This window comes from Tursiops truncatus, chromosome 9, assembly GCF_011762595.2.
Source record: "Tursiops truncatus isolate mTurTru1 chromosome 9, mTurTru1.mat.Y, whole genome shotgun sequence".
NCBI lineage: Eukaryota > Metazoa > Chordata > Mammalia > Artiodactyla > Delphinidae > Tursiops > Tursiops truncatus.
In genome coordinates this window covers 87969412-88257769 of record NC_047042.1, presented here as the reverse complement: position 1 = coordinate 88257769, position 288358 = coordinate 87969412, and the positions used below count along the sequence as shown (strand labels likewise).

Below are 288358 nucleotides of genomic sequence, written 5' to 3'. Positions count from 1 at the left end.
AGACTGATTCAATCAGGATTTTTCCTCTTTGCTGTGCTCCAGTAAACCTCTGACCTCCTGTTTCATGGAGAAAATAGAAATCATCAGATGGACGCGCCATCAACTCCCTGCTTGCCTCCACTAATCTAAGACTTGCCTTCTCCCTCCCCTCCTGGCGCAATGGGAAAGAGGCCCTCTTCCCTCTAGGCCAGTTCCCCACCAAGGCTTGGGACCCCAACTCCATCGGCCCCTCTCCTGCATCTTCAGAGTCTCCCTCTGTATTAGCTCTGGCTCATCGCCATTTGTATATAACAAAATGTTATGTTAGAAGTTGGGACTGTGAAGCACCAGGATATAATAAAAGCTACATTTCAAAGGATGTGCCAGACCATATGCGCAATTTCAAAGTAGAATAACCAAAGTAGAATAAATTCCCTCATTCAGCAGGAGGCTAAAGAGCGAAAGGAGTGGGGTTTGAAGAGGATTCTTGAGTAGAGCCATTAGAATGCTGTGGGTCTCAGACCCCAAGGATGGAAGGATGAATGGGATCTCTGCCTTCTTCTCAAGCCTAGTGAGGATGCTTTAATGGGACAGCTTGGAGAGATGAATGCATGTCCCCTGCAGTTGGGTGCTAGAAAGACTGGGACCTACTCATGCCTGAGAAGGCCAAGGAAGGCAGCAGGGTAGAAGGCTGGGTCTGGGAAGTAACTTCACTCCTGGGGATCAAATTGTAAGAATTTTGCTCAGGGAGAGGCTCCCAGAAAAGAGGACTCCAGGAGCAGGAAACTGTGAGCAGTACTGGGAGGTAGGCGTGGGTTTGGGTGAAGAACTGAAGGTGGATAGGACAAGGCCAGCTGAAGGGTTGCAGTTGGAAGGCCCCACCAGGTGAACTTTCAAGGAACCCATGGAAATGCCCAGCGAGAGTCTGCTGTACACACCTGCTGCCCCAGAGAAGGCAACACCATCCTACCAGAGAGCCAGCCTCACCACTTATCCCTCCTCCTAGCTCTGACCCTGGGGGGAGAAGCACAGCTGGCAAGCAGAGAACGAGGAGAAAGTGTGGGGTGATGGGGGGAGAGAGGAGGGCCATGCCAGCCCCCACCATCACATCAAGGGGCCATCTGGGGCGGGGCAGGGGGAGGGGAGGGGGTGGTGTGCACGTGAGAAGACTGAACATTAAACCAGCTGCAGAGTGTTGACTGTTATCTTGGAGCAGACATTCTAAATTAACTGAGACTGAGATTGTAACCTAACACGATTCAGAACTTTAAAAAAAAGGAACCAAAGAAATGACCAGAACCTGAACAGATTTAAAGGGACAATGGAAAACGAGAGTAAGACTGCTTCTAAGAAAACTTCAGCATGAGCACTGATGTTCCATGGACAGAGAGATGGACATGCTTAGACAGAGGAAGCAGAAACCTCCCCCTGACTCTACATCAACTTCCAGCCTCTCTCCTGTATCTTCAGCTTCTCCCTCTTGACCTTATCTTCTTTCCCTCACTCGAGATTATTAAAGGAGTTTTTCACACTCCCTGCCTCTACTTCATCATCTCCCATAGCCATCTAGCTTCTGCCCTGTCATTACAGTAAGTCCCCTACATACAAATGAGTTCCATTCCTAAAGTGCTTCGTAAGTCCAACTTGTTCATAAGTGCAACAAAGTTAGCCTAGGTACCCAACTAACACAGTCAGCTATATAGTACTGTACTGTAATAGGTTTATAATACTTTTCACACAAATAACACATTAAAAAAACACAAAAAATAAAGGAAACATTTTTAATTTTACAATACAGTACCTTGAAAAATACAGTAGTACAGTACAACAGCTGGCGTACAGGGGCTGACATCGAGTGAACAGGCAAGAAGAGCTACTGACTGGAGGAGAGAGAGGAGGGGGGAGATGGCAGAGCTGAAGGATGGTCAGCAACAGGAGACGGAGGGCAAGCTGCACGTGACAATGTACGCCAGACACGTGAACTAACTCACGTGATTGGACATGAGAATGCATGTTCGCATCTTTGAAAGTTCTCAACTGGAAGTTTCGTATGTAGGGCATTTACCGTACTGCCCAGAAACATCTCTGGACAAGGTCACCGCTGACATCTTTTTATTTTTTTCTTCCTTTTTTCTCAAAATAATTTTTCTTATTATAAAGCAGATATTTTCATTACAGAAAAATTAGAAACCTCAAGCAACTAAAATGAACATTAAAAAATAAAATCCGTAAACCCACCAAGCCAACCACTGTTAGTAGGTTAATGTAGATCCCAGATTACCTTCTGTGTGTATATTCATGTGCAGATTTAGAGACATATGCACAGAGAATATACACACACAGGCACACATACACATAAACATTTGAGTTATTTCAAGCTTTTCATTATTACAACAATGCTAATTTAAAACTTGAATTCATACTATACATATACTACTTAATACATACATATATGTACAAATTACATGTGTATTTTCACAAGGACTTTGCAGGTGTAAGTAGAATGCTCACAGAACAAACAAACACAAGATAATAGGAGATGGGAATAGCTTATGTTTCCTGCTGCTTCTGCGTTATCCAAAGATTTATGGAAGTGTTAGCTTCTGTTATTAAAAAAGGCACTCTGTGACAACTTGGCACACCTATTTCCATGTCAGAAAACAGTGGGGGCCAAAGGACATGATGTTTACTTAACACTTTCTCAAACATTAAGCCGTTATTTCATTTATTTTCTAAGTACATATATTGTGGTGTTAAGATAGGAAGAGACAATGGTGGAAATTTTAAGATGATTTTGACATAAGGAATATATTTTACCCTCATAATTGTGTTAAGTCCATCTTTACCAATATGCCAATATATAATTTTTACCACAGAGCATTTTTAGACACATGCCACTATGTTAAAAATAAATAAACAATAGAGAAAAGTAAAAAAATAGGAACTAAAAATTTGACTCCCTGGAAAAAGAAAACACTGAATAAATTTGTGTAAGCCTTTCAGACCTTTTCCTAAACATTTAGAACCATATCTATCAATACATAATTTTATTTAGTTATTTTTACAAAATGAGGCCATATCATGCTGACTGCGCTGGAACTTGCTTTTTTCATTTAACAGTGTCATGAGCAATTTTCCAAATCAGGACGTACAAATCGATCTCCCTCCTTTGAACAGATGAATATTGCTTTATCATTTATTATGGCCCAAAATTTGTTTAAGCATCTCCTTGCTGAGAAACATTTGAGTTATTTCAAAGTTTTTATTATCACTAGTGAGATCTACACATCTTATACCTATATCTTTTAATAGTTGTCTAATTATTCATGTAGACTAAATAACCAAAAGTAGATTTGCTTGGTCAAAGAATAAGCACATTTACATTTTGATGGTACCAGATTATACTCTAAAAAGATTGTATTAGGTACCGTCCCTCACCTTCTCCAAAAATGAATATTATCAGTCTTTTAATTTTTGCCAATCTTATAGGTAAAAAAATGAACTCATTGTTTCAGTTAGCATTTTTTTCATAGGGAGACTGAACTCCTCATATACTGATTGGTCATTTATTCTTCTAGGAATTGCCTACCCATCTTTGTCTATTTTGTGGCTGGGCCATTTGTCTTTTCTATCGATTTATAAAATTTCTTTAGCTAATAGAGATATTAACCCTGTCGTGCTTATCACAAATAATTTTTCCTAGTTTTTCTTTCTTTTCTTTTTTTTTTACTTCGTCTATTGGTTTCTCCCCACAAGAGTTTTAACTTTTCATATAGTCAAGTATATCCATCTTTTCCTCATGGTTTCTGGTTTTAATAATATATTATACAAGGTTTCACCACTCCATGGTTATAAAAATATTCATCCTTATTTTCTTCTATTATTTTTATAATTTTACTTCTATACTTAAATGGTGACCTCATGGAGTACATATTCTGGTATAAAAAGTGAAATGAGAATCCAATAGTATCATACTCCACATACTATTTTACAATAATTTATTGCATTGTGACCATATTTCCATGTTAATTGATATACTCTGTTATATTCATTTATACTGGTTCCATAATTTATTTAATTAATCTCCTATAATTGGATAATTAGGCTGATTGCAGCTATTTCAAACAGCTGTGTGATAAACATGAGCGTTAAACCCTCATCCATTACCTTGACAATCCCCTTAGCATGCATTTCAAACTGTTTTTATCTTCTCTATACAAACCTTGCCCCATCTTCTCATCACAGTGAGCTGTATGTACATATACCCATCCTATTGTCCAAACCAAAATCTTAGAAGTAATTTTTTTTTTTTTTTTTTTTTTTTTTTTTTTGCGGTACGCGGGCCTCTCGCTGTTGTGGCCTCTCCCCGGGCCTCTCGCTGTTGTGGCCTCTCCCGTTGCGGAGCACAGGCTCCGGACGCGCAGGCTCAGCGGCCATGGCTCATGGGCCCAGCCGCTCCGCGGCATGTGGGATCTTCCCAGACCGGGACATGAAACCGTGTCCCCCGCATCGGCAGGCGGACTCTCACCCACTGCGCCACCAGGGAAGCCCTAGAAGTAATTTTTGATTCCTCACTTTCCCTCAACCTTCAAACTGTCCATCAGAAAAATTCCATCAGCTCTACCTAGTTGTCCACTTATATCCCACTCTTCTCCTCACCTGGACGGCTGCTTGGCCTCTCTGTTCCCACTCTTGCCCACTGCAATCCTGTGTCTACAGCAGGAGAGTATCATTTCATAATGTAAATCAGATCAAATCATTTCCCTGCTGACAGCCCTCAAATGGTTTTCCATTGCACTTCCAGAAGTGAAATAGTAAATATCCCTTACCAAGCCCTCCTTCCAAGGCCTCTGTCACCTGGCCCTACCCACCCCTCTAACTCAAGTCCCCTGTTTCCCAGATGTTGACCTCTTTTCTACTCCTTAAATGAACCAAACTTGTTCCTAATTTAAGGCAGGATTTCTCATCCTTGGCACTAACGACATTTGGGGTGGATAATTCTCTGCTGTGGGGCCTGTCCTGTGCATTATAGGATGTTTACCAGCATCCCTGGCCTCTACCCCCTAGATGTCTGTAACACTCCCCCCACCACCAGTTGTGTTTTGTCTCCAGATGTAGCCAAATGTCCCCTAGGGGCAAAATTACCCCTGCTTGAAAACCACTGATTTAGGGCCTTTGCATAAGCTGTCCCATCTACCTGGAATGTTCTGCCTCCTGGATCTCCTCAAACAGTCTTCCCTGCCCATCCAATCTAAATGAGCTCCCCGCTCATCACCAATCACCCACTGCCACTACCAATCACCCTGTTTTGTTTTCTCAATAGCTCTTATCATTGTCTGAAATAACCTTGCCCAGTTATTGGTTTACTTCTCGGTTGCCTGTCTCTCCTACCAGAATGTAAGTTTCAAGCCAAGAGCAGTGCCTGGTGTGAGTGAGCAGTTGTTCAGGAAATATTTGTTGATTGAAAAAAATAAACTCCCATATGTGGAGACTGAAGATCTATTTGTTCCAAATGTAATAGATCAAGTTCTTATATGAATTCTCTCCAACATTTGACACTCATGATGACCTGCTCTTTCTTTAAGTCATCACTTCCCTTGGTGTTGGGGACCCTGTGTTGAGACCCTAGTCTCGGGGACTCTCTCTTCTAGTTTCCCTCAAGAGCTCCTCCTCCTCGGCCCATGCCTGATGTACTGCTCTTCAGGGAGTCCCATCCTAGTGCCTCTTCTCCTCCAATTCCGTATCATCTAGCGAGGTGACCTCAGCCACTCCTATACTTCATCAATGACCATCTATTTTCTTGTGACTCCCAAATCTATACCTCTAACCCAGATGCAAGCAGACACTGGGAAGTCCCACAGGCCCCTCAATTTCAATATTTCCAAACTAAATTTATCACTTCCACCAACCCCAAGCCACATCCTCAACAACCCCTCTCACGAGACACAGCTAAGCCTCCTGCTGCTGAAGCTCCTAGTTCCTATGCTGGAATTATTCTTCTGGATTATTGTAGCATTGGATCACCGTACCCTCCCATGGGCTCCGTGACCCTGGCCCCGCTCCCAAATAACACACGCTCCTCAGTCTTCTGCTTGAAGCTCTCAGTGGCTCCCCACTGCCCTAAGTCCAAGATCCAAATGCCTGTCCATGTCTTCCAAGACCTTCATGACCCATCTCTTTCACCAAATCAACCATCCAAACTATGTCTCCCCTCACCTGTGGGACCACAGATGCGCCTCTGTGTCGTAACCACACTTGCCATCCCCCTCTCTGTGCCAGGATTCAAACAATATTTATAAAATCAACAGACGGATGGAGGAATTTTCTTGGTGTTTCCATTACCCTTGTTCTTTTTTTTTTGTTTTTTTGGCTGCGTCAGGTCTTAGTTGCGGCACACGGGATCTTCGTTGCAGTACACGGGATCTTTCTTTGTGCTGCACGGGCTCCTCTCTCGTTGTGGTGCACGGGCTTCTCTCTAGTTGTGGTGTGCTGGTTTTTCTCTTCTCTAGTTGTGGTGTGTGGGCTCCAGAGCATGTGGAGTCTGTAGTTTGCAGCACACGGGCTCTCTTGTTGAGGCGTGTGGGCTCAGTAGTTGTGGTGTGTGGGCTTAGTTGCCCCGCGGAATGTGGGATCTTAGTTCCCCAACTAGGTATCGAACCTGCGTCCCCTGCATTGGAAGGCGGATTCTTTACCACTGGACCACCGGAGAAGTCCCTTGCTCTTGAGTCACTGTTTCTTTGGTCTGAGTCTCATAAGGCTTTGAACCTTCTTTTAAAATAGTCCATCACCAGTCCTCAATCAGTCTTTGCTTCCAATGCAACTCGAGATTCCTCTCTGAAACCATCAGTGGGGTTTTTATATCCTACCCATCTTATTTCCCAGGCCCTAATGCTAATGTTTATATCCCTCCCTCAATGCTGCACCACAAGCCAACATGCTAACAACTTTTGGAGGGCTTGGGTTAATTAGTAACTAACTAATTTGCGTCTCCAAACTCAGAATTTAGCTCAATATTTACATTTTGCTGCCACTGGGTACATTCAGTAACAGTGACTAAGCGTCTTGGCAGCTCTCAAATTGTACAAAAGAAATTCAGAGATAACGCAACAGATCATCAAGAAAAACTAATGAACAAGCAATTCATTATAAATAAGATGTGAAATAATAAGTTTCATATCAAAACAAGTATCCAAAAGGAACAGCAAAACTGCCGTCTGCTCCAGAGCTGTCACTGCTCAGCCTCTGTAATCTGTCCCCAGCTCCACCATCACCGTCCTGTCAGTTCCTCGGCATCAGCTGGACAGATTACGTGAACACACTCCCAGCTGAACCAACATAGGAATAGAGCTGAGAAAACCGACCCCCAGCTGTCGTTCCCCCCAGCTTCCCAGTCAGGCAGCCCCAGGGGCACTTTCAAATGACACATCCCTCCAAGGATCATGCCCATGTTACCTTCCCCCAAATGTTACTACTGGGGTGGACGGTGACCCTGGGAGCCTACAGGTACTGGTGGATGTTGCCTGTGGTATGTGCTGTCTTCCCCAACTGAATAGATCTAGGGAAGAGCAGCAGCGAGTGACGATTGTGCGACAATCCCAGACAGTGTCCTTGCCAGGCTACCTCTGCTCAGAGGGAGAGAGCGGGAAATCCATCTTGTAGGTGACTGGCCACTGCTGCTCAAAGGAAGCACGTGGGGGTGAAGCTCGGCCCCCAACAGGGAGCTTCCACATGACTCTGAATTGCAGTTTTGAGGACACAGGGCCAGGCACCTCCACATCACCTCATTCCTCTGGCCTGGGTGACAATGGACTCCGTCAGTGGTGGGAGCCTATTGTGGCCAATTTCTCAAGGCTTCGCCACAGAAAGGCCTGGAGAGGCCCATCTGAGTCTGAAAATGACCGTGGAAGCTGCAGAGCAACTGGCTCCCAAGGCTTGGGAAGGAGCCTCCTAACAATTATCTGCAGCAAAATGTATTGATGTTGCAATGCGTTTAAAATAAGAAAACCGGCCCTAGTGCTCAGCTCTGCACTCAGCGCTGGGAGGGAATTTAACAAGGAAAATCCCTGCTCTGGAGGTAGCTCTGACCTAATTAAGAAGAAAGAACTTTGCATGTAAAATGATACCTTATGCTGGGGCTCTTGGCCCTCCTGCCCCCTGAGCCGTGTGTGCTCAGCTGCTGAGAGGGTCAACACAAGCAGGCCTGAGGGACCATCTGGGGGCCAGAGTGGGCATAGTGCCCAGAGCCTGTGATAGGTTAGGGGCCCATGAAAATGTTCTAACTTGTAAAATCAGAAGAAAAAAGTGAATATAATCCAATCTGAATTGCATTCACATTTACATCGATGCAATCGCAAAATATGTTTTAATTTTTTTATACAAAAGGAGGCCCAAGAAAGGCAAAAATTTCCAAGAACTCCAGAAATTATAATGCAGCCTTGACTGAACAAAAGGGAAAACAAACGAGCAGCTGCAGAAATGTCCAGTTACCATTCTGCCCTTGCACGTGCAGCTGAGCAAGAAACATGCAAACCTCAAGAGCCCTGGAGCACGTCCTGAGTAACCATTCTGCTCACAGGCATGTGGGTGCTGCCGTGGCCCTAGAAATGAAGCGTTGATAGAAGTGATTATGGTGATAATCACTGCAACCGTTTAATGAGTACTTCCAGTATGCATCAGATTCAGTGCTAGAGGCTTTACATGCTTGATCTCATTTAATCACCTCTACGACCTTGGAAGATAGGTATTATTACCTACATTTTAGAGATGAAGAAATCACAACTCAAAGAATTTAAGTAACAAGCCCTGGGCTTCCCTGGTGGCGCAGTGGTTGGGAGTCCGCCTGCCGATGCAGGGGACAAGGGTTCGTGCCCTGGTCCGGGAAGATCCCACATGCCGCGGAGTGGCTGGGCCCGTGAGCCATGGCTGCTGAGCCTGCGCGTCTGGAGCCTGTGCTCCGCAACGGGAAAGGCCACAGCAGTGAGAGGCCCGCGTACCGCAAAAAAAAAAAAAAAGCTCCCAAAGTGATTCTAACATGCAGCAAAGTTTGAGAACCCCTTGACTAAGTGAAGCTGGGCTTCTGGAGAACTTGGGAAGGAGGGCATGCAGGTGTATGCAGGTGGACATGACGTATATTCATGGGGTAGTGAGAAGGCCCATCTGAAGGGAGAGCAGAGGCCGTATAGGGGGTGGGGGTGAGGATAAGAGTTTGAGGAGCAGGCTATGGTCATGGGATTCAGACTTGGAGTAGTAAGAATAGAGTGCTGGAGGAGATGAAAACCGCTCTTAGAAAAGCTTGCTCTGACGAAGATTTGCTGGACAGGATGGAGTGTGGGGAGCCCGAGTCAGGGAGAACAGCTGTTCACAGGAGCCCAGGTAAGAGCTGATGAGATCCAAAAGGCAGGATGACTCTGAGAAGAAAAGTAAACGCTGGCAGGCCTGTTGGATTTATTGGCCAGGGCTGCTGTAAAAGCATCACAAACTGGGCAACTTAACAAGTTTATCTTCACATCGATGGGTCGACCAGAAGTCCAAGATCAAGGCATCGGCAGGGCTGGTTCTTTCGGAGAGCTGTGAGGGAGAATCTGGCCCGTGCCTCTCCCCTTGCTTCTGGTGGTTTGTTGGCAATCTTTGGGGTTCCTTGACTTATAGAAGCATCACCCCGATCTCTGCCTGCATGTTCCATGGTGTTCTCCCTGCACACATGTCTGTGTCCAGATCTCCCCTTTTCATAAGGACATTAGATTAGGGCCCACCTTAATCACCTCAATTTAACTTCATTACTTCTGTAAGACCCTATCTCCAAACACAGCCACATTCTGCGGTACTGGCGTTTAGGACTTCAACAGATGAATTGGGGGGGGGGGGCCCAAATTCAACCAATAAGACGCATCAAAGGAAAAAATCTATGCAAGATCAGTTTTGCTACGTCCCAATCAAGGCAACTGCAGTCAGCTGGACGGGATCTCCACTCATATTCTGAGGTTGGTGAGGATCTCATTTTACTGGAGGCAGATGCAACAAATATGAAACTAAAGGGGACTTTCCTTGGCAGGAAAACCCGGCCAAAATCCTTTTGTAATTCAGTTTTTCTTGCATCACAGCAATGACAGTTGATTTAAATGTATCCATGTACAGAGTTGGGATTTGTAGTCCATGGTGTAATATGAAAAAGCAAAAATGCCATCCTTTGTATGCAGAAATAACCGCCACAGCCCAGCAGCGGCATCAGCAGGCCCCACATGGTTGAACAGAAAAGGAAATAGAAGATTCCATAGGCCGGCGCTGGGCTCCAACACTGGTCAGTGGACTGCGGCTCATGGGCTCAAGCTTGCTTGGGGGTTTCCAGGGTCAAGATCAAAGGCCACAGAAGTTAAGAAGCCAAAGGATGACATCGTGAAGGTGAGGTTATCAGCAAGACACACCCTAAGCTGCTGGACACCTCTGGTGACTCTGGTCTGACAGCAGGGGCAGTGCGTGCAGAGGGAGAGACTGTGATCCGGGTTCGAAGATCCTAAGGGCCAAATTGTCCAGAAGAAGGAAGGTTCCACCTGCAGTAGCCTCATATGTGCCTGACACGGTTCTGCTGCTCCTCACCCAGAAACAGGGGGACGGAGCTCTATCGACTTTTGTGTTTTCTTCTCCTAGTGATAGAGATGGGCTTTGAAGGGCAGCCGTTCTCAGACCTTCTATGCATTGGAACCACTGGAGGGACGCGTTAAAACGTAGATTTTCTGGACCCACCCCTAGCATGTCTGATTCAGTAGCTCTGAGGCAGGACCCAAGCATTTGCCTTTCTAATAAGTTTCTGGGTGGCGCTGGGCTGTGGGCCACCCCTTGAGAGCCACTCTGTAGAGTTAGGCGCTCTCTCTCCCCCTCATGCTCAACAATAAACGTTTGAGGAGCAGCTAGCCAAGGTTCAGGGCGCAGTCTGTGACCATGGGTAATGGTCCCCCTCATTATTTACTGAGGGTCAAGTTCAGTATCTCCCAAGCTCATTGGCTTCATGCTCCGACCAACTGAATCAAGTGGCCTCCACTTTTAAATTCTTCCAGGATCTAAAGGATCCTGACAAGAAGGGAGTTATTTGATTTTTGTGGGTGATCATTTAACCCAAAAGTACAAGCTCAAGGTATTTGTTATTGAGAAATAGCCTCCCATGTACACAAAGAATCATGTTCGGTGCAATTACTGACTATAATAGCCAAGGTTGGAGAAATCTAAAGGGCCAGCAAAAGGGGACTAAATTATGGCACATCCATCCTATAATAAATAATGCTACACAGGGATTGAAAAGAATGTACAAACATGAAAAATCTATAAGATGTAATTAGAGGAGAAAAAGGAAATTGAAAAACAATACATACTACATTATCTAGTTCATGTTTTTTAAAACCCACAAAGATATGTGTACAAATGCATAAAAAAGGGCCTGGAATGATATATGCTAAGCTCTTAAGAGTAGTTGTTTTGAGGAGAGGAGGGCGAATGGGAGAAGGTTTATCTCAGTTTCCCGTACCAACAAGATTCTGCCTTTGGCTCCTGCCATACTGGAAAGTGCTGGGCTCGGCCCAGCCCATAGAGGTTCTGGGCCTCTACAGCAGCCCGAGGAATACAACCAGGGTACAACCTTCGACAAATGAAAGACAGGAAATAACAGGAGGCTTCCCTGGGCGTAACTGGTTCCTTGGCGATGTCCCGCACAACCAAGACCATCTGAGTTCTCTTGTTTTCTTGTGAACCTGTGGCCTACTTGGTAACTCCCACCTTACCTTCTTCCTTCCTTGGCTTCACGTCCCCGTTTCTCTCAGTCTCACTTCCCTGGGATTCCCCACCTCCATCCCAAGTATTAGCACAGCAAACTTTGCCTCCGGCCCATTTTTCTAGGGAATTTGAACTCAGACAATCTATTTCTATGTTCTCTGAACTTTGAAAAATGATAATGTGTTCAGCTAATACTTGTAGAAGGATAAAACAGGATTAAGAGGGGAAGGGGGATCGGTTTGTTACGAAGAGCAATGTGAATGTCCTGGTAATTCAAGGTGTTTTGTGGGCAGGAGAGTGAGGCAGAGGAGTCGCTTGCTTCAGCATCTTCCAGGTGCTCCCCGAGGAGCCTGGGAGCCAAAACCTCCCTGTCTAACAACGTAACGTTTTCATTATCTTCCGTGGAGTCCCCTTGCCCCGCCTCCCCAAGTCAGGTCTGCTGGGTCAGACCCTCCAGGAATTATCACCCTCTTCAAAACCTCAGAACCAGCTCCCTTCGCCTCTTTCTTCCTTTCCTGCTTGTGAAAAGGGGGTGGGTGTGTGAAGGTGTGTTACTTAGGTCATTTCAGATTGATTGAACTGGGGGCTCAGAGAAAGAGTCCAGAGGAGAGCCGCCTACCACATCCTTCTTTTCTTCGCATTCAAGAGAGACCTGAGCTCTTCCTCAGAGGAGACAAAGGATGGAAACAGGAGAAGTGGCAAGCTTGACTTGAAGTTTAGCTGGGCCTAAGGTCTCCCCCACCTCCTCCCACAGCAAATGCCCCAGAAGCAAAAGCCACTGAAGGTACAGATCTCCAGATTATAAGAGTGGGAGATAGGGAAAATTACTGGGGAAAAAACATCAGTAAATGAGCAAGTTCATAGAGGCAGTAGCCAAAAGAAATTGTGTTTCATAAACTCAACATTTAAGCCCAAAAAGTAGCCGCAATACAAAGTCCTGCCCGTTCCTTGCACTTTTGCGCCAGAGGATAATGGCTTGGTGCTGACCTAGAAGGGCGGGGCTGTCTGGATCCAGAGTTTGCCTTGGCTAAGTGCTGGGTACAATTAAAGGAGAAGTTTTACCTTCAGGGAAGTGTCTGTGGATGCTTTGTAAGCAATATAAAAGAGAAGGGAGCCTTTCTCAGGCACTGTTTGTTTTGTCCCAGAAAATTTCCCTTTATTCTGACTCAGGGATTGTTTGAAAAGACAGAACAAACAAGAGGCTGAGGGTAACAGAGTCCAGGCTTTTAGGTGAGAGAGGATTTGGTCTCTCTTAGACAAGAATCCTGAGAGTCAAATACCCTATAGCTGGACAGGCTTGCTGTAGGAATTTCATCTCAGGATTAGTCGAAAGGGAAGGTTTAACCAAAAGAAGTTTAAACAAGAAAAAGCCTGGGGTTTTTGATGTAAAATGATAGCAATCCGAAACTGAGCATCTTTTCTTAAAGCCAGGCCTGGTTTCAGATTAAGAATGGAGTAAAGGGCTGAGAGATGCCTCCTCCACCAAGATCAGGAAAAGAAGCCCAGTGGACGCTCCTCTGTCTGACACGAGCCTGCTCCTGTCGGCAACTCCAGCAAAGTCAAGTTGGCCTGGACATGGTTGGGCCTGCTAGGAAATCCTACGCTTATGGACTCCTTTTCCACCCAAGCAGGTCCGAGGAAGAACATTATGTCCTGTAACAACATTTCTGTCTCAACATTTGAGAGTTTTCCTGCTTTTTCTGTGGGTTTGTTTGGGAACTTAGGTGCTCCACCAGAAAGCTTTTCCTTAAAATCTCTACTGTTCAATTCCAAGGTCACCCTTGCCCTGCTGACCTGGCTCCCCGCTTCTGCCCCCGCCGCTCAGTCCTACCTGCGGGTGCCCCTCACCTGCAGGCCTAGCCTTACCCAGCCCTGGAACCAGTCCTGCCCAAGGCTGGAAAGAGATTCAGAGCCTCAGGCCCACCAGCAGATGGGATGTGGAAACGTGTACCTACCCTGGGAGGCCCAAACCTTCTCATGCCCCCCAGGTCATGACCTTCGGCCAAGCCCTGCCACACAGCTGGGTTTCCCCCAGTGCACCAAGGCCCCAGTCCCTGGTCTGCTTTTGTCAGTTCCCCTCTCTGGGGGATGGAGTGGACCCTGTATCTGCCATCAGGGGCGGGGCTTGCTTTTTCATGGCCTGCTGCCAGGGTTGCCGACGGTTGTGCCTGTCCTCCACAAGCCTGCGGACGGCCACCCCTAATACACCTAAGCACCCTATGGCTTAAAGCTTCTCAGACTTCCGTGTGCACAAGAATTCCTGCAAGCTTGTTAAGACGGAAGTCCTGTGCCCACCACTGGAGATTCTGCTCCAGGTACCCAGTCCATCCATTCCGCCCAGTCCTGGGTGACTCTAGCGGAAGAGCTCGTGAACCCCATCTCGGTCGACCCTGCTGTGGGTGAGCCATCCCCCAGACAAGTCCTGTACAGCTCTGGATGCCTCCCTGTTCCCCACTGACCCTACCTCTTCATATCCCAGGCTGCTTTGCAGTCACATCACTCAAGGCATGACATCCATAACATTTTAACATGTGTTCTATTGCATGTAAAGCAGGCTGCGGTTATGGGACACAAGTTCTCTCTCAACCCAACATGACTGTAAATTGCACCCTGGCTTCCCAGCCCAGTGTATACACAGGCTTCTACATACATTGGGCATTCAATACATTCTATACCTGGCAGTGACAAGAAGCCCATCTAAGGGATGTACCTTGTTAAAGAGGAATGTGGTATTGATAATTCCAAGCATGATGAATTTTTAATGAACAGTAGTCACACAGAAACCGACAGATTAACCTAAGAAGGTTAAATAACATAATTTTATATTTGTTCCACTTGGTCTACCTTCCTCCCTTTTATGTTGTAGCAGAAAACATTTTGATCTGACACCAGAAGGCACTTTCCATCATGGCTTTATTTAAGAAGACCCAGCACCCCATCTGGTGGACCGAGAGCTGTTTGCACAGCTACCCTCTTTACCGTGACACCCTGAGGAGTCAGCCAACCCCGCAACTGTCCAATCCCATTTACTCCCTTGCTGGGAGGGGGTCCAGGCTTCAGGCTTGCCTCCCTCCTTCCCTTACCCACTGCTGTGCTCCCTTTCCTGGTCTGTCATCTTGATTCACAGGATACAACATCGGGGCCTGTATTAGCATGGAGAACGGCAGAGAGAAATGCAGGATGTGGGAGAAGCCTTCTGCTTTCTCCTTTCTCTGCAATTATCACTCAGCTGCTTCAGTAAACAGCAAAACTGTTCCCCACACACATCATGACCATTCACAAGATTAAAATAGTCTGGAGGTCGGGAAGGGGAGCACAGGTTAGCTTGAGTTTTTGAAATGAATTGCTTTCCCTGGCTAAGCCTCCCCTAACCCTTCCTTTCCTGAGGATAAGAGGCCTAGGAGAAGTTAAGGTGCATCTCCCCACTCACACAGGAAAAGATTTGAAAGAGACACGAAATGAGGAAAAGACAGAGCTCAGCACAGGCCCTCGCTCCGTGTGGGCGAGGCAGGCAGTGGGTCTGGGCTTAGGACGGAGGCTCTCCTGGCACTCCGAACCCATTCCTGGGCCGCGGGCACCTCAGTGCCTTCTCCTCAGGCACGAGGCGTCTGTCTTACCTCCCACAGCTCAAGTCCAAAATGAGTCTTGGGTAAGCAGCTTCATGCTCATCTGCTCAGATTATAGTTTTGAGTGTGGGTGCCCACTCCCCTAAGGGGGCAGAAGTTTCCGACATAACCAGGACACAGTAACAACGGCCCAACAGGCTAGAGCTGAAAGCATCCTAACAGAGCACCAGGGCCTCCAGGCGCACCCTCACGCTCTATGTGAGCGGTGCCCTGGAGTTGGGTCACACCACGAAAGCCCTAAATGTCAGGGAAACCTCTCCAGATGAAGAGATGTTTTCTATGATCTTAAAATGTGTCCTGAAAGGGTTCGTGAGGATCAGTCATAAACGAATGGATTTAGTGAGGCAGATGTTTCCACACCTGGCATAAAGTTTATAGGACAAAATCATGTGATAAAGGCCAGGAAGGTAACATTATGTGAGTCAGGGCCTAACTAGAGACACATACTACCTGCAGGCCTTCCAATGCAAGTTTAAAACATGTGCTGTCAAACAAAACCCTTCTGAAGACCAGAGGCAACATCCGGGCCTCCAGTTCGCAACCCCTGATCTAGGGAAAAAAATAAAATCAAGAGATCAGAATAAACAAGGGCAAAGTGTTTTGTTCTCCTACTAATTAGCAGCCCACATTCTCTCTCTGCTGTGAAGTATCATTCAGACTATGGAAAATGAGCACCACCAAAAGGACACGCTTTCCAGGGTGTTTTTCTGGGTATCAGGACGGGTTCCACCAGCCAGCACCCGCTCTCTATTCTAATCTCCTTTGGGACCAGGGAACATCTGTGACATTAGAAGTACCTCTGTGTCCACAAAATGGAGGGTTTTCTTCTATTGAAACTAATTAGCACTGGCCACAATAGAACCCCCAGGTCCTTGATACTATTAGTTTGGTATTGTGACAACAGCACTGGCCAGCCCGGTCCTCTGGTACTGGTGAAGACAGGAACAAGCAGACATGTGCTGACTGTGGCCCGACTGGTCATCTGTGTCTGTGCCAGCCCATTGCCTGACAGCATCGCTACCATTCCCCATCTGAGAAGACTACAAATTGGGGCTCGATCCCATCAGCCTAGATTGGAAATGGATGAAGCTCCAAGCTCAGGGAGCATCTGGACAGAGAGATCACTGGTCCATGGAGACTCTCAACAGGCTTGTTGGGAGCAGATGGGAGAAGGGCTGCCATGGCAGGGTTGGAAGCCAGAGAAGGAAGGGAAAGAAATGGCAGGCTTTGGGGACTTGGATCAGTATGTGCCCCACGTGGCCCAGTCCCATTAAGATCAATGCCAGGGAGGGTTGTGAGGTTGGGATCTAACTAAATAGCTTATAGTTAGTTGGTTAAAAACATTTTCTTCCCCAAATATGATGTCAATCAGAGGCAACTGGTCAGTTCCTTGTCCTTGTGTTTTCCATACGCAGGAAAACTCCAAGGATATGGGAACAGGAATGAGGGTAGCTCTCCAGCAGCTGCATTTTGAGGTTCAGTTAGAGAATCTGTTCAAAAACAGCTGGGAAAGGGAATGCTACAATGAGGGAAGGAAAGGATGGCTGTCAGTCACCCTTTGGTAAATAACCACTGCCACGAGCCTCCCTAGCACCTCCCACATCACCACCTCGGCTGCGCTGGGTCCCTGGAACCCTCACCGTGTGCTGTTGAGGCCACCCTGGCACCGCTGAGCTCACCAGCCATCCCAGCTTGGTTCCTACGCTCCTGCCCCATCCCCGCAGGTCCCTGTGGCCAAAGCAGGCCTGGGCTCCACAGAGACTCAGTGTGCATCTGATGCCCTGAGTTGGCGGCTGCCTGACTGACAGCCGCACTCCCCCAAGGGCACCCTGGTGTGGCACCGATGGGAACTGCAACCTCCGTAGTAAGGTTCAGTTTAGACCAAGTGAGCTACCCTAGCCAAGAAACGCCTATCGTCTGCCCAGGGAGAAAAAGTCCAGGGACCTGTGCACGCGGGAAGGTAAAGACTGAGATGTCACAACCAAGATGAGGAAAAGAAATGCCAGCCGGCTCGGGAAAGTTCCATATAAACCCCGAGCATTATCGACTCTCTGCCTTTTCTCAGGTAGCCGTTGACTGCCGAGTCAGACGGACAGGGTCCCAGCGGGTGTAGATGTTTTCCTGACCTGTGCATTTTCCGGATTCTCACTCAGTGCTGAGCATGTGCTAGAAGCTCTGTAATACAGGCTAATTTCCTCTCCAGAACACTTGGACTTAACTGAAATAACTTACTGGACTGAAGAGAGTCCCTAGGCGGGAGCTTAGGTCTGCCTAAAAGGTAAGAGGAACACAGGGCACCAGTCAGGTGTCCTGCTCTTTAGAGATTAAAGCAGGCCTGAGAAAAATTACGTTCAGGGCTTCCCTGGTGGCGCGGTGGGTGGGAGTCCGCCTGCCGATGCAGGGGACACAGGTTCGTGCCCCGGTCTGGGAAGATCCCACATGCCACGGAGCGGCTGGGCCCGTGAGCCATGGCCGCTGAGCCTGCGCGTCCGGAGCCTGTGCTCCGCAACGGGAGAGGCCACAGCAGTGTGAGGCCCGCGTACCGAAAGAAAAAAAAAAAAAAATTACGTTCAGGCAGGGCCTAAACAGGAATAGGGGAATAGGTCTGAGGCCAAGAAGGAGCCCTCTGCCCTCCTTCACTGGGGCTGTGGCCTTGAGCAACCCTCCACACCTTAACTAAAAAACAGCGAGCTTCTTTTGTAATGAAGAGTCTGTATTTGATAGCTTGTCCAGCCTTATTCCATTTAAGCCTACAAACAGCAAGAGTGAAGCTTCCATTCTTGGCAGAATGAATGACTGAATGGTCTTTGTGGGAGAGGGAGACCCCATGCCTCTACCCCAGGAGATGTCACAGCAACCGAGCTTTTCTCCTTTGGTTCATCACGTCTGTGGCCATCACTGAACTGTGGGTATAACGTGGCAGCCAGGACGGGTGAGCCAGCCAAGGTATTGGCTAGATCTGGGGAGATGATGGAGGCAAAAGTCAGAAGCCAGGCAAGTATCCAAGAGGCAGAAGAGGAAGTGGTGCGAGAGGACAGTGCGGGGGGAAGGGAGGTCAGAAACCTGGAAAGCAGACCCAAGATGCCAGAGCAAAGCCTCCTCGAGCAACAGGCAGCTTTGGGGAGAAAGTGCTTACTGCTCTCCTGCAGGGTTGGAGCTAACCCTCCTGTTAAAGTCGTCTCGGTGAGTGAATGAACTGCACCACCCTCTACTCTGAGGGGCAAAGCAGTAACCAAGAGGGAAGGCTTCTCTCCTAACCTCCCACAGATCCAGCTTATTCTGCCTCCTAAACCTCTCTGTCCTCTTCGGCCCCACTGCTGCCTTCCTGATGCAGGCTGCCATCTGGCAGCACGTGGATCAATGGCTCTCAATCTTGGCTGCACCCTGACATCACCTGGGAACTCCACCCCCAAAGATTCTGATGTCATTGGTCCCGGCTGGGGCCAGCGTAGGGCCAGGTGCTTCTCTCGTTTCTCAAGATTGAGAGCCACCCAGCCCAGCGACTGCAGGTCTCTTAGCTGGGCTCCTTCCCTCTGATCTCGCCCTCATTCTCTCCAGTCTGTTCTCCATGTGCTAATTGAAGGAAATCAATCAGACAATGCCAAAGCCCTACCTGTAAACCTACAAATGGCCTCCCATTGCTCTCAAGGTGAAGTTCAGATTCTATTACATGGCGTGCAAGGGGCTTCATGACCTGGTCCCTGTGAATGGTTTTCCCTCCTTGATCAGTTCCCTGTTATCTCTGGGAATTAAACTCACAACCCCAGTTTCTGGGCACCTAGCTCTGGTCAACTGAGTGAAAAAACTCTGGTGCAAGCACCTTGAACATTCCTGACTTCCAAGCATCTTATGTGGGGCGGAGTCCCCAGAGAGATAGCGACAACTTCCAAAGTTAACAGAGGGGTCGTCGGCCTCTTTTTCTCTCCAACCAGGTTCTTACAGGCTCATCTTGATGGCAAGCTTCCCAAGGATGCCAGCACGTACTTCCTCTCAGCCTACTCTTCATGTGAATATTCCATTGCCCAAGAGAGTGTCAGACACCTAGCAAGGGCTCAATGAGTGTTCTGGAGGTGAATGAATGAAAGAATGCAGGCAGTGTTTCTCTCCCTTTCCCGTAGCCCCACGTCATTCACAAGCACGTCACACCCCAGTTAGGAACATCTCTTTACACAAAGTGATTCTCTCTACTGTGGGATGGGGAGGCAGACTCAGCTCTGTATCAAAATATCTGAGGCCTTAGGTTTGATAGGGCCTCCACACGCCCCCCAGGAGGTCCTCAAATGTCCATGCTGACCCTTTGGAAAGAAGACGAAAGAAAGCACTTGCTGACTTCCTCTGCCTGGGCATCTGGCCAACGTTGGACAAAGCCAGGCAGAGCCCTGAGGGGCAGTAGAGACTTGGCTCTCCAAGGATCTGGTCCTCCTTCACATCTGCCCACACACACCGGCTGGGAGACTCACTCCCAGGGCTGGCGTTGCCATTCCCCGCACAGAAAATGATTAAGGTAATTTTGGTTTCAGAGAAGCAAGTCTCCCAGTCAAATAGGTGATACCCAGAGAGAAGCCAGGGAGCATGAGAGCTCACCGTCGGGCTTCAGTGTAGAGTGGCATTTCCTTCCTGACAGAGATGGTCACAGTCTGTTCCTCCACCTTTGCCTTGCCTTATACCTCCATGCTGTGGGCAGCCAGGCCAAGCCCCCAGGCCACTGCCATCTGGGCCGAGGCACATGGCACACCAAGAGCCAGAGAACCACTTTGTCACCACCACCTATGTGCCTGGCGGGCCCAACACTTAGGTCCCAGCTTCATTCATCACACAGGCTGATCAGCAGGCTGTTGCCCAGAGAGGAAGCACTCAGTACTTACTGATGAATGAATGGACGGATGGATGGATAGATTGATGAATGGGTGGATGAATGAATGAATCGATGGATGGATGAAGGAATGAATGAATGGATAGATGGATGAAGGAATGGATGGAGGGATGGATGAATGAATGAAGGAATGAATGGATGGGTGGGTGGGTGAATGGATGAAGGAATGAAGGAGTGAGTGAATTTATGAAAAGACTGTGGAATAGGACCTGAAGGACTGAGACAAAAGAGGGCCCATTTTGAAATGAAGCTCATTGACATGGAATCTGAGAGAAGGACCAGAGTGCAGAGTGGTGGCCTGAGAAGGGGCCACCTGAGACAGGGAATACCTAGAGCAGAAAGTTGTCAAAGGGCAAATCAGGACCGCAGCACCCACCAGCCTCTGAGATCTCCAGGGCCCCTCAGTTCTTCAGTGGGTGCCGGGAGGAGGATATGTGTAGTGGCTGGCGTGCCCGGCTGGACATGGTCCATCACGACCTCACACGGTCCTTTCTCCCACCTGCCACCAGGGAAAAACCAATAGAGTTGTGGGCGCTCGCCCCCAAGGCATTGCACAGCCTGAGGTGAGGCAGGAGGGGGAGGGGAGGAGTGGGCATGGCTTCAGATTTCCACCGCGTCTCGGGGCTCCATGAAGGCCTGGCCGGTCTCTCCGGAGGGACTGGCGGTGACTTGCACAGAGACTTCAGACTCAAGCCTCACTTGGAGTCTTGGCAGTCCAGGGTGGCTGCTCTGGTTCCAGTTAATAATCAAAACCTGCTGCTGCCGCCGCATCTGCCCGGGTCATGTTCAGAGTTGAGAACAGCAAGACCCCGTCCCCAAGTACCTCTGACGTCCCAACGGAAGAAGCCTATTTAGAGCCATAAATCCACAAGCAGAGCCGCCACTAGTCATGACGCACTGGCTTCCTGCGGGGCCTGGGGCTAAATATTCCAGGGGTGCCCTCCCTTCCAAGTAGGGGCTTTCATTATGCCCTGTTTATAAAGGAGACTTGGAAGGGTGGAGCTCATGCCCTTAACAGTGACCTTCACCCCTCTGTCCAGTAGGGTCAATTTGTGAAACTAGGACTTGGAAATAAGTTTGTTCCTATAGATGAGAAGGAGACATGAGACATTTTCCCAGACATGAGAATAGGAGACCCAGCCACCCCGCAACCCCACACACACACACACAACCTCCCGCTGCATCCCTTAGTCCATCTATCTATTAAATAAACGTTTGCCAAGAGCCTCCTGGAGTCTGGTACTGACCTTCATTAACCTCTCCCTGGGTGCTGATGTAGAACATTTGGTATCAGGATAATAGTGGCCAGGGGGCCCGTGCTCCTGACACGGGGGCTCCTGGCCTGACCTTTGGGAGTAGAGTGACTGTTCACTGGCTCCCCTGCCAGACACATAAGAGGCCAGGCTCCCGAAGATGTTTGCTTTATCGGCAGCTAAAAGCCCCCCCAAAGCAAAGCTCAAAGGGCATCTGTCTTCAAGGACCCCAGGATCCTTTTCATTTTAACAAAAGACATAAAAAGGCTTTGCAAAGTGCTTTTTGCGAGGATTGAATTATAAAACATCAGAAAGAGAAGATTATCCACTGTTGTCCCCGCCCTCGGCAGCCTGTTCAGTAAAATGGGACAGTAGAGGGGGAGTGGCGGGGAAGGACGGCCTGAAGGACTCTACCATCCAGCTCTGGCAAGGAGCAACCCCTCCCCAGAACACCCGGCCCTTCGCAAGTGTTGAGCTGGGCCTCCTTCTCGCGGGTGCTCCGGGGCGGAGGCTCTGAGTGCGGTCCCTGGACCGCCAGCCTCAGCATCACCTGGGAGCTTGTTAGAAAGGCAGATTCTCAGCCCCACCCCCAGCCCTACTGACCAGAAACTTGGGGTGCTGGGCCCGGCCATCAGTAACTCTGACACCGGCTAGCCTGAGAACCGCTGCTCCGGAGGAAGAGAAACACCAGGTGTCTTTCCTCCCCCCGGAGCTGCAGCCCAGCCGCGCAGCCCGTGACGCCAAGGCAAGGAGAGCCCGTGGGACTGGCGAGCGTCGCGGCCAAGCTGGCACTTTGAATTCTGACTCTGGAGTCATCCCGGAGATAGTGCATTGCTTCCCCGATCGCCGGCACTCCAAACATCTTAAAAGTCATTTTCTGGTCAGATTCTGCCTTCTGCTCCCGTGCCGGGTGGATGGAGGCTGGGCTCCCAAAAGGATCAAGGACGATCACAGACTAAATGAAGCCAATCTTCATAAAGTGCTCGGACGATGTCTCACCTTCACAGGCCTCAAAACCATGGACTCGGGGCTTCCCTAGTGGCGCAGTGGTTGGGAGTCCGCCTGCCGATGCAGGGGACACGGGTTCGTGCCCCGGTCCGGGAAGATCCCACATGCCGTGGAGCAGCTGGGCCCGTGAGCCATGGCCGCTGAGCCTGCGCGTCCGGAGCCTGTGCTCCGCAACGGGAGAGGCCACAGCAGTGAGAGGCCCGCGTACCGCAAAAAAGAAAACAAAAAAACAAAAAAAAAAACCATGGGCTCCCGTTCCTTCTTGCTTCTCACATCTCTCCTGAGCTCAGCACATCCTGATCCAATTCTTCTGATGTCCATGTGAATCACAGACCCTCCAGAAGTACCTAATCCAGCCCTGGCAGGGCACAACCTCCCCCCGTGAGAAGACATCCCAAATCACCGTGTTGTCTAATCACCCATCCCCACTGAGGGCTCAGAAACCACGTCAGTGCCTCATTACTACGAAAATGTACAGTTTGACACTTTCAGCACAAAGACAAAGCCACGCCGGAAAAGCACAGACGTGGCGATCCCCAGGAATCCCTGCGTAAGGGCAGAGGGGGGGCCTTGTTCCATGGATGATCTGCCTGGTTTCTATTTAAGGGATGAGCGGGAGGTTTTGGCTTAAGGGCCTCAAATTTAAACTCATTCCCCCGTTAGATGGGCCCTCAGCGAGCACCTCCGACAGCGCTAGATGACATTCTTCGGCACAAGTTGCCTAGAAACGGTGGCCCATGATGCCAGGCAGCCAACGAGGCCGAGAGAGCCCTTTGGGGGACAGCAAAGAGCGAGGTACCCACAGCAGGGCCTGTGGGCACCGCTAATGACCTTGTGGCCGGGATTCAAGGAGGTCAGTGAGATAGCTTCTGTCTCCTGCCTGGCGGAGGAGGGTGTCACTGGCAAGTTAACTGCGAGGGGGAGCGGCACAGATGTCACCTCTGCCCGCCACACTCCTTCCCCCGCAACGCAGAGCCTCTGCTCATCTGCTTAATTCGCAGCCCTCTGAATTCTCCAGATGTTAGTCTGCCACGTTTCTCCTTCGGAAGGGACGGCCGCAAGGCCTGGGAGCAAATTATCTTTAATGAGCCTGGAAGGATCTCATGGGGGCCAACCTGCTTTCCACATGCCAAAGCCCCGCCACAGAGAGTTCCCCTCCCCCTCAGTCCCCAGAACCACCTCCTGTTGCATTGCATTTAAAAGGCAAACAGCTTCCAGACTCTTCTATCTCATTTTCTAAGCTCATTAACGGAGACCAAAAGGGACTGAAAAAACATCACCGGATACAATACGTACTCTCTAAAAGTAAAGTAGGTATTCTTGTGTCTTCTGCTTAATATTCGCTCACACATGGGCACAAGCATTCAGCAAGCTCTCCGGCCTCCCCAGCAGAGCCTCATGGGAAAGAACAATTATTCATTCAGTAAATGTTTAAACCCCACATACATGAAGCCAGGCATTGTGCTAGGTGCTGGAGTTACAACGCTGAGCAAAACTGCTGTAGTCCTTCTCTCGCTGGACTTCAGTGTAGAAAGTAGACAGGCATTCAGCCAATAAATACATCTAATTAGAATCCGTGTTAGGTGCCGAGATGAGAGGCTCCCAGGGAGCTGCTGGGCCCGTGGAGCTCTTTGGGTAGGTTTTGCAGGATGCGGTGAAATGGAGTGACAGGAAAACTTGGAAATGTATGAGCTGTGCTTTGCAGAGGCCATCTAACCACAGCTGAAGCTTGAGTGGGCCCAAAAGATAACGCATAGCACAGAGCTGGAGTAGTCCCCACTGTGTCCTTCTGCCCTTGATGCCAGAAACAGAAGTGGCCCTGAAGCCCCGATCCTCTGCTGGTGCCCACAGCCTGTCTCCCATCCTCCATGAATGCCCCCCCACCCCACGCCTGGTCTTAGACTCCAGTATATCCATGTACAGAAGAAGGCTTTTAGATGCTTCTCCTGTATTTCTCAGGATAATGAGAAAATGCCTAATTATATATAAACCAGCCAAAACCAAAACACACACACTAATTAGACTGCCACCTGGTGTGAGAACGCAGACCCCAGGGGCTTTCCCAGAGCGAAGAGAAGAGGGGCTGGCGTGCAGTCTCTGGGCTGGTGAAGAATCCAGGCTGCAGTGTTCTCCTATCTTCTTCCAGGGGACACATTAGCCGTGTGGTGGGCACGCTCAGGGCTGCCTGTCTCACTTGTCCCTGTTCCAGTCTCTGGCTACTGCACTGGTCCTAACTCACCCACTGTTAGCCCCCTGGGAGACTCCTGATTCCTTGCATTGCTTAAACCCCCTTCATTAGCCATTGGGAGATCAGAGAAGGAACAGTGTGTGAGTTTATTCACTTCAGTCCCCCTCTGCAGACATGGCAGTGGTTTGGTCCCCCCCAACAAAAGCCCTTTGGCAGAACTAGATGTCACTCCCCTGTCAAAACCCTCTTGCAATCTGCCAGTTTTTTCTAGACAACTCCAGATAGGGAAGGAGGGAGAAGGAACCTTTCCAAGTGGCCTTCTGTCTAGGCAACTCCAACGCAAATGTTTGATGAGCGATCACTGATACCACCGCCAAGTTGAGGGTGCAAGTACCAGCCAAACACAGGGAGTGGCTGTCAGTCACCTGTTCCCTGTCCCACCCAAGATCTGACAAGGAGACGCACCCCGTGGCACTGGCCGACTGCTGCCGTGAGACATCCCGACTCAAGGAGCAACCCCAGCCAGGAAGTGTCAACTTCATTCATCAGCAATTGGTATTGATAGAATGAACCTCATAAGCAAGGGAATCCGTGACACCTGCCAGAAGCTTCTTCTTGGTTTACGCTGCTCTGCCCCTCCACACACACACACACACCCCTACATGTACACACACACACACCTCCACACACCCCATACACACCCCTACACACACTCACACATCTACACCCCTCCCCCCCCAATCATGCATACACACACCTATCACAGACCCAGACACACACACACAAGCACATACACATTGACTTTCTGCTATGCAAGTGATGTCAAGGACTCAGCATTAGAAAAGCCTGTGTTTTTGCCGCTTTCCAGTAGAACCAAGAGGTTGAGGGTATTTTCTACAGGTGGTGCGAATTCAATTACGTGCACTGTGGGTGGGAGGTTGGAGAGGGAAAGAGAAGGAATTGCAGCCTGATTTGTTGTCTGACCTACCGGGGACACCCAAAGCCCACCGCCGGCTTCATTCCCACCTCTTACAATGTGAGTGGCTCCCAGTGCTGACGTAGGCACAGAACTTATAGCACGAAAACCAGGACAGTTCTAGGCAACCGGGAGAGTTGGTCTCCCTAACGGCGTGATTCCTGTGTTGAAAAATCATTCTCTTTGGGGGAGGCTATATGTAACATACCATGAAATTAAATTCATTATACTCATATGTGGTGTAAATTGTACTCATTCCTATATTCATTGTACTCATTACCATATTCTATATGCTGGACATTACTTTCTCCATTAGACATTCTTACCAAATAATTTGGCCCAGGATTTTACACACATAATAGTTTCATGGTAATATCAGAGAGTTTTCAAAGACGGTTTTGAATCTGAGACTCTTATCTGATGACTCTGAAGCACATGTAGGATGCAAGCCCACTGCAGAGGGACTGGGCCACCTAGAGCCCACAGTAAAACCTACAGGCACAGAAGAATGTCATTTTGTGGGACACCCCGACCGGGCTGTGCACAGCCAAAGCCATTCGTGGCCCAGGCTCGCCCCAGACACGGCTCTTCCCAGCCAGGCTAACTGCAGCCCAGCTGCCCACCCCTGTGGGGCTTGGGTAAGGTAGTGACCCCTCTGTGTTCTCGGCGGCTCCTACCTTTAAGACAGTTGCAAACACCTGACTTCACACACTGAGACATTTGATACGAAAGGCTTTTTACAATGTTAAAATGATGCCATTTCAAGGAAGCAAAGCCCCATCCCTCTGCCTGCCCCTCCCCCCAAGCACCCCACACCCAAGTGCTCACCAGTGTGAAGGTCAATGACCTATGAAGGACAGGGAAGAATCAGAGTGTGAAGTATAAGACCCGGGCGGGCAAGCTGGGTCTGTTCACGGCTCGGAGCTCCTGCCGCTCTTGCGGGAGGGAGATTAATGAGAAAGAAGCTGGTGCGGAGCAAGTCCAAGGTGAGCTACTCTGTGTCTCTGAGAAACCCATGCCGCCGATGCTGTGTGTGCAGATGGTGTATCTGAGCTGCATTTTGAAGACTGAGTAGCATTAGCACCTGGGGCCTGAGAGGGGAAGCATATTGGAGGCAAGGCAGCAGGGTGACTCACAGCCAGGACAGCACACGTTTATGAAGCGCCTGCTTTGCGCAAGGTGACCGTGCCAGATGCTGGGGTGACAAACCGGCACAGGGCTGGGCTGGACCTATACCTGTCCTTGTCCTCAGTGTCCTGGCCACTGGTCCCTCCCCCTCTATTCCATCCCAACTGCCAGCATCACCTTCGTTAACTTCAGGCTTCAACCCATCACAACTGCCTTGAGAATCTCCTGCAGCTCCTTTGGCTTTGGGGGACCATAGGCAATGTCCTCAGCACAGCACAGCCCCTGGTCGGCTGCCCCCTCCGCACCTCCTCACGTTTTGCTCACACCCCTCAAATATCACCGACATCACTCATTGGTGCCTTTACTCCATTTGATGGACAAGGACGAGGTAGAGAAGTGGTGGGGAAAGGGGCAGGAGGAAGGGGGACACTGAGCTGGGCATCTGGGAAATTGCTTTTAGGACTCAGCTCTGCAGCTGCTGAGCACTGGGGCCTTGGCAGGTCACCTCACCTCTCAGGCCCCAAACGTCCTCACCCAGAGTGGGAGGGGTGTGGCTTTCCCTGAAGGCTCACTCAGTTCAAACACTGGGCGTACTGCTCCTGTCTCTTCACTTAATTCTCACAATGCCCGGTGAAGTAAACGTGACTGTGTCTGTCTCACTGCAGACACGAGTGGGTTGAATTACTTGATCTCCAAAGGTGCTTTCAGTTCTAATATCGGTGACTCATGAAAGAGTTTAATTCTGAGGCTCCACAGCAGAGAGAGGACAAGCATGCTCCCTCTGTGCATCTCTAGCTGCATAACAAGTTACTCCCAAACTTTGCAGCTTAAAGCAATAAACATTAATTATCTCGTAGTTTCCATGGGTCAGGAATCTGGGAGCGGCTTAGCTGGTGGCTCTGGCTCTGCATGTCTATTGGGAGGTTGCTGCCACTGCAGACTGAGGCTACACAATCTGGAGCTGGAGGAACCCCTCCAAGCTCAGTCACATGGTTGTTGGCTGGCCTTCATTTCCCCCTGGCTGTTGGCTGGAGGCCTCAGTTCCTCGCCACGTGGAGCTCTCCAGACAGAGGCTCACAACCCAGCAGCCTGCTTCCCTCAGAGTGAGTGAGCGATCCAAGAAAAGAGAGAAGGCGAGACGCCCCAATGTCTTTTATGACCTAGTTGCTGAGTCACACATGATCACTTGCACCTTATTCTGTTCATTACAAGCAAGTCACCAGGCCCAGCCCCAGGCAGAAGGAGGGAAATTAAGCTTCACCTCTTCAAGGAAGGAGATCAAAGAAATTGTGGTCATCTGTTTAAAAACAGAACACTCCTCTTTCCAAAAAGAAGACGATGCACAAAGGTAAATCCAAGGGGCAAAACATTCCTAACTATGAGAGGAAGTAGATCTAGTGGTTAATAACATAGGCCTTGAATCAAACAACCTTGGGTTTGAATCCCAGTTCCCAGCTACTTAACAAACGTACAACCTGGGGCAAGTCCCTCAACCTCTCTGAGCTTTAATGTCAGTGTCCTCATCTGTAAAATGACAACAATAACAACGGCTTCATGTGGTTATTGTGTATAGAAAATGAAGTGATGGTTGTAAAGCTAATGGACCATAATAAGCGCTCATGAAATAGTAGTTATTATCACAAGAGGTTCACTCACAGTAATCCTTGCCCATCTTTAACAATAGAAAGTTACTGGGCTAGAAGGACGTGAGGCACTAGGAGAAATATTGATACATTTGGGAGGGGGCGATGAACCCAGATAATTGGAAATTTGATTAGTAAGATTGGGCTCATCTGGATACAATTATCCACATTTAAAAGACTGTATTTTAGAATCTGTAATCCTTCATTACGCCTGTGAAGTTCCCTTTGTCATGTAATTCAACCTATTCTTTCAGAAGTGCAGGGATGAGGCCATGGACATCTTTGGGGGCCATTATGCAGCCTACCACAGATGCCAAGTGGCTTCCCTGAACTGTGATAGAACCACCTAGATCGTCAACAGGGTATAAAAGAGAACTAGCCAGAGGGTTTGGGTTCAGGGACAGGACCCCAGACTCTGAGAAGCACTGACAAGACCACCTCGGAGTCCCTGAGACAGGACTAGCAGGTAAGTGAACTGGGCAGAAATTCTAGACTGAGACGACGAGACAGAAACCAGCTCCCAGAAGGGGCACTGAGTGGACACATAGTTCCCAGTATAAGGCAGAAACCCAGTTACTCTACCCACAAGGTCAGAGCAGTCTGGGGCAAGGTTGGCTAGATATTGAGTCTTCTGGGCTCCTGAATTGGGGTCCTTAGCATCTCTTGACTGAGAATTGGGTGTGTTCCAGTGTCTCCAGCTGGAAAATTTTTTATTTGAAGAGAAAGAGCTAGGTAAGTCCTCACAGACCTCTTTCTGCAAGCTCAATGCAGAAAATTTGGCAGGAAGAGGGGGGCATAATTCACAGATGGCCTTGTCTTGGCAATATTTCCCCTCTGCATACATTCAAACACCAAAAGGTGGAAGAATCCTCTAGTTAATTCACGGAGATGTCCATCTGCTTTCTTTGTCTTTGATTTGTGTGTGTCCTTGATTTTTACAGCTAGACCAGTTCCTTTTATCCCTTGGACCTGATGAGATGTTAATTACAGTACTATATGTTACAAAGGTGAAAAATGTAAAGTCCACAATCCAACAGAAATATAAGGGGCAGCAGAGCCCTCCCTAGAGTATATCGCCTTGGTGTAATTGTTTTGGGTCACATCACTCAGACCACAGCAGGTTGGTGGAGGAGGTGATGAAGGGAACCCCCAGCCCACATAGAAAAAGCCCATCTCCTAGCACTATCTCCCCTGTCACCAAAGACAGAAGGGCGACAGTGGTTTTGGCTTCCAGAAACAACTGGGCTTGTTCTTTTCTATACTTTCCACTCCCAATCCCTTCCTCATTCTTGAGACTGCTTTTCCTTCTAGCTTCTGTCTTGTCCCCCAGAAATTCTACTGATGGCCAATCCGAATATGGGCTCTCTCTGTTTCGAGGTTGCTGTATTTAACTGGATTTTCCCAGAACAGGAGGACTACAGGTCAGAGAGGGATACCCTTCCAGTCTGGTAGGTCCTGGACCTACCAGTGCCCTTGAGATGTCTCTAGAACCCCAGTGTGAGATGTACTTAGCAATCACTGCACGTGGCAAATCTGGCTCTAACTGCCCAAGTCCAAAAGCCCTTCCTGTGAATTTCCTCAACTCGACAGCTACACGAGGCAGAGGTGGACAGAAATGAAGCCCCAAGTATGGGAATGCTGTGTACCCCGCTGATCAGAGTTGGTGAGATTTTCAGAAGCAGGTTCTGTGACAAAGCTCTCTACTCTGCTCCTTCCCGAGAGGAAGTTGCCTGTGGTGGGTGGTGCTTGTCTCTCCCTAGACACCGGATGCTGTGAATCTAGCTTAAGCCCAAGGTCCTCCTCCAGCTCTGCCAGGAGCTCACTGTGTGACCTCTGGCAGGTCATGTCATCTCTCTGGAATTCAGTGTATTTGACTGTAAACCCAGGGATTTGGATTAGATAAGTCTCCTAGCTCAATGAACTTCAGAACCTGCATTCTTACCTCCAATCCTCAACAAAACTTATGGACTGATTAAGGTGCAGGAAAATAAGTGAAATTCGAAGCTAGACACAGACACAGACACAGACACAGACACACGCACACACACACGCACACACGCACAGTAGAAAGACCCGCCTAGATCCTACTCCCTCCATCTTTTTTCCAACATGGGCTCTACATAATTCTTATTAACTTGATAGAACATAATGCTGCAGAATGACTAAAATGCCCATCCCCAACTGGACCGTAAGTTCCTCAAAGGCAATAATGGAGTCATAATCCTTTTGTATCCCCACTGCACTTACCATGGTGTAGGGTTGTGGTTCCCAAACTCATCACGATGAAAAATGCAGATACCAGGACCCCATCCCAGACTGACTGAACTGGAGTCTCAACGAGGAAGAAACTGTCCTGTATTAAAGCTCCCTGGATGATCCTAATCACTGAATGAAGCCAGCATTAGAAACCACTGGCAGGGCACAGTGTGCAGTAGGTACTCAATTTGTTGACAGCACAATGAAATCCAGCTGCCCAGAAAAAGAAACAGTGTGCTAAAGGTGGGACACATCTAGCTGTCCGGGTCCATGGAGGAAAGCCTCACCTGGCTGATTCCTGTCTTCCTCATCATCAGGTTAGTTTTTTCTGGAATGGCTCTATTTGCCCTTCAGGAGGATAATTATTATTTATGGAGTGTCAAGCATACTAAATTAAGAACCCGATAGTGACAAATCCCTCCACCAGCTTTAAGGTACAGGGAAGGGGGCTTGGCTCTTAGGGGTACAAGACCAGCCCAGGAATAGGAAGATACAGCTATTCGTGTCCTTGACCAGTGGAACTTTGGTCATACATGCGTTCTGGATTCACGTCGGGTCCACAATGCAGTGATGTGACGGGGAGGGGGGCGGATCAGAAGGAAGGCAGAGGCGGGAAGGAAAGAGGACAGGACAGAGGGAATTCTTAGGTTCCTTTTTCTAGTCTCCTTTTTCCTGAGCCCATACTGGAGAAGGGAGTCATGCTTGGCACTTGACCCTCGGCCCTCGGCCTGCTAATATTGATAACAGAGCCCTTGATCTAGACGAGACTCACAGCTCAAGACACGGGCAGGAGATATGATATCGCGACCACTTTCCCCCTTGTCTCTCTCCACGACAGGCATGTGACGTGACGGCTGCCAAAGAAAAGGGAGATGCAGCCGCCAGCTGCAGAGGCAGGGAGGAGGCCAGGAGGGAAGGGCGAGGTTCCAACGGTGATTAAGACGTTTTAGATCAGGAGAGTGGGATCCAGATGTCAGAGCAGCTCCCATCTTGATGGCCGCAGCCGCAGCAGCAGCGACAGCTGGCAGGAACTGGTTTAGTGGTAGAGGGAGGCTAGCGGGCGACAGCTCGATTCCCAGGCTGCTAGGGTGGCCCTGGGCCATCTCGGGGTGGCCCTTCTCCAGGGGAGGGGAGAAACTCTGCACTTCAGCCAGGCGGGAAGGGCCAACAGCATGGATGGCCTTAACACACTCAGTAGTTCTCCAACTTGAGAGCACTTCAGAATCACCAGGGGATCTTGTTTAAACGTTGGATTCCTGGGTCCCAGCCTCCGAGGGTTTTATCTTAACCACCAGTTAAGATAACCAAAGACCTGGAGTTCCAGTGGGTGGAAGCTGGACTCTCCCTTTTACTCTGTTTACACATCCTAGCACTGAGCCCACCGCTTGGGACCCTAACAGGCATACCCACCAGGGCTCGCTTGGTCCCTAACTAACAGTGATGTAGCGGACCCCCGGCAGGGCCCAGCTGACCCAGCTGCCCACCATGTATTCAATAGGTTGCAGTCAAGCCCCACCCACAGGAGCTCCTTTCTTGCTCTGAAATGGTCAGCCAGACTGGGCTAGCCCATGGGGAAAGTCAGCCCTGGGTATGTATCAGGAAGGCTGCTGATACTTGAGAACTCACTGAAAATGTGACCAGGATTAGATTACCCACTTTGAGCTGGTCAGGTCAGATTTCCAGATGCAGGGAAGGTCTCCTGGGGACAAGGCTTCAAATGGCCTCCCCCATCATAGTGTTCTACTTCGGACCATCACACTGCCCTGCAAAAAAAGAAAGAGTGCATGTGTGTGTCTATGTGTGTGAATGTGTATACTTAGGAGTAGAGGCGTATACTAGGACATACAGCAGCTGTGGACTCCCTGGATGTACATGGACAGGACTCTTGGAGATCATTGTTTATTTTTCTCTTCCTTTTGTCAAGTTTAAGACCTTTGTGCTTCAGAAGTATTGACTGAGCAGCTCCTCTGTATTAAGCACCATGGGAGATCCAGAGGTCCTTGTACTATCAGAACTTACAGCCTAGCTAAAGAATTTTCCCAGAACATGAACTGTTTCATAAGAAATGGAGGAGAAATAATGTCCTTTTGAATTTTATACCTCTGATGCTGCCATACAATCTATGGGATTTCGAGCGCTTTGAGGGACAATGATTTCTGTTAACTTGGTCCCCACAAACATCTAAGGTGTCAGTAATGTTATTAAGTAATGTTTGCTGACAAAAGGGAAATTGAAAAAAATTCAAATATATTTACTCTGAATATGTGAACTTCAGAGTATACTAATTTTTCAGTGATGTCTTGCATAATTTTTAACCTCTTTCATAGCAACCTCAGTTTGCTTTTCTTTTTTTTTTTTTTTTTTTTTTTTTTTTTGGGGTACGCAGCCCCCTCACTCCGGACGCGCAGGCTCAGCAGCCATGGCTCACGGGCCGAGCCGCTCCGCGGCATGTGGGATCTTCCCGGACCGGGGCATGAACCCATGTCCCCTGCATCGGCAGGCGGACTCCCAACCACTGCGCCACCAGGAAAGCCCCCAGTTTGCTTTTCTTTATATTGCAAAACACTCTTTAATGTTTAATGAAAAAAACACTCCACTCATGGAGCCCAGGCCACTCTCATGCAGCCAGTATTTACCTACCCCTCTTACGTGCCCAGTATTGGGCCTAGTGCTGTGGGGTAAACAAAGAAGCATAATAAAGTAACTGGGGAGCCAAGTTTATTGTGCAAAAGACTAATTGGAGAAGAATATGAGACAAACCTATAACGCCAGCAACGCATACATAACCCAGAGACCTTTCTCCCAAATCACAGTTTTTCTCAAACTAGAGGAATGAATAGTCCCCTAAAAGGAAACCTTTTCAGGGACCTTCCAATTTGACCTAAACATTTTTATAATGGCTTTTTTGTGTGTGTGGTACGCGGGCCTCTCACTGCTGTGGCCTCTCCCGTTGCGGAGCACAGGCTCCGGACGCGCAGGCTCAGCGGCCATGGCTCACGGGCCCAGCCGCTCCACGGCATGTGGGATCTTCCCGGACCGGGGCATGAACCTGTGTCCCCTGCATGGGCAGGCGGACTCTCAACCACTGCGCCACCAGGGAAGCCCCTATAATGTTACTTCAATATGTATAAGCATAAAACTGGGTGTAAATTTTAAAAATTTATAAGTACCAAAGCAAATTTAAAATGACACCCCCCAAAAACAAATTTCCTGAAAAACCAATAATATTCAAATTAACACCAATGTAATGATACTGTTTTGCTGAAACCAAGTTAGTGGTGTTGGGTTTAGTAACAGAAAGAGAGAGCCTCGGGTCTGGTTCTTTATTTAATCGGCTTGGCTTTGTAGTTTGACTTCCATAGTACTAATTCAGAGAGGGCCTGTTTACATAAGAGTGCTAGTCAAAACTATATTCATGGCTTTAAGGCTTTGTCTGCTCATTCAGAATAATCAGACCTCATACTTAGCCAAAACTTGCATGCAATTCTCAAATGCCTGTGAAGTTAAAATTCAGTTGAAGATAAGATTAACATTGTGACACTCTTGAGTCTACATTAAATTTAATCCGATTATTGACTGTATTAGAAGAAGAATTCTGTGTTGTAAATTTACTACTATACTTACTTATATAAACTACAAGTTGCAAAGTACTCAACCCAGCTGAGCCACACAATATATCTGCTTATATGCTGTGGTGGTCAATTTTATGTGTCAGCTGGACTGGGCTGAGGGATGCCCAGATAGCTGGTAAAACATTATTTCTGGGCGTGTCTGTGAGGATGTTTCCAGAAGAGATTAGCATTTGAATCAATAGACTGAGTAAAAACTAATCACTCTCACTAATGCAGGCAGGCATCATCCCATCCCTTAAGGGCCTGAATAGACCAAAAACGTGGAGAAAGGATGAATTTGCTCTCTGCTTGAACTGGGACATCTATCTTCTCCTGCCCTCCAGTATCTGTGCTCCTGGCTCTCAGGCACTGGGACTCAGATTGGGACCTACACATTGGCTCCCGCGGTTCTCAGGCCTTTGGGTTTGGACCGGAACAACAGCACCAGTTTCCTTGGGCCACGGGATTGCAGTTGGCAGGTCATGGGACTCCTCAGCCGCCATCATCCATGAGCCAGTCCCTCCTAATAAATCTCTTTCTGTGTATCTGCACATACATCCTAGTGGTTCTGTTTCTCTGGAGAAGCCTGGTTAATGCGCACGTGAAGCTGCAACTGCGCAGGCGCAGTTCTCTGGCATCGGCCTGCACCATATGAGCCAGGAGATGATTCAGGCCTCCCACCTCGCTTCCTTATTTGAAGCTACAAAGCTTCATTCCTACCACCACTGCAATTTCATTTGGCTTTCACTTGGTGCAAATGGAGATTGGGTACAAAAGTGTAAATGCAAGCATGAAAATATTATGACAGTTTGGGTTTAAAAATGGTCATTCAGAAGATCTTAGATTAGCATTTTCAGATTTTCACTGAATTAAAATCCTAAAGTTAGAAAATGATTGTAAAGAAGCCATAAACCCTTGAGAGGGCTGAGGTGTACTCGTAACCCTCCATTCTGACCTTCCCTCTCCCCTACGACTTCATGCAGGGCTGCACAGGGTGTGCTCAGAAGAATTAGGTCCATTAAAAAGATGAACTCAGTGTTGGAGGGGAAGGGATAAAGCCCATCACTAAGTAAGTGGGACTTTCCCAGACTCCAAAGGGACAGCATTAAAGTGTTAATGCCTCCACAGAGGTGCCCCTCAGGGGTGCACCCTTAGTCCCTAACCTGGCTCCCAGACATAGAATTCCCATATCTCTCCTCAAAGCATCTTCTTTCATCAAACCTCCCGAGCTGGAATCTCCAATGACCTTTGGGGAAAACCAGATCCTTGTACGCCAGAAGGGACCATGATGCCACCACCATCTCCTTTCTCCCCGCTAGTACATTTCCCAGGTCTAAATCACTTAGTCTGAAGGAGGGTACTGAGACTTCTAATTACCACTGGTGTCCACTAACACCCCAGATCCCACAGAGCATCCAGTGGTTACAGCTTTGGAGTGCCTGCTTTCCTTGTGGGGGGGGCAGAAGGGTCTTCTGGGTCAGATTGCCTTTGCATCTCTCACCTGAACGGGTTATAGGCATGACTGTTTCTTTAACTGTTGCACCTGTTGAAACAGGTCCACTGACACGCGCGCATACACACACACGGCACAAACATTAATTCTCAGAGACAGCAGCTTCTACTAGGAAGGAAATATTTCCTGTTTCATAATCTCCACAGTGCTGTCTCCATCCATAAGTTTAGAACATCCTATGATTATACTTCCAGCATGTATTCCTCTGCAGGCTTACAGAATGGGAAAGATTACATGTTCCTTAGCACCTGTTCCCTCAGGTACAGGAGAAGCTTTGAACTGACCATTCGAATGAGGACTCATCTAAATTCTCTGTTACTGGCTTTGTCCTCTGGAGACTTGTCACTGAGGGAAGGGAAGGTTGTGAGACTCACTTCCACTTATAAGTATTACAGGTTCTCATGACAGTCAAACATCCACGTTTTCTAGAGATACCAAGGAGGCTTCATGGCAAGCTGAGGGCTGAGCGGAACCTTGCAGGGTAGGTAGGCTCAGCATAGGTGGAGTGGAGACGAGGAGTGGGGCAAGTGGGTAGGGAAGCAGGAGTGAGGGGCAGGAATTGGGAAAGGCCCGGAGCCTGGTAGGGACCAGAGCATATGTGGGGACATGGGGGCAGGAGGAAATAGTGGGAGATGGGAGTAAATAACTAGGATGGGGCAGGTTATGGAGAACCACTGTATATCCTTGAGTAGAGAATAGAAAATTCAGAAGTGAAATGGTGTTTGGGACAGATAAATCTGGCAATGGTGGGCAGGATGTGTCGGTCTGGACACAAGTTAAGAAGTTATTGCAATAATCCAGGTGATGAAGCGTGATTGTTAGACTTTAGTTCCATAGGCGCGAAGTGCTGCATCACATGTGATAAACCCAGAGTCTACGAGTGCACCTCACATGCAGGAGTTGCTCACTTCTTCAACTAAAGAGGCTAAATAAAGTCTAGTTACCAGGAGCTGTCAATAATGGAGTCCAGGGGAGGATTACAAAAGTCCCTCCCTGTATTCAGGTAGATACCACTCCTACATACATCTGGCTCAAAGAGCCATGATCTTCTGTGTTCTTTTTTATGAAAATACATCACCAGAATCTCTCAGCACTTTCCCAATCTACTCCCAGTAGCCGAGAGTGACAGAGAGATGAGGGAAGATGCAGGCCCCATCACGCCCAGAATCTCCAGGTGAGAATACCTCACATTCCACGCCAGTACAGCTCTCTATTGCCACAGTGTTGTTGCATAAAAACAACCACAAAACCTCAGCGGAGTACAAAAACAGACTTTCCTTTTTGCTCCTGAGCCAATGGACTGCTGGGCCGTCCTGCAGATCTGAGCAGGCTCACCCGTGTCTGGCAGGTCAGCTGAGGGCCAGCTGGTTTCAGAGGGCCTCGGCTGGCACGACTCAGCTCCGTAGCCTCTCATCCCCCAGGAGGCTAGTGCAGGTTTGCTCACAGAAGGTAGCAGGAGCTGAAGATGGAGAAGAAAGCAGACAGGTGTTCTGCAGGTCTGTACTTTCATCTAGTTTGCTCCTGTCCCGTTGGCCACAGCAAGCTCTGTGTCCCAGAATCAGAGTGGGTGAGACTGCACAGCTACACAGCAAAGGGCGTAGATACAGAGAGGTCACTCATGGGGGCTAGTAATGACATCAGTCTGTCACAGTGCCTGAAAGAAAAAAGGCCCAAAGAGACCGGAATCAAGGGCAGACTGAGATCTGGATTGAGGAAGGCAATCTCACAGTCATGTTAGGAAGGGAATGACGGGACCGGTCACCAGGAGACAGGAGCCTTTCCTGTTAGGAAGGCTGATGATCCTGAAACTGACCCCAGAGCTCATTCTTGCCTCTGTACACCTGCGAACAGTGAGAGCTTGGGTGAAGGATGGCTGTTCTGCTCTTCACCGCAGGCAATCACAAATACTTTTGCTTCCCCTACCAACTGTCTCCTTCCCTTCAGCCTTCAAATATGGTCTCTCCACCTTAAATCAACTCTCACTTGACTTCCTATGCCTCTCCAGCTACTGGCAGTCTTGAAATGGAAGGAACAGAAGGAATAGATGGGAAGCAAGGAATACTGGCGACCTTACATGGTGGTTCCCTTCAAACCAGCACAGTGAGACTTAACTTGGCAACAGAAGGACTTGGTCATGACCAGGCAGAGAGAGGCAAGGTGGGATCTTGGTCTACCTATGTCATTGGCAAAGGCTGCAAGGGTTGAAATATGAGGCCGTTGTGTATTTTTTCACTCTTGACTCTGACATGTGGCACAATCCGACATGCACAGGATGTCTGCAGCCTCCCCAAAACTTAACATGGAGATGAGAGATTCATTTCTTGGAATTCCCAAGTCTCTGCTTCCACAGGCTGATTCCTGCTGAAAGGGCGATGCTGAGAGCAGAGGATGACGTTTCGGAAGGCTCTTCGTTTCCTGGTGAGGCAGAGGAACAACCCGAGAGGAGTGGATCTGAAGCAAAGGGCTTGGGGAACAGGACAAGGCATGCCCAGTGGGCAGACGAGGAAAGTGGGGGCCAAGAGATGGACATGGCCGCTGGGAAGGACGGCAGGAGCAGGGCTCGGCTCGGAGAAACGAGGAAGAGACGGAGGGGCCATAGTCGGCAGACGATGCTGGAGGTGACGGCTGGAGGGAGCACAGCCAGGCCAGCGGCACAAGGGGCCTCCAGCAGAGCTGGTGCAGCCTGGGTCAGGGAGCGAGAGCGGGCGTCTGTGAGCAGAATGGGCCAAAGGTGAAAGCCTGGCTTCAGGCTGGGGCTTCAGGCACAGCGGGCTGCCAGAGAGAGGGGCGATTCCAGAGCCTGCAAGTTAGTTACAGCGAGGGAAGCACTGACGGGAGACCTCAAGTGGACGGGTCAGTGCCCACATCTGCGCCGAGCTAGATCTGCGCCTATAATTTATCTCATCTGAGCAGCGTTGCTTCCTGCGAATCCCTGCAACTTACAGCAGGATTTCATTGTGGCTGTGAATCGGTGATGTGCAAAGGGTGGGAGAATGGACAGCACAGACCAGAGGAACAGCAGGGAGCCATGAATTCAGAAGCACCGTCTACAGAGAGATCTCTGACACCTTCTTTACCTTCCATTTGGAGACAGAGGAACCCTTTGGTTACTTATGGGAACTAAAGGATCCGTTATAATTTCCTTGCCTTCGTCTGTGAACGTAAGACTCACAAGCTACCGGGCCTGCAGCAGGACTGGGGGTTTTCTACTCCCCTTCCCCCAGGAGGAGAAATAACTCATGCTGACTCACATGATCGCAGAGATGGATTTGTAAGGCAGCAGGCCAGTGACTTTGACCTTAATGTTGCTCAGCTGAAGCCAATCGCCCTAATGTGATAGATGACAACGTGCAGATGAGCCCAATTTCTCCTGACTGCTCGCAGTCAGCATTTTTCTGACAGTCCCCTTCTCCTAAGAAGAGAGCGCCATCTTGTGTAGAAACACTGAAGTTCAGGATGTGCCAACCCATTCTTTTCTTCTACTTCACTAACTTTCTACCAGGTCTGCACCCCCCTGTTTCATTTCCAGAGTACACTGAGAGGTCGCGTTATAAGAAATGAAAGGTGTCATTAACAGCATTAACAGCATGTTAACAGCTGTTAAGCTGTTTCCAGGTACAAAAGGCTAAACACTAAAGATGTACCTGGTCCCCGGAGGTACATTTCAAGTGTAGTTTTGAAGACCTGTTACTTGTCTTCCTCAATTTGGAGCTTAATAGAAGTAGAAAATCTGCCTACCTGAAATTCTCCATTTAGCACATGTCTGTGAATTAAAGGTTTCCTACGAGCACCTCCATTCAAGTCTGGAACATTCTGTTGAGTTTTCTCCAGCCACAGCGTTGCTGTGAGCAAGCCAGTGGTGGGGCTGGTCCCGATTTACAGCATCTGCTGTTTTCCCTGCTCGCGAATACTTCTGCGACGGCCGATCTCAAGGACCAGACTGACGTCACTGGTGCCCAGCTGGGAGGAGATGCAGACCATGGGCTCCAGCAGGGGGCACAACCTGGCTTCAGCATACCACCGGCTCGCAGACCTGGGTCTTGTGCTCATCTATGGAGTCCCATTCACTGCTCAAATGTGATTAACTGTCAAGAGGGACAGAAGGGCTGATGTAAAAAGACCAGGTTTGGGGACCCAAAGATCTGCAAAAGTACCAGGCAAGGCCAGAAGGGGGTTGGGAAGCAAAGAAAAGTTTTTTCTCACCCTTTTACAAAGACACAGAATTCTGGGGATAGGGTCTGGGATGCTGTGTCCCAGAAGTGTCGATTTTCACCAGAGCAATAATCCGTGGAGGTGCTTCAAAGAGTACCTAACATACGGGATGTGCTCAATAAGTTGTCATGTCTTTTCTTAAGACTGCAACTTTCTGGAATGTCCCAATAGCCCACATATCTTAATTTCTTATTTTCTTCAATTGAGCTCCAAGGGGAATAAGTGTCTCTTTTTCAGCCTCCAACAGATATACCCCCAGCATCTCTGGAAGGCCCTATTTATTTTCACTTGAAAAGGGCCCCTAGTGAGCCTGGCAAACACTCGTCAACCAGACAACCCTCCTGAGGAAATAGCATCTATTGAGCACCTAATACATGCCATCCGATTAATATCAGGTCTCATTTCTTTCTCGCAGCAACTCTGTAAAGGAGGTGCGATCATTTCCCTTTCACAAATAAGGAAACTGGAGTCTGACGTTACGAGAGGTGTCCAGGGCCATTTAACGAGGCAGTGACAGAAATGGGGTTATTCAAATTGGGATCTTCTGGGCTCAAAGCACATCACCCTCTCCATGCGTCCATACTGCCCATGAATGAGATAAGGCAGAGCTCAAAAAGCATTTTCATAAGGTTGCAAACCCCATTTTGCATATCACATCACAGTCCATATGAATGGGACCCTGGATTTGTGCAGTGCACAGCCTGTGCACCCTGATGTGGCTGTGTGTGTATTTCCCTTTCCTCCTCTTTTTTACTTGTACCACAGGGCCATTTTCTCTTCCCCAGGTTACACCAAAGCGGAAACAAAAGTCCAAAGAAAACAGACTTCCACTTAAGTGAAAGACGATGATTTCCTCCTCAGAGGCTTGAGGAAGGGGAAAGAATAGACGGTGGCCACTGAAAACAGGAGCGGAGGGTGGTCCGGACTCCAGAGGGAAGAGGAACACTCCAAAGGGGAGAAAGGAGGCCTTTCTGCGAGAGAGGTGCAGAGAGGAAGACAAGCTGCCCCAAGCAGGAGGACCCAGCTAAGTTCTCCTGGAATAACATCCTAGACATAGGTAAGTCCCCCTGATCTGCAGGTGGGGAACTGGGGTAAGGGACCCTTTCTGTGGGGTTAGAGAGGGACAACTGGGTCCCTGACCAAGGGCTCTCGGAACAGAATCAGTCGGGGCATTTCCCTGTGGGCAGGGACAGCACGGAACCCCCAGCTGCCCCTGAAGGGCCACAGAGCCCACCACTGTGGCCAGGAGATACACCATACAAACAGTATAATCGATTCTGGGGGCAAAGTTATCATCTTAAAGAGCTGTCACCACATCTCTCTTCAAGCAGAAACTCCTTGTCTGGAAGAGTAAGCTGGGGACGGCTAGGGCTGCAAGGTGAGCCCTTGAGGGTTGTGGTTACAGTGGGTGCAAGGGCTTCCAAGGAGGGGAGCCGGGGCGTCTGCTGGGAGGAGGCAGGCGGGGTGTGGGGATGGAGGGGAGGAGGGAGAGGCTAAAAGAAAGACAAGAAAGGAGACAGCGAGAAGTCAGAAGATCTCCTCTACGTGGAGAGGGGCGACGCCCCCTCTCTGTGAGCACCCAGCTCTAGGAAACATATTCAACTGGTCTGAATGGGCCTTTCTGGCCGTTAAAGCAGCAGCTGTTGTCACATCTGGGCAGCCGAGCACATCCAGAGACTTGGGGCCCTGGAGGCTGCAGTGACCCCGACTACATCAGCCTCTCTCCACCCTGGAATTTGAACAGGGGATTCCAGCCAAGTGTAGCTCTACAGTGTGACACCGGGGGGCGGAGGGGGGGCCAGCTGGCATCCGGCTTATAGAGGGTTCGGTGTTGGAAGGAAAAATGTAAATTCCACGTGGGAAGCTCCGAGGTCATGTCCTGGAGCAAGCATTGACACAGCATTTGACCTTCGTTAGCCAAGAAGCCACTTCAGGACATATGCTCAGAGGCCCTTCTCCCCACCTCACAAGCTGGATGTCACCCTGCCCTGTTCCTGTGGAGAAGGTCAGATGCGAGAGGGAGAGAAAGGCAGGTTCCTCCCTGGTCCTTCAGAAAGTGTGGAAGAGCTCAGGGAGAAACGTGGGGTGGACAGTTGAGAGAGATTGTCCCCGCTCTAAAAGGAAGCCTGGCTGGGTATGTTTGCCTTTAATCAAATGACTTCTACATATGCAGAGGGCTAGAGGGCTGTTTACTTTACCATTTACAAATAATTGGAAATTTTCTTTATTTACATTTTGAAGGCTGGGGATTGAGAATTTACCCCCATGCTATTGGAAATCTGACTCTTTTGGCAATGTCCACAGGTAAGTGCTTTAAGACACCCCTCTGCCTAAGGCTGATAAAATCATTGTGGTATAACGAACACTGGATCCATTCATTCGGAAATGCAACTCCAACCAGTTGGCTGTTTGCAAGGATAGCACGTGGTTGGCACACACCAAATACTTGTGGAAAGAAGGAGGGAGTCCCCATGAGCTGAGATAGACAGCAGTCATGAACTTGGAACCGTGAAAGGAAAGTCAAGGGTTTTGAATGCAGAGGTCACTGTACCCTAGGAGATGGAAGACGGCGCTTGAACAGAGAGCATCTCTACTTTGCTGACTGCCAACGCAGGACTAAAGGGCTCAGCCCCAATCATTCCTAGGCAACCCAGATCTTCCCAGCCCGCACAATGGGTTTCTTTGGGCTGCTTGTTTGCTTTCTTTTGATTCTGCTGTTCAAAGGAAATAGGATGTGTTGATGTTTTGGATAAAGAATGTGCCTTCTGGGTGATCTAATTCATCTTGCAGAAGAATGAAAAGGAAACAAAAGGGCAGAAGGAAGCAAGACTCATGGAATATCTCAATAGAATGAAAACGTTCTATTGAGATGAATGAATTTTTTATATACTGTGAACACACAACAGTTTATGTTCTGTGAACAGGGACAGGTCATGCTGCCGTGCTGTGTTCTCCATCTTTTACCCCTAAACCATGGACCACAAGATACAACTGGTGTGAAGAATAACTTTTACATGGGGTGGGGATGAGTGGTGGGCGCATGGGGAACTAACGTGCTTGACACAGAAAAGAACTAACTACACACCCTATCTCGTTTAATCCTCACAACAGCCCAAAGGTAACTGGTATATAAGCAAATAAAAACAAAACATACCAAAACAGGCTCATGAAGAAAAGTCACACAACTGGGAAGTGTTAGGCTCAAGACTTGGGGGTCCAATTCGGTCTAATGCCAAAGTCCCTTCTCTTCCCACTGCCTCCCAAAGACAATGGGGACTCTGAAAATTACAAAGAGCACTGCTGCGTGTGGAAGCCCCTTGTCTATTCCAAAAGTACTTACTCCTGGAGATCACCAGCTTAATAGAGGTCTCAGTTTTTTAGACGATGCGGTACGGATGAGATATTTTCAGCTAGCTACTTCTATCAACCTGTCAGGCTATATTCTTTCCAGTTTAGTGATGGACGGGGTGAGTCACGGGACTTTGTTTTTAAGAAGTGAAATTTCCACATCTAAGTAGCTGTGGTATGTCAGGATAAGGGAATTATTTTACCCTCTTACGCCAGAGCTGGAAAGCCGGTTACTGAGGCTATGCAAGTCCGTACATGCCCCTGAGTCTAGAAGCTGGAAGCAGTGGCCAGAGAGGTGCGCCCGACAAGCAGGTGTTAGACTCTGCCCCATTCCCCACCCACCCCATTCTCATTTCGTTCAACTTGGATTGGTCTTTAGTCAGAGTCTGCATTGATACAAGACATAAGGAGGCTCTGTACTCTACACAAGCCTAAAACAGCTTGAAGAACAGTCAGCCAGTCCCCTTTCTCTCTGCAGATGCCTGTGGTCTCTGTATTTGCTGAGTTTTTCATCTTCATCTAACTGTCTGCGCCTCTGTATGTTTAATGCACACAGGTGCTCGGGTTCCCTTAGGGCCAAACATTTGGACCATAAACCATTGAGGGCATACACACAGTTGGCTTCTCATTCAGATATTTGGCATCGTGGAAAGACAGTTAAGCGTGTTCCGGTCTTCTTAGTGTAAGAAGGGAACTGCTCCACTCAAAAGTGCTAGAAAGTTCCTCAAAAAGCTAAACAGAGAATTACCGTGTGACCCAGCAATTCCATACCTACATATATACCCAAAAGAATTGAAAACTGGTAGACAAACAAATACTTATACACAAACGTCCATAGCAGCACTATTCACAACAGCCAAGTAGCCACTAGCAGAGGAATGCGTAAAGAAAATATGGTGTCTCCACACGACGGAACATGATTCAGCCATAAAAAGGAGTGAAGTGCTGATACGTGCTGCAACATAGATGAGCTCTGAAGACAGGCTGAGCGACAGAAGCCAGACACAAAAGGCCGTGTATTGTACGATCTGATTTATATGAGAAAATCTATAGAGACAGAAAGTGGATCAGTGGTTGCCAGGCACTGGGGGGCCAGGGAAAGGGGAGTGATTGCTTAATGAGTACACGGTGTCCTTTGGGGGTGACGAAAATATTCTGGGACTAAATAGAGGTGATGGTTGCACAACACGGTGAATATACTAAGTGCCACTGGATTGTACACATTAAAATGGTTATTTATTTATTTTTGGCTGAGTTGGGTCTTAGTTGCTGCACGTGGGATCTTTCGCTGCGGCGCACACGCTCCAGAGCACGTGGGCTTTGTAGTTGCAGCACTCAGTCTCTCTAGTTGTGGCACGCAGGCTTAGTAGTTGCAGCACGCGGGTTTAGCTGCCCTGTGGCATGTGGGATCTTAGTTCCCCGACCAGGGACCAAACCTGCGTCCCCTGCATTGGAAGGTGGATTCTTAACCACTAGACCACCAGGGAAGTCCCGTTAAAATGGTTAATTTTATGTTATGTGCATTTTGCCTCAATTCTTCTTCTAAGTGCTGGGAGCATGGAGTAGGGAATAAAGAATAAATGGGCAGAAGGCATCTGAGGAAGCAGCACAGTGGTGAGAGGAGCAAGAGACCAAGATACAGAGGATGTAACTCTGCTACGAGCTGTGTGACAGCAGGTGAATCACCCACCCTCTCAGGGCCTCCATTCTCTCCTCTGTGAGATGGAAGAGACTCAGAACAGCCAGCTCTGAGCACATATTGTGTCGACGTCAGCTATGGTTGCGAATGTATTGTTGTTAATTTTATAGATACATACGTTCTTCTCTAACGACCTTCTCCTAGATGCATCCTGGTTTTGAAATCAGTTCACTAGTTCAATCTTCGCCAGCTTCCAAGAGAAAACTCAGTATTCAGGAAGCCAGAAGAGCCTGCTGTTCTGATAAATATTCTGTGTTGAGCAAGGGGAAGTGAAAGGCAGAGCAGAGCCTGCAATTAGCGAGTTAAGGGAGCGGATGACATCAATGCTTCTGGCCAAGGTTGTCAAAGAAATATGCGTTTTCACTTCACCACCCTGCAAAGCTAATAAACAACCCACTGTGTATGATTTAATATGACACTGTGTGTAAACTCGAAGGCTGTCTATTCCAAGGGAAGATCTGATTTGTAACCAGGGGAGCATCACAGCTGAGCACATTGGCCGTGATGAAGCCGGTGTCCCACCCCTGCTGGGTGCACCCAAGGTGACGGCCATGCTGGCCAGGAGGCTGTGGGGCTGTTTTCTCCATGGCTGCCGTCCAGACAAGAAGGGCTGAAGGCAGTGGGGGGCCCCACAGGACGCAGCCCCAGACACATCTGCAAGGCTGTAATCTCCAGGGCATCTAGAGGGGTGACGTCACACCCTGCTCCACCTTCCACAGAACAAAGCACCAGTCTCTCCTCCTGCTTCTGTGGACCACCCAGCAAGGAAGGACTCCAGCTGCCCTGAGCAACGCTGGCATCAGCAATCCTGCAGGGTAGGGCAGACCATCACTGAATGCAAGGCTCCCCTGCAATGACGGATTCTTCTCCAGGGTTTCACCCTCTCTTGCCTGCCAACAGCTGACTAGCTCTGGGACCTCTGTGCACAGGGAAGAGAAATGCACAGATTCATCTAGGTGTATTCTTCTAGACGCCCTGCATTCTGATGCTGCCTACACAGGCTTTGCCTTGACCAAAAAACTCTCCTATAAGGAAAAAAACCCAAGTATTGTCGCCTGGGGTCCACACTGCCTTCAGCCTTCTCAACATGCCAACTCCTATACTAGCAAAAATGATCCACACGTGTCCATTTCACACTCAAACACTTATTAGTATCAACTGTGTTAGCACACTTCTGCTTGGCACAGTGAGAGGTTCATAGTAAACAGAAGGCCTCTTCTCTGCCTTAGGGACTTAATTTGTTCATTCCTTGATTCATTCTGTTTTTGAGCCATCTATCATGTGCCAGACACTGATGCCAGCAGTTCAACGTCAACAGGGAGGAAAAGTTCTAACACCTAAAACAGCTAGAGAATAATCTCAAACAGACATAGCATGGAGGCAAACCATGACAACTGCTGACACTATAAGTTTAGCCGTTTGAATTTATCGTTATATATGTATTCAGGCACTTATGAGCTAGAAGGAGCTCAAGTCATCCCTTGGGTCCCATGGAATGGTGCCTACCCAGGGACTGACTACAACAGGACCTCCTGGACAGCTTCTTAAGCATACAGAGTGTCACACCCATCAGGATTGGCAAGGATGTGGAGAATCTGGGACCCTAAGGCACTGTTGGTGGAATGTAAAACACTGCAGCTGCTGGAGAAAACTGTATGATGGTTCCTCAAAAATTAAAATAAATTACATAGGATCCAGCAATTTCACTTCTGAGTGTATGTCCAAAAGAACTGAAAGTAGGGTCTCAGAGATATGTGTACACCCTCTTCATAGCAGCACTATTCACAATAACCAAAAGGTAGAAGAAGCAACCCAAGTACCCACCAACAGATGAACAAACAAAATGTGTTCTATACACATAGAGGAATATTATTGAGCCTTAAAAAGGAAGGAAATTCTGACACCTGCTACAACATGGAAAAACCTTGAAGACATTATGCTAAGTGAAATAAGCCCATCACAAAAAGACAAATACTGTATGATTCCAGTCATTATGAGAGTAGTCAAATTCACAGAGACAGAAAGCAGAACGGTGGTTGCCAGACGCTGGGGGAGGAAAGAATGGGGAATTGTTATTTAATAGATACAGAGTTTCAGTTTTGCAAGATGAAAAAGTTCTGGGGATTGGTTGCACAACAATGTGAATATACTTAACACGACTGAACTGAACTATTAAAAACAGTCAAGATGGTAAAATGTGTCATGTGTATTTTACCACAATTTTTTTTAACCTCTCTATTGGAGTATAATTGCTTTACAATGGTGTGTTAGTTTCTGCTTTATAACAAAGTGAATCAGCTATACATATACACATATCCCCATATCTCCCCCCTCTTGCGTCTCCCTCCCACACTCCCTAACCCACCCCTCCAGGTGGTCACAAAGCACCGAGCTGATCTCCCTGTGCTATGCGGCTGCTTCTCACTAGCTATCTATTTTACATTTGGTAGTGTATATATGTCCATGCCACTCTCTCACTTCGTCCCAGCTTACCCTTCCCCCTCCCCTTGTCCTCAAGTCCATTCTCTGGTAGGGCTGTGTCTTTATCCCTGTCCTGCCCTTAGGTTCTTCAGCACCATTTATTTTTAGATTCCATGTATAAGTGTTAGCATACAGTCCTTGTTTTTCTCTTTCTGACTTACTTCACTCTGTATGACAGACTCTAGGTCCATCCATCTAGTGATGGATGTAGTCCATCACTACAAATAACTCAATTTCATTTCTTTTTATGGCTGAGTAATATTCCATTGTATATACGTGCCACATCTTCTTTATGCATTCATCTGTTGATGGACACTTAGGTGGCTTCCATGTCCTGGCTATTGTAAATAGAGCTGCAATGAACATTGTGGTACATGACTCTTTTTGAATTATGATTTTCTCAGGGTATATGCCCAGTAGTGGCATTGCTGGGTCATATGGTAGTTCTACTTTTAGTTTTTTAAGGAACCTCCATACTGTTCTCCATAGTGGCTGTATCCATTTACATTCCCACCAACAGTGCAAGAGGGTTCCCTTTCCTCCACACCCTCTCCAGCATTTACTGTTTGTAGATTTTTTGATGATGGCCATTCTGACTGCTGTGAGGTGATACCTCATTGTAGTTTTGATTTGCATTTCTCTAATGATTAGTGATGTTGAGCATCCTTTCATGTGTTTGTTGGCAATCTGTATATCTTCTTTGGAGAAATGTCTATTTAGGTCTTCTTCCCATTTTTGGATTGGGTTGTTTGTGTTTTTGATATTGAGCTGCATGAGCTGCTTGTAAATTTTGGAGATTAATCCTTTGTCAGTTTCTTCATTTGCAAATATTTTCTCCCATTCTGAGGGTTGTCTTTTTGTCTTGTTTATGTTTTCCTTTGCTGTGCAAAAGCTTTTAAGTTTCCGTAGGTTCTATTTGTTTATTTTTGTTTTTATTTCCATTTCTCTAGGAGGTGGTTTACCACAATTTTTTTTTTTTTTTTGCGGTACGCGGGCGTCTCACTGTTGTGGCCTCTCCCGTTGCGGAGCACAGGCTCCGGATGCACAGGCTCAGCGGCCATGGCTCACGGGCCCAGCCACTCCACGGCATGCGGAATCTTCCCAGACCGGGGCACAAACCCATGTCCCCTGCAACGGCAGGCGGACTCTCAACCACTGCGCCACCAGGGAAGCCCTACCACAATTTTAAAAAATACAGGTTCCTGGGCCCTGGTCCCAAAGATTCAGACTCAGTAGGTCTGGTGTAGGACTCTGGAATCTGCGTTTCTAAAGCTTCCTCGGAGTTGCTGATTTGTAGCCAGTTTGGACACTTCCAATCCAAGTACTTATTTTAGAGAGAAGGAAACTGAAGTCCAGGGAAGTAAAGTGATTTGCCAAAGGTCACTCAGCTCCCTAGTGACTGCATTTGGACAAGCCCAGACTGGTGGTTCCTAACCCTAGCTGGACATCTGAGTCACTAACTGGGCCCCAACCCAGACCCACTGAATGAGGATTTCTGGGAGAAGAGGCCTGAGCGACTTGAATTTGTAAACACTCCTTGAACTCTTAGAAGTCTGATGTGTGGCCAGAATTGAAGACTCCTAACCAAGCCCTCTGGTTCTTTTCACTCTTAAATGCTGGATACCAGATTTTGTCTGGGAAGTAGGGATCACGTGTCTGCTGTTTGAGTGAGCTGCTACCAGCAGAGCTTCCAGCCAAATTTGGTGGTTTAGCAACAGTAGTTCCTCCCTCCTGCATATTTTGCATATTTCAGGGTCTAGTACACTGCCTCTGTTTCCTCAGTGCAAAGGAGAAAACAGCCCCCCGAGAAATACACATTGAAGAAAGGGCACAACGTAACCACTATGCTCCACTTCACTAGCCAGGGATGCAAAAGAAAGTCACATTTCTTTTTTTTTTTTTAAGGAAACAGTAAAATTGTATTTCTTCTCAAAGAGTATAGAAATGGAGCCAGGCAGTATATACTTTTTTTTTAATAGATCTTTACTGGAGTATAAGTGCTTCACAATACTGCATTAGTTTCTGTTGCACAACAAAGCAAATCAGCCATATGCATACACATGTCCCCACATCCCCTCCCTCTTGAGCCTCCCTCCAATCCTCCCTCTAGGTCATCATAGAGCACCGAGCCGATCTCCCTGTGCTATGCTGCTGCTTCCCACCAGCCAACTATTTTACATTCGGTAGTGTATATATGTCGATGCTACTCTCACTTCACCCCAGCTGCTCCCTCCCACCACATGTCCTCAAGTCCATTCTCTATGTCTACATCTTTATTCCTGCCCTGCAACTAGGTTCATCAGTACCATTTTTAAATTTTTTTAGATTCCATATATATGCATTAGCATATGGTACTTGTTTTTCTCTTTCTGACTTACTTCACTCTGTATGACAGACTCTAGGTCCATCCACCTCACTACAAATAACTCAATTTCGTTTCATTTCATGGCTGAGTAATATTCCATTGTGTATATGCACCACATCTTCTTTATCCATTCATCTGTCGATAGACATTTAGGTTGCTTCCATGTCCTGGCTATTGTAAATAGAGCTGCAATTGAACACTGTGGTACATGACTCTTTTTGAATTATGGTTTTCTCAGGTATATGCCCAGTAGTGGGATTGCTGGGTTATATGGTAGTTCTATTTTTAGTTTTTTAAGGAAACTCCATACTGTTCTCCATAGTGGTTGTATCAATTTACATTCCCACCAACAGTACAGGAGGGTTCCCTTTTCACTACACCCTTTTCAGCATTTATTGTTTGTAGATTTTTTGATAATGGCCATTCTGACCAGCGTGAGGTGATAATTCATTGTAGTTTTGATTTGCATTTCTCTAATAATTAGTGATGTTGAACAGCTTTTCATGTGCCTCTTTGCCATCTGTATGTCTTCCTTGGTGAAATGTCTATTTAGATCTTCCACCCATTTTTTAACTGGATTGTTTGTTTTTTTGATATTGAGCTGCATGAACTGTTTGTATATTTTGGAGATTAATCCTTTGTCTGTTGTTTCATTTGCAAATATTTTCTCATTCTGAGGGTTGTCTTTTTGTCTTTTGTATGATTTCCTTTGCTCTGCAAAAGCTTTTAAGTTTAATTAAGTCCCATTTGTTTATTTTTGTTTTTATTTCCGTTACTCTAGGAGGTGGGTCAAAAAAGATCTTGCTGTGGTTTATGTCAAAGAGTGTTTTTCCTATGTTTTCCTCTAAGAGTTTTATAGTGTCTGGTCTTACATTTAAATCTTTCATCCATTTTGAGTTTATTTTTGTGTATGGTGTTATGTAGTGTTCTAATTTCATTCTTTTACATGTAGCTGTCCAGTTTTCCCAGCACCACTTATTGAAGAGGCTGTCTTTTCTCCATTGTATGTTCTTGCCTCCTTTGTCATAAATTAGGTGCCCATATGTGTGTGGGTTTATCTCTGGGCATTCTGTCTTTTACAATTGATCTATATTTCTGTTTTTGTGCCAGTACCATACTGCCTTGATTACTGTAGATTTGTGGTATAGTTTGAAGTCAGGGAGCCTGATTCCTGAAACTCCATTTTTCTTTCTCAAGATTGCTTTGGCTATTTGGGGTCTTCTGTGTTTCCATATGAGTTGTATAATTTTTGGTTCTAATTCTGTGAAGAATGCCATTGGTAGTTTGATAGGGATTGCACTGAATCTGTAGATTGCTTTGGGTAGTATCGTCCTTTTCACAATATTGATTCTTCCAATCCAAGAACATGGTATATTTCTCCATCTGTTTATGTCATCTTTAATTTCTTTCATCAGTGTTTTATAGTTTTCTGAGTACAAGTCTTTCACCTCCTTAGGCAGGTTTATTCCTCGGCATTTTATTCTTTTTGTTGCAATGGTAAATGGGAGTATTTCCTTAATTTCTCTTTGTGATTTTTCTTTGCTGGTGTATAGGAATGCCAGATATTTCTGTGCATTAATTTTGTATCCTGCAACCTTACCAAATTCATTGATTAGTTCTAGTAGTTTTCTGCTGGTGTCTTTAGGATTTTCTATGTGTAGTATCATGTCATCGGCAAACAGTGACAGTTTTACTTCTTCTTTTCCAATTTGTATTCCTTTTATTTCTTTTTCTTCTCTGATTGCCATGGCTAGGACTTCCAAAACTATGTTTAATAAGAGTGGTGAGAGTGGGCACCCTTGTCTTATTCCTGATCTTAGTGGAAATGCTTTCAGGTTTTCACCATTCAGTATGATGCTTTCTGTGGTTTTGTCATATATGGCTTTTATTACATTGAGGTAGGTGCCCTCTTTGACCATTTTCTGGAGAGTTTTTATCATAAATGGGTGTAGAATTTTTTCAAAAGATTTTTCTGCATTATTGAGATCATCATATGGTTTTTATTCCTTAATTTGTTAATGTGGTGTATAACATTGATTGATTTGCGTATATTGAAGAATCCTTCCATCCCTGGGATAAATCCCACTTGATCATGATATATGATCCTTTTAATGTGCTGTTGGATTCCGTTTGCTAGTATTTTGTTCAGGATTTTTGCATCTATGTTCATCAGTGATATTGGTCTATAATTTTCTTTGTAATATCTTTTTCTGGTTTTGGTATCAGGGTGATGGTGGCTTCGTAGAATGAATTTGTGGATGTTTCTCCCTCTGTAATTTTTTGGAAGTTTGAGAAGGATTGGTGTTAGCTCTTCTCTAAATGTTTGATAGAATTCACCTGTGAAGCCAGCTGGTCTTGGACTTTTGTTTGTTGGAAGATTTTTTATTATGGTTTCAATTTCATTATTTGTGATAGGTCTGTTTATATCTTCTAATTCTTCATAGTTCAGTCTTGGAAAATTGTACCTTTCCAAGAATTTGTCCATTTCTTCGTGGTTGTCCATGTTATTGGCATATAGTTGTTTGTTGTAGTCTCTTATAACCCTTTGTATTTCTGCAGTGTCAGTTGTGATTTCTCCTTTTTCATTTCTAATTTTATTGATTTGCGTCTTCTTTTTTTCTTGATGAGTCTGGCTATGGGTTTATCAATTTTGTTTATCTTCTCAAAGAACCAGCTTTTAGTTTTATTGATCTTTGCTATTGTTTTCTTCATTTCTATTTCATTTATTTCTGCTCTGATCTTTATGATTTCTTTCCTTCTACTGACTTTGGGTTTTCTTTGTTTTTCTTTCTCTAGTTGTTTTAAGTGTAGGGTTAGATTTTTCATTTTTCTTGTTTCTTGAGGTAGGATTGTATTGCTATAAACTTCCCTCTTAGAACTGCTTTTGCTGCATCCCATAAGTTTTGGGTTGTCGTGTTTTCACTGTCATTTGTTTCTATGTATTTTTTAATTTCTTCTTTGATTTCTTCAGTGATCTCTTGGTTATTTAATACATGCACACAAATCCATGTATTTGTGTTTTTACAGTTTTTTCCTGTAATTGATTTCCAATCTCATAGCATTGTGGTCAGAAAAGATGCTTGATACAATTTCAATTTTCTTAAATTTTCCAAGCCTTGATTTGTGACACAAAGTGCAATCTATCCTGGAAAATGTTCCATGTGCACTTGAGAAGAAATTGTATTCTGCCACTTTTGCGTGGAATGTTATATAAATATCAATTAGATCTATCTGGTCTATTTTGTTATTTAAAGCTTGTGTTTCCTTATTTATTTTCTGTTTGGATGATCTGTCCATTGGTGTAAGTGGTGTGTTAAAGTCCCCTATTATTATTGTGTTACTGTCAATTTCTCCTTTCATGGTTGTTAGCATTTGCCTTATGTTTTGAGTTGCTCCTATATTGGGTGCATGAACATTTATAATTGTTATATCTTCTTCTTGGATTGATCCTTTGATCATTATGTAGTGTCCTGCCTTATCTCTTGTAACAGCCTGTATTTTAAAGTCTATTTTATCTGATATGAGTATTGCTACTCCAGCTTTCTTTTGATTTCCATTTGTATGGAATATCTTTTTCCATCCCTTCACTTTCAGTCTGTATGTGTCCCTAGGTCTGAAGTGGGTCTCTTATAGACAGCATATATATGGGTCTTGTTCAGCCAGTCTGTGTCTTTTGGTTGGGGCATTTAATCCATTTACATTCAAGTTATTATTGATATATATGTTCCTATTACCATTTTCTTAATTGTTTTGGGTTTGTTTTTGTGGGTCTTTTTCTTCTCTTGTGTTTCCTGCTTAGAGAAGTTTCCTTGGCATTTGTTGTAAAGCTGGTTTGGTGGTGCTGAATTCTCTTAGCTTTTGCTTGTCTGAAAAGCTTCTGACTTCTCCATCAAATCTGAATGAGATCCTTGCTGGGTAGAGTAATCTTGGTTGTAGGTTTTTCTCTTTCATCACTTTAAGTGTATCCTGTCACTCCCTTCTAGCCTGCAGAGTTTCTGCTGAAAAATCAGCTGATAACCTTATGGGGATTTCTTTGTATGTTATTTTTTGTTTTTTCCTTGCTGCTTTTAATATTTTTTCTTTGAATTTAATTTTTGTTAGTTTGATTAATATGTGTCTTGGTGTGTTCTTCCTAGGGTTTATCCTGTATGGGACTCTCTGTGCTTCCTGGACTTGGGTGACTATTTCCTTTCCCATGTTAGGGAAGTTTTCAACTATAATATCTTCAGATATTTTCTCAGACCCTTTCTTTTTCTCTTCTTCTTCTGGGACCCCTATAATTTGAATGTTGGTGCATTTAGTGTTGTCCCAGAGGTCTCTGAGATTGTATTCAATTCTTTTCATTCTTTTTTCTTAATTCTGCTCCTCAACACTTATTTCCACCATTTTGTCTTCCAGCTCACTTACTCGTTCTTCTGTCTCAGTTATTCTCTTATTGATTCCTTCCAGTGTATTTTTCATTTCAGTTATTGTGTTGTTCGTCTCTGTTTGTTTGTTCTTTGGTTCTTCTAGATCTTTGTTAAACATTTCTTGTATTTTCTCAATCCATGCCTCCGTTCTATTTCCAAGATTCTGGATCATCTTTACTATCAATACTCTGAATTCTTTTTCAGGTAGATTGCCTACTTCCTCTTCATTTATTTGGTCTTGTAGGTTTTTACCTTGCTCCTTCATTTGTGACATATTTTTTTGCCATCTCATTTTTTTCTTTTTTTTTTTTTAATGAATGGGATTCTGTTCCTGTCCAACTGGTTGTTTGGCCTGTGGGGTATTGGGGGAAATGGGAAGGTATTGGTCAAAGAGCACAAACTTCCAGTTATATAAATAACAAATTCTAGGGATCTAATGCACAGCATGGTGATTATAGCTAATAATACTGTAACATATATTGAATATTGCTGAGAGAGTAGACTTAACTTATTATTATTTTTTTTTGGCTGCATTGGGTCTTCGTTGCTGTGCAAGGGCTTTCTGTAGTTGTGGCGAGCAGAGACTACTCTTCGTTGTGATGTGCAGGCTTCTTATGGCAGTGGCTTCTCTTGTTGCAGAGCACAGACTCTAGGCACATGGGGTTCAGTAGTTGTGGCATGCGGGCTCAGTAGTTGTGGCTCATGGGCTCTAGAGCACAGGCTCAGTAGTTGTGGTGCATGGGCTTAGTTGCTCCGCAGCATGTGGGATCTTCCCAGACCAGGGCTCGAACCTCTGTCCCCTGCATTGGCAGGCGGATTCTTAACCACTGCACCACCAGGTAAGCCCGAGAGTAGATTTAAATGTTCTCATCACCAAAAAGAAATATTAATTTTGTGGGATGGAAGTGTTAGGTAATACCATCATGGTAATGATTTTGCAATATCTAAGTATATCAAATGAATACGTTGTGCATTTTATTTTTTTAAACTTTGAAAGAAACAAAGTTTATCACTTACAGATTCTGGAAATTACACAGCACACAGGGGGTCCACACAGCGAGGTTGCAGGTAAAGAGAGAAAGAGCCGTTGTGCATGTTAAACTTACACAATGTTATATGTCAATTACATCTCAATAAATCTAGAAAATAAATAAATAAATAGGCCAATATCACCTACACTGAACACCTGTTGTGGCAGGTAATCTCCCCCCCGCCGCCACCACCCCCGGATGATCTCTGCAAGTATCCTAAGAAAATCCTTAGTATCTGTGATAAACAGGCCAGTGTGTCTGCAGTCAGCCCCTCAAATTCACTCTTTGACGTGGAGCAGATTTGAACAGGCCTTGAACCTATGGGCCACATGTGGCTTGTGATGGTTCAGGAGAAGCATTTAACCACCTATTGGCTTTAAATTAAGGTCCTGGACAAACTCCTAGCTCTTGGTTTAACCAACATTAAACCAAGACTTCTGACAAGGGTGTTCATCCTCTCGTCACAGAGGCAAATGTCTCTGATTTCATCAGGTGCTCTTCTTGCTATCCTGTGACTTGACAAATACCTCACGTGTTGCTTGATCTACGCTTCTAACCATCCCTACTGTCTTGTAATAATTCACTCTACATATGCAAAACACACTAAACTAAAAAACAGTATGGCTGCTATGAAAGGACATTGTGTGACCTCCCCTCCTGCCATCTGTTGGGGGCAGGCAGAGCTGGTGCCCTTCAGCTCTGAAGCAGGGTTCTGCAGGTGGAGATTGGAAGGTGGAGAAGCTTCCGTGCTCTACTCAGTACCCCTATAGTTCCATTCTCCATCCTTGATGCCTCTGCTCCTAAAACATGATATCACCTCCAATACAAGAGGCCCAACAGCCCAGGACCTGCCCATTCACCTAAGGAGTCATGAGGGCAACGTAGCAGAGACTGCAATCCACAGGGATAAAGCCACCCCAAGGCACAGTGTTCCCTGAAGCTGCAACCATGCAGGGGCTCCTCATCCCCCAGCATTGCACCCAGCATCCCACGGTGCATCCTATGAAAGGGGGTGGGAACTTGGACTTCAAATGTTACAGGTCCAATAACCCACTCTTCCCATCTGTCCACGCAGGAACACACACACACACACACACACACACACAGTTATTTTTTCCCTAAAATCATATTCATGGCTCCAAGATAGTTGGATCTAGAGTAGTTCCTGAAAAGGCCAAATACTGTGGCCAAAATTAGCCCTCTCCGAGTCCTAGGCCAGACTCCCCAACCCTCTGGTGAGCTTTCTCTCAGAGTCTTCTGTTATCCTTTCTTGCCATCTAACCTGCCGGGCAATTCAATTTATAACATGTTATAACAACATTAAATTTCCTAAAGAGGGAATAAGGGTCTCAAACCATTCCCTCTCTGGAGACACCTGGTGCTCCATATATAAATATGCCCAAACTCTCTCCATTACAGTGAACTTGCTCTGCACATGTATTACTGAAGAACCATTCCATTAACTTTCCTGGCACAAGACGAAAGTAGTTAGAGATATAAAAGAAATTGGAAAAGAAGAAGTAAAACATCACTATTTACAGGTTCTATGATGATACACCAGACGACCCCCAAAAATTGGCAGAAAAACTATCTCAAACAAGAAGAATATTTAGTAAGGTAGCAGGGCTCCAGAACTAGCAAACAAACAATAACCCTCTGAAGATATAACGGGGAAAACAGGCGCCACTTACAAGAGGAACTAGAGAGAAAAAAGATAAAATTAACCAAAAAAGTTCAAGGCCTATAGGAAAGAAATTTGAAAACGGTTCTGAAAAGAAACAAAAGAGGATTTGAACAAACAGAAAGGCATAGTATGTCGTGATATGTCAATATTTTATAAAGGAACTAATACATTTAATATATCAATATAAATACCAACAAAGTTTTTTTTTCCTGGAGCTAGACAAGATGATGCTAAAGTCCTCAGAGAAAAATAAAGTAGGAAAATTCTGAAAAGAACAATGAGTAGTATTCACATTAGTATTATTAATGGTCACAGTAGTATTACCAAAATTTTAATATAGTATTACTAGTGTATAAATAAGCAGACAGACTAATGTAACAGTAGAAAATCCAGAAATAGTCTCAAATACATGAAGGAATTTGGTATATAATAAATCTGGAAAATCTGGGGAAAACAAGGACTTTTCAATAAAAGGTATTATTACAACTAGTTAGGCCATCTGGAAATAGTTTGTAAGCCACACCTTATGCCATAAACGAAGAAAATTTTCAAATGGATCAAGAATTTAAATCTAATGATAAAAAAATCAGAAAACAGAGAATTCTTTTAAGGTTATAACCTTAGAATGGTTAAGACATTTCTAAAATGATTCAAAATCCAGATGTCATGAAAGAAAAGATTAAAATGTTTTACTTTATAAAAATGGAAACTTCTGCATGAATAAAAACAAATAGCCAAAAGAACTATTATAAACAAAGGCCAATGACAAACAGAAAAATATTTGCAACTCACATTCCATATATACAAAAGGATCTCACAAAATGACAAGTAAAAAGATCAATGGCCTGAAGTCACATGGGTGAAGGATAGCCCATAAAAAGGAAATACAAATGCTCTACCTCACTCATAATAAAAGATGTAAATTAAAGCCACTGAGATACCATTTTCTTAATTAACAAATTGGCAAGAATCCAAATGTTTAATAAGGCAGAAGCCTGCAGAGGCAATAGGTACTCTCACTTATGGCTGGTGGGAGTATAAATTGATACAATCCGTTTGGAAGCAATTTGGCAATATCTATTAAATCACAAAGGCATGTTCCCTTTGACCCAACAATTCCACCTTCAGGGATTCATCCTACAGTCATTCTTTTACACATGCAAAATGACCTGTGTACAAAGTTACTCGCTGAGGCATTGTATGCAATAGCAAAAGATTAGAATCAGCTTAGATGTACATCAATAAGAACCGGATTAAATAAATTATGGCGCAGCTTAGATAGGCTGGGACCTGGGACCCTTTACCGGAATGCTGCACTTGTGCCTGTCTCCATGGGCAACAGAATACAAAGAAACTATAGGAACTAAAAATACACACATGCGCAGTTGGGGCAATCATGAACAATAAGAGACAAAAAGGCCACAAACCAATTGCCATGTCAGAGGTGCTGGGAGCAAAAGTAGGGTACCGCCCAAGATCCGTGCACACAGCACCACCAAGGCGGCGGGCAGACCACCTAAGCCGCCCCTCCGGCCTGACCCACCCCTACCCTCAACGCATTTAAGGAACGAGGCTGCCCTCCTCCTCAGAGAGGAGCAAGGGCACCTGTTACTTGTTTTCGCTCTTTTGTGCTAGAGCACGAGTCCCAGTAAAGCTTTGCCTGGATTTCTCACTTTGCCTCATATCAATTTCTATTGATTAAAGAGTCCAAGGACCCGAGTCAGTAACACAGCCACAAAATGGAATATTATGCAACTCTAAAAAAGAATAGGATAACTCTTAAGGAACTGAGATGGAAAAGTCTCCAAGATAAGATGGTAAGAGGAAAAAGTAAGGTACAAAATGTAGGGAACACTGTTAGTTGATTTTTAAAAGTTGGGAGAGGAAAGGCTGTATATTCATATTTGTTTGTACCTGCTTTAATAATACCTCTTAAAGGATGCCCCACGAAACAAATAATATGGGATAGCTGCTGGAGGAAGAGAAGCTGGCGGGACAAGGGAGAGAATTGCGAAGGAGCCATTTTACCATATCTATTTATAGTTTTCATTTTTGAACTATGCAAATGTATCGCCTATTTAAAAAAAGAAAATGGTAATTTTTTAAAGAATATGCTGAACAAGGGGGATTAAATGGTATTTCCTTTGATTAACACAGGTTGTTAAAGCCACTCTCACAAACATAAAATTAGGCTACTCTCTGCATATTGCCTAGGGGGCCACTGTGCTGGCATTCCACTCCCAACCCGTGGGTCTCAGCCCCCAAGGTGGGGACAATGAACTGTCAGCTCACATTCCCTGCTTTGGAGCCAAACCCTAACCATCCTTGGATTAGTGGGGAAAAAATGCAAAAATAGATAGCCTGGCCCAAGAAAGTCTTTCTTTGAGAAACTAAAGCTTATTTCCCAAACCATACAGTCAATTTTTAATGAGTTTATGCAAACTCAATACTCATTATGGAGCCACAACTAAATAATCTGCAATTATATTTTAAGATAGAAATTGCTTTTAGGCGAGAACACAAAAGAATAAAAAGCCTAAATGCACCTGATACCTCCCACTGGTTCTCCATAATTGTACTTTTTTTTTTTGTGGTACGGGCCTCTCACCGTTGTGGCCTCTCCCGTTGCGGAGCACAGGCTACAGACGCGCAGGCTCAGCGGCCATGGCTCACGCTCCGCGGCATGCGGGATCTTCCCGGACCGGGGCACGAACCCGTGTCCCCTGCATCGGCAGGCGGACTCTCAACCACTGCGCCACCAGGGAAGCCCCCATAATTGTACTTTCATACATGACAGTGGTGGTCTACAATTCTCTCAGAAGCAACATTTCATGCTCCACCACTTGTGCACTTACTATTTGATGTGTTAAGGTCAGTTCTTTTTTTTTTTCTTTTTTTAATTAATTAATTTATTTATTTTTGGCTGCTTTGGGTCTTCGTTGCTGCGTGCGCGCTTTCTCTAGTTGCAGCGAGCGCGGGCTACTCTTGGTTGTGGTGCGCGGGCTTCTCATTGAGGTGGCTTCTCTTGTTACTTCTCTTGTTGCAACAAGAGAAGAGTAACGCGAGATTCTCATTGCTTCTCTTGTTGCGGAGCACGGGCTCTAGGTGCACGGGCTTCAGTAGTTGTGGCAGACAGGCTTAGTTACTCCATGGCACGTGGCATCTTCCTGGACCAGGGCTCGAACCCATGTCCCCTGCATTGGTAAACGGATTCTTAACCACTGTGCCACCAGGGAAGTCTCAAAGGTCAGTTCTCATCTCTTAGATACCGCAACATAGGCAGATGTTTGAATTACTTTCTTTCCATTAGAACTGTGGCTATTTAAGCAACAGTGTCACTCTCTGACTGGGGGAAGTGCAGGCCCTTCATGACAGCCCACTGTTGACATATCTATTCCCTTGACTTGTGCGCAAAGCAAGAACATGTTTGGAAGTTCTCTGGGGCCAGAAGCTGTGCCTTCTTCTTCTGAATCCTCAAAGACTGAAATGTATCACCTGGCACACAGTAGTGCTCAGCAAAGGTTTGAGAAATGAATGATGAGGTCAGAGAGAGGAAACTGACCTACCAATGGTTAGGAGACAGCAGAGTCCAATTTTTCTTCTACCATCAGATAGAAAATCCAGGAGGATTATTTAGGAAGCCTGAGAATTGCCCAGGGATGTGGGTGGTCCATACAATTCAATCTCTGGTGGCAAATCTTTAAGTGGATCATTAACTTTCCATGGACAGTGGACATAACCAGTAGGAGAACGATGGCACCAGCATGTTTCCCCATAGAGCTCCCGAGTCATAGAAGCTGTACCCACAGGGGTTGAAGAAGCTCAGAAGACTGGGGAGGAAGGTGTTACTATTAATAGCAAAGGCCCCGATGGGAAGCTGAGTCTCAAAGAAAGGAAGTTCAAGACCTGGATTGTTGGAGAAGACGGGGAAAGAGTGGACAGAGGTAAACGGCAGGGTGGGTAGGACGGCCGGTCACAGAGGTGGACATGAGCCTCTCTTTCCCTGACACCTTCCTTCTCTTTCCCTTACTCCTCCCTTGAAAAGCTGGGCTATGACTTAGAGGGGGAATCTAAAGTTGAAGAATAAAGCCCACACAACGGGTAACCACAAAAAAATCAGTTTGAACAGGTAGAGCGAGAGCCAGCCAAGGAAAAACAGGTGGAGGTGGGGATCGGGGGCTATTGTGAGCTCTTGGGTGAGGAGATGCAAAAGCAACGTGTTGATAAGATCAGTCTGACAGAGACGTGCAAGACCTATTGGGAAGATGCTAGACTGATCAAGGGCGTTCAGTGAAGTGCTGTTAGAATGATGGGAGTTGGAGTGAGAGTCAAGGCAAATATTTCATTTCTAAGGAAGAAGATAATTGCTGCCTGGAGGACCGATTAGGGACCAGGTGTGAAGTGCAGGGAAGTTACCAGAGAAGATTCTGAGACATCTGAAAAACAGGCAATGAGTTCCCCTGGTAGGAACTGGGTAATTGGGAAAGGAAGCTGGGATTTGGGATGCGAAGATGATGAATGAGGGTGACTAATGAGATGAGTAAGCTTGTGGGCTGTAGCCCATTGAGGTGACGGCAGAAACGTCTGTACTAAATACCCTTGTGTGGATCTTTACCTGGAGGAAAGACCCCGGCCTGTCTTTATGGTCCACGGTACTGGACTTCCCCACATCAGAACGTGTTTTCATATTTCAACTCAGTGACAACTTCTATGATATATGATTTTTAAGTCCATTGCCTATAAGCTCAGAAAAGGCGTAAAGGCCGTCATTTGGGGGCTCGCTCTTTTTGCACTCAGTGTCATCAAGTTCAACGAACATCAGTTTACAAGCCCTGAAGGGGCTGCTCTCAGGCGGCTCTGCTCACCCATCTGCTGATGGGCCCAGTTTACCTTTCGGCTTTCCCGTAATTACGTGTGTGTGTGTTTGCCTGGCTCACTTCGCACCACTGACAGGACCCTGGCCTTTGATTGAGTTTGTGAGCTCAAACTTGGTAGAACTCACAAATCTTTTCCTACTGAATGTCTCATTGAAGGTAAGTGTTTTCAGGTTGCCTTACTTGGAAGGAAAAAGCAGCTCAGACTAGCAATCTCCTTCTTGCAGAGAAATAGACTGCCCTCCCAAACGAAGTCAATATGAAGAGGGAGTCCCTGGAAAGAGTAGGGCCCAGAGCGGGAGTGCGTGAGGCGGAGGCTATTTTTAGGCCCTGATGTCGCCGCCTGATGGCCATTGGCGTCAGTGGACAAAGGAGGTCCGGCCCATTGGACTGTGTTCCTTGGCTGACATTCCAGGAGCTGCTGGCTGAGGAAGGTTATTTTCTGCAAGGAAAAACACACTGTCCAGACGAATGGTGGGTTTGTCTGAGGACTTGCCGAAAGGTCTTGGTGTATTTTAAAAGCAATCCTGGCTTCAGTGAAGCAAAACTGAAGAGCTTCACTTCCAGGCCCGCCTGGGCCTCCTCCCCCCACATTCCCCTCTCCTCCCTTCTTCCCTGTCGTCCTTTGCCTTCCATTGTCACCTGCCCTCCTCCCTTCCTTATCCCACCAGACAGCTGCCTTGGCAAGGAGGGACGGGGAGACAGACGCAGGAGCCCTTCAACAGGAGGCAGGAGCAGCTGCAGCCCACAAGTCACAGGATCCCTGCCCGGACACGTGGCCAGAAACTGGGTCTTTCAGGACAGGCAGGACCAAGTCCACTGCCTTTCACGCTGCTTGAGCCCAATGTGACCTGGTACACCTCTCAGATCACGTCCTAGTTTTTGGAATAAAAAGTAGTATGTTGGGCTTCCCTGGTGGCGCAGTGGTTGAGAGTCCGCCTGCCGATGCAGGGGACACGGGTTCGTGCCCCGGTCCAGAAATATCCCACATGCCGCGGAGCGGCTGGGCCCGTGAGCCATGGCCGCTGAGCCTGTGCGTCTGTAGCCTGTGCTCTGCAACGGGAGAGGCCACAACGGTGAGAGGCCCGCGTACCGCAAAAAAAAAGTAGTATGTTGGTATGATGTAGTTGCAAAATTACAAGAAAAAACAAAACAAACCTGGAAACAGGGGGATTGATTTGAACAAGACTAAATTCATGTCAAGACGTCTAATTTGAGATTTTGGAGTCCCACATTTCCTTGCCTCAAATAGGGTCTGGCTCAACTCCAGAGCACAGCAGGGGACTGAGAATGGAGATGGAGCCCGTCAACTGCCTCCCCCTGTTGGGATGGCAGCTCATTCAGAGCTTGTAAATCTGATGTTCATTGAACTTGATGACACTGAGTTCAAAGAGTGAGCGGAATTCGGATGGTCAGGAGTTCTTTGTGATGACTATCCAGGACGTGGGCAGGCCTGAGGATACCTGCGCTCCTGACTCAGTGTCCCCTCATCTCTCAGAAAAGCAGGTAAGAGTCCTCTTGCCAAAAATGGTAGGCAGCCAGGAGCCTAGCCTATAGAATGTGTCTATTGTGAGGCTCACCTGGAAAATATCTCAGCACATATATGTAATCCTGAATGAGTCTTTGTTTGGTTTTTGCAATTTTGGAAACGTTATAGAAATGGAGTCACGTGTTCATTCACGAATGGTTCCTTTCACTCAACATAGTTACTGAGATGTTTTCCCCAAGTTAATGCGTGAGCTGTCATGCATTCATTTTTCAGTGTATATAGCACAATTTCTGCATTCATTTTCTCCTGGGTGGGTATTTGTGTTGTTTCCAGTTTTTTTCTTTTGTTTTTAACAACAGTTCTGTTACAAAGATTCTTGTGCTCCTCTCCTGGAGTTTGTATGGAAGAATTTCTCTAAGGGGTACATAGTGGAATTTCTGGGCCATGTGACATCTTTAGCTTTTCTAGATAAAGCCAATTTTTTCCCCAAAGTACTAATTTACACATCCACCAGTAGTGCTTTGCTCACATCCATGGTATTGTCTGAATTATTAATTTTTGCCAGTCTGGTGGCATAAAATAGTATTTCCTCCTTGTTTTAATTTACAGTCCATGTTTAATCATGAAATTGAGCATTTTTTCATATATTGTTATCCGTGTTTCCTTTCCTATAATGTTCCTGCTCTCATATTTTCTCTATTTGTATAGTGTGGTTTACCTGTTTCTTAGTGATTTTTAGGAGTTATTTGTATATTCTGGATAATAATCTCTTTTGTTTATATGTGTTACAAATACTTTCGCCCTGCTTGGAGCTTTTATTTTCACTCTTTTTGTAGTCTTATAGCAGTTCTTAAGCTGGTAGAATTATCAGTCTTTTCCTCGCTGCCTTGCACTTTTGTGTAACATTTAAGAAATCCTTCCCTACCCTGAAGCCTTAAAGATGTTCTGTGTTTTTCTTAAAGGGCTTAGGATTTTGTCTTTTACCTTCGAGCCCTTAATCATTCTGAATTGATTTTTGTACGTGGAGTGATACAGAGTTCCAATTTCATTTATTTTCCATATGAATAATTACTGAATAGTGTAGCACTTCCCCACTTTTCTGTAATGCCACTTTTTCCATTTATCAAATTTCCAAATATGCTTAGGTCTGTGTCTAGGCTGTTTTGTGACAGTGGCCTTTCTGTCTATCCCTGCACTAATATCTCACTCTCTTTATTATTATTTTATAATGAGGCTTGATAGCTAAGAAGGCAAATCCCCCCTCTCTGTTCTTTTTTCTTGTAGACTGTGTTGGCTAGTCTCGGACTTTTGCCCTGCCACATAAATATTAGAGCCAGCTTGCCAACTTCCATGAAAAACCATGTTGGTATTTTTACTGGAAATTTGAGCTCCAAACGAGCTCAAATTTGGAAAAATGGACATATTTTCCTTACATTTTTATTGCTATTATAATGATAACTTTATCAAATTAAATTTTCCAAATGTTACTGGTGTGTAAAAATGCAATTGCCTTGTTTATATCGTGTTTATAATTGGCAACCTTGCCAAACTCTTATTATTCTAACAAATTGTCTATGACTCTATGCAAACAATCATATCATCTGTGAATAATGATAGTGTGGTGTCTTCCTTTCTAATCCTTATACCCTATAAATCTTTCTTTTTTTCTTTACTGTACTGGCTAAGAAGTGGTTAAAAACAGGGATTCTTGTCTTGTCCCTGCTTGCTAAAGGATCTGCTTTCTCAATTTCATCATTAAGTGTGGCATTTGCTGTAAGTTTTCTTTGTACGCTGATGTTCTTTATCCGGTTTAAAAAATTCCATTCTATTCCTGATTTGTTAAGAGTCTTTATCATTAAGTTAATGTTGGATTTTATGAAACAGTTTTTCTGCTTTTACTGAGAGAATGCATATAGTTCAATGATTTTTTACCAAATGAACACTCAAGTAACCACCAACTAGGTCAAAAAATAGAATATTACATGTACCCCAGAAAACCCCTGAGCATCCCTTCCCATCTCTATACTATCACCCCTCCCCAAAGCTAACCATTATCCTGACTTTTATGGTTATCTTTTCCTTTTTTCATAGTTTTAACTCCAAAGTGTTTGCCCCTAAATACAAGAGTTTAGTTTTGCCAGACTGTTTTGGTTTTCTGTTTGTTTTCTGTTTGTTTATAAATGGGTTCATACAGAGTATTCTTTTGAATTTAGTTGCTTTCACTCAACATTAGGCTTGTGAAATGCATCCACATTATTGTTTATAACTAGAGTTTGTTATAATTGCTTATAATTCTCCATTGTATAAATATATCATGATTAATTATCATTCTACTCTTAGTGGACATCTGAGTTAAAGCCAGTTTGGGGCCATTATGAATAATGTTGCTATGAATAATCTTGTAAGTCTCTTAGTGAATATGTGCCTGTATTTCTGTTAATTATACACTTATCGGTAGAATTACTAGCTCAAAGGGTATGAGGAGCGTCAACATGAGTAAATAATGACAATTGTTTTCTAAAAGGGCTGTACCCAATCACACTCCACCAGCAGTGTAACTACTGCTCTACATTCTTATCAACATTTAGAACTATTTTTCTTTTCGATTTTAGCCATTCTGATGAGAAGGTAATAATTCCAATTTGCATTTTCCTACTTATAATGCTGTTGAATACCTTTTCATGCATTATTCTCAAGAAGAAGAGAATATTCGCCACTGTTAAAGAAAGAATTAGTAAACTGGAAGATAGATTTGGAGAAACTATCCAGAATACAGCACAGAATAGGGGGAAAAGATGATTAAATAGAAGTTAAATGACGTGAAGGATAAGGTAAGAATATTTACCTTAAGATAAGAATATTAACATATAATTACTTGGAATTCTGAAATGAAATAACATAAATAATGGGAATATCTCCTCAACATTTGAGGAGATATTAACTGAATTTTTCAAAGAATTGATGAAAATCACAAATCCTCAGAATCAGGAAGCTCTATGAATTTCAAGAGATGTAAAGTTTAAAAATCCACACTTTTTTTATTCAAAGGATACTAAAGAAAAAAAGAAGATCTTAAAAGCAACCAGAGAGAAAAGAAAAATTACCTATGATAGAATAACAGTTAGATTTACTTCTGACTTCTGAAAGCAACAAATAAAGCCAGAAGGCAGTAGAATAATATTTTCAAAAACCTAAGAGAGAGTCTTAGAATGTTGACTTAGAATGTACATCCAATGATAGTTCCTTTTAGGAACAAGGATAAAATAAATATATTTCAGACCAGCAAAGAGTGAAAGAGTATACTAACAGCAGACTCTCAATAAAGCAAAAGACCAGATCATTGGCTAAATGTTGTGCAAGCCATTAAAAAACAGGAAATTCGGGCTTCCCTGGTGGCGCAGTGGTTGAGAGTCCGCCTGCCGATGCAGGGGACACGGGTTCGTGCCCCGGTCCGGGAAGATCCCACATGCCGCGGAGCGGCTGGGCCCGTGAGCCATGGCCGCTGAGCCTGCGCGTCCGGAGCCTGTGCTCCGCAACGGGAGAGGCCACAACAGTGACAGGCCCACAAACTGCAAAAAAAAAAAAAACACAAAAAAACCCAGGAAATTCATAGGAACCAAAATAGAAGCTATAGTAGATAACTTTGAGGTATCAACTCAATCCTCCTCCCCTTTTTCTTCTGAAAACTAAACAAAATATAATGTTCAAAAAGTTAACAACATGCCTCTCATACAAATACAAAATAAACATATGTCAAGATTTGCCCACTTCATTTCTGAGGAAATCAGCAGGATAGTGAGGCTGGTTCAAAGGAGAAGTATAAGTTAAAAGAATATACAGTCCTTAAAAAAAAAAAAAAAACACACACAGTCCTTAAAGAAAGAAAATGTTGGAATAATATTGCTAGGTTAGGTACAAAACTAGTTAACATGCTTATGGGCAATAAAACCAAAAACTTTGGTTATATTTTCTACCAGATAGAAATCATTTGAATATCTACTGGACAAAATCTATTAGTTATCATGTAATTTCAGAGTCTTGGCCTTTAATCAGTAGGAGAAAGTGAGTCATATAAAGATACATTCCTCTAGATAATTAAAGAACCCTAAGGTGGTTAAGCAACACTCCAATATGACATTGAAAGGACAAGCTGTCTTTCTTTTGCCTTATTTCCAAATTTGAGATACTTTTTCTTAACAGAATAAATCCCCACCTAATGAACTAAACAATGGCAGTAATGCTGGTATCACATGACTCACAGCCTAGGTCACAACTGACCCAACCTGCACTGCTCAGCTTCTCTAGCAGGTGTTGGGAGTTGGAACACCAAAGACTCCGCTTTGAACTAGGGAGCAAAGTGTGCCATTTTGTGGCAGCCACGCTTATCCATGCTCACGCCAAAGAAGTAAAAGCTGGTCTACAGACAAAAAGAAGCACGGATCATCCTTGAGAAAGAAGCAAAGAGTCCAGCTGGCCCCACGTGGGAGAGAGAAAAGGGAGAATGAAATAACTACTAGGTTCTTGATGGCTTTCCACTCAGTCCCTAGTTCCAGCCTTTCATGAAGCTCAGGCTATAGTTCTTGGCCTTGATTCTTGAGATACTCCAGTATTCATCCAATAAATTCCCTTTTGTGCTTAAGGAGAGTTAAGTGACTTTAAAAACAAGAACAACAACAAAAGAGTAATCCATGATTTGAAAACCCAGCGGATCAAGACAGAGAGCAACGAGAGACTTTGTCCAGTCAATGCAGATCCACAGATCCTGGGGCAAGACCCCCTTCCTGGGTCAGAAGACATCGTTCCTATGTGCTTCCTGTTAACCCAGGATAAGGGTTCTCTGCTATGCAGCTAAGTACCACACAGCAGACAGTTAGCTAGGACTTATCACGAGCCAAGAGCTGCAATGGGCTAAGCCCATGAACTCATTTACATGACATATGTGGCAGATCAAGGAAGACAGTCTCATCTCTGTTCTTTCCAGCTCCTTACTGGCCATTCAGATAGCTTACAGCTGACATCTCACAGCATGTGGCATGTCCTCTCTTGCCTATATTGGTATAAAGAAAAGCACAAGAAAATCTCTGTAGCTCTTTAGTTTGATTTATCAGGGGGGTGCAATTATGAAATTAAAATACCGACATCTCCAGTGGAAATTCTCGCTTTTATATTGAATTTTGTTTTTATATGTTCAGGCTTCCACGCTAATACTAGACACTAGGCCCTCTCTAGAAAGATGCAAAGAAAAAGGAAGGAGAGCCACAGGGAGGAGGGAGGGAAGGGCAGTGATGAATGCATGGGAAGGTAGCTGGAGCAGGACAGGACCCTGTGAGAGAGAGAAAATAGGGCCGAAATGACATAAATTAAATCTGATAATCTACGGCAAACATGGGAAAACCAGATATCACTAATTGTTTGCCCTGTATAAATCTTTTAAAATTTACCCTTGTGTGTGTGACAAGAAATAAGAAACTGGAAAAGGGATTTTATGAAAAAGCTTTTCAGAATATGTTAAATAACAAAAGGTCCAGCTCTTTTGTGCAATCACATCAGATAGAAACTCAGCAGGCCCGAGGGCTACTGCTGCTTCTAATTAAGGCCTCAAGGTAAGGCAGCCCTTTAGGGGGTATCATCCCAGCAAAACATAAATTCCACCTCTGTCTCTAGCAGCAGAAGGCTGGCTGGGGCTCAGTATGCTGTGTTTGTTCTCAGCTTGCTTTAAAAGTGGCCGGCCTCACCTGCCTTCCAGACACCCTGCATGCAATTATTCTAACGCCGATGCTCTTGTTCAAAGGACTCAAAGCATGGGTAACAGATGTTAAATAGAGGAGGAATGAGAAGCAAAGCATTTTTCCTTTTTATGTGTATTTTTGTGTGCCTGTGTGTGTGGAGGAGGGGTTTCATACGTGAAAGAATTACTACTGCTTTCCTTTGCAAAAAAGCCGCATCTGTCACACAGGTGTCAGTGCTGAAATCGTAGGCTCCGGTAGAGGGCCTTATTTCAGCCATGGGTCTCAAGGAGAGGGGTTCTCAAAGTTTCGTGATCACTAGAATCACCTGGACAGCTTGTCAATCAACAGATCACCAGCCTCATGCCCAGAGTTTTTGATTCAGTAGGTCTGAGGTGGTGTGTCCAAGAATTTGCATTTCTAGCAATTTACCAGGTAGGGCTGATGCTGCCAGTTCAGGAACACCACTTGGAGAATCACTGTTCTGGGAGAGCGAAGAGAAAGTGAAAAGGCAAAGGATCACCCACTGTGGAACCTCAGGCCCAGCCTGATTGATTTTTCGAGACACAGGTGGTAGACAAAGAAAAGACAGCTGTGTTTGGATCTGAGCAGGTATGCGAAATGGCAAGCTGACAGCAGGCAGAAGAGAGTTTTTAAATGATTGCCGAGTGTGGAACAGTTTGCATGAGGAGGGGGTACTTAGCCAGAGGGTGAGTGGGATTCACGTTTACGGCAGGAGGGGGTGTGGGTCTTCTTAACCCCTGCCCCAGCTTCCTAGGCCTCTGTCAAGGCCTTGGGTGGGACCTAGCTCTTCATTTCTTCCCTCTCTTAAACACTGTGGGTGTCCGGGCCCCCCAGGCCCAGCCCTGCCCCAGTTATTGCCACGTCTCTTGCCCTTCACTGCCTGTGTCTCCCTTTGTAGGAAAACCGGGCTGGTGAGAAAGGCCCTTCCTCCCCTCGGCTCCTAGTGAGGGAGGACTGAGAAAGCAGCTGGGTTTTGGCCTGAACTGCAGGGCACTGTCTGCCTCCAGACTCATTCCCAGCCAAGCACCCCTCACACCCAGTCAGTCCTGCCCAGGGTGGGTCATTTTGTCAGCTGTGGGCACAGGGAAGGGGCTCTGTCTTACAGAGGGTGTTAAAGTAATCAAACGAGGAGGCCATTGGACAAGGCTCTAATGCCATGGCAGCCTGCTCAAACCAAAGTCCAATCCTGTAAATGCCTCAAAGTCACAAAGTCAAGATGCTAAGGACAACCAAGCACAAACACCCAGGCAGGCTTTACGCTACAGCCAATCAAATAATTTCCTTACTCTGCTTCCCCGGTTTCTCTCTGTAAGTCTCTCCCCAGCTCCTGCCTGTCAGAGAGCTCCTCACCATACGTCCAGTTTGGTGCTGCCTGATTCCAATTGATTTTCTGCTCAAATAAACTCTTAAAATTTTTAATATGCCTCAGTTTATCGTTTAATATGGGAAACAGGAATACAGCATTCATTTTTCCACATGGTTTTCCCTTCCTCACTGACCACCCCTCCACCAGTTCTCAGTGAGATAATACAGGCTGTACTAAGGAAACAGCCATGGCTCCTGATCTCAACCACAGGGCCCATCTAAGAATTTCAAGATGGCGCCCACAGAGCATTAAAGCAAGCTTGAGGCTCCTCTCTGTATTGGGCTCTGAGCAACCATGCTGGTCGCATGTCCATGGGGCTGGACCTGGTCATGGATCATCTATGGAAGACTTAGCATTCAGGTAAGAAGCTCTAAGCTCTCCCTAAGTGTGGCTGCTGCCCCCACTGGGCTGGAGGGAGCCTATCCTGTGGAAGGAATGTGAAGGAGAGTGAAGTCAGACAAACAGGAAATGCAGTCCCTGACCTCAGAGACTCTCTGGGGCCCTGGGGAAGGCAGACACCAACTGCTGAAGAACAGATTCTTGGAACAACTTCCCATGGCCAAGATGATGTGGCTGACTCTATATATCTAACTCGACTTGCTGGTGCTTTTCCAGCAAGTTTATCCAGGAAAGGTAAACACAGGAGACCCCTCACTTTCAAGGGCAGGAAAGGTGAAGCTGAAATTAGGAGGCTCAGGTACTTCTGTATGATCACGGCATTTTGATGTCAGTTTCTGGAAGCCTCTGCCAGTATTCAGAATTCTCATGTGCACATCAGAGGGCTGAACTACCTGATCTCTATTCTCTCCCAGCTCTATGAATACGTGCCCAGCCTTCTTTACAACAAAGTTCCAGGTGTCTATTATATACCAAACTGCCCCCAAAACTGGTGGCTTAAAACAACCACCACTTTACTAGCTCGCGATTTTGTGGGCTAGAAATTCAGAGAGGGCTCAGCCGTTCAGATTTTCTGTTCCACGTGTTATCGGTGAAGGAGACCCAAGACAGCTGCACCCACACGTCTTGTGGCTTCATGGGGAGGCCTGGAAAGCTGAGCCTAGCTGGGACTGTCCTCTGGAGCACCCATATGTGGCCTTTCAAACCGGGGGAACTCAAGGTAGTGAATTCTTAGATGGCAGCTCCCATGAGCTTCCCAAAGAGCATTCCAAGGAGCCCAGCAGGGAGTTTAAAGTCTAGACGTGGATTTCCCAGAATGCCACTTCCGCTGCATTCTGTAGGTCAAGAAAATCACCAAGGTAAGCTCAAAGCAAGTAGAGGAGAATTGGATTCCACCCCTCAATGGAAGGAGCAGCAAAGGATTTGGGGGCCATTATTGATTCATTAAGAATGCTGTTTATATAAGAAAGAAAATAGAGAACTACAATCAGCATCCCCATGGTCAGAGAAAAAGCCTAGGCTGAATATCAAAATGTTAGGGAATGTACATTTTATGTTTTACATTAAAATGCTTAAGGTACATAGGTCCTATTTTTATATTGATTTGTCAACTTTTTTTTTTATTTTGACCAATTGTATGGGATAAGAATCTCTCTATTGAAAGTTTTTAAAAATTCAAGAACTTAGATCCATCAAAATTTCTTATTTGTCCTTAAGGATTGAAAGCACAAAGCACAGCGTGTGCTTGCTAATTCAGTGCAAAAACAAAACAATGGGTGCCCACTCTTTTTTGCCCCAGAGCTTCCTGCTACAGCCTCCGTGGTTCATATTGTGAGGCTCCATTTCCTAGAGCTGAATTGCCCTTGTTGTCGGCCATCTGCACGCCTTTCCACTTCATCTTGGCCATTTTCCAGAGCACATCTCAGCCCCATTCCTCTCGAACACATAGACTCTCTTCCTCTGACTGCTTCTAACTTAAGCTGGGTAACGCTCCTCCCTCCAGAATTCCAAGGAAAACCAATGTTTTCCTAACTCCGATTTTGAAATACCCACCATCTACCAACCCCTCTCTGAAGTCATTGCTGCTCAGTTTCACTAACAATCCAACCCCAGGGGCCATCACATCCTCAGCTCCTACAGACCCAATCAATGGCCCATCAGACCCTGCACAACTCAGAGTCCTCTCATCCTTTTCTGCCCTCTCATCCTCTTAACGATCTCTGGGCTTCCCCGCACATTTCCCCACACCTAGGGTGCCTTCTCCAATAGTCTCTGGCAAAACAGTACCTACACTTTCAGACTACCCTTCCCCATTAAGCCTTTTCCAATTAACTTCACCCATGGCTGTCCTTGCCTCACTTTAAATCCCAACAATCCTTCAGCCTGTGCTCCACACCACCTCTCTCCCTGTGGCCTGTGCAGCACATGCAGACTGCTTCTAGCTTGGGACACGTCTCTTGTCATTCCCTCCAAAATACAAACACACTGAGAGCAGAGACTATGGTTTATGGGCGGGGGGTGGGTAGTTATTCCCGTTATTCAGTGTGGAGAACAGAGTTGGGTTTCACAATATATACGCTAAAGATGCATATTAACATTAAATGTCTAAAAATGTACATCTTTTATTTTTTACTGAAGCATCTGATTTATACAATATTGTGTTAGTTTCTGCTGTAGAGCAGTGATTCAGTTTATATATATTTTAAATGTACATAAATTGTGCCAGACACTGGACTAAGCACTCTATGTTATCTAATTCATGCATTTAATTCTCATCCTATACCACTATTACTCCCTCTCAGGTCCAATTTTAACAAAATTCCACCAAAAGGAAAGAATTTGGATGCCCCACGTAGTTCAGTAGAATGGGATTTGGCATCTGGGACAAGCACGGCTCAGGATGCCAGATAAGGGCATGAACATCATCAGGTGGGGTCGATGGCAGTGATTTCCCGGCAGGTAAGCTGCAGTTGTGTTAGGAGGGACAAGGCTCCGACTACAGACAGGGAAGGAAACATAAGCCTGAGCCATGGGAAGCAGGCATTTGTGAGCAGCAGGCAAGAAGTGGGTTTCCGGGCTTCCCTGGTGGCGCAGTGGTTGAGGGTCCGTCTGCTGATGCAGGGGACGCGGGTTCGTGCCCCAGTCCGGGAAGATCCCACATGCCGCAGAGCGGCTGGGCCCGTGAGCCGTGGCCGCTGGGCCTGCGCGTCCGGAGCCTGTGCTCCGCAACGGGAGAGGCCACAGCAGTGAGGGGCCTGCGTACCGCAAAAAGGAAGTGGAAGAGAGGAGCCAGGTAGGAGTTGTGAAGAATGAAGTTGTGGAAGTGGTGGGTGGACCTCTAATCCCACACCCTCCAAAAGGTCAGACTTTGTTTTATTATATATTTTTCCAAAATTGGAACCAGGGAGAAAAAGAACAAGCCACAGAAATCCATTCTTGGTTCTCAGAAAACTGAGCGGCAAACCACAATCCTAAAGTCTGTTTGCTATTGAACATGCAATTCGAGGACCAAAAGGCACTGGCACATCTAGTGGGCTTGCTGGCTCAGTTGCCAAGTTGGACGACTGGGGACATCTGTCAGCAGCCTGCTCTGGTACACTCTGTTCCTGTCCAAATCTACTGCAGTAATTAGCTTTACTCATTAGTTTCAAGTAAATAATCTCCTTGTCACAGCTGGGATCCTTTATTAGAACAGTGGACATTAGGGTTTGCAGAAGCAAATGATTTATTTTCCCCCTGGAGTTCCCTGGAACACTAAGTCATGACCCAGAGATCTGAACTAGGCAAAGAAACTCCCAAAGATGTCTAACATTCTGAGGAATAGCTCTGCCTAAAGCATGGAAGCATCAGATATTAAAAACAAATGAAAGACAACAACAACGAAAACCTTTGAAATGGATATTGATCTTTTCTTCAACGCAGTTTAGGTTCAGATCAACAAACATGCAGAAGAATCTACTACACGCCAGGAAATGTAGTCTGGCCCTCAAGGAGCTGAGGAGACTGATGAGGAAACTGGGAATAAATGCACTGATAGCGTTAACGCGCTAATAAGGCACAGTGATAGCAGAATGCACAGACAGAGGGCGCCCTAACGCAGCCTGGGTCTTCAGGGAAGACTGCCCGGATGTGTGGCTCCAGCACTGATCTAAGATGAGAAGCAGCAGCCAGGAGCACCTCTGCAGGACTTGCACAGGAGGGAGGCATGGGGTTGATTCTGGCAAAACACGTGTTCTCAACCTTTTATCCCTTGGTATCCCATCATTATGCCCATTTCAAAGGAGAAAGTGAAAAGAGAGACTTCAGCTCTGTCCTCGGATTGCTTGTGGTGCTGGGGTTAGGAAGACAGTGCTGGCGGGACACCCGCCTGCCTCAGGTAGTGCCCCATGGTGGCAGAATATCCTGCCCCTGAACCTTTAAGCCCTGCCCCCCCACCAAGCATTGCCAGGGGCATCTACATCACCCTTAGTGCCAGGGGCGTGGTCATTGCCAAAGAGGGGGCCAGACTGCTTATAGCTTCAAAGCCTGCCTGGGCCAGAGCTCCACACCAAAGCCCATTCTCCTTTCAGCAGAGGCTCACTGTGGAATTCAACCCAGAGCTGCCTGACAGAAGAAAGGAGACATGGGTAGTCAGAGGGCAAAAGAGGTATGTTTTCTCTTAGGTTGATTGGAAATCACAAGTTGGGGAGAAAAGGCAAAGAGGTAAATAACTGCACGGTGGTTAAGAGATGGGCTTTGCAATCAGACAGTTCTGGGTTTAGGCCCCAGCCCTGCTACTTCCTAGCTGTATGGGTACATTCCCTGATCTCCCTGCACCTCAGTTTCCTCATCTGTAAAGTGGTACAGTAGTAGTTACCCCAGTGGGTTGATGTGAGAATTAAATGTTTACATGTAAATAATACATGTCCTGCAATGTCTGGCACATAGTAGCTACTCAATAAAAGCCATTGTTTCTTCTGTCCATTTGCATTCCCCATGTCCATGCACAGCATGCTTGGATCCACTGAGGTTTTTACTGGAATCTTCTGGATGGTTGCCTTCCTTTAATCATTTTGGAGATAGTCAATGATTTTTCACACTAAAGTAGTTTTTTGTAACCAGAAAATTAAAAACTAATTTCTAGTAGCAAAGAAGAGTTCCTGGGGAAGACCAGAGCTAGAACAAACAAGGGTGTCCACCAGGAAGCAGTTCTCATGTCCTTTCAGGCAGAAGGGATTCATTCAATGGGACTTTGCCTTACTGGTGGCCAGCCCTGGCTCACGGGCACATTTAGTGATGTGTGGTGTCTCAGAATGGACAATCCCTTTGAATCCACAGCGGTCCTAGTCCTGGGGTGAGATGAAACAGAGAAGAAAGGGCCTTTGACATTTGTTCATCTGAACGAATTCATGTCACTTTTACTTTGATGAGCAGCTACTTCATTCAAGGCACTGCTTTAGAAATCACTGTCTTGGTCAGAGACAATCAGGGGCCAAACAGACTGTTCCTTGATTATGAAATTAACACTCTCCATCCACAATTATGATCACAATCACCAAACTGTACTTACTTAAAGCTGTGCACTAGCTCAGCATTTGAAATTCACATTCATATCCATGACCTTCCCATGAGAGCAGCAATCCAGGATTTTTATCCCTGTTTTACAGAGGAGGAAACAATCTCTCTGAGAGCTTAAGTACTTGTACGGCCCCATTCGACTAGAGAGGGGAAGAAACCAGGGCTTACCTCCTGGCCTCCTGATTCCAAAGCTCTTATTGTCACTAAATCAGGCAACTTTTGCCACATGGAGAGGACATGCTACACATTCTTTATCCTTTGGAACCTAGAGGACACATTTCTAGGACATCTGGCTCCAATCAGAGTGCAGGCTATGCTCCTGGAACCACTAACCCCCATTTATGTCATGATCTATCCATCCATGGAGAGAAGTTTGCAACCAGCTTCATCACACTCCAAATTCTGCTGTTATCAGAATTAGAAATAGTATTCAGTCAGCTGGCCAAGACTGGGCAGAGGGCAACCTCGGGGACTTACAGACATTTTAGGGGGAGCAGGAATGTTCACTCTCAGTGGAAAGTTGCAGGCATTGCTCCAGCTAGCCCACCTCTCTGACCTTCAAGTCATCCACTGTATCTTTTCTCAGGCTTTAGTCTTCAGGAATAAAATGGTACTGAATTGACTGCAGCAAAAGAATTCTTTGGGTAGGGGAAGCAAGAGTTGTGACCACTGCTCTCCTGGAAAGTAGGTTTTGGATGGAAGGCTCAGCAAAAAGTAATCCTGTGTCCAGAGAGTCTACTGAGATCCAGGCCCCAAACTGGACCCTGCAGTGTTCTTGGTACCCCCCCAAATAGAGGGGAAGACAGAAGTGGCACCTAGATGGGCTCAGATATCTGTGGAGGAAATGAAACATTCAACCACTTCAAGAGAAATGGTGCTGGAAAGCACAACATCAGGTTGGTGGACTTTTCTCCAGGTGGCAAAGAGAAAGGCCCAGAATGCCAGAGCTATCTTGAATGTGTTCCAGTGATTTTCTTCCGGGCCACTGCAGCTTACTGAACACCAAGCCCCTTGACCTCCTCTACCGCAGGCTGACGGACGTTGCCCAGATCCCAGATGACATGCTCAAGCACTAAGTCAGCCCATACTGACTACTCTGGACTTGCTGTCATGTGAGGCAAAGAAACCCCAGAAGGTTCAAGCCACTGGATGTGAGTTTTCCCTTCCCTGCAGCCTAATACACTCCTCCCAGCTGTAGCCAGGCAGAGCCTTCCTTCTCTGTGCTCTCACTTGTCTCCTGGCACTTGGGAGGAGAGTCAAGAAAACTAAGTGGAGCTGACTGGCTCCCCGACTCACACGGAGGAGCAGGCCAGGAGCTCAGTGCCCTGACCTCAGCAATGCCCAGCCCAAATGTGTCTGGAGAGTGGAGGGTGCTTCTGTCCACAGAGCCCCGGCAGAGATGGTAGCAAATAAGGTAGGTGGTTTCACCCCGTCCCCTCCCCTCTGTCTCTCCTCTCCTCTTGTTCCTCCCCTCTCCCCTTTCCCTTGTCCTCCTGAACTGCCCAGACCCTTAATTTCTAGGCTTTTGTCATATTCTTCCTCTGTGGGTCAACCTCTCTCTCTCTCTGTCCCCCAGAGAACTGTCTGGCCTAGGATCCAACAACCCTAAGACCCTGCCTTCAGCCAAATGTGTGGCTAGGAAGACTCTATGGAACGAATTCAATGAGAAGTAAATTTCCATTGTTTATAAGTTTATTTAAAAAAAAAAAGAAAACAGGAATCAATTCATTTCAAAAGGATAATCACTTAATATGTTTTGGTTCTCAGGGAAATATGCATTTTTTTAAGGTGACGGTCATTAACCTTAAGACTTATGGCAGACGTTTGGGCATTAAGACAGGCATTGGGGAAATATTTTGCATCAGGGGCTGTATCACCATCATGGGGCTCCCTGGTGTGGTAAATCTCCCCTCCCCCTCTGTCCAAAATGGCCAGCCCTAGGTCACCCAATTTCCTCTGAAATCAGAATCCCCTCATCCAGCTGCCGGGAAGAGAGAACAAAGCTGCCAGATGATTATTATTCAAGAACAGAGCAGACCATTTATTTTAGTAGGTTCCGAGCCATTATCTCCCCAGGACACATGCTCCAGTCAGTGTGTGCTAGCTTTATCCAGCCATGTTTCCTTCTGTCCCCAAATCCTTAAAGACCGAGTTGTTCCTCTTGCTAGAGCAAGACAAAAGGGAACTGGAGAAAGAAATTTGTGGTAGCAATGACCTACAAACGCTGTTCTATCCTTCCTTTACTGCCTGGACATCTACAAGGCAATAAGATTTCCTGTCTCTTCTAGAAACCCCAGGTGAATGAGAGAAGTTACGAGAGAAGAGGACCGGGGCAGCCATCTTCCATCTGATACAGGAGCAGCACGATGTCCTCAACATCACTACCATTATCAAGGATCCGGACTTCTTTGCTGCTGAGGGTCCCAAGAAAGGATGCCAGATAAAACACAGGAAGCCTAGTTAGATTTGAATTTCAAATAAACAGAGAATAATTTTTTTAGTATGTAAGTATATCCCATGCAATACAGGGGACATACTTATACTAAAAAAAAACCATCATTCGGGCTTCCCTGGTGGCGCAGTGGTGGAGAGTCCCCCTGCCAATGCAGGGGACACGGGTTCGTGCCCCGGTCCGGGAAGATCCCACGTGCCGCGGAGCGGCTGGGCCCGTGAGCCATGGCCACTGAGCCTGCGCGTCCAGAGCCTGTGCTCCGCAACGGGAGAGGCCACAGCAGTGAGAAGCCCACGTACCGCAAACAAAACAAAACAAAACAACAAAACAAACAAACAACAAAAAAAATCATTCATTCTTCATCTAAAATTCAAATTTAACTGGGCATCCTGTATTCTTGTGTGCTAAATCTGGCAAACTGATCACATCATCCCTCCCCACCCCCATCTCCTGTACCCTCCCCCACAGCTGGCTCTGGTCACCACACAGTCCTGGACTGGTCACCTGCAGATGAGGATTTCTGTGCATACACACCAGAAGCATATAAAATGATATGCATACAGGTTCAGCATTGAGGAGCATCGGCGATAAATCTCTCTGGGAGACGTTTCATGTCTGGCTGCTTCAGACTTGCTTGCCTAAGGTCATCTAAAAAACCAATAAATTGCTGTTCTATGCTCTCAGAGAAAACGGGGGCCACTTCTCTAGAGGAAATGGTGACATTTTTGAGGGAGGCCTCCTGCTTGCATATGTCAATCTCCCTGGGCCCAATCTAAAAATTGTGAGGTTTCAACTAGATTCCTAAGACCTTTCCAGTTCAAAATTCTGTGAGTCTGTGCACCCCTGGTGGGCTAGAAAGTCCTGTCTCCCTCCCTGATGTGCTGCCCAGAACTGCTCAAGTCCCAGGACACCCAGGGGGCCAGCTGCTGCCCCAACTCCTCTCTCAATGGCAGTCCCAGAACAAATTGCTCCCCAGCTCTTCCTGAAACCTCTGACACTTCTCCACCTTCCCAACCTCCCCCTCCCATCTCAGATATGGGTCCTGTTCAGAGGTCCTCTTTTGAGTTGGGACCTCAAGCCTTCTGGCTCTCTCACTGGTCTATCTCACAGGTTTATCTCCTGTGTCCCCAAGAGCAACTGGTCAAAAATAAGCAACAGTCATTATCCCTTAAAGAAGATGTGGAACATATATACAATGGAATATTACTCAGCCATTAAAAAGAATGAAATAATGCCATTTGCAGCAACATGGATGGACCTAGAGATTATCATACTAAGCAAAGCAAGTCAGAAAGAAAAAGACAAGTATCATATGATATCACTTATATGTGGAATCTAAAATATGACACAAATGATCATACCTACAAGACAAAAACAGACTCACAGACATAGATAACAGACTTGTAATTGCCAAGGGGGAGGCGGATGGGGGAGGGAAGGATTGGGAGTTTGGGATTAGCAGATGCAAACTATTGCATATAGGATGGATAAACAATAAGGTCCTACTGTATAGCACAGGGAACTATATTCAATATCCTATGATAAACCATAATGGAAAAGAAATACATATATATATATATATATATATATATATATAACTGAATCATTTTGCTCTACAGCAGAAATTAAACACAACATTGTAAATCAACTATACTTCAGTAAAATTTTTAAAAAACAGTCATTATCCCTGATAGTGACCTACTGAAATTTAGGCTGAAGAGCAATCATATAAATTCCCACACTGTGAGGCCAGACATGAGGGCTCTATGGTAGGGTCCCGGATGCACTTCAGCAGCTCAGCAAACCTCACCTGTAAATTCACATTAGGCCAATAGCACCCAATCATTCTTCTAACAAAATCATTCTTCCCTCTCACTGCCCTTTCTTTATTCCCCTTTCTGTCCTTATTTCTGTCTGTGTCCTCTTTCACCATTTACCTTCAAGTCAATTTGTCCATTTGAATTAATTGGCCAGTAAGGTCTTTGGAAAGGTCTGTCCATCTTTTTTTTAAATTAATTCCCCTATGAGATCCATGTAACCAACAGCCTATGTTTTCTCTCCGTTCCTTCCATTTTTATTCTGCCCAAAGTAAACCATAAAGTTCCAGTGAATTTCGAGGATCCAGAATCTTAAAATTCACTGGGACTTATATTTTATAACTTTACATATAAGGTCCTCTGAAATCTTTTTTTACTTTTTGGGGGGGAGTTTACCAAAAAGAACTCTACCTTCTCATGCACTTAACTGTTTGGAAAACAGACACACAAGAGTCTAGTCACCTGCCCAAAGACAACATTTGTGAACATTTCTGGGATTAAGAAAAACAGTAAGTTAGGATTTTGTGGTAGCAATGTTTCCTTTTATACTTTACGTATGACTTTTCCCAATGCGAAAATTTTATGACGTCATCACAAAAATCCTCCCGTGGCTCTCATGGCCGCTAACGGCAGTATTTAGGGGCTTTTTGCAAGAAGGAAAAGAAGCCACATAATTAAGCCTGGAGCACGAGGAAAGGAGCTCAAGGAGAAGATGCCTCTGTGGAGCCAGGACAGTGGATGACAAAGCAGATGAAGAGGAGACCCCCCCCTTCCCTCCGATAGAAGGTCATGAAGGTCAGTCTCCTGCCCCTCCGCCAGCCACTGCCCAGCTGATGTTTGATATGATACAGGTTTCCAGGGAGCGGAAGTTTAAATTTCAGTGTCTCCCAGGGAGTTGGTTCATTTGTTCATTCAAAACCCTTTATTGCATATCTGTCACCCGCCAGATACTCTGCAAGACACAGGAGACATAAAGGGGAATCGGACCCTGTCTGTGCCCTCAAAAAACTCACAGATTAATACCTGAACAGCTCGACAAAGAGTAGAGCTCACGGCGCAGCTCTGCGTGTTGGACTGAAAGCACAGGCTCTGCACTGCAGTGGTTCTCAACCGCGGACTATTCCATCCCCCAGGAGATACTTGGCAATGTCTGAGGGCATTTTGGGTTGTCACAACTGGGTTAAGGGGTGCTACTGGCATCCACTGGGTAGAAGCCAGGCATGCTGCTGAACATGCTACAGTGCACAGAACAGTGCCCCTCAACGAGGAAGTATCCAGCCTAAAATGTGAGTAGCTCTGAAGTTGAGAAGCCTGGTCTAGTGGGACAGATATGCTGTGGTCAGTTCTATCCAGTTGGCTCAGGAATTGGAGTCCACACGGCCACTTGTGTTCTTTTCCTGGTTCAGCCACTGATTGGCCTTTACCCCTAAGCAAGTTACTTCACCGCTTAAGTTTCCTTATCTGTTAAATGGCACTGCAGTCTCTGATCTCCACCTCCCTTCCTGCATAAGAATCTATGGTCTCACGGGGTCAGTATTTGTACTTTCACTGAACTCTGCTCCTGTGAGAAGAATGCCTTGACCAAGGCCTGTTGACTCTGCTCCTAGTCAAGGAGCTAAGCTGGCTTCCTGTATGGATCCTGAATGTAAATCGGGGAGGGCAAGGGTGCCCTCTGCCCGAGGACTGCCATTAGGAGGTCTTTATCTCAGAGCCTAAGTTTTCCCATCAGCAAACAAGAGACACAACTTGTCTGCCTCCCTGTGTCCAGAAGAAAGGATGGAGTAAATGAAGCAAGATGGAAAACTACCCAGGTGCTGCTCTGGTGACCAGGTCCAAACCATACACTCCACTCTTCCCCCTTTTTGGGGTGCTCTGAGGAAGTGAAGCGGTAGGAGAGACCATGCTTAGAGCTAGCTCAGTGGCCTGGGCTGCTGAGGGCAGGAGAGGCGTCAGGACCTCTTTACAGGTCTTTGGAACTGCCTGAAGGAGGGCCTTTGTCATTCGTCTCCCTACAGGGTAGTTAGACTTGGATTCTTAGCCACATATTTTAGGCACTGGGGCTGGGTGTGAGTCAAGTGTCCTCAGATTCATTCCCTCTCTCTCTCTCCCTCCCACCCTGGCTTCAAACTCATTCACCAAACAGAAAGAGCCTTTCAGGGCTGTTGGGCTGGAGGAGCCCAAGAGCAGCTCTGGAGCACAGCGGGAGCAAGCCCCTTGGAGGAAGGAGAGAGGCTCGCATCTGGCCCTAAACACAGGCCTTTTCACAGCTCCCACAGTGCTGGCTGTAACCAGAAAGGCAGGAAAGGGAGACAGGGCAGGGCTGTCATTGGCAGCTACCCTGATTTCTGTGTTACTGGGCTCCCTGTACTGGCAGAATGCAATCAGGTCTGCAATTGGAGTCTTTGTGTCCTCCCCTTGCTAGACCAGTGCCATCTGACGTGGCAGGTTCTGTGTGCAAGGAACAGATGAAACCTTTTTTTTTTTTAATAAAAGAAAAACTAAAATTCAGAGATATTAAGTAACAGGCCCAAGTTACTTAAACTGCTAGGTCAGGGGACTTCTACTAGTGTTGCTTGCTATTCAGTTTCCTTCTTTGAGATTATTAACAGTACATGTTCCTTAGTCAGTTAACCACATATTTCCCATTCTGTATTGTTCATTGTTTGGGTTTGTTTTTTTTTTTCTGGCATAATTTACATTCAGTAAAATGTACAAACCTTAAGTATACAGCTCAATGACACACACATACACACACACACACACACACACATGCAACATGTATCTGGATAAAAATATAAAACACTTCCATCATTCCAGAAAGTTCTTTCATGCCTGATTCCAGTCAATAGCCACCCTGACCCCAAGAAGTAAACGCCTTTTTTTTTCTTCTGTCACCAGTCACCATAGTATAGTTTGCCTATTCTTGAACCTCTTATCAACCTCGTATTCTTTTGCTCAATATGGTAATGTTTTTTAGGTTCATCCATGATGTATCAGTAATTTGGTCTTTTTATTTCTGGATAGTGTTCCATTGTATGAACATACCACATTTTGTTTATCCATTCTCCTATTGATGGATATTTGCACTGTTTTCAGTTTGGGGCTACTATGTTCATGTGATTTTTTTAATTAATTAGTCTCATGTGCCTATTTTAATCCTCTATTCAAATGAACTTTAACGAGAGTCGCCCTCCATGGGTCACAGCATGATGAGAGAGGAAGAGGTACCGGCTGACCTTGACAGTCCTCTCAGCCCTGAGGTCCTCTAACTCAGCCTCTTCTCTAAGAGCTGCTACGGAGCACCTGCATTCACATGGGTTATGACAGTGCTTTCTCTGAATTGCAGAGCAGAGAGTGGTTGTTTCCTCATAAACAGAGATATGACTCCTGCCCCTACGAGTTCACCAACAAAGACAATAGGTCTTATTCAAGTACAAGAAATACACCCATTTCTCTTCACCAGATGACATCTATGCACGAAGGAAAGATGCTCTCCTGCTCTACCCACTGGAGGCTAGTTGAGAGGGGCCAGCTGCCATGGTGAGATGTAAGGAGGTGTCTACTTCCGCCAGCTCTCCTGACCTCCACGGAAAACTACAGCAGTTTCTCCCTTGAGGTTTGTGGCAAGGCTCACAGCGGGAACGTGAACTGGGTCTCCAAAGCATTTCTGGCAGATGGAGCTGCTGGACCCTTCAGTGAATTCCCACCGCTCATTCTTCTTCCTTCTGCTGTTTATTTTGTCTAACACTAGCTTTAAACATGTCCATACTACACCTTGTGAGTCTAACTGCAGTGCACACTGAAACTCCAGCACAAAGTCAGGCATCCATTTAACCACAGAAAGGGTCTTTCTTGCCCATACAAAGAAAAGATTGGGGCGGGGGGGGATTTCTCTGGCAGTCCAGTGGTTAGGACTTGGTGCTCTCACTACCGTGGCCCTGGGGTTTAATTCCTGGTCGGGAACTAAGATCCCGCGAGCCACGTAGCATGGGCAAAAAAAAAAAAAAATAAGAGAGAGAGAGAAAGAAAAGAAGATTGGGAACAATCATTTGGATGATACACATAAGAAATAACCACTTTGCCTTAAGGTTTATTCAACAAATATTGATTGAACCACAAAGACACGAACTGCTAATGGTCTGAATCATTACTGTGTTAACATCCAGCCTGGGTACCTACCAGTGAAGTCCTCCCTCCTCACACATTCCTGGGACAGAACATACCACAGAAAGGGTGGTGGGAGGTGGCGGGGGGCGGGGGGAGGAGACACAAATTGCATCTCATTCCCCCTTGGGCTTCTCTCATACCTCCTAGCTCAGCCCTTGATCTCTCCTTTCTTCCACACCTCTCCTCTTCTCTTCCTAATTAGTTCCATTTCTCTACTGATCGCCACTCTTTAGGGGTTCACGAGAAAAGGGAAGAGGACAACCAGGTGTAGATGTCACAACTAAATAGCCTTTACGAAAGCTTTCAGATCCCCCATCTCCCCTTTAAGCACTGCTTGTCCCTCAAATTACCCAGCGTGTACCCCAGGAATACTTCATCTGCACCAGCTGACCTAAGACATCACTGTTTTCCCAGCTCCTTCAAATCAAGACACATATCTCTCACCTCCCACCCACTTTGCTTTTCTAAGATAGGAAGCAAAACAGTTCCCTGGGATCCTAATGATCGGGTCCAGGCCCCTGAGCTCACATGTCTCTCATCCTCAAAACAGGCAGGGGTGGTGCCTCTCTGTTACTTGACTCCTCCTTCCTTTCCCTAGACTGGCCTCCCCCTTTTCTTAAAGTGACAATACTGTGTGTAATCGGCTGCCGACAGCCTCATCCCACCCCAATCAGCCTTATCCTAGCCCCTGGCCGGCTCTAGCTCTGACAGCGCCATCCAGAAACCAAGGTATTTTTCTAACCTCTCCCCGCCCTCCACCCACCTCTTATTCTTTCAAGAACAAATTCTCCCCCCACCCCAGAATTTCCAAATAAAGAAGAAAAGATAAAAGAGTTTCTTCCATTTTGAAAGCTGATGAAATAAACTAATTGTCAGGTTTTGTTGTTTTTTTTTGACCAAAATCTGATTCAGAAATGAACCAGTCCTGAAATGGGTTTGGATTTTAAGGACAAACCTAAAAGGGCTTCTGAGGTATTTTTTGAAAATTCCCAAAAGTAGCCAGGAGGTGAATTTGCTGAACTGTGGTTATTGGCATGAAGGACTTCGAAGGCAGGAAATTCCCTGCATAACTAGCCTCTCTTCCTGAAGCCTGCGGAGATCAGGAAACTAGACTCCTCCCCGGCTATTTCTCCTGGCTTCCTGGCCACCCACTGGCTCTGAGGGGCTGGTCCGATGGGCCACTTACTGTAAATTACAGCTTCATAGTGTATTTTCACATCCACTTCATCAAATCCCTTCCAGGCGAGAGTTTAGGGGAGAAGATGGGATTTAACTTGCAGAGACACCAACCACTTCTTCCATAAAGTCTCAGCACTATCTTCTCCTTCTATGGAATCGAGTCAAAGAGCAGCTAAGATGCCCACCCCACAGAACTTTCCATTCTGAGAAACTCCTTCTGGATCTCTGACGTCTATTCCCACCTCTCCACAACACACACACACACACACACACACACACACACACACACACACACACACACACACACACACTACATTAGTCATGTTACAGTCTAGCTATAACAAACATTCCCAACATCTCAGTGGATTAGCATACTAAGGCTTATTTGTCTCTTACATTTAATACCTGTTGTTCTTAGCAAATATTGCCTTGGTTGTGAGTTTTTTTCTAAATTCTATGTCTTGCCTTCTAGGCCATAATTCTTGGAGGAATTGTGACGTATACATTTTTATGTAACAGATGTCCCTCTTCACAGTTTGTAGTACAAACAGCCTCAACCAGTTTCCAGAGTTGGTAGTAGCTAGAAATCCAGTCTGAATTTTTCAAAACCCCAACTCCTTTGCCTCTTTATATCCAAAGATATCTGACTTCTGATTAGTATGTAGGTAGGGGATAGAGGGAGAAAATGCAAAGGAACTGAGAAGCCTTGGGAAGGGGTCAAATCTTATTTAGTCTTCTCCAGCTGTGCCAACAGCAGTGGCAGGCTGGTGGCTGGAGAAAAGTTTTACTCCCCTGGGTGTAGAGTCAGGATAAGCAAAGCGCCCCTTGGAAGCCACCCTCTGGCCTATGCTCAGTCAAGAAACTACACCAGGGAGAGGGCGAGTTGGAGGAAGGTGGTCAGAAGATACAAAGTATCAGGTATAAAATAAGTACTAGGGATGGAATGTACAACATGACGACTATGGTTAACACTGCTGTATGATATATAGAAAAGTTGGTAAGAGAGTAGATCCTAAGAGTTCTCATCACAGGGAGAATTCTTTTTTCTTCTTTTTTTTATTGTATCTATATGAGATGATGAATGTTAACTAAACCTATTGTGGTAATCATTTCACAATATATATAAGTCAAACAATCATGCTGTACACCTTAAACTTATACAGTGATATATGACAATTATTTCTCAATAAAGCTGTGGGAAAAAAGAAAACTACACCAAAAATCTGAGCTCCTCTCCCAAGGATTCCTTTAGCTGTTTCTCAGGGTGAGCCAAACCCTGGAGAACTGGGTCAGGATGGGTTCCAGCAAGCACCTCGTGGACCCAGAACCATTACCCCCTTCTCTCCAGCCTCACTCAGGTGGACCCATGGGATTTTTTTTTTCTCTCTCTCTGTCTCTAACTTCATGGTAACTTCATTTTGGGAATCCACTTGCCCATCTCTGCAACTGGCCATGATCAGAGCTGCCTGATGCCAACAATAATCGATCTCCCTAATTCTGCAGTCACATGCTCTGCCCCTGAGCTATACCCCCATCTCCCTAATTATGAACCTCAGGAGGAAGGTGCAGATAAATATGGCAGGTTGTATTAATGTTCACCACATATTCCATTTTTCCATCCTACGGGAGAATTATACATCCCTGCCCTGCTGAACCCAGGAGTTGCCCCCTGACTTATTTTAGCCATTTACTGATAAATGTGGGAGGAATTGAAATATGGGACGTGTGTCACTTTGGAGCAGAAACTGTAAGAACCAGAGTGTGGTTTACATGAATCTTTTTCCCTCTGCTATGAAGACCAAACAGTGCTTCATATAGAAGCTGCTCCACTATCCAGGATCCCAGGACAAAGACAACATGGAGTAAAGCCATGGCCAGCTCAGGATGCATATGTCGCATGAGTAAGAAATGAACCTGTATGATTGTTGTTGTGAGCCACTGAAAGTTTGGGGTTATTTGTTAAAGCAGCGTAACCTTGCAAATCCTGACTAATAGAGTTAATATCTAGTCCTTCCCTCACTGAATACCCTGGGACTCCCTGTGCAAATTAGACCACCTTCTCCCCAGAGCGTTTCACACCAAAAGAGGCTTCTCAAAGAACTCATTTTGCCTCCCCTCTCAAGGTCTCCTGCCTGCCTTATATGGGTTTAGTGAATGAGGAGTCTCGACATCTGCCCTGAGGTGCCCTCCTGGTTCAGCTCCTACAGAAACTGTTTGGTTGCTAAAAAAGGAAACAGTAGTCATCTCTCAGAGGGCGGAGCCACTGCTTATGTTTTCCCCAGAGTGGTTTGAACATGGTGGACACCAGTGAATGCTTGTCATCTGGGAAAATTCTGAGAGGAATTCACAGCGTTCTTAGCATAGTCAGAAAATTCGAGCAATGGATGGGAACACCGAGAATCTGTTCCATCCAAATCTCTACTCGAGCCCTGCCTCTGTTTTAGCAAAAACAAACAAACAAACAAACAAAAACCCCTAGAAGCAAAGGGTATAATTGGTTATTTTTAATCTGAGAAAGAAAAAGATCCTGGGCTGGGCAGGTCAAGCTACCTGATGGAGGATGGAGATGAGGCCGTCATCGGGTCTATACAAAGCCAAGTAGCTGACCCGATCACACTGCAGATGTTTTAGTGACACGTAAACCCAGCTTCAGAGGCTGCGCCGGTACAGCCTGGTCTTGACGATATTTCCACCAGAGGAGAGGTCTGGCCCATTTTGTTCGATTGGCCCATCAGTCGGTGGGCCACCTTGACTCCCCTGTATCGCTGCTCCAGCTGGCAGAGCCAGCAGCACCTGGTTATTGAGGGCCCAGGTCAACACAGGAGCTGAATTACCCCAGTGCTCCTTTTGCTCGGTGCACGTTGCAGGGGGCCGGCCTGGCCGGCCTGGCACAAGCCTGCATGTGCGACTGAGCCACTCATGCTGGCCACCCTTGAGGGCCGACGACGTTTCTGCTCCGGAGGCTGGTACTTCATAACTACAGCTGTGTTTCTGTAGTTGTTCCAAATGACCTCACTCAGAGCCTAAAATAGAATCCGGCCTAAAGGTGCTGACGGAACAAACAAAGAGGGATGCTTCTCAAGACTCGAAACCTGGGTGCTACGCCAGAGGGCGGGGCTGCAAGCTCGACCCAAAACGCCCTACCTGTGAAAATCCTGTGACTCCTCTCTTCTCGCCTAGGGATGGAGACAGGGCAGTGCCACAAAGTCATCTGCTCCCAAACTAGAAATGCGGATTAACTTGCAGTTCTGCCTCCATCATGCTCCCACTCATTCATTCACTCATTCACTCATTCAGTCAATACTTTATTGACTTCCTCTATGAGACCTCCTCTCCCTGCCCTCCAGATCACTCTCCCCAGCCTCTCTGCTCTGTGTCTAGGAGGCTGACTCCTACAGACCACATCACCAAGCTTCCTTGCCCTCTGGCTGCCAGATGGGTTAGGCTGACGGGAGCAGGACATGGACATTAGAAAGTGGGAGAGGTGAGAGGTCAAGGCCTTTATTCCCCTGTTCCCTCCCTGCTCGGCCAGGGTTTGCAGTAGTTGCGTTCTTCTACCTGGGCCATAGCTCCTGGCAGGTGGCCCCTCTGCTGCAGATCATTGCAAATGGTTCATTTCTTCCCCTTGTCCCTTCAGGCCCAGAAGTGGTGTATGAACTTTCTAGAGCTGCTGTAACAAAGTACCACAAACTAGATGGCTGAAACCAACAGAAATGTATCACTTCACAGTCCTGGGAGCTAGAAGTCTAAAATCAAGATGTTAGCAAGCCCATGCTCCCTCTGAAACATGTGGGGGAGACTTCCTCGCCTCTTCTAGCTTCTGGTGATTGCCAACGATCTTTGGTGTTCCCTGGCTTATAGATGCATCACTCCAATCTCTGTCTCCATCACCACACAGCTGTCTTCTCCCTGTGTGTCTCTGCCTATGTCTCCTCTTATAATGACACCAGTCAGATTGGATGAGGACCCACCCTAATGACCTCATCTTACCTTGAATACATCTGCAAAGACCCTATTTCCAAATAAGATCACATTCACAAAAACGGAGTTAGGACTTCAAAACATCTCCTTGGGGACTTCCCTGGTGGTCCAGTGGGTAAGACTCCATGCTGCCAATGCCAGGGGGCCCAGGTTCGATCCCTGGTCGGGGAACTAGATCCCACATGCTGCAACTAAGAAGCCCGCGTGCCGCAACTAAAGATCCCACGTGCCACAACGAAGATCCCACGTGCCACGACGAAAACCCGGTGCAGCCTAAATTAATTAATTAATTGAGAAATATAGGGACTTCCCTGGTGGTTCAGTGGTAAAGAATCCGCCTTCCAATGCAGGGACATGGGTTCAATCCCTGGTCGGGGAGCTAAGATCCCACATGCCCCAGGACAACTAAGCCCTTGTGCCACAACTACTGAGCTCGCTTCAATGAGAGAGCCCGCGTGCCACAAACTACAGAGCCCACGTGCCCTGGAGCCCGTGCGCCACAACTAGAGAGAGAAAAAACCCGTACACCACAACTAGAGAGAAGCCTGAGCACCACAACGAAGAGACCACGCGCTGCAACAAAAAATCCCGCATGCCTCAACAATTCGACGCAGCCAAAAAAAAGGAAATATATATCTCTCTCCTTGGAGGACATACTTCAATCCTTAACAAGTGGTAACAGCCTCCCACCATGGCTAGTCCCAGGACTGCTCCCTTAATCCTTTCACTCCTTTATAAATAGTCCCTTCATTAGAGTCTTTTCAATTCCTTTTCAGAAAGTGTTTCCTGCCAGGACCTTGACTGAGACCCCTACTGCCTGGCTGCCCTAGAGCACCTCGTAAGTGCCAGACGTTCCTGGGAATACGATGGTGAGCAAACGTTAGCTCAGGGAATACGATGGTGAGCAAACGTTAGCACAGGGAATACGATGGTGAGCAAACGTTGGCACAGGGAATACGATGGTGAGCAAACGTTGGCTCAGGGAACACGATGGTGAGCAAACGTTAGCACAGTCTCTGCCTGCATAGGGCTTACCGTCCACCATTTAATTGGCTGAATCAAAATATCACAGAGTAAAATCGCAACTGGGATGCGACACAAAGGAGAGGTTCACAGACCCCTGAACATGCTTAATCGGGGAGTCACTCTAGTCAGGGAGGGCTTCCCAGGGAGAGCCAGAATGTGGAGGATGAATGGAGTCAACCAGATAAAGTGGGGATCTTAAGGTACCCCCGCCCCCAGCTAAGGGAGAAGACCCAGAAGGAGGAAGCCAGTGTCCCTATTTCCCCCCAAAGGCAGATCTACCTTCATTCATATCCTAATCCATCCACAGGTGACTCTTCTCTCCAGGAAGAACTTACACTGTCTCCTGTCCTCACAGCTGCAGACCACAGCAGAGAACCCCAGTGCAGAAGACAGCACCCAAATCAGAGAGCAAGAGGCCGTCCCCAGGGCTACGGGTAAAGAGCAGCGGCACATCACAGAGGGCATGGCAGGGAGCACACGCCCTGGAAACCCAGGAACAGAGGCGGCCAGCGCACGCGTGAGCCTCAACACACCCAACACCGAAATCACAGTGTCCGCGAAAGCAGCGCCTCCCGCTCTGTGTCGCAGACTCACTGGGGACACCACAGCATGTCTCAGCTGCTCCCCCTCTCCCTCGCTCAGCTCCTCCTCTGAGAAATCATTGTGCGTTTCTGACTTTACCTCCTCAATCTTTCTCAAACCCATGCCTTCCACTCCTTCACCACTAGCTCCTGCCCTGTTTCAGGTCCTCTGTCTCTCCCTAGAACTTTGCATCCTCTCCTTCCCTGACTGGTCTCTACCCTGGCAAATCCACCCTCAACAGCACAGCCACAAGAAAGCCAACCACCTCGCTCCCCTGCGGGCGACCCTCCCTGACCACCTATTCCCAGGAGGGTATAGTCCAGGTGTGACCGGGCCCTGCCTTCCCACCAGCCTCTCTCCCACTGCCCATCCCTGATCTTCTAGCAAAAGGCCAAACCCCTTAACCCCTCATACACATCAAGTCACCTCTCCCCTTCTGTGCCACTTTTCAGGTTGTCCCAGCTTTCACTGTACCCTCTCCCACAATCTAGTTAAAACCAGCTCATGCCTAAAATCTTGATTCATGTGTCAACCCCTCCAAGAAGCCTTCCCTGACCCACCTCCTCTCTCATTTCCCACCATAGGATCCTTCATTAAATCTAATATCACGTGCTCTAAATCTCTGTGGAGCTATTTCCCGCGGTAGAATGAAGGTCCTTGATGGCAGGAACCATATCTTATTTGGTTTCCTATACCTATTGCTCCAAAAGTAGAGGAATGAATGAGTGGAATGACAATCAAATGGGGGTTGACTGGGCCACTTCTGTGCTAAAGTCAGATGCCCTCAAAATGAACAGAATTGCCCCCCCCCCCACTCACACACAACTATCACTATTACATGGGTCCCCGCTCAGCTTTCCCTCTACTGATCACTCTTCCAACCTATAGAAGCTGCTTTATTGGTATTTGTTTCATCTCAGTCCCTACCAGGCAGTATGTGGAAGTTTCTACCATACAGTAGTTGTGTGACCTTCGTTATTTATACTTTCTAAGCTTCAGTTTTCTGTAAAATGAACTCTATTACAGCATCCACTGAACAGATTTGCTGTGAACATTGAATGAAATAAGGTGCATGGTCAGAATTCAATAAACGGTAGATGTCACTAAGCTGGAAAATGGTGCTGACAAGAGATACACAGGTAGGTGCAGTGGGAGTTCAGAGGTGAAAATGGACTTGACAACTGTTGCCTTAAGGAGAACATCCCTCCCCACAAAAAAGTATTTGACACATAATCAGTAGCTGTGGGAAACTCCACTGTTGTGGGTTTACTGTGCTGTTACAAAAGGCAGTGCTTGCATTCACTTGTCAGTCTTACCCAGCGTGCATGGAATTGCAGCAAGACCAAGAAAAACGTGGAGAGAGAAGAAAATCAGTGTGTTAGGCTAAGGTTTCCCAAGACTTCCATCAGGCTCCTAGAGAAACTGAACACGTTCGCCTCCTGCTGCTGGGGTGAAGTGGTGGGAGAGAGGGCCTGCCTTATCAGATGAAATGAGTAGCAAACACATTTGTCCCCAGCCCAGATCCAAAAGCTAATCCTCATCCGAGCTTAGCAATTAGTAGGTGACAGTTTGATGATTTGCATTTGAAGATGAGAAAGTCCAGGACTGGAGACCAAGACTGTGCTTTCTGGTCCTGGTTTCCAGGACCAGCGGCCAGGCCAGTCATGTCCATCTTCCCTCCCCAGCAACCTCCTCGCTCATGGGAGTTCTCCTGGCAAGAGAACAGGGGGAGTGGAAGCTTTCTCAGCTTCAGCATCAATCAGCAAATATTCAAGGGGCAACTGCAAAGCACCCAGTCCTGTGCCAGGTCCTTTGGGCAAACCCTGCAGATTTAAAAAGGAAGTACACTGAACAGCAAAGGAAACCATCAACAAAATGAAAAGGCAACCTACGGAATGGGAGAAGGTATTTGCAAATAATGTATCTGACAAGGGGTTAATTTCCACAACATATAAAGAATCCATACAACTCAATAGCAAAAACCCAAACTGATTTTAAAATGGGCAGAGGAACCGAATAAACGTTTTTCCAAAGAAGAAGTACAAATGACTAACAGATACATGAAAAGATGCTCAACATCACTAATCATCAGGGAAATGCAAATCAAAACCACGAGATATCACTTCACACCTGTCAACAATGGCCATCATCAAAGAGACAAGTGATAACAAGCATTGTGAGGATGTCAGGAAAAGGGCAGCCTTAAGCGCTGTTGGTAGGAATACAAACTGGTGCAGCCACTATGGAAAACAGCATGGAGGTTCCTCAAAAAATTAAAAATAGAACTTCCGTATGATCCAGCAATCCCACTTCTGGGGATATATCCAAAGAAATGAAATCACTATCTCAAAAAGATATCTGCACCCCCATGCTCATTGCAGCATTATTTACAATAACCAAAACCTGGAAACAACCTAAGTGTCCATCAACAAATGGATAAAGAAAATGTGGTATGTAAAAATATAGTGGAATATTATTCACCCGTAAAAAAGAAGGAAATTATGCCATTTGCAACAACATGGATGGACCTTAACGGCATTATGCTAGGTGAAATAAGTCAAAGAAAGCCAGATACTATATGATCTCACTTATACATAGAATCTTTTTTTTATTATTAATTTATTTATTAATTTATTTATTTTTGGCTGCATTGGGTCTTCGCTGCAGTGCACTGGCTCCTCACTGTGGTGGCTTCTCTTGTTGCGGAGCACAGGCTCTAGGCACACGGGCTTCAGTAGTTGTGGCACGTGGGCTCAGTAGTTGTGGCTCACAGGCTCTAGAGCACAGGCCTCAGTAGTTGTGGCGCACGGGCTTAGTTGCTCCGTGGCATGTGGGATCTTCCCGGACCAGGGCTCGAACCCATGTCCCCTGCATTGGCAGGTGGATTCTTAACCACTGTGCCACCAGGGAAGTCCCTATACATGGAATCTTAAAAAACCAAACTCACAGAAACAGAAAACAGTTTGGTGGTTGCCAGAGCTGGGGGAGGGGGGAGAAATGGGTCCAGGTGGTCAAAAGGTACAAACTTCCAGTTATAAGATAAATAAGTTCTGGGGGTGTAACATATATCATGGTAACTATAGTTAATAACATTGTATTGTATATTTGAAAGTTGCTAAAAGAGTAGATCTTAAAAGTTCTCAACACAGGAAAAAAAAAAATGTGTGACCATGTGAGGTGATGGACGTTAATTAAACCTACTGTGGTCCTCTGGCTGCAGAACCTGCCCTCTTACCTTCTAGCCCAGCTCTGCCCAATGCAGTAGCCACTGGCCATCCGTAGCCATTACTTGAAATGCAGCTGGTCTGAATTGAAATGTGCTAAATGTGTGAAATACACATTGGATTTCAAAGACTTGGTATGAAAAAGGAATAGAAAATAGCTTCTCAAAGTTGTATTGATTACATGTAGAAACTATAATATTGTAGATATATTGGGTTAGATAAAAGGTATTACTACAACTGATTTCCCTGTTCCTTTTTACTTTCTTGACATGGCTGCTAGAACATTTTGAATTACATTTGTTTCTCGAATTATATTTCCATTGGAGAGGGTTGTTCTATATGGACCTCATAGTTTGTCTCAAGCATTAAATCAATGAATACAATGAGAGCACCTAGCACAGTGCCTGGAGCAAAGTAAGCACCCAATAGCGATGCCTAATATTAGAAAGATCAGTGTTTTGCAAATGTTGTAGCCAAGTTTTCTTTTTTTCAAGCAACTTCCTCTAACAGATAAAAAGCTCTTCTGATTGAAGCAAAGGGGTGTCCTTTCCAACAGCTCATTCACCCTGGCACCACCTCCACAGCTTGGAAACCCACAGAGTGAAATCAACTTCAAATATCCCACAAGCTTTAGCGTCGTACGTCTGATTTCAGAGAAGGCGAGGAAATCGGACAAAATCAAGGTGTCTATGGCAGAACTTTAAAAATGGTCATGGATCTTAAAAGTTCTCACCACAAAAAAGAATAATTAAGTGATGCAATGAAGTTGGTTGCTCAAGCCATGGTGGTGACCATCTTGCAACAGAGAAGTGTATCAAATCGACACGCTGTACACCTCAAACTTACACAATGTTATATACCAAGTATATCTCAATAAAAATTAATTAATGCCAAAAGAATGATCTTGGAAAAACACTACCATTTTGCTTGAGAGGATCAAAGTGATTTGGTACCAGATCTAGACAGTCCAGAAATCGGGCTGTCACGAATGTGAATGGGGTCACCTGTGGGCCCCTGGATCATCACCTGCCTGCACAATACCCAGGCGCCACGGCAGCTCTCTCCTGCTCCCCAAGGGCTAGCTGCAGGGAAGGGAACAAGTGACACTCAGCCCAGACACCACAATGACTCTGCTGTCCTGAAGGCAACTCTGGGCTCAGTCGGCCCCCGGCGTCTACCAGGCAAGCCACCTGGCTCTTGCTGCAGCCCTTGCCCCTGGCGCTGGTGTGTGTGTGTGTGTGTGTGTGTGTGTGTGTGTGTGTGTGTGTGTGTGTGTGTACAGGGACAGCAGCCAGGTCTTTGCCGGGCTCTCTAACAAGTTCCGCAAGTCTGTTTGTTAAAGAAAAATTCCAGTGGGTGCATCCAACACATGGAACTCAAGTACAGAAATTATATTTATCCACCCCACTGCCAAGGAGATCACATGCCCCATGAGTCACTCCAGATGTGCTCAAAAACAGAGTCTCTCTGTGGAAGCCCAGTGCCCCAATCCCAGAGAGAGTAGGATTAACAGAGGTCCCGCTCCTGTCCTCCCCAGGAGGCAGCCCTTGCCTCTACCCTTCTGAGGCAGGAGAGGGCACCTCTGCAGGTCTGAAAAAGAAGGGGAGGTAAGCACGATATCGTCACACTGGGAGGACCAGTACGGGCATACCTGTAGCTCCTGGGGTCCCACTGGGTCTGAGGGCGACTTTTCACCTTTTTGGAGGAAAAGATGTGTTGGAAGACGTTGCTGCTTCTGCTGTTGTATTATGACGCTCAGGCCACTCTGTCGCACAGGTGGAGCAGGGGTGAGTTGCTTTTAATTTATTTGTTTGCTGGATGCTCATTCTTCTTTCTTCGATACAATTAGGAATTTGGGGGGAAGCATGGAGAGAGCAGGAAGAAATTAGAAGCCCTGCACCCTCCTTTTATCTCATCTCTGCCAATTGCTTGATGCTTCTCGACATGCTAGAAGGTATTAGAAGGTGACGGGGGAAATGACACCAAAAAATCAAAGTTGCTGAGGGAACTGGGTCGAGGGGGAGAATGCAGAGAGCATCCCTTTCTGACAGGCCAGAGGGAAGTCATCTTTGCTTCTTAGAATGTGGACAGACTCCCTTGAGTACCCCCCAGGCTGCTGCAGCTGGGCAGGGCGTGCGGGGAGCAGGTGCTCGGGACTGATACTGACATGAAGGGACTGGGGGTGCTGACCGGCAAGAGGCCTGCTACCTGGAGGGAGTGGGGTGTCCACGTGGAGGGCTCCACGCTGCTTCCTGAGCAGCAGTGGACGCATCTTTCCAGCTGGAGAGAGCTGGTCCAGCAGCAGGAGAGGACGAGTAGCCCCTCAGCACCCTCGTGTCTGCCCGGATGCTACCGCCCTGGCCAGCCCCCTCGGAAAGGAAGGAGCCCAGCAAGGCTGCTCCCCACGGCCGACTTCCTTGCTCTCGGGACACAGCTTCTCAGAGCCGGCCTGGCATCGTTTATGGCTCCCGTGGGCAGACACTGGCGGCATCTCCAGTCAATGAGGGTTTATCACTTAGGAAGCAAGGGACCAATAGTGCTGACTGCTCCACACTGATCTGAACTGAGATCTCTCCACTCCCTAAAGTCAACTGAGGTCTCTCTCCTGGAAAGAACTGGAAAAAGAAGTCAGGCTCACTGGTGTTTCCAGAGATCCAAAATAGGGTGACGACTGCACAGCAACAAAAGGATGAGCCCCCTGGTTCTCAACGAGAGTGTCAGGGAAGGAAGGGACGGCCAGCTGGGGCGCAGAGCAGACGTGAAACCGGGGAAAGAAAAAGCCAATGCACTTGTTAGGGTTTTTATTCCCTCACACACACATCTCCCTGCTCATCACGTGCACAGACTCTGGGGGCAACACCCGGAAGCACAGAGCAAAGAGACCTTGGCACTGTGTTCTGCCACTTACCCCTGTGTGACCCTGGGGGCCTTCCTTAACCTGCCTATTAAAAAAGGATGATAATATCCACTCTTTAACGCACAGGCTGTTAGAAAGCCAAATGAGATGATTTGATTTGCTACAAGGCTTGTAAACACAATAGGCACATGATGAGCTATCCTGCAAGGAACTCAAAGATTTAAGTTCTGCCTCTCATTGGCTGTGTGATGTCTGGGAAGACTTAACCTCTCTGAGCTTTAGTTCATGAACAGATAACATATTAACAGTAACAAAACCTGACCCTCACTGTGTTGTCATGGGAGGGTCATACTGAAAAATGTAAATAAACGCTTTGTAAGTGAGGAGCTATATAAATGTCAGCTATTACCTACCACTTAAAAAAGGAAAAAATTTCATGAAAGAAAGTCTGAGGTTCTCAACAGAAAACTATCGGTTCTATAGCAACGTCCTGAGAGCAGCTGCTCTGGCTGCACCCCTCCTCACTGGGGAGGGTCTGCCCCCCAATAATGATAACAATCTGTATAAAGACACAAGGCCAACACAGCTGAAACAGAGGCCATGGCGAGGCAGCTGATGCTAAGTGCTGGATTAGCCGTTCATATCAGTGTTCGGGGCCAACAAATGACGCGGAGCCCTTCCAACCATCATCAGAAGTCTTCCACGTAGTTGATTTTTTTTTTTTTCGTTTTCAACATTTTTTTCTAATCATAAAAGGAATACACAATTGCCCTTTTTTTATGATGGAATGGGAGACACACCCAGAGAAAAACCAATTTTTCCAAATGTATTAACTGTTCCTTTCACCTGCATCCTTACCCCAACCCTGCCCCCCACCCCAGTGCTAGGCCTAATTTAGAAGAATTCCCTCTGGAAACAGTCAGAGGGCGACTTCTCCCTACAAAACTCCTCCTCCATCCCCCCCAGCACCACCCCCTGCCTCCACGGGTAGAAGTGTGGAAATAAACCCAAAAGGAATACACCCTGCCATCAGGACATCTTTTTTTTCCTACCTTTCTCCCAGCCTCTCCCTCGGCGCTCTCTAGGATTCCGCTCTGGGAGGCGGCTCCCTGTGCCGGGATGGCTGCTCCAGCCCCACCGCCTTGATTAAGACCAAGGGACCCACCTGTGGTTAGCGAGGCTGCTGGGAAGTGGACACACCTGGCCCAAGTCCCAGCCCCACCCAGGTCCTGCCGGCACACCGCCTGGGGGGCTGCAGGGAACTAGCCAGTCTTAAAAAAAAACATACACGTATTAATTCCTATAAGTATCTGATTTTTATTAAATACATATGTTATTTCTTTGACAAGCAGTTTCATAAGGAAGGGTGGCCCTGCAGTGGTGGAATGTATGTCATCTTCACGTGTCCAGTTTAGTGCTGTGTGTGTTTTCAGTCGTCAATATTCCGTGAAGGGAAGGGCCCCGGATGGGTGTTTTCAGTAAGTGTCAACTGACTCACTGGTCCAGCATGACTAAGCGGCCACCTCATTCACTCCATGGTCACTGCCTTAGGAGGCGTTATTCTGACCACTAACAGGTAAGAAAGCTGGAGGATGGGGGAGAACTTAGCACTCCCCAGATCCCTCAGCCGGAAGCTTAGAGCTGGATCTCACTCCCCCAGCCCAGTCTGCAGAGGCAGAGTCTCAATGTCCTCACTCACACCCCTCCATCCCTTCCAGGTGTTCCCCCTGGGCGGTGGCACATTCTGGCCAAGGGGAGCCAACACACAGCAGCCCTTTCAGAAGCACTCCAGGGGACCCCAACACACGGGGCCAAGGTCCTGGCTACCTCAGAACATCACTGTGTTTCTGAAGGGCTGGCTCAGGAGCAAAAAAGTAAATGACGGGCTTCCCTGGTGGCACAGTGGTTGAGAGTCCGCCTGCCGATGCAGCGGACACGGGTTCGTGCCCCGGTCCGGGAAGATCCCATATGCCACGGAGCAACTAAGCCCGTGCGCCATGGCCGCTGAGCCTGCGCGTCCGGAGCCTGTGCTCCACAACGGGAGAGGCCACAACAGTGAGAGGCCCGCGTACGGCCAAAAAAAAAAAAAAAAGTAAATGACGTCAGTAGGATCTGGCAAAAGACTTTTTATAAATGAGAGCTTTTCCTTTCCACACCCACAGTCATTTCCATAGAGTTGCTTCAACTGATTCATTAAAAATATGGTTATATTTTGGTATGATATGGTCTACAGTGTGAATCCTTTCCAATAAGCTCTTTGGTACAGATGCTCTGCACAGTTACATGGAAACCATGGTCAGCCTTAATATTGTTCTTTTTTTTTTTAACCTATTTGGGAGATGGGAGAAGAGATTTTTATCCCATGTTATAAAAAGTCAAAGAGAAGATCAGGCTTAAAGCAAAAATAGGCTCTTCCATTTAGGGAGGCTTCTGCCTATACGTCTGGGCAAGAAAGCTTGAAGGAGGTAAGGCTTGGGGAGCAAGACAGGTGCAGGTGCAAGCCTTGACTGAGATAATTAAAAGTAGCTTCTCTGGGTATGAAGGGAACCCTTCTTTACTGTTGATGGGAATGTAAACTGGTGCAGGCACTACGGAGAACAGTATGGAGGTTCCTTAGAGAACTAAAAATAGAGTCACCATATGATCCAGCAATCCCACTCCTGGGCATATATCGGGAGAAAACCATAATTTGAAAAGTTACATGCAGTTCAATGTTCATAGCAGCACTATTCACAATAACCAAGACATGCAAGCAACCTAAATGTCTATTGACAGATGAATGGATAAAGATGTGGTACATACATACACAACAGAATACTACTCAGCCATAAAAAAGAATGAAATAACGCCATGTGCAGCAACATGGATGGACCTAGAGATTATCATGCTAAGTGAAGTAAGTCAGAGAAAAACAAATATCATACGATATCATTTATATGTGGAATCTAAAATATGATACAGATGAACTTATTTACAAAACAGAAACAGACTCACAGACAGAGAAAACAAACTTATGGTTACCAAAGGGTGAAAGGCATGGGAGAAGGATAAATTCGGAGTTTGGGATTAGCAGATACAAACTACCATATATAAACTAGATAAACAACAAGGACCTACTGTACAGCACAGGGAACTATATTCAGTATCTTGTAATAACCTATAATGAAAAAGAATATATATGTGTGTGTGTGTGTGTATATATACATATGTCTGGATCACTTTACTGTACACCAGAAACTAACATAACATTGTAAATCAACTATACTTCAATTAAAAAAAAAAAAATCGGTTTCTCCTAGACCCAAACAGTGGTTCCTCATAGATAAAGGGAGGGTGTGATGGAGACAGGAGAAGACATCTACTTTCTGATAATTATCCAGGACCTGTAACTGCAAATAAGTTCCAGAATCACCCTGTTAAAAAGAGAAGGATTTGGTGAGGCGCTCTGAAAACAATGGAGTTGAGTAACAAGGAGAGTGAATGTGTTTCTATGGGATTGTTTATTCATTCAACAGTCACCGGCAGGATTTTAGGCACTGGGAATACAGCATTAACAAAACAGACAAAATCCCTTGCCCTTGTGAGCTGATGTCCTAGGGAAAGGAAACAGACAATAAGCACATATAGAAATAAAATACCTGGTTCATTGGATGGCAATAAGGTTGGGACAGATTAGAGGATATAAAGGATCACAAGTTTAAATAGGAGAGTCAGGGAGGGCCTCACTGAGGAGGTGACTTGAGACCTGAAGGAAACACAGGAGTGAGCCATGCAGTCTCCAGGGAAAGAGTATTCCAGGCAGATGGAACAGAAGTTCAAAGGCCCTGTGGCAGAGGCATGCTTGGTGAGCTCAAGCAACAGTGAGGAGGCCTGCAGCTAGAGGGGCACGAGCCAGAGGATAATAGCAGATGAGTGCAGAGAGGTAGTGAGAGGTCAAGTCGCACAGTACCTGGTGGCCATCTGAAGATCTTTGGCTTCTACTCTGAGGGAGATGGAAAGCCATAGAAGTTTCTGGGCAGAGAATTGACATCATCCAACCTATGTTTTCACAGAATCGCTTTACTTGCTGTGTTAAGAATACAATGAGGTGGACTTCCCTGGCAGGTCCAGTGGTGAAGACTCTGCGCTTCCCCTGCCAGGGGCACGGGTTCAACCCCTGGCAGAGGAACTAAGATCCCACATGCCGCGTGGCGTGGCCAAAAAAAAAAAAAAAGAATACAATGAGGAGGATGAAGTTGGCAGCCAAGGATGGAAACAGAGACACCATTAGGAGAAATGTTCAAGGTTTGGATCAGGAGGCTAGCTGGGATGTGGTAAGAAGTAGCCAGATTCCAGATCTATTCTGAAGGTAGAGCCAACAAGATTTGCTGATTAGTGGGGTGTGAGATGTGAAAGAAAGAGAAAAGGCAAGGATGACTGACAACTCCCAGGTTTTGACCTCAGCAGCTACAAGAGATGGGAAGACAGCAGACAAAGCAGGAGGTGCGGAGCAGGTGTGATGGATGGCGGGGCTTGGGACTGGGTTGGAGATCAGGAGAGACAACTATTACGAATCCAAAAGGAGACTCTCCCGCAGGCAGCTGCATATCTAGAAGTCGGGCCCGGAAATACACAGCAGAACATCCTTACGAAGTCAGTGTGGCTAGTGAGAGGGGAGAGACCCAGGCTGCGGCCAGGAGTCTGCAAGGCGAGGAGACGGAGGGGAAGGAAGAGCGGCCAGCAAGGGGGGATTTTTTTTTAAAGCAGCAGCAGCAACGTGTTTTCATGCTGCCTTGAAAGATCGGTAGAGAGGGGAAAATTAATGATGGGGGAGAGAAAAGTGGAAAGGTGAGCGACAACTTTATTGGAGACCTCGTGCACACGGGGACAAGTTGGCTCGAGATAAGAGCAGGGACACAATAACAGAAGGGAAGTCAGAGGACCTGGGCACGAGGCCGGTAACTGGTTTGAGGAGAAAGGAGGAGGTGTGAAATCATCATCCACTTCACGCTAAAATAGAGTGAGGGGAAGCAGGAAATACGGGTAATGGTCAGGCAGCATTTCGGGCCCCTCCTGAAAATAACGATCACGAATTTCAAGTGAGACCACTTAACCCAGGTGCAGGTGTGGAACAGGTAAAGAGATGGGGTGTGCTTTTGCCTAGTGACTGCAAAGGAACGAAGAGGGAGCAAAGGAGACGAGGATTGGTGCAAGAGAATGATCATAGGGCTGTAGAAATTTGACCCTGTATATCACATTATCAATCAAAGGTAGAGATGTGTTTAAATATGTGTGATTCATTTAAGAGTATGTTTTATACCATATGCATTCATTCATTCCTAATTAACTACATGTATCCTTCCCGTGGCTACACACAACTGAAGAACGCCCAGTCTTGGGGCAGATGCACCTACAATAAGATAGCGTGGTTCACCCTATTGGTGAGATTGGGGGTTTTTTGTTTGTATGTTGTTTTGTTTTGTTTTTAATTTTTATTTTATATTGGAGTATAGTTGATTAACAATGTTGTGATAGTTTCAGGTATACAGGAAAGTGATTCAGTTATACCTATACATGTATCTATTCTTTTTCAAATTCTTTCCCCATTTAGGTCATTACAGAGTACTGAGCAGAGCTCCCTGGGCTATACAGTAGGTCCTCGTTGGTTATCTATTTTAAATACAGCAGTTGGGTTTTGAAGCCCTTGAGACCTGGATTTTAATCTCAGGCCTATTACAAACAAGTTGGGTGGCCAAGGGCAAGTTTCTTAGCCTCCAAGTTTCTTCATCTATAAAATGAGCTGTGAATGTTTACCTCACAAAGTACATAAGGAAAGCACAAGCATGCTGACTGACGCACAGTGAGCTCATAAGCTGTTAGGATGTCCGGGCCCCACATCTGAACAACTTTGGCCTGAGGTCCAAATGTGTCTCTCAATAGAAGACACGGACAGAACATGCTAAGACACATGAATCCCTGGATCCCGTTCCTGAACTGAATTAGTGCATGGGGCGTGAATTTTAGCAAGTAAATTTTTTGTTCCATGCGGGTTGGTCCAGTGTTTCACAATGTCCCCTGAAGGCTCATGAGTCCGGGGGCTCGGGGACGAGGGGCTGGCCCCCTGCCCGAGGCTGGCCGGCACAGCAGACCTTCATGCAAGGCCATGGGGGAGTCTCTGGAGTCCCCTGATCACACTGAGTGGTCCTTGTGGGCACGTCCACAACCTGAAGAAACAGCCGGAGTGTGGGCTGGGTGTGGAGCGTTAAGTGAAAAAGGAAGAAACAAATCGGCCTAGTTTTACACCAGGCAGAAGACACACAAAGTCAGTGATCTTAACAACACTGTCCCAGCAGCCTTCCTGCCCAAGGCTCCACACTCAGGTGGTGCCCAAGAGGGAGTGGGATCCTTCTGCCAGTCTCTGGCCTCCCCACCCCGTTCGCCTCTCTCCCTTCTCCCTCCGAGAGAGTGCAGCCGCTAACAGCCGTCCAGCGGGAGCATTCAGGCCTCAGAACTATCAGCCTCGCGAAGACTGGGCTGCCCAAAGCTGCTTATAATCGCTCACAGCGAGGACGGAGTCGAACTTAAAATGACCTCATAAATTTGGGAGATGGGGCAGAAGGGAAAGGAAGGAAAACCAGCAAAGTCTGAATTGGAGAGTCTCCAGGGATGCTCTGTTTTGTTGTTGTTTTAATACCTAGTTTATTTTTAAAATCGTTCCAAAATATATATTGAGACTGCACTCAGTATATATATTGAGCTCTATGCAGACACTGAGGTCAGAAGCATAAAATTCATTCCCTCCCAGGAGCCAGCAGTAGACAGCAAGATGTGAAATGTATAGAAAGGATGCAAGAAGAAGATAAAAAGAATTAAGGAGATGGAGAAGGAACACAGCAGTGTACGGTGGGGTCCCAGGGAAAGGGCCGTTCTTCTAACGACGTGGGAGCCGGTCTGGTTTAAAGGTCTGCGTGTGTACCTCTCGGAGTTGGTCAGCTCTTGGTCGGGTCATTTGCATTCTGGCAGGGTCCGGCCTCTGTCATTATGGACAAGGACCTCTGGAGTGGCTAGTCGTTTAACTTCTTACCTGAATGTTTCGACGTGGGCCCGACACAGCTTATCTCTCGCCCACCACCGGCAGCATCTCCAGTGGGGATGAATCCAGGTCTCCAGACCTAGCCTCATGCACAGGAGGTCAGACACGGGCAGATGCCGAGACGCCTGCCCCAGAGCTGGCTGCACGTCACAGCCCAGAGGGCCATAAAAGCCCCTCCCCCACACACACCGTCAGAGCAGCCACAGCAACGTGAGGGGCACCCGTGGAAGGTGGGAAGAAGGGGGAAGGGGTCCATCTGTGAGACTCCGGGGCTCCCCACATATACTTTCTGAAGCAATGATCAGCCCTAGTCCAGAGGTTGAATTGTTTTTTAACAATCTTCCCCAAACTGTGTTATTATTTTAAAAATTATGAGAACAAGGCCTCCTGGAAGCAACATTTCCATTATTAAGCCCAACTTTGCATCAGGAAGTATTTTCTTCCCAACTCTTGAGAACTAGGGGTCCACCAGGGGTGTGCATGTTAAAGGAAGTAGCTGTTCGCAGAGAAGCAATTGAGTGAAGAGCGTGTAGGTCTGGCCTTGAATAACTTCCCGGGAGGCAGGAGAAAGGGCCCCGTGCCAGGACCTTGTTCCCTCCTATCCCCTTCACCTGCTGCAGTGTGAATATTTTTAAAGGGAACAATACCTTTCATTTCACAATAACAGAGAAGACATAAAGGAGTTGCTCTCAATCCTACCTTGAAAAGGGGTTTCATGGTAAGAAGGAATAGGCCGCATCTTGGTCCAGGACCAGTTCTGGTCCTAGTGTCACCTCCCACCAAGGAGAAAGTAGGGTCAAAGTACACCCCTCCTTGTGCCGCCACTCTCTTGTCTCCGAGAACACGAGGGCCTTGGTCTCTTCAGATGCCCCTATAAGGCCTCATCGGATGGGAGTGAGCTCTGAATTCTAGCCAGGCACCAGCTGCTTGGTGGTGGGTCTGGGTAACCCAGTGGTTATGGACACTGCCTGCCCGTTGTAACACCGGGGAGCTGTCAGAAGTCCCAATGCCTACATCCACCCCAGAGATGCCCATGAACTGGCCTGGGAGGCGGCCTTGGGCGTGTAGGTTTATAAAGCTCCCAGGTGATTCTGATGCACAGTCAAGGCTGGGAAGCATTGGGCTGAATTGGGAGCATCCGCTCAGCAGGAACAGCTCCTTCTACACAGGCTTGGGTCAAGCACCTTCTGACTGGCAACCTGGCTGCCATTAGAAGTACCTAGGAAGCTTTCAAAAAGTTGACTGTCTCAATCACATCCTAGTCACTTAAATCAGAACTACTGGAGCTGGGACCCACACACCCTGGGCGACTCTAATGTATGGTCAAGGTTGTGAACCTGTGGAGTAGGAAGGAGATGCCTCGCTCTCCTGAGCTCCACCTGAGACCAGAGGCAGAGGCTGTGAGTGAGCAGAGGCTAAGGCCTTCTCAAGTCCTAAAATCTATGATTCTGTGGGAAATGGGCACTTTTCTGGCAAAGAGAACAAATCCTGCTAAAATTCTGGGCCAGGAACTATTGCTCTGGAGTTTGTAGGCTCCATCCCCCAAGATGGTCTGCAGAAGCAGGTCTACCCCTCTGCCTGTCAAGGCCCCCATCAATGCAGGGATGCGGTCTGCCAACAACTGCACCTTGTGGGCACCCTGGAAACCTGCCAGGCTATGCTGCACAGGCATAAACATGAAAGCACATTGATCCAAGCCCCTGAGGAACTTGTGGGCTAGATAATAAACGGATTACAGAGAAAGCAATATTATAGCCAACCAGCTTTTCTAGGAGGTGGGAGATTCCTACCAGTGTCCTTTACGTTGAAGATGTTTCATTCTTATCATTTCTAATAGAAATCCTTGCTTATGCAGTTCCCTTCTTCAACACAGTACTCTGGACATCACTGGACACTATCTTGATGGCCCAAGGGCGCCCTTATCAAGAAGCAGAGCTGTCATGTACGGTTACGCACATGGCGCTTTGCACAACTTCCGGGGGCCCTACTTACCTCGAGGTCTCACCAATTTTTACAGTTATTGCCCAGTTTTCTGGTAAATCACAACCAAGTGTCTTAAAGAAGCTGCCCCTCTTTCTCGCAGCTCCACCACCACTTGGAGTCAGTCACTTTCAAGACTGTATGGCTAACCTTGGGGTTCACCCACGGGAGAAGCCACTGCACGCTGCAGCCCGGCGAGCTCACTCTTTTTTTCTTTCAGCCGTGCTCTTCCCTGCCGCCCACCGGCCAAAGAGATCCTCGTCGGTGCCCTTGAACCCTGTCCTGCAGAGCTCCCTGGAGGAAGTAGAGCTGCTCTATGAGGTAGGCAGAGGGGAGAGTGGGCCACGCAAGCAACTCAAAAGGCATGGCTCCTTCTCTGTATTTTCTGGAGAAGTGACCTGAGCCCCTGAAAATGAGTGACCTCTGTTGCCCGGGGGACTGGCCTAGACTTCTGTGTGGAGGTAGTGGAATCCTGCCCATCCCAGAGGAAAGTGTTCCTCGCACCCCCTTCTCCTTTCCCGCATGCCGTCCCAGGGAAGGTTGGCATTAGGGGTTTCGTCGAGGCAAAATTAGAGATTTAGGCTTGGCCCAGAGGCGCCTCTACCTGCACCCAAGCAACAGAGCGGGGCAATATTCCCCAGCCAGAGCTTTAAGCCAGGACTCACCAGCAGCGCCCAGGCAATGCCAAACCTATTGTCTGAGTGGAGCTGTGTCTCAGTAACCTCATACTGTGACAGCCCCATTTTTGAATCTGGGGCCGCCCCAAAGGCTCTCTCCCTCTGCCTCTCATACCTCTGGCACCAAGACCCCACTTCTCCTCCAAACCACAGGTAAATTTACCCAAGGCCGCTTGGTTAGGTTCAGTGAAAAAATTCCAGGTTCGAGACCTAAGCTTTAGTTCTGGTTCTGCCGCCCATCGGCTACGTAACCTTGCATAAGCCACCATTTCTCCCTGGGCCTGAATCTCCTCAGCTGTTAAAGGAGGGACTCCAAAGATCGCCAAAGTTCCCCTCCTGTCTGGGCGCCCTCTGACATCCTGCATGTACTAGGACTGTCTGACTAAGAAGGGGACAGCCTGCTATAGTCAAGCAGCTGAACCAGGCAGAAGATTTCAAATCCTGCCTCGGGGAACGAACTGGAAAATGCGTAACCTCTGCCAGGTCATGAACGTGGGAGTCAGAGCAAGAGGCCTGTTTTAGGAAGATAACAGACAGTAGCGCGCAGGATGGATGAGAGCCAGGGGAAGCCAGAGACAGAGGGGAGAGTTAGGACTCCGTCTAAATGGTACTGATGAGGTTCCTGATATGAGCCTGGCACTGAGCAGGGGGTGCCTGTGACAGACCTCACCCCTACTCTTAAAGAACAGTCGAGAAATGAGGGCAAATCTCTGCAGCACACTTAATTCCTAGCACAATTCTCTGCAGCCTTCTAATTCCCAGCTTCTGATTTTAAATTATCCAAAATAGTCAGTCTGCGCTTTAGAAGATCTTTGGTGGGTGGGAGGGAGGAAGGAGAGAAGGGGGTGATTCGGGACACTAGAAACAACAAAGAGTCACTTAATAGGGGCCTTGTACCAGGCACAGTGACAGGTGTCACTCATATTTGTCTTATTTACTCCTCACAATATCCCAGTGAAGTACTGTTGTTATTAATCATTCCACAGAGGAAGAATAGGAGGCTGAGAGAAGTTAGGTGACTCGTCCGAGGTTACGCAGGTGGTGGGAAAGTCAGGACTGGGACCCAGGCCTCTCGATTCCAAAGCTCGTTGCAAGTCACCTCCCTACATGAACGCACGTGATCGTGAATCCAGTGATGTCCTCCACAGCGAGTGCCTCATGCTTTTCCACACCCCATGTTTCCCCCCAGTTCCTTCTGGCTGAACTTGAGATCAGCCCTGACCTGAAGATCTCCATCAAGGACGAGGAGCTCTCCTCCCTGCGGAAGGCCTCGGACTTCCGCGCCATCTGCAATGATGTGATCCCCAAGAGCATCCCAGACATCCGGCGGCTGAGCGCCAGCCTCTCCAACCACCCAGGCACCCTCAAGAAAGAGGACTTCGAAAGGACAGCGCTGACCCTGGCCTACACAGCCTACCGCACAGCCTCGTCCCAAGGGCATCAGAAGGATATCTGGGCCCAGTCCCTCCTTAGCCTTTTCCATGCCTTGAGGCATGACTTAATGCGGTCCTCATGTCCCAGAGCATCTCCCTGAGAGACTGGCTGGCACCAGGACCGGGGAGCAGGGACCAGCACACAGTAATCCAGAAATTCTTCATTCTCTACTCCATTTACAGAGACCAGCCACAAAACACATACCACCAACTCAGAGCAGCAAAGATAAAACAAGAAACACCGATGCTCTTTGCCCCTTGTAACTTCTTGACAAGCATAAGATTGTGATTCGTATCATAACGTGACCTGGGCTGGAAAAAAGGGCTGGAATGGTAATTCAAGATGCCTCCAGAGGCTGAATGTTTTGCCTGGTGAATTGCAGGAGTCTAAGATATGCTTTAACATTGAGTGACTGTAACACAAACACCCAAGAGTGAGGACAGAGCCAGGAGAGACATAACAGAAGTCTGGGCATGGCGGGAAAGTGGGGGACAGATTTCTTTGGTCCTAAGAGATCAGGATGCTGGATTGAATGAACACCTTTCCAAAGTTCTGTAGTAAGATATAAAGAAACTAGAGCTATAGCCAAATAAATACATTGTTAACCAAGGATATACTTCTCAACTTTTCCCAAAGTCCCCAAAAAGAATCAGTCAGAAAATCAGTTATGACCTATATATCTAGACTCTTCTTTCCTGAAGCCTGGTCTAATGTAGAGGAGAAACATGAAGGGGGCCAACAGAAATGCTACTGTCATGCCTTGCCTTTTGAACAGAGAAACCAAGCTAATGCAGAGAGGGTCATCCTAACGAAAGAGGTGGCACCAGTGCCACGGCCTGCCTATCCTAATGCTAAAATTATTGAGCATTATCAGAGAATTAAGTGCTCCAAACAAAAATGATTTTCAGATGACAGAATTTTACCCTTTCAAACGCCAAAACTTTCATTTTAGCAATATTGACTGGATATATATGAAAGCCAGTAAGGTTGAATTTAGTATATTGGAAACATTCTAATGAAGGAGTTAGATGAGATCATCTCTAAGATTCCTCTACTTCTGAAATGTTCACAAGCATTCAACTAACTGTGAGATATTACAGGGAGGACACCTGGACCTGAGATGTCTCTGCTGGACTGTTTGTATCAACCCTGAAAGGTCCCAGGCTTTCTTTCTTTTTCTTTTTTTTTTTTTTGCGGTACGCAGGCCTCTCACCGCTGTGGCCTCTCCTGTTGCGGAGCACAGGCTCCGGACGCGCAGGCTCAGTGGCCATGGCTCACGGGCCCAGCCGCCCCGCGGCACGTGGGATCCTCCTAGACTGGGGCACGAACCCGTGTCCACTGCATTGGCAGGCAGACTCTCAACCACTGCGCCACCAGGGAAGCCCAGTCCCAGGCTTTCTTAACTCTGAATCTGGTGTGAGTTTTTCTGTTGCCTTCCTCACTGTCAGGCGATAAAAGTAGCATTTTCTTTGCTACCAACATAACTCGCCCTTTGCAATTTGTTCTTTCTTACTGGGCATCGCCTGAAAAATAAGATAGCAAGTCTTGTTATAATTCCACATTAAATAAGAGTTAATAGATGAAGGTCCCTGCTAGGAGTAAAGCACCTGGGTCCTAATAAAGATTCCTCACCAGCTCAGAGATCTTTCCAGCTTCTCCGAGGTTTACAGCTGGGTTCTGGAGGCTAAAGCTGCAGGAAGTCTGATCTTTGAATAAACAAGGATTCACTGGGCTAAATTTTTTATTCTGAAATGGGTATTTGACAATTGTCACTGAATGAAGATGAAAGCTGGTCTGGACTTCTTTAGAATCTTTGAATAAGTGAGCCTCGCCTAGCAGTGCAAGCTGCATGATCTTTTGAAGTAATACCAGGATGCAGGAACAAGGTGTTTATCATCAGAGAAAAATCCCACTTTCCATCCCGATGGCCTCAGGCTCAGAAGACTAATCAGCCCCTCTGGTTCTCACTCCCTGTGGCTATATTGATCTTTTACCTCCCTCAAATGCAGACTCTGCTATATGCTTTTGTGTTCAATTTTTCTCTTTCTAAGATTGCATGTTCTCTTTCATGCAGTCACTCCACTTGCCTCTTTCTTTTCATTGCAGTTGGTGTCTCTGCTGTTCTGTCTTTGGGTCCGGTTCTGATTATCTTCATATCCATTCCTCGAGGCATCTCCCAGTTTCTCCTGCTTGACCTCTCGCTGCCTCTACTTGCCCGTACTCTGTTGCTCACTGTCTCCTTTGGGGATCACTGTCTGATTAAAACAAAGTCAAGACAGAGGTACAGACAAGTTTGGGATTGCCCAGAAAGTAGATAAGCCTCACGGCCTACCTTCAGTATTTGTGCTTTTCCTGGATGTGGGCTGGAGAAGGGCTCAGCAGGGCCTCAATCCTTAGACACTGGGCAATACTCTAACAGTCAGAGTCCTGCATACACCCTGGCGCTCCACCCCTATCAGAATGGATCTGAGAGCTTTCTTCTAGGCACCAGGAGGAAAGACCCACCCTTGTCGTCCCTGCCTACCTTGTTAGGATACACATGCTCCCAGGGGTAGGAGATCCGTGAATGGGAGGGTGGTTCCCAGGACCAGTGATAGCAATGGCGGTTCATTCACCCTGCCACAAAAAATTAAAGGCACATTTGTACTGATAAATTGGGTCCATACTTAGGTGGCAAGCAACTGAAAAAAGAAAAGAAAGAAGAAGGGCACAACCTTTTTTTTTTTTTTTTGTACTCGTGCCTCTCACTGTTGTGGCCTCTCCCGTTGCAGAGCACAGGCTCCGGACGCGCAGGCTCAGAGGCCATGGATCACGGGCCCAGCCGCTCCGCGGCATGCGGGATCCTCCCGGACCGGGGCACAAACCCGTGTGCCCTGCATCGGCAGGCGGACTCTCAACCACTGCGCCACCAGGGAAGCCCGGGCACAACCTTTTTAAAGACAAATGAAAATTTCGTTTTTAGTAACTAGATACTTCAACACTATTTTAGGCTGAATACAAATGAATTGTTTACCCACAAAAAGTTTTATAGCACTGACTTCATTTACAAGCAAAATCAAACATTCTCCTCACCACCACCACCCCAAAACCCGACTCTTTGCCCAGCGAGCAGTGAGGGAGTAGCCTGGACAGCAACGGACTCTCCCATTTTGCCTCATTAATGCCGCACCGTACACACCACCATCACAACCCAGTCACATTTTGTCATATTTACTCAAAAAATAATTCAGAGTGTGACATAGTAGTGAAAGCTTGCCTGTGACTCAGTGGAACCCTTCTACCATTTCTAGACTGCCGGGAAATTTTAGGATCTAAAAATTCTGGAAGTTTCCTCTATAGTCGGCATTCTCATGGCTACCTCTGGTGTCACTCAAGAGACATTGAAAAACATCTATATGCTGAAACCTTCATAAAGGAGAATCACGTAAGTGGTAAATCACATAAGTGGTAAAGGCCAGAGCACTGGCCTAAAATTAAATGCTTGTTAAATGACTTTACATGGTGCCCCTGACTTTCCTAACCCATTTTAATATCTTTCATTTTTTTATTGTGGTTAAAAAACACATCATATGAAAGTTACCATCCGAACCATTTCTAAGCGTACGGTACAGTAATGTTAATTACATGTACACTGTTGTGTGACACAGCTCCAGAACTTTTTCATCTTGCAAAAACGATACCTATGAAACCACAACTCCGCTTTTCCCTCTCCCCCCAGCCCCTGGCAACTACCATTCGACTTTCTGTTTCTAAGTGTTTGACTACTTTTGATACCTCATATAGGTGGAATCTGTCTTACATTTCTTAAGCAATGTATAAAATTTCCTTAGGAAAATGTTTTCTTTATCTAAAAAGTGGATAGAGTCCTGAAGGAGAACTACTGGTCTTACTATGTCACTCACATAATTTTATTTAACAAATATTCACTTATGGTGTAATAAAAATGTCATGATCGAGTTTCCAGGCTTAATGGAATCTTTATTATCTCATACTATCTCGCCAAGGAATTTGAAGTGGCTCATGGGTTTAACAGAGAATGTTGACTTCCACAGCTGTTTACTTGTACCCCGACTCTTTAATATTGGCCACCAAAACATCACACATGTGTTTTTGCCCACTCCGAGTTTCCAAACCATCACAAAATGAGGCCTGGATGTAGTAAATACAGTAGCCAGTCTTTAAAATGCACTTAAAGAGATGAGTCATTGTAGCGCATCCTACAATGGCAAGAAAATTTCAAACTGGGTCGTCCACAGTTGCTCCTGCTTTAGAGGTCAAGAAGAACTGGTTTTCTAGAGTCACCTTTTTGGAGTCACTTTGCCTTTAGCCTGGGGATTATTTCCAACTGGCATAGCTGCAGACCCTAGAATGCCATTCCTTGCGTTCTGTGAATTCAAGCGAACGTGAATTTCATAACCCTTGACTCTGCTCAGCATCTCTCAGATGAAGACAATGCTGCCAAGGACCACCAAATATAAAAGTTTGGGGGCTTCTCTCTCTCTCTCTCTCTCTCTCGCTCGCTCGCTCGCTCTCTCTCACTCTCTCTCTCTCTCTCTCTCTTTCTCTCTCTCTCTCTCTCTTTTTCTTTCTTCCTTGCCCCATATCCACATGACTTTTCAGAGAAAAGAGAATGCTTCTCCTGAGCTGTAGCAGCAGAAATTCCAGCGTCCAAGGGCTGCAAAGGCCCTATTCCTGCACCCATCAATTTTTTTCCTGCCCTCCCACCTCCTCCCTGCACACCAGCCAAAGGAAGCCTCCTGCTTCTTTTTTGGTAAAGAGCCTCAGAGAGGGACATTGGAACACCTACTCCAGCCAGAAAGACCACAGATGTCTGGGCTCCAAGGGCCTCTGAAATGAGACTGGCATCTAGATTTTTCCAGAGAGGCAGTACCCTTCCCATTCTCCCTAAAAAGGTCTGTGGTCTTTCTGACAGGCTAACATCCTCTGTTGACTCAGATGCTTTGTATTCACCCGGGTGCTGAAGCAAACAACATTTGCCACCAGGGAAATCTAAAAGACTTAATATTCTATACTCTGGGGTAAAGTTCTCCAGGATTAATATTTCATTTTCTCCCTGCCACCAGACATTTTCATCTTCCTAAGGACTAGGTCAGCAAGTGGCCCTCCCAGAGAAAACTCAGGGTCCTATGCTTTGCAATGTTAAAGCAGTGCTTGAGGAAGTGGGATTCTGTTTACAGTGATGGTCATCACTCCAGCCCCTAGGATGTTTGAGAAACAAAAATAAGCTTTGCACATTGCTTAGGTTCTGCAGAATCAGCAGGCCCCTGCTGGGACCAATCATGAACTGCCTTTGGAAGAGATACTGACTCATTCTTTCCAACCTGCTGACTGGCTGTGAGGAATGGGCGTGGCTACTGCCTCTGTCCTGCGTCCCATAGGTGAAGGAAAGTTAAGGTGGGCCTCCAGCAAGAGTTTGTCCCGTGACAAAAAGGAATGTCTTGGGGACTTTTTTTTTTCTGCTTTGGAGGCCCAGGCTCAAGGCAAATTATAATGGGAAACCAATTAGAAGGAGAGCAATTTGAACAGAGTTAAAGTGCCAGGTCCTGGGAGGAGAGACCAGCCCTATTTGAAGTCTCCATGGTCTGCTGACAAACTCGGGGGTTTGTTTTAAGGGACGCGGGGGGACTAGATTTTTTAAGGAAAGGGGGGTACAGCCAGCACAGGTAGAGAGCGAAAGTGGTACTGCCCAAAACAGGCCATCAGAGAGGGGAAAAATGTTGGAGGGCACAATAGACGGCAGCCAGACAGCTGCAGCAGAGGTGTAATCTTGATTGATTAAGGGGGCTTTTGCTGAGCTTTGGAATGAAGTTACTCCATTACTGATCAAGCAAAGAGAGAGCCATTATGCCCCCGTTTATCATCCTTTCCCGCTTCCTTTTCGCTGGGCATAAAACTATGCTCACCAATCCCACCTAAAACCAAAGGCGAGGAGGCCGGCCTTTGTTGCAAACAGAGGCTCTACCTGCCCTCCTGTTCTGCTCTTAAGACGAGAGAGGACTCTTGGAAGCCGAGAAAGGTTGAAGGAGTGTTTCTGGAGGGAGGCGAGCGTCGCCAGCAGCACAGGCACTTGGCGGGCGCGGGCTCCGAGGGGAGGAGGTCCAGGATGGGTTTGCTGAAGGGCCTCCACCGAGCCAGGAAGCTGCTGCTCGTCATCTTCGTGCCGCTCCTGCTGCTGCCTCTGCCCATGCTTCACCCCAGCAGCGTGAGTACCAGCCGGTCCCCTCCTGGGGCCAGGGGGTTAGGTGGGAGGTCAGAGGGGAGGTCGGTGGAGGGAGTGGGGTGCTCGTGCAGCGCCTCAGCATTCTTCTGTTGGTGTAAAGAAATGGAAATGCTTTCCTGGAGGAGGCTAACGTACTTTCTGCCTAAAAACTGCCATTTTCACCCCTTCACCCATTCCCAGTTCCCCGGCCCCATGGCCCCTGGCCAGGACTGAGATAAGAGGAAGGGCCGATGGCTGGAGTGGCTGATCTGTGTGGCACAGAGCAGTGGGCCAGCCTGCTCGGGGGCAGGGGCCAGGCGGACACCCGATAAAGAGAAGGGCGCTCTGGAGAGCCGGTATTTGCCAGGAGTCAACATGTGACCGTCCATATGGGAGAGCAACTGGACATGCAGGAAGACCTCCCAGATGGGGGAGGGAGGGGACTGTGGACCCCGGCCTGAGGTGCACTGTGGTGGGGTCCCCGGCCGGGCTCCTGTGCATCTAGCCAGGGTCTGTGGGTGACCACGGTGGGCTCTGATAACCAGGATTTGAAACTCTTAATCCCTCAAGTTCCTTCTGAACTTTAAGTTGAAAGCACAGCTTGGCAGCCTGCCCTGGTCCCATGCATGTGGCCCTTTGATTATTTGTATCCTCTGTGTTTTCTTCTCTGTGCTCTTGACGGAGAGACAGCAAATGACTCGATAAAACAGAATAAGAGCCCCCAACTCCAGACTGTGGCCCAATTTTTTGTCCAGGTTTGTGTGAGCAGAAGAGCCTGGGCTCTGCTTCTGAGACCGTCATTTGCCTTCCTTGCCTTCCTCCGGCTCCTTTTCTCCCTGCCCCCCCCCCCCCTTCTTCCCAGTGGCTTTACTCCTTCCCCTAGCTGGCACTACCCTTGAGACTTTAGGAAAAATAAGCTAAGAAAGGTTAATCTTGTTTGTGGGAGGGGAAGGGTGTCTTCCACTCAGCTCCCAGAGTAACTTCGTAACCAAGATTAAATGACACAGTTAAAGGGGATTAGAATGGTTTCTTAAAAAGAAACTGGTTTAAGTCTTTAGTAGAATAAAAGCTCAGAGCACCAGGGAGCTGCTGATGAAGACCGGCTGGGATTAGCACACAGTGATCGGTGTGAACGTTTTCCCGGCGTATACACTCGTCCATTTCTGGCTTTGTCCCAGTAGCCTGATTTTCTTTCCTTTTCATGTTTTTGTTTTGTTTTGTTTTACTCGGTGTCAGATGGGTTAAGGGAATGCCAACCAAGTGGCACCTGCTCTTCTCATTAGCGGCATCAGGCCCCCCCACCCCCCCGTGTCCCCTGAGTCAGCCCCATCTCTGGTGACCATGACTCTGGGGGGTAGCGCAGCCATTTAATTCTGGGAGCCTGTCTTGGAGCTTCTCAGTTACCAATGACTAGTGAGAAGTACACCCATGAAGAAGAAAACAAAATAACAAATGATTGAAGTAGACAAAAAAAATCTATAAATGTGACAGAAGAGGGATGTTGTGGAAAAAAAAAAAAAGAGGAGAGACAAGGGAGGAAAGGTAAGCCTCTGCTCTGTTGGGGTCTATCAAAATTCTTGAATAGGTTTTTAAAGATGGACTCACTGAGAGCAAGAGACCTTGCCCTTCCTTGACCCAGCGCCTTCTGTCCAACTGAGTTTCACCTTAGGGCGGGGTTTCTCAACAGCCACACTAGGTACATTTGGGGGCGGGGGGAGAGTTCTCTGTCCTGAGGGGAGGGACGCGCTGTGCTGTGCATTGTAGCGTGGTTAGCAGCGTCCCTGGTCTCTACCCAGCAGGTGCCGGCAGCACACAGGCACCCCCTGCAACTGTGACAGCCAAAAATGCTTCCAGATATTCCCAAATATTCCCTGGGGGGCACACTTGGCTCCAGTTGAGAACCAGTGCCTTAAGAAAAGAGAAATACGCTACCTCAGAGCTTCCCAGTCTGTGCTCACGGGTAGCCCTCGGGACAGCTAGATGGAGCCTGGGTGGCCAAAGCCCTCAGACCCGGATGCAGCCTGCTCACCACTCGCCCCAGTGTGCCCTGCAAAGGTGATTCCTCCGTGTGTCACAGTGTCAGTAAGACGCTGCTTCTCCTTCCTCTGCAACCACCACGGGGACTGGCTCTCATCTATTCGGCCCCCTCGCATCACACTTAGATTCTGATCTTTAATCCTTAAGATCCCTAAATAGCCTCGTTTGCTCTGGGCTGGAACTGAGAGAAGTGATCTGGGCAAGAGCTCCTGGCCTGCAGTTCTGATGCTTCTTCAAAGTGACAGGCTGCAGCTGCATTTTAGGAAGGATTAGTATGACCTCCCCTTTTTTCCTGCCCGGCTCTCTAAAGCCAGGGGCCCAGACTTGATTTCCCATACGCAGAAGAGGAGGGTCAAGAGGGGGGCATCTGCAACGAAGCCCAGCTTCAGCATCCCGGTGGGATAAAAGTTACACCCAACTCCCAAGCTAAATTTTCAAAAGCCCTTCCAGTCGTTTATGACACCAAATGACGTGACCTCAAGCTCCTTCCAGTGGCGTCTGAATGGTATTTCATCGGGGTGGTCAGACTGTAGGGAAAGAAGCAGATGCAAACATCAGTTAGTAGCAGGGTCAGGGAGCATCCGCTGTGGGGAAATGCCACTTTTGAACTCGCTCCTTTATTTGTCAACAGGAGCAAAAAAGAACTGCCAACACTATCCCTTAAAGGCACTGCCCGAGTACGCGCCAATCCCTACATTCCTGCTGACCAGCAGCAGTGATAAGAGGCTGCGGGTTTCCAGAATATTTTCTCCAGTAGATAAGAGAGACCTGTTAGCCAGCAGAGGAGCCCAGTTCAGTTCACCAACCTTGATGGAGCTACCTGCCAGACCACGGCCAGATGCGGGGACACAGGAGCCTGTAAACAAACTTCACAGAGGATTCTGGGTTATCTGAATATAAGCTTCCCTACTGAATTCTGAGACAGTTGAGAAGGGGCAAAAGGAAGGTTATGTAAATTCCACGGGTGTACTGAGTGCGAAGTAGATGGAAAGGCCATCTGAAGGTGGTCTCTTGGCCATTTTTCTAATGAAAGTCAGAAAGCTCTAAGGAAAGTTCAGATTAAAATGATGGTAGTTTATCCTGTTCTTAATACTGCTGGATTGGTGACTTCCTCCAGTAACTTATTCTAATTCCTAACAATAGTTACAATCAAAAAGTTTACCTTGGCTTACCCAAATTCTCCTAATTCAAACCAAAATGATTCATGGTAGAAAGAAATAGCTCTTACTCTCTCTCTCTCCCTTTTCTCTCCTTCCTTCGCTCCTGGACCTGTAATGACCAAGCCAAGAAAGACTGAAGGTTCTTTGTAAGGAATAAGGGCTTCTCAGTGAGGGAAAGACATTCTATCTCCTTTGCTTCAACTAGAAACAACACTTGCCATTCTGTCTCTTTCCCAGGAAGGAGATGGGAATAAGTGAGCTCAAGTGGGCTGAAGGGCTTTGAACTCCTTTAGGTATTTTTATTTCTGCAGTAAAGGGAGCATTTCTCTAAACTGCATTCTTTTTCAAATGGAGCCCTTTTTCCCCCCAGTATTTGTTCTGTTGTCTTATCAGCACTTCCAAAAGCTTTAACTTCTCTCTGATCTTTTGGCCCCAGAGGAAATCTCAGTGGGAGCTACAGTCAACAACTGTTGCGCCCAGTTCCCATTTCTCAACCCCCAACCCCATAATCCATGCGTATCAGGAAGGAACAAGGTTCCATCCAGCCAGGCTGGGTTAATCACTCCTGACGCCCCTCACTGATCTTGGTGACCTTTTGTAACTTTTGTGTAAGAGTTTGAGGACGCTTGTTCTGAACCCAAGGGAGAGATAAACAGAACAAGATTTGTCAGGTTCCTTGATCACCAGCCAGCCTCAGGGCAGGTCAGACCTGAGCGCAGTGGGTTTAGAACTAGGTATAAACGGAGGAGTCCACAGCCAGCTTGGATCTTCTATTCACTGGCCCTCCGGAGTCCATTGCTAAAACCCTTGGACAGTGACCTCTCCCAAGAGTAAGCCAGTGACCTTTCTCACCACCATTAATCAGCACCATTCGGGGCAACCAGGATTACTGGAGCTAAGGTTAAGGAGGACTGATTTTTTATAAGAATGTTGTACTTATTTATTCTGCGCACCCCACGGTTGTACAACCAGCAAAGGGAGTGGGCTGGGGAAAACCCTGGTAAATTTCCAGGCCTTCCCTTCCAGATAGACAGCACTCTTACTCTCTTTGTCAGAAGGAAGTTTCCATGTACATCAGGCAGTGGAGTGTCCCAGACACTGGTTAGGGCACTGGTTCTCAACAAGGGATGATTCCCCCCCGCCGCCAACGGACATTTGGCAATGTCTAGAGACAGTTTTGGTTGTCACAGTTGGGGAGGTGCTACAGACGTCTAGTGGGTAGAGGCCAGGGATGCCGCTAAACATTTGACAATGCGCAGGACAGCTCTCCCCACCAACCCAGCTGGGAGTGATCCAGCCCCAAACCGGCCAGTTTCAGAACTCACATGTGAATCAATTACACAAATTAATCCCCACCTTCAGCTACCCCAAGAACCTCTAGTATCTGATCAATCTGACACCAAAATATCCTGCCTAGACCAAGTTAAAACTGTGAACTCCACCTTTATGTACATGATCTGGACACTGCAGTTAATTTCAGTCCCTACCCTGCTCAGTTTCAGGAACCAACCGAGCTGTGATAGCATAACAGGCCCGGTGGCCACCCTGCTGCAAACCAGTGCAAACCACGTGCAAGGCATCAGTCGCCCCAAGGAGCAGCCATAACTTCACCCACCAAAATACGATGACACGTATCCACCAAACTTCTCTGCCAAGGCCACCTTTGCACCTCCCAGAGCTGTGTTCCAGTGCCCACGTTTGAGTCCATGTGCCTCCTGCCTCTGCCCTGGGTCTCTTTTGGATCCTTGGTGGCAGTGGCTGTCCCTGTGACTAACCACCCACTTTCCTCCCCTTCCAGGAGGCTGCGTGTGCTTACGTGTTGATCGTGACTGCTGTGTACTGGGTGTCCGAGGCGGTGCCTCTTGGAGCTGCAGCCCTGGTGCCTGCCTTCCTCTACCCGTTCTTTGGAGTCCTGCGATCCAGCGAGGTTAGACCATTAGCAGCCCCCTGCTCGGTCCCTGCTGGGCCAGTGAAAGAGGGCTCAAGGTGAAGGGAGACTCACAGAGCAGTTGAGGAGGGGGCTTCTTTCACCCTCTGGGACAACCCATTAGCACTAAGCCTTTGCACCTGCTGTCCTGGACCCTGAGCTCCTTTCCTTCAACCCATGACCTTCATCTCTGTCAAACTGCCTCTTTCAGGAAGCCTTTTGGTTAATTACATCCAATTGTTCCTTCAGCCTGAAACCCTTTGGGAACTGTATGATTGGCACATTCAGCCAGACTGCTGTGATTCTTTCTCTGTTCTTCTGAGTGTCCATTAAGCTCTAAGCACTCAAAGGCAGGAATCAGGCCTCCCAGGTCCTTGGAATCTCGTGACGAAGCTGAGCCCGTATGGAGTAGGTGCTCAATAAATGCTTTGCTGACAGAGAGACTTACCGCATTTCCCTGAGTCCTGACAATGTCTTCACTTTCTCTAAAAAACATTTCTGTCCCTTCTTCCCCAACTCAAGATTACTGCATATTCTTTCCCTGACTGCTGTCTACCTAGAATCTGTCCTCTGTTCACTCTCTCCCTCTCTCTGTGGCATTCTTAAAATTCTAACAGAAATTGTCAACAGGAAGCCCAGGGTGGTGCCAGTGCAAACAGTTAAGCCCACCACAAATAGGAGAGAAGAAAATCACAGCCAGAAACCTGGAGCAAGATGAAGGACGGTCTTCATTCATTAACACCTGGTTCCATTTGGATTATCTCCTTATAGCACCTGGTCTCCGCTTAGGGTTTCTGAAGGAGATTGAATGGTAGAGGTTAGTTAAGGACAGAGGCACAGAAGAAAGAGGAAAGGGAACTAATGTTTGAATTCCTACTAAGAATCAGGCACTATACCAGAACTGCTGTATTAGTTAATACTCCCGAGATGTCTACGAGGTAGATATTAATATTTCCATTCTACGGATGAGGAAAGAGTTTCACAGAGTTAAGAAACTTACCCAAGATCACAAAGTAGGAAATAGCAGAATTGGATTCAAACTCATACCTGCAGATTTCAAAGTCTATGCACTTGCTTACTGTACCATAAGAAAAACACTCCATAATGTATTATTGTAGCTTCATGGTGAGTTAATACTAAGAACTGTACATCTCTTCACCTGTGTGATGTGAGGAAGGAATAATGAACCTGGGTCCATGGGATGCCTTAACCATGGATAACAGAATTTTTTTTAAAGTCCAGAGATAAAAATTAGGCCATCCCCTAATTGCTGTACTTGACTACAAGTTAACAAGTTGTCCTTCTACTACATGGACTCAAATGGCTGGTTTTTGTTTGCTTGTTTTGGTTTGGGGCAGTTTGGTTTGGAGGCTGTTGGTACATTAGTTCCTTTGTTGGCATTTAGTAATCATAATAGCCTCAGACTCTCCAAAAAGGATAGCATCCCCAAAACCCTCAGCAGTGCTTTGATTCCTGGAGATGGGTCCAACACCAGTATCCTGGGGACCCACATAAAAGCTAGCCTGGGACCTGAAGCACTAGGCAGTCACTTCAATTATCCCCCTTCCTCTGTGGAAAGAGAACAGGTAGTCTGGGTCTGTGTGCATGCCTAAAAGAACAAGCACCAATATTACTTTTCTTTTTTTTTTTGCGTTACGCTGGCCTCTCACTGTTGTGGCCTTTCCTGTTGCGGAGCACAGGCTCCGGACGCGCAGGCTCAGCGGCCATGGCTCACGGGCCCAGCCGCTCCGCAGCATGTGGGATCTTCCCGGACCGGGGCACGAACCCTTGTCCCCTGCATCGGCAGGCGGACTCCCAACCACTGCACCACCAGGGGAGCCCTCTTTTTTTTTTTTAACATCTTTATTGGAGTATAATTGCTTTACAATAGTGTGTTAGTTTCTGCTTTATAACAAAGTGAATCAGTTATACATATACATATGTTCCCATATCTCTTCCCTTCTTGCGTCTCCCTCCCTCCCACCCTCCCTATCCCACCCCTCTAGGCGGTCACAAAGCACCGAGCTGATCACCCTGTGCTGTGCGGCTGCTTCCCACTAGCTATCTATTTTACGTTTGGTAGTGTAATATTACTTTTCTTAAGAGAAACATAAATGAACTTGTCTTGCAGATTTCTCTTTAAAATTGTGAAAGTGAAAGCCAATGAGTCGGGAGGTGAAAGTAGAGAGCAGAGGAAGAAGTGAAGTTATAGAAAGAATTGAAACTTAAGTAACATCTTTAAAGTGAGCTAACTATTCATTAAAAGACTAATATCTTTGTATTTCACTACAGGCAGCCCAAAAGCCAACAGTATGCCTTAGTCTTAAAGTAGATGATGTCTCTATTTCCCCAAGGGCCTCCTGCAGCGGAATCTTATAGACAGGTGGGCCAATCAGCCCCTCCACACACTAGGGGTGTTGCTAGGCAACAGTTCATCCTAGGGCCTGCCCATCTGCACAGCCAGGAAGGCTCAACCTATAAGGAGTCTAGGGAGGCAGTTGTTTTCAAAGGCAACAGGACTTTGTAAGGAGAAAAGGAAGACTTTGCAGGGAGAGATTGGGTGTTGCTATTGCTGGGGCTGGAGGTGGAAAACACTGGAGAAGCCAGGGGCCAATTTTATCATTTGAGGTGAAAAACCCTACCCCATCCGTCTGATAAAGTGGCTTTGGCCGGTGATATTTAACAGCCGAGCTCCGGAGAGCAGTTTAGGCCAAATATAATCTGTTTAGCTAGCCTTTTAAACTCAGATTAAAGGACATGCCGATCAGGTAGAGGACATGGGTTATAGCCCTTTGTGAGCCAGTTGACTTTGCAGACAGAGAAAATATCTATTCCACAGCCACCGACTTCTCCCCTACAGCAGCATGTGCCGTGGCTCCCTGGGAAAAGCTAGGCCGGGGGTCTGCAGGCGCCCCTACTCCAGACAAATCATCCACTCGTCACTCCCCAAACCCACCTTGTGCTTGCCCAGCCCCCTGCCGGGACTCAGGCCACTCTTCCACTTTGCAAAGTTCTCTCCAATTCCTTCAGCTTTTAAGATCCTACCCAATTACCCTGTTGGTTGAAGCCTTTCCAAAAACCTCAGCTGAAAGAGTTGTTCACTTCCCTTGGAGCCCCCTGATACCTCTGTCCTTTAAACGGTACATGAGATACATCAGATATAAACTTGCTGTGGACACGTCCTCTCTCCATCCAGATTTCACACCCTCTAGGATTTACGATGTCTTATGCATACGGGCCATTCTTGCACTAGCCCTTAGTTCACGTTTCTTGATTGCAATGTTTCTTGATAGTGTGTCAGTAGTGTACTCTCCATATGAAGGAAGGCATGTGAATAGGATCAGTGGGACCCTGGATCTGTGGCTTTTGTCCCTCAGGTTATTCAGTCAACATTCAGAAAAATATTTTGAGTGCTGTACCTACCATGTGCAATACAAGATGGGATGTTACAGATACCTTGCAGGTGACAAAAATGAAAAAAAAATATAATTTCTGGGACTTCCCTGGCGGTCCAGTGGTTAAGACTCTGCTCCGAATGCAGGGGGCACGGGTTCAATTCCTGGTCTGGGAACTAAGATCCCGCATGCTGTGTGGTGCAGCCAAAAAAAGAATTTTTTTAAATACATCATTTCTGCACTCTTGAATCTCACAGCTAATGCTCTGGGTTCCCCCTAGGGCTGGATGTATGCACGTAAATGGTTAAATTCTACAGTGATGAACTGTCAGTCTGCAGGTATTAAGAGTTCACTGTGTGCAAAACTGAGACTGTCTTCTATCAGCCAAACTCAGATGCTGAAAAGAGACAGAAAATGGTCAAAATGGCTCCTGACCTTGAGAAGTTTCTACCCTAGCAGAGAGAAAGTATAAACCACATGGAATAACACAGAAGACCCTATGCAGTAATGCCTCTTTTTCTGGCCTTGCAGACCCCAATTTACACAATTTCACATGAGGGAATGTTCTATATAAATGAAATTTACCCTGCCGAGTGCCCAAACTTTATATTGACCACTTTTTGACTGAGGTCTTTCCACAAAGCTTTATAATTTCCCTGGTCTTTTAAACAAATGTTGCTGAACATAAATTAACTTTTTCTTTGGAGCCTTCGATATTTCCAGGGATAACAATTTCTCAGTCAGAGAAATGTGGTCTGGATGACAGCACAGTTGAGTAACTTGAGTGCTGGTTGAATAGCTGAACCGAAAGAATCTGAGGAACATGTTGGCATTGCGCTGGAGAGAGAGCACAAATGGAAATAAGAAAGGCATGTCATCGGATTGCAGATGACTCAAAGCTAGATGGACTAGCTAATGTACAGTGACAGAATCAATGCTGCCAGGAAGAGACAGTGGACTGGAAGGGAAGTCCAGGCAAAATGAAGCTTAATAAGGATAAATGTTAGCAGTGTGTGTGAAAGAGATCTTTGGCTTTCAGCTGAGTATAGACGCAGTGGGAGTCAGCTCTCTGTCCAGGGTGGCCGCCAAAATGCCAAGCCTTTACCACATGTCAGGCGCAGTGGGAGGTCCTTTACATGCACTGTATCTTTTAATCCTCTGTGAAGTGGCTATTATTTTTATCTTTGTTTTACAGAGGAGGAAACTGAAGTTCAGAGAGGTTAAGTAACTTACTCAAGGTGATACAGGTCGTAAGTAGTAGAGCCAGGACTTGAAGCCCGAATTGCCTGACCCCAGAACTTTCACCCTTAACTGCTAGCCAGTATGTACTGAAATCTGCTCAATTAATAAACGTATGTGTTCAGAGCAGGAAATTCTGGATAAGGAGCTCATTCAGAGATGAGCTGAAATCTAGAAGCTAAGTCACATGAGGAATGAAGAAAAGCCTCAAGAGGGGCATGATTTCTGGCTTGTACAGCTCAACATACCAGGCTCAAAGGGTCAAACCAGAACCAGAGTCAAAGCACCATAAGGTAGATCCCCTCTCTGGGAGGGAAGACCCTGAAATGGGGGACCACACGTGGTCCTGGTGTTCCTGTCCCCAGAAGCACAAGCCAGATGACCACGTAAGGATACTGGAGGTAGACTCTGTGCCTCGGGAGAGGGGCTGGGCTCTAAGGGCCCCTTGACTTTAGGAATCTATCGGCTTGTAAGCATCCAGCTTCTGCTCCCCTCTGCTGGTGTACAGAGCCCAGTCCTGTATTTCCGATTTGTTTTTAGGTCTGTTTTTTTGTTTTGCCTCCATTGTGACTCTCGTTACTGTCATCGTATAGGCCTTGAAAGTCCTCTAAGCCTTTCTGCTGTGTTGCCGTAGCTGGGGACAGTACCTGTGTCAATCAAGTGAGCTGAGATTCACTGTTTATAGGAGAGTGGCTTAGATGTGAGGACCAAGCGGCTCTCTGGGGAACTAAAGAGCATGGTTTGAACACTGGAATTTGTAAGGAGCCTCAGAGATGCCCAGGGTCAGGAACTACTTCTGGTAGAGATTACACCTGCTCTCTGTCTACCCCCCAACACATGCACCCACACGCGCACGCGCATACAGACACGCTCCTTCTGCTGTCTCAGTGGCCCTGCACTGCAGGCTTCTAGCAAGTCTAATTCAGATCCTAGCTCCTGCCAAGGCAAGAGAGGCAGCAAGGCAGCTCCAGCTGGAGAAACAAAACAGCCTCTACAGCCAAGTGATACTTGAGTCTGATGTCATGAAATCTGCTTCCCTGTTTGCTCTTGATCTTTCTGACCCACTGGATTCCTGACCAGTGCCTAGAACCTGACTTGCTGTGTGTAAACCTGGGGGCATTTCGTATATCACCTTCCACTCTGCCTTTCTGGCCTCTACTCACTATGGAGGCTGACACCCCTACCTCCACGCCCCCAGCCACACATACAGGCCTGTGAGGATACAGGCTGAGCATCTGTGCCCAGCTACCCACCCTCACCTACAGCCATCCAGACACAGCCCAGAGCTGAGCGCACACCCAGGCCATACGTGGGCCCGATACCAGGAACCCACAGATCTTGCAGCCTTTTGAGGCCAAGCTGATGTTTCCATAGGAAGAGCTACAGGGGCAGATCATTCAGTCTTGAAGAAACTGGGGACACCTTATGAGTCAGCATTTCCAAGCTCTGCAGGAGCTGGGCTGACTTCGGGTCAGGTCAGCACCCATCTGGGTGTCTCTGCTTTAGACATCTCTAGGGTAGGGTTTACAAAGAATGTTTTTTAAGCAACAAAACCTTTCCTTTAAACTAAATCTTAGGAAAATCAATACATGAAGCAGATGGAAGGGGAAGTCCTACTCTGATTAGGCATGGGGGCCCAGAGCCCTGGCTGCCCGGGCCCTTCCCTCCCAATGCTTCACGGCCACCCTGTTCCCACAGCTGCCGCTGAAGTTTCAGAGGCAGTGAGTGGTTTGAAAACCTCTGTCCTCAGGGAATACAGACAGGTGGTTAGGAGGGTGTCTGAGCCCCCAGAGACTTACCAGCAGAAACAGCATTCCTGCCCCCAGGGAAGGGCGGAGAGGCAGCCACGCCGCCAGGGTGGTGGCTGGAATGGTGTAGTGAGGGGCTTCAGCTCTGCTGGGGGTTTAGCTCAGCCCGGAGGGGGGCCATCCCAGGCATCCCATCCTGGGGTCGCAGCAAAATTGTTCAGATGAACCAAAAGAGCCTCAGAATAGGTCCGTTTCCAGAGACTGCCACTGGCCTCCTGAGGGAATGCCACATTCCTGCCGCGTGAAAAGGCACAGCCACAGCAACTTGCAAGGAGAGCCTAGGTGTGTCCAGCCAGCAGCAGCGTGCTGACTGGCTGCATTTCTGACGGGGCCCATACAACGCCACCAGTGCCTACGTCAGGACACGTTCAGATCCACGCGTTCTGCCAGTCCCTGGCTGCCACCACTATACGCAAGGACACTGGCCATGTGGAGAGGGTCAGGATCCAAGTTGGGAGTAGGGTCAAACCGAGCTTGAATCCAGTTTTCTCACTGACCAGTCTTGAGCAAGTTGTGCGTTGACTGAAATAAAAGTTGCAAGTTGAGTTTTATTGGGGGAACTTACTGAGGACTATGGCCTGGGAGACACCCTCTTAGGTAACTGAGGTACTGCTCCTAAGAGGTAAGGTAGGAGCCAGGAAATATATGAATTTTTTTTTCTGGAAAAACATGTAGTCAGACATCCAAAGACTACTGCTAATCACAACAGACATCTCAAGTTAATGATTTTAGTGCTTTTCTATCTATGGGAAGAAGTAGGAATCTGGGGTCATTGAAATGATCCCTTAGATATGCATCTTAACTATTTAGGGCCAGTACCCAAAGTACAGAATGCTTCCTGTTTTTCTCCATCCTGAATTCCCCTCAGGGTGCACAACTGCAGTGGCTAATGGCTTGATCCTTATAGAACTGGAATGGCGGGCAACATTCTTTTCTTTACATGTGTAACCTCTCTAAACTTCCATTTTACTCATCTGAAAAATGAGAATAATAGGCATACCCACCTCGTGGGGAGTTGTGAGGATGCTAGACCTACCTGAGTGACAGAGTGCCCATCACAGCACCCAGCTTATCTGCACGAATGATTCATTGGTCCATCTGTCTTCCTCCCTGACGATGGCCCTGTCCTTAGTGAGAAAAGCACTGAACTGAGATCAGCATCCAGATTTCCATTCTCCTCAAACTTCTAGGATTAAAGCCACAACTCCCCTCACCTTCCCATTTAAAAAAAAAACAACTTTGTAAAAATATTAAAACCTGACATATCCAGAGAGCAACAAATAATTCCGTGACCAAAGAGAGTGATGTTTTTAAAAGCTCATCACTAACAGATGTCACCTGCAATTTACTAACAATGAACTAGTTCATTAAAAGACTACATTGGTCAACACTTCTGTCCTTGTGCCTCTCAATCCAGGCTGGGTTAGAAAACTCTTGAGATGTACTCACCGTTCACTTAAGAAAGTTTGGGGGAATCTTTGTCTTTCAGGTCCACCTTGCTCCTTCTTACTTCATTTCTTTCTCTTATTCCCCCACGTGGTCATGCTGGCATACCTGATTCCTAACCCTCAATCTCATCTTGAAGCGTTTCATCTTTTCACTTCTTTAACAATAATAATGGACCATTACTGAGCACTTCCTATGTGCCAGGCCTGTTTTGCATCATCTTACTTAAGGCCCATACGGATTCAATGTGTTGTGTATTACTACTTAAAAGGTTGAAATGATGGGGAAACAGGGGTTCAGTATTTGGTCCAAGAACATACAACTCATCTGTGGGGAGCAAGCATTTGAACCCAGGTTGAGTTCTTACTTGCTATCCTCTGCTCCACCTTTCCAGAGCGGCCTCCTTGAGCCCATCTCTTCTTAAACACAGTCCAGAAACATCTCTGCTCTCCAAACTTGGGGTTTGGGCACACCGAGAAAAACCACAGAGCAGAAAAGCAGTAAAGGCGGTAACACTGCCAACACAAATGTCACAAAATCCATGCAGTCTAGCCATGGGAGGAGCACTTGTTTTAGAATCTAATTTCTCTTTGCAAATAGTGCTAACAATTTTCATTATCTAGTTTCCCAACTCACAGAATATTAGTCTTGGAAATTAGATAGTGGGGAAAGGAATGCTCACGGCAAGTGTGAGGACGCAACACATTTTAGAAAACGATTAAAATAATCCTCAAGAATCCTGGAACTCCCAGAGGGGCTGTAAATAACCAAGGTTTTATTGTAAAGAAAAAAAAAATCAGTGGGCTAGAAAACTAACCACCAACACCATTGGACAAGATTTTATTGATTGTGCCTGGGCCCTCTCTGTATGCTAACGGCCTCAGACCAGGTCAGCCTCTGTGTGGACCACATTGTAACAGGAGAGCCACCAGGAACCCTGGCTGTCAACGTGGCGGGCCACGCTAGCTGGTTTGCATGTGTCATTTAATCTTCACAACAGCTTTACAGAAGATTGGGACTCATATAATCCTCATATATTTTTTTAGATGAGAGAAATGAAGCCCAGAGAGGTTGAATAACTTGCCCAGCATACAGCCGAGTCACAAACTACACCCAGGCTACCTCACCAAACACTTGGCATTGCTTACAAGGGGGCAGGAAGGACACGTGAACAGACCTGAGCACACCAAACACCAAATAAGAAAACATCACAGGGCCAATATCCTACTAAACCTGGGCCTGGGGCTTTCACGGGACCGGGCCCAGGTATTTGGGGCCAGTGTCAGGACTGTGATTATGAATAAAGATGAGGAATGTGGGCTGGCCCGTGCTGTCTGGGGTACCCAGAATTTCCCCTGGAGTTGAATTAGATGAGTGGTTTCTACTTGGCCACCCTGAGTGGCATGTCGAATAGTAGCTTTAGATTCAGATGGACCTGGATTGATATCCCAACTCCACACCTCACACTGTGACCCTGGAGAAGTTCCTTAACGTCTCTGAGTCTGTTTCCTCACCTTAAGTGAGAAAGTGAATGCAAAATACATTTCTGGCATGTAAAAGACACTCTACCGCATGTTGGTTCCTTTCTCCTTGCCCTTGAGAGGAACCCTGAGAAAGTAGCCCCACCTCTTGTGCAGGCTCTGATCCCCCTAAAAGGCCATCACCAACTGGGGTCTATCAGGATATGTGCCAAAGAGGCAGAAAACTAAAATGTTGTCAGTCAGTCCCCAGGGAAAGTAACCCTGGTAACACTGAGTCTTTAAAAGCTTCACAGAGAGCCATGAGTCATGGGGCCAGTGGGGGACCATCACCCAGGAGGACAATGGTGTCTCAGGTCTTCTGTGGGTTCCTCTCCTTGGTAGACAGATGAAATTAAAACACCAATTCCACCACAAAGCTGCCTTTCAGCTGCCTAGGAACACGAGTGGGCAGTGAGGAAGGTCCTAGGCCCCGAGTTCAGCCAGCCCTCCCATCCCAGCAGTGCTTCCACCTCCCGCTAGGGGGCAGCACCTCCACCCACCGTCAGGGCCCGAGGCCTTCCTGTCCTTCCCAGTGCGGACTCTGCCCCAGAGTCACAAGCCCAGCACCGCTTCTCTGCCCTCCGGGAGCATTAGTGACAGTGTCCATGAGGACTGGGGTCGAGGACGAGGACTAGATTAACCAGAAGCAGAGGCCTCTTACCCCAGGAAACGGTCTCAGAGAGGAGAGATGATCCTTCTGTTGCACAGAACTCATCAACCAGACACAAGGAAATCTCTGTGGGGAAAAAGTGAGAAGGGAGAAATGGAGCAGGTTACCTTTTGGGGGGCTCTTATCTTACCAAAGTGTTGCATGCAGAGTTTAAAACTCAAATAATACTGAAAAGGTCCCAATGAAAAAACAGCAGACTCCTTCCCCACCCCTCCCTCCACCAAATCCCACCTCCCCTGACCCAGAGTCAAAAACTTAACTTTGTTAACTGCTTCTTCTGGTATTAAGCTCCACGGTCCTATATGATATTCTTATATTAATTCTTGAGTTATCACTTTTAGACATTATCGGTTGACTTCTGATTATAGCAGGTGAGGATTTTGTACTCTTACATCACCCAATTCTCCTCCCTCTACCTTCCCAGTACAGGCATATAATTCAATAATCAAAGTTTAACAGTATGATTATATAAATTCTGTCTACTTCCAACACTGCAGATTTTACTATATTTGTATTTCCTTCCCTGTTCAGTTTTTATTTTTCTTGCAGTTAAAAATGTTCTTGTTTTCTCACTTTTAGAGGATTTCTAAGTTAGGAGTTAAACTTTTCTATATCTTTTCCTCCCAATTTATATCATGGTTGCATTGTTGGGAACAACTCTCTTGTATGTGACAAGTATTTATTGAGCATCGACTTTTCCATATTATCCTATTAGGTGCTAAGAGATACAGAAACAAGACAGATACACATAAAAAAATAAACAGTACAAGCATGAAGCAACAGTTCTAGCACTGCCCTATGTGCTCTGTGATGTGTAGAGTTAATAGTACCCACAAGGAATGTTCTGGAGTCAGAGGTTAGAGTCACAAGGAAGGTTTTCTGGACGCCACCAGGCCTGAACTGGGCTTTGAAGTCTCATCAAAGTGGAGATAAGGAGAGAATGTTCCAAGAGAGGGAATCAACGAAGAGTTGGTCCTGGAGCCCAAACATAGGAAACATGTTTGAGCAGGACTAGGTCTCAATTACCTCGTCATTAAAAAGCAAGAAGAAGCAGCTGGTAACTGATGCTATGGTTGTGTGAGAGAAAACGCCTAATCTTAGGAAATAAACACTGAAGTATTTAGGGATAAAGGACCAAAATGTATATGACTTACCCTCAAGCGGTTCAGGAAAAAAAAAAAAAAACCCATACACACAGTGGATGGCTATTTCTTGCACTATTATCATTTTGGAACCCTTTGGAACTCTGGAATTATCTGGAGTTAAAGAGTTATTCAAATATAAAGTTTTTTTTAAAGGTTTAAGGCAGGTTATAAAGACACCTTCAAGAACTCTGTCCTAAGGAAATAATCACATTTATATAAGGTTAACGATTTAAGCTGAAAATTATTCTTTGCTCCATTTGCAGCAAAGAAAGAAAAAAAGAAATCAACTTAAATATTCAACAAAAGGAAAACAGCTAAGTAAATTCTATGGTACTTCATGCTGTCATTAGCATGAATTTTTTCAATAAATTTAAGTCTCATAAGAAAATGATCAGGGTACAATGTCAAATGAAAAAAAGAAGCAGGATATAAACCAGTACATACTGTATAAATCCAATTATGTATCTATATAGACATTAAAAAATTGAAGAAAATATACCACAGTGCTAACAGTAGTAGGATTAAGGGTAATTTTATCTTTAATTTTTCTATATTTTGAAGTTTTCCATAATGAACATGTATTAACTTTCCAATAAAAAAATGAACAGAATTTTCTAAAAAGCTAAAGAAAATGAGATTATAACCCAGGGTTATTTTCATAATTTTTAAGAATTAAGGTAAAACTGTAAATATGTTTATTCTTTGAAATCGTATTCATATCACAATTAGAATGGAGAAGAATATCTACCCGACAGAGTTGCTGGCAGGATTAAATGAAATCTTTGTAAAGTGCTTAGCACAGTGCCTGCCCAAGGTAGTATGTATGTATGTACGTGTACATAAAATTTTTAAAATTTAAAATTATATATATATGTAATATACAACAGCTGGCTATTTTAATAACTCTCATCTCCCTGCTTTTTGCTTGCTAGCCTCTGGTTGAGCTTGAGTTTAGTCGGGCGGGGGCCAGGCCCCGGGTCGGGTAGGGGTGACCCGAGCTGGCCTCTGCAGGTGGCGGCCGAGTACTTCAAGAACACCACGCTGCTGCTGGTGGGTGTCATCTGCGTGGCGGCGGCTGTGGAGAAGTGGAACCTGCACAAGCGCATCGCTCTGCGCATGGTCCTGATGGCCGGAGCCAAGCCGGGCATGTAAGTCACACTGAGTGCATCCCCTCAGCTCCCAGTGGGCCCCCTGGACGGTCAGAGGGACGTCCACTTGAGGCTTTCTACCAGTGGGGGTGGGAGGACACCAGGGCCTCAAGGCTCCCATCTCCCCCTCCAGTGAGAGGGCCTGTGACCATGGAATGGAGACTTGAGTGGGTGACTTTGGTGTCCTCTAATAACCTGAGTAACCTAGACGGCTGGGGCAGCGGGTTACAAGATCTAAGGGGCTCATCTGGTAAAACAAGAGGGACCAACATAAATTGTTTCCCAACCTTTTTCCCTTGTATCAGGGAATAGGCTGGATGAGGAAGTGGTGTCTTCTCCTCTGTCATTTAAGGAGGCATGGAGGTTTCCTCCCATCCACCCTGAGTTCTTGTCGCCATTGGTTTAGACCAGAGGCCTGTCAAATGTGGCATCTGACCCGGCATCTGCAGGGCACTCAGGCCCTCAGCTGCTTCCTCTTTTCTCTCTGCTGTCGAGAAGGCCGCTCAGGAATGTGTAGGAAGGTCAGGATTGACGGTTTTGCGTGAACTCATTCCCGCTCTCTTGGATAACCCTGCCCTTATCTTCCCTTTGGAATATCGTCCTCACCTCCTAGTTTACAACTTTCTTGCAACACTTTTTATGTAAGCTGCCCTGACTCTCCTGGGAGTCCAACAGAGCATAAATAAATAATATGGTGTTAGTTTTCATCCCTAGTCATTAGATGAAGACATGTTATACTTAAAAAGATGTTCCTGTTTCCCACTTAACCACAGCCTAACTCAGGGCATAATCACTCAGTAATAACCTGAGGTGTTGTACTCCACACTCGGCCTCCTAGACACACAACGGCATTTCCCCACATCACGTTGAGGCTCTGCGGCTCTTTGAAACCCCTGGGTACTATCGTCAAGAATTTTTATCCCATTGCGTTTCTACTTGTCTCTATTTACCGCACCCTCCAGCAAGTTTCCACCCACCACGGGGCCCTCTGTTTGCCGGTGCATGTCCAGGGCAGACAAACTCATGTCTCCATCAGCCTAAACAGAGACACCATCAGGGCTCTGGCACCTACCCGGTCATGATCCACAGGACAGCTGTGCTGGCCCCAAACTGTGAAAAGTCAATGATCCCACCTAAGGTGATCAACACGGGTAGTCTTTATGCTGGCTTCTCTTATGGAAATAAGAACTATATCTGTACAAACACACAGTGCATGTTTTCAAAGTCAAGGAGAACTTGAGAGTTATCTTTGTGTTTTCCTCCAAGTGTCAACTCATAGACACAGCCTTGAAAAAGTGCACACAGTGCAATGGGACACTGCTGAGCCGTTGGGGGCTATGCTTTCAACGGTCAGTAGTGGGACAAGTAGTGGGCGGAACTGTAAGCTCTGTCCATTAGTCTCTATTTGGTCGCTAATAACTGCAGTGACTTGGCTGCAAAGCAAGGAATGGGATGGTACTCGTAGGACTGCTGGCTGCAAGGGCCGAGAAAAGAATTCCTTTATACACAAAAAACACACATCATCACCAAGCTAATGTCCACGGACGAGAGCAATCAGGAAGTCCATGCCCTGTGACCCTACCACCAAAGCTATTCTTTGCTTAAGCAAGGGCTTTTCTTTTTCTTTTTCTTTTTTTTTTTTTTTGGGCTAAGGCCACTAGCCCACGAAGTGTGATGCATTCATTCAACACATCTTTATTTAATGTTTACTCTGTACCAAGCCCTGGGAGTACAAAGCTGAATGTATGACATAAACCCCCATTTTCTGGATAATTGCCAGCACCAGCAGGCTTGTAGGAGGCCCCGCGGGAGCCCTGCGAGATCGCAAGTTGCCCCCGGGGAGGGGGGCATGCTGTGATGCTCCCCCTGCGCCTCCTTGCCTTCCAGGCTGCTGCTCTGCTTCATGTGCTGCACCACGCTGCTGTCCATGTGGCTCTCCAACACGTCCACCACCGCCATGGTCATGCCTATCGTGGAGGCCGTGCTGCAGGAGCTGGTCAGGGCCGAGGAGGAGCAGCTCGCGGCCGGCAGCTCCAGCGCCGAAGAGGCCGAGCCCATCAGTACAGTTTGCTAGAGTTCATCTCCCCTTTGCTCCTCCGCCCGAGTGACACTGCCCAGCTCTGCGCCTGCCCCCACTGACCCTCACCTGCGTCCCGCCTCTCGTCTCGCCTCTTCCCCTTCCTGGCCCCTTACCCCGTACCAGCCCTGTAACCTGAAGCTTCCCTATGTCCCCCATTCCCAGCTCTTCCTTCCTGCCCTACTTAAAGCAGCCACCGCTGCTCCTTTCCCCCAAACGCTCAAGGATCACGACAAGACCCCAGGCCTGTCTGTGTCGCTGAGTCCCACTATGCCTTTCGAGCGGAGGGAAGGGGAGTCGTCAGGCACCAGGCCCAGCAGGAGCCCTGATGCCTTTGTTTCCTTATCCAGCCCCAGCCCAGAGCCCCTGCCCTTCAGGGTCAGGTCCAGACTCCACATCTCACTTCCTGCTTTCCTTTGCTACCGTAGATCCCGATGTAAACAACAGCCAACCTTCCCTGGAACTCATCTTTGTCAATGAAGAGTGAGTATGACCTCCCTCCTCCCCGACAGGGCCTCTTTCAGCTGCATGGGCCAAGCTCACATCTTGCCACACCACCACCTCCCCCCATCCCGCTCTCCTCTCCATACCAGGGAGCCACTTGCCAAGATCCTGAGGGCACCTCCCTTAACCACCGGGTATCACAGGGCTGAGGGAAGAGCGGAAAAGACTACACTGAATCTGAGGGAGTATGTGGACTATCTGTACGTCTACCAAGTACATTTCAGCTAAATTGATGTCCCTCTTGGGAGAATAATATATTTAATCTATTAATGAAAAAAGGCTCACAGTTTAGATGTCACTGGATATTCTTAGAGAATCACAAAGTATTTTTTAGATATTAGATGTGGTCTTACTAGATTCGGTCTTATTAGATATGGCAAAGAAAAACTAGGTGGCAGGTAGGGGATTCGAGGACAGTTGGTGAGACAGCCATGTGCTGATGAAACAAGCAGCTTTTAGAAAAGGAGAAATATCGCTTCAAACACCCATGTGGGGTAGATCCATTAACAGCTGATTTCTTTTGGAGATCTAATATCAAAATGTGGTCTTCAGGGAATACTGGGATGAATAGGACATTTGGAAAGTTGGATTTGTACTACAGCTCAGTTTTGCGATTTGCTCTTTTCATTGAAAAATGGAGAACTGACACTGAGTGAGACCAGCACGATGTGAAGGGACAGAGGCAGAAGGGTGCCACCAGCTTATCTTCCTCCCGTCACTGGCTCCAATCATAATATACTGGACTTTCCTCCCCAGCCCCGACCGTATCTCAGGCAAATCCTATAGCTCTTCTGGTTCCTTTCAGATATTAGAATGATCTCGTTTTTAGATACTTGGCAGTCTAGTCCAGACTCATAGCAAAATTTCAATCCCTCATCGGAAGCTTCTCCCCGCCTCCTCTCACGCTCTCACCCAACCCCCCTTCAGCCCAGGCCTGCAGGATAAGAGGTAGAAGTGAGCAGGTGAGACAACTGACTTTTCTCTTACTCTTCCCCCACACTCCTTCCTCTCCCCTCACCAACTCTCTGCGTCTGAATTCTCCAGGGTCAGGGCAGAGGCTGTAGCGAGCAGGAAAGATAAAGGGGCAAAGAGGGTCTTGGCTGGAGGTATTCCAGAGTGCGGTCAGTGCCCTGAGATTCAGGCCCCGACTCTTTTACACGTCGGGCACTTACCTTCAGGGTCTTCGGAGTGTCGCCTTGAGCCACCTCTGCAGAGCCTGGGCCTCATGGCACGAGGTGCTCTTGGGTGACCGCTTGGGCTCCCTCAGTTCTGTGCTCTGGTGGCTTGCTCCCCAGCCTCTTTATTCTGGGGACGCCTCTGGCCTCTCGGGCAGGGCCTTTTCAAGGTGGCAGTAGCCCAGCCACCTTCCCTGCCGCCCCCAATGAAGACCACTGGTCATTGAGGGCACAGCCTGCTCCCAGTACAGTGGGCCTTTTCTCCTCACTCTGGCCTCTTGGGCAGCACACACTGGCCTCTTGCCTTTGTTCTTTTCTGGATGAAAATACATGTCCCCAAACTCCAAAGCCAAAGCTCAAGTTGTCCCGGACTTCCTCAGCAGCATGCAGGGGGGTCCAGGACTGCCACGGTGTGAGGATGGCGGTCTTCTTTCACGCCAGCACCTCGCATGCTGTCTGAGGGGTTCCATGCCAGCCTCCTCACCCGATTTGGGAAGGAAGGCGGGGAAACATCACAATACTCCTCCCAGCCTAACGACTCTCTCCGGTGAATGCTTCCTGAGCCCCGTCAATGCCTTATCCTTCCCTGATAGAGCCTGGAGGTGGGTGACGACCCCAGGACCCCACTTCCTGCACGTGTGTCCAGCCCCTCTCACTGGCCTTCCCAGCGGCTGAGCTCATAGCACCCACTGTCCTCAGAACTAGGACAGACCAGAAACATGCATTTAGTGCTCAGTGTAAGTCCGTAATGCTGGTAGTTAAATCCCCACCTTCCTCTCTCCTCAAGGCAAAGACTGGGGACCGGTAAGAGTGGGAGGGACTCAGCACACGCGTTGCCTGCCACCCTCTGAGGTGCAGCTGCTGATGAGAAATTCACCCCCATCTTCTTGCTCTCACATGCTTTTTACCATGTGTGGCCCTGGCCCTCCCTGCTCCTGTCGCCTTAGATAAGCATTTCATGTTTCTCCTTCTAGAAAGTGAGCCAGTGAGAACATGGTCAGGGGCCCAGGCTCTCCAGGCAGAGACAGAGACAGGTTCCTCTCTGGCACCACCACTTAGCACCCGGTGCTCTCGGGAAGTTAGTAACCTCTCTCTGCCTAGTTTCCTACTCTGTAAATGCAGGTGGTGCTACCCGCCCCTTAGATCTGTCGTGAGGATTAAAGTCCATATTTGAGTGATCAGCACCTAACAAGCACTCCATGTTAGCTAGTATTAGGAGTCTCGGTTTCCCTCCAAAGGAAACGCCCTGCCCCTGTTCCCACAAATCCTTACCACATCTCTGGAAGGTGAGATTCGTCTTCTTCTAGGTGTAGCCTAGAACACTTGAGTCTAGAAGGGTCACTAATACCAAACACCATGGGGGAGAATTCCCATCTCATCAAGTCTGGGCCACTGTTGTTTTTCCCACTTCCTTTGCTTTCTTCCAGCACATCGAATGCAGACTTCAGTTCTCTGATGCAGAACAAGGTATGGCCCTGGGTTTCTTCTGTGCTTTGAGATACCTGAAAGACCCTCAAGATAACTCAGGGCCAGAGAAGCCTGGCAGCTTGTCGAGGGCCCAGCGGCCTTCTCTGATGTGAGGGCACAGAGGTGCTCCCCTGAGCCTGGATGCGTGAGGCTTTGGGCAGTTCTGAGCCCCGGCCCTGAGTACTGGGCTTAGCGTCACAAAGGACAGGTTAACCTTTCCTCGCGTAAACCCAATAGTCAGCCATCCAGATATTCAAGAGCCACGTATTCAGCCGCAGGATCCCTTTCAGGAGGGATTCGTTTACAAAAATCTTATTATAAAAAGGGGACACGTTTATAGGGGAAAGCCAAGTTTGCCTGCACACTCTACGTGGCCTCACCCCCTTGCCCAGGGCTGGGTTTACATCTCTTCTTACCTCAGTCCCAATGGATGGGCTTTGATCCGTCCAAACTGTGGACTTGGTTGTGTGCGATTTCTTTTTTCATGTTCTTTGTGTTAAAGAAAAATGAAGGGTTCTTCGTTAGCTAATGAAGTTCTAGAAAGCCAAGCTCTCCCATAAGGACAGAGCCATGTTTTTCCAAGTTTCAAAAGCCTCTTCAAATGGGGAACCTGCGAGAAGGAGGCAGGCACAGTAGGGGTGGCTCTCTACCACCTGCTCGCCCTGCTTCTGGTCTCCGAGTCCCACAGGGAGGAGGCGTGGGTGCCCCCAGGGTGATCAGGTGGCTTCTCCAGGCCCCACAGTCTCCTCGTGGTAGTGTGACGGTCTGTGTCCCGACAGAACCTGAATGGCGTGCCCGCCATCACCAGCTCCGCCAGAGCAGCAAACCACCAGGACAAGAAGCAGCGCGCGTCTCAGGTAATGGAATTGCACCTCCTCATCCTGTTTCCTACATGAAGTGCCTTGAGCTTCCCAAGGGGCCCTGCTCGTGAAGCTGTGAGGGTGTCAGGCTAGCGGGCTGTCGCCAGGCACACTTCATCCATCTGTGTGTCTGGCCTGCGTGTGCCACGGAGATAAGACATCCCACTCGCTGTTGACTTTGGCAAGTCATTCCACTGTCTGAGCCCCAGTTTCTTCAGCTATAAAAACTGAGACTTGGTCTAGATCAGAGGTGTTCAAACTACTCCTCAAAGGTGCTTCAGGGGCACTGCACATATTTTATTCGCGTATCCTGAGATTTTAAGGCAACTGCTTTTCTGTTCCCTGATTTTCCTGGTACTTTATCACTGAAACAAAATGCAGAAGTACAATGGACGTCGAAGGTGGTGTAAAATTGCAACCATCACTTATAGCCCTTGATTTCAAATTTTTGTGTTCATCAAAATCATCTCAATTATGTAGCATCCGTATCATCATAAATAAATGCCATTGTTTATTAAATACCGAGCACTGGGCTGAGCGTTTGCTCTCTAGTCTTGGCTCAGAGAGGTAGCAACTTTGAACTCCATTTTGACAGAGACGCAGAGAGATGAAATCATGTACCCAAGGCCTCAGCCTCAGAGGAGAACCTCGATTCAAATCCAAGTCTCCCTGACCCTATGTGTGTACTTTCAGTTAAAAAATAGATGTTTGCCCATTAAATGCTACATTTGTTTTCTCTATTGGAGGTCCATGTAAATTTTCATTAGGAGAAAGGACTGTGGAAAACTACTGGACCAGAGAATCTCTGAGGTCTCCCCCAGCTCTTACAATCAATGAATCTTTCAGGAAAATGTGGCGGGATCCAGCCTTTTCCGGGCCCTCCTAGGCAGATGGGGCAGTGGTTACGGGCTTTGAGAAATGTGGCAGGGTGGCCTCTTCCCCTTGGTTTTCCTATGACCTGGCCTGCTGACATTTGTACCAGGCTACTCCTAGTTTCACAATTTGGGGCCAGGCCTGGCAGGACAGAGGGGCACTTGCTTCTTTAGTCCACAGTTGAGACCAGAGGTCAACAACTGCTGACCCTGAAAGGCCGTCACATGGACCACACAGGGCCTGAGAGGACCGTGGCCAGGCTGAGGTTTATATGCTGACCCTGAAAGGCCGTCACGTGGACCACGCAGGGCCTGAAAGGACCATGGCCAGGCTGAGGTTTATATGCAAGGGGCAGGGGAAAGTGGGAAGGGAAAGCCAATAGGCAAGAAGGGAAAAAGTGAGAAAGAAGGGAGGAGAGAATCACACACTTTGACTCTCCGCCCAGTGAAAGCTGGACTCTTTCTATAATGCAAAGCTTATTTTTCAGTCATCTCCCAACCAGGACTGTATTTTAATTCCACGTAGAATAACCACCTTCTATTTGGTATTTAGACACAAAGTGGAGAGCAGCCAGTTTTACTGGAATTCAAGTGAAAAACAGAATGTGCTGTTAATACCCATAACAAAAATAATAATAGCTTATCATTTGTTAAATGCCAGGAAGTGTTCCAAGTGCATTCCATGTACTTTTCAAAACAATCTGGCAGAGAAAATAGGATTTTCCCCATTTTACAGAAACTGCAGCTGAGATGGGGCTGCCCAAGTTGGTAAAAGGTAGAACTGGGACTGGGATTTGTTTTTCTGACACCCAAGCTTTCCACTGCACAATGGTGCCCCTGTTTTTCATGCTTTGTGTGCCAGACAGCCCAAGCTGGGTTGGAGAAATTCACTGATTTTCCTTTGGTAGGAAAAGCCACCAGTCCTGACCCCCAGCCCCAGGAACCAGGAACTCAAAAGAAAGTACAAGTCCCAGCATGACCAAATGATCTGCAAGTGCCTCTCTCTGAGCATCTCTTATGCCGCCACCATTGGGGGCCTGACCACCATCATTGGCACCTCCACCAGCCTCATTTTCTTGGAACACTTCAATAAGTAAGTAATTCACTCTGTCAACAAATATTTACTAACCACCCACTGTGTGTCAGGGACAGAACCAGGTGCTGAGTATACCACAGAAAATCGAACCAGAGCAGTTTCTGTACTAAGAGGGAAAAAAGATGATCAAGTCATTACAGTTAAATGTGACAAGAAGGGTGGGATTCTGCCGGGGGAGCCCTGCTGAGGGACCCCACCCAGTCTAGAGGGAGGAAATTACTTCCCAAAGAGGCGACGATGAAAGTGGAGACGTGCAGGCCAAGCTGGAGTTAACTAGATGAAGGGAGATCTTCCAGACAAAGAAAACAGTGTAGTAGGCTCAGAGGCAAGAGAGCAGAGCACGTAAAAGAAAATGACAGAGGGCAAAAGGAGGCCAGGGAGGTGGATGCGCAGATCACAGAGGGCCTCTCAGGGCCCACTAAGGAACTTGGACTTCGTCCGAAAGGCCGTGAGAAGCCTTTGAAGAATTTTAGGCAGGGAGTGAGGTTATCATATTTACAGTTTTGAAAACTCATTCTGGATTTTAAAAATGGTCAATGGTTTGGAACAGAAAAGGCAGGCAGCAGGAAGATAATCCCGGACATGGCTACAGATGCCCAGGAGAGAGCTGGTGGTGGCCTGGGCAGCAGTGGGAGGAGAAATGGCCAGATCTGAGCAACATTCAGAGGGAGACTCGACCGGCCTGGGTAGGGTTAGGAAGAGCCTGAGAGAGGGAAAGCCCAAGTCTCATTGTCAGGCTTGGGGCTTCAGCAGCTGGGGAAACAGAGTTGCCCTTGACGTAAATGAGGGGAAAGATGAGGAAATGTTGATACAGAGGTTGAGATGACCAGGTGGTCACCTGGGCTGGGGCCACAGCTCTGCCCAATGATGAACAAGGAGTCCACCAGATAACCTCCTTGGCCCCCTAAGACCAAGGAGGCCCCCTAAGCAGTGGATGTTGATAACAGATTTGGAGATTCCATGCCATGGTTCTCCTGTGGGCAAAGTTCACATCTAGAACCTTCATGAGGCTCTAGAGACCGAAGTTCTCCAGAATTGATGCCTTGTGTCCCCCAGTCAAAACACATTCCTTGGGGGCTTCCCTGGTGGTGCAGTGGTGAAGAATCTGCCTGCTGATGCAGGGAACATGGGTTTGAGCCCTGGGCTGGAAGATCCCACGTGCCACGGAGCAACTAAGCCCGTACTCCAAAACTACTGAGCCTGCGCTCTAGAGCCCCTGAGCCACAACGACTGAGCCCATGTGCTACAACTACTGAAGCCCATACGCCTAGAGCCCGTGCTCCACAACAAGAGAAGCCACCGTAATGAGAAGCCCACACACCGCAACGAAGTATAGCCCCCGCGCGCCGCAACTAGAGAAAGCCTGTGCGCAGCAACGAAGACCCAACGCAGCCAAAAATAAATGAAATAAATAAATTAAAAAAAAAAAACATTCCTTCAGTGACTTTACAAAGAAAGTAATCAGATTGCCTCCTCTATTCTGTTGTCTTGAAATCCAGATCAGAATCTTTACATAAATTAAGAGCAAACAGATCCAGAGTGATTCTCCTGAGGGCAAAGTATATACACTGCAGTGGTATCGATTTTGGTTGCTTGGATGCTTTTTTAGCTTATTTCATAATTCTTGGCAGGGCTCAGTGCAGCTGCAGCTGCCAAGTGAGCTCTAGATAATGTTTGACCATATTTTTATCATTATCTCTACCATGAGCTCTGCTCTGTCTTCTTAAGGACCATTTAGCGTATTACCCCGAAATACCAAATGGAAATCCACCTTTTTCTAATCACTGACCTGGTTCTTTCCCCTCCAGCCAGTATCCAGCAGCAGAAGTGGTCAACTTCGGCACCTGGTTCCTCTTCAGCTTCCCCATCTCCCTCATCATGCTGGTGGTCAGCTGGTTCTGGATGCACTGGCTGTTCCTGGGCTGCAAGTGAGTCCCAGGGCCCTGCCAGCAAGGCTCTCCTGTCCATCCAGGGCCATGGCGCAAGCCCTGGAGGGTGCCATCCAACGGGGAGCTGCCAAGTAACCACAGAGGGTGCCCGGAGGATGCAGTGGACTAGATGAGGAGTCGGGCATCACATCTTCTAGACACTCTGAACATACATGGACTCTGCACTTCACTATGAGCTCTGCAATGAAATGTTCTTAATTTCAACCAACTGGTCAGGGGAAGTGCTGGATTCATAAAGAGTCTGAATCGGAGAGTGTTTAATGTAGTTCCATACAGAGTAATTTGAACTAATTTCTAAAGAAATGATGTCAAGTAGAAATTCCCTTAGGCTTAATTTTATAGACATGACTGATTTATACTTAGTAGCTGTATGAAATATGCTCACATCCCTCAAAATAATATTAGACATTCCTCGTGCAATATTATTTCTAATATTAATTTGCTTAGCCAGCCTTTTACTCATTACGGATGCTGACTCCAAACTTGATCAGCTCCGAACACATAAAGGGAAGATGTATATGATGTTTTGCTATTAGTCTGGGGACCCAACATTCCCATTGCTCAGGGAATGTTCTCTGAGTTGACTTTTTATTTTAATAACTCAGAGACAATTGTCAAATCAAAGATAACTGTATACTTCTGTGCCTCCAGTGCTGCTAATTGAAAAGTAACACCCACTTTCACCCCAGACAAGCCTTGTCTCTAGACAGATACACATACACACACCTATGTGTGTGTGCAACACACAAATATATAAGCATCTATACACATATGCCGCATCACATTGATTCTCACTTATGTAAAGGACGAGTGTGTAGAGACTGCCCCGGTGGTCCAGTGGTTAAGACTCTGCACTTCCAATGCAGGAGGTGCGGGTTCCATCCCTGGTTGGGGAACTAGGATCCCACATGCTGCATGGAGCGGCCAAATTTAATTAATTAATTGATTAATTAAAAAACCCAACTGGGCAAAAAAAATTAAAAATACAAGTGTGTAGAAACAACCTCACATAAGTACACTTGCACAAGTCCATGAGACATGACTTTACATATATATACCAGAGATATACCCGAAAGGCTGGGGAGAAGGCTGATGAGAGGCTGTGTAACTTGGCAGATCAAGAGTCGCGGGATAGGTGGGGCGAGTGGAGAGAAGCACCATCACAGCCAGCCAGCCAGTAGTTTAGTATTTGCTTAAGACCTGTTGTCCTCTGGGCCTCAGAAGTGTGCTTCCTTTATTCTTTTGCTCATTCTCCCATCTCAGTTTTAAAGAGACCTGCTCTCTGAGTAAGAAGAAGAAGACCAAAAGGGAAGAGTTATCAGAGAAGAGGATCCAAGAGGAATATGAAAAGCTGGGAGCCATTACGTAAGAATCAGCCCTTCACCCTCTCTCCTTCCCCAGGAGAAAATGTGGCAGGTAAAGTGTGCGCAGAAGCAGGCTTGTTCTCAGCGGTCCCTTGAGCTGGGGGAATTTTCATCAACTACGAATCTAGGTATTTAGAGGTGCTACTTAATGCCAAAGTCAAGCTGGCCCAGACTCTAAGGGCCACCCTTCCCCTCTGCTGTATTCGAAGTCCAAGTGGTTAAGCAGTAGCTGCGTTTTAGGTCTCCACTATTGGAGCTCTGCATACAGGAGCATCCCAAAGCAAAGTCTGAAAGCTAACAGAAACTTCCCAGTTCCTGGAGTGGGTCTGTTTTCTTTTATAGCTACCCGGAAATGGTGACTGGATTTTTCTTCATCCTGATGACGGTGCTGTGGTTTACCCGGGAGCCTGGCTTTGTTCCTGGTTGGGATTCCTTCTTTGAAAAGTAAAGGATACTGTCTCTGAGAACCACCCACTAACCCAAACCCTTCAGGCAGTACCCGCCGGTGTCCCCTCCCAGATTCTTCGGGATAGTCGTGAACCCAGGAAGCACTTTGTTCCCTTGAAAGTCCCCCTTTTTTAGGGAAGCTGCAGTGTGGAGTCAGGAAGAAAATAGTCTTTGGAGTCTGAGTCCAGGCTTGGGATCAAGAGCTGCCACTTACCATCCACATGACCTTGGTCTTGTTACTTAAGCTCTTGGAACCTCAATTGTTATGAGAGTTAAAGGGGAATATGTCTGCAGAGTAAAACACCACCTGTAAAGACCGTGGCCCTTGTGGCCGAGGCCTGTCCCACCCCTACATATTCCCGAGGGCCAGGGCCACAGGCCACAAGCTCTCAGTGCCAGCTTGTGACCCTCCCAGGAAAGAGAACTCATCCTTTTCTAGTCTCCTTTATCTAAATAACTCCTGACCACTCCTTTTAATAGGTCCATAAATTCACACTAAGACATCTACCCTAACCAGGCCCTGCCTCCAGACATTAACTATTGCCCATTAAATCCACCACCGGACAGCATGGCAGCAACTGGCAAGAAGGAAGGTTGACGTCCCCTCTAGACTAGGTCAAGAGAGGCACTGTGTTCAGACAGGCTGTCCTGAGACACTGTGTTACCCCTGGGCTTCCTGACCCTCTCCCCAGCTCTTCTTGTCTCTTCGCCAGGAAGGGCTACCGCACCGACGCCACAGTCTCTGTCTTCCTTGGCTTCCTCCTCTTCCTGATTCCAGCGAAGAAGCCTTGCTTCGGGAAAAAGAACGATGGTGAGAGGAGTTCAAGAGAAGAAGTTGGGGCTGGCTCTAGTCAAATAATGGTCGAAGTCAGAATTTTGGGAGGAGCCTTACCAAAGCCCTTCCAACTCCTCCCAGAATAGCAGAGTATCCTCTGGTTCATCAATTAGGCCCCTGTCTCCACAAATCACACCCATTAGGGTTCATCTGGCTCTGCCTCGCTGTCTACCTGTGATCCAGGGGAAGACCAGGAGCCCTCACCGGGGACGGAGCCCATGATCACGTGGAAGGACTTCCAGAAGACCATGCCCTGGGAGATTGTCATTCTGGTGGGAGGAGGCTATGCTCTGGCTTCTGGCAGCAAGGTAACCCTTGAATCTGTTCTTATTGGGTCCAATGTTTTTCCAGCAGCTTGACCTAATGAGTCATTATGGTGCCGAGAAGGAAGATTCAAAGGCGCTGAGAGGTGAATGTTCACCCAAGTCACTGGGAAGGGAAGCAGTTCAGCCAGGAATGGACATCCTGTCCCACCTTCTAAGCTGGCACTACTGGGAACAGAGTTACAGATAGCTGTGCCACAGTCACGGCACACAGGCATTCACACCTCACTTATGGGCCCACACTGCTACAAGCAAAAGATGTACTGGACTTTGTAGGCATGTCCTTCTGGAGTTTTGACAGTGGTGATAGGTGTAAGGTGTAAGGGCCCAGAGATGCTCCAGAATGACTCACAGCACCTTGTGAGTCCATATGCATATGGACTCCATATGCATATATTGAGACCCTTTGGAGAATGTATGCTAAGGCAGATGTAAATGCCCCCCACTTCCTGACTGGGAGGATTCGGGATGAGATCTTTTAAAGGGGGCTGGTGGGAAATAGTTGATTTTCCTAGATTGTTAGCCCTTCCTGAAATAAACAGCCCTAAGAATCAAGCAGGTTAGGGGTCTCCCTGTTTTCTTCCTCTACCTCGTCTATCTACATTCACCCATTCTAAACTTGGCTCACTTTTCACTGCCCATTCATTGTGGGCCTAAATGCTTTCTGCATCAGTAACAAAGGCACAGAATCCTCCACTTGGAAAGAGCCATGGAGTGACACTGAGTCCCATCTTCCCACCCAAATAGAGATTTCCCTCCAGGACGCCTCCAGTGACAGGGCAAGCCCTGCACAGCCAACAAAGAATATTGTTCTTTACTTTCAGTTCAGGTCTTCTGGATGTCTTCCACTCTTTGTTCTGGCTTTCTTCTCAGGAACCCTCTCCTCTCCTGTAATAATTATTAAAACAACAAAGACAGTCAGGTCCCTTGAGATCATTTTTTTCTTCCAACTAAAACTCCCTAGTTCCTTTAACCATTCCTCATAGTAGTGACCCCTTACCATGCTGGTCTTTCTCCTTAGGACCACTTTGCCTTTGCTCAAACACAGTCCAGGGGTGGTCGGTCTAGTGCAGAGTAGAATAGTTAATTACCCAAGCCCCATCCTGTATTTTTATGGAAGCTTTTATAAGGCTTCATTGTCATTCATGTCAATATTTATATTGAAACTGCAGTCAACTAAAACGCTTCATTCTTTTCATTGTTAGCCACTATTAAGCTTCAAGTCCTTCAACCAATCCTGTATATATGCTGTCAATATTTTTGATTCCAAGTTCACAATATCATATTTATCTTTGTTGAATTTCAGTGGTTAGTTTTGGCCTCTGAGCCTAGCCTGGCAAGATCTTTTTTTTTTCTTTTTTAACCAAAATTGTGCATGTATAGTTGGTATAACTGTAGAACCTACTGACTACTACTTTAATAATATAATTCAGGTACAATATGTGTGATTCCTACTGAATTTCAAATAATGTCAGTCTTAACATTAGTGAGGAAAATCCAATAAAAAATGTTTTCATACCAAGGGTTTAAAAAATTAAGGTTTCCTTTGTTGTGGTTTTTTTCCTAACTTTGCAGTCTAATTTACCAGTTTATTTCATCATAGTACCAACTCGTTGTTCTGAAAAAGAAAATTGCCACTAAGTTATTTCACTTTACTTACAGGTACTATGTGGAAAACATGATAAATAAAAATCCATTTCTTTATAAAACATACTGTTTCCACTCAGCTAACTGCTCTCCCTCCCCTCTCTTTGTCCAGAGAGCAAAATTTAATGTGTCACAAGAGATAACAATTACAGAGTTCCTGTAGGCCTCGAGACTCTGCACTCACCATTAATTGAGGTAGTCCCCACACACTGGATTTATAGCTCTTGGTCAGTTGAGAAAAAAGAAAGGCAAGTGGTCCAAGGTAAAAATGGCTACATGAGAGAATTCTGAAGCCCTTTGGTCATCAGTCGTCTATGCGCATGTCATGAAGTGGCCAGGGTGCTGTGGAGATCAAAGGAGGTTTTGATGAACTTGGAAAAGAGGAGAAAGGGTGGCCTGCTGACAGTGTAGTAAGGCAGTCTTTAACAGCAGAACATGAGTAGGGCTTACAGCTTGAGGAATCATAAAATGTCTCACCTTGCTATCTGCCCTACTGCCCATTTCTTTATTGCATTTGCAATCTAGAGGGTAAACAGCAAAAGTCGGAGCTTGTCAACCATAGAAGGGAGAGGAGGGAGGGTGGGGAGAGGTGGTGAATGCGTATGGCAACCTGGGGTTTTTTAAGAACATAAACTCATTTGTGCCCTTCATTTTTAGGGGAGGGAGAGAGCCCTCATCATTGGCAGATGGACATCTTCCAACCTAATGAATTATTCCAAATGGGAATATTTATTGATTTGAGTAGATGTGTACAGGTGTTGCTAATGGAAAATGTTCAAGCGTGGCAATATGCCTTTATATCGTGTTGCCAAAAAGCATGGGCAGATGGTAGATCCTGATGTCAGCCACGATGAGATTTGAACCTAACACAGGTTGAGACTGAATGACTGTTTCTAGGCCAGTGACGTGGCACCTTCCCCACTACGTGGAGATAGACCTGTAATCCCTCTCTCCTTCATTACTCATGTAAAACTTCTAATGTTCAGTCTTGCCCATTCAAGGCCCCCAAAACCAGAGAAAAGGTTACTATCCAAACATGTTGATAATTTTTCCCATTTCACGGGTGATAAAATAAGAGAAATAGATTTCAAAAGCAGGATTAAGGATTACACTTGGCAATCGGTGTAAAGGGCATTGTTGATTGAATGCACAGCATGAGACTGTCAGAGGCTGGAGAAAGAGTAACAAGTTTGAAGTTGAGGGGCTCATCACCCCAAAGATCTCCAATCCCTGCCAAGTCATATCAGGGCTAAGGAGGATCTCAGCAATTAGAGGCTCTCCGTGCCCTGTGACAATGACTGACCAGGAGGCCCTAATTAGACTGAATGGTGTACAATCATTAAAAAAAAAAAAGAATTTGCTGGGCTACATAGTGATCTAACCATAAAAAATCAGGAATGCCTGTGGGTCCAGTCTGCCTGAAAACAGGGAAGCAAATAAGATGGCTCCTGGTGGTCCCTTTCAGCCCCTCACCATCCCTGACCTTCTGGAGGCTAAGAATTCCACTGGGAGTGGCCTTTCCCGCTTTCTTCTCACTGCATCACCTTGTCTCCTGCAGAGCTCCGGCCTTTCCACGTGGATTGGGCACCAGATGTTGTCTCTGAGTAGCCTCCCACCGTGGGCCGTCACCCTGCTGGCGTGCATCCTGGTGTCCATTGTCACAGAGTTTGTGAGCAATCCGGCCACCATCACCATCTTCCTGCCCATCCTGTGCAGCCTGGTGAGTAGAGCAGGGTTCCCAGATATCCAGACCGGCTACCACAGGAACAGACAGGGGCAGTTCCACGGCTGGACTCTCTCTTCTGGTCATTGCCACAGCCTTCACTGATTGGTGTTCAAGCCATAGTTTGATAAATGAAGTCTATTTCAAATAGTAACTGATAAGTAAATAGATAATTAATAACAGCAAGAGTTCTAGAAACCCTTTTCCAAAGGACTAGGCTTAGTTTAGGGGCAGCCCTGAATGGAAACAAGAGTGGACAAGATAACCTTAAAACCCTAGGATTCTAATTCCCCACAATCATCATCAACCTTTCTCTCCTAAGATGAGACCTAACAGGAGGGCGGGAGAAATAGCTACAGAAAATGGAGGCAAAATGCTCCCAGAAGTACTCTCGGCTGCAGAGACCAAAACCACAGCTCTGTCATCAGCGCCTCCACCCAGCTTCTCTGTCCAGGAGATTCTGAGAATTATGAGCAATGCCAGCCTCATTCCACGGTCTCAGAACAATTTGTTATTAATGGAATAGGGGAGGGAGCAACTGCCAGATCTCAGCCTGGCTAAGCAGCCCCAAAGGTAATGCACCAAACAAAATGCTGCCTCTGTCCCATTCTGTGAGGTGGAACCTGTAAAATGAAGGCTCCTTCTCATTGCCAACAAAATAATATCTTCCTGCTCTTTCTAACCCCAAACTCCTCCCAGCCACTCTTTGCTCATTGCTCAGAGGACTCCCTCCAACTTCTCCCTTCCATCACCCTGCCTGTGCGAGCATGGGAATGCACTTAGTTAAAACTTGGCAACATTGAGGGTAAGACCACGGGCTCAAGTCCCATGTAAGGCAATTATCTTACCTAGGAAAAAAAACCTTAATTCTGCACCCCAAGAGAGAGAGAGAGGCCTACTCCAATCAAAGCAGCTTATTCATGAGATTTGTGTTTGAAGAATTTCTCAGCTAAAGAATCAAATTTTAAAACCACTTCCTTAGACGAGCACCAAGAAATGAAACATCCCTTCTGGGAAGTCACTTGGAGCCCATGTTTCCATGGGAAGTGAGTGAGCAGCGGGAACCCATCCAAGTAGCCCAGCACTACATGCTTTTGAGGGTGTGATTTAACTGCCCCCAGCACATGGTGTCCAGCCAAGGTTAGCCAACACCGAGCCATCATTTAAAGCACATTCATGAGAGTAAGCACAGGAAATGCAAGTCTAATCTCAAGGCTAATGCTTCTGTGAATTCTCTCTTCTCCTAGTCCGAAACGCTGCACATAAATCCACTCTACACCCTGATCCCAGTCACCATGTGCATCTCCTTTGCAGTGATGCTGCCAGTGGGAAACCCCCCTAACGCCATCGTCTTCAGCTATGGGCACTGCCAGATTAAAGATATGGTGAGTCGTGGGTGTCCTCTTCCTGCCAGGCCCACCTGCCACGAGGACAGGGCTGACTGGCCGAACGGCCTTCTCCTCAAGTTTATTATTTTGTAAGCGGTGCCCTTGACCTGTCATAGCTCAGTCTGCTGTGGCAGAAAGAATGGTCCTGGTAAAAGGTTTCTGTATGGTCCGTGCGCACCAAGAATAGCAAAAATGTCTTCTTCCCAAAATCCTAATCTGGGAGAAAGTGGGAATGTGGACAGAAAAAGCTGGGACAGACACGGGATGTGACCCAGTTCCAGAAGGTAAGAGCTTGTTCTAGTCTTTGCCTCAGTTTCTTCATTGGACTGTGGGGATATTCACTCAGAGTTGCTGGTTTATTCACAGAAGGTTAAGTCTGAGACATTGCATGAACCTAGGGTGATAAGAACAGGGTCCTTCTATTCAACTCTCTCCCCCAAGCAAGGAACCCCCGAAGCAGCAACTACAAAATGAAGCACTCAGCTCATTTCTTAGTTTTCAGCGAGGCTCACGAAAGACAGCTCTGAGCGTACATTTTGCCGCTGATTTTAGTGTGCAGCACATCCACTCTCCACCCCTCAACCTATGCTCACTGCTATGCTTTTTAATACCCAGGGCTGACGAGGCTGGGAAAGGAGGAAAAAACTAATACAGATGACTGGGCCAGGCTGACTGAAACCCGGCCGCTTCACCCTTGCTGAGGGCCTATTTACTTTTTACTCAAATCCAAACTTGATCTCAGCAGCCCTGTGAATATCAAATGGAGAAAAGGAAGAGCTTCAGGCTGGGAGCAGATATTCAGATCCTTTCTACTTTCAAACTGCTCAGCTGAGTCATCTGTATTACTTCAGGGAAGAGAGGTCACAGCCACCCCTCTGCCCCCCTCAGATCTTACTACACAACCCTGTCTGCCCCTACTGAGCTCTGCCCCAACTCCCCTGTCCCCACGAAGACCACCCCCGCCGCTTCTCCCTGGCCCGCTCCCTCTGCCACGTGCTTCCCCTGATCACCCCTGCCTTCTACCCTGGAATCAAGTGATCAGAGACAGTCTTTTGTTTTTCTTTAACATCTTTATTGGAGTATAATTGCTTTACAATGGTGTGTTAGTTTCTGCTTTATAACAAAGTGAATCAGTTATATATATACATATGTTCCCATATCTCTTCCCTCTTGCGTCTCCCTCCCTCCCACCCTCCCTATCCCACCCCTCTAGGTGGTCACAGAGCACCCAGCTGATCTCCCTGTGCTACGCGGCTGCTTCCCACTAGCTATCTATTTTACGTTTGGTAGTGTATATATGTCCATGCCTCTCTCTTACTTCGTCTCAGCTTACCCTTTCCCCTCCCCATGTCCTCAAGCCCATTCTCTACCGTCTGCATCTTTATTCCTGTCCTGCACCTAGGTTCTTCAGAACCATTTTTTTTTTTAGATTCCATATATATGCGTTAGCATACAGTATTTGTTTTTCTCTTTCTGACTTACTTCACTCTGTATGACGGACTCTAGGTCCATCCACCTCACTACAAATAACTCAATTTCGTTTCTTTTTATGGCTGAGTAATATTCCATTGTATATATGTGCCACATCTTCTTTATCCATTCATCTGTTGATGGACACTTAGGTTGCTTCCATGTCCTGGCTATTGTAAATAGAGCTTCAGTGAACATTGTGGTACATGTCTCTTTTTGAATTACGGTTTTCTCAGGGTATATGCCCAGTAGTGGGATTGCTGGGTCATATAGTTCTATTTTTAGTTTTTTAAGGAACCTCCATACTGTTCCCCATAGCGGCTGTATCAATTTACCTTCCCACTAACAGTGCAAGAGGGTTCCCTTTTCTCCACACCCTCTCTAGCATCTATGGTTTGTAGACTTTTTGATGATGGCCATTCTGACTGGTGTGAGGTGTTACCTCATTGTAGTTTTGATTTGCATTTCTCTAACGATTAGTGATGTTGAGCATCCTTTCATGTGTTTGTTGGCAATCTGTATATCTTCTTTGGAGAAATGTCTATTTAGGTCTTCTGCCCATTTTTGGATTGGGTTGTTTGTTTTTTTGATATTGAGCTGCAAGAGCTGCTTGTATATTTTGGAGATTAATCCTTTGTCAGTTGCTTCGTTTGCAAATATTTTCTCCCATTCTGAGGGTTGTCTTTTGGTCTTGTTTATGGTTTCCTTTGCTCTGCAAAAGCTTTTAAGTTTCAGTAGGTCCCATCTGTTTATGTTTGTTTTTATTTCCATTTCTCTAGGAGGTGGGTCAAAAAGGATCTTGCTGTAATTTATGTCATAGAGTGTTCTGCCTATGTTTTCCTCTAAGAAGAAAGAGTCATTTTTAAAGGCACTGGATGATGAGCAGTGAGCCGGTCCTGGGTTCTATTCCCAGCCTGGGTACCAACTCAAGACTTCAGTTTCCTCACCTGCTAAGTGAGGAGGTTCAAACTAGATGCTCTGTGTGGTCCCTTTCAGCTCTAAAACGGCCTTAATTTAGCTCCTTTAGAACCTGCCTCCTCTCATCTGCTAGGAAAACATGGTTAGTTCTCCAGGCCAAAAGGCCCAGGAGGCCAGGGTGATTAAGTCCAGGCCTTGAGCCAGAAGGCAGAAAGGCACATCTAGTCATTGGCTTAGAACAATTCCCTGGCATTCATTTTTCCCTTGCAACTTTCCCAACTCAGTCCCAGCTAGTGGACTTGTGGTGACACGCTGTATACTTGGTCATCACCTGGTAGGATGCCAGCCATCCTTACTGTACACTTTTCCAAATGGCCCTGGCTCTGCCATCCCTCACGTCCCCCTTCCACCTGGCAGTCTCAATGCCAGGACAGAAATGGAAGGGGTCAGAGCTGTGGAGGTGACATTCCCTCAGGAGAAAGCAGCAAAGGCCCCATGCCAGCCAGGGTGCCTGTGTCACCTTCCTGTGGAAGGGCTGGTGGGAAGGCAGCTGACCTGTTGCCCCAGGTGAACCTAAGGTACACTACTTCCATGAGCTGTTCCTTGGGGGAAAAAAGGTAACAGTCATAGAATACAGGCTCTCCTGTGAGTCGTATGTGTCAGCACATTAAAGGCTCTGAGAGGTTCCTGCTTTACAAGCTCTGTTTAATCTTGATGAACACATTCCCTATGATGTAGCTACAGAACCCTTTTTTTAGTGTAACTTAACATCCCAAGATCTGGTGTTCCAAGTACATGGCTTCTAGGCCTCCATGTAATAGCGAGAGTGCTACAAACACAGAGAAGGTTCTAATGGCCGTCTCCCAGCCCCAAGTCCTCCCTGCTCTCCTGTCCTCAACAGTCCTGTGCCCCCTACAAGGCATCACTAGGGCACCCCAGGCAGTGACTGGAACAAATCGGGGCCAAGCAGGTGGGCTGTGATCACATCGGGGGTGAGGCTCAGGCAGGGGACACAGGTGGGGAGCATCTGGGGATCTGTGCTGCTGCCTGCTCACGGTGACTAGTCTGTGTGTCCTGCTGCTTTGTCTCCTGCAGGTGAAGGCTGGTCTGGGGGTCAATGTCATTGGCCTGGTGATAGTGATGGTGGCCATCAATACATGGGGAATTAGCCTCTTCCACCTGGACACTTTTCCCGCCTGGGCTAAGGTCAGTAACATCACTGATCAGGCCTAACAGAAGTGGGCAAATGGCCCAACCAAAGGAGCTGCCAGCACCCGGCAGAATCTGACCAACAGGCCAAGCAAACCACCAGGAGTGCAAAACCCCCAGCAGAAGATTCCGCCAGCTACCACCTCGAGTGAATTGCAGGGAGCCTTCAACAACCAAATGCACAGGCTCGGATGTTAGTGTCTTCTGCTCTGCCCTCCTTCCTTAGCACCACAGCTCAAGGAAACCTAAAACCATTCTCACTTCCTTGTATCTAGTCTCTCCAATCAGCTCTTTCTGAAGACAGGAAGAAACAAAAGCCTGTCTTTGTTGCCCCTCAGAGGCTAATCCTCACAAACTGACTAGCCTCACTGGGTTTGATGTTATTCTTAATTTCTCGATCCCTTTTAGGAGTAGAAGGAGAAATCCAAATCATCCTACCTATGCACAGAGAGTGACACCAGTGACTTCTCTTTGGGGGAAAATCTCACCTAGAACTTGAGACCTAATGTTGCCTCATTTCTCTCAAGTGTTTCTATCGTAAGTTCTCTCCACAAAAAGGCAGTTCTTAGTAAGTCCTCTTTGTGGCAATCAGTACTCTTTTATCACTACTCTGATTCCTTTTTAAGTGTCTCTCTTCAGTGGCTTCTCTATACCGTGGCACCAAATTCCTGTAAAGAAATAGTCCCCTTCAGGAAGAGGCTGGTGCTGTTCTCTGTCAAAGGAAAAGGAAGTAGAGAAAGAAGACACATTGAGATTAGTGTCTCTCTCTCCACTCATCACTAACCATCAATACCACCGTGCTGGTTAAGTGTCGGGAGGGAGAGAAAACGTTCATACTTGTCTTATAAGGAGGCCGAAACTGTGATTAAGACCATCGCACTATTAATGATATTTGACGGACTTTCTTCTGGAGGTAATGAGTAGTTCGTCCCTGAGAAGACAAGCACAGAAAGGTCCAAACACATCAGTCACTTTCTACAAGTTAATGAGCCTCTTGAGGGGAGGGGAGATGTCTTACGTCTCCTAAAGTCCCCAACAACTTATACAATATAGTAAACTGTACCTGCTCAATAAACGTTTCCTTTGAGAAAAATCACTTTGGAAATCCAGGCCTCCTCCTTCCTCCTGTACTATACACCCTTTCCCCCAAGACAGAGGTCCTTGCTATAGGACTGGATGAAGCTCCCAGGCCCTCCAGTCTTCAGGCATTACACACTTCTGATTTCTACCATCAGTTACTTGCTAAATACACCTTATGGGAAAAGGAGGACCCCATAGTTGCTGCACTTCTTGAACTGATTTTAAGTTACTATTGATAACACGTGCAGTTTTCCCATAATAATTAACCAATAAGTTACTCCCTTAGTTTACCAAGTATCTGTGAGTTACAAAATTCTTTTGTGCCAAACTTGCACCAGGTTTAATCAGGAATATTACTGCTTCTGCCAATTAGCTTAAGCCAAATTATCTGGCCACTTATAAAAGTGAATGAGCCCATATGAAATACCAGTATTAGGTACACTACGTCTGGTTTGACGAAGCCAGATCACTACAGTCACGTGGCTTTAAAATGTTCGGGGAGCGGGGGGGCTTCCCTGGTGGCGCAGTGGTTGAGAGTCCGCCTGCCGATGCAGGGGACACGGGTTCGTGCACCGGTCCGGGAAGATCCTGCATGCCGCGGAGCAGCTGGGCCCGTGAGCCATGGCCGCTGAGCCTGCACGTCCGGAGCCTGTGCTCCGCAACGGGAGAGGCCACAACAGTGAGAGGCCCGCGTACCGCAAAAAAAAAAAAAAACAGTTCAGAAGAGTCAGAATGTCACTCCTAATGTCAGGGTAGCCAAATCCTCGAATGTCTGACCTATTACAGAACTTAGACACCAAGCCTTTAAGTCAGACAATAAGACAAAGGCACAGATAAGATGATTCTGGGAGTATAAATAAGTAAAAAGAGAAAGAAAAGTTGACTTAGAATTAAGTTGACTTAGAATGATTGGCCCCTGTTCAGCTATTTGAGACCCTGACTCACTCCGAAAGGGAAAGCAGTGGAGCCCCCCTGTAGCTGCTGCCAGGTCCGCCAGTCAGCTAAGCAGCCAGCTCAGAAAGGGTGTTTACTTTGGTCTGGTCAGTAGCCTGAACAGCACTGTGTTCTCCCCAGACCACAGATTCAGGCCAAAGAAGATTGCTCGTTCCAGATATGACTAACAAATGGTCAGCTATGACTAACAATTCTTTGTCTTCTAAAATCACTCTGCTGTTGGACAGGAACTACAATAATAGCTGTACTTACTAGTCTTGTCTCTTGCAAATATATTAAATTTGATTTTATCTTCTCATATCACAACTCTACATGGGCAGAAAAGCTATAAGTGATCATCTTATACCAGCTCATTTTATAGATGATGAAACTGAGAAACACTAAGCACAGTTGCATCTTATTCTCGATTATACATCAAGTCTGCTTAAAGTTGTCTCTCAAATTCCTTTAAGTCACCCATGAAGTACAGGGTATACTATCTTTTATGTTAGTATTTACATGAAAAAGACTCACATGCCATCTTAGGAAGTCAAAAATAGCTAGTTTTTCCTCCATTGTCAAAATAGATCCCTGTTTATTTAGCTGAGCCCAAATAAAGCAGGTGGCTTTAGGACCCTGTTTGAAAAATACATCTGAACACTAGAATCACCCTCACGCACTACTGAGATATCCAAACCATTAAAAGAGAGAGGGAACTGACAGCACCCGAGGGCACAGGGAGCCATCCTGGGGCTGTGCTCACAGAATGAATGCCGAGCACGCTGCCCGCACTTTTTACAGGGCACCTTCTGCTTGGCCCAATCCTGTACAGCTGTACAGCTAAGAACCAGGCAACGTCACTGCACTTTTCCTAAGCAGGCGCAGAACTCAGATTTTGCAATGTCCCACCCTGCCCCATGCACTTTCCACGAATCTTCACCGTTGGGTTGTTTCTCTCCCAGTGCCTCAAAACATGCCATCCGCTAGGTCTTCAGTACTTGACTACGTTGCACCCAGATTTAGGAAAGGTATAAACTGAACACTGGAAAATCCAAGTCTCACAGACTCCCTATTAAGATCAGGCAAGGTCTCAATATACTTCCCCTTCATCGCCCTGTTCCTTTCCATAAGGCAAGGCCCTAACAGTCAGTAGGGAAAGAAGAACTCATTCATCTGTGTAAGGCATGGAAATGGTATGTGCAAAGTCCGAGCCGGGAAGCTGAAGAAAAGCCTCATATGCTCCAGTACAGTATATAGTGTTCCTTCAGGAGGAGTAACAGAAAAAGCATTTAAAATGTGAGAGAGCTCCACAGAAAAACAAACATCAGCATAGTACCTAGGGAGTGAATTGCCCAGTGGAAGTGAAAACATGATGCATGTTATATGCTCCATGAACCCGTTAAGTACAGACGACGGGAAAACCCACACATCCCAACTTTTCTCTAGAGTCACACAAATGAAAATTGAGTAAATGATTTAGAAAGAGGGGGCTTCCCTGGTGGCGCAGTGGTTAAGAATCCACCTGCCAATGCAGGGGACACAGGTTCGAGCCCTAGTCCAGGAAGATTTCACATGCCATGGAGCAACTAAGCCCGTGTGCCACAACTACTGAGCCCATGAGCCACAACTACTGAGCCCGCGTGCCACAACTACTGAAGCCCACGCGCCCACGTGCTCAACAAGAGTAGCCACTGCAATGAGAAGCCCATGCACCACAACGAACGGTAGCCCCCGCTCACCACAACTAGAAAAAGCCCGCGCAGCAATGAAGACCCAATGCAGCCATAAATTAATTTTTTTTTTAAAGTTCACTATGAGTTAGAAAGAAGGAAATAAAATTGTCCCTTTAAATCAAAACTGCTTAACTGTATAAAACACTAAATCAGATGAGACATCTAAAGACATCAACTGGTAACTTCAACTCATAAAATACAGTGCCTTTTAACAATTTTAAGTAAGGTTCTTTTGTTTTTTTCTCTCCCTTTGGCTTTTTTTTTTTGTTTGGGAGGGTTACAGTTTAAGAATAAGCTTTCCAGTTCAATGTATTTTTTAGGTTCCCAACATAAACCCTGAAGTCTTATTTTTCACACGTGAGTAACCTTCAGTAGAATTTTATGTAACCCTCTTAAGTCAGGTGTAGCAAAAAGTTTCCTTAAGTCACATCAGCAGTTGTTTTCAAACTTTTTTTAAAAGAAAAGAAGGCATGTCTTGCAATGGTTCTTCCCATCCCTCCACTGCTTTGTAAGGCAAGGGCCTCTACAAAACACCCAGGAAATGTACCTTTCAGTGCCACAATCACTATAACCACACCCCTTAAAAGCCATGATGGTTCTGGGTTCCTCCAACAATATATCTCAGTGAAGATAAACCTGCCTGAGAACTCCGAGCTCCTTTCACTCCTGCAAGAACGTAAAACTAGGAGAGAGGCTCTGAATGGAGACCAGGAAGTCAGCCTGCGTTCACTGTGTAGCAGTTTACACGGTGAAGGTGATTTGCTGGGTGGCTCCCACTGGCAGAAATGATCCTGTCATCGAGGTAAGTGTCACTCCTGAGGGAAGCTCCAAGTCCAAACGAGCTTTGTTTACAATATATAATTATAGAGACCTAATTTTCCAATGTCCAAGTGACCCTCAAAGAAGCCACTCTGGGAGAACACACGCACACAATGCTCCATGGTTGATAACAAGGGATCCCTCTTTGGAAACAGTTTCCCAAGCTTGTAGCATTTTGAATACCCTCAAGGATGGTAAACCTCTAGCCTTCGAGGATTTGGTCGTTCAAGATCAAACCTTGTAAGCCAGGTGGTATGATCAAGGTGCATACTACAGATTTTCATCAACAAAGAGAGTGACCATAGAATAATGACAAGTTTTGCACAGTTCATAAACTGGCTCCAAAAGTGAGTGCAGAAAAACAAAAGTATTCTGACCAAAAGCAACATGTTTGGACTAATATCTACTATTTATTGGACAATTTGCAAAGCACTGTGCTACACATCACATACATTATTTCTACTGTTTCTCATGGAAGCCCTATGAGGTAGGTATTGTATCCACATCTTACAGAGAACACAACAGTTTCAGAAAAATAAGCTGCTTGCCCCTGATCACACTGCAAGGGAGAAGCCAACCATAATATGATCCTAACCTGTCTCACGCACCAGTACAACCTGCAGGGACAAAACTTATCTCCATGTATGAAAGATCCATGTTTCCAAAGAGAAGCAGAATCACTTTATTTTATAATCACATTTAGTATCAGTGGCATCACTGTCTGAAAATAACAGTCTCTAAACCATTCTTTCAGTTTACTAATTCTGCTAAAATGTCTTCAGAAATGGCATCATCAGTGAAGCTGCCCAACAAGCCCTCTGGAACCAAACACCCAGTGAAATGGGCCTTTATTTATATTTAGTGCAAAATACACTTCCAGGACTTTAGCTTGGAGCTATCCCCCTGCACAGATATGTATAATAACATTAGGTTCAAGGTTATCACTGTAATAGCAACAGATAGGAAACAACCTAAATGTTCCTCAGGAGCAGATTAAATAAAATTATGGTATATTCATTCAGTAGAACCTTATGTAGCCAAAAAAAGGAAAGAGTTTCTTTGTTCCTTACCTACTGATATGGAATGACCTCCACTGGGGAAAACACTGTATATAGTTTGTTATCATTTGTATAAAAACCCCCATGTACATGTGTTTGTTCAGGCACAAAATCTTTCGCAAAAGGATACAGGGAACTAGCGAGTGCCTGACTCCAGGGAGAGGAACTAGGAGCTGAGGGACAACGCAGATCACTTTGTACTGACCCAGGGGAAAAGTCAGGTATTTAAACTTTTTTATCAATTAAAAAAAATTATGGACTGATTATACACTTGAAAAATTACAAGAGTAATTTATGGTTGCAGAAAGAAAAACACAAAAAGTCTTCTTATGAGAATCACTATAAAGTTATAATTTAAATACATTTTTTAATGTAAAAAGGCATAAAATTTCCTTTATAGACAACTTCTCATTTATCTACCATGTAATGTCAAATGTGCCTGTAATCCCATAAAATAAGTATGATTCTTATGAGAAAACAGAGCCAGATCAAATGCATCGTTAGGAAAAAACATGCATACTAGACTATGAATTCTACTGAGGACAAAGGCCATTACTTTAAATACTTTTCAATTCCCCAGTTCCTGACAGGGTTCTCAAAACAGAGTTTCTTGGTTAATGAATAGCAAATTGATTTATTGGTTAAATTAGCAACTATGGAGCTTCCTGACAACAACATAAAATTAGTGGATAACTCACCAGAAACTGGCTTCTAGATTTTCATTTTAATTACTATTTTGAAACAACATAATTTAGTACCAAAGGTTTAAACACCCAATATAATTTCTAGACTGTGAAATCAGCATTATTTATATCTCATCAGCTATACAAAACTCATCAATTTTTCTTTTGAAAACGGTAGTAGAAATCCCAAAGAATAAGGGAGAGACTACTAATTAAAGGTTACGTTTACTAATCTAGCACCACAATTCCATTCTCAGGACCTCCCAAGTGGCTGGAAGGAGGAAGGGAAGAAGTGAGGATGTTGGAAAAGTAAGGGCTGTTCTTAACTTGTGGCCCCATTTGTGCTGTAAGGCAATGCAGGGTCTAGCAAAGAAGAAAACTGCTGAGGCTGGAGATGAAAACAAAAGCTTTTGGTTCAGATGGTAAAGGAGGCCCTCAAGAACAGTAGAATCAGTTTATCCAGGAGGCAGTGCTGGAGTTGGCCTCATGAACTAGGGGGTTTCTTCTTGGCATCCACGTCCTTTTTAATTTCTTCAAGTTTTTTAGCCAGGTTTGGTATCTTTAAAGAGAAAAGAGATTATTATCATTTCCCAGCTACCTAATCAATATTTTTTCATTTCTCTTCCTCTAAAGATAAATGGATTTTTTACTTTTCCTCTAAAAGAAACCTGCTCAACAGTGGTCTTTCTTAGCCTCATAACTGCCTAAGAAGGATACCAAAAGATGTAAGTTAAAGTAGGCTCCCTCCCCAAAAGCCAGAACCTGACTTCTACTTTATATACCCACTTAGCCCCTCAATCCAGTGCCAAGTAAAAGTTGTACATATAAACAATAAATGTGACATAAATTAACAAGCACCTGCCTAGAAAACCACATGACTCAAGTGAAGGTTGACAAAGGGAATTCCCTTTATCACACTAAAAGCTTCACTATAAAACAAATCAAAAGTTAATATCATATTTCCCTTCCTTATCTCTTTAAAATAAGCATTACCTTTTAGGATCCCCATTCATGGGCATTTGTGTCACCTGATTTTCAACTTCCCCATCTGTAAAGTGAAGCTAATACAACTCTCTACTTCACAAAACGCTGTTCTCCTTAAATGTGTTGCACTATATGAATCCACCTCCAAATTACTCAGTCATCTCTACTACTGGGTAGGGTGCTGAAAAGATTATCCAATTTAAGTATCACTTGATTTTCCATAGAACTGTAAGAATCTAACAGTGTTACTCTATGCTAACAAACCCAGCTCAGGATCACCATGAGACCACCTAAACTGATGGGATTTTTGCACTCCTATGGTGACAGGTGCTTCTGTGAGTTCTGTTATTTTTTCAAACAATGGAAAGTCTTTCTACAAAATTCAGGACTTTTTCCTCAGACCTATGGACCTTGTTTGCTGAAGGCATACCTTACTTCAGCAAACACAAGTCACTATGTATTAGTTACGTGAAATGAAGGAAGACGTGAATATGTTCACTTACGTCATAGTTCTGAGCCAGATACATTCCCACCACGTTGCCAAGAGTAAATCCAAGCTGTAAGGATAGAACAGGAAGAGTCACACTGGAGACGGAGCTCTGTGCCATCCAATACCACACCAGACTACATGGATAATATTCTCCTAAGGAGCGCAGGACAGTTATAAGACCCCGATGTCCAGGCTAGGGCCATGCATAGCATGAAATTCACATCTTTCTTCTACAAAATAAACACAGAAATATCCTCCCAAAAGGTTAAAGAGTATACGAAAGAATATACGGTAGCACTGAACACATCGACCTTATAAATATTTGGCTGTAAGTTCTAGAAACTCAAGCCAAAATTCCGATTTTTGTTGTTAAAAGCCAGTTTATTTATTTTTATTTTTTTGGTTTTGAGATTTTTTATTTCTTGCTACATCAAGTAAAAAGTATTCAATTTTAAAAAGCATTCGGCTAAATCGTAGGATCTTAGAAAATGAAGGGACCTTCACAGTTCAATCTCTTCATATTTCAAGAGGCACCTGAGGCCTAGGACATGGCCATTCATAACAGGAGCACAGGACAACCTAAATTAGATTCACACTCAAACACTAAAATATACAGTGAGATAAAGCAGGAAGCTGACATGCAACTGAGACAGCACATGGTTTAGCACTCTGCCCTGGATGGAGTCTAATGGGCAGGGCACTTAAGACCTGCAGAGAACACAGGTCCCCTAACCATCTCTTAGTCAGTGACAAGAGAGACAGGCACGATTTTTAGAGAACTGTTTATCCCACTGGGTGACTCTTCCTGAACAAAATCTGTTTCATGAAAATTTAAAGCACTCCCTTCACACCAAAAGAGTTTCAAAGTTCCTTAAGATTGGAGTTTTAATGATGATCTATAATTTCCTGGGTTTTTTCCCCCAATAATAAAAAATCTCCAACTGTACACCTAACTTCTAATGTTATAAATGTGAACTGGCATCTGATTTTTTTTATCATTTTCTTTAATCAGTGTCACTCCTATTCAATACACAGCAGAGGTTAACAGAGAAAAACAAAGCGCAGCACTTAACACTAATGGTCATATGTGGTGTGGTCGAATCGTCTTCAAGTTGGAGAACAGAGAACAAGTTGGAGAACTTCAGAACACAGCTGGATCCTTAATAAGTTTTAAGCTTACTAAGCTTTAAACACCAAAAGCATAATTTAAATAGGTTTGTTGTAAGTTAAGAAGCATAAAAGAGGCTATCAAGTCTAACCATAGACCATCTTCTGATCATTTGATTAATCAAACATATCTTGTGAATATTTTTACCAATGTGCACCAAGAAGCAAAATGATTTTTTTCACTCCTATGGGTTGAAACCAGGCAGTCAGAGGTTTTCCAAATCCAGAAAGAGTATTAAATTTGCTTAAAAGAAGAGGGGAAGGGCTTCCCTGGTGGCGCAGTGGTTGAGAGTCCGCCTGCCAATGCAGGGGACACGGGTTCATGCCCCGGTCCCGGAAGATCCCACATGCCGTGGAGCGGCTGGGCCCATGAGCCGTGGCCACTGAGCCTGCGTGTCCGGAGCCTGTGCTCCGCAACGGGAGAGGCCACAGCAGTGAGAGGCCCACGTACCGCAAAAAAAAAAAAAAGAAGAAGAAGAAGAGGGGAAAAAAATCATCTAAGAATGTTAGCTCTAACACCAAACAGAAAGAACAGAGGGTTGAAAAATTTCAAGAAAAATAAATTAGAGTTCTGGTTCTACCACTGTCTAGCTGTGTACCTTTAGGCATGACACTTAACCTCCTTGGCGCTTTGCTGATCTGAGTTTCCTGATTTCTAAAACATTATACCAACAATGCTCCTTCTAGCTCCAGCATTCTAGGATTCTTGGTTCTTACCACGTGTGTCTCAAAATAAATATGGCACATCTAATGTGTCTTCATTTTGGCAATTTCACGAGGCATCAGGGCACATGAAAAAAATAGCAGTTATTTTAAAACACAAAACAAAAATCATGGGTCTCTAGACAAGTCATATCCAATTCCAGTTTCAGAATATTGCTAGGTCTACCAATGGGATATTGTAAAATTACATAAACAACATGAGAGAAATGTGAGGAAAATGCATGACACCAGAAAAGCATTTATATGTTGTTCATGGGATACTCAATAGACAAGTTTAGACAGGTAAAAAATTTTAATCTGAATAAATAAAGGATCTCAAAAAATAAAATCTAAATCTGAGGAACAGAGACTCATTAGTCTGAGAAGTTAGACTGGAGCCAGAGTATAAAACGTCTCGAATGAGTCTGAAACCTCTCTGCAGGCCAAGACCTGGAAGCCTCCTCAGTGGTCCATCCAGATGGCTGGACGCTATCACCATGGTCTTCCTCCACATCACAGGGTCCCCCCATAGTACTCCCTGCAGACAAGATAGTGCAGAAGGAAGGGAAATGCCTTCTTCCCAAGCTCAACACTAAATACATCACTATTACGTCCTCTCTGCCATCATTTTGAAACTTTAGGAATACGTAGCTTCTTCTCACAAACATATTGGGGACAATAAATGGTAAAACACCAGAAGTTTGGGGACTGAGGAGTGACATGAGCGAAGTAATGTAAAGGACAAACAGGTGAGAAGAAATCTGAAAAAAAATCCTCCCAAATACATCTGGCCTCCAAAGGTTTTGATTGAAGGATTACAGTCCCTTATACCCTGAAAATCAATTTCATATCCAGCCGTGTGAAAAGATTATAAAATGGTCTCTATCTTAAAGAATTTATAGGATGTATAGAAAGAAAAGCTACATATAAGTAAAATAGTTATATAACAACAGAAAGCAGCACCCAGCACAGGATCTTGAATGTAATAGATGCATGAAAAACCAGAACTGAGTCATGAATTAAGTAACAAAATGAGTGATACAGAAGTGATTCTTTTAAGAAACCATACCTGAAAGAGATCGGTGTACCTCAACTTGTTATTAAAGGCTCTAAAGATGCTGAGGAAGTGTTAAAATTTAAACTGGAAAGGGACGTGACTGTGGAGAATCAAGGTACAAGATAGGAATGACAATGTAATGACCTGAATAAAAGAAATAGGCCCAATTAGAAAAGCGGATTTGAACTAAAAACTGGAGAGAAACTACTAGTACAGAGAGCTGGATAGGGCTAGCTGATGGACTTCAAAAAACAAGCAATGGAGTTTAGTTCATTTACAAAACGGTGGGGAGCCACTGACTGCTCTTTACCAGCAGCAACGTGATGAAAGCCCTGCTTTGCAAGCACTCACCTGACAGCTGTTCCCAAAAAAGGCTGAAAAAATACAGATTAGAGAAGGCACACGGGAGAGCAAGCAAACACGAATGAATTGTTTTTCTTCTTTAAAATCAATGAAGATCAATGGAATAGAATAAAGCGTCCAGGAATAAACCCTTACATTTATGGTCATGTGATTTTCAACAAGGGTGCTAAGACATCCAATGGGGAAAGAATGCTGGGACAACTGGATATCCACATGCAAAAGAATTAAGTTGGACCCCTACTTTACATCATAAACAAAACTTAACTCAAAATGGATCAAAGATCTAAATGTAAGACTTAAAACTGTAAATCTCTTAGGAGAAAACATACGAGTAAATCTTCATGATCTTGGGGTAGGCGATGGTTTCTTAGATATGACACCAAAAGCACAAGTAACAAAAGAAAAAATAGATAAATTTGATTTTATCAAAATTTAAAACATTTGTGTTTCAAAGAATACCAACAAGAGGGCTTCCCTGGTGGCGCAGTGGTTGGGAGTCCGCCTGCCGATGCAGGGGACACGGGTTCATGCCCCGGTCTGGGAAGATCCCACATGCTGTGGAGCGGCTGGGCCCGTGAGCCATGGCCGCTCAGCCTGTGCGTCCGGAGCCTGTGCTCTGCAATGGGAGAGGCCACAACAGTGAGAGGCCCGCGTACCACAAAGAAAAAAAAAAGAATACCAACAAGAAAGTGAAGAGAACCCACAGAATGAAATAAATATGTGCAAATCATATATCTGATAAGGGACTTGTACCCAGAATACATAAGGAATTCTTATGAGTGAATGATAAAAAGACAACCCAATTTTAAAACAGGCAAAGGATTTGAACAGACACTTCTCCAAAGAAGAGATACAAATAAACGGCCAACAAACACATGAAATCATCATTAGTCATTAGTCATTAAGGAAATGCAGATCAAAACCACAATGAGGTCTCATCGCACCCACTAGGGCGACTTAAATCCAAAAGATGTATAAGTGTTGGCAAGGATATGGAGAACCTTCATACATTGCTGGTGGGAATGTAAAATGATGTAGCCACTTTGGAAAAGTCTTGCAAATCCTCAAAAAGCTGTGCACAGAATTACCATCTGACGCAGCAATTCCACTTTAGGGTATATAACCAAGAAAACTGAAACATGTACCTACACAAAAACTACATGAATATTCATAGCAAGATTATTCATAATAGCCAAAAGGTGGAAACAACCCAAATGTCCATCAACTGGTGAATGAATTAACAAAATGTGGCATATTCACACAATGTAATAATAATCAACCATAAAAAGGAATGAAGTCCTGATTCATGCTACAACATGGATAAACCTTGAAAACATTATGCCAAGTGAGAGGCAGTCAGAAAAGACCACGTATTGTATGATTTAACTTAAAGGAAATGTCCAGAATAGGCAAATCCAGAGAGACACAAAATAAATTAGTGGTTGTCCAGGGTTAGGTGTGAGAGGAATGAGAAATGAATGCTAATGGTATGGAGTTTCTTTGTGGGGGGCAATAAAATATTAGATATAAAAATTAGATAGTGGTGATGCTTGCACAACTCTGTGAACATATTGAAAAAACACTAAATCCTACTAAATCCACTAAATCCTTAAATGGGTGAATTGTATGATGTGTGAACTAACTGTATCTCAAAACTATTAAAAAAAAAAAAACAGTAAGATTTGGGACCTCCAGGGCTTCCCTGGTGGTGCAGTGGTTGAGAATCTGCCTGCCAATACAGGGGACACGGGTTCGAGCCTTGGTCTGGGAAGATCCCACATGCCGCGGAGCAACTAAGCCCGTGCACCACAGCTACTGAGCCTGTGCTCTAAAGCCTGCGAGCCACAACTACTGAGCCCATGTGCCATATCTACTGAGCCCACGTGCCACAACTACTGAAGTCCGCGTGCCTAGAGCCCATGCTCCGCAACAAGAGAAGCCACTGCAATGAGAAGCCCGTGCACCACAACAAAGAGCAGACCCCGCTCGCTGCAACTACAGAAAGCCCACGCGCAGCAACAAAGACCCAACACAGCCAAAAATAAAATTATAAATTTATTTTTAAAAAAATGTCCATGTGTGTTACAATGTGTAAGAATATTGGAAAGCACTGAGATGCAGTATCCAAAAGCCGAGGGAGGAGGGATTAAAGAGGTGATTAAGAGTACCAGGTGCTGCTGCTCTGAGAGATAAGAAAAGCAATACATTACCCCAGTAACAGTACAACAGGCAGTGTACACAAGCCACGAGCAGTGCCCATCATATCAGGTTTCCCTTTAAAAGCTTCAAAAGTTTCCTTACACCAAACTGGCTAAACCATGCTGCAATTAAGGAAGCTACTGCAGTACAAGCAAGGGGAAAGACGCAGCAGGACCACAGGAGCAAGTTTCGATATAGGGATGATGGGCAAATATTTTAATCCAAGGAGAAATGAACAATATCTGAGTCCTTACTGTCATTGTTTCAAGTACTTTAATGTATTAACTCATTTTTAATCATCACAATAAAACCATGAAGTAGGCTCCCATTTTCAGATGTGGAAACTGAAGCATAAAGAATTTAAATAACTTGCCCAAGTTCCCACTGCTTAAAAATGATAATTCAAAGGCAGGAGTCTGATTCTGGAATCTGACCTCTTAAGCACTAGGACATGATGGCTGGTCACAGGTTAAAAGCTCGAGGAGATCTCAGGGATCATCTACATCAACCCCATTGTTTTATAGATGAAATGGCTGAGAGCAAGGAGAAAGATTTGCCCAAGTTCAAATGAGCTGGTGAATCATTTGACAGAGTTAGAATCAAGGTAAAGTTATGCTATTACTTCTTTCAACAAATGCAATGAGGAGGTGGGAGAACATCCGTGTTACTTCTGAACTAGGAATTTAATGAATGGCTTCGGCATCTCTCCTTATATGCTGAGAATTCTGAATTTGCATATCAGTCACATCCATATTCATACACAGCAATAGTTTATTTCAAAACCAAATAAAGTCACTCTGCAAAGGTACCTAGAAAGTTAAGTGTAAATGAATCCATGTGCTTCCTCCCAGTTATCAATGAGCTACGGCTGTACAGGAGACTCAATTACATCATCTCACACTTTGGGGCTGACACTGTTTTTAACCTGAGTGTTTCCTACAACCATATGGCAGTAATTATTTCTATTGACTCCTAAGCTAATACCCAGTTAGGACACTGGAGAAACTTCCAGAAGCAGAGGTGTAGCCATGTCTTGTTTAGGCAGTTTATGTCAAGGATACTCTCTTTCCGGCCTAGAGATTGAAAAATTAATTACCATCTCAAAAAGGACAGAGGGGCACTTTTTCTTCTTTAATCTCTTTCATAAAGAACGTAACATTTGGGAAAGTATCTCATCCCAAGAGCACTCAATTTCCATCGGCCACCTGGAAGGTATTACAATACCTGCCTCTTATCAGAATCAGAATTTAAACATCCAGTTTTGAAGGCACGAAAACCTGGAAGAAAGACTTTCACCTGGAAGTCTGGCAAGTCCTCCTGAAACCTTCAACCAGGCAATCTTTGAAACACATGGGGCTTTGCCAGAAAACCCGCTTTTAACTGAAAGACCCATGAAAAATAATTTGTTTACTCATGGTAACAGTCGTTTTACCCTAGAGTGAGCATTTTGGAAAAATTATTTGTACACCAGGGCCTGACTCAGGCCAGCAACCAGCCATCCTCCGTCTGGAAGCTATAAAAGGTCTGATGAGCGCTCCCCAGGCCTCTAATTCTGGCGGTTTACTCCTTTAGAGTTTATTCCTGGCCCTCCTACGTTTTCAAAGACGCCAACCAGCAGGGCTCTAAGTCGACGGGATATGTGTCTACGTCAGGGGGTGGCAGTGCAGAAAAAGTCATTAAGGACCCCGGGAGCCTTAACTCGAGGAATACACAAAGCACGCGGGCACGTCACAGAAGAGCTTTGAAAACGCACGCTCTGACCCCTGAGAAGTTTTAGGGACTTGAAGGGAGGCAGAAAAATGCCGGCCAAAGGATTTGGGTGAGGCAGAAACAAAACCCCGCAGCCCACCCCGCCAGGCAACTAGCAGGCGCGGGGGGCAGTGGGACCCGACGGACCCACGCCCAGGGCTCCCAACTCGCTCCTCGGCAGCTCCACTCACCAGGAACTGGAGCATAATGTCGGCAAGGAAGACTCGTAGGTCAGCTACAGCTCCGTGGGCCGTCCGAGAGTGCCTCCTCCGGCGCGACAGGCGGAGCCCGCGGCCGACTTCCGGTTCACGCCCCGCCCCGCCCCTTTGGCACCCTCCGCCTCGCATCAGCCGGAAGCGGCTTCTGGCGTCCCCTGGCGGAGCTCCTCGGGATCACCTCCTGAACTGACCGCCCGGCGCGAGCGTGCGGGGCCGGCTAGGAGCAAGTCCCAAGCCCCAAGCCGGGCTTGCATTAGCTTTGAACATTCAGATTCCAGGGCCCAGTCCTCAAATCCCGTTTCTGTAAAGCTGGGTCGGGGCCCAGGAATCTATATTATTAACCGGCATCGCCACACTTATGATGCACAGCCAGTCTTAGAACTCCCTGACCTAGAAGGATCACAGGAGGCGGTGGTTCCCATCCCCACGTGCAAAGCGAATCACCTGTGGAGCTTTTGCGATATACTCCACTGGGGCCCCACGCAGAGTTGTATTTTTCAAAAGCTCCACAGATAATGCTGTGTAACCTGCGTTGAGGATCTGTGATAGAGGTTAAGTAGTAAGATGGAGGCCTTTGGAGTCTGGCACAGCTGGGTTCGATTCATGACTGCCGTGCACTTCCTGGGGCAGCCAGAAACGAGTTACTTAACCTCCCTGAAGTTTGCTTTTCTTCAGTGTAAATGGGGCTAGCACCAGCTCCCTTGCTGAATTGTAGGGGGATCAAATGAGACAAGGTAAGGGATCCATAAATGCTTGTCATGTGTCAGGTGTGGACAGTGAGCTCTGGAAGACCTCTTCCTGGCCTCTCTGCACACAGAGATGCCACCTCCTACTCCTGGTCTTCGAATCCCTCTACAACCTCCATCAACACACACACTTACAAAGTAAGACCACCGTCTTCTCTTTGCTCTCAGCCTTTTGAATTCACCCTTATCTGCTATATTAAGTAGAACTCTGGTTTCAAATAGTAAAAACAAAATCATATTATCTTAAACCAAATGAGAGTGTATTATACAGTAGACGACAAGGAGGAATAGGAAAGCTATTAGGAATTAAGCAGCATTTTCTCTCCATTTCTGCCCTTCTCCATACATCTGTCTCATTGTTCTCTCTCTTTGCTTTACGTTTTTTTTCTGCTTTCCAGAATATGGCCACTGTTACTTAAATTTACTCATTAAATGGTCCATCCAATAGAAAGACTGGATCACTCTTTCATTACTATTTTCAAATACCTGGGAAAGGAATGATGATTGGTGTCAGTTGCTTTCCAATCAATTGTAACTAGAACAGACAGGGTCTCTTTGAACTGAAGTGGCTGCCAAGAGGAAGGAGATGCTGGTAGATGGCTGTAACACACTCTACTTTCCAATATGTCTAGGTTAAACCTTGAGTCAGTCAAGTCTTGACCAGGGCTTCTCAAAATTAATGTGCATTCAGATAACCTGGGGATCTTGTTAAACTGCAGATTCTAATTCAACATATCTGAATTGGGTCCTGAGAGTCGGTATTTCTACTAAGCTCCTAAGAGATGCTGCTACTAGTGGTCTGTGAACCATGCTTTGAGTTACAAGACACCAGACTATAAGCTACATGAGGGTGAGGACTTTATTTGGTTCACAACTCCATTCCTAGTGCCCAGAAAGTGAACACAATATTTATTGAAATTCCTTGTATAAAACCTTGTCTCCTTCTTACAGATAAAGCCTTAAATGAAGTCTGGCTTTTCCCCTAAGACCTTTTCAAAGGCTCTCTCTCCATAACCCCAAATAACCACGAGGCATGGAAAAGGCAGGATTCTTTGACTACTTTCAGGTTATTACTTAAATGTTCTCATATTTTAAAAACCTCCTTTAAAATTCATGTCTTCCCTCTACCCCTTCACAGTGCCTTAACTTATTGACTTCCTTAGGCAGTCCCCCCATTCACTGAAGGTTTGGCATCTAACAGCCTTCCATTCAGTCCCAAGCTATCATCATCATGGGTGACTTCAAAGGCCATGAACATTTGTATGTTCAAAGAATCCTTACCTCTAATGACTTTGATCCTCACACCACTTCAGCAATCCACCATCATGTTCATAACCCACACTTTGTCACCTCCTGGACCTGCTCCACCTGTGAAGTATTACATTCCAAAATCCTACCTTCTATCCTATCAACTCTTTGACCTTAGCCAGATGTCCAGTCTCTCAGCTGTTCCATAGTCTCACAAGCTATGAGCTTCCTCCTGGCTTCACCCTTTTCTATCTGGTCTAAACCCCCAAGAGATCAGAACTTCAGTCAAGGACCATTAGCCTCAAATTTCATATCCATTGCCATTCTGTGATACCTGCATTTCAAAATTTTAATTCTTGATCAGTCTGCCTTTTTCAGTTCCATTCTGAGCATCAAACGTATAACGTGGATCATTCAACAAATGATATTGATCTAATGAGGTTCACTGTTATTTTTCCACCTGGAAAGAATAATGTTGGGTTCCTACTTCACACTTTACACATAAGTTACAGATAAATAACAACCTAAACAAAACAAAGCAAAACAAAAAAAATATTAATATCACTAAAAAGGGAGAAATTCTTTTATAATTTCCAAATTTGAAGGTTTTTCACATGACCCACATGGTACAAAACCCAGAAGCCATAAAAGAAAAGACTGATAAAATCAACTACATACAAATAAAAAATTTTCTGTATGGCAGAAAGGAAGAGAGAAAGAGAAAGAAAGAAAAACATTATTTGTAAAATAAGTGACAAGGCCTAATTTTCTTTATGTAAAGAGCTCCCACAATTCATTGAGACCAACAATCCAATAAAATGTGGTCAAAGGATATGAACAGCTCATAGAAAAGGAAATACAAATGGCTCAAACATATGGAAAGATACTCAGTGACATTCACACTAAGAGAAATGTAAATTACTACCATAATGAGGTGTCATTTTCCTCCTGATTAGCAAAAATCAAAAAGCTTGATTATACACTGTATTGGAAAAAGTAGGGAAACAGGCATAGCCATACAGTACTAATAGGGATACAAATTTTTGTTGTTGGTGGGTTTTTTTTTGGCTGCGTTGGGTCTTTGTTGCTGCGCGTGAGCTTTCTCTAGTTGCGGCAAGCGGGGGCTACTCTTCGTTGCGGTGTGTGGGCTTCTCATTGTGGTGGTTTCTCTTGTTGCACAGCACGGGTTCTAGGTGCGTGGGCTTCAGTAGTTGTGGCTTGCAGGCTCCAGAGCACAGGCTCAGCAGTTGTGGTGCACGGGCTTAGCTGTCCCGCAGCATGTGGGATCTTCCAGGACCAGGGCTCAAACCCGTGTCCCCTTCATTGTAGGCGGATTCTTAACCACTGAAGTACCAGGGAAGTCCGGAAACAAATTGTTAAAAACTTCTGTGGAGGACAATTTGGCCAAAACTATCAGAAGTGTAAATGAGCATATCCTTTATCTCAGCAATCGCATGAACTTGTGTATATTCAAAAACATTCATCGTGGCAAAAAAAAAAAAAAAAAAAGAAATGTTAATAAGTGAGTAAATCATGCTATATACATACATTGAAATACTGTGTGTATATGTGTGTTTGTGAGAGAGACAGAAAGAAAGGGAGAGGCTTTATATGTGTTGATATAGAAGGATCTTCAGTATAAGTGGAAAAAAGCAAAGTGTTAGTATGGCAAATAGCAAAAGAAGAAAGAAAGAAAGAAAAACATCATTTGCACCTATGACAAGGGACTAGTTCCTTTATATAAAGAACTCCTACATATCTGAGGCATATGACAGAGGCAATATTACCGATCGGTGAGAAAGCACGGGCTATTCAATGAATCATAAAAAGAAAACTGATTATCCACATGGGAAAAAAGTAAGTAAAGTAAAATTAGATCATGGACATCCACATGCAAAAAATGAATCTAGACACAGACCCTTCACCAAAATTAATCAAAATGGATCATAGACCTAAATATATAACACAAAACTATAAAACTCCTAGAAGATAACATAGGAGAAAACCTAGATAATCTTAGGTATAGTGGTGCCTTTTTCAATACAACACCAAACACACAATCCATGAACGAAATAAATGATAAGCTAGATTTTAATAAAATTTAAAACTTCTGCTCTGCAAAAGACATTATCAACAGAGATAGAAGACAAGCCATCAACTGGGAGAAAACATTTGCAAAAGATGAATCTGATACAGGACTGTTATCCAAAATACACAAAGAACTTTAAAACTCAACAATAAGAAAACAAACAACCTGATTTTAAAATGGACCAAAGACCTTTACAGACACCTCACTGAAGAAGATATACAGATGGCAAATAAACATATGAAAAGATGCTTCACATCATATGTCATCAGGGAAATGCAAATTAAAACAACAATGAGATACCACTACACATCAATTAGAATGGCCAAAATCCAGATCACTGATAGCAGCACCAAATGCTGGAGAGGATGTGGAACAACAGGAACTCTCATACACTGTTGGTGGGAATGCAAAATGGTACAGCCACTTTGGAACAGTTTAGTGGTTTCTTACAAAACTAAACATACTCTTACCATATGATCCAGCAATTGTGCTCCTTGGTATTTACCCAAAGGAGTTGAAAACTTATGTCCACACAAAAACCTGCACATGGATGTTTACAGCAGCTTGGATCATAACTGCCAAAACTTGGAAACAACCAGGATGTCCTTCAGTAGGTGAATGCATAAGTAAACTGGTATATCCAGATAACGGAATACTATTCAGTGCTTAAAAGAAAAAAAAAAAGAGCTATCAAGCCACGAAAAGACATGGAGGAAGCTTAAATGCACATTACTAAGTGAAAAAAGGCTGAAAAGGCTACTTACTATATGATTCCAACTATATGACATTCTGCAAAAGGTAACTATATGACATTATGGAGACAATAAAAAGGTCGTTGGTTGCCAGGGCGGGTGGAGAAATGATTAGGCACAGGCAAATCGCGGAGGATTTTTACAGCAGTGAAAATACGATGTACGATGTTACAATGAAGGACATATGTCATTATACATTTGTCCAAACCCATAGAATGTTCAACACCAAGAGTGAACCCTAAGATAAAAACCATGGACTTCAGCTGATTATGATGTGTCAGTGTAGGATGTAGGAACATCCTTGGTAAAAATGTACCTGGTGAGTGATGTTGGTAACAGGGGAGACTATGCAGGTGTAGCTATAGGGAGTATTTGGGAAATCTCTGTATCTTCCTCTTAATTTTGTTGTAAAACAAAAATTGCTCTTGGGGCTTCCCTGGTGGCGCGGTGGTTGAGAGTCCGCCTGCCGATGCAGGGGACACGGGATCGTGCCCCGGTCCGGGAAGATCCCACATGCCGCAGAGCCGCTGGGCCCGTGAGCCATGGCCGCTGAGCCTGCACGTCCGGAGCCTGTGCTCCGCAATGGGAGAGGCCACAACAGTGAGAGGCACGCTTACCGCAAAAAAAAAAAAAAAAAAAAAAAAAAAAAAAAAATTGCTCTTAAAAAAAGTATGACAACTTGAAGTGTTATCAATGGTGTGGACGAACAGGAGCTCTCCCTATGGGTAGGAGAAAATTGGTACGATCCCTAAGAAAAATATTGCAATGTCTAGTGCAATTGAAGCATTTAATCTCCAACTCAGGATTTCCATTTCTAGTTGCATAATCCAGAGAAGCCCTCTTATATGTATGATAATCATTATTGCAGCACTGATGGTAATAGCAAAATATTGGGAACTTAAATGTCTACCAGCTCACCAATAGTAGAATGAATAAATTAGGGTATTCGTAAAATGCAATACTATAATTCCATAAGTATAATAAATGAGCATGAGGGATTATCAAAAACACAATGCTAAACAAAACAAACAAAAAAACCAACATGCAAATTGCTTCATAATATGATGACATACTACGATGACACAGACGGTTCAGTTGTCAAGACTCCACCTTCCAATGCAGGGGACACGGGTTCCATCCCTGGTCAGGGAACTAAGATCCCGCACCACATGCAGTGCAGCCAAAGAAAAGAAAAAAAAATAACCTGATGATACACATATATATATTAACAACCTGCAAAACAATACTTTGTAATGCCTATGAATACACATATGTAGTGGAAGTATAAAGCATAAATGGGAAAGAACAACAACAAATGCTTGATAATGTTTATCTCCGAGAAGGAGGGAGGGGAATGGGATCAGAGAATTCACAGGAACCTCAACTGTATATATATTTTTAATTGAAGTATAGCTAACTTACAATACTGTCTTAGTTTCAGGTGTACAGCATAGTGATGTGATTCAGTTGTTTTGCAGATTACATTCCATTATAGGTCATTATAAGATAACGGGTATGATTTTCTGTGCTAAACCATATATCCTTGTTGCTTATCTATTTTATATAGTTTGTACAATATCTGTTAATCCCATACCCCTAATTTGTCCCTCCCCCTCTCTCTCCCCTTTGGTAATCACAGGTTTGTCTTCTGTATCTGAGTCTGTCTCACATATACATTCATTTGTATTATTTTTTAGATTCCACGTATAAATGATAGCATATAATATTTGTCTTTCATTGTCTGACATTTCACTAAGCATAATATTCTCTAGGTCCACCTATGTGGCTGCAAGTGGCAGTATTTCATTCTTTTCTATGGTTAATATTCCATTGTATATATACCACATCTTCTTAATCCAATTGTCTGTTAATGGGCACTTGGGTTGCATCCATGTCTTGGCTATTGTAAATGGTGTTTCTATGACCATTGGGGTGCACGTACCTTTTTGAATTAGTGTTTTCAGTTTTTCTGGATATATACCCAGGAGTGGAACTGCTGGATCATATGATAGTTCTATTTTTAGTTTTTTAAGGAAATTCCACACTGTTTTCCATAGTGGCTGCACCAATTTACATTCCCCATATTTCTTTCTTTAGAAAGATCTACAGCAAATATAATTAATTTTAAGATTTGATAAAATTAGCTGTATGAAATGATAGAGTGAACAGAACACCCAGATGGGCGTTCATTACCTTGACTATATTATTTGTATGATTGAAACAGTATGCAATTTAATAAAAATATTTAATTGGAATGAATGATAAAAGCTATGGTTGAAAGATTTTTTAGAAACAAGATATTCATGGTCTCAGCGTATCAAGCCACAGATTACTCATTGCAATGGGAAACAGAGAACCTTTACAATAGAGATGGTTTGTCAAATACTACCATAACCAAATGGTCAAACAATATAATGGGACAAACTGATACGTACCTCCTGATATGACACGCCGAGGCATATCACCTGAATAATTGCAGTATTCTTGCCAAAAATGTTTAACCTGAATCTAATAAAGAAAAACCAAATACCCTTTTCAAAACAGCTAAAAAAAGTCAATGTTGTAAAAGACCCTCTCCTCCCCCAAAAGACAGAGGAACTGTTTCAGAATGAAGGAAGCTAAAGAGATAATTAAATGTAACGTGTGATAATTAAATCCTGGGTTTAAAAAAAAGTTCTAAAAGTACATTTTCGGGGCAACTGAGACAATGTGAATATGGACTAAACATTAGAAAATATTGTTGGGAATTCCCTGGTGGTCCAGTGGTTAGGACCCCTCGCTCTCACTGCCAAAGGCCCAGGTTCAATCCCCGGTCAGGGAACTAAGATCCCACAAGCTGTGAGATACAGCCAAAAAAATTTAAAAAGGTAAACATCTTTAAGTGTGATAATTGTATTGTGGTTAGGAAGGAAATATCCTTGTTCTTACCTGCTGAAATATTTAGTGATAAAGTGTCATGATGTCTATGACCTACTTTTAAATAGTTAAGGAAGCAAACCAGTATATATACATATTAAAAAAAGAGATAAAGCAAATGTGCAAAATATTGATAACTGATGAAGCTAGGTGAAAGGTATATGGGTTCATTACTTTTCTTTCAACTTTTATGAAGATTCAAAGTTTGTCAAAATAAGTTGTGAAAACAAGAGACAAATACTTAGAAAAGACTAGATTGTGTATGACTGCTTTTATAAATAGCTCAGCTAAAGCTCAGACAGCTATATTTAAACATCACTAATTTATCAAAACTAAAACACTAATAACTAGGAAGAAGGTACTCACCTCTTTTTGATTTTCTGATTCCACCAAACTAATTAACTCAGTAAAAACAACATATTAAGATCCTATATTTATTATTGTTGAGGAATAGATGAATCTACTTTTAAATGCTAAAACATTTTTAAACAAGCCATCTAAAATCTCTTTCAATCTCCTTTGCTTTGCTGAAGAGCACATGCTGCATCCAACAGCCTCTCTCCACGCCTCAGGAAACAGTGCCGAGTCAGGCGGCGCGTGCCTTGAGTGCTAGCCTCTCCCCATTGTATTTATTACACAAACAGCATTTCTGGTCAGTCTTTTAAAAGTAGCATACGTGCAGCTGCAATCGTTCCTTCTTCTCCCTCCCACACACTTCTCCACTGCCCTAACTTTTGACCCCCAGTCTGCTGTAATTTTGGAAGAAATGATGGGAAAACAAAATAAAGAAGCTTAGTAAATCCCAAATCTTAACTAATTCCAAATTAGCTAATATCTCTGTCCTGCAGAAGGCTTCACACTTCAGAGGTTTATAAGATGCTTTGAATCTGTGCCCCAGGCTCTTTTTGATTATTTCTGCGTTCATGCCTGTGTTCCACATGATAAAGTTTACCATATGCCTCACCAGTGGAGCAACAGCCAGTATTACTATATCTTGGACCAGTTAATTATTCATTCACATCCCTCTAAGAATGCTATTTATTAAAAGGATGCTTTCCAGCTAAGGCTTGATATTTATAAGCGGTAGGCAGTAGATTAATTTCAAAATACAATAACAATGACAAAGCCTTTTATAAATGCTTAAAAAGCCATGGAAATTTTATTATAAGATTAAGGGTAAAAACCCCATAACACCATAGAACTAAGTGTTAATTTTCTGCCACTACCTTAGAGTCAAGACTCTTTCCCCTCTCAGCAGTCTCTTCTATATATCAGGCTGAAATAATTTTTGGCTGGAAACAGGAAAACGGACTTTCAGATGAGGTAGTCACATGCACATAAATACTATCGGGCAAATTGGGTAAATTATTTTTTATTTATTTATTTATCATTTATTTATTATTCTTATTCTTTTTTATTGGGTAAATTCTTTTTCTCTAACTGCAGCCATCCTATTAACTATATGAGAAATACAGGCAGATGATTTATTTGAAAAGTTCCACAAATATTTTAAGGAACAAATGCAAGTGATTATTTTATCATTTACATGCAGAAAAGAAAAAATAATTTTAGTAAAGAGATGGCTTGACTTTAAAGAGCATTATCATAAAAAGTGTAATGTAGGGCTTCCCTGGTGACGCAGTGGTTGAGAGTCCGTCTGCCGATGCAGGGGACACGGGTTCGTGCCCTGGTCCGGGAGGATCCCACATGCCGCGGAGCGGCTGGTCCCGTGAGCCATGGCCACTGAGCCTGCGCGTCCGGAGCCTGTGCTCCGCAACGGGAGAGGCCACAACAGTAAGAGGCCCGCGTACCGCCAAAAAAAAAAGTGTAATGTAGCTACAAAGAGAGAAAAAATTAGAATTTTCAGACCATGGCTTTAATTTAGCATTCCGAATAATACCCCTGGGGGAAAACCATCACTGTGGAAGGATTATTTGTTGAATTCCTGATAATATTGACCATATTCTAGATAAAATTTCAAGAGACTGACCACATATTTGTTTTTTTTAAAAAGTATTTATTTATTTATTTTTTACTAGTGAGGACGAAACCAGGCAAAGAAGTTTACAGAAAAGAAGTCCATATATAAAGAAAGAAATAGCAAAATATCTTTTGGTCATAATTTAGAAAGAAACTATAAAAAGGAGACAGTTTTCCCCAATTCCTCTCTTCCTCAGAAGAGCATAAGCACGGGCTCTCAGTTCCGTGATATCCTCAGCAAGCCTCGGATACGTCTGACAAGAGCTTGTATGAAACTATAGCGAGATCGAACTTTTGAATACAATCCTTCAATGTCCAGAAGTTTCTTTTGTAGTGATTCTCCAAAAGCACTGATGGCATCGGCCTGAAGCTACAGGTAATGCAGGTGACATTTCATTATTAAGTAGTCTCAAATATTTCTTTTATTCTATGTCTTCCTATTTTAAATACCTTTGAATTTTTGTAACGTGGTCCTTTCCCATGTGCCAAATTAACTCAACATTCACATTTTCCACCCTAGAATTTACTGGTATGATACTAATGTTTTTCCTTCTTTCCCTTGTTGTATAAATGCGTAAAACTTAAAATTTGCTTTAAATAGCAATAACTATTGATATACGGAGTTTCCAGATCATGATGCTTACCCTTACTGAACTCTTACTATGTTCTAGGCACTACCCTACGAGTCTTACACATGAAACCTCATTTAATTCTGACAAAATGCTTAGAGGTTGAATTATCATTCCCATTTCTGAGCTGAGGAAATGGAGACTCAGAAGCTAAGTAAATTGTTCTGAGTCACGTACCTAATAGGTGGCTATGCTAGAATTCAAACCAGGTCTTTGGATGTAAACTTGAAAACTATTATCTTACTAATATACCAGGCTTTCCCTTTTTACTTTCAAAAAAAAAAAAGAGTATGAGAATAGAACGTTACCTGGTCTATATCATGTTGGCTCACTATAGTCAGCCCACTTCTAAAATCCAGATTGCTTTCCGAAGCGAAGGAATCTAGAGATAAAGACACAGTCAAACCAGCTCTGCAGGTGTGTGTCTACTACACAATGGAAGAACCCGATGACAATGAACCACAGCACCGTGAAAAGCATGGGTCTAGACTGAGAACTCTATTTCAGCTTTCAGTAAATGGAAGCCCCTAGGAAGCATTTCACTGTTCTAGGCCAGGGTTCTCAAGCTTTCCTTCTGTTTCTTGCCACCTAAGGGATCCAATACACGCTCATCAGTCACAGAAGGGCCCTCGAGCAACAAGAATCATGGCCTAGGCTGACCCATTTCCATTCTTCTGGAAAATTATTTGTGACCAGAGGACTCTGGACCTGGGTCAGCCATTAACTGCAAGAAGCTGAGAAGCAGCTGAAGGCAGCCTCTACAATGCTCTGTCCAATTTCCCATGGACAGAAGGGAAAATACAAAACATAGCTAGCTATGCCTAGTAACTAAGTAGCTCTTGATTACCTAGTCCACCCTGTTACTGTTCAGTAACCTGCACAGTAAAAAGCAGATTAAATGTAACTAGTTTTTTAAGGTGCTAAAATCTATAGGCATTTATGGTTCACTAATTTTCAGAATAAAGTTTACCTTGTAGCCTTCTGCTTTTAAATAAGGTCCTGGAGGCAAATAAGGAGTCTTGAGAATCCGTGGGTGTGCAATGTAACAAGTAGTACTCCAGATGGCGCCAGAGAATAAACAGGCAGGTCTCTGTGATAACTATAGAGGAGAGCTCAGATTAAAGGAAAACAATCTCATCACATGATTTTGCAAAACAGTTTCTGAGCACGAGGGAAAAGAAGAGACTGCACCATTCAGTGATGTACCACAGCCTCAGTCTAATAAACTGGACGTAAGGTCTCTCCAGAAAGCAGCAAGATGTGCTGAGAGGAAGGAGGTGGAAACTGTGGGATGCTGGGCCAGCATAGCCTTCAGTGTCCTTGTCTCCTGTCCGGACAGAAAGTGTCTGTGTATATTATGAGGACTACTAGTTACTCTAAAAGGTAAGAAAAATATTTTCAATTTAGAAATATATCACACATTTAACTAGAAAAAAACTAACAGTAATTATGTCCCTTTCCATGTGATTTTGATACCCAAGTAATGTGAAAATAAGTACACAGTTCCCACATTTGAAAATTCTCTTAAAGGTCACCCTTCAAGCCCCACTATGATCTCATTAAGGATACAAGAACAAAGGGAAAGCAGTTTAGCTCGATTGTTGATCAGCTTCACCAAACGGCGTCTTGCTAGAACATATTTCTGGGTAGTGGAGATTTTATCAACACCAGCAGGCATCACAGACTGACACAACTAAGAAAAAAAACAAACACAGTATTAAGAATGACATATATTGTAACAAAAATTTAATGAAAATCTATACACTATAAGTAGTCACTTGTGATACATACTGTGAAAAACATTCAAATAAATTTAAACATCCTTGCAGACAAGAGTTAATTATCTAATTAGGAAGCTAGTAATTTTAAAAAACGAGAGCCAAAGAAGCAGTTGAATTCACAAATGAACGTTCATCTGCTGCTTTCTGAAAGTCCAGTCCCTGAAACAGACATTTCCAATCTGCTGAGGGGCCAACCAATCCTGAATTTCTTGTCAAATTAAAACAAAACAAAACAGTGGGATTTCCAAGCAGTAAGTGTCACAATGCCGTGTGGAGAATTTCTATAACAGCTGTCAGGTATCTTCTGAAGAAAATGTGAATTAGACTTGCAGAGCATAATAAATATATGATCATCAACCAGAACCTCCCCTGATCCCTTCTCCATCTGGCATACTTGCAAGCACAGTGGGTCAATTTAACGTGCAGACACTGGGTTTGGCAGCAGGTGTTCTACAGTGGGACTGGTGGAGTGCCACATGCTTTACCGTGATGCTGCAGCCCCTCCTGTGTGTACTAGCATCACCCATAAGCTGTGCACGATGGGGAAGGACTGCCGGGTGTAAACCACACAATTTCAGGGGTTACCTGAACCCAGTCAATAACACCTGCCTCAACCTGTACTTGCTAGCTGTGTGGCTTTGGATAAGTTAGTCTGTCTTTCAGTGCCTCAGCTTCCTCATCTGAGAAATGGGAGACACAACAATATCTGCCTAAGGTATTCAGGTAGAATATGTAGCTCATGGCTTGGCACATCATAAACTCTCAATAAATGTCCCCTAGAATTATAAGAATGGTAAAAGAGAGTAGGCTCTGACTACTCTTAAGAGTGACATGGTGTTTTTCAGAAAACCTGGTGTGAACCAGGAATGGCAAAATGGCTCAACATGCAGGCTGCCACAAAAGACACGAAGCTTCAGCACTGGCCAAGGGAAGCCTTATAGCTCAGCTGTGCCACATGGAAAGAAAGAGCAGGCCCAGTAACTCAGCATCTTTAGTTACAATAAGTGCCAGGGTATGATTCTGGATCATTGAGAAAAGGCAGTCAAGTCTGATACGCCATCTCATTTGTCTGAAAAATTCACTTAACAGATACTGAAAATGCTGAAGGAACAGAGACATCTTGCCTAAGGAGTCACTTCTAACTGAAAAAGCATCTGCACCTAAGTTTCTCAGCACAGATTTTTAGAGTATAAATTACCAAACTCTTTATGCAAAGGCCAGCTACCGAAATTTCTACTGAATAGCAGGTGGTTTTCTTGAACAGGTACAACTTCCTGTCACTCAGTCAAGAGTTTCTATGCTCATGAGGTGTGCTGCTTAGGTGAGGAGCTCTTCTTCAAGCCACACAGAGCTCTGAGTCATTGTAATTCCTTTCATCTCACTGCACGCATCATCTTTACCTACAAGTCTGACATCAGACCCCTGGTCCTTATCAGTAAAAACAATGGCTTCTCAAAAGTCTCCATCGCTTGGGACCTCCCTGGTGGTCCAGTGGTAAAGAATCTGCCTTACAATGCAGGGGGCGCAGGTTCCATCCCTGGTCAGGAAACTAGGATCCCACACGCCGCGGGGCAGCTGAGCCCGCACGCCAAAACTGCTGAGCTCGTGCGCCTCAACTGGGGAGCCTGCATGCCGCAAACTGCAGAGCCCAGGCGCTCTGGAGCCCACGAGCCACAACTAGAGAGAGAAGGCCTGCACGCCACAATGAGAGAGGCCCGCACACCACAACAAAGAGCCCGAGTGCCGCAACTAAGACCCGACGCAGCCAAAAATAAATAAAATAAATAATAAAATAACTCTTAAAAAAATAAAATTATCTACCGCTCATTATAAGATTTATACCTCTTTTATCTCATCTGGGGGAAGTTGCTCCACGTTCTGTAGCTTGTTGACACTCCGTCGATGACTGTCATAATAGCTGAAGAAATCATTAGCGCTCTGTTTCAGCAGGTAGACAATAATGCCCAAACCAGGTAGGCGCCAGTATGGAACCACTGGAGCTTGGGTATCTAATAGAGTTGATAAAAAACAATGTTCTACTTATAGCCATCTTATATGAATCTCAAATGACCTGTTTTTTTTAAAAAAAGAAAAGCCCAGGAATTTAAGGGCATGTAAACTATTATTAAAACCAATCCAAGACTACTTTTAAATACCACTGACAGTTCAAAGGAGTGGTTAGGAGCTACTGTAATGAGGTAGGTACATAAGGCTGGAGCCTTGAGACAATAAGGAGAGCTGGCTGATGGACACTGAGACAGCTTACCCTTTACTGGGTGAAGACCTCTTTGAGAACTCTATAGAAGTTATAAACCTTTACACCTGTCTCTCCACCACCCCCCACCCCGTGCACACAAATACAGTTTACAGTTTCCTGACCCCAGGTGAATAACTCCTGCCTCGCCCTGCGGCTCTACTTATATGGACTCATTTCCAGTCTGCATCTTTCTGGTTGCTGAGTTCCCAGATCAAAGTTATTCTTCCAAAGAGACCGCTAACAAATAGTTAAAAAATAGATAATTAAATTTAAAGTTTAGTAAGTCTTCTACCACAATAACTCCATTTGGATAGCAAAACAAAATGATCTGCCTTTTACTTGACGACTTTCTGATGAAGGTATAAAAGAAAAACGTGATGTTGGAAAAGCTGTTTGTAGAGGAAAGAAAAACAAGGCGAGCAATAATGTTCCTATTCTATTGATAGAGATGGTTTGTGTGGTGCAAGTAAAGCAATTTCCTCTTGTGACTGAGGGATTTCTTTGAGAAACACCTTGGTAATTTCAGGTTTAATTTGGAGATAATCTTTGTTTAATGGCCCCAACTGCCATGAACACTGAAGGAGAGATCTACATTTGCTTCCTTCACTGCCACCCCCTTGAACTTTGCTCCAAAGTCCAATCTCATAGACCTTCATGTGGAGGGGAAAAGAGAAAAGAGTCCCTTGTCAGTGGATTCTGCCACCAAAAAAATATCCTATACTCATCGGATTTGCCAATTCTCCTTCACCAGTCTCAGTGAAGATATGACAATCTTTATGATACAGGTCATCACAGAGAGCCTTCTTCTAGTGAAATTAGGTACGCCAGTCCCCAGACAACATTTGTGTGACCTCAACTTGGTAGGAAGCTATCCATAAATATGATGGTCTAATGCTGAGAGTATTCCAAATCACTTCAGGAGTTCTTATATACTAACTTGCTTAAGCCTAGGAAATATTAGAGCATTCAGAGGCACCAGACTTAGACATCAGATGAGGATGGCCCATGAGATATCTAACTACAGAAACAGATTCTGCAGAAAAGACCATGAAGTCAAAGAAGTGGAAGTGCTACAGAAAAGGGTCCCTTGATCACAAGTAATAGTAAATATACTAGAGGATAACAATAATACAAGAGCAATAATAAGAATAATAATAGCTAACACTGATGTCATGCCAAGCACCAGGCACTGTTCTAAAGCACTTTACACATATTAACACATTTAATCCTTACAATAATTCATCGGAGGGAGCTTGTTATTACTTCCACTTTATAGACAAGGAAACTGAGGCACAAAGAGATAAGTCATTTTTCTTAAGTCACTTGTAGCACTGGGATTTAAATCCAGGCAGTTCATCATCAGTCCGTGCTCTTAACCACTAGGTTAAACTATCTCTCTATAACTAAATATTCTAGAACCTACCAGATACCTACCCATTCATATGTCTAGAACTGGCAGAGAAGAATATGCTTATTAACCCTTAAAAAAGTCTGAAGAAAAATAAAGACCAATTTATAAGGTTTCATAAAGTTCATCTTTAAGTATTAAAGATCAAAAAACAACATGGTATGCAAAAGATTGGCTCAAAATGATAAGAAACTAATGAAATTTTAATAATTATTAGTGATATTAATGTTTTGAAGAATAAATGACAAAATTACAATTTTGTTTAAAAAATCTTATGCTCAGGTTAAATTTGTTTTAAAAAGTTAGATTCAGGGCTTCCCTGGTGGTGCAAGTGGTTGAGAGTCCGCCTGCCGATGCAGGGGACACGGGTTCATGCCCCGGTCCGGGAGGATCCCACATGCCGCAGAGCAGCTGGGCAAGAGAGCCATGGCCGCTGAGCCTGCGCGTCCGGAGCCTGTGCTCTGCAGCGGGAGAGGCCACAGCAGTGAGAGGCCCGCGTACCACAAAAAAAAAAAAAAAAAAAGTTAGATTCAAAGGGGAAGAAAAGGATTGCCCTCTTGAGGCAGTTAGAGGTCTGCATCAAGCTACAGACCTACAGGGATTAGTAAACAGATTCATGCTCATTTACAAACTCCCAGACAGAAAGGGGACACAGCAGGTTAAATGTCACTGCTGTGTGGTAGGAAAACCACTCTTCTGAATGAAAAGGGGTCTCTGAGTAGGATTCCCAGTCATTCCATGCCCCTCCAAGTGAAGAAGACCTCCTTTTTCCTATCTGCTGAGCCACCTGAACTAGCACTTTTCCCGCATGCCGGTGAGGCTGCACCTTTGTAGTCTAGTGATCTTCCTGGCAGCAAACTTTTTGAATATAGGAGAAAGCTAGAACTATGTAGAATTAATTTGCTTAACTAAGTCAAAGAAATTGTTTTATATATCCAGTTTGAATGATTTAAGCACTTTACTCCATAAAATATTACTATAAATCTTTATAGTTACTTCCTCAATTTATTTAAGACATACTCTCACCCAAGGCTACTCCAAATGAATCACTGAATGACAGGTATTTTTAAGTAAAGGTATCTTACTAGGTTTTAAGAACTTCTGTTTCCAAATATGTCAAACTAAGACCATACTAGACAACAGCCCACTCCCCGCTCATGGCAGAAAATAAAAAACCTAGACATAACACAAAAAATAACTACCTAAAGTTACCAAAGTAAACAGAAGCAGACAGATGCTGGTAGGGAGTGCAGGCGCAGTGGGAAGAGGGCAGATGGAACCGGTACAACTCTAAGCTCGCAGCTCATGGCCTTCGGCCTGGGGCTAAGTACACCCAGCAGTAGCACAAGCAACACAATGCAGAAGCAGGAGTGCTGATGGAAAAAGCATAGTCATTAACGCCTGACAAACCAAAAAAACAGCAGCTGAGAAGCCTGGAAACCATGACCAGTGAAGAAAGTTTTAGGGGAATCCCAGGAGAGTAGAGAGGGGATCCCTATAGCTACCCACATCACTAACTGACCCCTGAACCATGCACGTAACACACTCAAAACATCTCAGCTAAAGGCAAAAGACATAAACTGACGCAGCATCTGTCACCCAAGAAGCAGTGTTCACAGGTCAAAACAGCCAAGGTAATTAAGCCAAAACAAAAGAAAAACACCATACAGGGAAAAAATAATGGAATCTAGAACCTTCAAACCTTTGTAATGTTCAGTATACAATTTTAAATACCCAACATATAAACAACTAAGAAAATGGAACACATTCTCAAGAGACAAGAAAACCAAGCAAGTCTAATCCCTGATAAACCAGATGTTGGTAACTAATGAATGAGCATTTTAAAGTAGCTATTATAACTGAGGGAAAACAAACAATGAAAACATAGTTAATCTCAGTAGAGAAAATAAAAATGAGATAAGAGAATCAAACAAAAATTCTAAAACTGAAAAATACAATTTCTGACATAAAAATATTCACTGGATATATTTTGCCAAATAGAGCTTATTGAGGAAAGAATAAGTGAACTTGAAGATAAAGCAACTGAAGTGGTCAAAAAGCACAAACTTCCAGTTTTAAGATAAATAAGCACTAGGGATGTAATGTACCATGCAATAAATATAATTCACACTGCTCTATGTCATGCATAAAAGTTGTTAGGAGAGTAAATCCTAAGGGCCCTCATCACAAGGAAAAAAATTTTTCCCCTTTTATTTTGTGTCTATATGAGATGATGGATGTTCACTAAACTTATTGTGATAACCATTTCATGATGCATGTAAGTCAGATCATTATGCTGTACACCTTAAACTTATACAGTGCTGTATGTCAATTATATCTCAATAAAACTGGAAGAAAAAAATTCCAGTCTTCCATTATCTGTAAATATAGTTGCTAACGTAAAATTTACATATTCATGATACCAAGATATAAACAAAAAATTACAAGGAGGAATAGTTGCAAAAAATAAATGATCTGACCATTACATTTACCTTCAGGGCCTTGAAATCATGCTAACATACATAAACTGTAATGCAACTTTACATGAGATAGTAAATCAAATAATAAAAAAGTATAGCAGGGGCTTCCCTGGTGGCGCAGTGGTTGAGAGTCTGCCTGCCGATGCAGAGGACACGGGTTCGTGCCCCGGTCTGGGAAGATCCCACATGCCGCGGAGCGGCTGGGCCCGCGAGCCATGGCCGCTGAGCCTGCGCATACGGAGCCTGTGCTCCACAACGGGAGAGGCTACAACAGTGGGAGGCCCGCGTACCGCAAAAAAAAGTATAGCAAATGTTCTCATCCTATTTCTTATAAATAAAGAGCATTACAAAAAAACCCCATAGTATCAGACCATCTAATATATGTTTGAAGAGAATGGGGCTGAAAATATTTGAAGAAAAAAAGAGTCAAAATTTCCCCAAAATTGATAAAACAAAGAAATGTATAGATAAAAAATTCTCAACAACACTAAACGGAATAAAAACAAAGATGCCCACACCAAGGCACGTTAACAGTCAAACTGTTTAAAGAGGAAGAGCACATCTCAAGTGCAGCAACAGAAAAACAACACTTTACATATAGAGGAACAATATTCCCATCAATGACTGACTTCTCATTATAAATCATGGAAGACAAAAGAAAGTGAAACCATATCTTTAAAGTACAGAAAGCACAAAACTACCAGCTCAGAATTCTATATCCAGCAGAATTATCCTGCAAGAATGAAGGCAAAATCAAGACATTTTCAATAAAAGAAAGTTAAGAGAATTCATCACTAACGGACCCATACTTATGTAAGAAATTTTTCTGCCTGAAGGGAAATGACACCACGTGGAAACTCTGATCATTGAGAAAGAATAAGGAGCATCAAATGTGTTTAATATCTAAATAAATGCAAAAGACTTTTTTTCTTTTTTACCCTTTTGTTCTTTACTTATAAAGCATTAAATTGTTTGAAATAAAAATTATTGTCTAAGGGAATTTATAGTGTATGTAGATGTAATACATGTAACAATTATAACATAAAAGAAGGGGGGAATGTGGGCCTATACAGTTGTAAGAGTTGTAAATTTTGAATGAAGTGGTACTATATTAACAATAAATAGGCTGTGAAAAACGATGGCAATTCCTAAAAAAAAAAAATACAAAGAAGTGTAGGTAAAAACCCAATGGTAAAATTAAAATCAAATTCTATAAAACAGACTTTTTTTTAAAGCAGGTAAGGAAAAACAAAAAAACAGAGAAAGGAGGTAGAAAGCAATTAATAAGTAGAAAACAATTAAATGATAGACCCAAGTCCAATCATATCAATAATTATATTAAATATTAAAGGACTAAACACACCACTAAAAGCAGAGATAGTCAAAATGGATTAAAGAAAAAAAGACTCAACTCTCTGCTGTGTACAAGAGATGCACTTTAAACAGAAAAACATGGATAGGATGAAAATAAATGGACAGAAAGAAATAAACCATGTAAACCATAAGCATAAGATATTTTGAAAAAGAACAAAGATAGAGGATTTAAACCACCTGATTTCAAGACTTATTGTTGATATAAAGCTATTGAAGAGTAAGTATATAAAGACATTGTGTATAAAGTATATAAAGACAGTGTGGTATTAAGAGAAAGAACAGACATACAGATTAATGGAACAGAATCAAGAGTCCAAAAATAAACCCAAATTTATGTGGTCAATTGATTTTTGAGAAAAGGTACCAAAGTAATCCAAACAGAAAAAGATAATGTTTTCAACAAATAGTACTAAAACTGGACACAGGCTCATCACTAGTCATCAAGGAAATGCAAATTAAAATCACAGTGAGATATCACAACACAACCACTAGAATGGCTGACAAACCAAGCATTGGCAAGCATGTGGATCAGCTAGAACTCTTATACATGGCTGGTAGGAATGCAAAATGACTGTACTTTGTAAAACAGAATGGCAGTATCTTATTTAGTTAAACATACCACAGAAGCCAGCAATTGCATTCTTAGGCATCTAATCAAAAGATATGAAAACATTATGTCCACATAAAGATTTATATCCAAATATTCATAGTGGCATTATTCACAATAGCTAAAAATCTGGAAATAACCCAAATGTCTATCAACTAGTGAAGAGATATATTATGGTATATTTTTAATATGGAATACCAGCCAGAAATAAAAAGGAACAAAATAGTAATACACACATGGATGGATTTCAAAAACACTGAGCTAAATGAAAGAAGTCGAAACACAAAAAACACTACATATTGTATGATTCCATTTATATAAAATTCTGGAAAAGGCAAAATAATAGAGACCTTGACCAGGGGTCAAAGGAAACAATCACATGTAAAGGGACAAGAAGAAACTTTTAAGGATGAGGGAATTATTCTATATTTTGGTTGTGGTAGTGGTTACACACTGCATAAAATTACAAAAAGCACTCAAACTGTACACCTAAGATGGGTATATTTTGTTGTATGTAAATAAAAAACCTCAATAAAAAAATATTTCTTAATCCCACTTGCTAGGACATTTTATAATGGAGTTAGACAAACAAGAGTTCTTGGCATAACATATTTTTTCATAATATTATTCTATTAAATAGATACTTTACATGATTAAGCAATTTTCAGAGAAAATAAGATCCTGAAGACGATGAAAATGTGACAAAATGATTCACAGAAATCTCAAACAAAAGGTTTCTTGAGATCATCACCAGTCCATCACAATACAACCACCAAGATCCAAACGGGCTTTGGCTTTTGAATGTCCCATGGGACAAAAGCTTTAACCAATCCATAATCCGGCCTCATATTCCTAATCTTCCCTACTGGGTCACTAGGGAATCATAGGCTACATCAGTTTACTAACTATCGAAATTTTACTTTGCTATGTTACAGAAATTTGGAGCTAAATACAAAACCTAACTGAGACACTAAATTCAGCTTAACATGATTTAACATACAAACTATTTTCATACTTTTCACCTGGCTAGTTTACTCTCCAATCCTAGAGCCTTTTGGGTCTCACACGCTACATAAAACTATACTCTCCCCACACGGCTCTTCCAGATTCATCCTCAGAAAATCTTAAATTTCTCTATTCTTTCCAGTTCTCCAGCTGTATCCACAGGTCTGACAAGAGTACCTCCTCATCACTCCTTCTTAAAGAAGTCGTTTTAAAAATTTCCCATTCATTACTCGTGGTTAAAAAAAAAAAAATTGCATCATACTGGGGCCAACTAGAGCTTGTCATAATCCTGGCAACTTAATTCCTCAAATACAGAAAGAAAGAACTAGCTAGCTCACCTTGCCGGGGCCCATCTCTATTAATGGTTTCTGACAGGCTAGGGGTGAAGAGACACACAGCATGCTGAAAGGTAGGGGAACTCTGTAACATGAGTGACTGGCAATATTCCATGACATTGGCACAAATCTACAAAGGAAGAACAAGCAGTAACAAAAATATTAGTTCCCCAAATGCCTCATATCATGGAAATCCAGATTTGAAGGAGAACAAAGTTATAGATCAGTTTGTAAAATTACAACAAAGTTACAAATCAATTTGTAAAATTACCCACATCTATTATTTTTCTCAAATATCTCCAAAAACATAAAAAGCTTAAAGAATAGCTACACAACTCTCACTCCTCTTACCTGCTGCATAGCCAGTTCGATCTCATCTTTCTTGCTCACTCTATCCCCCTCCACATTATCATCTTGAAATTTAAACTGACGCAGTCTGTCGGAGCCACCAAAGCGACTTAGTAGTCCTAAGCACTGGCGCTAAGGAAAGAAAAGATACTTCCTTGTTCATATCTAGTTGTATATGTTTAAAGTTAGTGACCTATCTTTCTTGAGGGAGAAAAAAAAGAAAAACTCAGCGGGGAATAAAATCACTCTTTAAAGCATCTAATTTCTTACTTCCAACTGACTCAACTAAAGTTAGCAATATTAAAATTTACCTTTCTGCAAATGTATTTACTTGGCAGACAACTCATTAAAAGAATATTAATTCTTCTAGCAGTTAACCCCGACTAAAATCTAAGTGCTTGCCAAAGATTTTTTGTATCACACCAAATAATTCCTTAGTAGATTCCCATTAAATAAATACTAATCAATAAACAATGAGAAACAAAATGAGATGGCAAACAGAAGCAGATTCGTGATAATTTTGTCTACTAAGGCTCAAATTTAAAGGCTCTAACTCCTGTGGCTGCTTCTGGGGACTTCAAAAAGGAGTTGGGAACACAGAAGAAACCTTGGCAGATAAATCGCAAAGCTCATTTGTTTGAAATGTTGGTAATTTTCACCTGAGAATATAATTGTTCCTAAGGTTCTCAGTGGGAAAGGACAAGCTTTGCAAAATTGGCAGTATGTCCAGAATCAGAGATGTGGGTTCCAATTACAGGTACATGACTTTTTGCTATATGTCCTGGGACAAGTTACTTAACTTCCTCAAGCCTCTGTGTTCATATTTCTAGAGTGATAATAGCAATTCCTACCTTATAAGATTATTGTTAGGATTACCTGAGACATTGAATTGTATTTAAAGTGCTTAGTACAGTGTTTTGCACATAGTAAGTGCACAATAAAAACACGTTTAAAACACTGGTATTACACATACACACATTCACCCCTACATATATACATCCATATATATTATATAATATCTAACTTAAACTGATGTTAGTTTAAATAATAAGTACGGATAAGGCAAAACATACTAAGGAGATTATAATGTAAATTTAATTTGTCAAAATACTCTTTTTAAATCTTAAAACTGGCTGTTTGCTATTCTTACAGACAAAAACAGATGCACTATCACATTTCCAGAGGCTACCTTATGAAAGATTCATCAAAAATATTTTTTTCTCCCCACCAATGAAAAAAGTTAGAAGGCTTAAAAAAACAAAACAAAACAGAGTATTTTGGCTTGGTTAGAGAGAGTACAAGCCTTTCTGGAGTGCTATTTGACAATGACTCAAAATGTACTACTTGTATACCCATGCACCCATTGATAACAATTATGCTGATGGCAGCATTTTTCTTTTGGAAACTTGAAAAACAGCTCATGAAAAGAGGACTGTTTAAGAAAATTACTGTATCAAAAATAATGGAATATAAATATAATTCTTCTGCAGCCAAAAAAAAGTGAAGGTGCTCAAATCAAAGCAGGCCAGGAGGCTCCCAGAAAGACTGCGATAAAATATCTAATTGATAAGCTATCTACTCTGTTTGAACATATTGAAAAGAGATTACATAACTGGAGGAGAGTTCGGGAATAAATTAGAAATAAGTACATAAAACCAAGCAAATAAAAAAAAGAAACAATTACTTACTCTAGGAAAAACAATGTTGTATAGAAAAGTAAAATATGGTCCATCCATGGCTTATTCATAAATGACATTTCATAGTAATAATAATATAACACTAAATATTAATCTAATCGAAATTATGATATGATTAGAGTTGGGGGTGGGGACACGTTACAAGAGAGGTACATATTGTATGACAGAAGAACAGGAGTAAAGAGATCTAAATTCTCATCCTTCTTGATGGAAGGTCAACAGATGACTCTTAAAATTGGAAAATCAAGTAGTAGTAACATAAGCATATTATTTAGAGATATGAAAGAATCAATTAAAACCATTGCTGGGTTTACCCAAATTCAGGGAGCAGAATGGGGAGGATCAGTGAGAGGACTGTTGTATTTTGTTACAAGTCTTATAGCTGCTCTTTAAAGAAGTAAAAAAAATTTTTTTAATTTAAAAAATAAAAAAGAAATAAGAAAGAATCAGTTACCTGGAATCTTCCAATATGTCCCTGTAGCTCCATTAGAGATCCTTCATTAACATCAACATCAAGTTCACTTAGTATACCTATAAAATTTGGGATGCTTTTAAATGTAGTGTTATAATCAAAAAATTAAAAACATTAAAAAACCAGGAATGGTAGTTTTACTATTTTATATTTATATATGTATACATATATATATTTATATATGTATAAATATATATTTTTATATATATATGCATAAATAGACACAGACTCTGCCATGAAGGAGGTTTGAGAAATACGACTTTACAAAGATTGTGTACCACCACACAATATGTTAAGTGTACCACATCACACATTCAGTCATATGCAAGCTAAATCTAGACTGAATCAGTAATTCAAAAAGGCACTTCAAAGTTTTTGAGAAAAATCGACTTTTTATTTATAAACATAAAAGTTAAAATTTTCTAAACTCAGCAGTAAATTACTTTCTCATGTAACAGTTCAGAATATAAAACACTAAAAATGAAATGCATTTTTTTTCTTTTATCTTGTCTATGTATTGTACCATTTGATTTTTTTTCTTTTCCCTTAGGTAAAGTACAGTTTACACATACACAAAAAAGTTGCCATTCAATTTCTCAGTTTGGACCCATTACGAAATCCCTAAAGCTGATCAACCTTTTATAGTACCATGGACTCCCTTTATTTCTATTGAGCCCTCCAAGCAAACCCATGGGTCATTCTCTCCACTGGTTTATTTCTTTGTTCTATGACTGTAGCCATGAGGAGAACCCAGCTGATCCTGTCCCAGCCACCCTAACTATCCATGTGTTTTCACAATCCCTTTAATCCATTTCTTACTTCCAAGCATACACTCCATAGCACATAACCTGGAACCTTATCCTTTGCTCCTTATAATGACAAGCCTTCCTCCTTTTAGATTTCTCAGCCCATCAACCTCTACACAAACCTACAGAAAATACTCATATCACTTGGCACATGCTGGCTTGTTACCTCACCTGCGCCTCACTGCTCCACTAGCTCCTTTCCCTTTCCCACCTCCACCTCCACGGGGAGTAGGTTCCCAGAATCACTTTATTTAATTACTTTCTAAAATTTACCCTACCGCAGAGGATTTTTCTGCACTATCTAAAAATGTGTTCAGGTCTCCCTTGTACTCCAAAACAAAACAAAACCAAGTAAAACCCTGATTAATATCAAATTCTTGAAATATTTTTTTCTCCATTTGTTGCTTGTGATTCTCATGCCCTCCTTTTCCATCTTAACCCCTTGAAAGCTGGAGTTTGCACTTAACACTACCGTGGAACTTTGGCTTTTTCCTGTTTGTCCTTAACCTTTCTGATCTCTGCAACCTGTGTTTCTGTTCCCCAGTTCTTTCATTCCTCCTGCACATCAACTGCTGCCTCTATTTTAAAAAACTAGCAATTCTCAGATTCTTTTTTCTTTTGGCAGCACCGAGTGGCATGCGGAGCTTCCCCAATCAAGGATCGAACCCGTGTCCCCTGCAGTGAAAGCACAGTCTTAACCACTGGACCACCAGGGAAGTCCAATTCTCAGATTCTTAAGACCTTTCTGCTACATGCCACCTGAGTGCTGTGGACCATATATATCATCCTCAACTCCAAAACACTTTACAGAATATCTGTGGGTCACAGATAAAAAATTAACCTGATGATAAGTAGTTGAGGAGGTACAACATATCTGGTACTGGGCTAAGCATTTAAGACAAAACCATATAGTAAAATTACAGGATAATACAAAACCATAAGTAATCAAGGGCTGAACTGGGCAGAGTAGGGTTAAGAGGAGTATAAATTATTTTTTAAAGTTATTTTAAAAAATTAGGAGGGTATTTTGCATTATCTTTTAAAATTATTTTAAAGTGTGTGTGTGTGTGTGTATATATATACACACACGTATGTAATGGTATATATGTATGTGTGTATATATATATAAAAGTATATTTATATCTGACAAAGCACTGCCAGGAACTTACCAAGCCTACCAGCTCAAATATACAAAAATGTATAAGTATATGTATACACACACACAAAGTTATTAAATGCCATACTGTTTGACATTTTTAAAAAGATCGGAAACAGTCAACGTGTCACAGGGGTCTGGGTAACCACCTCACAATTGGAAAACTATTCCACCAATTAAAGAGTCAGGTAGGAACTATACATGCCGATGAGAAAAAATCCCCAAAACATAATGTGGGGAAAAAATTACAGAGCAGTGTGTATGGTATTTCATTTGTGTAGGGAGGAAAAAATTTTTACACCACGAGCAGAGAAACTGCTAGAAAAACAAAGTATAAATTGATAATTGGTTCCTTTTAGGAAGCAGGAATTGCTGGTCAGAGTGCTTTATTGTTTTATTTTGTTTGAATATACCATGAGCATGTTAAAATAAACTGTGCCTTTCTGAAGATAATTTTAATACAGTGACAGGGTTAAATGCTGCTATTAGTAAAATACAGAATATTTCAAGTATTTTTAAAAAGTAACGAAAGGGGACTTCCCTGGTGGCACAGTGGTTGAGAGTCCGCCTGCCGATGCAGGGGACATGGGTTTGTGCCCCGGTCCGGGAAGATCCCACATGCCGCGGAGCGGCTGGGCCCGTGAGCCATGGCCGCTGAGCCTGCGTGTCTGGAGCCTGTGCTCCGCAACGGGAGAGGCCACAACAGTGAGAGGCCCGCGTACCACAAAAACAAAAACAAAGAAAAAGGAACGAAAGGAAAATTCATCAATAAAATCACCTTGCCAGAGGATATGATAAAAGGTAAATTCTCTCTGTACTAACTCAGGACTTCTGGATTAAGATGGCAGAATGAAGTAGTATCATAGAATGTCCCTTCTATAATCAACTACAAATAAATGAAATTCACCAAAAAGGGAAAGGGGCCAACTTACGCCATAAATACTAAAGCATGGTGGTGCTTAAGGAAAAAAAAAAAGGGGAGGTGAAGAAAATTCCAGGGGAGTAAGTAGCATAATTCAACTCATGACCCTCATCCCACCCCTCAGAAGCAATACAGAGAAAAGAAGATAAGCCAACAAACTCTTGCAAATTCTCATGGAGACCCCACAATTTGCGAAGCAGCACATTCGGGTGATTAAGTAAATTAAGTAATTAGGAGAACTAGCAATTAGGAGAAACCAAGGTAAAAACCATTTGGAGAAGAACCACTACATAGCACTATGGGACCTTAGTAAAGGCAAGGGTGGCCTGTCTTGGTATCATCTCAGGACACTGGAATGAAGTGGGGAAATGAACATAATAAGCACACAGGACTAAGACACTCCAAGGCTGGGTGGAGTTGACCCTGGGATCTCCGAAGAATGAGCACAGTCTCTAAGTACCTTAATATGCACTGCACTCTGCCCTTCCAAACTCTCTCCTTCTCCCAACACAAAGGGCTCAGGTACTGAGGCATGCCCAGAGAGGAAAAAATATTGTGGGTGTTGGGGCAGAATCAGAAGTTGGCCTCAGACTTCTCCACAGCAATATAAAGATGGAGGTAGTATAGGCTAGTAGTTAAGCACACAGACTCAGAAGCCACAGTGCATGAAAAACCCTACAGTATTATTTGTGTGACTTTGGACAAGTTAACCTCTCTGTGCCTCAGTTTCCTCATTTGTAAAAAAAATATGACATTATTATTAATAGTAGGCCATGCTTTCATTCAAGAATAAAGGTAACCTTTAGATGTCTGTAAACATTAGAGAGTTCAGGGAAGATTATATACTTTTTCTTAGGGGAGGGGACCTCAATACAAATTAAAAACACCAAGAGATAAATCAAAAGAAAGAACTCAGAAATGGTGAAGCTATAGGAGGAAAAAAAAGAATTGGTGTTTTTCTGTGAATCCATGTAAATATACAAGTAAAACTAAATAACTGAAGTTATTATGGTTACAAGACTGAATATAAATGATATTTACTTGTAAATATAATACAAGCAAACAACATGAGGGTGGAAAAAGAAGTGTAAAATAACTCATTACTTCATCTTTCACATCAGGAGTTAGTTGATTCTGTCTAAATTTTTTTTTTTTTTTTTTTTTTTTTTGCCATACGTGGGCCTCTCACTGTTGTGGCCTCTCCCATTGCGGAGCACAGGCTCCGGACGCGCAGGCTCAGCGGCCATGGCTCACGGGCCCAGCCGCTCCGCGGCATGTGGGATCCTCCCGGACCGGGGCACGAACCCATGTCCCCTGCATTGGCAGGCGGACTCTCAACCACTGCGCCACCAGGGAAGCCCCCTGTCTAAAATTTGTAGTAAAAAAACATGTAGTAAAATATGTAGTAAAAAAAATGTTTTTAATGACCAAAATATCTTAGTAGTTTATCATAATCTTTTTTTCTTCTTAATCATAGTGATATTTTAAGAATTAATATCTCTTGTACACTTGTAGTAAAGAAACATTTGTCTGGAATTCATCAATGTCTTCAGTTTCTCTTCAATTAGTTTTTCATCTGTAAAGTTCACGTAAAATTAAATAGTTGTTTTCTAAAACTGAATGTAAAAGGTATCCCATTCTCGAAAAGTACCTCTGTATGTCTGTTTCTCTCCACCGCCCCTCCCCCCCACCAATACATACATATACATGGAGCAATGTTTGAAAAGCTACTTATCTATGTTAACATTTGATAATTTCTAGATAGTGGGATTTGAGTGTTAATTATTTTCTTGAACTTTTTGAATTTTTTATACTGACCATATATCACTTTTATAAACATATTACTTCAAATAAAGGCAGTTAAGGGGACTTCCCTGGTGGTCCAGTGGTTAAAAATCCACCTTCTGATGCAAGGGACACAGCTTCAGTCCCTGGTCAGGGAACTAAGATCCCACATGCCGCAGCAGAGGATCCCACGTACCGCAACAAAGACCCCGTGTGCCTCGACTAAGACCCGACGCAGCCAAAAATGAAATAAATAACTAAATAATTTTTTTTTAAAAAAGGCAGTTAACTCTGTTAGTTCCAATCTCAAATAAGTAATATATAGCTGCAAAGTAACAATAACCTCATTCTATTAAGTGTATGTCAGTCTGTAAAGCACTGGTAAAAATCCATTCAACATAATCAACTCACCAGGAAGTGCTGCTTTACTTATAATTCCTGTCAGCAGAGCCAATTCCTGCAAAGACCCAGCACTAACATCCTGACAGCGCAGGATTGCTTGTATGGTATCAGAATGAGAAATGAGAAACTGCAACACCTAAGACGAAGAAAAGGAGGGGAAATGGAAAAACAGGTGGAAGAGTAGAAAATTGTATTATAAATTTATATCCATCTGTTTAATAACATTGAAGCAAGTAATTTAATGTAATGAAGAATATTAGATAAGCAGTTGTCTTTTGCATTTACGTAGTTTATTTTCAAGAAGCAAACATCTAACTAAATTTTATAAGAAAGCTAAAGATAAGGATTATTTCAAAGTTTAGAGATTAATACACTTAGAAGCTACTATAGAAGAGTATAATATAACTTGGAACTACTGTATGAAAACTATTATTTGACCCCTATTTTTTAAAATTTTTGTCTAAATGGAACTAGAACATGAATTTAAAATGAGTGTGTTCAAAAATGACTTACTGGGACTTCCCTGGTGACTCAGTAGTTAAGAATCCGCCTGCCAATGCAGGGGACACGAGTTCGAGCCCTGGTCCGGGAAGATCCCACATGCCGCAGAGCGACTAAGCCCGTGCACCACAACTACTAAGCCTGCGCTCTAGGGCCCACGAGCCACAAATACTGAGCCCACGTGCCACAACTGCTGAAGCCCATGCGCCTAGAGCCCGTTCTCTGCAACGAGAAGCCACTGCAATGAGAAGCCCACACACCGCAACAATGAAGACTAGCCCCTGCTCGCCGCAACTAGAGAAAGCCTGCGCACAGCAACGAAGACCCAATGCAGCCAAAAATAAATAAATAAATAAATTTATTTTTAAAAAATGACTTACTGAATTCAAGTTTGCTCTGTGAAAGTCTGACTAGTGTGACATGGGGACAATCACATAAAAGCTTTTGTCTAACTCTCCTTTTGATATGATGAAAGTAAATGAGATACAAATCTTGACTTCTAAACTGTGCCCTTTCAGCTTAGCATTTTACAGTGTACCATCATAGAAGACTCTACTCATTTTCACATTCAAACATCTTCTTAACTAGATTATAGATTCCCTGAAGGCAGGGACTACACCACAACTGGCTGAACATTTGAATCTCTCAGGAACTGTGCCACTTTTATTTTTTAATACAAATTCCTGGCCTCAGAGTCCATCATTGTTGGACATGAAACTCAGTAATCTGTATTTTTTAAAGAACCTACTCAGGTAATTCCACTATGCTCAGTATAAGACTGGCCTTGTATCACAATGTCCCACTTCTTCTAAAAAACCTTAATCTCGAGAAAGTAGAAGACAAAGTTTTTGAGTGTTAAAGAACTGACTCAAAGGCTGCATATGAAAGGGGTAGAATGTCACTTAGACTAACGCAATATAAAATCAGGTAGCACACTAGAAACAGCAGCATTCTATCTTGGGAAAGTATGCCTGAAGACTGATGGCAGGGAAAGCAGATAAAATCACCATAAATTATTAGGATGTGTCCTAATTCCTGAGGGTATCATAATAATAGAGCAACACAATAAAAAACTGCAGATTCTTAGTGATAAGCCTAATTAATCAGTAAAAGGTTAAATTGCATATTGCATTATTAGTCTAAGAAACAAACATATTTTTGAAGATTTCACTGAAAAGCAATGAAAATAAAACTAATTTATGGTGTTTGAAGGAAAAATATTTTATTAGAAACTCACTTATTTAAATTACTCATTCTTTAAACATCACAACTAAATGTGGCATCATCATTTATCTTTTGTATTTTCTGCAAGGTCTAATAAAGGAACAGCATTCTCTAATAAATACCTGGTTAAATTACATTTTAGAAGCCAGCTTATTTCTATCACAATAACTGCTTCCTTTTGCAGAACAACAAATTTAGATCTCTTGCCTTCTATCTCACTATTCTATTAATTAGCTGTGGTGTTTCATTCAAACAAGAGTACAAAAACAGACCGATAAAGTTCAGAGCAAAGTGCAAGGGGTCTATGTTCAATACCCAGCTCTGCCACAAACAGAACGGTTAAGGTAAATTCACGTTAAGCGTTCTATGCCTAGGGCTTCTGCATTTGTAAAATAAAGATTTTGCACTTGATGATTTCTACACTAAGGATCCTCTTACCTGCCCTGCTGCCTGCAAGTGCTGGGCCATACTAGACGTGAGGATGACCTGGCACAAGCGGAGAGCTGGAAGCAGAATCTGGCGGTACCGGTCCACTGGAGTAGGGATGAACACTGGGGCATCTCTCAGGCCAAACATGCTTGATTTGCATCCAGTGAACAAGGAGAGAGCAGCAGTCCAACAGTTAAAACAGTCCCCGACCATCTCCACGGCAAACCATCACAGGTGGCTAATTAAGATGTGAAGCTACTAATGAGGACTCTGTATCCCAGAGGTACAGTTAGTGAAAAAATCTGAATTTTTAAAAATCTTCGTAAAGAATAATTGCATAAATTTGAAAAGACAGTGCTAAAATTCCCCAAACATACTTATTCTACTCTAAATATTCCCTTGGGCCACAGAGACTATGTGTGAGAAACAGACAGAAACAAAAGTTACTCTCCCCAAATTTCCCTCTTGTACACCCAAAGCCAAAAATGAATCTACATTGTCCATTATATAAAATAAAACAAGATTTTAAAAATTAAAATGAGATTGTAAAATCACTTAACCTTTAAGATGAGGTCTCAGAACACTATTAATAAACTATTATTTATTGTAAATATTTCTATTTAAATTTTTGAACAAAAAAAAAAGGTTGCCTGTTGAAGAGAAGAGAATGAAAGCAGAATATGGAAATAAAAAGAAATAACAGAAAGGCTTTCCAAAGACAGGCAATAATAATGTGCCATGAACTGAGGAATACAATTTACTCAATCCTCTTCACCTAAGGTGAAAGTAATAACTCTTGTGTTTAAAACCTTAGAAAGTTATACTAAAAACATTTTCTTTTCTAGAAGTAAAATATTTCTATAGTTAAGCCTGAAAAACTCAAACATACAATTTGGTAATGGATCTTTTGAGGAAAATTACTCAAACTGACCTAAATCGTTATTTAACAGTAGGAGGGTATGCTATAGGCCCTAACAATGCTGCAGCCATGTAGACAAAAAAGAAAAAATTCATATTCAAACTCAACTGAGAAATCTGCTAGAAAGTTTGAAACTTAAAATAATTTCACTTGAAGCTTTCAAATTAGCAAGCAGTTGGTAAAATGTTAAAATGAGAAAAATATAAAATACTATTCAAGTCATCAAGAAAAGAAAATCCACAACAAATTATAATTTCATTACAATACTTTAAAAGACCAGTATAACTGAAAACATGTACTTCTACTAAACAGAACAATAAAGTTGGGAAGAAAAACGTCTAACAAAATGCTCTCCCATTTCCCTCTTACGTTACTGCTCTAAAATGGAAAGCACTAGGTCCCTACCCACTTTTACCCTATTAGCAACTTTCATTTATTAGTTAATGGCAGGGGTATATGACCAAACAAAACCATCAAGATGAGAGTACTGCTCCAACAGAATTATAAACGGCAAAATTATGTTTGAAATTTTTTTTTTTCCCTTAATAATCCTTTACTGGTAACTTTAAAAAAAGCGGCAGGGGGTGGGGATGGTGGTGTGATGAATTGGGCAATTGGGATTGACATGTATACACTGATGTGTATAAAACAGATGGCTAATAAGAACCTGCTGTATAAAAAAAATGAATAAAATTAAATTTTAAAAAAACCATAAAAAAATAAATAAATTGATATGGATGCTTACCCCTGTGGGTCCATTTCTGGGCGCATGTCATAGACTTGGCATTGTGCCAGCCTCACAATCACCCCGGACCTCAGCAGCTCTAAAGCGCCCTGTTGTATCTTGGCCACTCTTGTGAGAAATGCCTAAGAAGTTATGAAACAAAAATCATCAGTACAGAGATCAGAGCCAAGCGTCTCACATTAAAATGAGACTTTCTCATAGCACATTTCTGATCTGTAATCACTGGTGAAGAGAAATTCTGAGCTAGCTAGGAAGGGGCATATTATACCACCTTAACCATAGGATTTTTATGAGGAGTAAATGGCACAGTGTATCTGAAGCGCTACATACACCTTGCAAGGATTAAGCATTCAACTAAATCATCATGTGGGCTTATGGAGGGCAGGGAAGATTGTTTTGCTCACAGCTGTATCTCTACTACCTAGTGCCATACCTGGCATGTAACAGATATTTAATAAATACTTGTTGAATAAATGAATGAAGGAAGGAAAACAGAATTAATGAAGAATCTAAGACTTTAGTGCTTCTCTTATTGTGACATTTGTGGTATTTTTAAGCAGGAGGAAACAGAAATTAAAACAGATTTGGAGGAAAGGAAATGAATTATATACACTGTACTGAAAAATCCTGTATTTAAAGTAGAACCAGCACATCTACATTGGAATTTCAACAGGCAACTAACAGTCTGATTTTCGTTGCGGAAGGACATTTTTGCTCACTCTTCTCCTCATAGACCACTGGGTGTCATGTGGCTTTGCCACCACCAGCAATCGAAGTGAGTAAGCAGCAGTCTCAGTACCCAACTAACCCTCTCAGGATCATTTCAACTCAACTTTGGCATGCTCAGAAGATACAGTTCTAGCACATGTGCCCAAATTTAAAACTCCTTAGAAATGATTACAGTTTGTATGATAGAAACATGCAAAATGTAGGCCACGTTAGTTTTCTTTAATACATCCTTAACCTCAAGAGGAAGTGACCTGTTGATCTAACTTCAAGTGAATATAAAGCCTTACCATTTTGGATTCGTATGTATAAAGGGCTTTTAAAAGGGGAGGCTGTGGAGTGAGTAAGCTCTGCAAAGTACGGTCATCTTCTACCAAGCTGTCCACAAGCACCTTCAAATAGCCACTGTTAGAAAGATACAGAAGCCACTGCTGCTGCTTATCTACGGAGACAATCCGATCAAGTAGAGCCAGTGCCAGCATCTGACGGAAGAACACATCAAAATCCAAAATGTGGAGATGGCTACCAAAATCAACAACAGTAACTCCCTTTATCTGGAAATGTTTAAAAGTTTTCTTATAAGGAGAATGGTTGCCTGCAATACAATTCTCTCTTTTTTTTTTGAGAAAAATGTATGTATATATCCAGAATCTTGATTTATTAATAAAAGAAAAAATTTCAGGGTAAAGTTATATTTCTGAAACAAAACCTAACACATTAAAATAATGGCATTAAATATATTTTAGCAAAATCTAAACATTACTTGCTGGAGGAAAGGGATTTTTAAAAATAGCTTTTCCCCCCAATTGTAAAGTTTCACATGCTCCTTGTAGAAAACAGAAAACTTATACAGAAAATACATTATCTGAGAAACACAGATTACTTCGTTCTATGTCTTCCCAAATATTTTTTTAACATAATTGAGAGCGTACTACATGATTCAAATGCTATGTAATTTTCCACCAGCAGGGAATTATCTTCTCACTGTATTATCACCAGTATGACATAATATTTTAAAGACATATAAATGTAAATACTCATTGAAAAAGCAGAGAAAGATACACTCAGTATAAAAGCTACGTATCCAGCATTCTCTTATGCCAAGATCTTGATTAACCAGCATCTCTGCTGGTTAATTTCTACCAGTGTAAGGCAAATCTCAAAATTAGCAAAAAGATTATTCTGAGGGTACAGTCTGAACAAATAAAGGATTCTGAACGTAAGTAAACAAAACATATGAATGAACAAAACAGAAATTCAAAATTATAGTAAATAAGAAAATTCACTAAAATATATTACAGAAAATAATTCCCAATATATAACATACATTTGAAAAGCTGATCCAGTTTATGCCTTAATAAGTCAAAATATCTATCCAATTATAATACTAAGCAGGAGTTACTGTACCCTTCCAATCTCATGACCATCACAAGCATCTCGACAGACCACTTCCATGAGGGCAGCACCATAGCTCTCAATGATGGCTATGTTTTCTCGCTGTAATTTACTAAACACATCTTCAGGGGCGGTCAGCCTTTCCCACATGGTTTTCTTGGCTAAAGGGTTACAATAGAAGACATATAAAACACTCCAGCAAAAAGCAGTTTGGTAACTGAGTAATTACACCTCATACATGACGACAACAGAAAAATCCTTCCATTATTGCCTGCACACAAAGACCCATCAACCAATGAGTCTAGGCAGGTAAACTTTAAGAACACAATGCACTATTCCATGTATGTACACTGAGAACAATGGTATTAGGAAAAGGATAAACTATCCTTAAAGAAATCAAAATGAACTATGAAACCCCAGGAGAAACATTCCTGTATTTATTCCACTAATCAATCTGGTTTTATCTTTTATTGAGATCTACGAGAATTTGGCTACAAAGGAGCAGGTACAAAGTAGACAAAGATCTGCTTCCAAAAAACAGATATTTTATTCTTTTATATTTTTTAATTGAAATATTTATTAAAAAGAAAAGGTATACTCATTATGAAGATAATTTAAATTAATTAAATTTAATTTAATTCAAGGAACACTAATAATTCAAGATAGGATCATATGCTTTACATAGATTCCTATAAACCTTTTAGAAAAGTTTCATAAATACACTACATAAAGCAATAATCTGTATTTGAAACTAATCTTATGACTTTTCCCCAACTAGCACATGGTAGCAGTTTTTTTTTTTAACATCTTTATTGGAGTATAATTGCTTTACACTGGTGCGTTAGTTGCTGCCGTATAACAAAGTGAATCAGCTATACGTACACATATATCCCCATATCCCCTCCCTCTTGCGTCTCCCTCCCATCCTCCCTATCCCACCCTCTAGGTGGTCACAAAGCATCAAGCTGATCTCCCTGTGCTATGCAGCCGCTTCCCACTAGCTAACTATTTTACATTTGGTAGTGTATATATGCCAACGGTAGCAGTTTTTAAACTGAGGAAAGATTCTCAAGACAGGGTGATCAGAATGGAGGGCAAAACAAAGCAGGTTTAACCATGAAAAATAAAAATAACACACAAGAGCTTCCCTGGTGGCGCAGTGGTTGAAAGTCCGCCTGCCGATCCAGGGGACACGGGTTCGTGCCCCGGTCCGGGAAGTTCCCACATGCCGCGGAGTGGCTAGGCCCGTGAGCCATGGCCGCTGAGCCTGTGCGTCCAGAGCCTGTGCCCCGCAACGGGAGAGGCCACAACAGTGAGAGGCCCGCGTACCACAAAAAAAAAGTACACACAAGGTGGCCTATATTCCACTATAAAGTTTGCAGCAGTCAAACCTTCAGAGTTTTTTTTTTTAACTTCGTTTGTTTGTTTATTTTTTCCCTAAAATATCTTTACCACTACTCTGATTTTATTTTAGTCATAGTTAATTTCCAATAGTGTCAAAGCAGGGTATGAGATTATTTTCTCAACCGTGTCACTTCCTTTGGTCACCTGGTCCCATCTACTTCTATTTCACCTCCCTCCACTCTCCACCTCCACCCCAATGCTGCCGCCACACTAGCCCTCAAATTCAGCACTTCCTTCAGTCTCAGGATCTTTGCACTAGCTGTTCTTTATATTCTTCCCCAGATCTTAGCATGACTGCCTCCTCTTCATCATTTCAGCCTCTATCAAATATCACTTCCTCAACTACATCCAGCTTCCCTCCTCCTCCCACCCCACACACAATATATCACAGTACTATTTTATCTTCTCCACAGTACTTATTTATCAGATTTACTCAAATTATGTTAGTTTTTAGTTTCCATGCTTGTATCTCTGTCTCCTCACATCGAATGTAAGCTTATTAACAATGGGATTCTGTCTTGTCTGCCACTGTTTCTCCAGAATTTAGCACAGTGTCTAGCACATAGTAGAAGCTCAAATATTAATTACTGATAGATTGACAGCTTAAAGGCAAGTTTAGAAACTTTGCTCCAGGGATGCCACCAGATGCTCTCAGGGTGGGGTACCATGGTGGGTGGGTTTTCAGGAACCCAGCCTGAGGAGCTATGGCATCTCCTCTTCTGTTTTACGCATAGGATTGCCACAAAATTATCTGAATAAAGGCTTTGGACAAAAGTCTGAAAGCCACTACTTTATAGGTTTAACATTTTTTAGCCATGAATTCCTTAGTTCAAACATTCTTATGTAAATGCAACCCCACCAGAAGAGTCCAGCAAAACTCTTAATTTCCTTTCTCTTCTTAACTCTTATAAAACTTGTAATTTATACTTGGGGTTGGCAAACTAAGGCTCGTGGGAAAAATGTGATCTCCCACTTGTTTTTGCAAATAAAATTTTAATGCAACATAGCATACGTCTCTGGCTTCTTTTGCACAATAATGGCAGAGTTGAGTAGTTGCAACAGAGAACATATGGCTTGCAAAGTCTGAATTAGTTATTATCTGGCCCTGTACAGAAAAAGCTTGCTGGCATCTGGTCTATATCATCCAGTTTAAGGCTTATTGTTTTATAAACACATATATTGCCATTTTTACTAGGATAAAAGATTTTATGAAAGCAAGAACCCAATTAATGTTTCCTGCTTCCTGGAACAACTAAAAATAATCAACCACCAAATGATTACTGATTTTTGTTTGTATTGTAAAAAGGGGAAATAATCTAAATGTCCAAAATGGGTAGGCTAAATAAATTATGGTATATCCATAAGTGGCAAAATCTATACAGGTATTAAAAATGTTACTTAATGAGGCAGGAAAAGCTGAGAAAATACTAAATAGAGAGAAAAGGGAAGATTTAAATCAATAAAAAAAGATGGCTGGCTATAACCAAAATGTCGTGATAGTTATCTTAGAAGGTAAAATGTGTGACTTTTCCTTTTGTTTATTAGTGTGTTCTAAATTTCCTATAATCAATATTTATTTTTAAATAAAAAAATAAAAGCTAAAAGATTTTTTTTTTTTTTTTTCAGTATGCGGGCCTCTCACTGTTGTGACCTCTCCCGTTGCGGAGCACAGGCTCTGGACGCGCAGGCTCAGCGGCCATGGCTCATGGGCCTAGCCGCTCCGTGGCATGTGAGATCTTCCCGGACCGGGGCACAAACCCGTGTCCCCTGCATTGGCAGGCGGACTCTCAACCACTGTGCCACCAGCGAAGCCCTAAAAGATATTTTTAAAATATCTGATTATGAATTTTTAGTCAGGTTCTAAGGTTCTAGGACCTGACTCAGGTTGTAAAAAAAATAAAAGGAGTGGTGAGAAATGTACATCTAAATTCACATCAAGCATAAAGCCTGCACCCACTACACACATATATATAGCCTCAGCTGGTATTTTAATTTTTTTTTTATTTTTATTTTTTGGCCACACTACGCAGCATGCAGGATCTTAGTTCCCCGACCAGGGATGGAACCCACGCCCTCAGCAGTGAAAGTGCGGCGTCCTAACCACTGGACTGCCAAGGAATTCCTGTAGCTGATACTGTATTTTTTTTTTTTTTTTTTTTTTTGCGGTATGCGGGCCTCTCACTGTTGTGGCCTCTCCCGTTGCGGAGCACAGGCTCCGGACGCGCAGGCTCCGGACGCACAGGCTCAGCAGCCATGGCTCACGGGCCCAGCCACTCCGCGGCATGTGGTATCTTCCCGGACCGGGGCACGAACCCATGTCCCCTGCATCGGCAGGCGGACTCTCAACCACTGTGCCACCTGGGAAGCCCCTGGTACTGTATTTTTAAGTCACTTATTGGAGTCAGATTCACAAGAACGGAGTTAACAACAGGCAAGATGCTCTATGAAATCCTTTTAGTCCCACTACTTTATGACTAAAATCAGAGGTGTACTTGTACTATAATTCTAGATCATACTAACACCTAGACCATAAAAACTGAAAATCTCATGATAGGATCCTAAAAAATTTAATAATGGCAAGAGATTATCTTTTCTAATCTCTTTTAAAAAGATGATTGGATATTATGGTTTCATAAACAAAGAGCAACAGGAATATTCTTGATCAAAAGTCGCAATAGCCCAGAAGAATTATGAGCAGAGCAGAAAATTCTTCATTCTTATTATAATTCCTAATTCTTATTTATAAATAAAAGATACTACTGAGTACCATTAACTTGTCAAACTTAAAAAGAAAAGCCAGTTTAGAAGAAAATAGAACATATGAGAAAAACTTATAATAAAAGTACTTAAAATTACAATTTAAAAAATTTTTAAATTAAAAATTCTAACTGACATCTTCCATACAGCTATATCAATCAACTATAAATTAAAGGTGAATGATAAGCTCCTAGAAAATAGAAAGTTAAAAATGAATCTGTTTTAAAAGCAATATAATCCATTTTACTGAAATTACAACAAAACATTCAAACAGGGCTAATGTCACAGAAATAAAATTAAGGAGGATGCACTATATCCTCTACACTGAGGTGTTAGCATAACTTTATAGGTTGGCTTTATAAACTTTTATTGAAAACATTAATCTGATTAAAAATATGCTGAAAAGTATATATCTTTGTCATTATCAATCTGTTTTTAAATGTGAAATATTTTTATAATACTAGAGCTTAAGGAACAGAACAATAGAGAAATTAAGAACATAATAATTGGGGTTCATATTAAACATTTAGGCTCTGGTCAAATTATCCACTTTTTCTTTCTAGTGGTCACTGGTAGAAAAGAGAGAGAATAAAAAGGTGAAAAAAATACAAAGAGAGATATTTGTGATGTCAATGGCTGTCAACTAAGCCCCAGGAATTACATATGCAAAAACAATGTCAGATTTGAACTACACTGTTCTTAATTAAGGAAACATATAAGATCCTCCAAATAATTTTATCAAAAAAAATATTGGGTTGGCCAAAAGGTTCATTTGGGTTTTTTCATATCATCTTACAGAAAAACCCAAATGAACTTTTGGGCCAACCCAATATATGCTTTGGTTCCTCCCCAGATCTACTGCATTGCCAGCTCAAAGTGATAGGATCCACCCATATGGATTTTCAGAAAATTAACTATATGCTTAAGAGACGTCTGAATTTCCTTTTCCCTAAACTGCTCATATCCTTTGCCCATTTTTCTGTTGGGTTATTGATTTGTAGATGCTCTTTATTTATTAGAAATTAGTCATTTGTGATACGAGCTACAAATACATTGCTGATACTGAATTCTAATTCTCAGATCTGTCAAAAAGAAGCAAGTCACTTAGCCTCTCTAAGTCAGATTCCTTTTATACCAAACAGGGAAAATGGCTGCCCAGTATTCAGTACATATGTTTATGTAAAAATAAAGAAAAAGTGGTATGAAAAAATAAGTATATAAACATTAAAAATTCAGTTTTTGTTTTAAAACAACAGAAAATAGGTACACTAGCACAGAAGTATGTGCTCAATGAATATTTATTAAATATAGTATTTCTAATTTGAAAATTAAAAACACTAGTATCTAGGGAATAAAGTACTTTGCTATCTATCTAAAACAAGTCAAAATAAGCAGTAATTATGACTAAGAAAAAAAAGGTACTTAAGGGATAAAATTGCTCTAAAAATAGATCATTTGAAAATTAAAAACAAAGGAGAGGGACTTCCCTGGTGGCACAGTGGTTAAGACTCCACGCTCCTGGTGCAGGGGGCCCGGGTTCGATCTCTGGTCAGGGAACCAGATCCCACATGCATGCCACAACTAAGGAGCTGGCGAGCCACAACTAAGACCCGGAACAACCAAAATAAGAAAAATAAAAATAAATAATAATAATAATAAAAAGATAACAGATTTTTTTTTTAAAAAAGGAGAATCTTCTTGTATGGTCACACTGCTTTTACCACATCTTGATAATGACTTCTTATAAAGCACGTTGTAGAGCTCCACCTAGTGGTTAAGTGGTGATTTTTGCCAATTCAACTAAATACAACGTTAAAAACTTTTTTTAGTCAAGAGGAAAATGGGGGAGGTGTATTGGCGGATTATCTCTCTTAAAAAAAGCTCCTATTTCTTCAAAAAGTTTCTCTGAACTATTATTTTTTGTTGTTGTTGTTGTTGTTGTTGTTTTCGTTGCGGAGCACAGGCTCCGGACGCGCAGGCTCAGCGGCCATGGTTCACGGGCCCAGCTGCTCCGCGGCATGTGGGATCTTCCCAGACCGGGGCACAAACCTGTGTCCCCTGCATCGGCAGGCGGACTCTCAACCACTGCGCCACCAGGGAAGCCCTGAACTATTATTTTTAACGACCTTAAAAATATTTTTGTGTATTATTTATGCTGGTAGGAAATTCCTATAAATACATCATTTGGCTATTATTACATTCTAAGAGAGATATTATACAAAAATATATAGCCAGTAATGAATAATATGAGATAATCTAAGTCTTACACACAGAGTGGTTTTTAAGAATCTGTGTTCAGGACTTCCCTGGTGGCGCAGTGGTTAAGAATCTGCCTGCCAATGCAGGGGACACGGGTTCGAGCCCTGGTCCGGGAAGATACCACATGCCATGGAACAACTAAACCTGTGCACCACAACTACTGAGCCTGTGCTCTAGAGCCCGCGTGCCACAACTACTGAAGCCCGCGTGCCTAGAGCCCGTGCTCCGCAACAAGAGAAGCCACCGCAATGAGAAGCCCGCGCACCGCGAAAAAGAATAGCCCCCTGCTTGCCACAACTAGAGAAAGCCCACGCGCAGCAACAAAGACCCAACGCAGCCAAAAACAGATAAATAAATTTATAAAAAAAAACAAAATAACAATACTCATTAAGGTTCTCAGAAAGCACAAGGAGCCCATTATGAGAAGGTACTTATGACAAGTTCTTAAATAGCAGAGTAACTCTGGCAAAGAGTATTATACGCTGGTCTCCTGAATAGTTAAAAACATTTTTCACATTTGGCAATGAAAGAATCCATATTATTAACTCTTATTTAAAAATGCTAACTATATGGGAATTCTTTGGCGGTCCAGTAGTTAGGACTCCGTGCTGTCCCTGCCAAGGGCCTGGGTTCAGTCCCTGGTTGGGGAACTAAGATCCCAAAAGCTGAGCGGTGCAGCCAAAAAAAGATAACTATAGTTTACAAAGTTGATTTATCATTGTTTTAAATACACACATCTTTGACCAAGAAATTCTACTCCTTGGAATTTATCCAAGAAAAACTTCACATTAGTACAAAAAGACATATGTATACTACTGATGAGAATTTAAGCTGGTAGAAGGCCATTTGGTAGAATCTATTAAAATAAAAATGTGCACCCTCTTTCACATGGAAATTCCACCATGAAGTATCCTTCTTGAGAAATATATAGGCATATAAAAGAATATTTGATGCAGCTTTTTTGTGATAGTAAAAAATTAGAAACAATTTAAACACTTATGAATAAGGCAAATGGTTAAACAAATGGTACTTCTATACTATGGAATAACAAAGCTATTTTAAAAGATATGTACTGTATGTATTGTTCAGTGGGACCAGAGGTGAGTGGGAGTTACAAAAATATATAAGCTAAAGTAGTATTTGAGGGTCTGTACTTACATTACTTTTGCACTATTGTCACAATTTTAGAAAACTAAACATTCTTCCTTGACTTTAGAGCAAGCACTTTGATTCCATAAAGACTCATTTATTATAGCTTCGCTGAGCCAAAAGATGAAAAGGTGATTTTTTTTTTAAATTTAAAGTAACCAATCTCTAAACACAGAAAAGACAGAAATCTAATTCTACCTGCTTCTAAGGTGTCTGGTTCATCCGGTCTCTGGGCAATCTGTAAGTAATAAAGCAGAGAGCCATACAGGTGTGTCCTCACTCGCTGGAATCCGCCACCTAGGAAAATATGGTAGCGTAAAAACCTTTTTTCAAATTAAGTTAAAACAAATACAGAAGTTGTAAGTTATAGAAAATTTAGATGAAAAAACCTGTCTTCAAAATGAAGTCTAACAGTTTCTTCAATATGATATGAAGTGAAGAATCTCCAATAGAAGCGAACCCCACCACTGCATTCTCTGCAGGCGGAGGTGAGGTGAAAGAGTTATCAAGCACAAAAGCATAATGAGCCTCTCCGGGTCCCAAGACTACTGGTTGCTTCTGTTCTGTGCGAACGGCTTGGCTTAGGTGAGCGGTCAGGGTGAACACAGCACCTGCTACCACTGGCATTAACTCCTGTGCTGCTTCATCATCCAGTATCTTAAAGCAGAAAGACAAATCAGAGTGAGTACCCTGCTTTCAGCTACAGTCATTAACATGTCTTATACATTTAGCTTTTCAATTACCATAAGAGTATAAGAATGGAATTGTATTGTTCAAAGACAGTAGAAGCTAATACACAAAAAGAAATTTAAATAGAATGCAGGGTAACATGTTCTTAACAAGAAGGGAGCCCTATCAGAATTCCCTAGAGGTTTTTCATGGAAATTAACATAATGCCCTCACCACTAGAGTCTCCCATTCAGTAGGTCTAGGGTAAGATGTGTCATGTAGATTTTTAAAAAGCTTCCTAGAAAATTCTGATACACACTCTGGTTGAGAACCATTACTGTACAGAGTTAATACCTTTCTCAAGAAAAGTCTTAACACTGGCATTGCACAACTCTGTTTACTCCAAATGGGAAAAAAGGAGTGGCAAACTATATGTTTAAATGATATAAATATTCGTTTGGCAGTATAAAGTAACTTATGAAGCATGTCACCTTATCATGCACATCTTGTAAAATATCACGAATAATCAGCTGTCGATCCTCTGCCTGAATGAGGTCCTGAGGGCAAGCTGTCAGTATAATTTCTACCAGCTGCCTCCATGACTCCAGAGCATGCCGTTTTGCATGAAGACACTGCAACAATTTGTTTCTTCCTACCACGTACTGAAGTATAGTGCTGATTTCCTAAAGCCGCAGAAATTGAATTGCAAGGTTAACACACAGGCAAATAACGTCTTTTAACCAACAGGTTCCTATTTTTAACACTGTCAGCTAATCCGAAAACATTTATAGAATACTCTGGAAACCTTCCACATGCTTGCAAGTCAGCAGATAACTTTTCACATTATACTGGTAGCCAGAGCTATGAAAAATAATAAATAAGGCTGTGTGTGTGTGTGCACGCACGTGCGCATGTGTAAGGCAGAGGGCAGAGGTGATATGCGTGGAAATGAGTTTTTAACCCCATCTTCTTTTTTCTTGCAACTGTCTAGTTATACTTACTCTGGAACACTAGAGTTCCCTAAAACCCAAGTTCAATGGCATGTTTCCTTGATGTGTCTTTTATTTCTTTGCCTCTTGCTTTGACCTCACCAACTGTGTTTCCATGAATGTGGTTCTTCCCACCTGCTCTCTGACCCGTATCTCCCCATTTGTGGTGACAAATGACTCCTTCCTCGCTGATAGGGAGCAAGTGAACTCTATTACACAATATGAAAAGGTTACAAAATCCTCAACTAACTTAGCAGAAAAGATGTTATTTCTTCTGGCATCCAGACACTAACTTCAGTTCAGCTTTTAACAGTCACAAAGTCAAAAGTGAAAGATACAATTAAAATTTAACTTCTAAGTAGTTTACTAATAATGAACTAGAAGTCAATTCACTGTTTTGTCTTCTAACTGGCAATTTAAGTAGTTAAGCAGTTAAAAGGGTAAAACTAACATATATTCAACAGGGCTTACCTCCATTAGTAGAGGTCTCTGTCCTATGGCTGCCATACCCTGAAGGGCATTTACTTCGGCTACAAGAACTCTATGAAGAAGCTATATAATTGAGAAATGAGAGAAAAATAAGACCATTTCAGACACTGGTAGAACAATAACCTAGCAATTACTCTAAACTGCCCTAGACGGAAAAGTTTCAGATACCTTTATATATAATCTAATAGTGGCACTGTCCAAGTTTCTGTCAAAAACAGTATATCCCTCACATGCCAGAGAGTGATACCAAAGAGCGTCTATGGCAGGAAAGTTAGTGGAACTGCACGGGATAGCTTCTTTCTACTAGTGAGGTGATTACCATTTACCTGGTAGAGAGTTAAATGGGTAAAACCACTCCATTGTGATAGCTGGGTAGCATGAATACTAAGAGGTAGGTGATAGGGAACCTTTTATAGAGGCAAAATTAGTGTGGCCTATTCAGTTTTCTTTCCTGACTTTGAAAAGTGAAAACCAGTCCAATAAACCAATATCTCTATTAGAAAATAAAAAGTTATTTTTTCCTTAACGACTCAAAGTCTGAACCACTTGATACTGTACATGCTCTAAAGCAACGCTCACCTTGACATTGCAGACTGTCTGTCCCCGTAAATTCTTGTGTTCACAGTTAGCAATAACTTGTTCAATCTGGGCCCGATCAAAGAAATCCAATTGCAAAGGCTCGGGGATCTCCTGACTGAAGTCAATGGAGTCGAGAATACTGAGAATTTTTCGACGTACTAGAAATAATAAAAAGTAGTTCTATTTCACTTGGGACACTGAAGAGAAGAGCTAACCACCGTACTCAGCTCACCCTCTAAGGCAGCACTATGTTCAGAAAGGACATCAGTCTGGAAATTGAAGACTGTGTTGAAATCTAAATTGGATTTTATTTCTAATACATTCATTCGCAAAAATATTGTTTTCCCATACTATCATCTTAGTTATAAAAAAAATTTTTTTTGATGAGAAACAATCCCTTATATAGCTTTTCTACATCAGTTCAGAATTTGCAGATACAGGCATTAATTACCTCTTGAGATTTTATGCAATTTAATATATACGTATCTACAAATTTATTACAAATTCAAAGGGCTTTACCTTTTGTAGTAGTATCAAAGTGCAGGAACCCAGAGACAGACCTATTTTCATCTTCTATTCCTCCTTCCCCATCTGTTGAAGCATCAGTAATAAAAATCAGAAAAAGAACAACACACTCATAAAATTTATTTGGAAATAACAAACACAAGGTATTTTATTTCTAAGTCACTGTTTCTAGGTCAAAGAGCCCCTTGCAAACGGATAATTAAAATGCAAAGATGATGAGGACTTATCAACAACATTCATCTAATTCTTTCCGTCTCTATGGGATCCACTTCACAATTGTACAGAGCATAATCAGAACTCCAAGAGAGGCAGGACCCAACCATGCCAGTGAGATGATTAGAAAAGCTTATGCTTAATTTGCATGTAAAATACGTATTAGAATATCTTGGGTCATGCTGGCTCAGTGTGACAAACTCCACTGTGTATCTGTGTCTATGAATACAGCAAAATGTGAATGCTCCAAACAACAATAAAATTGCAATTATGGGTGATTTTGTGTTTTAAGGAAAAGAATTCTAAAGGCAGAAAGAACTTGTTTGGCCTACAATCACATACTAACCATAAGATTCAGATTTGTGCTTGCATTCACACAGACCAGTCAGCAGCATAACAATACAAATGCCAACACATGTTCACCTGAGTATGGTTTCACTGGCATGTCATCCAGTAGGAGGTGAAGGAGCCTCTGGGTGTGTGACCGTTGGCGATTCAGAGAAGTCACCCTTAGTTCTATCGAGGCAGTCTTCATCAGCCATGACATTTGGTTCAGCATAGATATTTCATATTCTGGAATTGAAATATGAATGTTTAGTTTCCCAGTATAATAACACAAGATCAGAACAGACCTAAAATCCATAACTCACCAGATATTTTCCCATGTAACATAGTCAATATTTTATGAAAATTGGCACCATAATAATTTATCGCTCTAGAAGATTAAAAAAGAAAATAAACAGATGCCAAGGGAGAAAAAATAAACTAGTATATGTGTATGAAAGTTGAGCAAAAGCAACTGAAGAACAAAAGAGAATCAAGTTTCTGTCAACAGAATAATTTCACACAGACGTAGAGGATTCTGAGTCTACCATACCAGATGCAGGCCATCAAGTGTGTGGTGGCGGGAGACGGCGCAGCAGGTAAAGCTTGCCTCCTCATCAGTTACACGACCAATGCCTTTCCTGGAGAGTATACCCCACTGTCTTTGACAACTATTCTGCCAATGTTATGGCGGATGGAAAACTGGTGAATCTGGGCTTGTGGGATACAGGTGGACAAGATGACTATGACCTATTACGTCCCCTATCCTATCCGCAAACGGATTCTTAATTTGCTTTTCTCTTGTGAGTCCTGAAAATGTTCATGCAAAGTGGTACCCTGAAGTGTGACACCACTGTCCCAACACTCCTATCATCCTGGTGGGGACGAAACTTGGATCTGAGGGATGAGAAAGACACGATTGAGAAACTGAAGGAGAAGAAGCTGACACCCATCACCTACCCATAGGCCCTGGCCATGGCCAAGGAGATCGGTGGCATCAAATGCCGCTCGGCGCTCACGCAGCGAGGCCTCAAGACAGTTTTTGATGAAGCTATTTGGGCAGTTCTCCGCCCACCTCCCGTCAAGCAGAGAAAGAGAAAATGCCTGCTGTTGTGAATGTCTGGGCCCCTCCTGCCTGTCCCGTCTTCCCAGGACACTTTGTACGCTTTGCTCAAACAGTGGAGACTTTGCACTCAATGCCAAGTTTTTGTTACAGATTAGTTTTTCCATAAAACCATTCTGAACCAATCAGTAATTTCCAGGTTTTGTTTGTTTAAAGTACTTTCACATTCTATTAAAGTTTAGCCCTAAAATGACAAGCTTCCTTAAAGCCTTATTTTTCAAAGCCCCTGTTCTTGCTCAGATTAAGAGTTGCCAAAATACCTTGTGAACTAAGTTGCACTGCTGGGCTAAGAACACTAACCACTAAACTGTTTAAAGACTTTTGTTTGGAAGAGACTGTAGCTTCTGAGGCAGGAGATGCAGACGCTCGCTAATGAGTTTCAGACGTGAAGAGCAGTACAGCCTCCTTCCTGAAATGCTGTCATTTAATGCATCCTGATTTACCAGCCCGTGTTCACTACCTAACATGTACTTTACATCATAATGAATGAATGTAACAGCTCAGCTCTTTGGATCAATCTTTTTGATTTCATAGTGAGATTTTTTTTTAACAAATTAGTGTATTAGCTTTTGTGAGATTTTGAACAGAGCTCTTACTGCCGTGCTCCCTCCGATGAAGCATTCTGCTCTGGCCGTGGGTGCACTGGGTGGAACACTTGTGATCAGATGAAGACAGTATTTTAACAAAATATGGAAATTTCCACTACATTGTATACGTAATAATTAAACTATGAAAAGTGTCACAGGTAAAAGTTTTAAAAGGTTAATTTCTGTCAAATGCAGTAGATGATGAAGAAAGGTCAGTATTATCAGTAAGTGTTTTCTTAAGCTTTTCCTTTTCTTTAAACCTGCCTATCCCTCCTGAAATTGGGCATTTAATGCATCTTTGATCTGGTCATTCTCATAGTTGCAAACTTAGTATAAGTGCTTTTCTTATAGAACCCCCCCCTTTTTTTTTACAAATTTATTTATTTTATTTATTTATTTTTGGCTGCATTGGGTCTTCATTGCTGCTCGCAGTCTTTCTATAGTTGCAGCGAGCGGGAACTACTCTTTGTTGCGGTGCGTGGGCTTCTCCCGTTGTGGAGCACGGGCTCTAGGCACGCGGGCCCAGCAGTTGTGGCTTGTGGGCTCTAGAGTGCAGGCTCAGTAGTCATGGCGCACAGGCTTAGTTGTTCTGTGGCATGTGGGATCTTCCCAGACCAGGGCTTGAACCCGTGTCCCCTGTATTGGCAGGTGGACTCTTAACCACCGCGCCACCAGGGAAGCCCCTAGAACCCCTTATTAACGAGCAATATGCCTCCTTGTATTATAAAATCTTTCTGAATATGAATTAGAAAAAATTTTTTGTAGATTAGTAAAAGTGCATTCCTGTTTTCATGTTACTTTATTCAAAGCCAATAAGTGCTTTCCTTGGTCTTCTAGTAACTAGGTATAAAAATCATGCACTGCAGCTTTACAGTTTTTAAAATACTTTAGATATTCTTAAACTGTAAACCTTGCCAGATCACCGACACTGCACCTGGACTAATAACACTGATCTCCCACCGCTTGCCTCACTGAGTGCACACACACTTCCTGTCTTTGCCCGAACGATGTTCCTTGGGGTCTGTGAGGCTATGTAAACCCTGTGCTCGTGCTAACGAAGTTCTGCACAACTTACCCACTGGCAAGAATATGAGCTTGGACCTTTCAACCACTAGAACAAAATCGTTTAAGCTGACAGTTGCAGAATGGTGGAGTGTTTTTACATTGATCTTTTGCTAATGCAATTAGCAGTATGTTTTGCATGTATGACTTAATAAATCCTTGAATCATGAAAATAAAAAAGAAAACTCAAGTAATTCGCAAATATTTAACTTGTTAAAAAAACACTATCATAAAATTTGATTCTTATTTCAGAAACAAATACATTTTTAAAAACTAAAATAAATCTAAATTGCATAATTTTATGATGTCTTGAGATTATGAAGGACATTTGGTCTAATATATAATTAGGACTGGGAATCCCTTATACAATATAAGTTTTTGAATCCAATATTATTTCAATATGCCTGGCTTTGAAGTCCTAAATTATGACAGTTTTATAAATATAAAATTCACCAAACACTACTACTACTGCTAGTAATAATGATTACAAGCAAAGCTAGATCAATTTTTAAAAAGTAGAAAGCATAACAGGCAAGATATTAACTGTTTTTTTCTAATTAGGTATTAAAAAGGGTTTCTTAAAAACCTTATAAACAAAATCTTAGGGCTAAAAATAAAATACACTTATTATGAAAATGAAGTGAAAATTTTCTACCACTAGGTAATTCCCAACAGTCTCTCACACCATACTCTAAAAAGTAAATAGAAGCTGATAACTACTAGTAATGGAAATTTATTATGAAATTTGTGAGCCTAGATTTCCTAAAACATAAAGATAATACAAAATAAACTTTAAAAAAACTCAATAAAACCACTACTGTCTGGATATAATATGAACTCAGAAAACTTATAACTTGATCAAAAAGAAAATTATATAAAATAGAATCCTATAAAACATAGGTAGCCTGGGATAACTGTGTTGATCAGGCCAATAATCTAAAGTTATAGTTTCCATCGTAATTAGTTTTCTATTTTTCATTTCAAGACCTGAATTCGTTTCAATATATACACAAGAAACAAAAGTAAAACAGATTTTTATGAAACAATTTCACTCAAAATATCTAAATTTCCAGAATCTTCTTATATATTTTCTTATCCCTTCAACACAATTTAAAATTTTTATTTGTTAGTAAAAGGATCAAATTCCATCCTTAACAGGCTATTTTAAAATAATTTTATGCTGGCAGTTAAAACATCAGGTTTCTCAAGAACAAATTACAAAAGCAACCCAAAGGAACACAGAAGCAAAGTAATAAAATGAGAACAGAATTCCACAAATTCTAAAACCGCTACCCCCAACTGTTATGAAATTAAAAATCACTCAACACATACTTTACAGATTTGTTTTAATAATAAGGGAAAATAATGTCCTACCTTTGTTAGAAAATGGTAAATGTTGCAACTGAGAAAATAAGAAGTCCTGGCTGGTTCTCAAGTATCTCATAGTAGGACCAGATGTATCAGAGCATGCACATAACTGATATATCACCTAAAGAATTACAGTAAAATAAGAAAACTGCCAAATCAGCTTTTTTATATTATACATTTTAAGAAAAAAGGCAAACTTAAATCTACTAAGTGGAAACTAAGACCCATTAGCAACTAAAGCAAAATGGATAACACATGTACAAATAAAATAAAAGCTCAGAGTTACAAGCAGTTCTTGGCACACTAACTCAAAATATACTGGAATACAATTGGAGAATGCTGACAACAGTATTATGGGACTAATCTTGAAATCACCCTAAATGTATTAATATTGAGTTGGCCAAAAAGTTTGTTCGGGTTTTTCTGTAAGATGTTATGAAAAACCCAAACAACATTTTTGGCCAACTCCAATATATATACATGTAGTTAATTAACAGTTTTAGTATTTTAACTATTATTAGTAGCAAATTACTCAGAAGTAACTTCTAAAAACCAAAGTTATGTATTAATCAGTTGATAAAAACTTTGGGATCAGAGAATCCCTTGCAGGCATCTAACTCTATGTATTCCCAAAGAGCAATGGTTCAGTATTCACCAGTTCAGTGTTCGCTGTGACTATACAACTAGTAACGACAACGGACTGTAAATTCAATTTGTGTCTAGAAATACAGTCTTAAGAAAAATATAAAATAACAAAAGGTAACTAAAGATGTTGAGTAAAGCAAAGTAAAAAGACTAGAAACAACCTAATGTAATTTATACTGTAGCAGCATAGAAAGTTTACGGGGGGGTGGGGGGGACACAAAACTGTATGTCTACTGAACATACCTAAATAAATAACATGTATACCCAAGGAAAAGATAAGAAGGGAACACAAGGTAAAGCTTAAGTACTTGCAGATGTATGCTTGTCTTTCAAACAGCTTTGATATTGTTTTTGACACTCTATAAATACTGAACTTCTCAAAACAAAACCAAGTTATTCATATTAGATGGTAAGTTAAGAAGATTCAAGAACAGATGCTCAAATATGCTCAGATATGGGAGAGGTAATACTATTAGAGGGAGAAGGACACAACAGTGAGTTCCAAAAGCATGAAGAGCCACTTTGCAAGGGTTTGTGTGATACATTTCCTAGTTCCCAAGACCGGGTAGGAAAAATTTCCATCGTTAAAGTGAAGAGAGCAAAGGCACAAGATTCAGTGTCAACGCTTCAACCAGAAGACCTCATACTGCTGGATGATGAAAGTATCAATAAGGCCCAAATTATTTCCCTTCCATATGATCAAATTTATTTATTTTGATCAAATTTATTTTTAAACTAACAAGCTCTTCTTAGAGGTTTAATTTTTTCCTGAAGCATAGTGAAGTATAAACCTAGAGGTTGGAACTTCCCTGGTGGCGCCACAGTTAAGAATCTGCCTGCCAAAGCTGGGGACACAGGTTCGTCCCCTGGTCCAGAAGATCCCACATGCCGCAAAGCAACTAAGCCTGTGCGCCACAACTGCTGATCCTGCGCTCTAGAGCCCACGAGCCACAGCTACTGAAGCCCGCGCGCCTAGAGCCTGTGCTCCGCAACAAGAGAAGCCACCGCAATGAGAAGCCTGTGCACCGCAAGAAAGAGTAGCTCCTGCTCGCCGCAACTAGAGAAAGCCTGCGCACAGCAACGAAGACCCAACACAGCCTAAATAAATAAATAAACAAGCAAACAAACAAACAAATAAATAAACCTAGAGGTAAAGGAAGCCTCTTTCATTAAAAATGGAGCAGTGCTTCTTGTTAAAATGCAGATTCTGACTCAGCAGGTCTGGAGTGGGGCCTGAGATTCTGCGCTAACAAGCTTCCAAGAGGTGATGCTGATGATGCTGGTCCACATTTTGAGTAGCAAAGTCATAGAGCACGTGTAATAAACTGGCAGACTGCTGGTTTAGACATGTTTTGTTTGGCCAGTACAGTGTTTCGATAAGCAGAGGATCTGGCAAACCAGGGCCTGCATCCCAACAGGGTAAAAATGAGCAGGGGCTGAGTAGCAGGGCATGTGCTCTCCAGTCTGCCAGATTCTCCTCTCCCTCCCCTCCCCATCTAGTTGTCTTAAATCTGGTTTCATTCACTTACTTCACCTGCCTAACTCCTTTAGCCCAGATGATTAACCTTATCAATTGCTTCTACCTAAATATGTCAAAATCTGTAACACTGTGCTAAAATATACATCAAGTTTGTTCCCAAATTAAGGGATTCACAGGAAGACCTAGCTGTAGTACTCAGAGGTGAAGGGCTGTTTGGATAGCTAGAGGATAGAGGAAAACAGTAAAGAATTACAAAAAGAAAAACAGGAAAATAACAAAGAAAAATCTCCATGTTACTAGAAGTTAATGACGCATTTCTTATCATGAAAATGAGAATCAGGGTGTCACTTAAATTGAGAAATTAGTCGTATCTTATAAAGCCTAGTTCTTAAAATACTTATAAAATGAATAAAACAAGAAATGAACAAAAGAATAAAACACAAGTAAGACAACAGTTCTCATTACAGTTTAAACTTACATTAATTTCACTGTCTACCACCTTACATATAGCTATAGGGCAGCATAATTTACATGGTTCTTAAAAAGTACTTTCACTTACATTCTTGCATTCTCATGTAAGTCTCACAACAGCCCATTTCACAGATTTAAAAACTCAGAGAAGTTTCATGGTATGCCCAAGGTGACGTAGCTAGTTAAGGGGCAGAGATAGGAACCAGAGGTCTTCTGACTCAAATCTACTACTCTCATCACCAAAAAGAAACAACTTGAAACACAGCATCCTTGAAAAGTTCCCACATTATCTGGTCTAAATGCATCCAACTTCCCTTATTTTTCAAGTGATCAACATATAGGATCATGTAGATCTACAGGATTTTTATCCATAAATGAAAGACTGGTCAAACCGCTAAATGAAACTCATTTCAATTCAGTCATACTGTTATTCTTTCATATCTGCGATGGAATCAAGCATCTAATTAAGCTTCTTCTCCTAGGTGCTACAAAGTGCAGCCCTCTGTATACCTGGTAACACAGCTCAGCGAGTTGAGGAGATTCTCTCACTGCCACCGGGCCTGTTCTCCCTTCAGTTCCCTTCTCCAAGATGTTTAAGATGGCATGAAGGCAGGTCCGAGGGCAACCTAACACTCCTGCATAAAACCAAAAGGAAATTCAGCTTCTCTTTTCAAATTTCTGCATTAAAAACCTTAATATCGTTATAAAACTTAAATTCCATATACATATACCCTACCATAAACATCCTTTCAAATATTGACACAGAAAATGTATTAAATACTAACTTTTCAAGGCTTAGTTTGTCCACACTTGATTTAAGTCCTAAAGATTGGCCCATCACATTACCTTTCATACATTATTTATTTCTTTCAATGAATTATCCCATGAGCCTGGAATTCAATAAATGACCATTTAGCAACATAAATATGAAAAGAAATAAATGCCTATGTGTCTTATGGCTATACCTGGGTCTTGTAGGTTTGTGGTACTGACAGGTTTCTTCAATTCAAAGCCCAATAGGTAGAGAGCAAGATTTGGTGGATTGCGTTCCAGAGAGGTGATGAGAAGATTCAAGATGTGGATTCTTGTTTCATGACGGATTCCAGCTAATTTCTTTTCAAGTTCTGATCCTTAATGTGGAAATCACAAAACAATGAAAAGTTAACATATAACAAATGGAAAAATATAAAACTTGTATTCCAAACCTCCATGTTTTCTTTAGTTTTAGTTTACTTGATTAGCCATTACATTAAGTTCAGATTTAAGAGGTTTCCCAAAAGCCTTATATACTTTTATGCTAGCAAATTCTCAAATTTCTCTTACATCACCACTAGACATCCAACAGTTTTCTTTACAGTAAGATTTACATAAAATAAAAAATATACATGTTAATCTAAGACATACCCTCTTCTAGACGTACAAATTCTTCTGTATCTTCACTATCCAAACACTCCACAAATCCAGCCATCAGCTTCTGACTTACACTCTGAAGTCATATAAAGATTTTAAAGTGACTAAATATTAGAGAAACTAGATAAATATGATATATATTTATAAACATTTTTCTATAAAGAAAAAAGGCAAATCTGCTCCAAGGAAAGTATTTAGGTTTTAGTTACATTTTTAATTAATATAAAACTGAGTTCCTTAACTGAGTGCCATTTAGCTTGCTATAGAAATAAAGAAACAAAAACTTTTAAAGTTTATTGGTTTTAAAACTTGCTTCACTAATTTTCTTTCCCAAAGAATCAAACTAGTTTTTTAAAAAAATAACATTAAATTGCTATTTCATAACTTCTTCATTATATACTCAACGCTATCAGATCTTAACTAAAATATAAAATAAAATTCTCACCTTCTCTCTTTAGAAATGTACACATACACCAGTTTTATATTTCTGGGCTGAGAGACTAGATACTACTTTACCTCCTTTAAGAACTCTAGCAGGATGCTATGGGGACCTCCCTGGTGGTTCAGTGGTGAAAAATCCGTCTTCCAATGCAGGGGACACGGGTTTGTTCCCTGGTCAGGGAACTAAGATCCCACATGCCGCAGGGAAACTAAGCCCACGCGCCTCAACTAGAGAGCCTGCATGCCGCAGACTACACAGCTCACACGCTCTGGAGCCCGTGCACCACAACTAGAGAGAGAAAACCTGCACGCCACAACTAGAGAGAAGCCCGCGTGCCGAAACGAAGAGCCCGTGCGACACAACTAAGACCCAATGCAGCCAAAAAAAAAATAAAAATAAACAGATACACTTAAAAAAATAAATAAATAAAAAACAAGAACTCTAGCAGGATGCTAAAATTGGTAATAACAATTCATACTCAAATGAATGCCAGCAAACTGAAAATCTTCATTCAACATCCCCTAATTAATTATGTGGTTTCATGAACTTCATCCAAAAACCAGATTAGACATCTATATTTTACTATAAATAATGGTTCTCAACTTGGGCAGTACTGCCACTCCAGAAGGCACTTAGAAATATGTGGGGGCATTCTGAGTCATCACAACTAGAGATTACTACTGACAGACAGTGGCAGGGAACCAGGGATGCTAAGAGTCCTGCAATTTGAGGGACAGTTACACATAAAATGAAGATCTGTCCCACCCAGAATGCCAGAAGAGTCCCTGTTTCAAAACACGGAAAGACAATAATATTCTTCAACTAGCAAAAGCAGTGATTACCAGCATAAAATACAAAAGGCCAAATGTCTATAAAGAGAAAGAAAAACAGCAGATTCCCCAATTATAGCTATTCAGTGAATAGAAAGAGAACTATTATAAATTGGACTAAAAGAGGAAAACATCTAAAAACGTTCTCCAGTGTATCAAATGAAGTGACACAAATGTGGGTCACCAAAAAGCCATGGAAGTAGACAACTCACAACAGTGAAATCAGAATAGCAGAGGCTCACTCACCACTGAGGAAGGGTGAAACAAAGGATGCAAAAAACAAACAGAAGTTGCACTTACAAACCTAATAATCACTTTAATGTGCCTGGAGTAGCAAGAGTCTCATTAGGCCATACAGTCATATACCATAATACAGAGTATAATCACATACTATAGTGTATATAGTATCACTGGGAATGGTATTATCGTCAAACACAAATCACAGCCCAGCACATGGGTAGGCTTTCATCCATCATATACAGATATATTTACTCTCAGAATTTTTCCACATACAAGAATAAGATGTACTCAGGAAACACCAAAAAATAACAACAACAAAATCAGTTACCTGGTCATGTGTGAAATCTCCAACCAATTTTATCTGAATATTGGAATTGCAAGAGATACAGCAGAGGATCTTGGCACTTTCAAAAGCCAATTCTGGATTAGTATTGCCATGATATAGGTATCTTTAAAACAAGAGAACATTTGAGGAACTATGTGATGAAATTTTTGCTTCTTACTATTCTCGATACAGAACATTTAGGATCAGGGCTTCCCCTACTCATACAGCACTTCTGGGTAAATTAGACAAAGGTTTTCCCTTCTAACTAGATGTAACCTGTTACAGGTTGAATCATGTTTTCCCAAAATTCATATGTTGATAGTCAAACCCAGAATGACCTTATCTGGAAATAGAGTCTTTGAAGATATAATTAACCAAGCTAAGATGAGGTCATCAAGGAGAATCCTAATCCAATGACTGATAACCTTATAAAAACGGGAAATGTGGACACAGACACACACACAGGGAGAATGCCACGTAAAGGTGAAGGCAGAGATTGGGAGATGCTTCCACAAGTCATGGAACACCAAGCACTGCCAGCAAACCACCAGAAGTTCAGATTATACAATGAAAAGTTTGCTCCCCAGTCCTATCCTCCAAACATCCAATTTCCCAAGAGGAGACAAACAATATTAAGATTATGCCATTTTGTACTTAGAAATTTTTAGGACATAGAGTAAGTTAGAAAGGGACTTCCCTGGTGACGCAGTGGTTAAGACTCAGTGCTCCCAATGCAGGGGCTCTGGGTTCGATCCCTGGTCAAGGAACTAGATCCCACATGCATGCTGCAACTAAGACTTCACATGCCACAACTAAGGAGCCCATGAGCTGCAACTAAGAAGCATGCCTGCTGCAACTAAGACCCAGTGAACCAAATAAATAAAATAATTTTTTTTAAATGTACTTAAAAAAAAAGAGTAAGTTAAAAAGAAGAGAAAGATTATAAGGTTCAGAGTAATTAAAATCAGAGAAGCAAAAGAAGATAATAATAAAATGAGACAAAAAAAAATTTTAAGCGATGCATTAGGGATCTGACCAGATTTGGAAATCAAAGCTAGAATGCCATCTCATTCATTTCATCATTTCTCTACCTACAAATGCAACTTACCTGGCAATGTTCACCACATTATCAGCCTTCTTAGTTCTGGGATTGATTCCCTGCAATAGCTGTTCTAAAGGACAGACTATTAGAGCCAGCTGACTCTCTCTTAGAAGATCCATAAAGAGGTTTTCCTTTTGCAGAGTAAGATTGAGAAGTGCAAGGCAATGTTGCACTGCTTTCTCCAGGTGTTTCTTCCCTATAGAGCAAAATCAAAATTAGAAAGTTCTACATGAATCTTAGAAACTCATAATCAATTCTTAGGAAAACAAGATAAAGGACAAGTTCCAGATTCAAAAAGACCTCAAGTTTTCAAACCTTCAGCAGTAACTTTACAAGACTCCTCACCCAGACAAGTCATGGTAACTTTTGTGACTCAGATTACTTTAATGCAATGGCTTCTCAGTAATTTTTCCTGTATCCTTTCCCTGATTATTTAGAGCAATGGTTCTCGGATGGGAGTGAGCTTGGCCCCAGAGGACATATAGCAATATCTGGAGACACTTTAGGTTGTCACAACAAGGGATGTGCTGCAGGCATCTAGTGGGTAGAGGACAACAGGACAGCCTCTACATTAAAGAATTATTCTACCAAAGGTGCCAATGGTGTTGAGGCCAAGAAACTGATTTAAAATAATACATAACCATTGTGGAAAATCTGGAAAATAAAGAAGCAGAAAATATAAACAAGAGTCACCTATAATCCCACCATTCAAATTGAAAATACATGTGCTCTGGAGCCAAACTGCCTAAGTTCAAATCACAGCCCTGACCCTGAAGAAAGATGTAAAACCTCTTTATGCATCAATTTCCTTATTCATTACATGGAAATAATATCATCTACCACATAGGGCTTTTGTACAGGTTAAATGTATTAATACATGTAACGTGCTTTTAAAATTGCCAAATGCAGGGCTTCCCTGGTGGCGCAGTGGTTGAGAGCCCGCCTGCTGATGCAGGGGACGCGGGTTCGTGCCGAGGTCCGGGAAGATCCCACATGCCGCGGAGCAGCTGGGCCCGTGAGCCATGGCCGCTGAGCCTGCACGTCTGGAGCCTGTGCTCCGCAACGGGAGAGGCCACAACAGTGAGAGGCCCGCGTCCGGCAAAAAAAAAAATAATTGCCAAATGCATAGTAAGCGCTCAGTAAATGATAATAACTACTAGTAATAGTAAATGAAATTTATTGAACACTATGTACCACACCCAATAGCAAGGGCTTTTACAAATACTGTGAAGAAAACAAAACAAAGATTAAAATTTAATTAATTAAATTAAAAAATTTAAAGTTAGACATGTTAAAGATGTTAAAGTGATAAGAGATAATTATGATTACCTACCAAAGATCCTGCAATAAGACAGTTATAATGAGAGTCTCTGTACTTTAGTCTGCTTTCACTTTTAATATACTTTCATTGTATGACTCACTAAAACAACACTGTAGATACAGAGAGAAAATCTTACAGTGGAAAGGAAGTTCAGAGGTCATCTACTTCAAACCTTCAGTTTACAAAAGACAAAACCAGCAAAACTGTTTTCAATATATGAAGACATTCAGGCACATACCAGGGAAAGGAGCATAGGTATCAAGCTGCTTAACGCCTTCCTCCAGTAAACTAAGAGCAAGCTCCAACATTGGTGACTCATTCAGAAGATGATACATCAGACTAAATCCTGGTGGCTTATAGGCTATAATTTCTTCTCCTAAATAGAACATAACATAGTGCAAAAGATGGTGAATTAGTATTTTTGTCACACCCTTGATTTCTATGAAATATGTGAGATTTGTAAATTAAATGGTATCTAAACAGATGAAGGCAAGTTTCAATTTAGAGACAGTGACACCAACTATATACAGAGGTAATTTCCAAAAGAGCTGATCTGCACAAAGCAGTTAGTTCACATGTTATATGTTAACTCACTAAAGAATCTGTAAGGCAATGTTCTTACTCCTCCATTCAGTGAAGTTTTACTTTATTTTATCTTGCTCAGAACAATCAAAATGACTTAAACAATGCACCAAAAAACATAAAATTATAAGTTAACTTATAACCAGAAACAATTTATAGCTTATGTATAATAATTTATAAATTATAAATAGGTTTATAAATAGCTGACACCTTGTTTGAAAGTGACAGAATTAAATTACCTTGTAGTTCCACAAACTGGTCTACAAAATCTTCAAGTTGAGGTTCATAATCTCCGAGCAATTTATAAAACACCGCCAAAACAACCTCAGCGACTTCCCACTATAGAAAAACATAAATATTTCAATAACAGTAACAGTTCAAGGTGATAACCTTGCTAAGTTTTTCATTCCTCCTACTTTTCTCTAGAAAATGAGTGAAGTCCCCTTTCTACTTTATTTATGCTAAGCAATATAGAAATCCCGGTTCATTTTGCTTTGTTTTGCTAAAGAACAATGGATTGGTTAATTTTTCAAGGTAAAACATTTGTAAAAGCATTAGTCTAAAAGAAACATTTCTATAGCAGATATTTGGGCTTTGTTAATAAATCTAAAGCACTCAGTACCTAGCCATAGTCAATTTATAATTAAGCAACACCAGATTTGAACACCTCTCCAAAGTGTCAAATATTTCAGTTTCTCTAAGAATCTCAGCTGGACAGGATCGGAGAAATCATCTCATTTAATCAACACTTATTTTGCAGGTGAAGCAAGTGAAGCTCAGAGCAGTGAATGATATCCCCAAGACCATAAAGCTTGGAAGCAAACGTGCTGGAGGTCCAGCCCTGCACTTCTAATTCCCAGACCAGTGTTCATGGCTCTAGCCAAAGTTAAGAATCAAAAAAAAAAAAAAAAAAAAGTTAAGAATCACTGGTAGGCTTCCCCCAAATGACCTCATTATCACCTCTTTGTTTAAAATGTTTTTAAAAGCTAAGTAACAACAAGGAAAAATATTTATGCCAAAGGGAAAATATATATAACTGTACAGACAATAAAATTAAACTGTTTAAAAAATCCACTGCATAGAATTTTAATGAGGCTGAGTTTGGTAACTGTACATGGTGGTTTTTTAAATATTACTTTAGTCATTATTTCCACTGCACATTGTTTTATCACGGCTGATTTTGAGAATTGGGATAATCATTTTTAAATTATTTTTAAAAAATTATTTACTTTTCTCTATTTTCCAAATTTTTCAAAATAATTTGTTTAAATGAAAAATACTTATCACCACATAATAATGGATTTTAGGATTAATAAATATACACACTGCCTCTAACACTCTGTTTATAGTTATTTATCTCAATCCAAAGCACTGTTTTTGAGAAGCTAGTGTTCTAAAATACAAAGATGTAAGTTAAACCTTAAGAAGACTTCCTAGTGAAATAAATTCACAAAATTGAGGGAAAATTTCTTAGGGTAATATGTGGGGAAATAAATGGTAGCTGGGAAGAGCAGCAGTGCTAGAAATATAGAAATGCATGGGTGAAAAATAATAAACACGGAAACAAAGTTGCTGACTAAAGCTCTAAACCCTTAGGTCATAATGACCTTTGTAAGAAAAGGCAAATAAGATATTTAAAAGAAATGCCAAAAAGTATCACAACATTTTGTTGAAGAGATTGCAATTATCAGCATCCATTATCCATCGGAAATGACTTCTATTAATGAGGCATGGCTGCTGTTATAGTTTTCATCCAATAAGGAAACATATGTTAATAAGGTAATTCTAGGGCTTCAATAAAATGTATGCCCCTCTCAGTGTTTATTTCTACCACATGAGAAGCAAAACTTCTAAGGCAACTGACAAAAAATAAACTTGTTATTTGGGACTAAATATTAGAAACAAACTATGTCCAATGATACGGCAATGAAAAATAAACTATGCTAGATACAAGTAATGATTATGCAGTCATTAAAAAGACTGTTTTCAAAGAATCTTTAAGAGCATGAAAAAAATCCTCATAATACTATGTTTGTGGCCAAAAAGGGATACAAGCTAATGCAGCTCATTATCTCAGTTTAAGTAGATATGCATAAGAAAAAGAATAATAGTTAACCTTCCCTCGGCAACAGGATTATGGGTGATATAATTTCTTCATATATTTTTCTATATTTTCCTAATTTCCAAAATTAGCATGAACTATATTATTTTATAGTCAATAATACAACAAATAAACCCAACAGGTTCGAAAACAGCAAACTATAAAAATAAAGCAGAAATGTCCCTACAAGATATATCCAAGGGTAGTCTGTGAACCAATAAACAGTATTATAGACTAAAGTGAATTACATCAGAACCTGGAAGGGTTTCTTACATAGCTTAGTGGTTATGAGCTTGGATCTGGAATCAGAGTCCTAGGTTCAAATCCTGGTCCTGAACCTTAACCAAGTTCCTTAACTTTGCTAAGCCTCCATCTGTAAAATGGGAATATTAATAGTACCTGCCTCACAGTAATATTAGAATTACATAAGCTGATATATACATTTAGCTCAGTTGTGAGTGTACTGCAACCAGAGCAAATATGTACATAAATGTCAGTGCTCCCTCAGCCGCTATCCACGGCAAACATACCTAATGAATCACAATATGCCTTTCCACTAAACCAGACTCCACGACCCAGAAGTGCTACTAATCATTAGAAATTAGTGCGCAAGTTTAAACTTATTTCAATCCCTAACCAAAATCATCCCAATAAAGAATAGTGTGTTTCCAACTGCCAAAGGTGTAACACTTTTGGTTCAATTTTGGTCAAAATTTGTTCAATTAAGGATCTAAATGACTATGACTTCATATTAATTAAATTACTGATCACTAAAAAGTCACTGCTTTGGTTTTAATGCCTTAATTTATTTTTTAATGCATATAAACCAATCAGACCATGGATATGTCAGTATAAGACTATGAATTTTACTAATTTTCAAAAGCTAAAATGAGCTTATAGCATCTTGTACCTCTAATAAAAGAAAAAGCAGCAATAAATGAGTAAGGAGACAAAAGTTTTTCTCTGAACATAACCTTTTCAGCTGCTCTCCGGTAAGCTCTTGTACGGAATCGGAGAAACACAGAATCTCTAAGGAACTGCAAATAAGGGTCAAAGCCGGGAGGCCGCAGTCCAGCGCCCAAATTAGAAGGAAAGGAGCTCTCCACCAGGGTACTAATTAGCTGGCAAAACGCACGAGTTAATGGGTATTCTTCACATCGGGATTCTATCTCATTTAGTTCCACCTTCCAAAGAAAAATAAAGGAAATTTGGTAACATAAAACCATCAGCTATAAAGTGCAAAGCATTTTTCAGACATTAACTCATTAATATCGGTATAATATCACACCCAAAGACCCACACAGATATTATCCTTTTTTATTTAGAGATAAAGACACAAAAGTTAAAAATGGAAACCTTAAATGTTTCTTTAAAAAAGAGGAAGGGAGCGTACAGAGAAGAAAAGAAACTAGAACAAGTAAATTCTCACTTTAGGGTTGACCCAAGTAGCCTAATTAAACTGAGTTCAAACCAAACTTTCAGTTTGGATGGCTGCCATCTAACATGCCTTTCCAACTCTGAAACCAAAAGTATTTTTATTTCTTTCATAAAAAGTTTCATCTCCATTTCAACACAAAAAACCCTCAAATGAAAATACATTAAAGTTGAAAATTACAGAACCCTAATAGGGTAAGAATATTTTTTCTTAGTCTTTTTATCATGTGAATGTATGAATATAGCATTTAAACTAAAAGGAAAGCTTTACCTCAATACCAATAGCTTGCCTCTGGCTTGGAACTCTTACGGTTTGCAGTACCTTAAAATAATAAGAATTAGATGTCAGGAGCACTCATTTATCAATGAAAAGAAGCAGCTTTGCAATAATAGTCATATACAACACCCACCACATTCTACATCTTACAATGTCGTTCAGAAATGACAACCGAGAAGTCTCTGATGAACTTTCATTAGCAATTGTGTCCAGGTTCAGGGAGAACTTCCAATTACCTGGGCTTCAGAAAACTGGTAATTTCTAAGTGCACACAAGATGTGTTTTCAGCAACTTTCCTCTCAGATATTCCAGGAATGAACCTTAAAAGGATTTATGAGAGGAAACCTCACCCAAACACACTTCATCTTAGGTATAAAGAAGCACTCAGGACAATAAGTACTGACACACTCATGAATGAAAAAATGAAGTATCAACACTAAACTAAAAGTGGCCAAGCCTCCAGCACACACCAACTCCCTTAATTTTTGTTTTTATAAAGTATCATTAACATCTTCAGGACACGTATGTCACAAAACAACTAGAATACTGCTTCAAAACAGTAGTTTTACCAATGTGTCAGAATCATAGGCTCCCTTATGTGGTATTATTTCTAAGACAAACATATATTCCTCCTAACCATTTTACTAGAAAAATCTCTATAGGACACATTCTTATTTTCCTTTTTTTACTTTACCACATATAGAATAACTCTATCTTGACATAAAAATTCTAACAGGGCTTATAACTGAAGAAATAAGAGTTGATAGAGACACTTCACTCGTCTGCTGTAAGACAGAAAGGGCACAGAAGGAAGCAGCAAAACAAATAGGCATCTCCCACATTTAATGAGTACAGATGACTTCGGAAGGCTTCTATCAGCCTAGTGTCAAAGACAGAGTTGAGGAATTTATTAATCTTACAAACACTGAAAAAACAAAGAGAAGAACCAGTCTCCAGTAACCCAGTGAAGCTGTCAGCTGATCCAAGAGAAAAACCCAAGCCTGTTAGTTTCTGACGCTATGCTTAGTACCAAAATCATAACTTTCTATCTGTGAAGTTCGTGGTATACTATACGTTTCAATTGGATGCACTTGCTTGTACAATATTATCAAATCTCACTTTCAAACTGTAATAATGTAAATAAGAGAGCTCATAATACTACCTGAGTATATTCCAACGACTGCCAGAGAGAAGCAGCAATTTCAGGAGATTTTCCAAACGCTGCAAGTGTCTTCAGTAGTTCGGCCTTTAATACAGGAGGGATACTGCACTGCAGGAGTCCCAGAATCACCACCACGGGGGTCCACTGAGGATGTTCACAGAGTGCCAAACGAGCATTTTCACTCTGAGTATTGAATTGAAAAGAACAAGAGAGACTTTCCATTTTCAAAAGCTAAGAAAAATGACCAGTAATCATCTAAATTGCTAACACTTACACTGAGTATTCATAGGCTTAATACATACTAAAACAAAGATAAGCCTACGGCAAATGCTTGAGCTCTACCAGTAGATCAAATCAGATCACTAGCTCAGTCAGTGTAAAAAATGGAGAAAAGATAGCCTTTGTAGAATTACTTTGACAGCTCTAAGAATGGAAAATAATACATGCAAACAAAGAAAGTCTTCCAGGGTCACATAAATCTTACATAGGCATTTAACATCTTTTCTGGAACAATGTTAGATATGAATGAATAAAATACCTTGTCCTTTACTGAGAAAAAAATGGAAATACACACACACACGCATGCACACACACACACACACACACACGGTATCAAGTATCACTCCATTTTAATTCAACAAGAAATAATTACAAACTTTATGTTTCGACCTTTAATACTATTTAGCATTACTGGGAAAACCAGTAAGTTAGAAGACACTCTTCCTATCCTTTGGAGAGAATGTCAGAGTAAGGAACTTAGCTTTGCTCTAGTGAACAAAAGAAACAACTAGAAGAGCAAATGGGACCTAATTAAACTTAAAAGCTTTTGCACAGTAAAGGAAACCCTAGACAAAACGAAGACTACCTACTGAATGGGAGAAAATATTTGTAAATGATATGACCAATAAGGGGTTAATATCCAAAATATATAAATAGCTCACACAACTCAACATCACAAAAACAAACAACACGACTAAAAATGGGCAGAAGTCCTGAAAAGACACTTCTCCAAAAATGACATGCAGATGGCCAACAGGCACATGAAAAGACGCTCAACGTCACTAATCATCAGGGAAATGCAAATCAAAACCAGTGAGATACCACCTCACTCCTGTCAGAATGACTATCATTAAAAAAAAGAACACAAAGGCGAGAATATGGAGAAAAGGATAAACTCTCCTACACTGTTGGTGGGAATGTAAATTGTACAGCCACTGTGGAAAACAGTATGGAGGGTTCTCAAAAAACTAAAAACAGAACTACCATATGACCCCACAATTCTACCCCTAGGTATACACTCGGAAAAAACAAAAACACTAATTTGAAAAGATACAAGCACCCCAATGTTCATAGCAGCATTACTTACAATTGCCAAGATACGGAAGCAACCTAACTGTCCATCAAAAGATAAATGGATTAAGAAGATATGATATATATATATATGTATATATGAGAGAGAAAAAATATTCAGTAAATTTTCTAATTAAAAATACTCTTTATGTGTATATATATATGTATATACACAAGAACCTATATATCCACACCTATGCTAGGAAACCTTCTAGAAGGATGTGTATCCAACAGCTCATTCTTTTTTTTTTTTTTTTTTTTTTGCGGTACGCGGGCCTCTCACTGTTGTGGCCTCTCCCCTTGCAGAGCACGGGCTCCGGACACGCAGGCTCAGCGGCCATGGCTCACGGGTCCAGCCGCTCTGCGGCATGTGGGATCTTCCCAGGCCGGGGCACGAACCCACGTTCCCTGCATCGGCAGGCGGACTCTCAACCACTGCGCCACCACGGAAGCCCCAACAGCTCATTCTTATTTGCCCTTCTGATTATTTTCTTTCAGGCTTAGGCTATTATTTTCATACACATTTATGGCAGTAAGCAGGGGCTACCAGAACTACACCCTCTAAAGGTGAAGAAACAAAGAACTTAAGAACAGAATAGCATAAAATACTAACCACAAAAAAAAAAAAAAAAGAACAGAATGCCAAATATATATGCTAAATTTATCACTCATAAACTTCAAGCATTATAAGGAAACTTGGGGGCTCCTTACAATGCCACTGTGTTAGAATACAAAGTTACATTCTCACATGCGGTGGGTGGGTTACCTACCCAAGTAATGATGGTAGATGTGAGCTGTAAAAAAGCAATCAACCCGTCCTGCTCCTTCTGGGTGATGCCACGTGAAGGAAGGTGACGGTACTGGACACTATCTGCACTTGGAAGATCCTTCCGGAGGTGTTCGTGGTAAAGCATCAAGGAGTGAAAGAAATGTTCCCAGGAAACAGGACTGCCGCCTGCCCCCTGAATATTTTCAACTGTAAAGAGACACAGCATAGAATTTCCTTTCAAAATTGTCTAAGCATTTGCTTGGAAATGGAGGAAGAAAATAAATTTAAAACAATAAACTTTGTTTGCCTTTGTCCTAGATAAGCTGTGTGTTGAAAATGGGTTAGAAACCCTCTTTAAACTAAACTCTGGATCAGTTTATCCCTGGGACTAAAACTGGGTGGTGCCCATGTAATGCAAAGGTAAATTACTTTGGATGTCAGTTACCTACTTCGAATCCAGGACAGTACTCTGTGTTGTCATGTAACTATACAAGGCTGCTTTTCCCATGAGTAGTTCTCAAATGTTGAGCTTAAATTAAATTCCCAAAGAGAGAGAGAACTACAATCTAGATTTGCAAATTACAGTACTCTATTACATACCAAGCACTGAGAGCAAAAGCCGAGCAGATAAGACAAGGAAGGCTTGACAGAATAGTCAAAACACAGGTCTTGGAGCCAGACAGATCTCAGTTCCTATCATGGCTTCCCTGTGACTCGTGACCTTCGGTAAATTACTTAACTTTGCTAAACCTCAGTTTCCTCACATGTAAAAACGAAGTAATAATATCTACCTGACAGAGGTGTTTAATAAATATTTCTTTCTCTTCCCTTTTGCACTATTTTTGGTGTAACCAGACTCAAGTCTGAAAATTAAGTGAGGAAATTGGGAGAGGGTTGAGAGAAAAACTGTAAGAACAGAAATTTAGAAAATAAGGACTTATGAAGATAAAGAAATCAAACTTATGTAGCAAAGGTGTATATTTTGCTTTGAGCACCAGATGTGTTCTTAAAAATGTATATTAATTCTCATTTCTTAAACTGAACTGTATTTTATAAAGCAAATGGTAACTCTCCAGTCTGTGAGACCATAATCAAAGCATCGCCGTACATAAAACCAGCAGTGGGCTTCTCTCTGTTATAAAAATAACGTATACGCCCAGTAGAACCTAGCACATATAACCAATATGCTTTAATAGGTAGAAGGATACTGAATGTCACAACAAACTTAGACAACAACTAGATTTTTCTTACCGTGACTGCTACCATTGACTTTGAGTAGACTAAAACAGTAGTGGGCACACTGGGGCCCATTAGCCAATCCCTGGAGCATTTTCAAATAAGGAATATAAATAGTTGGAGGCAACAGGTCACCCATTTGCCTAACAAACTTGGACAAGACAACCTGAAATAGGGAAAAACCAACAGTTTACATAAAGCATATCCTAACTTTAAGCCAACATGGACTAGCTAATAAAGACTACATATGAACTAAAATGAATTATGTATTCTCATTTAACTCCCCACCCAAGACAAAATAATCTGGTATTCTATTTATGAAAAATTGCATTTTCAAGTTTGTCATTAGCAATTTAATGCAATTATAGAATATCTTTGTGAACATAAAGTATATTTTTATAAACATCGTAATGTCACAAAACGTAAGACTACTCACATTCTAAATATGTAAAACAACTGAAGAAATTTACTCATTTAAAATTAACTAGCAAATTCAAAGGTACACTTAGAACCCAGAGTTCCTAAATCCCAGTCAAATTTAGTATGAAGATCTAGGAACCTGAAAGAACTTTTTATAGTAACCTAAACATATTCTGTTTTGTGTTCTGGCCAATACATGTTCCTACACTCCTGTTCTCTAAGTCTACTTCTTAGATTTCTCTTTTCTCTTGCTTATGCCTTAAATCTATTATCAACAACTAAACATATTATTCAGACTAATTAGTTGGAACTCAGAACGAAAAATGTTACAGATCTCTGGAAATTATTGTTAAATCTGTTAGGTATAACAATTTTATGATTATACAGAAAAAATATCCTTATTTTTAAGAGATACTAACTTAACCAGTGAGAGGTGAAAGGTCATGCTGCCTATAATTTACTTTAAAATAACCCAGCAAAATAAAAGCAGTAGAAATAACAAGAGTGGAAGTGAACATGGCAAGATGTTAACAGCTATTAAATTAAGATGTTGGGGAATTTCCTGGTGGTCCAGTGGTTAAGACTCCATGCTCTCACTGCTGAGGGCCCAGGTTCAATCCCTGGTTGGGGAACTAAGGGACCACAAGTCGCAAGGCAAAAAAAAAAAAAAGAAATTCTTCTGGGGAAATTCCCTGGCAGTCCAGCGGTCAGGACTCCACCCTTCTACTGCAGGGGGCACAGGTTTGAGGCCTGGGAACTAAGATCCCACATACCACAACACAGTCAATAAATAAATGATTAAATGGAAAGGGGCATTTGCTGTAAAAAAATAAAAATAAATTAAGATGTTGGGTGTTTATTATAATTATTCTCTCTTCCATATGTTTGAAAATTTTCATAATGGAAATTTCTTTTAATATTTATAAACTTTTAATAAACCCTTCTCCAAAACTTTTTAAATGGAAAAAAGTGAAACAATAAATGTAAGAAATACAGTTACAAAAAGGGGGGGTCCTGATCTTAGACTCTAGCTAGCATAAATGAAAATTGTATTATATGGCATGAAAACATATAGAACAGAAAATCCCAAAGAGATGAAGACAGATATGGCAATCCATCTGATTTGCTGCTGCACAGCATCCTTTAGTTACTACAGGATATACAATGGACTTTTTCCTACATTATCTACTGACTCATAGGCATTCTGTCATTAATTATAACTTCTAAGCCTTTTTCCTGTAGTATTTTTACCTCTCCTATCTTCCTCAACTTGCTAAGAATGATGTATATTCTTTGTCATGCCTATAGAGGACAGAGTAAGTTAATAAATACTAATTAAATCCAAGTAAGTGACTCATAAAGAAACTAGACACTTTTCTGTTTCTAATGCTTCGATGCATAGCTAGTATCTAATAAAAGGCTGACTATATAAACTCCAAAATGATCAGATCAATTTAAGAGTTTCAATTTCCTTAAATAAAAGGAAAAAGTATAAATGTCTAAAGGTTACAATAGTGTTCATTTGCATGAACAGCAATAACAGCAGGAAATACCATTTTTCATGTTTTTAAGATTTCCAGTTACCATCCCACAGTACAAAAGTAGAAAAACTAGGAGCTCACCTGGCGCTGAGGGGGTCGCTGATGAGCCACCCCAAGGTAAGAACCCAGGATAGTGGAAGTCTGAAGAGGCTCTGAGGGACACCAGTATTCTAGTGCAAGCTCCAAATTAAAAGGATTCTTTTTATATAGCTCACCAATCTGCAAACAGTAAACAAAGATTGTGGGAAAATGCCTGTAACTCAAATTACTTTTAAATAAAAATTTACATTTTTATTGAATTCACTTGTATATTTAAGATATTAGATCTGAAATTTTCCAAAGGTGGGGAAAAAATAACAGAGAGAGGGAGATGATAGTCCATCCAATATAACAACTTACCAAGAGCATTAATTGTTCCAGATCCCTTCTAAGTGAAATGGGGGGTTCGTTGCCCATCTGCATACTCATGTGAATCATTCGAGCATCTTCATCTGCCCGATTCCTCAACTGCTTCACCTATTAAATTTATTATATAGTTTATATGTAAATTTATTATATGGGTTAATAATAATGAAATGAGAAAATCAGGCAACTGTCTAAAAGTGATTACATAAAAGAAAAATATTGTTTAAATATCTATTCCACTTTAATAATGTGAAGAAATATGCTAGGAATTTTACTGCAATGTTATTAATCATAATTTATAATATCTTAAGACTTCAATGCATTTTCCACTACAGATAAGTTAATTTTAACTAAAGTGTTTCTCAATTACTGACATTTTGGGTAGGATACTTCTTCACTAGGTTGGATGATTCTAAACATTACAGGACATTTAGCATCCCTGGTACTACCTACTAACTACTAATACCACCACTATGGTCATGTAATGAGCAAAACTAGCTCCCCAAACATTTGCTAATTAAACAATGTACTTGTAAATAACTCAGCAATCAAAGAAGTCTCAAGGAAAACTACAAAATACATTAAATAGAATAAAAATGAAAACACAACATATCAAACTTTGTGTGACCCAGTTAAAACAGAAATCACAGATAAATTTATAACATTAAATGCCCATAGTAGAAAAAAATAAAGGTTTCAAATCAATAATCTAAGCTTCTGCGGTAAAAAACTGAAATGATTAGGGCAAATTAAAACCCAAACAGAGAGGAAAAAATAATAAAAGCAGAAATCAATAACAGTGAAAGAAAATATAAGAAAATCAATAAAGCCAAAGGCTGGCTCCTTGGAGAGATCAATGAGATTGATAAATCTCTAGCCAGGTTAAGAAAAAAGGGAGAAAACACAAATTAACCAATATTAGGGATGAAAGAAGAAACATCACTACAGATCATACAGACATAAAAAGTATGATATTAGGAATACTAGTAATAACTTTATGCCAATCGATTTGATAACTGGAATGAAACAAATTCACTGACAGACACAAATCTTCAAAGCTCATTTAAGAAGACATAGATAACCTAAATAGTACTATATCTATTAACAAAATTCTAGTGTCCCAAAATTGTGTGAATAAGTTCATTGTTTACCCTATTCAAGCCACATATGACTTTGTTTATTCAAACTCCTCTCAGCCTTTATCCTTCCAGATGACCACTATCTTTCCATAGTAAAAGTCCCTTCTGGACTAATAACTAGGAAAAAGTTAAAGCCTTAACCCTTTCTAAGGCTTCATTTCCACAAATGTAAAATGAAAGGATTTCTTCCAATTCCAAAATTCTATGATGTTCATCTACCACATCCTTCAAGGCTGATGAGGTCTCAAGTTACCTGTTAAACACTCCTTGACTATTCCAGTCCTAAGTGAGCTATCCTTAGCCTAAGAAATCCACTGTAATTTACTGTCTATACCTGTCATTTACTTACTGTTACTACCTGTATTTTTCTGTGTATATCTCATTTCTCCAACTAGACACCAGGGGTCCCCAACCCCCAGGCCGTGGACCAGTAGTGGTCCGTGGCCTGTTAGGAACCGGGCCGCACAGCAGGAGGTGAGCAGCGGGCAATAAGAGAAGCTTCATCTGCCGCTCCCCATCGCTCGCATTACTGCCTGAACCATCCCCCACAACCCCCTCCCCCCGCTTCCATGGAAAAATTATCTTCCACGAAACCAGTCCCTGGTGCCAAAAAGGTTGGGGACTGCTGAACTTGACTATATATTCTTTGCTGGCAGGGAATCAATCTCCTACTTATTTGTTTTCTTCACAATTCCTAGCATGGTTACCTGGAATACAGGAGAAACTCAATGAACACTTGATTCATTATGTCACGAGTAAGCACTTCATTCCCTGTTTGCTACCATTCTGGGTAGTTTTTCCATTTGCCTTATGTTTTTCAGTAGGTATGATATCAGAACTGCACATTGGAATTATAAGTGTAGACCCTTCGGGTGCTTTTTTTATGCACACACACACAAAAGGCAGTTTTATAGGACTTTACCCCCTCCTTTACTTCCTGCCACCACTCTGATGGCTTCCTTGACACAAAATGGCACAAAGAACATACGCTAGGTAGGAACTGTCTGAAATGGCTCTAAGAATTCCTTTTTGGATCAATGTTATAGCTTGAGCACTTTATTCAAATGTAACCTCACTAAAGGTAGGCAGGGCCCCTGGGCCCTGTTATTAAGAAAAAAAAAAAAGAAAAAAGCAACCTTTGCATTAGTGTCTTAAACCCATCACTTTACCCATATCTATGTGGAGGTCTATTTATACACTATAATTAAGAGTCTAAACAATTATCTATGAAACTATAAAACTGGAGAGTCTCCACTATACCTCTTCCAAATCATGTATAAAAGGCATTAAATAAGACAACCTTAGCACTGATTCTCCAGGGTAGCATGAAGTTAATAATTTGCTCCCCACAGAAGCATTTTCATTTGCCTATTATTTTCTCATTACAAACAATTCTCAATGCCAAATATTTCTTCCTTTTAGCTTGTTCTCAGTTAATGGGTCTTACATTATTTCATTTTCATGAATCACAAACTAATTCACAAGCTGTAACATAACAACTACTGCCAAATATTAGTCTACAGTAAAAGGTTTTATTAGTTTCCAAAACATAAAGTTGGTTAATTAGTCAATTTTAAATTATTTTATAAAATTCTACTACTACTCATCCTACATTATAACACTTACCTTCATTGGCATAAGTGCCAGGAAATCTGTAATGAGATTATGGATTCTACGAATATAAAATTCCTCCTGATAGAAGTTTTCTGACACCACTACGGATTCAGTGAGGAACAGGAAAACACTGTCTGCAATTGCGAGCTCTGCCATTGCTTCATCTGCTTCTGTGAATTCAGCCAGAGCTAGGAACATATTTAGAAAAAGAGCACATGGAGGAAAAATTACTAAACTAGATTACAATATCTCAAAATATTCTGCTGATAGTTCAAAATTCAGATCTCTTCTCAACCTTCTAATATGTTCTGTACACAAAATAAGACAGTGTGTAACTGTAACTGACTCACAAACCCCAAAGAACTACAGAAAAAGTACATTAGAAAATCATCGACTCTTCGCAATAACATCGAGAGCGATAAAAAAATTACTTAAGGGATTTTCCTGGTGGCGCAGTGGTTAAGAATCCGCCTGCCAATTCAGGGGACACAGGTTTGAGCCCTGGATGGGGAAGATCCCACATGCCACGGAGGGACTAAGCCCGTGCACCACAAATACTGAGCCTGTGCTCTAGAGCCCGCAAGCCACAACTACTGAGCCCGCGTGCCACAGCTACTGAAGCCTGCGCGCCTAGAGCCCATGCTCCACAACAAGAGAAGCCACCACAATGAGAAGCCCCTGCACCACAATGAAGACTAGCCCCCGCTCGCCGCAATTAGAGAAAGCCCGCGCACAGCACCGAAGGCCCAACGCAGCCAAAAATAAATAAATATATTTTTTTAAAAAATTACTAGGTAATTTTGTGATAATCTGTCTTCGAAAAAGAAATGTTAAATAGCTTATTCTGCTTCACTGTCATAGAGACCAAATACATTCTGTTACTTAAAGTACACTTTCAATGCCTTTAAAAGGGTCAGGAATAGATATAAACCAGGATAGTCTCAACCAGAGGAAAAGAGATTGGTTGGTTTTTCCCTTTTTTTGTTTATGTGTTGTTTTTTTGAAATAAAGCCTGCATATCTACCCATATCATACAAACTCCTTGAGAACAAAATAGTTTCTTAATTCTTTATTACTACTAACAGTAATGATTACTAAAATTATTAATATTAATTAAATATTAATAACTAGTTCCAAGACTTCACTTGAATTCAGAAATACTGAAATTAAGAACTATTGCTTGAAGACTACTTACTTAGGTAATAAAGCACACTAATATCTTAATGTAAATTGAGTTCTATCGTCTCAAAACAGTATATAAAAATTTTAATCAGTTTAGTAAAATTCAAAACACACTTTTTATAAAATAATGTAATAAACATATTTTATAAAATGTCCAGAAGTCTACAAAAAGAGTAGGAACTAATTTATCAAAATTCACATCTTTGTTAAAACTCATCTGGATTATTTCAAGAAATGACCATTTCTGCAACATAAGCTATTCATCTTTTCTAGTAATTTTTAAAATATAAATTAAGAGATAAAAATGTATACTTTAAAATGTTCATTATAGCGAATTCTCTGGTGGTTCAGTAGTTAGGACTCCACGCTTTCACTGCTGAGGGCCTGGGTTCAATCCCTGGTCAGGGAACTAAGATACCACGAGCCATGCAGCACAGCCAAAAAAAAAGAAAAACATTCATTATAATACCCCTAATTTTAAAGATTATAAAAGGGTATGAGCATGTAAAACTAAAGAGATTAAGTAGCCAAAGATCTAGGACTTGAAACTAGGTCTGGATTCCTATTCTTATCTAGTGAAGTATATAGTATTTTCTACTGTGCCTCTCAAGATTAGGCCAATGGTACAGTAATTTACAGTATATGAATTTGATTAACTATCACATAGCTACTTAAAAGTACACAGTAATTTTATGCCAGAAAAGTACTGAAATAAGACTTGTAAATGAGTAAGAGGTATAGCTGAGAAACAGAATTTGTACATGATTGTAAATGTCTAATTCTCCATCTACCAGCTTTAATATAAAAAATACTTGGCCAGGGACTTCCCTGGTGGCTTGGTGGTTAAGAATCCACCTGCCAATGCAGGGGACACGGGTTCGAGCCCTGGTCCAGGAAGATCCCACATGCCATGGAGCAACTAAGCCTGTGCACCACAACTACTGAGCCCACATGCTACAATTACTGAAGCGCATGCGCCTAGAGCCCATGCTCCACAAGAGAAGCCACTGCAATGAGAAGCCTGCGCACCACAGCAAAGAGTAGCCCCCACTCCCCAAAACTAGAGAAAGCCCATGTGCAGCAACGAAAACCCAATGCAGCCAAAAATAAATAAAGAAATAAATTTATTTATTAAAAATTTAAAAATACTTGGCCAAAGAAAAACTTGTAACACAAAAAAAACTTTCCACAGCAGTCTTGAGGGAAAAAAACGGAGCTGGAGGAATCAGACTCCCTGACTTCAGACTATACTACAAAGCTACAGTAGTCAAGACAATATGGTACTGGCACAAAAACAGAAATATAGATCAATGAAACAGGATAGAAAGCCCAGACAGAAACCCATGCACCTATGATCAACTAATCTATGACAAAGGAGGCAAAGATATACAATGGAGAAAAGACAGTCTCTTCAATAAGTGGTGCTGGGAAAACTGGACGGCTATATGTAAAAGAAGGAAATTAGAACACTCCCTAATACCATACACAAAAATAAACTCAAAATGGATTAGAGACCTAAATGTAAGACCAGACACTATAAAACTCTTAGAGGAAAACACAGGCAGAACACTCTATGACATAAATCACAGCAAGATCCTTTTTGACCCACCTCCTAGAGTAATGGAAATAAAAACAAAAATAAATAAATGGGACCTAATGAAACTCAAAAGCTTTTGCAAAGTGAAGGAGGCTACAAACAAGACAAAAAGACAACCCTCAGCATGGGAGAAAATATTTGCAAACGAATCAATGGACAAAGGATTAATCTCCAAAATATATAAACAGCTCAAGCAGCTCAATATTAAAAAAACAAACAACCCAATCCAAAAATGGGCAGAAGACCTAAATAGACATTTCTCCAAAGAAGACATACAGATGGCCAAGAAGCACATGAAAAGCTGCTCAACATCACTAATTATTAGAGAAATGCAAATCAAAACTACAATGAGGTACCACCTCACACCATTTAGAATGGGCTTATCAGAAAATCTACAAACAACAAATGCTGGAGAAGGTGTGGAGAAAAGGGAACCTCTTGCACTGTTGGTGGGAATGTAAATTGATACAGCCAGCAGTATGGAGATTCCTTAAAAAACTAAGAATAGAATTACCATATGACCCAGCAATCCCACTACTGCGCATATACCCAGAGAAAACCCTAATTCAAAAAGACACATGCACCCCAATGTTCATTGCAGCACTATTTAAAATAGCCAGGTCATGGGAGCAACCTAAATGCCCATCGACAAACGAATGGATAAAGAAGATGTGGTACATATATACAATAGAGTATTACTCAGCCATAAAAAGGAACAAATGGGGTCATTTGCAGAGATGTGGATGGATCTAGAGACTGTCATACAAGGGAAGTAAGACAGAAAGAGAAAGACAAATATCGTATATTAACGCACATATGTGGAACCTAGAAAAATGGTACAGATGAACCGGTTTGCAGGGCAGAAATAGAGACAGATGTAGAGAACAAACATATGGACACCAAAGGGGGAAACTGGCCGGGGGCTGGTGGTGGTGGGATGAATTGGGAGATATGGATTGACATATATACACTAATACGCATAAAACAGATAACTAATAAGAACCTGCTGTAGAAAAAATAAATAAAATAAATTTCAAAAATTAAAAAAAAAAAATCTTTCCACAGCCCACTTGGGAACAGCATGAGACTAGAGAACAAAATGTTCTGGAATCATACAATTGATAAGATACTGGAATCTGCTGACACTCTAAGACTAGGAAACATTGACATGGACTGTAAACTTTAATAAAACCTTTCCAGATTTACAGTAAAAACCTACAGAAATGACAATTTTCGGGCCTTCAAATTACAACAAAAGCATAGCTCTCATCCTGTTAGAGTAAACCACTATTAGTATGATAATTACATGCATGTAAATAGCAGAAGAGGATATGCTATAGTGGGTAACAGATTGTTAGATGTCAGATTCCACATCCATTGTTGATTGAACCAAATATCACCTAATATACTGTAATTTAAAATAACAGTAGTTTTTAATCTGACACAATGTAAGAAAACTTAGTCTGTCTGTGAACAAAACCAAAAAGAAAAATGTAAAAGTATTGTTATACTGTCATTTCAAATTTAAAACTCTTAAGGAAAAAAAGAAGCTAAAAGAGAACTGGCTGCAAGAAAGGGAAAAATTTTTTCAAATAATTTCTTTTGGGAGACAAGAAAAAAGGAAAAGGTCCGTACTTCTCAATACAAAATTTCAATTACCACAACTCTAGGTATCTTCCTAGGCTCATGCTTATACATGTCAAAGATAACACCTTTTCCTTACATGGCACAGCCAAAAAAAAAAAAAAGAAAAAGATAACACCTTTTCTGAAATGCCATTAAACGCTGATATGTCATTTCCTCATAACAAAATGACCTACAATCAGTTTACCTGTCACATCAGGGAGCTGAGATATCCCCCTCAACGCCAGTGCCCAGGCAAGTCTCACAGTGGCTTGCAGCCCCGGCAGTTTCCAAGGCTGTGAGTCTTGAAGACGAGAGTGAATTGTTGCAATGTATTGTCTCTCTGTCAACAGTGGAAGTTGATGAATCATATCTGAAAACAAAAATAGACGACTATACCAAAGTAGAGAAATTTTCACTTTTGATATACAGGAATAATGTCTAAGAATCAGAAAGTCAGAGTATTCCCATCAAAAAATTATGACTAATTATAATTAATGTTTGAAATAATAAGTATACTATCATAAAAACAGACTACATCTACTTAATTCTGTGATTCATTTCATTCAATACAGGAAATCTGACCAATGCATTAACTGGCAGCATTCCTATATGAGAAGCACAGGTACTGCTTGTTATGTGACACACAATGTACTATGTGACAATTCGATTGGAGGTAAGGGGTAGTTTTATTTTAAATAAGCCTTTTGTAATGGCTAAGGATGATCACCAAAGAGGAGTGGGAAGTGTCTGGTCTCCTCACATACCTAACGAAAGGAGACGGGGATGATACAATCAAAAGCGGACAGCGGACAACTGTTGGAATAATTATAAATATTTATGACATTAAATGGCAATAAGCTTCCTTTGTGGGAATCATTTTTGAGATCCTCGGTTCTAAGCAGTAACTGTTTACAAGGTTACCAAGAGAAATTTTATCTACTTCACAGAAAAAAAAAAAGTTAAAGATAATATATTACTAAAAATTATAGTTATCCTCCCTTAAAATGAAAGGTTTAAAATGTGAATAGTAAAGAAACAAGCAAGTAGGGGAACTTCCCTGGTTGCGCAGTGGTTAAGACTCTGCGCTCCCAATGCGGGGGGCCCAGGTTCGATCCTTGGCCAGGGAACTAGATCCCACATGCATGCCGCAACTAAGAGCTTGCATGTCGCAACTAAGGAACGGGCGAGCCACAACTAAGCAGTCCACCTGCCACAACTAAGGAGTCCATGTGCCGCAGATAAGGAGCCCACCTGCCGCAACTAAGACCTGGCACAACCAAATAAATAAATTAATTTAAAAAAAAAAAAACAAGCAAGTAAATTAGGCATGCCTAATTCAACAAACATATATTGCAAATCCTTTAGCACGTTCCCATTCCAAAACCTCAAAAGATAACAGAAATATCTAACGGGGCTGCAATTACTTTAAAAATGTGATCTTATATCTAAATATTCAAATATGGATGAATTACACACAAAGGAATAAAATATACTATTTTTATCTTAGTTGTTAAAAAATCACCCTTCTTAAATGTTATCTCCACAATTAAATCTGATTTTTGAAATAAATGTATTAATAGGTACAAAATCCAATACCATCACGTTCCTCTGTGCTTTGTTCTATAAAACTGATATCAAAGCAGTACAGAAGTGCCATAAGAAGAGCCAGATTCACTGCATCCAACGAGCCATTAGCCTCAACAGTCACTCTTTCCAAATGTCCAATAAGGAGCAGAGTGTCATCTTTGCCTAAAGGTGATTGGCAAGCCCAGGCAAAAAGGCTTTCTGCCAGAGACTGCCTGCACTCCTTGATGAGATCAGAAACCTAGAAATAAAGATGAATGATTATCGGTATAAATAAATTACACTGAAGCCTGATCTTATTCCAAAATGTAAACTACGTATCATAAAGGCAAACTATATAAATGTATCTGAATCCATAAGCGACCCTAAAATCTCACCTCTGCAATTCTGAACAAACCCTACTATTAATTCCTCAATCTTAAGTCCCAACCTCCTCTATAGGACAATTTCTTAAAGGCCTCGGGGCTTCCCTGGTGGTGCAGTGGTTAAGAATCAGCCTGCCAATGCAGGGGACACGGGTTCAAGCCCTGGTCTGGGAAGATCCCACATGCCGTGGCGCAACTAAGCCCATGCGTCACAACTATTGAGCCTGTGCTCTAGAGCCCACGAGCCATAACTACTGAGCCCGCATGCCACAACTACTGAAGCCCACAAACGTAGAGCCCATGCTCTGCAACAAGAGAAGCCACCACAATGAGAAGCCCGCACACTGCAACAAAGAGTAGCCCCTGCTCGCCGCAACTAGAGGAAGCCTGCGCACAGCAATAAAGACCCAACACAGCCAAAAATAAATTAAAAAAAAAAAATTTCTTAAAGGGCTCATTCCAGAAAAAGTGCTAGCATGGCACATAGTGCCTAGAAAGAGGCTGAAACAAGTGCAAGTCAATTTCATGGACACAACCGCCTATACACTTTCCTAGGCATTGTTAATTTTCCTATGCCTGTATTAGAAGAATGTTCTAAGTGACATGACTTTTCTGCCTCCAAGATGTGACACAGACAACCCGTGAATTGATGTCATTGAACCCTTGCCTCTTTTCGATGTTTTTCACTGCCTAAACCTCTCTCACGCTGTAGTTTCTCAAACTCGTTGTTAACATCAATCTGTGACACAAGAGTAAGAACTTTGTAAGTCAATCCTTGCTCCATCAGCTCATCAGTAAACCGTGTTGTCATGGAAACCAGCTCTGGACTGTAATGAAAATAATCAATAAAGTTATAATGAACAGTAATGTTTATACTTTCTCATCACATGGATATAGCAAACACTCTTTTGATGATAATGTTAGGTTACTGGAAACAACCAGGATGAGTTATAACCTAGCTCTTGCCATTCTTTTTAAATCTTTGTGTTTCAATAAACTTCTAACCATAAATAACTGCATTACCTTTCATTTGTAAACAAAATAAAGCAGGTTTAAACTGTTGTGTCATTCTTGGCAGAATAAGGGAGTGATTTATTACTCAACTTAGGTTATACACTTAAATTATACATACTAAAGTGAATTTTTGTTTCTAAAATTATAATTCTTCAAGCAATTTCTAATTAACCCCTTGAAATCCTAGCATGCAAACAGACCTGAGTTCGAGGGTCCATGTCTTTCCTCGTCGAGACTGTATCAAGGCTTTCAGGGAATTTGCAATGCACCGCTTTCCATCCCAGTATAAAAGAACAGCTACTAAGCCTCTGGTGAGGCCAGGAAAATGTGGTTGCTGGTGCTCTCCTAGGAAAGGGAGTTGAGAAATAATTTAGTAAATAAACACATATGTGTTTAGGCTGAGACAAAAATCACTATACCAATGTTCAGTTCAAAGAAATCACAGAACCTTAGGGTTTAAAGGGTCTTAAGAGTCCTCTACTTGGGCTTCCCTGGTGGCGCAGTGGTTGAGAATCCTACTGCCAATGCAGGGGACACGGGTTCGTGCCCCGGTCGGGGAAAATCCCACGTGCTGCGGAGCAGCTGGGCCCGTGAGCCATGGCCGCTGAGCCTGCGCGCCCGAAAGCTGTGCTCCCCGACGGGAGAGGCCACAGCAGTGAGAGGCCCACGTACCGCCAAAAAAAAAAAAAAAAAAAAGTCCTCTACTTCAAACATCTACCCATTGTTTTATCTCTTTCACAAAAAGTCTTTCAAATATTTGTATGTTTCTTCCCCTAGTAAATTAAATAACATTTTCTTATGTTTCAGCTTTCACTGGCCCTTTTTTTTTTTGCGGTACGCAGGCCTCTCACTGTTGTGGCCTCTCCCGTTGCGGAGCACAGGCTCCAGACGCGCAGGCTCAGCGGCCATGGCTCACGGGCCCAGCTGCTCCGCGGCATGTGGGATCTTCCCGGACCGGGGCACGAACCCGTGTCCCCTGCATTAGCAGGCGGACTCTCAAGCACTGCGCCACCAGGGAAGCCCTACTCGCCCTTTTAAACTGCTCTCCTTTGAATAAGTTCTACTTTGTCTTTTCTGAACTACTTTGCCTATAGTTTCTGTTTCATTTCCTATGGTATTTTTCGCCCCTTGGCCCAATCGCTCTTACACTCTACTCCCTTCTGTTCCCCAAATTCATCTCACTGCCTCACACCTCTTACAGGCGATTTCTTCTGTCTAGATGCCCTCTGTCTTCCTGAGTACACACCTACTCCACCTGACATATGCCTACTCATTTTTCAACAACTACCGTAAGCCTCGTTATCTTTGTGGACTTCCCTGTACAACCTGAGGTCAATTTAAATGCCTCCCCTCTGGACCATCCCTAAACCATGCATTAATCTACTTAATGGTGGCATAGTTATTGGTTTCTATGTCTTTCTCAATTACTAGACCATGAGCTCCTTTACACTAGTTGAAGTTTTATTCATCTTTATATCCCTGGAGTCTTAACACAGTGCCTGGCCCATAATATGCACAGAAAAAATAACTGTTAAATGAAGTTTTGAGTTAAACTCAAAATTCAAGCATGTCCAGTTAACATCTGCATCACAGAACGGGAAAACGACCTTAGTCATTCTCAATATCATATTTCTTTTAATGCAGCCTTAGGTCAAAAAGGATTCTGGCAGCCACATGCTATCTTCAGACATATTAGACTTTCTTTCAATTAAAATGCCCACCTGGCTTCTTCACATGGTTCCCTTGCTATAATTAAAATGAACTGCTTATTTTATGGAAATTTCAATCTTTTCTCTCTACAGCAGCCAGAGAAATAATTTCAGTTATTCTGGATTCTGTAACTCCTGCTTAAAGCCCCTGCCAACAACCTCCCACTGTAATTAGAATAAAATCCAAATAATCTTCATGGCCTGCAAGACTATGATCCGACTCCTGCTCTGTCCTCGTCTTCCTTCATTCTCCCTAGTTCCTGATGTTCCAGCCACAGTGGTCTTTGTATCCTTCAGCAGGCCTTTATTCGCACCTTGAGCTGTCTACTCTCCCTGGAACACCCTTCCCCAACAACTCTGGTATCTTGTCATCATGCAGGTCGCAGATCAAATGTCCCAATCTCAGAGAGGCCTCCCCTAAGTACCCTACTTACAGGTGCCCCCTATCATCCCCCATGTCTCTATATCCCACTGTCTTGTTTTATTTTCTTCCTAGAACTCAGTATTATCGAAATTATCTTATTCTTTACTCATTATCTGAATCACCCCCTCAAAAAGAAACTCCAAAAAAGCAGTGACCTTACCTTCTTACTCATTATATGACAATAAATGCTTTCTGCTACAAAACTTCTGAGATGCAGTCATTCTTTGCTAGTCAATTACCATGAAAAAGTCTATCTTAAAACAGTTAAATTTCCTTTAACAACTCTAATCACTAAACTAAAGCCTTCCCATTAGTCAAAGATAAACAAAAGGAAACACTCTGAATATCAAATAAACTACATCTTTAGAAACTATTTTGGAATCTAAATGATATAATATTTTAAATTACAAGTGAATAATTTTACATTTATGTACTACCTTACCATAGGTTCAGTTAAATGTCAACCTACCAGCAAGGAGAAGCTCAACAGCTGCCAATTCTCCAATATCAAAAAGGTCACTGAGGATAAAGGCTTCTTTAATAAGCTGTTCAGGAAGAAGTCGGGTTCCCTGTTGACCCTGGATAGCAACTCCCTCTGTACTGGCTTTCTGAACCTTCTCATGTTGTTGAACATTTTTGGGCTACAACAATAAAAATAAATAAATAGGATCATGTAATGACAATAGCACATGGAGACAAGGTAAATTGTTACCTAGAGAAGTTTATTCACAAGGCAGTCTGGTAAAGTGACAAACAGGAGCATTGCTTATCAGATAAAGGTCTAACTATCAGATATAGTTAGACCTTTATGAGGTAACATTTTACATCACTTTCAACTTTTTATACTGTTATTACCTTCTCAATAACTGCTTCTGCTAAACTCTGAACTAAAAAATGTTGAGAAATCACACAAAATAGCATACTATTTTTCAAATGTCTAAGAAACTTTCCAAGCATATCTTTAATAAATATAAAAACAATAAATCTTCAAGTGGGAAATAGCAAATCGAAAAAAATTATAGAATTAATTAGTAGGGCTAATGATAGCTTATTAGTATGTTATTTTAAAATGTAGTCTTATTTGCAAAAAGGCTTACTTGGTGCAAATATTTAACAAATAACATATAGTATAGAATTACTTGATAGATCATAAAATCTTAGGTATTTACACCTTGAAAAATGCCACACAGTCATTTAATTCAACTGCTCTATTAACAGAATGGAAAAACTGATGCCCAGATAAGTCAGGTGACTTGCCTGTGGTCATACAACTCTTTAGTGGTAGAGCCAAGACTGGAACTCAGCTCAACTGGCTCCCAGGCTAGGGCTCTTAAATAGTTCTTAGATGGTCTTGCTGGTCTATAAAAAAAAATTGTCAAGCAGCAGGGAAAGGAGCTTCCAAATATGAATCCCTGCCACTGAAGTACTCTATCCCTGGTTGAAAAGTACGTCAAGATGCAGTGATTAACAATATGTAAGAATTAACTGCTAACACAACTTACATAGCATTATGAAGAGTTAAAATGTTGAAGTGTACCTGGGAATAAATAAAATAATCAATCTTACTAAGCTTAGACAGATTAACTATAAGTCAGAAATTCCAAGGAGGCTCATATTTCTGAAATATACGGAACTTTCTAAATTGTATTCAAATACTATTAAGATATCTCCTAGCTAGAGATAAATACAATATTAACGTCTATGGAGAAGAGAAAAAAGATAATAATTGCTCCCAGGAAACTTCCATTTTTAGAAAAAACTTGAATCAATGGACTAGAACAAGTAACATTTCATTTACATGCATTAAGAATTTACTTGCTCCTTCAATCTTTAAAGGAAAAAGCAAATCCAAGAAGCAAAAAAAGAAAATTTCCTACTGGGTTTCTGAACAATGAGATGAAGTCAGGTTTGTGTTTCTTCAAAATCATGTCAAGAAGGTGAACAGCTTCAGGTTGTCTTCTCCAAAGAGCATTTCCCACAGTCTGCCAAATGTCTTTGTAAGGACCCCACAGACTAGCAGCTTAAAGAAAAAAAATAAAAATCAGCATCAAATAAAACATATATTTGGAAAATAAGGTAAGGTTATCGTCTATACATTTTAGTCATGCTCACAGCTCCTTTTTTTTTTTTTTGCTCACAGCTACTCTTAAATATAAGGAGTTATATATACAAACCAAAGATTAATATAAAAGAATATTAGAATTCACAAGCAATAATATAAACGTCATTTTACCTAACTTAATATAAAGTAAATCCTGACTTTAAATTGGAATATCAGCTGAACCTGGTTTTGTCACTTAATATTAGTTACGTGACATGGAGTGAGAAAATAACCTCTTTGAAGTTCAGTTTCCTTTTATATAAAATGGGGAGATCACCTGCTTCATAGGGTTGAACGAATTAAATGAGATAAACTAGGTAAAATATACAATATAGTGTCTGGCATATCATAGTCACTCAATAAATGTAACTGCCTTTCCTTCCCTCCCTATCATCTAGAGGAAAAGCAAGAATACGGGGGAAAAAAATCAGATTCTATAAAACTTGGAAGCTGAAAGAATAAGTTTTTGTTTTGGCTGGGACACTAGCTATTAAAAAACAACATAGAAATATGGAATTCTTTTGTAAACTCATATAAAAAGGATCACATTTTGCTTTGTAAAGGTAATAACAATAATAAGTAATACTTAGAGAGTTTTTGCTACTAAGCATGGTTAGAAAAACACGACCTGGAAGCCCAAAGTTTCTGTTTGCAAACAATCAGATATGGCACCCCTGTGTTTATAAAGACTCTGAAAGAGAAACTAATCAAAACCACTCACTCACTCAACAGATGAACTATAGCTTAAACCGTAAAGGGTGGTCTGCAAACATGTTTAACTGCCATCTGAGAAAACACAAATCCCACTAAAGTCACCAGAACAGTCAGAATGACATGCAAGATAACCTAACTAAATGCATTACAATCTTATGAACAATGTTGTCAGAAGAAGGCAATTTACTGGGCAAATTTTTTTTTTTTTAAAAAAGGATGTGCAGGTTGGGCTTCCCTGGTGGCGCAGTGGTTGAGAGTCCGCCTGCCGATGCAGGGGACACGGGTACGTGCCCCGGTCCGGGAAGATGCCACATGCCGCGGAGCGCCTGGGCCCGTGAGCCATGGCCGCTGAGCCTGAGCGTCCGGAGCCTGTGCTCTGCAACAGGAGAGGCCACAACAGTGACAGGCCCACGTACCGCAAAAAAAAAAAAGGATGTACAGGGAGAGGACAGACTAAACCAGTCAAGCTGGATCAGCCATTCACTCAACAAACATTTACTGAGGGTCATGCATGTGCCAGGGACTACAGAGCAAGCAAGACAGACAGGATCCCAGGCCTCAGAGAACTTACAGACTGACAAGAAAGACAGGCATTAAATGCAGGATTCAAAACACAACTAACTACCAGGGCTTCCCTAGTGGCACAGTGGTTAAGAATCCGCCTGCCAATGCAGGGGACAAGGGTTCGAGCCCTTGTCCAGGAAGATCCCACGTGCCATGGAGCAACTAAGCCCGTGGGCCACAACTGCTGAACCTGCGCTCTAGAGCCCGCGAGCCACAACTACTGAAGCCCGTGCGCCTACAGCCCGTGCTCTGCAGCAAGAGAAGCCACCGCAATGAGAAGCCCGCGCACTGCAACGAAGAGTAGCCCCTACTCGCCGCAACTAGAGAAAGCCCACGCACAGCAACGAAGACCCAACACAGACAAAAATAAAAATTAAAAAAAAAAAACAAAACAGAACTACCAGTCTAAGGGAGAGGTACAGAGTGCTATGTGAACATATAAAGGGAAGACTCTAACCTAATCTGAAGGGCAGAGCAGGAAGTTTTGCATCAGGTCTTTGGTGTGGGGATGTGGAGGAATGGGAATCACCATGTCTAGACCTTACATAGAGACAACCATCCAACTCCCTACGTTGCTTCTCCTGTTTTGATCCTAAACTTGCCAATCTTCTAATGAAAAATATAGCTTGTCATATAAATTTCTAGAATTAAAAATGTGCTGATGAAATGAGTACCCATGCAGATGTACTTCCCACTAAAGATCAATTAATTGACATACTGGTTTATATATCTGTCTTTTCCCAATGTGATCAGAGAGCATCAATTACTGGAATCTACTCAACTGTGGATACACTAACAAACATCACAGTTCCAGGCCTGCCAAAATGAGGACCTGACCCTGGATCCTGGTGACTGCCTGTGAGGTGCTAGTTGGATGGTGACTAACTGACTTCCCTAGAGATCATCTTCTTGGCTCTTTCCAGCTGCAAAGGACAGAGTAGGTTTGAGCCTTGTATTCCTGGCCAAGATGGAAATTTTCCTGTTAGTAAATGGGAATGTTTCAAGTAGTAGATGACAAAATGAAATTGGACAATGGTGTGACCAATGGACTAACTAGAATATGAAGTGTCAGGACCCAAGGATGTTGGGTAGGTAAGCTACTCATGAGGTGATGGAACCTTAACCAGGATGAGGGCAGTAAAGTAGAAAGGCAAGGTCTGTTGGTAGAGTCAGAACTGGTAACTGATTGGCACAGGGGATGAAGGAAAGTTATCAAAAATGACTTGTAGGCAAATGTGAAACTTGCCTTACCACAGGTATTTTTAAAACCTGACAAAAAGCGAACAAAAGTAAACTGTCTATAAAAGTAATACTCAATAGAACCCCTGAAGAATAACTTTCTTTGCACTATACATACTTAGTTTGAATAAGCTCAGTGAATTCTAGAGAGAATTCCACTTCCCCCCATTTGTGGGGAGGCATCCAATAACAGATCAAAAATCTACACTAAAAAACCCCACAGATACCAGCCTCCTGAGTCCATCATTAACATCAACACATCACAGAAGGTAGTTGCAACAAAGATTTATATTCATTTTGTCTTTGGTTTGACTAATTTTGGTAAATATCTCCCTGTTATTGATTACAGATGAAAGGAGGCTATAATTTTTCCAAATTACTAAATATGTATTTTTAACATAAGTCATTTGCTTGTTTGAGGAATACATTTACTTTCCTAAATTTTAGGAATACCTCCAGCAAGTCAAATTTATTCACTCATTCATCATGTACTAGGTATGGGTAAGCTCACAGTGTAGTGAGGAAGCACATTTACCATATAGTCATACATAAGGGCAATATCCATTATGGTATGTGCTATGAAGGTGAAGTACCCAGGGCAACGATCACATAATAGGGGAATGTGACCTAGCCAGGGAGATCAGGGAAGGGAAGGATTCACTGAACAAGTGATAATTGGGCTGAAATGTGAAGGATAAAAGTAGGAGTGGGAGGGGCTTCCCCGGTGGCGCAGTGGTTGGGAGTGTGCCTGCTGATGCAGGGGACACGGGTTCGTGCCCCAGTCTGGGAATATCCCACATGCCGCAGAGCGGCTGGGCCCGTGAGCTATGGCCGCTGAGCCTGCGTGTCCGGAGCCTGTGCTCTGCCAACAGGAGAGGCCACAACAGTGAGAAGCCAGCGTACCGCAAAAAAAAAGAAAAAAAAAAAAAAAGTAGGAGTGGGAGGTGGTGGATGTACACTCCAGGAAGACAGCATGTGGGTTCCCGAGGCAAGAGGAAATGCTGCACTCTCAAACCCCTGAAAATGCCAAGAGAGCAAGAGTACCAAGAAGGGATCAGCAAGGGAGGCAACTGCCATACCATGCAGGGCTTACCTGCCCATGTTAAGGATTTGGGTCTTTACCCTAAAAGATCAAGTGAGATAGATTTCAAGTGTCTGGTGGACTTAGTGAAACAGAAAAGCATGTAAATGTTGAGAGCTGTTCAGGAGGATGGGAACAGACTAGAGTGGGTAGAGGAGGAGAAGGTATGGCAACAGAGTCTGAACACTGATGAATCTTTGAAAGGTTTGACTGTGAAGAGGAGCAAGAGGACAGTAACTGGAATGAGGCATGAGATCAAGATAAAGATTTGGGCAATTAGTGGAAAGAAAAGGAACAAAAGAGAGAGGAGGGGATAATGGGGAGAAGAGTGTAAAGGGCAGGATTTACCTTAGACAGGAAGACACAGGGAAACTGACTCGAAAGAGTGCAGATATATCTAGGTTTGTAGGTTCAAGCGTGAAAAAAAGAGTTCATGCCTGTTGGCTTTTATTTTCTCTGTGACTAGGAGACTAGATTTGAGGAGTGTGGAAAAGGTCTGAAATAGACAATGCTATGAACAGGACAGGGGTGACCAGACAGCCATCCAAGGATTGTCAGTGTTAATGGTTGCTTACTCACAAGCCTGTAGGTCTACTCAGCCGGGCTGATACAGGTCACAATACTAGTAAATCATGCCGCTGAAACTCAGGCATAGGCCTTCAAACTCTACCTCTACTTTTTCCCCCTTCTACAACTCTGAGATGTTTAATTTTTTTTTATTATGGTAAAAAAGCACATAATATAGAATTTGCCATCTTAAACACATTTTGAAGTGTGCAGTTCAGTAGCATTAAGGGCTTTCACACGGTTGTACAACAGATCTCCAGAACTCTTTCATCTTGCAAAACTGAAATTTTGTACCCGTTAAACAACTCCCCATTGCCCCCTCCTACCAACCTCTGGCAACCAACATTCTTTGTTTCTATTACTTTCAATCCCTCATACAAGTAGGATCATACAGTATTCGTCTTTTTGTTACTAGCTTACTTCACTTAGCAGAATGTCTTCAAGGTTGATTCATGCTGAGCATAAGACAGGATTTCCTTCTTAACGCTAAATAACATTCCATTATATATCTATAGACCACATTGTTTACACATTCATTCGTCAATGGGCATTTGGGTTGCTTCGCTGCACATTTACTTTTTTAAAAAATATATTCTCCTGACTGGGCTTTTAAAAATGTTTCCCTTCAGGCTTCCCTGGTGGCGCAGTGGTGGAGAGTCCGCCTGCCGATGCAGGGGACACGGGTTCGTGCCCCGGTCCGGGAGGATCCTGCATGCCGCGGAGCAGCTGGGCCCATGAGCCATGGCCGCTGAGCCTGCGCGTCCGGAGCCTGTGCTCCGCAGCGGGAGAAGCCACAACAGTGAAAGGCCCGCGTACCGCAGGAAAAAAAAAAAAAAAGTTTCCTTTCTACGTTGCCAATTAAACACTCCTGCCACAAGGCCTTGTCATACAATGTATACTCTTTGCAACTGTTGGCAACTCCTTTTCCTTCAATGATTTATGTTTAATGATAGTAACTTAAAACAAGTACATACTAAAGAGAAGTATATAACCACACATACAACACACAAGCCTTGTTTTAAGTTTACATCTGTGTGGGAGGGCAGGACAGCAGTACTAAGGAAGTAATTTCACTACTAACATTGAGATATATGGAAATATTACGTAGTGAAATGAATTAGGTTTTACTTAAGTAGGAGCATGTAGACGTTTAAGTATCAAAGACTGGCTTCGAATCATTAGCTGTATAATCTTGGAGAAGTTACTTAACCACTCTAAGACTCTATTTCCAAACCTGTAAAATGGGGTGTTTAATAGCAGCTACCCCAGAGTTGTATAAAGGGGACTAAATAAGATGAAAGTACAACGCTTAGTCCAGTGGCTGCGAAAAAGGAGGTACTTGATAAACATAATCATTCATTATTATAAAACAATTTATCGTAGTGTTTCCGAAATGGTTTGATTTGCAAAAGTCAGGTTTAGATAAGTTTTCAAGAATATCAGTCGTGTGAAAAGAACAAACCAGCAACAAAAAGACTGTATAAGGACGGAAAGAAAAGGCGCCCAGAAAAGACTCCTCTTGAGTGAGATCCTCTACGAGCATTTACCACACAGACGTGCTCTTAACCGCCCATTAAGTTTAGTACGGCTCAATCAAGGCATTCTGAGCAGGAAATTCTTCATTTTCAGGCCCGCTCCGGCCGCTGCAGCACTTTTGGCATCCTTGGCCCGCCCACTAGGAGCCAGCGGTGCATCCCAGGAATGTTGACAGTCAAAATGCACCCACTCTTTCAAACGCCCCGATGGAGACGGGGGGGGGGGGGGTCCGCCCCTGATTGAGAATTGCCCAGAGGACCCAATCCAAATCTTTCAGAGTTTCTTTACTCCCTTCTAGATTCTGCCCCTCCCCGAAGATCTACTGCTCCAAAGGTACAAGAGCATCCAGGGGTGGGCCACACACGCAGAGCTGGGAGTCACGGCACTCCTGGCCCACCTTCCGGATTGCAGGCTTCGTAATTAAGGGGCCTCTCTTCCTGTAGGACCCCACCCACCCACCCAACCTCCAAGAAGGGCCCCAGTGTCCATTTTGAGGTGCGAGTTTTCAGCCTGCGCTCGTGGATGAAAAATATCTCAGGTCTCCCGGCCTCATTGCCGGAGAACTGCAAATCCTGCAGGAATTCGGACCGCAGACACATAATGGGGTGGGGAATGGAAGGGACCAGACTCGGCCCTGGGCTGCGAGAACTGCACGCCCGGTTCCAAGGGACCAAGCCTCCGTGCCTCGATCCTTAAGCCCCAACGCTAGGGCTAGAGCCGCAGCGCCGACGCGCGCCATTCAAACTGGGGAGGGGCGGGACTCTAGGCCCAAAGCTAGGGAGAAGCGGGAACTATGCACAAGTGCGGACCTGGACTCCGAGGAACCTCACTGCCCACGTCTCTGCCTGAAGAACGGACCAGCACCCTGCCCCACAGCTTGCCTTCTGGCCCGGCCGTACCTACCCGAATTTACCGCCAACAGCGTCGCCATCTTGGAGGCGAACTAACGGAGCCCTCCCGCCGCACGGAAGCCCCAGAAGAGGGTGAGGCTGCCCGGGGCCACGCCTAATCAGAAAGATACCACGCTGTCCCTTCCGAAATGCACGCTCGACCGACACAGGCGTACAAATACTCCAAAATCTGTTCTAAGTCACAGACGTCAATTTTCGCTGGGATTGACGAAAATTCCCATTTAAGTCAGGCGAGGGTAAGACCCGAGGTCCTCGAGTTGACGTTAATCGTGCAGTGCATCCTGGGACTTGTAGTTTATTTCTAGTGATTAAAGTTGGTTAGCTGGAACAGAAAGAGACTGTTTATTGAAATGACGCCCACTTATGATATTATGAAAGCCGTAAATCCAAATAATAATCTCCATTTCAAATTAAATCTTCCTTGCGTTACTCCCTTACTTTGGGGAGTGGAGTGGGGTGTAAGGTGTCTAAACCTCAAAACTCCACTTGATGGGTTGCCAACTAAGTTCATTACATTTCATCTACTGTATATACCAGTGTATTGCGTCAATATAGTTGCATGCAGTTAAACAATCATAACTTTTTATTATGAAAATTTCAGATGTATACAAAATTAGAATAATGAATGACCAGCTTCAATAGCTGGTCAGTTCCTGTTCCTCACCCCCAACACAGGAGATTATTTTGAAGCAATTTGCAGACATATCATTTCATAAACACCAAATATTTTTCTACCTAAGCACCCCAAATAACTGGACCTTCTTTTTTCACTTGCTAAATTTTAGTTTGCTAATTTTCAAACTAAAATACAGTCATTACCATTTGCTATCATATGCCAGATAATTATTAAGAATTTATTAAGAATTTGCTTTCAAACAACAAGGTCCTACAGTATAGCACAAGGAACTATATTCAATATCCTGTGATAACCATAATGGAAAAATATAGGAAAAAGAATGTATGTATATATGTGTATAACTGAGCCACTTTGTTGTACAGCAGTAATTAACACAACATTGTAACTCAACTATACTTCAATAAAAAATAAATTAAAAATGAATTTGCTATCATATACCAGATATTTATTAAGAATATTTATTAAGAATGTTGTTGTTGTTACATTATCTCATTTAATCCCTGAAACAATCCTACTAGGGAAATATAATTATAGCTGCTTACTTCATAGATGTTCCATGTACCTCACAACCTCACTTTATCAACTCCTCCAACATTCCACTGAGATTGGGAGAAAATAGAGTTTATAGTCTCATTTCACTACTGGAAATCAGAATTAAATAATTTAAACAAAATCACAGAGTACATTTTTAAGAATAGCAAGCATATTCATTCTTCTGAACAAATAATATTGAATGACACAATGTACATTAGGTGGAACACAAAAGTCACAGGTAATTTTTTTGAAAGTCATTGTTATATAGAGACAAATGCCGGATTACAGTGAAAGTGGTCTTAAGGAGTGAAGGGGAAGAGAGAATGAAAAGGTAAAGGGATTTTTTCCGAAGTTTAGCATGAAAGTGAGAAAAATATTGAGCAGAAACTTGGCAGGAAGTGGCATTCAGAGAAGATTTTCTTTCTCAGCACAACTATTATGAGCCTTCCCCTCACACACTCTTTAAGCCCACACATTTCCCTCTTGGTAGATCACTTTCGATGAAGGAAATCTAACTTCCTGCAACTCCCCCTCACCCATCATCTCACATAACAGGCATGCTCTCGCTTGATTGAGGTTTACTCAATCCATAGCAATTGGGTTATTTAGCTCCTCTAAAACTTCTCTCAGCATGGTCACCAGTGATCGCTTGTCAAACCCCACAAGCACTTTTCCGAATACCTTAGAAATTCTTTTCTCCCTTGACTTATGGGGCACCACCCCTCCTAGTTTTCCTCCTGTCTTTATAGTTCTCCTTTTTAAGTTTCCTATATGGCCTTCTCTTTCTCTCTCTCTTTTTTTTTAATAAATTTATTTATTTTATCTATTTATTTTTGGCTGTGTTGGGTCTTCGTTTCTGCTTGTGGGCTTTCTCTAGTGGGGCTACTCTTCATTGCAGTGCGCGGGCTTCTCATTGCAGTGGCTTCTCTTGTTGTGGAGCACCGGCTGTAGGCGCGTGGGCTTCAGTACTTGCGGTATGCAGGCTCATGTAGTTGTGGCTCACGGGCTCTAGAGCACAGGCTCACTAGTTGTGGTGCACAGGCTTAGTTGCTCTGCAGCATGTGGGATCTTCCCAGACCAGGGATTGAACCCGTGTCCCCTGCATTGGCAAGCGGATTCTTAACCACTGTGCCACCAGGGAAGCACCTTCTCTTTCTCTTCTCATCATTAAATGTTGTTCTTCCCTTTTGGTCATTCCCAGCCTCTATTCTACCATTCTACATGCTTCTGGGATCTATGGCTTCTTACCACCACCTGTTTGTTAATGAATTTTGTACTTGTATCTTTAATCCAGTCCTCTCTCCTAGGATTCAGATTTGTATATCCAACTTGTCTACCCACGCTTCTATTGACTGTCATAAGGTATCTCAGAATCAATTGATCCAAAGCTTAAATGAGCACTTCTCTCACAAAACTCAGTCCCCTGTATCTACTCAGTTGCCAAAGTTGGAAACTTGGGATTCACTCCATATTCTTCCTTCAACTGCCATATCCTATTCACCTTGCCTCATAAATATTTCTGGAGTCCTTTTTCTTTTCTCTGCTCCCTATGCCACTGTTCCATTGAGGTCTCATCTTCTTATACCTGGTATTTTGCAATAGCTTTCTCAAGGGTCTTCCTGATTTCCATCTCACCCCTTCTCATGGTCTCCCAAAGTGATATTCAAATACACAAATCATATCATGTACATGCCCTAATCAAAATTTCTCAGTGACCTAGTTCCTATGGGTAACATTTGAAACTTCTTAGGAAGGCACTCATGCCACTTCCTGATCTGGTTCCGCCTCCTTCTTCAACCTCCTCACGCTTATTCTCCCTCAAGTGCCCTTTACTCTAATCACTCTGAACTATTTGTTATTCCCCAGGTACAACATGCTTTCTGGTACGTACTTGTACATCTGCTTTCCTATCCGCCTGGAATACCTATCTTTCTTTCTATGCCCCTCTGTCAACCACCCACCAATTTACCACCACCCACGTCCCTGAATTCAAGCTATTATGTAATCATCTGCCACACTGAATCTGGGTGGGCCTTCTGACTTGCTTGGACCAAAACAGTACAGTGGAAGTGACGTTGGGTGAGTTCCAAGCCTGGCATTTGAGAGGCCTTGCTGCTTCCACTTTTGCTTTTTACTGCCCTGAGATATCATGAAAGGAAACCCCAGCCAGCCTCCTTGAGAATGAAAGACCAGGAGGAGAGAAGCCTAGCCAGCCTCCAGCCGTTCCAGCTAAACCAGCTGAGATGCTAGACATGAGTAAGGCCATCTCGGATGCTCTAGTCCTAGTTGAGTCATCACTTGACTGCAATGGGTAAGTGAGTCCAGCCCAGAGTTCCGAACTGTGAGCAAGTAAAAGGCTGCTGTTTTAGACCACAGTTTTGTGGTTGGTTATGTTCAATAAACAATTGATTTACTCCCAGAGAGCAACAGCTATGTCTTTTTACATTTGTATTCCCTGCTGCTGCCACATCCCTGGTTTACAGTCACAATTCAGGAAAAAACAAGTTGCAGACCTTGGTGCTTGCAAGATCTACGGGGGGCGGAGAGAGAGGCCACTTGTATGCAATTGTGGCTAAGAGCACAGACCCTAAAGCTAGGCTTCCTGTATTCAAATTCTGTGTCCCTTACTTATTAGCTGTGAAACCCTCCTTAGTGGCTCAGTTTTCTCATCTTGAAATGCGGGTGATAATATTAGTATCTACACTGTAGAGTCGTTAAGAGGCTTATTCATAAAGTGCTTAGACTGTGCCTGACATTTAGTGCTCTGTGAGTGCTGTTTAAATAAAAATAAACTTTTTCTAAGGCAAAATAAGTGCTAAGTGGAGGTATACTCAATTAATTAGAAGGAGTTTAACCAAGTTGTAAGAGTGCACTGCAAACATGGAAGTAATAGCAATTAACCAATTTGTGATTTATCTGGGGTGAGTGGTAGAACTGTGCCCTAGTCTAATTGATCCATTGTTTGTAACTTCCCTCATTGCTCCAATTAATTGTTTTAACTGTATACACAAAATTCTTTGAAATCTTAAAATAAGAACAGTTAATTCTTTTTTCTTTTTTGAAAAAAATGAAGTATAATTACATACATTACATTAGTTTCAGGTGTACAACATAATGGCTCAACACCTGTATGTACTGCAAAATGATCACCGTATAAGTCTAGTTAACATGGTCACCATACACAGTTACAGAATCCTTTTTCTTGTGATGAGAGCTTTTAAGATTTACTGTCTTAACTTTCAAATGTGCAATACAGTATTATTAACTATAGTCACCATGCTGTAATTCCATCCCAGTGGCTTATTGATTTTATAACTGGGAAGCTTGTATATTTTGACTCCCTTCACCCATTTCACTTATCCCCCAGCTTCTGCCTCTGGTAACCACCAATCTGTTCTTTGTATCTATAACGTTTGGTTGTTTTTTGTTTTTTTGTTTTTGGCTGCACCGCATGGCTTGCGGGATATTAGTTCCTGGACTGGGGATTGAACCCCAGGCTCCCAGCAGTGAAAGAGCTGAGTCTTAACCACTGGACCGCTAGGGAATTAGTTCCCTGTTTGCTGGGTTTTTTTAAGACTCCACATATAAGTGAGATCATATAGTACTTATCTTTGTCTGTCTGACTTATTTCACTTAGCATAATGCCCTCAAGGTCCATCCATGTTGTTTCAAATGACAAGATTTCATTCTTTTTTTTTTTGGCCGCGTTGTTTCCATATCTTGGCTGTTGTAAATAAGATTGCAATGAACATGGGGATGTAGATATCTTTCCAGGACAGTTAACTCTTATTTGGAGTCCAGGAAATAAAAATTGGAAAATTACATGAAGGAAGTGGCACATGAATGGACAGATGCTAGAATTTTACATGGTCACGAGAGCGTATGGGGGCTGGGAGTGGGGGAACAGATCAGTGAAAAAGTGACAAAGTCCAAGGTTTCATATTTACAGAGCTGCCAGAATTCCTCTGGACAAGGCTTAGAAATTTAGGTGAGTTTCAAGTTCTGTGATTTTCCATATCCTGCCAGGGGAGGACTCCAGGCATGACAGATTCACCGTCATGTTTGCCCCCAGTCAGTGGCCAGCTGTGGGTTTGCAGTGGCAGAGCTACTGGCCTTGGAACACTGGCAGTCTCTGGTGGAGTAAGAAATAAATTTTCCCCAGATTTTCCCTGAGAGAGTCGCAACCACAATGCAGCAAATGACTCTGTGTAAAAGCCTCCCTTCGAAGGCAGGATTATTCCAACAGCCCCCTAACTGGTCTTCCTGCCTCCAGTCCCACTCATTTCCAGTTTACCTTCCACAGTGTGACCAGAGGGTCCACTTCATCCTCCCCCTAAAACCCCTCAAGTTCTTGTCACTATCCTGAGGACAAGTCCACACTTCTTACAATGGAATACAAGGCAGTTCTCGACCTGGTCCCTTCAGGCCTCTTCAATTATACTCACACCTACTCCCCTTAGGCGCTTTAGTGATTACTGGGTTACTTAGATACACATTCTGAGCCTCTTCAGCTCCTGGAGCCCTTTACCAGGGCAGCTCCCTTCTTAATGGGGTATTCCAACTAGATGCTGGAGTCACTCCTTCTTCCCTCCAAATCTTTGTTGGCACTATCTTCTCGTTCAGGAATAACTTTAGCCCCTTCATCTGGTTACTCTTCTCAGGCATCACTTCCGCCCCGCCCCTCCTACCTCAGCCTGGACTACACACCATCCTGTGCTCTCCAATAATGTACTATAATTTCCCAAAAGTTTGTCTGTCCTCCTGGACTGAAAGCTGCACGCAGAAGAGTAGAGGCAGCTAGTAGCCAACAAATGTTTGTTGAATGAATAAAGGTAAGGAAAGGTCAAGCTGCTATCTTCTACCCATTGCCAGACTATACCATGGGCTCCTTGAAAATGGCTTCATATACCACCGTCTCTCTTGCAAGTGCCTGAAAACTCTTGGAAAAGAAGGCTGGTCCCTCTTTTCCTCATGCATGGATTGCCAATACGGACCTGAAGGGGATAGGGTATTCCATACTTCGTTATATGAAAAACACCAGGGCTCCAGCTAAGGAATTAGCTGGTTGAAACCTCTTGAGAGGTTTTCCTATACATACATGTGAGAACTTGTGTCCTGACAGGAGGCATGTGCCACAGAGGTGTGTGACATAGAACAGGAAAACGAGCAGGAGCAAAGGAGTGTAAAAGTGCTGGTGGCAAAGTCAATTTACCTGATCAAAAAAGAGTCTGGGTTGTATTCTGGGAATTAGCATGAGTACTTGGCTCCAGTCTTGGGCAGCAGTGTGTGAAGGACAGTGGGGAGTTACTGAGGAAAGCAGAGCTCTGTCTGAGTGTGATGAAAAAGCAGAGCATTCATCCTATCAGAAGAATACTCAAATGAAACTATGTACAAGGAACAAGAAAGCATTAATTGAAATAAACTACCGTACTGTTCAGGACATGATGTAAACTCAGAAACAAAGGACAATAGGAAACATTCCCAAGTGCAAACAAATGCAAAATAAATAAATTAGAGAAAGAAGATTTTAAGACACCAGATTACCATGAAGCTGTTGTGTGTGTCATATCTCTGCTTCCATTTTGGCCTAGGGCCATTCTTCAGTGATGTGTATTGTGTATCTTCTCTTCCTGCTTCATGGAAGAGTTGAGATTTTAGGAAGGGACTAATCAGCAGTGTAAGGTTTACGTGCTGGTGGAGTTGAGGAGAGACTTTTGAGACAGGTTGCCCTGAATCTAAATTTCTACCTTGGGCTTCCCTGATGGCGCAGTGGTTAAGAATCCTCCTGCCAATGCAAGGGACACAGGTTCGAGCCCTGGTCGGGGAAGATTCCACATGCCGCGGAGCAACTAAGCCCGTGCACCACAGCTACTGAGCCTGCGCTCTAGAGCCCACGAGCCACACTGCTGAGCCCGCGTGTCACAACTACTGAAGCCCGCGCACCTAGAGCCCGTGCTCTGCAGCAAGAGAAGCCATCTCAATGAGAAGCCCACATACCACAACAAAGAGTAGCCCCCACTTGCTACGACTAGAGAAAGCCCGTGTGCAGCAACAAAGACCTGATGCAGCCAGTAAATAAATAAATAAATTTATTTATTTTTAAAAAATAAAATCTTAAATTTCTACCTTGCCAGTGACTCACTGTGTGATAGTAAGCAAGTTTTTCAACCTCTCTGAGTTTCCTCATCCATTAAAATAGAAATAATACTTTCCCTGAATTGCTGTGAGGATTCAGTAAAATAACATATGAATATAATATAAAACACTTGCAAGATATTCTGCTGTAGTCATAGGACGATCAGTATAAAGAACAATGAGGGTAAAATATGGGGATTAAATAAAGAAAAAAGGAGCCATTGAATGAGTGTCTGATAAAGATACATTGTATTAATTGCAGTCAGCCCTCTGTATCCGTGGGTTCCACAACTAAGGATCTAACCAACAACAGATCAAAAAATTGGGGGAAAAAAAATTACAGAAAGTTCCAAAAAGCAAAACTTGTATTTGCCTTGTGCTGGCAACTATTTGCATAGTATTTACATTGTATTAGGTATTACAAGTAATTTAGAGATGATTTAAAGTATGGTTGGGGGGAGGACATGTGTAAGTTATATGCAAATCCTATGCCATTTTATATAAGGGACTTGAGCATCCTCAGAATTTAGTATTGGTGGAGGGTCCTGGAACCAATCCCCTGTGAATACCCAGGAGTGACTGTGTTAATAATAGCATAGCATCAACGAACTCTTCTAATGAGGCTCTCATGGTAGCGTTAACTCAGCCATGTTGCATAACCTTATACATTTTAATTTACACATTTCATTTAATAAGCATATAAGTAGTAATAAGGCTAATTTAGATGCTTTTAAAATTAGACAGAAAATTAATGTAGCTTCTAGAACTTAGTTGAGTATATTGTGATTTTAAGATTTTTTAAAAATATATTTATTTATTTTATTTTTGACTGTGTTGGGTCTTCGTTGCTGTGCGCTGGCTTTCTCTAGTTGCAGCGAGCGGGGGCTACTCTTTGTCGCGGCGCGAAGGCTTCTCACTGCAGTGGCTTCTCTTGTTTCAGAGCACGGGCTCTAAGCGCATGGGTTTCAGTAGCTGAGGCTCAGTAGTTGTCGCTTGTGGGCTCTAAAGCGCAGGCTCAGTAGTTGTGGCTCACGGGCTTAGTTGCTCTGCGGCATGTGGAATCTTCCCGGAGCAGGGCTCAAACCCATGTCACCTGCATTGGCAGGTGGTTTCTTAACCACTGCACCAGGGAAGTCCTGATTTTAAGATTTTTAATCTCCAGTCATAAGCGTGACAATGCCAAAGCAAGATAATCATTTTTAAAATGTAGTTTTAAAAAAAAAAAAGGTACTTTCTAGCATTAAAATATTGTTGCTTCTTGGTTTCTAAAATTACACCTGCACAGTACCTAGACCAAGTCTGGGTATTCATTTTTTTTAATTGTGATAAAATAAACATAACCTAAAATTATGACCATGTTCAGGTGTACAGTTCTGTGGCATTAAGTGCATTCACACTGTTCTCAAAGCATCACCACCATCCATCTCCAGAACTTTTTCATCTTTCCCATCCAAACTTTGTACCCATTAAACAATACCCTATTCTCCCCTCTTCCCAGCCCATGGGCAACCGCCATTCTAGTTTCTGATTCTGTGAATTCGACTACTCTAGGTACCTCATATAAGACGAATCATACAATACTTGTCCTTTTGTGACTGGTTTATTTTCACTTATCGTAATATCAGTGTTCATCCATGTTGTAGCAGTTATCAAAACTTCCTTCTTTTTTAAGGTTAAATAATAGCCCCTTGTATGTGTAGACCACACTTTGTTTATCCATTCATCTGTTGGACACCTGGGTTGCTTCCACCTTTTGACTATTGTGAATAATGCTGCTATGAACATGGGTGTACAAATATTTCCAGTTCCTACATTCAATTATTCTGGAATTATACCCAAAAGTGGAATTGTTGGATCATATGATAATTCTGTGTTTACTTTTTGAGGGATCACCATAACGTTTCCACAGCAGCTGCACCATTTTACCTTCCCACCAAACAGTGCACAAGCTTTTCAATTTCCCCACATTCTCATCAATACTTGTTATTTTCATTTTTTTGATAATAGCCATTCTAACGGGTATGAAGTGGTATCTCATTTGGTTTTTATTTGCATTTCCATAGTGATTAATGATGTGGAACATCTTTTCATGTGCTTATTGGCCATTTATATATTTTCTTTGGAAAAATGTCTATTCAAGTCCTTGGCCCATTTTTTAAATAGATTTTTTGTTGTTGTTGGATTTTTAAAGTTCTTTATATATTGTGGATATGAATCCCTTCTCAGCTATTCATGTTTTGGTTTCATTTTATATGTATTTGGTTTTTTACTGCATTATTTTAAAAACTGTCATCACTCCACAAGTGACCAGGAAAAGTTGTTAATTATGTTCACAGTTGTTGGAGAGTCTCCTTACTTTGTTCATTTTTCAAACAGTGAAAGTATAAAAGAGAAAGTTTAAATCAGCATAATCCCAGAATTTTTTTTGTTGACAATGTTAGGAAACCTTGGTTATGATTCAATCCTAAAGCTAGCCAATGCTTATGAAAATTCAGTCCATCTTCCTGAGTTCAGAGAGAACAAGGCATAAATATGACAGAGAAGAACACATCTCCCAATAAATACCATCTCTCTCAAAAAGATGATTATAAATTTAGGAAATATGCAGACAGGAGATTTGAATCTACTGTTTAAGTATAATATAAATAAGAGGCATTAAGTACTTTTTAAATGTAAAAGTCCCTGGTATCATTGCATAGTTGTAAATAAGTTCTGTAAAGCCATAAGGAAATATAGGAAGGAAATAGTATGTCAAGACTTCAAAAGGAAGGTGACCCTTTGATAGGAGTAAATACAGGCCAAATCATAAAATAGTAACTCCTACTAAAACATATGTTCTGTGTGGGCAGGGATACTTAATTTATTCACTCTTGTCTCTGAAGTACCTAGAACAGTACCTAGCACCTCATAGCAGGCGATCAATAAATACTTGTTGAATGAATGAATATACAGTAAAAAAAATGTTGGTGCACAAGGCAGAGTGAGATTGAGAGAGAAAAAACTACTGAGAAGGACCCAAGGAGAAAAAAATCACAAGCAAAATGAGAAGATACTTTAAACTGAATGAAAGTTAAGCATGTCTTACTCAATATTTTATAATAACCTACACTATTGGTGGGAATGTAAATTGCTGCAGCCACTATGGAGAGCAGTATGGAGGTTCCTCAAAAGACTGAAAATAGAGTTACCATATGATCCAGCAATCCCACTCTTGGGCATATATCCCAACAAAACTATAATTCAAAAAGATACACGCACCCCTATGTTCATAGCAGCACTATTTACAATAGCCAAGACATGGAAACAACCTAAATGTCCATCGACAGATGAATGGATAAAGAAGATGTGTTATATATATATACAATGAATACTACTCAGCCATAAAAAGAATGAAATAATGCCATTTGCAGCAACATGGATGGACCTAGAGATTATTATACTAAGTGAAGTAAGTCAGAAAAAGAAAGATGAATATCATATGCCACTCTTATATGTGGCATCTAAAAATTGATACAAATGAACTTATATTTACAAAACAGAGATAGACTCACAGACATAGAAGACAAACTTATGGTTATTAAAGCAGGTAGTGGGAGGGTGGGGAGATAAATTAGGAGTTTGGGAGTAACATATACACACTTATATATAAAATAGATAAACAACAAGGTCCTACTGTATAGCATGGGGAACTATACTCAATATCTTGTAATAACCTATAATGAAAAAGAATCTGAAAATGAATAATACATGTATAACTGAATCACATTGCTGTACACTTGAAACTAACTCAGTGTAAATTAACTATACCTTAATAAAAAATAAAGAAAAAGAAAAGAAGAAAGGAAAAAAAGAAAAGGTACAAAATCCTTTCAACAACGAAAACCAGTCCAGGACCTGAACATAGATGTGAGTGGCAGTACTACCTACAATAATGCAGGGCGACATTTCTACTTAGGGCCAACCAAAAGAGGTTAGAGTAACAACACCTGCATCTGGGCCTCCCCAGAGGTCACTCCTGCAACAGGCCTTCTTGGCCTTCTTGACCTCTAACTCATCTCAGCATTTATCGCCCCTACCCCTAAACTGTTCACTGGTGGGTGACCTAATGGAGCTCTGGGAAGCATTTCCCTTTTTGCTGTTCTGGTAGGAAACTTGGATCAGTAGCAAGAGGAAAAATCCCCAGGGAGAAACCTCACTTGCAGGGGCTGCTGCTGGCCTCCTGGCTCCTGGGTGTTTCAGATCATGACTCTAATTTGCAGAGTCCTCATTTCATCCGCAACCCGATCAGTCCTGGACCTCTGCTGGAGGTGGAACTGCGTCCTTATAGCTAACCTTAATTTGCTGAATCTGAAATATGGAGCTGAGTAGCACAGTTAAACTTTGGGGCATAGGCCGTTAGCTGCACGGGTGACTCATTCTCTCATTCTGTCCTACCCAGAGTGAGAAAGACCACTGTTGCTCAACAGGGTGAAGGCAAGGTGAGGTTGAGGGCGGAGGCAGTTCAAGCAAGGTGCTACCCATCAGCTAGAGCCTGAGCAGAGACCGGGGGAAAAAACTGCGGCAAGGGAAGGCCCCCAGCAGGGTTTGGAGGATAATGGGAGACAGAGCCTGGGGCCATTGCCAGGAAATGTGAAAGCCAGGAAGTTGTTGCAGAGGGCAGCTGGCAGCCTAACCCTGAATCTAGAGGTGCTACTGATGCATCATCCCAAACTGGACTATGACAGTGTGATGCCAACTAGCATTAAGATGATTTGACTCTGATTTTGAAATTGCAAGCTGTCACACATTAGTAGATCTTGAAATCAATTTATTGGGCCTATGCCTCAATATTTTTTTACCGAAAAAAGATAGAATACAACAAAGTATCAGTGTCTCATGAGTAATAAGGGTATGTTCTGATTTGTAAAAATTTTGTTTCAGCTCTATTTTGCGTGGTGCAAACTAGGTCTCCATGTAAAATGTACTTCCGACTAGGGGTCATGCCAACAAAGTTTGCTAGCAATGGCTAATTCCCCTCGCTCTGATTTTTTGCAATCCCATCAAATAATCTATTGACTTGAATTTAGCTACCCATGTAAAAAGATGACATTAATCAATAAACACAAGAATTCAGTTGCCTGACTGTTTTATTTTTCATTGTGAATTAATAAATGGCATTTTGATTCTACCATTATCACTCTCTTGTGAATTTTTCTGGCATGAGTCAACTCCTTACTGCCCACATTCCACTGCGTAACTAATAAAACAGATTTCTAAGTCAACCAATGCGAGGACTCTGTATCAGAACAGGGTTATTTCAAAGCAATCACATCCTTACTGATCTTTTCCCTGCCCTCTGACCTGCCTCCCATCTATCTTCCACCCAGCAGCCAGGGTGATTTTTTAAAACATAAATCCAGTCATTGCAGCCCCTGCTTAGAACTTTTAAAGGTGTTTAACTGCATTAAGTTGAACCAAGTGAAATAGAAATCTAGCAGGACTCTGTGGGGCTCCTGGGCTCAGAAGCCTTTCTCTGTCCCCTGTTACTTGTTTATAGGGAATAGAATCCAGCCTCCATGATCTTCCCTGAGTCCCAAAGGGCAGATTGGAAGGGTTGCTAATCAGAGAATGGAGGGGAATCAGAGACACAGGAGGAGCAGCCAGAAACAATAGTGCAGCCTTGGGACAGGGTCCTGGTTCAGCCTCAAGGGATACACATAACAACATCTTTGAGCTCTTTACAGGACTAAAATCCCCAACAAATAGAAGATGTTATTATTCTTCATTCCAGAAGAAGACCACCTGAGGCCAGATTAAAGGAGTGCAGGCCCTGCACACACCCTAATCTTTATCAGCAATCCCGCCCTTGAACCATTGCTGTAAAACCCCTCACCAAATCTTCCCGGGTTGGGACACACAGTTTTGAGGGGCACGAGCCTGCTGTGTCCCCCTTTGCCTGACAAAGTAATAAAGCTATTCTTTTCTACTTCATCCAAAACTCTGTCTCCAAGATTCAGTAGGCACCGGTGCACAGAGGCTATGTTTTCAGCATCAAAATCACTGGTCAAAAGTGAAAATCAACAATTTTATGTTGATCAATCTAATAAAAATAAAACTGAGGGCTTCCCTGGTGGCACAGTGGTTGAGAGTCCGCCTGCCGATGCAGGGGACACGGGTTCGTGCCCCGGTTCGGGAAGATTCCACAAGCCGTGGAGCCGCTGGGCCTGTGAGCCATGGCCGCTGAGCCTGCGCGTCCGGAGCTTGCGCTCCGCAACGGGAGAGGCCACAATAGTAAGAGGCGCGCGTATCACAAAAAAAACCAAAAAACCAAAACTCCTCGCCTATAAGGACTTGTATGATCTGGATCCAATCTTGTCTCTTTGTTTTACGCATGTTCATATCTTCATCATGCGAGGTTTTCCTTTTTTTTTTTTTTCTTTTGACAACCCACAATAAGAAATACATTTACATCATCATCCAGGATCCACATGTATATAAGAAAATGTAATGTGCTTCTGGCCTTGATTGCAACATTACTTTCTAAGAGAAGTTTTCTTTAACCAACTTATGTAAATGGATCCCACCCCATCCTTGATTCTCTATCATTGCATCCTATTAATTTTGTGTAGTACTTAGCATAATCTGAAGTTCCACATTTACTTACTTACTTGTGAGAAAAAGTAGCCCCCTGATATCCAGGAGCTGGCCAGATATAATCACTTAGGCCTTGGTGCTGCTGTGAGTTGGCCCAGTGCTCATAACTAGGTCTTGATGTTTTCCCACTGAATATAAACAATGTCACACAATGTCAACAGCAGATAAAGGCACTCTGTGACCATGATGAATCAAGACCAAAATAAGACCACTCTGTAATCACATCTGAATAGGAGAGAAAATGATAACATTTTCCAAGCTATAAAATGCCAAATATCCTCCCTCCAGCTAATATGAGTGACTGTCACTTCTTTCCCAGCTACAGTTTTAGCCTTACTCCAGTCTGCCCTCCCTATAGATAAGATAGATTGATATGATGAATCGTAGAATTATTCCTGCTTCGTGAAAGCACACAATCCAGACCAAACCTCTGTTTCCTTGAACCTTCCCCCAAATTACCCAAACAAAATCCAAATCTTTTAAGTCCTTTCTAAAACCTTCTTACTGAAACGCCCCTCGTTTCCCCATGGTGTTATTAATTCATTTGCAACAATGAGTTAATAAACTCAGCTTGTTCAGCGATACCTGTGTTCCTGGTATATTATTCACCAATATATTCCCTGGGCTTTTCACAGTGCCTGGTACTTATGAGGTGCTTAATAAATATCTTAAATAAATAAATAAATGAGAATAATTTGTTAGTTTCCACCTTCCTGGGCAGAGGTGGGGGACCTGTCTGGGTGACTGGCTGACCTTCCCAGGACACTGTTCTGCATTGCTGTGTGACTTCTTAGCTGTTAGCTTTTGTTAAACTATTGGTGCTCTCTTCTCTGATCCTCTCTCCTACAAGACAGAGGGGTTTTCAATTCTTTTAAACATGTTCAAACCAAATTCTTCCACGATCTTGGCTTTCTGAGTTCTCAGTGCTTAAATATTCTCTGGATGGCAATAGGCAAAGCCCAGCTCTCACCTCTGGGTCTGCAGAGTGGTCCACAACAATGCTCTTTCCAGACAAGAATTTCTTTGACAAACCTCTCCTGACTCCCTCACTCACCCAACCTGGCTTCTAGTATAATAGTTTATCTCTGTGTTGAGGTTCACTGTTATGCATCCATAATTTTAAATTATTTTTTTCTGATTATAACAATAACACATGCTCATCACTGAGCATTTAGAAAACACAAACTAGTTCAAGGAATAAAAACTGAAATTAGCTGTAATCCCATCGTTAGAGATCTTGCTTTAATTCCAGCTGGACATATTGATATTAATATAAATTATTAATACTATGTATTTACATTGTTTCTTATGTGTAGTTTTTTTTTTGGGCCGAGCAGGATCCTAGTTCCCCAACCAGGGATCAAACCCAGGCCCCCTGCAATGGGAGTGTAGAGTCCTTAACCACTGAACTGCCAGGGAAGTCCCTCTTATGTTCTTTATCATTAAATATTCTTCGAAATCACCATTTTCAACTTTGTCATTCTGCTCAGAGAACATTTATGTACTAAGAATTCAAAAGCCAGTGTATTAATCCAGTGCATGGATATACAGTCCTAAATTTATGTAGCTGAGCTTCTAATACTGAATATTTAGATTTCTTCTAATTTTTCATTGTTATAAATACTTTGATGAATATCTTTATGTATGAATCTTTGTCCATATTCTTTAGAAAGGTTTCCTAGCAGTAACATTATTAGTTTAACATGCAAGAATTCTTTAATGCTCTCAATAGATATTGCAAAATTGTTTTAAAGAATTTACTTTCCTTCCATAGAATGAACCTGATTCTCCAACCTTCACCCACACTAAGTACTATAACTTTTAAATATATGTTATTAGGTAGTTTTTTTTTAAGTGATATCTACTTTTAACTTGCATTTTTTATTGCTGGTCAAGTTCGGTAATTTGTTGAAATATATTTCTTTAGGAATCCAAATACTCTCCCTACCTTATGTTTAAAAACATAATTAAATAAATCATAATACCTTAAAAATAATGTCAGCTAGTCATTTTCTCACATAAACTATTTATTATAGGACCCCCGTAAATATGAAACAAAAAGGAAACAAGTCTGATACTGAGATAATATTTTAAATCAAAACTGTGGTGGAAAAGTCAGGATATGCAGTTGCCATATTTATATTCCATGTTGAATTCAGAATTATTGGTGGGGGAAGAAATTGCCAGGTCGTAATTTCAAGGGATGAGGATTTAGAAAAAGACTTCTATAAAATTTGCATATTTATTATGTGCTACTGGGTTAAGCTATGACTAAGATTAGAGACATGAGGGAAGAGAAGGAAGTGTATTCCAGACAGAAATACAACTCTGCCAAAGGTTCAAAAATACCCAGACATTTCCCCAGTGGTGTTTTGCAATTCTTCATATTTGCATTTTTCTCATTACAAAGACCCTAGCCTGCAGCCAGAGCTATTTTACCCCCTCAAAATTCTCTGAACAAAACTGCCTGGATCCAGATCTCTATTTTTACCCTCCCATGAAACTCTTTTTGAATAAATCACTTGATCTAAGTGTGTGAAATACACTCTGAGTTCTGAATAGCTTCAATTATATTACACTCTATTCAGGTAAATTCAATCCAACAAACATTTATTGAGAACACACCATGAAAAACAAACAAAAATAGAGATCTGTTGGAATAACAGATATATCAACACATAACTTCAATACACCATGACTCTCTATGTGATACAGATGGAAATAAAGGACCATAGAAATACAGATAAGGGACAGAAAGAAAAACTCCTCTTACCTCTTTTCCTTTTGTTGAATGGGCGGTTCAAAGGTTTTTCAGGAAGTAAAGGAGAGAGAGAAGAAAGAGAATGGGGTAAAAAAGAAGAAAACAATTTTAGTTTCTTTCCCATACCCACAAACCTACCTCTCTCGCAATTTAAACCCTAGTTAGGCCTCTGAGATTGATCTGGAATTGACATAAGTAGCCAAAGCTTTGGGGCAGATGGCTGAGGATTTATTGGGCAACATGAATGGGCCACAGGAGTGACCAGCTATGTGGAAAACTAGATCAGATATTCTAAGAGGTATATTCATGTGGTTGTATTTCTAATTTTCTTACCACTTGGTTGAGATATGATTCATATGTAAAAAGCTGTACATATTTAATGTATACAACTTGATGAGTTTGGGTTAAGTATATACCTGTGAAACCACCACTATCAAAGCCATAAATATATCCCACATTTTCCTCCCACCTCCCTCATTAGTATTATTATTGTTATTTGTGTGTCTATGTGTGTATGTGATAAGAACACTTAAGGATTATCCTCTTAGAAAAATACGGAGCTGGAGGAATCAGGCTCCCAGACTTCAGACTATACTACAAAGCTACAGTAATCAAGACAATATGGTACTGGCACAAAAACAGAAATATAGATCAATGAAACAGGATAGAAAGCCCAGAGAGAAACCCACACACCTATGGTCAACTAATCTATGACAAAGGAGACAAGGATATACAATGGAGAAAAGAGAGTCTCTTCAATAAGTGGTGCTGGAAAAACTGGACAGCTACATGTAAAAGAATGAAATTAGAATACTCCCTAACACCATGCACAAAAATAAACTCAAAGTGGATTAGAGACCTAAACGTAAGACCAGACACTATAAAACTCTTAGAGGAAAACATAGGAAGAACACTCTTTGACATAAATCACAGCAAGGTCTTTTTTGATCCACCTCCTAGAGTAATGGAAATAAAACCAAAAATAAATAAATGGGACCTAATGAAACTTCAAAACTTTTGCACAGCAAAGGTAATAATAAACAAGACGAAAAGACAACCCTCAGCATGGGAGAAAATATTTGCAAACAAATCAACGAACAAAGGATTAATCTCCAAAATATATAAACAGCTCATGCAGCTCAATATTAAAAAAACGAACAACACAATCCAAAAATGGGCAGAAAACCTAAATAGACATTTCTCCAAAGAAGACAGACAGATGGCCAAGGAGCACATGAAAAGCTGCTCAACATCACTAATTATTAGAGAAATGCAAATCAAAACTACAGTGAGGTGCCACTTCACACCAGTTAGAATGAGCATCATCAGAAAATCTACAAACAACAAATGCTGGAGAGGGTGTGGAGAAAAGGGAACCCTCTTGCACTGTTGGTGGGAATGTAAATTGACACAGCCACTCTGGAGAACAGTATGGAGGTTCCTTAAAAAACTAAGAATAGAATTACCATATGACCCAGCAATCCCACTACTGGGCATATACCCTGAGAAAACCCTAATTCAAAAAGACACATGCACCCCAATGTTCATTGCAGCACTTTTTACAATAGGCAGGTCATGGAAGCAACCTAAATGCCCATCGACAGACGAATGGATAAAGAAGGTGTGGTACATATATACAACGGAATATTACTCAGCCATAAAAAGGAATGAAATTGGGTCATTTGTAGAGACGTGGATGAATCTAGAGACTGTCATACAAAGTGAAGTAAGTCAGAAAGAGAAAAACAAATATCGTATATTAACGCATATATGTGGAACCTAGAAAAATGGTGAAGATGAACCGGTTTGCAGGGCAGCAATTGAGACACAGATGTAGAGAACAAACGTATGGACACCAAGGGGGGAATGCAGCGGGGGTGGTGGTGGTGATGGGATGAATTGGGAGATTAGGATTGACATATATACACTAATATGTATAAAATAGGTAACTAATAAGAACCTGCTGTATAAAAAATAAACAAAATTCAAAAATTAAAAAAAAAAAGAATTACCCTCTTAGCAAATTTTAACTAATCAGTAGTTACCTATAGGCACTATTCTGTATAGCAGATCTCCAGAACTTAATTATCTCACATAATTGAAACTTCGTACCCTTCAACCATTACCTCCTCATCCCCCTGTCCCCCCAGCTCCCGGCAATCACTTCTACTCTCTGCTTCTATGAGCTTGACTATTTTAGATTCTACATATACGGGAGATCAGCTGTATTTCTAATTGAATGGATCTTTACAGGTTACAAAGTCCTCCTTCCTTCCTATGTATTCTCATCTGTCCTCGTAACAACTCGGTAAATGAGGAGGTTTTTTTAAAATTTATTTTATTTATTTATTTATTTTTGGCTGTGTTGGGTCTTTGTTGCTGCGCGTGGGCTTTCTCTAGTTGCGGTGAGTGGGGGCTACTCTTCGTTGCAGTGCGCGGGCTTCTCATTGCAGTGGCTTCTCTCATTGCAGAGCACGGGCTCTAGGCGCGTGGGCTTCAGTAGTTGCCGCATGCGGGCTCAGTAGTTATGGCACACGGGCTTAGTTGCTCTGCAGCATGTGGGATCTTCCCTGATCAGGGCTCAAACCCGTGTCCCCTGCATTGGCAGGCAGATTCTCAACCACTGCGCCACCAGGGAAGCCCAAATGAGGAGTTATTATTCTCCAGTTTTACAGATGAGTAAACTGAAGATCAGACAAATTAGGTGACTTGCCCAAGACCAGAAAGTCTTGCCATCCAGAAAGTGGCACAGCCAGGCATGAAACCTAAATCTTCTGACTGCAAGTTGAGTGCTCTTTCAAGAAGCGGAAAGCCAAAATACATTAGAAGGCATGCTGGTATTATCCATGCATGCAATGGCTCCAGCTTCTAGCATTTTAAAGATCCCTTTTAAAACCTGTACTAAAAGCTGGACTTCAAGGACTTCCCTGGTAGTCCAGTGGTTAAGACTTTGCTTTCCAATGCAGCAGGTGCGGGTTCGATCCCTGGCTGGGGAGCTGAGGTCCCACATGCCTCAGGCAAAAAAAAAAAAAAAAAAAAAAAGAAACTAACAAACGTAAAACAGAAGTAAAATTGTAACAAATTCAATAAAGACTTTAAAAATGGTCCACATCAAGAAAAAGAAAAACTTAAAAAAAAAAAGCTAGACTTCAAAGGGGAGGAAGTAAGGAGGAAGTTTTTAGTTATACCACGGATTTAGGCAAAAGATGCAGGAAAAACATAACGCTCTAAAATGCTCTAAAATTTTCACCTGTCTCATAAAAGGAGAGGTAAAGCTGAAGAAGAGAGCTAGATAAGATCAACTACAACAGAGACTTCCCTGGTGGCACAGTAGTTAAGAATCTGCCTGCCACTGCGGGAGACACAGGCTCGAGCCCTGGTCCAGGAAGATCCGACATGCCACAGAGTAACTAAGCCCATGCTCTGCAACACGAGGAGCCACTGCAATGAGAAGCCTGCCCGCAACTAGAGAAAAGAAAGCCCACGCGCAGCAAGAAAGACCCAATGCGGCCAAAACTAAAGAAATGTATATTTTTAAAAAAAAGATCAACTACGACAGTATTATCATATTATCATCCTACTTTCAATTATTACTTATTATTAAGTAATAATACTAATACTCAAGTAATACTCATTATTAAGACACTTAAAATGTACTTACAATATTCCAGGTACTGTTTAAGTATCTTAGATGTGTAAACTCATTGAATCTGCACTACAACTCTAAGAGGCAGGTACAATTATGATTCCCATTTTGTAGATGAGGAACCTGAGGTACAGAGAGGTTAAGTAAGTTGCTCAAGGGCACATAAGCAGTAAGCGACAGAGATCCATGATACAGACCAAGAAAGCTGGGCTTCTCAGGGCCACTTAACCACTATACTGTACTGCCCCTCTGGTGCCTGCAAAGCTCCTCCCAAGAACAGCCAGACTTCCATTTGACATAGGCTAGGGATGTTCCTCCACACTGTGCTCCCATAATGCCTTATACATTCCTGGTCAAAATATTCCTCACATTTTCTGTTATCACGAGTTTAATTGTGTCTTTCTCCGTCCTCTTAAAGTTAAGGCGGCAGATTCTGTGACTGTCTTATTAACCACTGTAACCCAAGCATCAGGCTCAATGCCTGGACCATAGTAGTTGCTCAATGCATATTTGTTAAACTATTGAGTTAAATTAATCTAACAAGCACTTCTATAATGTTTACTATGGGCCAGGCACTGTTCAAAGAGCAAATATTAAACACCCTATGAAGCACTATGTACTATTTTACAGATAAGGAAACTGAGGCACAGAGAAGTTGAATGATTGGAACAAGGTCACACACTAGCAATAAGTAACAAAGTCAAGATTAAAAGTCAGGCAGTCTGACTCCAGAGTCCACATTACTACTAAACTGAATAAATACATAAATGAATGAATGAAACATCTATCTGTATGCACTATGTAATCTGGGACTGCTGTTCCTTAGGCTTTTGTGGTCAATTAGCTTTCCTAGTGGCTTCTTGATGGTTCACACTTATTTTTCACTGGCCTCCCCCAGTGGAAAGATGATGAACATTACGATTGTAACTTGGCTGAGTAAAGTACCAGATATTTCTGTCTCAGTTACGCTGCTTTTTATTTAGTCTCTACAACTGTCCCAAGGTGGAAATAGTTGTCTAAATTTTTGGAAAAGAACTAAAGAACTGGATTTTCATAGCATTGCTAGATGTCAGTAGAGTGCCAAATGGGAAAAAAAGGCTAAAAGAATGATTTTATTTCCAAACATGCAGCATTATTTTGCTGAAATCCCTCAGGTCCCAAGTAAATTTTGTGATAAAATGTTGAAACAAAATTAAATATACATATTTAAAATATTCAAACAAATTTCTATGACATTTTCTGCAGTTTATTACTTACTTGATTTGTCCTATAAAAGCTTGTGCCATGAAAATAGGATCCGGGTTTCTTAGAAATTATTTAATACCTACTGGAATATTGGGAGGAATAAAAGGCATAGTTTGGAAGTAAATGTGCCTGAACATAAAAAAATTTTTTTTAATTCTTGAGTCTCTTTACTGGTATTTCAAAGACTTGGAATGAGAAAATCATACAGAACTGTGTTCTCAGTGATGGAGCAAGAGTTATTATAGTCAAGTTTATATTTTCTCCCACTTTATTCTCATCAGAATATGAAACCTGTTTGCAGCATATGGGCCACTTCAGTGTGTAGCACTGGCCCTGGTATCCCCACAGGTGTTCAATAAATACTTGTTGAAGAGAGAGTAACATAGAAGGTTAGATATCCAACTCCTGTGTTCTAGAATGGCTCTTCCAAAATGCAGATCAGCTTCTCCAAAGAGATAAAAGTGAAACCCCAAATCCTGTTTTCCCCAAAGTTTTTGTGGCAATCAAACCCAAATGAGAAATCAGAAACCATGAACCCAAAGTCTTTAAATGGAGTTGTTTCTCAAGGTCTTTCAGATGAATCATAAATTATTACAGTTTTTGTCTCTGTGTCTGAATTTTTCCCCAAGTAGAAATAATTTATTTTATTTTGGTACCACATTGAGCATGAAATGAAAAGAATCTCTCCCTCTCACCTCTTTCCCCAGGCAACAGATTCCTTCTCCAGAGGGAATTACTATTACTAGTTTTTTATATATCCTTCTGAAGACATTTTTTGCACATACATAAAATGTTTTTTCACAAATGATAATATACCATACACATACTTCTTGTCTCTCTTTTTCACATAGCAGGACGTGATGGACATGGCTCCACACCAGCACATATGGATCTATATCATTCTTTACATGAACTACACAGAGTTCCACTATATGAATATACTATAATTTCTTTAGCCAGTCAACTATCATTGGACATTTAGAATTTTTATAAGCAATTACCAGCTATTATAAACAATACTGAAAAGAATGTACCTAAACATACAGACCACAGGTATTTCAGAGGGAAAATAATATTAGGTAAACACAGGAAAAAAAGGCTCTTTGAAATCCTTTTAGGGGTACTTATTTTCAAATTTTAAAAAAAGGAAAAAAATTTAAATCTCCAGTAATTTAGTAGGACAATGAAGTATAATAGAAATTAGAGGTTTGTAACATGCCGAAGAAAACTGGATTTTTTTGGAATGAATGTCCTCTTTATGAATAGGTTGGTTTAAGAGTTAAGTGAAGGGCTTCCCTGGTGGAGCAGTGGTTGAGAGTCCGCCTGCCGATGCAGGGGACACGGGTTCGTGCCCCGGTCCGGGAAGATTCCACATGCCGCGGAGCAGCTGGGCCCGTGAGCCATGGCCGCTGAGCCTGTGCGTCCGGAGCCTGTGCTCTGCAACGGGAGAAGCCACAACAGTGAGAGGCCCGCGTACAGCAAAAAAAAAAAAAAAAAAAAAAAAAAAAACAAGAGTTAAGTGAAGTGTTTGGATAGCAGCACAAGATGGTTGAAGAGAAACAACTTTAGCTACATGTGTGCAGATTTTTCCATTGTACAAAAGCCTTAAAGCTGGAAAAGGTATAAAACATGGGGCTACAAGTTTGAAATGATTAAGCCTGGGAGAAGGGTCTTAGTCATGAAAACAAAGTAGAATGAACAGGTTCAAATAGTTTTGCAGAGAAGCATGGCAAAGGGAAAGGCAGAGAACATGAGCAAGAGAGTTATAATGGAACTAAGGGCAAGTCTTGAGTTGAAAAGAAAGGCTAACTATCCAGAGGATGGCTATACAATGATCAGTCCAAATAGGGTCAGCATGAAATCTATGGAAGCCTCTTTGCCAAAGTGATTTTGCATCTCCATGACCGATCCTGATTCTTTCAACTTGGAGGAGTATCAGCCAGGGGAAGCCAGTGGCAACAAAGCAAAAATACCAATCAATATGCCACCAAGTTTTGCCTGAGTATCTGGACAGCTAAAGACCATGCATGTGACCTAGGGTCCGCAATTAGATGCTCTTTCTAGGACTCTGAGTGATGCAAGGAGGAAGGGTTAGTCAGATTTGCTTGTGGCAGTATGCAACAGAGGCAACAGCACAATGGTGATGGATGCGATGCCCGTGACATTTGTGCTCTTAACCAGACTGCTTCAGCTGCCAGCCCCCTGGTTCCTGCCTGTTTTCTGCATTTCCAAGCCAGCTGAGTGAGTCATCCAATGTCCTTCTAATACATTTATTTTCCACTTTTGTTAGCCAGGACCCATCACTGTTCTTTGTCTTCAAGAACCCCAACTGATACAGTGAACGTGAAGTGATTGGGGCCAGCCTCTGAAAGAAATAAGGACAAGGACAGAGATCCCCAGAACTGGGTCCTAAAAGGGAAAACCTCTGACACTGGCCTATAGACTTGGTCTCAACATGCAAGGCCAGAAAAGTAAAAAGCAGGGCAAAGGTACATAAGGGCTGCACTGGTCTCTGGGGATTAGATAACACTCCTTCCTTCCGATGAGGTTATTAAGACTATTGGAGGATAAATGTCTGAATGCTCTTCTCTCCAGCAAATGGGAGCTGGTTGCATGCAGGAGAGGGGAAGGGCAGAGTGAAGAGGAAATTGATGAAGATATCCAGGGTAAAACTGCAGATCCCAAATCCAATTGTTCAAGGGGAGCTTGGTGGAAGGCGGCAAAGGATCTATAACTTGGAAACAGTAAGACACTATGAGGAGGCTGAGTGATTCTTTGTGAAACTAGTACAGAGGGAGTTGAGCCCTTGAACTCATTTGCTTTCCTCGCTGCCATGTCCTCAGTGGTGCCAGGTACATTGTAGGTCCTCAATAAGTATTTGTTGAATGAATGAAAGAATCGTTAAAATTGGACACCCACCGTTAGTTGGCGCTTCATCAGGGCACCTCATGTAGGTAGGATGGGATAATATTTGTGGTTTCAATCTAGACCTGTCTGATTCCGAAGTCCAAATTCTTAATCACTGGTATATATTATTTACTTGGACTCCAGCAGCAGTAATTGCTCAGGGTTTTGCCACCTGCCAAGCCACGTGAAGTCTCCCATCATGGCTACTAGTGCTCACCAAGCTGTCACTTGCCGTAGTTGCCATCGCCTCCCTCTCTGAGCATCATCATAGAAGATATGCTGGATTTTTCAAGGTGCCCAAGATCTTCTGCATTCTGGGCAAATGTGCTTTGGATGTCATACTTTATGAATGAGTATTAATGACATGATATGCTCGTATATCAATGTCTCACAGAGATTTTAGGGACACTGCTCTTTCAGAGTTGACTCAGCTCACACTTCCTCCTCTCCCTGGTGCATACACCTGCACTTGGGTGCCCACATTACTCAGATATGAGTTTATGGAGGGGGCTGAACTGGGACACAAATCTGAGTAACACACATGAGTCAGTATCATCCCCTGTTCCTCCAATGACTAAGGCTCTGTTACAATCCTGTATACCAGGTTCTCCCCTGGAGACTCATGTCTCTCAGGAGATTTTTGGGGATCTTCTACAGGTGGAATTCTGGTGGCCATCCCTCGGTCTCCCAGAGGCCTCATACTTGTATGAATCCTAGCAGTAGATACAAACGAGATTCTCCTTGGGGTCCTTCTTGGACAAAATTAGCAGTTTCAATCACATATAATAAATTCTCTTTAAACTTCCATGCAATAAAATCAATAAGATGAAAAAAATTTTAAATCAAGTTTCCATTTTATATGAAAATATGTAAAAAGCAAAATGATAGTTATAGAAAGCAGGTCTGCAGTTGTTCGAGAATTGCATAGGAGGAGAGGATTGACTGCAAAGGGGTAAGAGGAAACCTATTAGGGTGAGGGCACTGTCCTATATCATGATCCTGCTGGGGGTTATATGATTGTATACGTGTTGTATGAGTTTAGAGTCCTTCAGAAGCAGACCCAGAGGTAAGAACTTGGGTGAAATTAGTCATGTGGGAGATGGTTCCAGGAAGTGCAGAAGTACAGGAGAAGTATGGAAAGTAAGAGAGGAAAGAGAGAAAAAGTGCACATTAATGATCAGTTTACCATAGTGGGCAACTGGTGCTCAATCCTGCTTTGTTTTGACTTGAGGTATATTCCATAATCTCTCAGTGTTTCTTAGACATTTTAATTTAAACATTACCTTTAGGATTAATTTAATTAACGTTAGTTTCCTCCAGCGGATTTTTGTTTTCTTCTACCAAGTACCTGATGGTACGAGAAGTCAAGGGCAAGACTGGGTTACTGAGATAACCCACTGAAGGGTACCTACCCTTACTTTTTGAAGCAGGGCATTTCAGGGCCCCAGCCAAGGGCAGAGAGTCTCCACCTTCAGATGTGTTGAATTCCAACCCCTGTTCCTTAAACCCCAGGTGTCCATGAAGCTACTCCACTTTTCAGCTGTTCCCCTGGCACCAGGGTAAAATCAGTAGCTCTTTAGCATATTTAACAAGAGGGGGATCTTTTTTAAAAATTTTATTTAATTATTTTTTTTGGCTGCATCAGGTCTTAGTTACAGCACGCGGGGTCTTTGTGGAGGCATGTGGGATCTTTCGTTGCGGTGTGTTGTGTGGGTCTTCTCTAGTTGTGGCACATGGGCTCCAGGGCGCATGGGCTCTGTAGTTTGCGGCACGTGGGCTCTCTCATTGAGGCGCATGGGCTCAGTAGTTGTGGCTCATGGGCTTAGTTGACCCACGACATGTGGGATCTTAGTTCCCCGACCAGGGATTGAACCTGCATCCCCTGCATTGGAAGGTGGATTCTTTACCCCTGGACCACCAGTTATGTCTTTGATGCTTTTTAGTAAATGCTTCTGGTATTTATCCAACTTTTTTTCAGTTGCCTTTAGTGAAGGGATAAAGAGACTCATATCTAATGAGGCCCCAAAAGCCAGGAAGTGGAGTGAAGAGAGGCAAATCTGGACGGTCCTAGAGGTTCATTCCTGTCCCTCTTGCAGTATTGTGGTAGATTAGATTACTGTTCAGCAAATATTCATTCCACCCAATAAGAGGAGTCTACTTCCCAGCCCTTTTTTGTTTTGTTTTTAGCAGAGCAGCATGTAGGATCTTAGTTCCCAGACCAGGGATCCAACTTGCACCCCCTGTATTGGAAGGGTGGAGTCTTAACCACTGGACTGCCAGGGAAGTCCCTTTCCCAGCTCTTTTGATGTTGAACTTGGCTGTGTGACTTGCTTTGACTACCGAGATGTTGTCAAATGTGTTTGCACATTTGGACTTGCCCTCCTGCATCCCCAATTGCCATGAGAACTTTCCTCAGGAAGCTGCTGCCCCTTCAGCCTGGGCCCCAGAATGAACACACATGAAAGCAGTCCTGAGCCCAGCCTACAGAAGAGCCAACCCCAAGTGGACTTGCAGCTGAAAGCAGAGCCACCCAGATGAGCTCAGTTTAGATACATTGACCCCAAGCTGACCTATAGTTGTATGAGAGAAAACAAATGATAAGTCTTTTAAGTCACTGCATTTGTGGGTGGGGTTTTTTACACAGCACTTTTGCTGCAATAGATAATCATACAGGTAGTCTAACACGAAGCTGGCTCAGCAGATGCAAGTTATCGCAACAGATTTAAAAAAAGGCTATTATCGGAATCTGAGCTCCAGAAGCTTTACTTTTCTAACAGGTCATTCCCCAACCAGGAGGTTCTCATTGTTACATAATTGCCTAGATGCCCCCCATTTCCCATTTTGTATAAGTAGTTAAAACATCAGAGGAGTGTGGTCCATCACCTGGAAAACTCCTTTTCGGGGTATACCCACTCTATTTATGCCAGGCTTAAGCATGTGCCTGTGCGGGATAATGAGGAATAATGCTCGTGCTGCATCTCCAGAATGTTTTCCCCACTAAATCTTATTTTGTATTTATACTACACAGAACTAGGAGTGTGTGTGGGCCTCTGCTCGCTTTGCACAATAAGGGGAAAGGTTGGTCAGAATCATCTTGTATGCTGTTACCAAAAACCAGAAATCCCAATCTCTCTGTTGAAAACCAATCACCCAAATTTAACAAATACCACTATTTTGTCATGTGCATTTTTTGCAGTTTCATATTGATATTGTTGATATATAGGAATGCTGCTGATTTTTGTATGTTGATATTGTATTCAACGACCTTGCTGAATCCTCTTTAGTTTTCATTGTTCATATATTCTCTTGAATTTTCTATGCTGACAATCATAATATTTGTATATAATGAGAGGGTTTTCTTCCTTTTTCTTCCTAGTTCTTATATCTCTTGTTTCATTTTGACGTCTTTTTGCATTGGCTAGACCCCCCAGTATGATGCTGGATGGTAACTATGATAACATGACATCCTTGCTGTGTTTTAAAGAAAATGCTTTAAAAATTCCACTATTATGTGTAATGTTTGCTGTAGGTTTTTAGTGGATTAAGGAAGTTCTTTTTTATTCCTGTTTTGCTAAAGTATATATTTTAATAATTGAACATTGTCTTTTATTGAGAGCTTTCTCTGCAACTATTAGAATGATCATATGTATTTTCTATTTTAATCTGTCGATGCGGTAAATTATACTGCATTTATCTCCATAAGTGAAGGAGTTGAATAAGAGAGGCATTATCGATTTCTTGAATGATTGGCAAAATAAGCCTGTAAAATTATTCAGACTTGGTGCCTTTCAGCAAGGGAAACCTGATTACTATTCAATTTTTTCATGAGTATGTCCCTGAATAATATAATTGTTTTCACCGTGAAAGAAATCACACAAAGGAGAGTACAAAATGCATTTGCATCTCTTAAAAATAATGGTAACATGAACACCTGTAGGTCTACAAGATAGATTAAGAAATAGCATCAGTTCTTTAGAAGTTCCCTGTGTAACCCTCCAAGGTCATGTCCCTTTTTCTCCGT

At 43.0% G+C, this 288358-nt stretch overlaps 4 protein-coding genes, 2 long non-coding RNA genes and 1 pseudogene across 13 annotated transcripts; 4 read left to right on the top strand and 3 right to left on the bottom strand.

The window, feature by feature from the left end:
- The first annotated feature begins 28826 nt into the window (after positions 1-28826).
- Positions 28827-34660, top strand: LOC141279483 (uncharacterized). Of its 2 annotated transcripts, none has more exons than XR_012333755.1 (3): positions 28827-28900; positions 30889-31007; positions 34539-34660. It is a non-coding gene; the product is annotated as an uncharacterized lncRNA (long non-coding RNA). The 2 variants fall into 2 exon arrangements; XR_012333756.1 differs by lacking the exon at positions 34539-34660 and adding an exon at positions 31529-31599.
- A 61210-nt stretch (positions 34661-95870) lies between these two features.
- FAM180A (family with sequence similarity 180 member A) lies at positions 95871-110002 on the top strand. 2 transcript variants are annotated; one of them, XM_004325208.4, is made up of 3 exons: positions 95871-96191; positions 106534-106634; positions 108180-110002. In XM_004325208.4, exons 1-3 carry the CDS (start codon positions 96116-96118, stop codon positions 108522-108524), a joined length of 522 nt encoding a protein of 173 aa, XP_004325256.1. In that variant the 5' UTR covers positions 95871-96115; the 3' UTR covers positions 108525-110002. The 2 variants fall into 2 exon arrangements, with proteins under 2 accessions (XP_004325256.1, XP_073666068.1); XM_073809967.1 differs by lacking the exon at positions 95871-96191 and having other exon boundaries at positions 106387-106634.
- A 539-nt stretch (positions 110003-110541) lies between these two features.
- On the bottom strand, positions 110542-146922 carry LOC117313620 (uncharacterized). 2 transcript variants are annotated; one of them, XR_012334086.1, is made up of 7 exons: positions 145927-146922; positions 141980-144741; positions 129838-129912; positions 127247-127337; positions 126202-126732; positions 110949-120562; positions 110542-110679 (listed from the first exon to the last, which is right to left on the bottom strand). It is a non-coding gene; the product is annotated as an uncharacterized lncRNA (long non-coding RNA). The 2 variants fall into 2 exon arrangements; XR_012334087.1 differs by having other exon boundaries at positions 141980-144737.
- Positions 114549-154606, top strand: SLC13A4 (solute carrier family 13 member 4). The gene is made up of 16 exons (XM_033863325.2): positions 114549-114647; positions 119640-119768; positions 132003-132139; positions 134027-134199; positions 134645-134699; positions 137323-137362; positions 138142-138219; positions 140003-140187; positions 141999-142118; positions 143403-143504; positions 143846-143947; positions 144664-144761; positions 144969-145093; positions 148314-148475; positions 149726-149863; positions 153350-154606. The coding sequence occupies exons 1-16, from the start codon at positions 114549-114551 to the stop codon at positions 153485-153487; spliced, it is 1881 nt and encodes a 626-aa protein (XP_033719216.1). The 3' UTR covers positions 153488-154606.
- A 5369-nt stretch (positions 154607-159975) lies between these two features.
- STMP1 (short transmembrane mitochondrial protein 1) lies at positions 159976-168799 on the bottom strand. The gene is made up of 3 exons (XM_019951029.3): positions 168672-168799; positions 161257-161310; positions 159976-160328 (listed from the first exon to the last, which is right to left on the bottom strand). The coding sequence occupies exons 1-3, from the start codon at positions 168684-168686 to the stop codon at positions 160254-160256; spliced, it is 144 nt and encodes a 47-aa protein (XP_019806588.1). The 5' UTR covers positions 168687-168799; the 3' UTR covers positions 159976-160253.
- A 9644-nt stretch (positions 168800-178443) lies between these two features.
- NUP205 (nucleoporin 205) lies at positions 178444-259953 on the bottom strand. 5 transcript variants are annotated; one of them, XM_019951126.3, is made up of 43 exons: positions 259832-259950; positions 253004-253146; positions 251596-251767; positions 249194-249338; positions 248647-248806; positions 247627-247855; positions 246236-246400; positions 241638-241813; positions 238867-238983; positions 238549-238686; positions 236522-236672; positions 235272-235477; positions 233152-233334; positions 231984-232034; positions 231253-231462; positions 228417-228516; positions 227834-227971; positions 226281-226470; positions 225176-225296; positions 223330-223411; positions 222891-223055; positions 222436-222560; positions 219336-219450; positions 215289-215438; positions 214647-214718; positions 214128-214285; positions 213531-213611; positions 212562-212753; positions 211791-212058; positions 211600-211698; positions 203845-203993; positions 202728-202919; positions 201712-201833; positions 200057-200195; positions 197903-198029; positions 192805-192881; positions 190657-190785; positions 190309-190435; positions 182682-182848; positions 180628-180751; positions 180029-180157; positions 179367-179440; positions 178444-178799 (listed from the first exon to the last, which is right to left on the bottom strand). In XM_019951126.3, exons 1-43 carry the CDS (start codon positions 259857-259859, stop codon positions 178647-178649), a joined length of 6039 nt encoding a protein of 2012 aa, XP_019806685.1. In that variant the 5' UTR covers positions 259860-259950; the 3' UTR covers positions 178444-178646. The 5 variants fall into 5 exon arrangements, 3 of the variants coding, with proteins under 3 accessions (XP_019806685.1, XP_019806736.1, XP_073666066.1); XM_019951177.3 differs by lacking the exon at positions 190657-190785 and having other exon boundaries at positions 259832-259951; XM_073809965.1 differs by lacking the exons at positions 231253-231462; positions 231984-232034.
- On the top strand, positions 215746-216386 carry LOC109552766 (ras-related C3 botulinum toxin substrate 1 pseudogene; annotated as a pseudogene).
- Positions 259954-288358: the final 28405 nt, after the last annotated feature.

Excerpts from the sequence above, each read along its gene's own strand:
- FAM180A (XM_073809967.1), top strand. The coding sequence starts at position 106,455 with ATGGCTAACCTTGGGGTTCACCCACGGGAGAAGCCACTGCACGCTGCA. Across the intron at positions 106,635-108,179 it reads AAGTAGAGCTGCTCTATGAG|TTCCTTCTGGCTGAACTTGA; the intron begins GTAGGCAGAGGG and ends GTTTCCCCCCAG.
- SLC13A4 (XM_033863325.2), top strand. The coding sequence starts at position 114,549 with ATGGGTTTGCTGAAGGGCCTCCACCGAGCCAGGAAGCTGCTGCTCGTC. Across the intron at positions 132,140-134,026 it reads GCCGGAGCCAAGCCGGGCAT|GCTGCTGCTCTGCTTCATGT; the intron begins GTAAGTCACACT and ends CTTGCCTTCCAG. Across the intron at positions 143,505-143,845 it reads GAAAAGCTGGGAGCCATTAC|CTACCCGGAAATGGTGACTG; the intron begins GTAAGAATCAGC and ends TTTCTTTTATAG.
- STMP1 (XM_019951029.3), bottom strand. Across the intron at positions 160,329-161,256 it reads ATCTGGCTCAGAACTATGAC|ATACCAAACCTGGCTAAAAA; the intron begins GTAAGTGAACAT and ends TTCTCTTTAAAG.
- NUP205 (XM_019951126.3), bottom strand. The coding sequence starts at position 259,859 with ATGGCGACGCTGTTGGCGGTAAATTCGG. Across the intron at positions 219,451-222,435 it reads TCGCTGAGCTGTGTTACCAG|GTGATATATCAGTTATGTGC; the intron begins GTATACAGAGGG and ends GTAATTCTTTAG. Across the intron at positions 213,612-214,127 it reads AGACAGTCTGCAATGTCAAG|CTTCTTCATAGAGTTCTTGT; the intron begins GTGAGCGTTGCT and ends TCAATTATATAG.